The sequence below is a fragment of the Camellia sinensis genome, chromosome 2, assembly GCF_055761805.1.
Source record: "Camellia sinensis isolate YWXY chromosome 2, ASM5576180v1, whole genome shotgun sequence".
Taxonomy (NCBI): domain Eukaryota; kingdom Viridiplantae; phylum Streptophyta; class Magnoliopsida; order Ericales; family Theaceae; genus Camellia; species Camellia sinensis.
Window position 1 is genome coordinate 205204436 of NC_138962.1, and position 288358 is coordinate 205492793.

Sequence of the window (288358 nt, forward strand, 5' to 3'; positions counted from 1 at the left end):
ACTCGGTTAGGAGGATACTGAACTTGCATTATTGTAATGGATGCGATAGAGATGGGTTGGGTTTGTGATTTGAGGGGTGCTTCTTCTTCATCAATTGCTCTTCCTCCTCCATCTCCATGTCTGGACCAGTTGCAGCAGAGACACCTGTGGGCATACTTCTTTGTTTTTTTTTTTTTTTGGATTCAAACCTGTGGGCATACTTCATGCTATCAACATTTTTCCAATTTGATTTTGGTTGCCTGATGTTTGGAAATCCAATTTATATACCTATTTTGTTTTGTTCATATATTTGGAAGTAGATTTGGAAAGTGAACGTAAAAAAATAGGTTGAAATATTAATGATATATTTTTATATTTTAAGCATTTTTTCTTCATTTTTAAATTCATGAGCTAAATGTAACATTACAGAAATGCTAAACACCCATAATTTAAACTTGCATAAAACAAAGGAGTTAGATTTTATAGAGTTGAATGGGTGATAAATTAAAAATTAACACTTATCTAATACATTATTGTTGTGGGTGAAATTGCAATTTTTTTTCATTTTTTCTTTTGAGTTGTTGAGACTGCTCCTTTAAAAATTTGCGCCTATTTGGTGCATCCTTATTCATTGTTTATTAGGTAAAGATAATTTAAATGAATTGAAAAAAATAAATGTGAAAAAGGTGTGAAAGAAATACTTTTAACTTTTATTTTATGATTATTAACTTTCGTTGATAAAAAATTCATCAAACAATCCTAAAATTGTGTTTGTGCTTTACCTTTATTTATTTTTTTATAACGAGGGTATTATGAATATCTCCCGACTGGTCCTGGGCACATGTAGCCATGCCAAGTAATTACAAACCTTGGAATAGTCTAAGGGGTCAAACGCATTATGAGATTTGAATTCATGACTCTTAAATGGTTTTTTTGTCTTTGAAAAACTCATCTATCATAGATGTTGTCAATCACTGCATTATTTCTTCCATGGTCATTATTTCTTGACATTGCTGGTAGGAAGATATCTAGGCCTAGATTATTCGTTTGTTGGGATGATGACCTCGTGATGTGTGGTGTGCATTTTTTGGACAAATTGATGCTGTTGGTAGCACATGAACCCATATGGGCACCACTTGGATTGGCATTTTCCAAATCAAACTCATCATTTAATCTTACCCATTGGTAACCTTGAAATCATCCTCCATCACTAGAAAGAAAATGTCAATATGGATATAGTGGATTCTGATTAAGTAGTGAACACAAAGTACTCGATCGCGAATTTGGATCAAAGGTATTTCGATATTTTATAGTTTTGCCATGTTATCTTAATAAGTATCATGTCTTTCTGGACTTTATTATAACTTTTTCAGATTATAGTGAAACTAATTATGGACGTTGTCTTATTCTGAGATAAACCATGTGAATCTTTGAATTCTTATGTGTTTGATTTAGATTAGTCTTTTATTCCTGTTTGTTTTTCGTGTTTCAAAAATTCTGGTTAAGTGTATCAATTCTTAACACTAACTAAGTTGGTTGGTTGAGTGGGAAATAAAGTTTGGCCCCACCCATTCCTTTTTTTGCAGCTTCATTGATTGGTAGCATCGCACCATGTGTGTGTACTACAGTGGTGTTTCAGGACTACTGGATAATGTTTTCCATTATTGATAAAGGATATCAACTTAAATAGTTAGGATGTCCTAATTGACATCGCCATGTTTACTAATAACCATTACTTCCATTTTAGCAGCTGAAGCAGAGGAGTTTCAGAATTTTCACATTATGGTTGCCTGTAACATATTGCGTATTATAGTGCTATTTACCTACTATGATGGTGATTGTGATTTTAATATTTTGTGTTGTTGCTTAATAATTAAATTGACTATCACTAACCAATACAATTTTCTTTCCTGCAACAACACAATAATTTTGTTTGTTGTGTGACCATTCCTACAAAAAACAACACCATCACCCACTCTATCCTCTCACATATTTTTGTTTTTGTCCTTAGGATTAGTTTGTTTCTTTTCCTTTTATTTCATTTTCATGGCATCCCCGTTTTCAATCTCTTGCTGATAACCACACGAACACAATCCTTAAGATATTCGTCTTCATTTCTCCCTTTCTTTTTACCTCAATCTGATTTGTTCAGAAACACCTTAAAATCTAAAGGTTCTGGCTCATTTGAGGATCAGAGAGAAAATCAAATTCAAAAATGCAAAAAGCTTGGTTCTACGAAGAACACGGTCCCAAGGAAGTCCTCAAGTTAGGGTACTTCCCAATTCCTATTCCCCGACACAACCAACTTCTTGTTCAAGTCAGAGCTGCTGCTTTGAATCCTTTCGATTGTAAGATGCGCCAAAGGGCCATTGTTCCAATAGAATTCCCTGTGAGTATAGAATTCCGGTGCAACATGTCTGTGCCCGTGTCTGTGTTTGTGTCTGTGGGTGCGCACGTGTGTGAGATACCATCTTTAGCTGCTGTCCTTTATTTTCCCAAGCTGCTGTTCTTTATTTTCCCAATTTCTTGTCTTGAACTGTTTGACTTGTTATGATCATCTGTTATTTCACACATACTGATTGAGTCAACTAGATTGAGTATTTTTTGATTTATTTCTAAGGTGATAGTATTTTCCTAAGTTATTTGAAATAGCATTTTCTATCTTCTAAAAATTGGAAATAGTATTTTTTGCAATTAATTTTCTAAGGTAATAGTATTTTCCTTAGTTGTTTTGAAAATTAGAATTCACTGCAAAGTTTGGCTAGTATTTAGGGAAAGTCAATTTTGGTTGTGTAGTTTGATCATAATCGATATCTTTGGTTGTGTTTTCATTTTCTTTAAAAATGTGGGTTGTAAATTTTTCCTGTAAACAGTTGTTGAAATCACATAATTTCATCTATTATTAAATGTATATAAAATCTCGATGCAGGTGGTACCGGGCTGCGACATGGCTGGTGTTGTGGTGGCTAAAGGCAGCGGCGTTTCAAAATTCGAGAAAGGTGACAAGGTTTATGGAAACATCCAAGATAACAACGCGGATGAAAAGCTAAAGCAGTTCGGGACACTAGCAGAGTTCATCGTAGTGGAGGAGAATTTGGTGGCGATGAAGCCAGAAAACGTTTCATTTGAGGAGGCAGCTAGCTTACCTTTAGCGGTTCAAACTGCAATGGAAGGGTTCAAGACTGCAAATTTTAAAGAGGGACAGACGGTTTTTATTGTTGGTGGGGCCGGTGGCGTTGGAACGTTGGCAATTCAACTGGCGAAACAATTTTACCGGGCTTCACATGTTGTGGCAACAACTAGCACACCGAAGGTGGAGTTTGTGAAGAACTTGGGAGCCGATAAGGTTGTCGACTACAGGAAGACTAGATATGAAGAGGTTGAGGAGAAATTTGATCTCCTCTATGACACAATTGGTAAATTTCTCACTTTCAGACCGTGTTTATCATACCTTTGCACTCTGATGACTTTAACTGGAGAGTGAGAGAGGCATATGAATAAGGGAATTGGGAATTGAATGACGCTAATACAAAGCCTCTGTTTCTTTTTTCCAAGGAAAAGGGAGGAAAATCAAAGGAAGGGAGAAAATTCCAAATTCTAAATTTGTCTAATTTTTCACTTTTTAGTTCCTTTGCTTCCCAATCACCAAACGAAGCGTAAAGGTCAAATGGGTAATTTGATTCAGGTTAAAGAATTGATTAGGTCCTCTCCGGGAAGAAGGGTTATATTTAACAAAATAACAGAGCGACACAATGCATGAGACTCCTGTTAAAGCAGGGCTGGACTATGTAAAAGAAAGCTTCTCCAAAATATCCTACTTTGACTTATGATTCTTACTTTAGTTTTCGTACAAAAATTTGTATATATGAAATTATGTGACTTGTTAAATGTTATTCGAAAATCTTCAGGTGACACTGAAAATTCATTTGTGGTGGCTAAGGATGACGCACCAATCATCGACATAACGTGGCCTCCATCAAATCCAAAAGCAACTTATTCAGGCTTGACGGTTTCTGGGGATAACTTGGAGAAGCTTAGGCCGTATTTGGAGAGTGGAAAACTCAAGGCGGTGATTGATCCAACTGGTCCATATAATTTTTCTGACGTTATTGAAGCTTTTCGATATTTGGAAACTGGAAGAGCCAGGGGTAAGGTGGTAATTTCCCCCTTCCCCGCCCAGCATTTTCCCTCTCCTTCCAGCATTACCCAGAATGGTGCTACATTTCAAGTAGTTTCCCAGATTGCATATTAGAATGAAACCCTTTTATTTATTTTGAGTGCAAGAGTAGCATTGTATGAATTGTCTTTTTATCAAACAATTGTAAATTTGTAATCATCTACTGTATGTCATTTGGATATAAGATTCTTAAGGGCTTGTTTGGTAATTTTCTTTTGAAGTAATTTTTTGTTTTGTTTTGTTTTGTTTTTTTTTTTGTTTTTTTAGGATCAAATGCTTTGTTTTTAAGAGCAGAATAGCACTGTATGAATTGTTTTTTGATCAAATGATATTGTAATTATTCACCCAAAAAATGATAATGTAATCATCCACTGCATCTCATTTGGCATAGGGTGACGATATATATGTGTGTCTGTGTAAAGTTTCTACCATCCAAGTTTCATATTTGGCTATAAGATTCTTGAAGGTTGGTTTGGCAATTGTGTTTTTATTAGCTATTTATTTATTTATTTAAGGGTGAAGCACCAATAAATCCAAGTTTATGAACTTGTGCAGTAATTAGTCTTGCCTTTTTTTTTTATTAAACCAAAAGATTTTTTGTTAAACCAAAAGGTCCTAAAACAATCAGATTGACACATTTGTCCTCTTCCATGTACGTTTTTATGCGTTTAATGGGGCTAAATGGGAAATTTTGTTGTGGGTGAAATTACATTTGTGGACATAAAGAGCACTATAGGCATTTTTTCGTTTCCCTCTTTTTGATTGAATGTTTGATCTGCATATGGAAACATTGTCAAGAAACATTCTCACATTAAAACATTTCTATGTTAGGGGATTGGAACACTATGTGATTGAGGGTTTTCCGAAGAGTTGTTCCCACAAATTCCACATTTGTGTTTTTGATTGAAACCCTAATTGGAGGAATCTCTTTGCCGACGGATCACCTTCAACAATAACTGATCAATCTCAGCCGGTGAGGGTTTGATGTTGTCGTCTCTGGAGACATACATACAGACATAGTGGATAGTGTTCGTCGTCGTATACGCCGATTACGCCACTGCCGTAATTTCAAATGTCAACAATGAAAGGCACAAGTGTGTAATGTTTGACACTTTAATTGTTGATGTGTGCTACAATTTGTTACCTTTTATTTGTATTCGATTTTGGTTTTGTGGTTTGAGTCGTTGTTTCATGCCCTAATTGGTTGATGTAATGTGCAATGTGAGATTTGGGGTAAATTTAACATTATGATTTTGATATATGACAATTCACGCACATTGAATGTGTATGATTAGAGGTGATGTTCGTATGGTTTTAATGTTATGGTGTTGTGTATTGAATGTTAATAATCAGAGTTATCTATTAGTTTATGGTGGAAGGGTATGATGATATTGTTGTGTGTATTTATAGTTGAAATAATGCCCTGTTTGGACGTAGAATATGCATTCTATTGTTGTGGTAATTTATACATGTGCGTGTTGCTAACATCATCCATCCAATGCAAACAACGGGGTTTTGCGTCCCGACATTGGTTGTGCATGTTGGTTTTAGAGTGAGATCGGTAGGTACATGGTTATGTTTCCTGTGTGTCGTACCAATATGTTCAATGTGGAAATATGTTGTAACACCCGCCTCTTAATTAGCCGTTAATTTTATGGTTAATTTTAATTCTGTGATTCTTCGTGTTCTATGTTTATTTATGTGTTATGTGCACCATGTTTTGTTTGACAAATACATTAATTGTGAAAAAGACCTGTCTGATTCATTAAATTGTAAGGTTGCCAATTAACTAATGGACTAGGTGGGCAGAGCCTAATTCCCTTTAAAGTAGGGTTCAGCTAACTTAGGTGCCAGTAAGAAATAATTTAATTAATTAGATAATTAATTCAAGTGATGCGGTTCTAATTTTATTAATTCACGTTAAGTAAAATTAGATAATTTTTATATCTATGTGAACTCAAATAAGAGAAAGAGAGAGAGAGAGAGAGAGAGAGAGAGAGAGAGAGAGAGAGAGAGACAATTTGAGAGGGAGAGTTCTAGAGAACAAGGAGAGAAGAAGAGAAAGAAAGGGAGAAGAAGAGAACTTGAAGCAACTTCACTAAATTAATTCATTGAGATAAGAATTCTTCCTGATTTCTTGCACGAGAATAATTTTCATCTTGAACTCATAGAATTTAAGGAGAGAATGAGGGATTGAGTAGTGTAATTTGTGTTACAAACCCTAACAAGAGGAATTCTCCAAATCTTGGCATGAATAAAGCTCACCTACTTGGTCTTGCATGATTTTAAGTTAGATTTCCATGGTTTTGTTGAAACATAGAATTCCCATATGCATAGGTTTTGTTTTCTTCTCAACTTTAAAGTTGTTCATGTGATTGTGGGACTTGGGTTTGAATTTAAAGTTCTATTCTTGGTTTGAACTTGGTATTTGTCTATAAACCATGTTTGATAACTTTTGGGCTTTGATTTAGTCAAATTGGGTTTAAGTTTTGAAGAGGGAGAGCTCACCAAAAACAGAGCAGAATTTTCGATTTTAGACACCTAGAACCGCACGTGCGGCAGGGGTGACCGTACGTGCGGCAGGTAGGGCTGCACGTGCGAAGAATAGGGGAAATGTTGGAGCATTCTACATAAATTGCACTTGCTAGAGCATGTGCGGCGCACGTGCAGTGAAAGTCTCGCACGTGCGGCTGTTTGGCAGTCTCGGTTTCATTTTTCTGCTTTGTTTACCCTACTTCCGAGCCTCCGGTAGCGTGATTCGCATCCTTATTTGACATACATTTTCATTGCATGGGCATTAAAAGAGAATAAAAGACCAATTCTTGAATAATGAAAATAATTAGTTGATTGTATAGCAAATGAAGTGTGCTACACTTATATCTGTCTATGTAGGTCAAACGCCATATCCCAGTCACGTGCATTACGGAGCCAATTGTGAGTAACAATGTTGTAAAGATATGTTTAACTTAACATATTTCTTTCCTACTTTATATTATACTCTATTCTGACGTGTTTTTTTCTTATGTTTATGAATGATAATCCTATTTTTCTTACATTGTATATCGTGGCATCCTTAGCACCTGTTTACATGATTATAGAGATCTCTGTCAGTTTCAACTCCTGGAACTCCTGTTTATTATGTTGATAACCATCATATCTACGTACTGGTCATTATGACTGCCTGTTCGGTCTTCTAGATTGCCTGTATTAGCTTGCTATGGGATGTACCACATGTACTTTTATGCTTTTTGTATAAGATAAGAATCTGTTCAGTTTGTGATTTGCCTTACATCATGATCATCATTTAAAACCCTTTACACATTTGTTATTCATTAGGCTTTAGCTCACGTTTTCATGTATATATATATATATATATGTAGGTGATCCGGTTCAGGAGGGGACATAGTGATAGCGATCTCGCCTCCGTTTTGGTCAAGCTACCTTTTGTGCCTCATAGCGAGGTTCCTATCTGTCGAAGCACATAGGTGGTCCAATGAGCACCCTTTTGAAAGCACTTATATCTTTGCACCCGCTAGCCCCATTTGTTTGATTTATACAGTTAGGCCTTTGGTAATCACAGATTATTGGCCGATTACGATGCCAAACTTTTAGGGGCGGGTTTGGGTCGTGACATATGTTGTGTACTATAAGTGTGTGTCTTGCTGTATGGTCTTTCAGTTCGTAATGTTTGTGATTTATGTTGGACACGTCATAATATCCTTAGTGTGTAATGTAGTACATCGTGATGTTTTCCAGAAAAAACAAAATTAATTCTCATGTTACAAGAAAACAACATTAGCAATTGAAACCCATCCATCGTATATCACTCTACAAAAATCAAACACACAAAAATAGAAATATAAAACGTTACTCTCTCAATCATTACATACAAATGAGCAAAAAAGAATTCACCAAAATCATAACAAGTGTAAATATATAAACTCCACTCATGCCAATTCGAAGGAAAATATTCCTTACCAATTAAATAGGACCAAATGGTTCATAAGAAAAAAATAGAAGACTAAATGGATCATCATTCCCTAATTTGAAATTTACCAGTAATTTCTCCTTTATTTCATAGGATAAAATTATTGTTAAAAAAGTTGATGTGGTTATCAAAAATTAAAAAAGTTACTCTTTGCTATTGGGAAAGCTCAAGTGGAGACTTTTTTTTTTTTTTTCTTTTTTTTCCTTTTTAAAAAAAAAGATCTTTCTTTACTATAACGACTAAAAAAGATTTTAAAATTTTTTTATAAAAAAACTATAAAGAAAAAAAAAGGGTGCCTTTTTTAACACTAGCCAAACAGGCTAGATTTTGATTAAAAAAAGTTTGTTTTTTTTCCCGCTTTTGTCACCTAAATTAATTGAAAACAAATAATTTGATTTATTTATTTTTCTTTCTTTCTTTCTTTATTTTATTTTATTTTATTTAAAAAGAAAAAGAGCATAAGGTAGATATATTTACAAACCATTTTGTTTGTAGACAAATTTTCACAGCATAGAATCAGAGATCACAGACTTTAAATTTGTTTATCCACAACTCTAATCACTGCAAAATCTAGAAAGGATTAGATATATACCCTCTTATCCTATATACAAAGGAACTATTTTCATAATTTGAATTTTACTGATGATAGATTGAGATTAATGGCAATTTGATTTAGAGTAATGTTAGGGATTCTAAATATTTTATCAATATTTTTACCAAATATCTTATATGGGTGTAGGATCCACATGAGACTCACGTGGTGGGAATCCCATACTCATATAAGACATTTGATAAAAATATTAGTAAAATATTTATGATTTCTAACATTTTTCTTTGATTTAACATATTCTTCTTAAACATAAAAACAATCATGGTTTACCATGACATATCTTCAAAAGAATTTAATTAATTAATTAATTAGTTTTTGTTTTTGTTTTGATTTTGTGTGTGTGTGTGTGTGTGTTTTTTTACAATTCATTCAATCAAATCACTGAAGAATGGGTAATCATTGTTGTTTGTGAGATGTTAAATGATAGGTTTGAGAATGAGGCTTCGTTTGGGAACAAACTATTTTAATAATTTTTTAATTTTTCAGTTAAAATATTAGATAAAAAAATTAATATATTTGTGATGATTTTTTAATTTTTTATGAAAAGATGTGAAAAAAACAGAGAGAAAAGAAAATTTTTGAATTTTTTTTATATAATTTATTAGATTTTTAACTTTTTAATGACTTTTTAACTTTTACAATAAAAAGTGATATCTCTAAATAGGACCTAAGGGCCCGTTTGTTTTGGGTTAAGTAGATGGAAGGGGATTAGAATGGTGGAGGTGTTATTTAATGTTATGTTTATTTGTAGAGTTGGGGAGAGAATTAGGATGGTGGAGGTGATATAGATGGAGGTTGGGGAGGGGATTGAGATGGAGGTTGGGGAGATGGTATTAGAAAAATAGTGAGGGGATTAGAAATTTTTTTTATTTTTTTTATTTGTTATATATTGGAAATTTTTTTTATAAATATTAATGTTTAATTTTTTATATTTGTTTTATTATTTTATATAAAAATAATTTAACAATTCTTACACTAACAACTATCTTCAAAACAAACACAATTTTACTTAATCCCCTCACTATCAATCCCCTCACTATCAATCCCCTCCATTCTACCTCTAAAAACAAACAGGGCCTAAGTTTGTACTTGAAGTATTTTTCCCACTGAGATTTGCTTGCAAAAGCATATACCACGATGCTAGGGGAACTAACATGCCCCCAACGAGTTGACTCCTTTTCAGTTTTAGAAATGGTTCTATGAGGTTGAACGGTTACTTTGGCTACTTCCACCAACATTTTAAGAAAATATTTATGTTTGGTTCGCAATATGAAAATGAGGTAAAAATATTTAATTTCAAGATAAAATATTTTATTTTTAGTTTGAATTATGTGTGTGGATGGTAAATTTGTTTCTACAGGAGATTACTGAGACGATATTAGAGATCACTCCTGCAACAATCCCGACCTATGATTAGTTGATAAATCATGATTAATTATGTCTAATGAATAATTAAGAGGAAATTTTGAATTGCATGTGTATTGCATTATTTGTGTTTCTATCTGTCTATCGTAAAAATATTTGTTTGTGTTTCTGTTTTGTTCTGTGAATTAAGGGCCTTATTGGCATTCGATCATGAAATTGACGTGATTTATGTGGTATTTGAAATTTTTAAAATTTTATTGTAAGTTGAATTGAAAGTCGATTCGGAACGAATTAAATTAGAATAAATTAATGGTCATTGCTTAGATTAATTAAAGTTTAATTAGCCGACTCTTAATCAAGTCTATATAAGGCTTATTTGACTCAAGACACTCAACTACAAACTCTCTATCCCCCATCTTGAGCAAGCAAAACGTGTGAGAGAAAAAGAGTAAGAGGAGAGATTTGAGTTCAAGCAAGGATAGCTAGGGAATTCAAGGAAATTGGCTTGGAACCTTAATGAACTCACCAAGTAGAGCTTAATTGAGAAGTTGAAGTAAGAATTCCACCATTGAATTGTATATTTATGACGTCTAAACCATGAATTCAAGAGAATTTAGTTGAGTCATGCAAGATTTGAACTAGTGAAGTAGGATGGAAGAACATACAATGCATGCATGACCATTTTCTTTCATTTTGAGCTTAATTGTTAAGAATTCTCACATGCATGCACCAAGTCTACCATAGTTTTGAGAATTCATCATGTTCTCATCAAGTTGTCTTATTTGATCATAATTTGGAAACTTTGAAGTCAATAAATTGCATACATGCTTTGTTTTCAACATTTTAAGCTTGAGTTTGTACAATTGACATGCTTTTGGGCCTTGATTTTGCTAATGACCTTCAATTCCTGATATTCTACAAGTTTCTACATGCTTTCTTGAGTTTTGGCCCAAGAGGATGAGTTTTGATGTGTTTAATTCGAGTTTTAAGCTTAGTAGAGCAATTTGGAAATTCTAAATTCCGTCTCTCCGCTTGAGCGACAGAACCTACGCTCGACCGACCACACTGTATTTTGCACTTTCGCTCAAGTGACCAAAAGTTGGCTCGAGCATAAAATGCATGCTTCCAGAAGTTCGCAATTTTTGCAGACCGCTTGAGCAACAAAAGTTACGCTCGAGCGAAGACCTTAGTCTCACGCTCGAGTGACTGTCGAGCGGAAATTTCATACAACCAGTACTTTTGCAGAGTTTACTGACCGCTTAGGCGAAAGAAGTTGCGCTCGAGCGACCGCTCACATTTTTGAGCCTCCGCTCGAGCGAAGGAAGTTGCGCTTGAGCGAAGGCCCTGTTTTCAACAAATTTTGTTAAGTGTTTCAAAGTGCATTTTGGCATCCACATTGCATCCTAGGCATTCTAAGACCATGATAAAGACATAATAATGAGGATAAGAAGTAGAAACACACTAAGATAAGAAAGAACTAAGTTAATACTTCCAGGTGTGAAATTCAGTACGTATTCGTTCTGTATCTGTGTAGGTCACGCGTCACAAGTTATCTGATTTGTCTACTCTATCTGTCTGCTTTGGAGCCATCTGTGACTAATAACTTAGTAAAACTATGTTCAATTTTATTTATTTTTTGTATGATGAAATAAGATCTGTTTTCTGATATGTTATGTTTTGTATAATGAATGATTGTCCAATTTCTGACAAGTATTCGTAACATCCTTGGCACAAGACCCCTTGCCCGAAGGTAACAATACTTTGGTCTATGAGCACAAGGCCCTTGTCCGAGGGTAATAATACCGTGGTTTCATGGCCCTTGCCTGGGGATAAGAATACTGTGGTCTTATGGCCCTCGCCCGGGGGTAACAATATCATGGTTTAAGTATGTTACAAGTTCCTGGTTCCGGTGGTTCCTTATTAGAACTAGCAAACATGACCTATTATGCTCTGTATTTGATCTATCAGCACTAATGGATGTACCATATATGATTAAGCATAAACTCTGATTTCTGTGTAAGATTCGAATAAGAATATGATTATGAATTTGTTTCTGTTACGAAGTTTGTTTTCTGAATCTGATATAGGACATCATTCATTTAACCCCTTTACTATGGTATTATTCACTGGGTTTCCGCTCACTATTTATATTATGTATGTAGGTGATCATGGTTGTGACTAGGCCCTGAGTTGATAACCTAGAGTTGAGTTTTGTGAACCAGCCTTTTATGCCTCCCAAAGAGGTTCTCATTGGAAGAAGTCAAGTTTTGTGGCTTATGTTAAGGATGTTTTGGTCTTTATTTGTTTTTGGATATATGTACATAGGACTAAGTCCCATATGATGCTATCTGTATGGTGAAGCTTGACGTATAGAAGTTTGACAACATATATAATATATATAAGTTTTAAATTTTTTGTCCCATGTATGTTTACGCAGCTCTATGGACATTGCATTTTGTATATTTGCTTCTGCAGCCCCTTCTTTTTTATGATATTCAGATCAGAGGCCTTTGGTAATCCAAGAATTATTGGCCAATTACGATACTAAACTTATAGGGGCGGGTTTGGGTTGTGACATGGTGGCATCAGAACATGTGTTCTACCACACGCACAAGTCCATGTAAGCTATATGATGTCCTATAAAAGAACTAGGAGCATTCCATCTGCATGTGTGGGTATGTGAACTATGAGGACATACATGAACTAAACTGAATTGATGTGAACACATATGAATTAATGTAAATCAAATTGATTTGGAATTGAACACTGAGAACAAGACTATTATGCTTATGTTTATTATTGTCCTGTTTACCAATAGTAATAGCAAATACAATAAGTGATGGATCAGCTGAATCTTCTGAGGCTCGAATGAGTCGAATGGAACAAATGCTCGCAGCCCTAATTGAAGCAATGATACAGTAGCAAAGACAACAACCTCTACCTCCTCCGGTCCAAGTTGAGTCGCATAACAATGATATTATAAATTTAACTCAGAAGTTCATGAAGATGAAACCGCCGACTTTCTTCGGTGGTATTGAACCCTTAAAGGCAGAGACATGGTTACTGAAATGGAGAAATTATTTGAAGTGTTTCCCTGTTCCGAGACTCAGAAAGTTCTATTTGCCACCTATATCCTAAAAGATGAAGTTCGAAGATGGTGGTTATTAATTCGAGTTAATAATGGGAACATGACATGGACTTAATTCAACGAGATCTTCTACGACAAGTACTTTCCTCAGTACTTCTGGGACCAAAAGGAATCAGAGTTTCAAGAACTTAAGCAAGGCAAGATATCCGTAGCCGAGTATGAGGCTAAGTTTACTGAGTTGGCCAGATTTTCTCCTCATATGGTCGACACAGATTACAAAAAGGCTCAGAAATTTGAAGGGGGCTTGATTTGGATATATTTGATCAAGTAGGCGTCCTGAAAATGCTTACATATGTGGAGGTGTTGGACAGAGCGTTGATGGCAGAGCCCACCCTGGCAGCAATGAAACAAGCCAAAGCGCAAACAATAAAATTGAGAAGTAAAAGACCTAGAACTAATTTTCGGAAGGGCCAGTCATTCTTTATTCACAAAAAGCAAAATACTAGATCCTCAAGCAGCTCAAGCCGAAGCAGTGTGTCCATGCCAGTTTGTTCAGAATGTGAAAGGAAGAATAAATGCACATGTCACCATGCATTTGGCACTTGTTTTCATTGTGGCAACACTAGCCACATGATTAGAGATTGTCCGATGAGATTTGACAATGCTACCCATCCTACGGCAAGTTCTGCTAGATCCACCCCTACACCAAGAACAAATGTGAGAGCCAATACCGGGAGAGAAACTTCGAGGCAAGGTCGAGTATTTACACTAGTGCCTGGCGATGTGCAAAATACGGAATCAGTGGTGTCAGGTATAATTTTTATTTGTGCTCAGAATGCCTATGTGTTGATAGACTTCGGTTCCACGCATTCCTTTGTATCCCTTGTTTTTTCTTGGAAATTAACTAGACCACTAGAACCTATGACTTATTTGTTGTCTGTATCTACGCTATCTGGGGGTTCTATGGCATGTGCATATGTTTATCCAGCATGTGATATTGTGATTGGTAATATGACGTTGTATGTTGATTTATTGCCTTTGGGAATTGATCATTTTGACTGCATATTGGGTATGGACTGATTAACGAAGTACTGTGCAACTATTGATTGTGTGAATAAGTTTGTTATATTCTGTTCACCTGGATTATCTGAGTATGAGTTTATTGGGAATGGGGTAGTTCCTCCTCCATACTTGATTTCTGCCATGACGGTTATTAAACTTCTTAAGAAAGGATGCAGAGGGTATATGTGTTGTGTTCTGACTGTGACCTCTAATAGCCCTACTATGGAGAATATTTCTATAGTAAATGAATTTCCTGATGTATTTCCAAATGATTTTCCTATGGACTTAATTGATAAAGAAATCGAGTTTACTATTGATGTTGTACTCGAAACACAATCGATTTCCAAAACCCCATATAGAATGTTGACTTCTGAATTGAAAGAATTAAAAACTCAATTTCAGGAACTGTTAGACAAGAAGTTTGCTCGCCAGAGCACTTTACCATGGAGTGCTCCAGTTTTGTTCGTCAAAAAGAAAGATGGATCTTTGAGGTTATGTATAGACTATCGGGAGTTGAACAAAGTGACTGTCAAGAATAAATACCCACTACCTCGAATAGATGACCTATTTGACCAACTGCAGGGAGCACAAGTGTTCTCTAAGATAGACCTTAGATCCGGGTATCACCAGTTAAAAGTTAAGGCAGAAGACATAGGGAAAACTGCATTCAGAACTAGATATGGGCACTACGAATTTTTGGTAATGCCATTTGGGGTAACAAATGCACTTGAAGCGTTTATGGACCTAATGAATCGGGTTTTCAAACAATTTCTTGATGCATTTATTGTTGTATTTATTGATAATATACTGATTTACTCCAAAAGCAGGGAAGAACATGAAAGCCATCTGAGAACTGTCTTACAGATTTTGAGAGCGAAGAAATTGTATGCAAAACTTTCCAAATGTGAGTTTTGGCTTCACAGTGTAGCATTTCTAGGACATGTAATCAATAAAGACGGCATATCAGTGGATCCATAGAAAATTGAGGCCATTATAGACTGGCCAAGACCAACTAATGTGACAAAAATCAGAAACTTTCTGGGACTTGTTGGCTATTACTGTAGATTTGTGAAAGACTTCTCTAAACTTGCCATGCCATTGACACAATTAACACAGAAAAATGTATTATTTGATTGGAATGATCAAAGAGAGTTAACCTTCCAAGAGTTGAAGATCAGGTTAGTAACAGCACCAATTTTGACTTTGCCTAATGGTACCGATGGATTTCAAATTTACAGTGATGTTTTGTACAAAGGTTTGGGGTGTGTGCTAATGTAAAATGGGAAGGTGAAATCTTATGCTTCTCGGCAACTTTGACCACATGAAAAGAACTATCTGACCCACGACCTTGAACTTACAGCTATGATTTTCGCTTTGAAAATTTGGTGCCATTACTTGTATGGAGTGACTTGTGAGGTGTATATTGATCACAAAAGCTTGAAATATTTCTTTACCCAAAAGGAATTGAACATGATATAGAGAAGATGGCTGGAATTGATAAAGGATTATGGTTTGTAGATTTTGTGTCATCCGGGGAAAGCCAATATCGTTGCATATGCATTGAGTAGAAAATCAATCGGGAATTTGTCATGTTTGCTCACAGGTCAGAAAGAGTTGTTACGTGACTTGCAATAGAATGAGATTGAAATTGTATTATGTGAACAAGGCGGGATCTTAGCCACCATTTTCGCTTAACTTGCAATCATTGAAGAAATTAAAGAGAAACAGCTTGATAATGAGTTTTTAAAGAAGATTGTTGATGACTTAGACTCAAAACCGAGGCTAGGATTTGTGTATGATGATAATGTGTTGAGATTTCAAAATAGACTTTGTGTACTGGATCATGCTGACTTGAGGAAACGTGTCATGATTGAGGCTCACAGTTCGAAATTTGCTATGTATCCAGGTAACACAAAAATGTACAAGGATCTAAAATAGAATTTCTGGTGGCCTGGCATGAAGAAAAGCAGTGCTGATTTTGTAGCCAGATGTTTGCATTGCCAACAAGTTAAAACTGAACATCAACGACCTGCTGGACTACTTCAACCACTTCCAATACCGGAATGGAAATGTGAGCATATTACCATGGACTTTATTATGGAATTCCCTCGCTCTTCCTGAGGTACAGATTCTATTTGGGTTATCATTGATCGTTTAACTAAATCTATCCACTTTTTGCCTGCCAAATCTTTATATAATGCGGATAAGTTGGCTAACGTGTATGTTAATGAGATTGTGAGATTACATGGTGTGCTAGTATCTATTGTATCTGACAGAGATCCCAAGTTTACTTCGAGATTTTGGCAGAGTTTACAACAGGCTTTAGGGATCGAACTAAGACTAAGTAGTGCTTATCATCCACAAACAGACGGCCAATCAAAAAGAACAATACAGACTTTAGAGGATATGCTCAGAATGCGTACCCTAGATTTCGAAGGCAATTAGGAGACCTACTTACCATTGACCGAGTTTGTGTATAATAATAGCTACCATTCGAGTATCGGTATGGCTCCTTATGAAGCTTTATACTGTAGCAAATGCTGTTCTCCAATATGTTGGGCCAATGTAGGTGACAGACCTTTGTTGGGACCGGAACTTGTGCAAGAAACGACTGAAAACGTGAAATTTATTCAACAAAGATTGAAAACTGCACAAAGCTGTCAATAGAGTTATGCGAATGTCCGAAGAAGAGATCGAGAATATGAAATCGGGACCATGTATTCATCAAAGTAACTCCTATGAAAGGGCAAACGCGGTTTGGAGTGAAAGGCAAATTGGCACCGAGATATGTTAGGCCCTACGAAATCCTTGAAAAGATCAATCCAGTGACGTATTAGGTAGCCTTACCACCGATCATGGAACATATACATAATGTTTTTCATGTCTCAATGCTGCGGGAATACTTGGGAGATTCGTTCTATGTGATTAAACTAACTCATGTGCTCTTGAAAGATGACTATACGTACGAAGAGAGGCTAATTCAGATTGTGAACCATCGAATTAAAAGATTAAGGAATAAAGAAATACCGTTGGTAAAAGTTGATTAGCAAAACCACCGAGAAACCAATGCAACTTAGGAGATGGAGGAAGGTATGATGAGAAGATACCCTGATTTGTTTCCTTTGGACCCACTATTCTTCCAAAATGAAGGTAATTCGAGTTTGGAGGACCAAACTCTTTAAGGGGGGAAGACTGTAATAACCCCGACCTATGATTAGTCGATAAACCATGATTAATTATGCCTAATGAATAATTAAGAGGAAATTTTGAATTAATTGCATGTGTATTGCATTATTTGTGTTTCTATCTATCTATCGTAGAAATATCTGTTTGTGTTTCCGTTTTGTTCTACGAATTGAAGGCCTTATCGGCATCTGATCATGAAATTGACTTGATTTATATGGCATTTGGAATTTTTAGAATTTTATCATAAGTTGAATTGAAAGTCGATTCGGAACGAATTAAATTAGAATAAATTAATGGTCATTGCTTAGATTAATTAAAGTTTAATTAGCCAACTCTTAATCAAGCCTATATAAGGCTTATTTGACTCAAGACACTCAACTACACACTCTTATTTCCCCATCTTGAGCAAGCAAAATGTGAGAGAAAGAGAGAGAGAGAGAGAGGGATTTGAGTTCAAGTAAGGATAGCTAGGGAATTCAAGGAAATTGGTTTGGAACCTTAGTGAATTCACTAAGTAGAGCTTAATTGAGAAGTTGAGGTAAGAATTCCACCATTGAATTATATATTTATGATGTCTAGACTATGAATTCAAGAGAATTTAGTTGAGTCATGCAAGATTTGAACTAGTGAAGTAGGATGGAAAAACATACCATGCATGCATGCACATTTTCTTTCATTTTGAGCTTAATTGTTAAGAATTCTCACATGCATGCACCAAGTCTACCATAGCTTTGAGAATTCATCATGTTCTCCATCAAGTTGTCTTATTTGATCATGATTTGGAAGCTTTGAAGTCAAGAAATTACATACATGCTTTGTTTTCAACATTTCAAGCTTGAGTTTATACAATTGACATGCTTTTGGGCCTTGATTTTGCGAAATGACCTTCAATTCCTGATATTCTATAACTTTCTACATGTTTTCTTGAGTTTTGGCCCAAGAGGATGAGTTTTGATGTGTTTAATTCGAGTTTTGAGCTTGGTAGAGCAATCTGAAATTTCAGATTTTATCTCTCCATTTAAGCGACAAAACCTGCGTTTGAGCGACAACACTGTATTTTGCACTCTTCCATGAGCGACCAAAAATTGGCTCGAGCGTAAAATGCATGCTTCCAGAAGTTTACAATTTTAGCAGACGGCTTGAGTAACAAGAGTTGCGCTCGAGCGAAGACCTCAGTCTCACGCTCGAGCGACCGTTGAGCAGAAAATTCACATAACCAATACTTTTGTAGAGTTTACAGACCACTCGAGCAAAGGAAGTTGCGCTCGAGCAACCACTCACATTTTTGAGTCTCCGCTTGAGCGAAAGAAGTTGTGCTCGAGCGAAGGCCCTGTTGTTAGCAAATTTTGTTAAGTATTTCAAAGTACATTTTGGCATCCACATTGCATTTTAGGCATTCCTAGACTATGGTTAAGACATAATAATGAGGATAAGAAGTAGAAACACACCAAGATAAGAAAGAACTAAGTTAATACTTCCGGATGTGAAATTCAGTATGTATTCGTTCTGTATCTGTGTAGGTCACGTGCCGCAAGTTATTTGATTTGTCTGCTCTATCTGTCTGCTTTGGAGCCATCTGTGAGTAATAACTTAGTAAAACTATATTCAACTTTATTTATTTTCTGTATGATGAAATAAGATCTGTTTTCTGACATGTTATGTTCTGTACAATGAATGATCGTCCAATTTTTGACAAGTATTCGTAGCATCCTTGGCATAAGGCCCTTGTTTGAGGGTAACAATATCGCGGTCTATGAGCACAAAGCCTTTGCTCGGGGGTAATAATACTGTGATTTCATGGCCCTTGCCTGAGGATAAGAATACCGTGGTCTTATGGCGCTCGTCCGAGAGTAACAATACCATGGCTCAAGTACGTTACAAGTTCCCGGTACCGGTGGTTTCTTATTGGAGTTGGCAAGCATGACTCATTATGCTCTGTATTTGATCTGTTAGCGCTAACAAATGCACCATGTATGATTAAGTATGAACTCTAATTTCTGTATAAGATTCGGATAAGAATATGATTATAAATCTGTTTCTGTTATGAAGTTTGTTTTCTGAATCTGATATGGGACATCATTCATTTAATCCTTTTACTATGTTATTATTCACTGGGTGTAGACACCCAATTTTTGACCGACCTTAAGACTCAGACGTCATCGATTGAGCTCTTGGTGATAGTGCATGTTTGTGCTCGTTTCGAGTTTCCGGAGTTTTCAGCCGAGTGCCTTGCCTCCGGGCCTTTGACCTCTTTGTGTTTTGGTTCGGTTTGTGAACCAAGCCTTGTTGACCTTGCCTGGGGGAGAGAGAGGTCCGTAGACCACTTTTCCCTTTGGTAGGCCAGTTTTCGGTTTCTGGAGCCTTCGGTCGAGCGCCTTGTCCTGCTTCCCTTTTGGTTTGGTTTTGAACCAAACCTTGTTTTGTCTTACCCGAAGGGAGGGAGAGGTCTTGTAGACCACTTTTTCTTCTTGAAGACTAGTTTTCGATTTTCGGAGCCTTCGGCCGTGCGCCTTGTCTCGGGACCGCTTAACGTTCTCCGTTTGGCTTGGTTTTTGAACCATGCCTTGTTGCCTTGGTCTAGAGGGATACTGTGGTCTCGTAGACCACTTTTTGAAGTCGTAGACTACTTTTCCCTCGTAGACCGCTTTTGGTGCCCGTAGACTAGTTTTCGAGGCTTCCGGCTGCGCGCCTTGACCCCCGGACTCTTGTTTTGCATCTTTTTTGGTTTGTTTTTGGCACAAACCTTGTTTTCCTTGCCTGGAGGGTGGAATGAGGGTTGGAGACCACTTTTCCTGCCTACCAGCCAGTTTTCTGGTCAGCCAACTGGTTTTCTTGGTCTTTAAACCACCAATAGTGGTTGGCCACCACACCATCGGCTTGCTTTCAGTGTGCAAACCACCTCCCCCCATGGCTGACCACTTTATTCCTTGGCAGACCACTTTTGGTGGTCGGCCAACCACTACAAGTAACTGGCCGACCACTTCAAGTGGTCGACAGCTTTCCATCACCATTCTGGAGATCTTTTCTTGCCAGCTGTGACAGCTGGAAGGCACAGAAGTCATCCTCCATACACGTGTATGGAGGGATGGCTTAGAGCCTCAAGTGTGTTCAACAAGCTTCTTGCTTGATTTTCTATAAGAGGGAGGCCCTCCCTCCTTTCTCCAGGTTCAGAAAAGTTGGCTTGAGCTATAGATATACATCTATCTCTATATCTCCCTCTTTGTCTCATTTTTGTGCTTGAAAGTGCATTTTCATCATACTATTGCACACAAACACACACTCAAACACCTTACTCTTGTTGCTGAGGCTTCTTGAGGTTGGTTTTGGAGTTTTTGAACTGGTTTTGATCAAAAAAAGCTGCTGGAGTTGTTGCTCTAAAATGGTTCTACAAGGGTGAGCTTCTAACCTCTTAATCCCTTGTTTTTGATTAAGGTTTTGGCCCTACTTTCATGTTGTTTTAGGCCTAACTTTCTACTGCAAAAAGTTTTGATTTTGCATGCTTGTAATGTTTGTTTAAGGTCTCTTTTGTGTTGGGGATGGTCTACCCCCTCTTGTGCCTTGTTTGGCTTTGTTTTACACCATCACTTTAGGCCTTGGAGATCACTTTCTCTTGGCCTTTTAACCACTGAAATCCAGTGGATTTTCAATGGTAAATCTTGTGTTTTGAGGCCTTAAATAGGAGAGGGTCATCCCCTCTCCTTGTGTTTTTGGTTACTTGCTTCATTTGCCTCATGTTTGAGCATGTTTGTTTAGCTTGTTTTGGCTTAGTCTCAACTTGTTTTTGGGGTTATTTTGACATGGCATACCACTGTTTTGACTTGGTTTTGTCACCACTTGCATGCCTTTTACACTTGTAGTGTAATTCTTACAAACTAGCTTTGTTTCTTTCATGAAACAGCATGTCTTTCTAGCATGTTTTGAGTCCATCTCAGTAGGTTTTTGGTGTTGTTTTAGCATGCCATAACCCTGTTTTGGGTTGGTTTGATAGCCCCTTGCATGCTCCATGCACTTGTAGTGCAATTCCATTCACTAGCCTAATGTGTATCATGCTTTAGACCATCATTCTAGCATGCTTTTGGCTCAACTTCAAGAAGCTTTTGGCCATGTTTTACCATGCTTAAGGTCTAATTTGTGTTGTTTTGGTCATGCATGCATTGTTTTTGTATAGCCATGGTTCAATCTTGCTCACTAGCTTTGTGTAGTGAGTCCACTAGCATGCATTGCTTGGACTATTTACATGATTTGGCATCATATGTTATATGATTTCAGAGCATGTTTCATTGCCATGCCCTCACATTTGTCACTCTTTCAATGCTTTGAAGGGTTGGTTCTTTATGCCTTAAACATGAGTCATTGTGTATGCCCTCATGCTTAAGCTTGCGAGCTATCATTTCAGTGTATTTTTGGGGTTATTTTGCCATGATATAACTCTGATTTTTGTTGGCGAAGCCATCTCATGCTTGGTCTTAGTAAGTGTAGTGTGATCCTCCCTTTTGGCCTTGCATATTTCATGTTTCATGCTCACCATGCTAGCTTATTTTGGCTTCCTTCCATACATGTTTTAGCATCATTTTAATATGCTCTAGGACTGTTTTGGGTTGTATTTGCCATATGCTTCATGTATTGCATGGCTGTAGTGCAATTGGCCTTGCTAGCTTTGAGCTTTGGGCACCATAGCATGCTTCATTTGTATCATGTACATGAGTTGGCATCCTTTCACATGACATTTCAGAGCATATAGTATTGCCACATTCTCACTTCTTTCACCCTTTGCGTGCCTCTAAGGCTTATGCATTGTTGCCTTGCTTATGGCCTAGTGTGTATGCATGCATGCTTAGACATTTGAGCCCCCATCTCAGCATGTTTTGGTCTTTGCTTAGACCTATTTGAACTCTGTCCATGCTTGGTTCATGCATTTGTGCCATGTATTGCATATCTCTAGAGTAGTCCTCCTTGGTAGCTTTGTGCCTTAAGGACTCTTGCATGCCTTGCTTGTGTTGATTGAATGATTTGGCATCATTTCATACCTAATTTCAGTGCTTATAATGTTGTTACACTTCCACATTTGTCACTCCTTGAGCACTTTTGAGAGTTGTGTTCTTATGCCTAATTGGTGAGCCAATACATGTGCATGCGTTTCTCTTGCTTTCATGCCTTTATTTCAACATTATGGCCACTGTTTTGACATGACTGAGGTCCGTCCATATTCGGTTTAAGTCCATTGAGCATGTTTGCTTGCATGTTGTTTGCATGCTTATGTTGCATTGCATTGTGTATGCATGCTATTAGCATTGATAGGTTGCTCATGTTGCATTGCATTGTGTATGCATGCATCACATTGTGTTTAGTATGCTTGAGTTACATTGCATGTGTTTGGATTGGGTGTTAGTCCAAACACGGAAAACGAGGGACGTTTCATACTTGAAATGATGAAACATGCCTCATTTCTTGGTCGCCGACCCTCTTTATCGTGCATGATAGAGGTTAAAGCATTTATGTGTTATGTGTGCATTCATTTACATTGATTCGTGCAATCTTGCCTCTTTGGCCATCATGCATCGAGATGTGCGATTGGTGACCCGAGAGTCAAGAACCGCACTCCCTTGAGATCATGAAATGATATGGAGGGTGGTTGTGCACACATATCTTGAAAATACATTGCCATGCCCCTTCTTGTTCTCTATTGCAGCAAACTGTAGAAATGCAGCAACAAGTGGTCGGCAGACCAGTAAAAGTGGCTGGTCGACCACTTTTTTCGGTCTGCAGCAAACATAGGTGTCGGCAAGTGGTTGGCAACACCAACAAGTGGTCGGCAGCCTTCCTATAGGTTCCCATGGTGGAGCAAAAGCTAATTGGAGCTTTGTACAGTGTTCTGAGAACAATTGAAAACAGAGGCAAGTTGGGGCATCGTGATGGATTTCCGAATGAGGCGACCGAGCATGCATGCGCTTCTCGCTCCGAGACCCCTTCTATTTGCTTTACTTAGCTGATTTGCTTAGCTAGCTAATGTATTGGTTTTGTACTTAAGTAGTTAATGCGCTTAACTATTCAATTTGTGTTGCAATAACTAGTTAGTTAACTTGTTGGTTAATTAGCTTGTTTTGTAATAATTAGTTAACTAGAATTAGTTAATTAGTTTGTTTTGTAATAATTAGTTTAATTAGCTTAGATTAGCTAGTTAGCTTATTATTCGAACCCTCCGTCGAGAGGGCATAACTGTTGTAATAAGCGTGCGCGTGTGTGAAGCATGTTTTCTAATCCCCATTTCTTTCTCCCTTTTACTTAAACCGCTTTTGATGGTTAGTTTTAGGGCATATTTCGATTAGCATCCTTATGCTTGCATGTTTGCATTCATTCATCTGTATTGCATGCACCAGGCTCGGCGCATCATACAAACTGTTTCAATTCCAATTTGAATACATGTTATCAATCTGCATTTCACATGCCATCTTAGAATAGCCGAGTCTATTTTAGCTCCATTTTGCATGTGTTGCATTAGGCATTCTTGACATAGCTTGGATCATACATTGATTACTAACTAGTTTTTGTTTTGGCTCGGAGTACACTGTGAGTGTTTACGCTTTAGCATCCTTGCATGTGCGTGTGAGTGTTGCCATGTATAGCATTCTTGCCATGAGGCTAATTGCTTAAGTGTTTAACTGCATGAATGCCTGTGGATGAAGGCTTCATTGCTTTAATTGGAACAATTCATCAAAATGTGCGTTTTAAGCCCACTTTGCGGAGTGGTAAATCATGTTGTTTTCTAAGCCCACTTGAGGGTGGCAAAATCCGCGTCTTTGCCTACTTGCGAGTAGCAACTTCAAACCATTTTCAAACAAACAAACATGAGATGTTTTGTTCTAAATTGGGTGATTTAGTCTATACTTGTATGCGGTGCGCATCACATAGTAAGCTAGCTAATGAATCGGAATAAGAACACATGTGTTTTCAAAAACAACATATCATGCTTAGTAGAGGCAAATTTTTGATCGGGCGAGCGGAGGTGCTCATTTCAGGACCTTTCCCTCTCGTACCCAAGTTCTTGAGCCGAGGCAACTTTGGTAATAACGGACACGTAGCCTTAGACACGAGTCAGGATTTCCTAAATTTTCTCAAAATAAAATATTTAGGTGGCGACTCTGTATCTGGCAAAGCAGTTCATGTTTGGCACTTCTTTATAAAAATCAGTTTTCCAAAATGATTTGTTGGATTTGGACTCTTTGGTGATTTATCAGTCTTGCATTGCACTTTGCGAGATTAGATTCAGAACTGTGACACGAGTTCGAACTGTAGTAGCTATGAACAACAATTCGTGCCCTCCTTCGCGGAGCTGGAGTTCCGGGCGGTCTACAGTTTCTAGCGACTCTGCTGGGGATTTAGAGAACTCGACTCGAACTCATGATATCTTGGTTTGTCTACACTTGTGTGTTTCTTTGCATTGCATTTGCATTGGTGTGCCTAGGACACCGTGTTTGCCGTATGCTATTCCTGAACGGTTTACTAGAGGCTTGCTTTGAAAAGCGTGCCATAAGGCTGACTGGTTAAGGGCTCTGCCACGACAGGAACACAAACCTCGATTTTTACCGGGGCACCCTTTTTGGCCATTCAGCCTAGTGCATATTGGAATCCGTAGTGACCATTCCAAGCTAGGACAGGTTGCTTGCCCGATTGTGGGTTGTTTGAAACCACTGTGTGCATAGTGAAACCCTAGCTCCTGACAAAATAGGATAGGGAAACCCTACCCCACCATAGGGGTGTTTTCGCACTCGCTTGCTATGTGCTTTTAGAGTGTGCCTCTATAGGAATGCATGTATCAGTTTGCAAGTCTGAGTATCAGGTCCGCGGGCATCAGTATTTTGGGGAATCAATTTTACCTGAGGGTATCAGTTTACAGGTAGAATTTTGGGCAAAATTCAGTAGAGAGCACAATCATTCAATTGTGCTTATGTATGTTTTGGTGAAATCAGGCTGAGATGCTCTCTGTTTTCTTCTTTTACAAGGTAGTCTTGGAACCATAGCTTCAGAAGGCTCTGATATCCCCCCCTCGTACATTGGACTTGTGCTGATAGACTTTGTCAGGTCAGAGATTCAGTTCAAGGGCAATCAGTGTTCCTTCGCCAGAGGCAGGGCAAAAAGGCTAGTCAGGCACAGATCACCGGTACAGCAGCAACCAGATCAGCGGTCATTATCCACCTCACCTGTGCGCAGTTGGGTTGAGATATCTGCTTCTACCTCAGAGAGGGAATACAAACCTGTTCAGTCAGATTCACAATTTACGGTTAAAATGGAGGACATGATGCGTCAGCTCCAAGAAACCATGCAAGCTATGCAGTGGGATGCCGCTCGCCAGGCAGAGTTTGCTGCGCATCAGGCAGAGGTTGTCGCTCAACAGACAGAGCTTATTGCCAGACTTCAGCAACAGCAGTAACCACAACAAGCCGAAGCATCTGCTTCGCATCCACCCCCGCCCCCACTTAGAGTTCCAACACTCGGGGAGACTGCAAACGTCCAGGAAAATACAGACGTTCCAACGGGGCCAGCTCTGCCCCTAATCCTACCCTAGCTATCCAAAGCATCGACTAATCTAGTGGACTCACCATCTGACTTTGAGGTGGATCCAACAGCATTGAAAGTGAGTAAGCTAGAAAAGCTGTTCAAAAGAGCTCAAGGCGTTAACTTCATTCCAGGCATAGAGGAGGGATACATTGACTCAGCGGTGACATTGCCAAACCGATTCAAGATGCCACATATTGACCGCTTCGATGGCTTTGGAGACCCAATGGTGCACCTCTACCTGTTTTCCGATATCCCGAGGCCAGTTGGTTTAACTATAGCCCAGAAGCTGTCACTATTTGGCCGAACCATGTCTGGGATAGCCGCAATCTGGTTTGCGAAATTGGAGAACTCTGTGAAACAGAACTGGGAAGAGATGGCTGAGGCCTTCATTGCTCAACACTCATATAACACGCAAATTGAGGTCACAACTCGTGATCTTGAGACAATGAGGCAAGATCCGAAAGAGGGCTTCTCTGACTTCGTAACCCGTTGGAGAGCCAAAGCTTCTATGACGACCATCAGGTCGGTCGAGATAGATTAAATACGAATGGTTGTGCGCAACCTCCAACTTAGGCTGATGCAAAAAATGATTGTCTTACCCCTTCTCACCTTTGCGGACCTACATGAGATTGGGGTATAGATTGAGGACGCTATGAAGCAGGGCCTTATTGACTAGGAGAAGGAGCAGCCCAGGAAGGCGTTTACCCGCAGTTCGAATGCGACCACCAGTGGTTATGCAGCTGCTAGAACTTCAAACGTGGGCATGGTCACCACCACCACACCAAAAACAGCCACCTCATTCACCGGTGCGTCCGGAACCAACTCACAAACAGCCAAATATCCACCCTGAAGCAAGAGGGTTTTCACCCCACTTTATATGCCTTTGTCAAAAGCTCTAGGGGTCCTACTCAGGAAAGGACATCTGAAACCGTTGGAACAACGGCCGTTACCCGATCCTCTCCCTCTAAAGCATGACTCGGCTAAGTACTGTGCCTACCATCAACAAACCGGTCATGACACTGATAGTTGCTTTCGTCTGCGCTATGATGTAAAAGATTTGTTTGACAACAGAGTCATCGCCGCACCAGTCTTGCAAAGTCTATCGGCACTTGATCAGTGAACTTGTGAGGGATAATGTGACCATGTGATCGGGGGATGAACCACCTGCGGATGGCGCTCGATTTACTCCAAATGTGGCATATGGCACGCACTGTTTTGAGCATTTTACGAATGCTAGTTATTTTATATTCTGACTTGGGTATTGGGTCAGTCTTGTTATTTTGTATTGAGTCAGCCTTTTTGTACTGAGTTAGTCGGGTTTGTCTTGTTGTATCGAGTCAGTCCTGTTGCGTTAGAGTCGGGTGATTCCGGGGGTGTTACCTCGGACATCACTATCTTGTTCTGTGTTTGTCTTTTCGCTTTCTTTTAAGTCTGTTTCTGCCATGGAGCCAGTTGCACCAGAAGATCTGAATAAAATAGCAGTGATTTTCACGCTTTTGTGTTTGTTTTTGCCTTGAGCCAGTTGTGCCAGGAATTTGAATGAAACGACAGTGCTTTTCACTTACTTTTCTGTGCCTTGAAATTATTGCATTGACTTAAGTTTTTCAAAAAACTATTTTTGAACACTGTGATGAAAACAAAGAGGGAGGAATTCCTCGGGATTTACAAAAATTTGATCAATTGAGAGAAAGAGAGACGTGCTAAGCCCTTAATGAATGAGATCATGCTTGTTAGTGTGAGTACTAAGAAGGATCCTAGCTTGATCCAGATTGGTTCCGCATTGTCTTCAGCGCAAGCGATTAGTCGCTTTCTTAAAAGATTTCAAAAAAAATATTTTGCGTGATCCTGTGAAGACCTGTGTGGAATCGCTCTTGAGATTGTGCAGCATAGGATCGCTCTCAGCCTCGAGACTCGACCCCTTTTGCTTTCAAACCTTGAACTTGGATTCAGAATGTTCAATGGTCAACCATCAAAGCAGGCTCGTCAGGCCAGATTCGAAGCAGCCCTCGAACTAGGGGCAAGAAAATCAGATAAATAAGATCGGATATGATCAAAGAAAGCTTGCAAAGCTGAATAAGAAGCAGCCCTTGAACTAGGGGCACAAAAAAAAAATGTCAGATGTGCTTGAAGATTCAAAAATTGGGACATTTCTCAAGCTAACGAAGATCGGCAAGAATGCCAAATCCCAGAAGAGAGGAAAGAAGAAAGTATTGCTGAAGGGCAACCGAGTTCCTATCCACAACACTAGGGGCAATTCAGACCCGGCTGGATAGACTCCTACATCATCATCGAACAACAGCCATTCTCCTAGATTTAGATGGCTTTGAGATCTCAAACCGATCAACATGGACAAAGTTACACTTTTACCCTTAAGAGGCTCGCTGGACCGAAAACCCGGAAGGGCGACCCAGGCAAAAGTTAGAGCAAAGAAAAAAACAAAAATGAAGAAAATGAAAAAAGAAATGAAAAGAACAAAAGAAAAGAATGAAAAGAAATGAAAAAAAGAAAAGAAAAGAATGAAAAGAAAAGAAAAACATAGCTCGCAAGGTTGAAAACCCGGAAGGGTGGCCTTGGCAAAAGTTAGAGCGTAAAATGAGAGGTTAATACCCGAGTGTACCTTAACACCAAATTACGTAAGGCTTGATTCCCATCTTTGGGATACGTAGGCAACTTCATTCTGAAGTCCAGCTATAAACACTTCCAATTCAACTGTCCTGTCCATGAGATTGAACGGGTCATCTTTGTCATTTATGTATCCGAGAGTTCGGTTGTGATCGTCACCTTGAGGACTGATTACAGTGTGTCGTGGTGCCATTCAAACAAGGGGCAACTTTCCGTTGCCGTGCGATGTCATTCAGACAAGAGGCAATTTTCCATTGTTTTGGATCTGAGGTTGTGCATCACAAGGGTAAATTCCTTGTTGGTCAAGCAGTGGCCATTTGTAAAAATAGTTTTTGATGATTTTTAATGAAGTTGACTATTCTCTCGAAAATTATTCTATTTTTCCAAAACTAGACCATTTCTTGGACCTGAAAAAAGAAAATTTTCAGTGCTCACAACCTTACTTGCATGATTTCAAATCAGAAAATCGAACAAGCATGTTAATCTAACTTTCATGTTGGTCAAAATTGTTTTAGCAGGAAGTCAAAAACAAAAAATGGTCAAAATGATGAGCTAGGGGCGCAGTTGAGTCAGATGTTCTGTCTTTTCCCCATTGTCAACATACTTGCCAGAAAGGACACTTTATAGAAATGGCACTCTACCTGCCAGAAAAGGGCACAACTGAAGCTAACAACAAAGGGCTAAAAGTTCTCTCACCCTCCAAGCAGCGAGGTATTAACCTAAATGCGAAGCACGAACTGGAATGGATCAAGATATTCCACTCCCTCATCTGGACAAGTCTGATCACATCCGAGCTGGCCAACGGTGTCATCAATCGATGTGAACTGCAGATTTGCTACACACCCAGTTGTAGCGTAACCCCTCTGTGGGAAAGCTTACTATTGTGAGCGGAAGAAGAAGAATCTAGCGGAATGCTAGGGACAAGAGCCCGCAACTTTTTGTTTATCCATCAACCACCCAGGGGAGGGATAAAAAATAAGAGAGATTGAAGAATAGAGAGATGTGCGTTGAGAGAAAAAGTGAGAAAAGGGCTTTTTCAGAAAACTAGAGATTGAGTACCAGAGTGATGTGAGAATCACAAATAAGAAAGGGTGGGAAACAATACCCGGAGAAACAGGCTCCCTGTGCACATTTGAGTCTTGTGTTTTGTTGTGTTTTTTGTTTGTCTCGATTCTTGTTTTGAGTCGTTTCAGGTGTCTATAGATGTGTTTAGGTTGTTTACCTCGTCTCTCTCTTTGTTGAGTCGTTTTGGCTGTGGTTAGTCGTAGGCTCAATACCCAGTTGAGAACCCTTTTCTCATTTCGATTTCAAAATAAAATCGTTTTGTGCTCAGAGTGCTGTGTCGTTCTCCACATATGTGCAAAACAAGATTCTTTCTTTCATAAACCGCAGGGTTCAACCCAAGTCATGTGAGAATAGTAAAACCAGGACCTATCTGAAGCTATATTGGTTCCAGACTGCAAAGCAAAAGAAAAGAAAGAAAATTGGAGCATCTTAATGTGTTTCGACTTTAGCAAATTCCGTGTTTGTACTCCGGATGTACTTCTTCAGGCCTTGTCAATGCTCCAAAGTAGGAGTATGCCTCTACCTCAAGCTCAAGATCAAGTTTGCTTCAAGCCAGAATGGCAATCAGAAGTGCTCTCTCGAATACCATGTCCCTGCCAGGGCATCTTGGTTGTGTTTCCAATGAGTTCTTAGGGGACCAACTGCGATAGTGGAAATTAGAGTTCGAATGGCTGATGCCTAGAACGCAAAGGTTCGGGATTTCCGAAACTAAAGTCTGGTTTAAATACCCAGGGGTGTATCCCCGGCTTGAAATCTGTATGGAAGCCCCATAGGTTGAGATAGCATGTGCGCACCTCAATCCTGGATACTGAACTAATAGTCTGTCACCCCATTGGAGAATAGGGAAAGTTGTGAATATGATCAGAAAGAAAAACGGCATTTGTGGTTTCTACATGCAGAAGCTCTCCCTTGTCAGCGTTTCAGAACCTTTGTACTGTGAGTTGAAAGTAAGTGTTTGAAGAACACAATGGGAGATCCCCGTCAGAGTAGAGCAGTTCATTGCCACTTACCCCATGAGGTGCTTTCTAAAGCGCCGCTATGTTTGTTTATTGCATTCCGTAACATCATGCATTGTATTGTATTGTACCTATCAAGTTTCTTTCTCATTTATGCACGATATTGTATTTACGGTTCATTCAGAGAAGTTCCGTTTAAAATTGATTATGTTTTGTGTATCTACCGCACATGCTCATTTTGTGTATCTATCACACATATTCACCTTTTGTATATCTATCATACTTTGCTCACTTAGTGTATCTATCACACTCTATTCACTTAGTGTATCTATCACACTTTCTTCATATAGTGTATCTATCACACTTCATTCACTTAGTGTATCTATCACACTTTCTTCATATAGTGTATCTATCACTCTCTCTTCACTTAGTGTATCTATCACACTTTGCTCATTTAGTGTATCTATCACACTCTCTTCACTTAGTGTATTTATCACACTTTGCTCATTTAGTGTATATATCACACTCTCTTCACTTAGTGTATCTATCACACTTTGCTCATTTAGTGTATCTATCACACTCTCTTCACTTAGTGTATCTATCACACTTTGCTCATTTAGTGTATCTATCACACTCTCTTCACTTAGTGTATCTATCACACTTTGCTCATTTAGTGTATCTATCACACTCTCTTCACTTAGTGTATCTATCACACTTTGCTCATATAGTGTATCTATCACACTTTGTTTCACTTTGTGTATCTATCACACATGCTCACTTGGTGTATCTATCACACTTTCTTCATATAGTGTATCTATCACACTTTGTTTCACTTTGTGTATCTATCACACATGCTCACTTAGTGTATTTATCACACTTTCTTCATATAGTGTATCTATCACACTTCATTCACTTAGTGTATTTATCACACTTTGCTCATCTTTGTGTATCTATCACACATACTCACTTAGTGTATCTATCACACTTTGTTCATTTAGTGTATCTATCACACTTCATTCGCTTTTGTATATCTATCACATATGTTCGCTTAGTGTATCTATCACACTTTGCTCACTTTGTGTATTTATCACACATGTTCACTTAGTGTATCTATTACACTTTGTTCATATAGTGTATCTATCACACTTTGTTTCACTTAGTGTATCTATCACACTTTGTTTCACTTGGTGTATCTATCACACTTTGTTCATATAGTGTATCTATCACACTATACTCGCTTTGTGTATCTATCACACTTTGCTTCACTTTGTGTATCTATCACACTTTACTTCATTTTGTGTATCTATCACACATACTCACTTAGTGTATCTATCACACTTTGTTCACTTAGTGTATCTATCACACTTCGTTCACCTTTGTGTATCTATCACACATGTTCACTTAGTGTATCTATCACACTTTGCCCACATTTGTGTATCTATCACACATACTCACTTAGTGTATCTATCACACTATACTCGCTTTGTGTATCTATCACACATACTCACTTAGTGTATCTATCACACTTTGTTCACTTAGTGTATCTATCACACTTTATTCATTTAGTATATCTATCACACTTCATTCACCTTTGTGTATCTATCACACATGTTCACTTAGTGTATCTATCACACTTTACTCACTTTGTGTATCTATCACACTATACTCGCTTTGTTTATCCATCACACTATACTCACTTTGTGTATCTATCACACACGCTCGTTCAGATTACATAATTTTTTTACATCCTTTCTGTATGAGATGTAGTTTGGTTCTTGTTTACTTGCTCGCATAGTATTCGCTTAAAGTGTTGTGTTTATTTTGCATATTTGCTTCATCACAGCTCCTTTTGCATGACCATAAGTTATGTTCGGCATTGAGCATGTCATTTGCATCTTGCCCCTGCTTGCGGGCTCATCTCTTTGTTATCCTGTCTGTTTGTCAAAGTCTTCGGCTTTGTTAAAAATGGGTTGTCTTTGGGCTTTGACATTCACTCCTGTCACTTCTTGACTTCCAAGTTCTGTCAAAGAGGGGAAACTGTAGACACCCCATTTTTTACTGACCTTAAGACTCAGATGTCATCGATTGAGCGCTCGGTGATAGTGCATGTTTGTGTTCATTTCAAGTTTCTGGAGTTTTCGGCTAAGTGCCTTGCCTCCGGGCCTCTGAACTCTTTGTGTTTTGGCTCGAGTTCATTTCGAGTTTCTGGAGTTTTCGGCTGAGTGCCTTGCCTTCGGACCTCTGAACTCTTTGTGTTTTGGCTCGGTTTGTGGACCAAGCCTTGTGGACCTTGTCTGGAGGGAGAGAGAGGTCTGTAGACCACTTTTCGTGGTCGTAGACCACTTTTCCCTCTGGTAGGCCAGTTTGCGGTTTCCAGAGCCTTCGGCCGAGCGCCTTGTCTTGCTTCCCTTTTGGTTTGGTTTTGAACCAAACCTTGTTTTCTCTTCCTTAGAGGGAGGGAGAGGTCTTGTAGACCACTTTTTCTTCTTGGAGACTAGTTTTCGGTTTTCGGAGCTTTCGGCCGCGTGCCTTGTCTCGGGAACGCTTAACGTTCTCCGTTTGGCTTGATTTTTGAACCATGCCTTCTTGCCTTGGTCTAGAGGGACACTGTGGCTTTGTAGACCACTTTTTGTAGTCGTAGACTACTTTTCCCTCGTAGACCACTTTTGGTGCCCGTAGACTAGTTTTCGAGGCTTCCAGCTGGGCGCCTTGACCCTCCGGACTCTTGTTTTGCATCTTTTTTGGTTTGTTTTTGGCACAAACCTTGTTTGCCTTGCCTGGAGGATGGAATGAGGGTTGGAGACCAGTTCTTCTCCTTGGAGACCACTTTTCCTGCCTGCCAGCTAGTTTTCTGGTCGGCCAACTGGTTTTCTTGGTCTTTAGACCACCAATAGTGGTCGGCCACCACACCATTGGCTTGCTTTCAGTGTGCAGACCACCTCCCCCCATGGCTGACCACTTTATTCCCTGGCAGACCACCTATGGTGGTCGGCCGACCACTTCAAGTAGTTGGCTGACCACTTCAAGTGGTTGACAGCTTTCTATCACCTTTCTGGAGATCTTTTCTTGCCAACTGTGACAGCTGGAAGGCACAGAAGTCATCCTCCATACACGTGTATGGAGGGATGGCTTAGAGCCTCAAGTGTGTTCAACAAGCTTCTTGCTTGATTTTTTATAAGAGGGAGGCCCTCCCTCCCTTCTCCAGGTTCAGAAAAGTTGGCTTGAGCTATAGATATACATCTATCTCTATATCTCCCTCTTTGTCTCATTTTTGTGCTCGAAAATGTATTTTCATCATACTATTGCACACAAACACACACTCAAACACCTTACTCTTGTTGCTGAGGCTTCTTGAGGTTGGTTTTGGAGTTTTTGGACTGGTTTGATCAAAAAAAGCTGCTGGAGTTGTTACTCTAAAGTGGTTCTACAAGGGTGAGCTTCTAACCTCTTAATCTCTTGTTTTTTATTAAGCTTTTGGCCCTACTTTCATGTTGTTTTAGGCCTAACTTTCTACTGCAAAAAGTTCTGATTTTGCATGCTTGTAATGTTTGTTTAAGGTCGCTTTTGTGTTGGGGGTGGTCTACCCCCTCTTGTGCCTTGTTTGGCTTTGTTTTACACCATCACTTTAGGCCTTTGAGATCACTTTCTCTTGGCCTTTTAACCACTGAAATCCAGTGGATTTTCAATGGTAAAGCTTGTGTTTTGAGGCCTTAAATAGGAGAGGGTCATCCCCTCTTCTTGTATTTTTGGTTACTTGTTTCATTTGCCCCATGTTTGAGTATGTTTATTTTGCTTGTTTTGGCTTAGTCTCAACTTGTTTTTGGGGTTATTTTGACATGGCATACCACTTTTTTGACTTGGTTTTGTCACCCCTTGCATGCCTTTTACACTTGTAGTGTAATCCTTACAAACTAGCTTTGTGTGCTTCATGAAGCAGCATGTCTTTCTAGCATGTTTTGAGTCCATCTCAGTAGGTTTTTGGTGTTGTTTTAGCATGCCATAACCCTGTTTTGGGTTGGTTTGATAGCCCCTTGCATGCTCCATGCACTTGTAGTGCAATTCCATTCACTAGCCTAATGTGTATCATGCTTTAGACCATCATTCTAGCATGCTTTTGGCTCAACTTCAAGAAGCTTTTGGCCATGTTTTACCATGCTTAAGGTCTGATTTGTGTTGTTTTGGTCATGTATGCATTGTTTTGTATAGCCATGGTTCAATCTTGCTCACTAGCTTTGTGTAGTGAGTCCACTAGCATGCATTGCTTGGACTATTTACATGATTTGGCCTCATATGCTATGTGATTTCAGAGCATGTTTCATTGCCATGCCCTCACATTTGTCACTCTTTCAATGCTTTGAAGGGTTGGTTCTTTATGCCTTAAACATGAGTCATTGTGTATGCCCTCATGCCTAAGCTTGCGAGCTATCATTTCAGTGTGTTTTTGGGGTTATTTTGCCATGATATAACTCTGATTTTTGTTGGCGAAGCCATCTCATGCTTGGTCTTAGTAGGTGTAGTGTGATCCTTCCTTTTGGCCTTACATATTTCATGCTCACCATGCTAGCTTATTTTGGCTTTTTTCCATACATGTTTTAGCATCATTTTAACATGCTCTAGGACTGTTTTGGGTTGTATTTGCCATATGCTTCATGTATTGCATGGCTGTAGTATAATTGGCCTTGCTAGCTTTGAGCTTTGGGCACCATAGCATGCTTCATTTGTATCATGTACATGACTTGGCATCATTTCACATGACATTTCAGAGCATATAGTATTGCCATGCTCCCACTTCTTTCACCCTTTGAGTGCCTCTAAGGCTTATGCATTGTTGCCTTGCTTATGGCCTAGTGTGTATGCACGCATGCTTAGACATTTGAGCCCCCGTCTCAGAATGTTTTGGTCTTTGCTTAGACCTATTTGAACTCTGTCCATGCTTGGTTCATGCATTTGTTCCATGTATTGCATGTCTCTAGAGTAGTCCTCATTGGTAGCTTTGTGCCTTAAGGACTCTTGCATGCCTTGCTTGTGTTGATTGAATGATTTGGCATCATTTCATACCTAATTTCAGTGCTTGTAGTGCTATTACACTTCCACATTTGTCACTCCTTGAGCACTTTTGAGAGTTGTGTTCTTATGCCTAATTGGTGAGCCAATACATGTGCATGCATTTCTCTTGCTTTCATGCCTTTATTTCTGCATTATGGCCACTGTTTTGGCATGACTGAGGTCCGTCCATATTCGGTTTAAGTCCATTGAGCATGTTTGCTTGCATGTTGTTTGCGTGCTTATGTTGCATTGCATTGTGTATGCATGCCATTAGCATTGATAGGTTGCTCATGTTGCATTGCATTGTGTATGCATGCATTACATTGTGTTTAGTATGCTTGAGTTGCATTGCATGTGTTTGGATTGGGTGTTAGTCCAAACACGGGAAACGAGGGATGTTTCATACTTGAAGTGATAAAACGTGCCTCATTTCTCAGTCGCCGACCCTCTTTATCGTGCATGATTGAGGTTAAGGCATTTATATGTTATGTGTGCATTCATTTACATTGATTCATACAATCTTGCCTCTTTGGCCATCATGCATCGAGATGCGTAATTAGTGACCCAAAAGTCAAGAACAGCACTCTCTTGTGATCATGAAATGATAGGGAGGGTGGTTGTGCACACATATCTTGCAAATACATTGCCATGCTCCTTCTTGTTCTCTGTTGCAGTAAATTGGAGAAGTGTAGCAACAAGTGGTCAGCAAACCAGTAAAAGTGGCTGGCCGACCACTTTTTCTGGTCTGCAGCAAACATAGGTGTCGGCAAGTGGTTAGCAACACCAACAAGTGGTTGGCAGCCTTCCTACAGGTTCCCATGGTGGAGCAAAAGCTATCTGGAGCTTTGTACGGTGTTTTGAGAACAATTGAAAACAGAGGCAAGTTGGGGCATCGCGATGGATTTCCGAACGAGGTGACCGAGCATGCATCCGTTTCTCGCTTTGAGGCCCCTTCTATTTACTTTACTTAGCTAATTTGCTTAGCTAGCTAATGTATTGGTTTTGTACTTAAGTAGTTAATGCGCTTAACTATTCAATTTGTGTTGCAATAACTAGTTAGTTAACTTGTTAGTTAATTAGCTTGTTTTGTAATAATTAGTTAACTAGGATTAGTTAATTAGTTCTGTTTTGTAATAATTAGTTTAATTAGCTTAGATTAGCTAGTTAGCTTATTATTCGAACCCTCCGTCGAAAGGGCACAACTGTTGTAATAAGCGTGCGTTTGTGTGATGCATGTCTTCTAATCCCCATTTCTTTCTCCCTTTTACTTAAACCGCTTTCGATGGTTAGTTTTAGGGCATATTTCGATTAGCATCCTTATGCTTGCATGTTTGCATTCATTCATCTGTATTGCATGCACCAGGCTCGGCGCATCATACAAACTGCATTGTATTTCAATTCCAATTTGAATACATGTTATCAATCTGCATTTCACATGCCATCTTAGAATAGCCGAGTCTATTTTAGCTGCATTTTGCATGTGTTGCATTAGGCATTCTTGACATAGCTAGGATCATGCCTTGATTACTAACTAGCTTCTGTTTTAGCTCGGAGTACACTGTGAGTGTTTATGCTTTAGCATCCTTGCATGTGCGTGTGAGTGTTGCCATGTATAGCATGCTTACCATAAGGCTAATTGCTTAAGTGTTTAACTGCATGAATGCCTGTGGATGAAGGCTTCATTGCTTGAATTGGAACAATTCATCAAAATGTGCATTTTAAGCCCACTTTGCGGAGTGGTAAATCATGTTGTTTTCTAAGCCCACTTGAGGGTGGAAAAATCCGCGTCTTAGCCTACCTGCGAGTAGCAACTTCAAACCATTTTCAAACAAACAAACACGAGATGTTTTGTTCCAAATTGGGTGATTTAGTCTATACTTGTATGTTGTGCACATCACATAGTAAGCTAGCTAACGAATCGGAATAAGAACACATGTGTTTTCAAAAACAACATATCATGCTTAGTAGTGGCCGATCTTTGATCGGGCTAGCGAGGGTGCTCATTTCAGGACCTTCCCCTCTCATACCCAAGTTCCCAAGCTGAGGCAACTTTGGTGATGACGGACACGTGGCCTTAGGCACGAGTCAGGGTTTCCTAAATTTTCCCAAAATAAAATATTTAGGTGGCGACTCTGTATCTGGCAAAGCAGTCCATGTTCGACATTTCTTTATAAAAATCAATTTTCCAAAACGATTTGCCGAATTTGGACTCTTTGGTGATTTATTAGTCTTGCATTGCACTTTGCGAGATTAGATTCAGAATCGTGACACGAGTCCGAACTGTAGTAGCTATGAACAACGATTCGCGCCCTCGCGCGCGGAGCGGGAGTTCCGGGTGGTCTACACTGGGCTTCTGCTCACTATTTATATTATGTATGTAGGTGATCAGGCTCGTGACTAGGCTCTAAGTTGACGACCTAGAGTTGAGTTTTGTGAACCAGCCTTTTATGCCTTCCAAGGAGGTTCCCGTTGGAAGAAGTCAAGTTTTGTGGCTTATGTTAAGGATGTTTTGGTCTTTATTTGTTTTTGGATATATGTACATAGGGCTAAGTCCTTTATGATGCTATCTGTGTGGTGAAGCTTGACGTATAGAAGTTTGACAACATATATAATATATATAAGTTCTAAATCTTTTGTCCCATGTATGTCTACATAGTTCTATGGACATTATATTTTGTATATTTACTTCCGTAGCCCCTTACATTTTATGATATTTAATCAGAGGCCTTTGGTAATCCAAGGATTACTGGCCGATTACGATGCGAAACCTATAGGAGTGGATTTGGGTCGTGATAACCCCCAACCTAGATAGGTCAGGAAAACCCTCCAATGATTAAGTTAACATTTAGATCGGACATGACTATCTAGAGAAAGTGATACTATGTAAATGTGGTTATGTGATAGCTTTTGTATGATTTGTTGTGTTCCTTTACCTGTTTAGTTGATTCCCTTTTATCATCAATTATATCATTGTTGGTTTTCCCTTGATTGAACAATCAGTCTTTAGTCAGGAATCACTTTGGTAATGGCTAACTTGCAATCGTCGTTGGTCGTCAAATCTCTTTGATCAAACAATCAACCTTTTGTTAGAGATCACTTTGGTAGTGGCCCAACTTGCAATCATTGTTAGTCTTTTGATCTCCCTTGATCAGACGATTAACCTTTTGTTAGTGATCACTTTGGTAGTGGCCAACTTACAATCGTTATTGGCCATCGGATCTCCCTTGATCAGACGATCGACCTTTTGTCAGTGATCACTTTAGTAGTGGCCAACTTGCAATCATCATTGATCGTCGAATATCCCTTGATCGGACGATCAACCTTTTGTTAGGATCAATCTATGGTTTGAGTCCGATTTCATTTGATATACTTGATCAGTTTGGTTGATTTTATTAGTTTTGGATTTTCTTCGTTTTGACTGAGCAGACTTACTTAGGCCTACACTTTTCTTGGGCCTCTATAGTGTAATTCCTTTTTATCTTGTGTATGCCAAGATAACGTAGGATAGCATAGAGGGAATGTAGATAAGACTATGTAAAATACTACGTAATTTGTTAAAATCGCATCGATCCGTATCAATTCGCACCGTTCTATCTGCTAACCACAGAATAACTTTCAAATTTATAATCTGCCTTTCAAACCGCTCCGCTCTGCTGTAGTTAATACATATTTATTTTTTAATCTCTAATGAAATATCAAAGTAAAAATGAGTGTGAGAAAGATTTAAGATGTGAAAATTGTTACAAAATAGTAGTTATATATATGAAACATATTATATAAAATTAGTTTGTGTTCCATATATAAAAAATATTATGTAAATTAGTATTATATATTATGCAAATATTTGATAATTGGTTAAAATATTATTCAATTCGCTTAAAACCGCCCAAACTGCAATTTGTCAATCCGCTAATCCGCCAATCTGCCATTTAGTTTATAATTTTACTTTTAAACCATCCGAACCACACTGCACACACCCCAAAGTGTAGATGGGATAACTCTTTAGTGTAAATGACAAAAAAATCTTGAATATCTGGGAATAAATTATCTTGCCTAATCTTATGCAAATCAAAATGACCTCAAGGATCTCAGCCATAGTTTCATATAAGGGTTAAGGACCATCTTTCCTCGCTTGGGCCTACCTTAGTGATCCAAACTACACTACTAAAATTTCAACTTTTTTCGATGGGAAAATACTGTCGCTAATACTCTTAATGCCGTCGCAAAAAACTTTTTGCGACGACAAGATGGGGGTCGCAACTGGGGGCGTTGCAAAAAAGTTTTTGTAACGGCACAGTCCCGTCGCTAATGTTTTGCAACGGCATTTTTGCCATTTGCGACGGCACTTTGTAGTCGCTAATAATGTTTGAAATTTCTTGACTTTTTGTGACGGTACTATTTTACCGTCGCTAAAAATGTTATTTGAGATGACAAAAAATGCCGTCGCTAATAGTGTTTTTTTTTGCAACATCAAGAACACTGTTTTTGCAACGGTGTGGTGCCGCCGCAAAAAATATTAAAAATATGAAAATTTCTATTTTTGCGACAGTGTACTACCGTCGCAAAAAGTATTAAAAAAATAATAAAATTTCTATTTTTTGCGATAATTTAGTGTCGTCGCAAAAAATAAAACCTATAACAAAATCAATAAAAATATTAAAATTTTCTGTTTTGCGACAGTGTAGTGCCGTCACAAAAAAGAAAAAACATCCTGCGATAAAATTATTAAAAATATTAGAATTTCTCCATAATAATTACATAATAATATAAAAATTCCTGTATAAAAATAACAATTTCTCCATAATAAAATATTCTTTCGTTCATAATTACACATCAACAAAATTATTTCACTACATAATGTTCCATAATACATATATAATGTTTAAATACATGATTTTGTTCATAATTCAAAATAACATAAACCAAAATTAAATATTTTTCTCATCATTCTTCGTAGATAACAAAAACAAAAGTTCATCATGCTAATCCTTCTCTATTTGCTCTAACATCATCTTTAATCTTGCATTTTCTTGTCTCACTTCTGTCATCTCAGCTTTTGCTGATTCAAGTTCATCATGCTAGAGGAACAAAAAAATGTTATATATACGTTAATCAATTATGGTAAATTCAAATGTATATTCCAAGTTTCCAACATACAATCTCACAAACCAGAAAAGAACTAGAGTATATATAAGAAGAACAAATTTAATTTATGAGAAGTTAAAGAATTCAACACCAAAAAAAAAAAAAAATGTAATGAAAGACATCATTTACCTTTTTTTACTTCGGCTAAATAAAGAATTTAGTCCACAACTTATCTAATTTGTGTTTAAATGCTCCAAACACCTCCTTCCTTTCAAATTTTATAACCGAAAAGAGGTACTTTGGTTGAAATTTAAATAAAATTTGGATAGAAACAGAGTTGGAACCATTTAGATCAATTAAATTGACATAATTGAAATATTATAAACCAAAATGAAACATAAGGCATATTTTAAGGACAGACAATATATTTAACTATTTTTACTTTTGTGGTCTGCAATAAAATTTGAGGTATCAATCACTTGGGAAAGATAACCCTCCAATTTAATGCTTCAATTACTTATATCAATTTATCTAAAACTTGCCTAATGATTCAAACATCTATATAGAGTTGATGGGCTCTAAAGACCTAGGGATCCTAAGATCACAAGAATTCAAATCAAACAAATTTTTAATACACAAATTCAATATTCTTTTGGTGAAAAAAATGGGCACAAAAATTTGAAGTCATCACATGGCACGATTAATTAGTATATTCAGATTCCTAGAGCATTCAACAATGAGATACCAAGAAAAGGGGTAATCGATGGCTTTGGTCAATTATAACCTGCTGATAAATAAAATATGAGACAATTCATAAATGTTAAGGTTTTTTTTTATTGCAATTGAATCGGACTTTATCCATTTTGTCTAACTATTTTTTACATATTATATTATCACAATGTTAAAACAAGTTCTTGATTAAGGCCCTTCTTGTCTTTTTTTTCACCGCACATAACTAATTACAAAATGGATTATAGAATACTATAGTCATATACATCAGACACACGCCACGGAAAAGGTTCACTTCACCATAATGTTCCGTGATTCTGTGTCCATAGAATTATTGTTCCTCTTTCTTTTCTATCAATCTGCTTGCTACCTAAATTATGAAAACATGTAAATTTATTGTCTGATTTCAATAATTTGTTTAGGGTCTGTTTGAATAGAGTGAAAAATATGATGAAGAATGAAAGAAAATTTAGTTTCACACGTGCATTTGGTTAAGATGAATTGTTTGTGAGAAAGTAGTAAGAAAATTGAGACGATAAGAACAAGCTAGAGAAGAAAAAATATATATGTTGTAGGAAACTAAAAGCCACGTTACAAAGGCCAAACTTTCAAGTGCATTTTGAGGTTTAGTGAAGATGGTTTCGTGTCATTGTAATAGCAAATTCTGTGTTTAATTACCTCTTTCCTAGTGCCTGAGCTCTTGAGGTTTGGTGAAGATGACTTTGAAGTGCTTTCTTCACAGAATTGTCCTCTTGTTCCACCCTAAAAACACGTAAATGAAAATTTTATGCCATTGATCTTCAAAACATTGATATAAAAAGCACTTTCTTTTTTTCTTTTTTCTTTTTTTCTATTACAATTAGTAGAAAGGGAATAGGAAAAGAGAAAATTGCATCACTTCAAACGCACTTCAAATATACAACCTTTAAATAAGATGACAATTAAAAAAATGAAAAAAAAGACCTAGGAACAAGCAAGGAAGATTTTAACCCCCAACAACACGTTTGATGGGATCAATTTGTAATGTCTCTAATGAACGCAATGATAATTTCAAATTTAAATGGCCTTAAACATCAATCAGTGAGCCCAGATCAAGTTTAAACGAAAATTTAAATTGAAGAAACAAAACCACTTACAAATTTCAGAAGGCTATCTTATATTTTTTTAGATAACAACAGCAAAAAAAAGAGGAAATACCGTGGAAACAGATATCTCTCCACCAAACATCTCATCCAAGTACACCGCAAAGACGATCCGCGGTTTTAAAAACCTTTCCCATAAGAATATATTTTCCATTCAATTGCAATCAACACATCCTGATTCAGCACATTAAGAAATTTCCTTATTGTCGTCAAATAGATTACTAAATGACATGGGGACAATAGTAATACGTACCAGGTATAATGGTGTGTAAGACATGCTTTTTTGACACCTTGTAACCCTTTGGTTTTGATTTTTTCGAACCCATGTTCGATAAGAAAAGTTCTCACTTGCAAGTCATTCTCTAAGACATACTTGTCTCACAGTCAACACAAATCAAAAGAAACAACTCCAAAAAAATAATAATAAAAAATATTTTTTTAAAAAAAAACACAGGAGTATGGATAGCATTTCATGGAAGCTGAAATGATTAAAAACTTCAGTGAAGTACCATATGGATAGCATTTCAAAGTATCTATCTTTACTTTCAATGTGAAATATAAATTTGACTTTTGTAAGACAGAATGAGCAATAAAGGAAGAGAAAAATACAAACTACCTCTTTGAGGTGCCATTCCCAAATGTGATTGAAAGAGATGATATAATAAAGCAAATATATTGTCTTTATCAAACAAATAATAAGAATCATAATAATGAAAAGACACATGCAGATAGTTGGAGTAAATGGAACACCCAAGTGTGAATATCATTGATACCCCTAGTATCATAAAGTTCACGGGTATTAGTACATGGAGAATTTGAACAAAAGAAGGGTGCTTTGCAACTACCTAGAGTCCGGAAAATTTGAAGCTTTTTTATCGCATGTTTTGAGAGATAAGATTTAAAGATATAAAAAGGTTATCCATACATGACTCCACACTTGACGTCAATATTAGGGGATAAAGTGATTGCAATGTGAGTAAGAACTACCAAAACGGTGAAGAGTAACAAGCCAAAATATGAAGATGTAACCAGAAAATAGAGGAAAAGGAGATAATATTAACCAGAAAATAGAGGAAAATGAGATAATATTAGTAATAAATACTTATCTGTCAAGCTGTTCAAGTTTAAATTAACGATTTTGTTTTTTTCAGTAACAGGTATCCTATCTTTGATGGATTTCAATGTGACTCCAACATGACAAAAGAAAGTAACTGACCAAATAATGACCAGTAAGAGACTCCTTATGGGGGCCTGCAAGTTGCAGCAAAAAAACAAAGGTTACATTTTACAAAGATTTTAATGCAAACTAAAAACAATCTCACACTTGAAACAACATGCCGATCTCACTCTTTCCTAGTAAGAACAACAGGACAAACCAATGCAGTTCACACAAACTAAACTAGTCCAGTAATGCCTGCATCATAAAAAATATCCATTAACCAATTACAGAGTTTAGTATTAGCATAATGAAGGATCGTGCCCACTACTATACCCAATTCTAACAATATTAAGCTTCATCGGCTGGAACTCATTCATCCAGTTTGCAATAGACTGAACATTTTCTCAAAATTTTCCACCTGTAAAAGACACTTTCATCTGAATTGAGCAAATCAAGTTAAAAGCATACTTTGTTACAAATCCCTTGGTTGATAATATTATCACATTGTCTCTATGGGGTTGCCATAGTCAAAGATGAGCGAAGATGAAAACAAGCAATAGGCCGAATAATTACCGGGCCTCATCCTCAAACCATTTGAGTTTTAACAGTCACAAATTATTATTCTAAGAAAAAACCAAATTTTCCCTTTTCTTGTTATCAAGTTAGTCTCAAATGTAATGCATATCAAAATGTACTTGTATTTATGCATGTGTCAAGTATAATTTCAGAGAAGAGGGACAAAGGTACTCACTTTAAACCACCAATTTTACACTACAAAATGCTTGACACCACCGAATGACCTCGCAACCTTACTCCAGTACTTGTAATGCCTCTCTTCGTCCCTTGAACCAAAGTTGGGGTCTGCTTGAAAGAATACCTTCCCATCTCAAAACAAACAATACTAATCGAATGGAGATTCGGAGTACAAATCTAAAACCACCCGCATTCGAACATACCGAATTCAAATCTGAAACCACATTGTCTGTCAAGAAAACCTGATTGAGATACACTGATTGAATTGATGCGAATTGCATGGCAGACAAATTACCCCGTAAAATTAGGTTACCATCACAGAGTTTCAAAACCCTAACGCAGCTATTTCTTAGGGCAGAGAAATCGAAGACATATAAGCAAACAATGACCAAATTGTGGGTAGTCTCCATTGATAGAGAAGTCAATATCGAGCTCAGCTGCGCTGTGATTGACGGCGTAGTGAATCCATGAGTTGATGTGAGAAAAATAGAGATATTCGCGGAAGTCAAACTGGAAGCAGAGCATGAGGAGGGGAGAGAGGGGTTGGTGAAAGATTAGGGCTTGGTCAACGAAGTTGGTGAAGAAACGACGGGTGTCAGAGGGAAGGAAGAGAGGGTAGTCGAAGTTGAGAGAGGAGAGAGAGAGAACCAGAGGTTTCGCCATTTGTGAGAGAGACAGGTGGTTCGAATGGCATTTTTGGGTTTGAGATTGGGGATTTTTGGTGGGGGGGATGGAAAAAAATGGAGCGGGAATCGAAAAAAAAAGGACGGGAATAAAAAATTAAAAATATATATATTTATTTAGGATCATAAATAAAATTTAAATAATAAAATAATGTTATTTAATTTTTTTTTTTTTTTTTTTTTTTTTGCGACAGGGGTTGCCGTCGTCAAAAAATTTTATTTTTTATTAAAATATATATATTTTTGTAGTTAATGAATTTTTTACAAAAAATTTCTTTTTTTTTTAGTTACTAAGATTGAAAATTTATTTGTTTCATTTTTATTTTAATGAAAAAAAATATTATTATTTTTTATTTGGTAGAAGTAGGAGTAATATTTTAATGAAAAATATTTTCTACTAAAATAAAAGTTAATTTTCTGTGGTCAATGAAAAATATTTTTCTGCGGTCCATTTTTTTTTTGTTATTAAAAATCATGAACTAATTTTTTGTGGTAGAGGAGAGGGAGCGACAATAGTGGTGAAGGTGGTGGATAAAAGATGATAGCGGTGGTAGTGGTGATGGCGATGACGAAGGAGATTAGTGGTGAAGTTGTGGTAGTGGTAAAGTAGATGGAGTGGCAGGGGTGAATGAGAGGTAATGGTAGTAGTAGTGGCAGTAGTGATGGTGGTGGTAGTGGAGTGGTGGCAATGGTAGTAGTAATAATGGTAGTCGTAGAGGTGAAGTGGCGATAGTGGTAGTAATGGTGGTAGTGGAATGGCGTTTGCAGTAGTGGAGAAGGTGGTAAAGGAGATGGGTGGTGAGAGAGAGAGAGAGATGAGTGAGAGACAGATAGAGAAGAGAGAGAGAGAGACAGAGACAGAGTGATGAGCGAGAGAGAGACAAAGTGGTCGCTAAAAGTACATTTTCTTGTAGTGGATAGATAAATCGAGAGGGAGCTCAGTAAATAGAGAAGACGGAAGGGGGAGAGTGAGCAACACGAACATAATGGGGGAGAGAAAGAGAGAGACAAAAAGATAAAGAGATAGAGAGTGGGAGACAGAAAAAGAGACAAAGAGAGAAGAGAAATGAACGAGAGAAACAGAGAGAGAGATAGAAAGAAGAGAGATGAGCGAGAGAGACATAGAGAGAAGAGAGATGAACGAGAGAGACGGAGAGAGAGATAGAGAGGAGAGAGATGAACGAGAGAGACAGAGATAGATGAGATATGAATGAGAGAGACAGAGAAAGAGAGATAGAAAGAAGAGAGATGAACGAGAGAGACATAGAGAGAAGAGAGATGAACGAGAGAGACAGAGAGAGAGATAGAAAGAAGAGAGATAAGTAAGAGAGACAGAGAGAGAAGAGAGATGAACGAAAGAGACAGAGAGAGAAAAGAGATGAGAGAATAGATAGATGAGTGAAAGACACACACACACAGATAGATAGATAGAGAGAAAAGAGTGATGAGTGAGAGAGAGAAAGAGAAGAGAGAGAGGAAGATGAAAAAATGAGTGAAAAGATATAGACAAAGAGAGAGAGAGAGAAAAAAAAAAGAGCGAAAAAAGATAAACGAGAGAGAGACAGAGAGAGATGAGCGAGAGAGATAAAGAGAAGAGAGAGAGAAGAGAGACAGAGAGAGAAGAGAGATGAGAGAGATAAACAGAAGAGAGATGGACGAGAAACATAGAGAGAAAGAGACAGACAGACAGACATAGAAGAGTGATGAGTGAGAGAGAGAAAAAGAAGAGAGACAGAGACACAGAGAGAAAGAGAGAGACAGACAAACAGAGAAGAGTGAAGAGTGATAAGTGAGAGAGAGAGAGAGAGAGAGAGATAGAGAGAGAGATAGAAGAGAGACAGAGACAGAGACAGAGAGATAGGAAGATGAAAAAATGGGTGAAAAGATAAATGTTCAAAAGAGTAAGACGACGTCGTTTTTTTTTTTTTTTTTTTTTGTGACAGAAAAATACCGTTGCATTTATTTAAACCATTTTGTGACTATATATATATGAAGCTGTCTCAAAGCCACAATATATATATATATATATATTTTTTTTTTTTTACTTTTTTTTTTGTGTGCAACGGTACCTATTACGGTTGCAAAAAACTTTTTTCTTTGTTTTTTGCGACTACAGCTGGTACCGTCGCAAAAACTCTATTTTTTTGCGACAGCAATTTCTGCCGTCGCAAATACTCTATTTTTTCACGACAGCATTTTATGCCGTCGCAAATACTCTATTTTTTTGCGACGGTAAGTTGTGCCGCCTAAAAAAGTCAAATTTTTTTGCGACGGCAAGTTGTGCTGTCTCAAAAGGTCACATTTTTTGCGACGGCAAGCTGTGCCGTCTCAAAAAGTCACATTTTTTGGCGACGACAAGTTGTGCCGTCTCGAAAGGTCACATTTTTTGCGACGACAAGCTGTGCCGTCTCAAAAAGTTACATTTTTTGGCGACGGCAAGCTGTGTCATTTCAAAAACTCACATTTTTTGCGACGGTAAGTTGTGCCGTCTCAAAAGATTACATTTTTTGCGACGGTAAATTGTACTGTCTCAAAAAGTCACTTTTTTTGTGACGGTAAGTTGTGCCGTCGCAAAAAGTCATTTTTTGCGATGGCAAATGTGCCGCGCAAAAGGTTCCGTCTTTTGAGCCCACTTTTCTTGTAGTGCTATCACTTGTAAGCCCTACCAAGATGATTATTCCTGTAAGAAAATTAGATTTGTCTTAAAATAAATAGATGGTCTATAATCAAAACTAATCATTTTTTAAAAATAAACGTGATTCGATCACGTAGTTATTGATATTTAATCATACATCTTAGTGGGACATAAAAGAGGAATGATTTAAATTTTTAAAGTGAGCCCACAACATGATAACTGTACAATTTAATTGATTTATATATATATACATTATATTTTTTTCTCAATCAGTGAAAAAATTTATAAATATGAAAAATATTATATCAAACTAGATAAATAAAGTCCAACAACAGGAAAATTAGTTAGAAAACACAATAGTCACCAAACTCAAATTAGAAAAGAAATAAACAATTATATATACAACCCTCATATTGGGTAGAAAATCCAATAGTCACCAAACTCAAACTAGAGAAAAAAACAAACAACTATATACACAACCCTCATATTGGGGAAAAAAATAAATACCACAAAACATATCAAACTCTTTTTTATAGAAGCTAAATTTGTAATATGAAATAGTGCTACATAATTACTAAGTCAAAGGTTCTAATTAGTTTAGTCAATTTTTGAGAAAAGTAGTATTCTTTATCAAAATAATTTTAAGGATTTGGTTTACTGACAAAGCAATTGAATTATGCATACTCAGGCCCGTTTGGGGACTTACCTTTTTAGTCAAAAAGTCAAAAAGTTACTCTTTTAGCCAAAAAGCTAACAACTCATACCAAAAAGTCAAAGATTCTCTTTTCTCTCTACTTTTTGCACATCTTTTCGTAATTAGCCAAAAAGTCATTCCAAACATATAAGTTTTTCTTACCTACTTTTTTAGCCAAATAATCAAAAAATTACTAAATTAACCTATTCCCAAACGAGGCCTGAATGAGAGTATGAGTAATTTAAATCAAACACAAAACGGAAGGTTATTGGTTTGAATGACAAAGCAATTGAATTATGAATATATTTAAAAAAAAAAGATATATTTGAATAATCACAGGAAAAAGACTTCTATCGTAGCCTATAAGTTATTCCATGAAGTCATACATCGAAATTTAAAACCCATAAGTCACGTTTGGGATCTATTAAAAAAAGTCATTTTTCTGGTTTAAAAAATTATTTACCATCAGTCCAAAAAAAAAAAATATATTAAATGTCATAATAATTTTTTCACTCACCAAAAAGTATCATTGTGATTTTTTAAACACATTCAGTGTGTTTAGTTTGAGTTTTCTGAATTAAGTTTTTAAAAATTGAGTTTTTGGGTTTTCGTATTCTTTTGTTTTTAGTGAATATTTTTTAAATTTTAAACATTTTTTTTACTTTTTTAGATGCACATTAGTTAGATGTATCTAAAAAGTAAAAAATTTGTGAAAAAATATTTTAAAAAATTAATAAATACATAAAAATACAAAAAATATACTGAATTCTTGTATTTTTTTTATATTTTTTGTATTTAGTAAATTTTTAAAAGATTTTTTTTATAATTTTTTTATTTTTTAGGTGTATTTACGTTAGGTGTGTTTAAAAAGTAAAAAAATTGCTTAAAATATTAAAAAAATTCAAATAAAAACAAAAAAATACGAAAAATAAAAAAATATAATTTTCTGAAAAGTATTTTTTAAAAAATAAAAATAAACAAAATTTTTTAAAACTTCTAAAAAAAACTAAAAAGACATAAAAATGCCAAGACCAAAGTAGGCCTTAAAGTCAACATGAGTCTGCCCACTAATTTTCAACGGTTCTGATCTTTGAATGTCTTCCAAAATACCATGGTCTTAACATAGATGACAGTATCTCCTGACAAAATGGCTTTCACATCATTGAAAGTTTATTCCAGTGGGCATATGACTATATATATGTAAATTATATTGAAATGTTTGAATTAATTTACCCTTAAAAAGCTTGACATTGACTATGAGAAATGATGCACCATGAACAATCCCATCACCAATCAAATAATTTTCCGTTAATTTTCTTCGAAATTTGTTAAGAAATTAGTTTATAAAATAAATCACCTAAAAACATCTAATTCATTTGGCATATTCATAAGCCGGTGCCAAATGAAATAGTTTGAAACATATAAATATAGCCTCACCCCAAACAGCCCAAGCAGGGTTTGGTATTTCTTCAAACATATAGAGGCCCTGTTTGGTAGAGTTGTGAGAAAGTACTTATAACTTATACCTTAACAGCTTATAACTTATAAGTATGAATATAAGCTGATTTCTGACTTATAAATTAAGCTTCTCTTACCCCACTCAAAGAATAAGCTGATTTTTGACCTACAAAAAGCTATAAGCTGCATTGTTAAGCTAAACCAAACACATTAAAATAACTTAAATTAAGCTGAAAGTTGAAATAAGTTGAAAAAAAACTATACCAAACAAGGCCAGAATAGTCTGTCGTCAAGCCCAAACGAGATTTGATTGTATACATCTAATTTTTTTCAAATCCCGCGATGACAAAGGCTTTTTTTTTTCTCTTGTGTATGTGTGGATTTTGGTGTGACATTAAGATTACTCCGTTGTGATTTGGATGTGATGCGATCGAAACATTAAAATAATTTATTTTTTAAAAGACCAAACAAGATATAATTGTGTACATTTGATTCTTCCCAAATTTCCATTGAATTCATGTGCCATTTCACTTTCATTGATTTCACCTAGGACTGTCCGTCCCTGTTGACATATAGGAATACAGACAATCACCTGACGGCAAAGGCTATATGTTTCAATTAAGGTATATATTCGTGTACTAACTAATGATATGATATTATTTATATGATTTTAGATATTTGTAACATGTATGATAAATGTCATTAATAATAATATCATAATAGTAGTTGGTACACTAATTAATACATATAGTACCACTGAATATATAAAACAAACGTCATTCCCACTCACACAGCTACCTTCATCTCTATCCCACCTTCCCAATGGAAATAGTTTTAAAATTATTGGCTCCTATATGCATATATTTAAATACAACCAATCACAAAATTAATAGTATATATCAATGATTCTTCAAAAAAATACCCAAGTGCAAATGGAACTAGTTTTTCCACTTCTTCATTCGGATCTGCATATATCTATAAAAAAATTCTACCAACATATAATCAACCACAAAAAATAATAATAATCACATACATGTAGTCCGTTACTAAAGAAATTGCTTCACTTAAATCACTATACTTATATTTCCAGTAATCAATTCTGTAATCGATTCTGTATTTAAAAAAAATACAAAATTAGAACACGAAAACAAACATGCTCTTGTCTTACCTCAGATTATTCATGTTTCTAGCAATGCTCTATATATGTCCATGAAGTCCATGATATGATCAGTCTCCCCTCTTCACAAACCTCACACAAAGATGGACTTCCTCTATGCCATCTTCACCTTCATAGCAACTGCACTAACACTTCTCTTCCTTGCCTTCTCATCTCTAACCCTAAAAATCTTCATTGGCAAATCAATAAAAAGCCCAAAATACCATCCTGTGACTGGAACTGTATTTCATCAGCTCTTCTACTTCAACAAACTCTATGACTACCAAACAGACCTTGCCAAAACTTGCCGGACTTTTCGGCTTCTCGCCCCAGACCAAAGTGAAATATACACAACTGATATAAGAAACATTGAGCACACACTCAAAACCAACTTTGAGAAATATTCCAAAGGCAAGTATAACCAAGATATCATGCAGGACTTGTTTGGCCAAGGGATTTTTGCAGTGGATGGTGAGAAGTGGAAGCAGCAGAGGAAGCTTGCAAGCTTTGAGTTCTCTACTAGGGTGTTGAGGGATTTCAGCTGTGATGTTTTCAGAAAAAATGCTGCCAAATTGGTTAAAACTGTTTTCGAATTGTCGGTGGCCAACCAGGTTTTTGATGTTCAAGTAAGTGATTTGAAACCATTAAGCAGTCCAAAAATGAATTGTTTTTGTTTTTTGTGTTTTTGGAAAACAAAAACAATGAGAAGTTAGAAAACACCATCACTTTGATGACAAAAAATAAAAAATGAAAACAGTAAACTAAGTGATTATTGTGTGAATTTTATCTTTACAAATGATGCTAGTTTCAAAACTATTACGGCAAAGAAAAAACTGAAGCATAACAAACGCACAAGCACACAAAGATTTACGTAATTCGGTAGTAAGTCTCCGTCCATGACTCAAGAACGATATAGGAGTTTCATTACAAAGGTAGAGATGCAACCACAATAAAAGGATTCGAAAATAGCAAACCGGATCAAAATAAACACGAACACAGATACTGCATCAAATTCGAGATGCACCCACAATAAATAGCATGATAATTTTTATCTTTAGGCATAGAGAGTAGAGCTCTGTAGGAAGAGTATATTACATATGAACTATTTTGACAATCAAGGTCCACAATATGATTCAAGAGTATTATTTCATCCAAGTGAAAAGTCAGCAGAGCATTTTGATGATCAAAATTTTGTCTTACACAAAACCCGCTTTACCAGTAGCCTCATGCGTTGGGTTGCCGTTTTTCTGACACCATTATATTGTTTCAAAGATTTTTGAGCCAACAAAAAACAAAAAGCAGAGCTCAAAGATATCAGTGGAGCTAATCTATGCAGTTAGCTGAAACATTCCTGCACCATACTTTCCAGTAATGATTAAGCCTTGAAATGAAATCTAAATGTGTTCTTGCAGGATTTGCTAATGAAATGTACCTTAGACTCCATGTTCAAAGTAGGTTTTGGAGTGGAATTGAATTGCCTTGAAGGATCAAGCAAAGAGGGTAGTGATTTCATCAAGGCCTTTGATGATTCAAACGCGTTGGTCTATTGGCGCTACGTCGATCCATTTTGGAAGCTGAAAAAGTTCCTCAACATTGGATCCGAAGCTTCCCTTCAGAAGAATGTCAAACTCATCAACAATTTCACGCACAATTTAATCAGGACCAAGAGGAAACAGCTAGAAATGCAACAGGACTGTGTGAGTGTTAGTACTGCCATTTTTATTATTACTAGTTCTAGACGGTACAGTGATTGACATCAAGTTTATGGAGCAGTTTGATTGTTTGATGACAAAATGCTAATGGCAATTTTCTAAAGTTGTCGTATGAAACCTGAAACACCCATATTCGATCTGAAACAGTTGTACAACTTACTATGTCGCAGTGACTTGGGTTTTGGGCAAATTCTACCATTTTGGTCTCCAAATTATAAAATTTACTATTTTTGGGGAAAAAAATTGAATGCTTAATTTCGGGATTTAGACAAATCCATTTTGAATTAAGATTTTTCTAAAAAGTTCCTTTTATTAAAAAAGATTTTAAAAAAAAAATTTAGATTCAACAATTATAATAAACATTCTATTTTTTTTGGTGCTTCTTTTGACTTCATAGCATTTGAATCATATCATGAAATGAAGTTATAATCCAAAATCCTATTCATGGAGATAAAAATATTCCATTCCAAAGATAGAAAATTCAAAGCAATTAAGATTATTATTATTATTATTATTATTATTATTATTATGGGAATTAGATGTAGTTATTAATTCATGATCGGGCATGTACAAAACCAAAACTTCATTCTTGATTCTACAAGAACTTTTATGAAAGTCTTTCACTTGCTTCTTTCTGATAGAAGTTTCATTTTTCCAAAATGCATCATCCTTTTTGGCCTAATTATTCTTCTAATGATTGATTCAACCTCTAATCAATGGTTGAGATGGCAACAATATCAGAAAATTTTAAGGACTATACAACACTATCATTTATAGTAGAGGCTTGTTTGCAATGGGTTAGTTCTAGATGATTTGGTTTCTAAATCCAAATATTTTAGGTTTTAATGAAATGACTTTGAATTCATGAAATGTGCTAATCACCCTCACGGTTAGTGAGTACTAATTTTATAGTAGCTTCATGCTTTTGGTTACTGATTTAGTTATTACTGTTTCATGATCACAAGAATGGCAAGGAGGACATACTCTCGAGGTTTCTGGAGGAGAGCAAGAAGGATCCAGAAGGGATGAACGATCAATATCTAAGAGATATAATCCTAAATTTTATGATTGCTGGCAAAGACACCTCTGCAAACACTCTTTCGTGGTTCTTTTACCTTCTATGCAGGAATCCACTGATACAGGAAAAAATTGCACGCGAAGTGAAAGAAGTTACCAGTAGTCAGGGGTATGGTTCTAGCACCGATGATTTCACCACAAGTTTAACCGATGAAGTACTTGAGAAAATGCATTACCTTCACTCAGCATTGACAGAGACATTAAGACTATATCCTGCTGTCCCTTTGGTAAATTATCCCCGAAACCTCAGAGATTTCTTTGTTTGTTCTTCAAAACAATATATATATATATATATATATGTGTTTGTAGATAATTGTATTGCATGATAATTTCTTTGTTTTTCTTGGTGTTTCAAATTTTTGGACTGTGGGTGTCTTGAATTCAACCCAGATGATGCTTATCACTTGTTCGGGTTGATAGGTCTGACCCAGTATTTGTATTTGGGTCCACTTTGACCCGGTTAAAGTAGGAGACTTGGGTGATTTTTGGGATTCAATACTGCAATAAATGTCAAAACCACATATATTTTAGATTAGGGATTGAGTTTTGATGAGCAGTGGGTGGTTTTCTTTCATGAATGGATTGAGTTTATGGATAATTCTATAATTTAGTTTTTGTTTTCTTGGTAATTTTCAAGGTTGCACATCACATACTGGAAGTTTCATGATCAGGCAATAATGCCACCCAACTTAATTCGACAATCAAACATAGCCTAAGGATGCTAACGACAAGTCTTACTGTTAGACCAAACTGTCCTTTCACATGACGATTACAACTGACTAACATAAATTTCTTTTCCATTCTGATGGTTCTGTTCTGCCATTTTTGCCTCATTAGCTCTATCTTTTCAGTTTTACACAATGGTGATATTGACTTGTACTCTGTGCTGTGTATACTTGTACTTTTTAAGGATGGGAGGTGTGCAGAAACAGATGACATTCTTCCCGATGGATTTAAACTGAAAAAGGGAGATGGGGTTTACTACATGTCCTATGCCATGGGCAGGATGCCTTACATTTGGGGAGATGATGCAGAAGATTTCCGACCTGAAAGATGGCTCAACAATGGTGTTTTCCAACCTGAATCACCATTCAAATTCATTGCATTTCATGTGCGTTTACAGTTTACTTTTTTTTTTTTTTTGTTTACAGAAAAGATTATACATGCTTATATTTATTTCTGGTAAAAACAAAAATATGAACATGTTAAGTTTAAACATGTTTTAAAAACAAGTAAGAGGGGTGGTCTGAGGTGGTTGTCGAAGGGAGGTAGTAGCAAAAGGTGGTTGCTGGTTGCTGAGTGACTAGAGGTAGTTTATGACGGGAGGTGGTTTTCAACAAGAGGTGGTGTTCAGAGGTGTTTCTAGTTGGAGATGGTGGCCGAAGGTAATATGTCAACTAGAGGAGATTGTCAATGGAGATGGTTTCTGTTTATGAAACTAAACAAGTGAAACCAACTCCTTTTTTTGTTTTTTGTTTTTTTGTGTGGTTAAAAGAGTGTAGTCAATTTTTTAAATTGTTTATAATTTTTTGAAAATGAAAATAGATTTCCAACGCATTTTTTATTACACAATTTTCAAAATTTTTGTAAATATAAAAGGAAGAAATTGTAAATTGAACATGCCCTTACCAAATATTTGTGGTTGTGTTTGTGATTTGCAGGCAGGTCCTAGGATCTGCTTAGGGAAAGACTTTGCTTATCGCCAAATGAAGATTATGTCAACTGCTCTTCTCCAATTCTTCCGGTTCAAGTTAGCCGATGAAACCAAAAATGTGACTTATAAAACCATGTTCACACTTCACATCAATGGAGGTCTTCATCTCTCTGCAGTTCCAAGAACAGGTTTCAAAAATGCCGAAATGTAAAAACTAAGAAAAAATCTAAGACGACAAAAACCGATAACAATGAGGGAGGTCCCACCTCTATATGAGAGAGTTGTGTCTGGTACTATGCGATTAGATTTTGTGTTCAACTGAAAGAACTAATATCATGTTAGTGAACCATTATGTTTTCAGTGCTTTTATTTATGTAAATCCAAGGTCTACATAGAGCCAAAAGAAACAATGATTTCTGATGTAAACTATTCACGTAAATGCACGAGTTTTTGGGATGTTATGAAATTTTGCCAATCTTTGGTGCCAATTCTCCAAGATGCAATTGTGATGAGACTGTAAATGTAGTTGGAAATAGAAAAATAAGTAGAGAATATTTATTGCCCTGAATTTATATATATATATATATATATGCATATATCACAGAGATGATAATGGTTTAACCACAGTAGGTAGGTGTGTCCTTGTTTGGAGATAACCACTAGGCACACTAACAAGTCTGCATAAAAAAAAAAGTATGGGAAAATTACATATACCCCCTCGAGGTTTGGCTAAATTACAGATACCCCTGAGGTTTGAGAAATTACGAATTCCCCCCTAAATGCTATATTTGCATAAGAAATTAGGGGGTAATTTGTTATGAAATATAAACCTCAGGGGGCAAATTGTTATGAAAATACAAACCTCAGGGGGCGGGATGTAATTTCCGAAACCTCAAGGGGGTATCTGTAATTTAGTTAAACCTCGAGGGAGGTATATGTAATTTGCCCTAAAAGGTATCTAGTGCCTTGTACAATTCTTCGCCTCCAAACAGGCCTCTATGTGTCTGGAAATTATCACATAAGTCCGGAACACCACGTGGCTATATGCCAGTCCAATGGTATCTTGTGATTTCTCCATTATTTTCTTATTTTTTGGGCCATGTAATTATATTTTAGCCTCCTAATATTGATTGGGCACACCCGCTAATCTAAAATTTTCGGAAGACAGGATAATTACTCATCCTCTAAAAGACATTCCTTGATTTGATTTTCATTGAGTTATGTACTTAGTAGTAGAAAACTCTAATGGGAACGTCACTCCTGCTCCCAAACGTAAAGGCTCCTACAGGGGTCTCGTTTCTGCTTCCACTCCCAACCTTAAATTTTTCCCTTCGATTTTTCATTTCCCTTCACAAATTCTCACTCAAAATTCTTGATCCAAACACATCCCTAAACAAGTCCGAGGAACTCAATTTGGCAAGAGAAATATGATTCTTTCGAAAATTTAGAGTAACTTTTTCAGAAAAAAAAAAAAAAAAAAAACTGAAGTTATAAAAACATTGCAGAAACTACTAAGAAACTTATTGAAGTTTTTTGTGAATTTTTGTTGAGAGATTGGTGAAATATATATGTGTACATATATAAATTCTTTTGAACATGTTTAAAAAATGTCCTTGGAGAGTGATTTAAGAAATTTCAACCAGACATGTAGAAAGTTCTTGGAAACTATTATGTATATTTTGAAAACGTTTTTGGAAATATATAATTAGAAATAAGTCAATTTTTTTTAATAAATACTCCAAAATTTAGAATCAAGGAAGTATTCAATCAAATTTTTAGTAGGTTTTTAAAGATTTCCATTTTTGTTTGACAGAAATTTCTACAGCGATTTCTAAATTTCCTGTTCGTTTAAATTTAGAATTGGTGAAATATTCAATCAGATTTCTAGCAGGTTTCTAAAGGTTTCCATTTTTGTTTAACAAAAATTTCTACTAAGATTTCTATATTTACTGGTTTAGAAGTAAGAGAAAAAAAAATCCAATCCATGCACCTATAGAGCCATGGGTCACTCCTCTCTTAATCATCTCAAATGTCATGTTATACCTATTCATGTATGCACTTTTCCCACCAACCCAACAATCCAAAATTCTTCCTCACGGGTTATGGCCTCTCTCGAAACACATTCAATCGAAAGAAAATTATAGAAACTATATCTAGACAACTGATTGAGAGGAAGATTTGTGTTGAATAGTGGGCCGATTTACCCCAACATAGGATATGGTGTTGGGCCGAACTACGCCAACACGGGACATGGTGTTGGGCTGAGCCAAAGGAACATGCGCTGGGCCAAGCGGCGACAACTCGGAGTTTGGTGCTGCGTGGAATTATCTCGGTCGGCCTATCGTGGTACAGAACCTGGATCTGCGTCGGGCCATTTCTTGGCATCATGGTTCCAAAGGATCATTTCAACGTTACCAGGTCGGCCAGGTCAGGTGCGGCGTAGTGCGTCCACGTAGAACACGCAGTGTGCCATGGCTGTGCTACGACTTGATGGCCGTTCTGGATCAGCTCGGTAGTGGAGCGTTTAGAGACAGTGTTCTGGGTTTGATCCAAGTGATAGCTTGGTCCAGTATTCTATGTGGACCAATAACGAGAAGAGAGGAATCTACTCCTGGTATGCGTCAATACCGTTTGGCGGTACGATAAATACTGTTTGGTAGTTTTGGTCTCTACACGTGTAAGAAATGTAGAGGGGAGCACATCTGCCTGTCTAAAGAAGGACAACAAAGGTAGTGCGCCCACAATCTCTGAGACTACATGGCCAGCCTTGAAAAAGAGGAGCATGCAGATGTTGGAGGTAAGCAATTTTGTGCAACTCTCTCTTTCTACAGTGCTCTGTCTTCTCTCTTTTCTAAAAATGCTAACTTGGCCGTCGGAAGGGTTTTTCAAAAAAACCACCCGCCGAGTAGCTCACCTTCATTTTGTTTACAGTGTGACGGAGTTCTAACAGAGTGCGATGAGCTTGGTAGCAAGGAGGTATGGAGCAAGGCAAATATTTCTCTCCCGTACAATTGGTGCCGTCTGTGGGAATTTCTTTGACAGACAAACCTTGCTCTACAAGCTTTTTGGGCTGTTTTCCATGGCGAACATCGGCGAAACACTACTGTCCGTCGTCGACGGTATCACTCCATAGTCAATCTGGAGAAGAGATGGCCCTCCTGCCATTACGAGCATAGCAGGTCTAGAGACCTCCTTTAGAGGGCTACCTAGAGATGCATGAGACAAAAGTCCTAGGAGCACTGACCATTCACAGAGTCCTGAGGGGCGCCAGCGGTGAGGAGAATTGTATACTCAAAGCATGAAGCACAAACTCAAAGACCAGGATGCCCTCATTGGGAAGATGGCGGCTGAAATGGAGACGTTGAAACGACAAATCAAGGGGAAGGGTGTTGCTGGAGTGGGAAACCACAGAGAGCGCACCCAACCCCGTCGCTCAGGCAGCTAGCACCAACGGGAGACACCTTCTCTCTCCATCACCAGGAGCTACGGCGTTGGCAATTCCGACCCATCGATAGAGAAATCTTGCATGTGTGACAACAACTACTGTCCCTCACGTCCGTCGACGACGTTGAGATACTCTTAGTCCGCCAATTCGGAGGACTTAAGGGACGTCTTGAAGGAATGAACACATCGCAGAGAGGCCCAAAGAGGGCAGGCACTGCAAAGGCTAAGTCCCAGAATCTGTTGCAGTGAGGAAGTGGCCATGCCGCCACCCAGAACGGTGGCTCCAGCACTGATGGACAGAGACTTGGCAAGACTCACCGCCACCCCGCTGTCTCTAGAGATTAAGAGCACGCTTCTCCCGACCGGATTCTATCAACCTAAGTTCACGCTCTATGATGGCAACACCGATTCGTACATGCACATTAGTCATTATTGGCAAGTAATGGTAGGCCATCGGCCCAATGATGCCTTGATGTGTCTCATATTCCTAGTAAGTTTGGGAGAGTTGGGCTTGAAGTGGTTCGAAAGGCTCCTGGAGGGGAGTATCTAGGGGTGGCAGCAACTTGTGGAAGCCTTCGTCACTAGATTCAAGACCAATACTAGAACACCGAAGGAGGTCGACTACTTCCTAGGTATTAAGATGGAATCAGGCAGTTCTTTGAAGGCATACAATGCCAAGTATTGGGAGACCTACAATGAGATCCTCGATTGCCTCACTAATTTGGCAATCGCCCAATACAAGCAAGGTTTACTAGTTGGACATAGATTGTGAGACTCCCTCACGATGCACCAGCCCACAACCATGGAATCGTTGATGCAACGAATTAACGAGCACATCCGAGTTGAGGGTGATGCCGCCACCGCAACCGTAATTACAACCGAGAAGGCAAACAGGTTGCGGCGGACAAACGTGTGGCAGGGAAAGTTTACTCGGTGGGGCAGGAGGATAACCGCCTTAACAACCGAGCTAGAGAACAACATTGTGGTGTTAGCCTCAATGATGGAAATAAAGGCCGTAAGAATAACTGGACTAATGCTCCTCGCAACGAAGAGGAAGATGCCAAGAGAAAATTGAAGGCATGGATCAGCATCACCATTGTTTTTAAGATTCCAATCTATCGCATCCTCATTGAAATCCGAGGTGAGCCATATGTCCGTTGGCCAGCAAAATTGGGGAATGCACAGAGGGGCTTCAACTCAAGGTACTGCTGCATTTTCTACGAAGAAAGGGGGCACCGCATGGAGGACTGCGTGCCATTGAAACGACATGTGAAAGAGCTGGTTGCGGCTGGACGCTTGGACTAGTACATAGATGGAGGTATGAGGGCCACTCCATAAGGACAAGCCGAGCTAAATGGGCTAGATGTCCTAGACGCAGTGCCTCAAGGAGTTATCAATGTTATTCACGATATCATAAAACCGCCTGGAGTATACGAGCTTAGGGGAATGATTAAGAAGGCTGAGCACATGAGGAAAGTGCTATTTGTTCAGCCCACCGTGAAGAAAGGGAAGACTGAGGTACACGGCGTCATGACCTTTTCAAGCACAACGACGCCTTGGTAGTGACGCTTCGTGTCAGGGATTTTTACATCAAGCGAATTTTGATCGACTAAGGCAGTTCGGTCGAGATCATGTACTATGATGTATTCATGCAAATGAAGTTGGAGGACAAAGACTTGGCTCCAGCAACTTCTCCTTTGGTCGGCTTTAACTCACAACTGGAATGGCCGATTGGGAAGATCATATTGCCGGTCAAAGCGGAGTCCATCACAAAGCAGGTTGAGTACTGGGTACTAAAGGTCCCATCTACCTACAACTTGATATTCGAAAGGGGTTGGTTGCACGCCATGCAAGCAGTGGCTTCCACTTATCCCCAAGTCATGCGCTTTCCTGGCCCGACCAGGCAAATTGAAGAAGTCTGGGGAGACCAAGTCATGTTAAAACAATGTTTCGTCACGGTTAACGATAGCCGGGCAATGAAAGGTTTTGTACAGATGATAGAAGAACCAGAAGGCAAGGAGGTCCTGGAAAATGTGGGAAGAAAATCCGAAGAAAATTCAGTTGAAGACTTGGTGGAAGTTCGGATTGATGAGAATGATCCGAGCAAATTCTTTCTCTTGGGCTTTCCATTGTCCAGCACTGACCGGTTGAACTACGTCAACTTTCTGGTTTCCAATATTGAGGTCTTTGCGTGGACACCTTACGATATGCCTGTTGTCGACCCAAACTTCATTTTCCATTAGTTGAATGTCTTTCCAAACGCTTAGCCAGTCATCTAAAGAACTCGGCGCTCGGCTTTACACCATGTTGAGGTAATGGCAAAGGAGGTCAAAAACTTGCTAGAGACTGGGGCAATTGAAGAAATGCAATACCCCAGCTAAATCTCTAACACGGTGGTAGTGCCAAAGAAGAATGAGAAATGAAGGGTATGTGTCGATTACAAGACAGTTAACTGTGCTTGCCCGAAGGATAGCTTTCCACTCCCAAGGATTGATTAGCTGGTGGATCTTATAGCTGGTCACCGGAGGTTTAGCTTCGTAGATGCATACCGCGGCTACCACCAAATAGCCATGTACGAGCCAGACAGAGAGATCACATCCTTCACCACGCCAAGAGGCTTGTACTACTACAAGGTTATGCCCTTTGGCCTCAAAATCGCCGGAGCCACCTTTCAAAGAATGGTGACCAAAATGTTTGCCCCTTTCCTTGACCGCACTATGGAGGCCTATATTGATGATATGGTAGTGAAGAGCAAAGATGAGTCCCAATACCTCGTCGTCCTAGCTAAGATGTTTGCTATACTCAAACACCACAGACAGCGCTTAAATGCGTCCAAGTGTGCTTTCGGAGTAGGAACTGGAAAATTTCTTAGCTTTTTGGTCACCAGCCGAGGAATTGAAGCTGATCCTTCACAGATCAAGGCAATCCAGGAGTTGAAACGACCAAATTCCACACAAAAGATGTGCAACATCTTGCCGGAATAGCAGCCGTATTGAACAGATTTATCAGCCGGTCATCAGATCATTGCAGGCCCTTTTTCAAGACTTTGAAAGCCAAGTTCTCATGGGATAAAGAACGCAACTTCGTTTTGACGAGCCTAAATGCATATCTCTCTTCTGCCTCAATCCTAGTCACTCCACAGCAAGGTGAAGAGCTTTATCTATACTTGGCCGTTTCTTAGCACGTGGTAAGCGTGGTGCTCGTTTGAGCCAAGGGGATTTAACACATTTCTATTTTCTATGTCAACAAAACATTGCTCCCAGTTGAGTCAAGATATCCACCGCTTGAAAAATTGGCTCTAGCTCTCATGATGGCCTCTAGAAAGTTGGCGCACTATTTCCACGCCCATACAATAGTAGTGCTAACCGAATTTCCACTCAAGGTGCTCTCTCAGAAGGTGGATTTCATAGGCAGAACTTTGATATGAGCAGTGGAGCTGGGGTACTATGACATCAAGTTTCAGCTGCGAACAACTATCAAGGTACAAGCCTTGGCCAACTTTGTGGTGGAATTTGCCTCTGAGACTCACCCTGTCTGTCCTATTGATTTGGCTAGTGTGGATTTGGCACAAACATCGGTTTTAATGCCGCAAAAAAGAGGTGAGATACAAGCAATAGAAAGGTGCGATAGTCTTGAGTGAGTAGAGGAAAAGTCGGCCAACCTACCGAACGACAAGCTAGATAACCATATAGAGCTGACTTGTGCCTTAAGAAACTCTCAGAACCTATCCAACTGCTGAAAGTTTTTCATTGGCGAGATGTGAAAGCTCTTCATTGATGGAGCCTCCAATAGACATAGTACCGGGCTTGGGGTTGTATAACTTCGTCGGACGGTCTAACCATTGAGCATGCTATCACGCTTGGGTTCCCAGCGTCCAACAATGAGGCAGCGTATGAAGCCCTCCTCGCTGGACTGAAGAGCATTCTGTGAATGAAAACATCAGAGCTTATGGTATTTAGCGACTCCAAACTGGTGGTCAATCAGGTCTTTGGAGAATATGAGGCCAAGGACGAAAGGATGGCCAAGTATTAAGCATTGGTACGCGTTAGGATCAAAAAATTTGCCGCCATAAGAATGGAGCAAATAAGCCATGAGAAAAATAGTCAGGTAGACGAATTAGCCAACCTGGCATCTATGCAAACCTCCTTCCCCAACTCTCTGATGATCGAGTTTTTACCCCGGCCTAGCATTGAAGAACTAGAGGCATCTGAAGTACTTTGTACCAACCTGGGACCATCCTATATGGATCCCATCATCACCTTCCTAAAAGATCGAGTCCTGTTCTCTGAAAAAAAGGAAGCCAACAAGATAAAGGTTAAGTCAGAGTGGTTTGGGCTTTCTCCATCTGGTGCCTTGTACAAAAAGTCTTTCACTGGGTCGTACCTGAAATGCGTCCACCCCACCAAGGTTGAAGCATTCCTTTTCGAAATTCATGAAGGCATGTGTGATAGCCATATTGGGGGCAGATCGCTGGTGTACCGAGCAATTTCTTATGGCTATTGGTAGCCGTGCATGCAAGACGATGCGCATAAATATATGAACAAATGCGAAAAGTGCCAAAAATTTGCTCACTAGATCCACCAGCCGACCAAAGAGTTGCTCCCCTTAATGAGTCCTTGGCCATTTGCACTTTAGGGGCTAGACATTGTGGGCCCGTTTCCAACCACTCCGGGTAACCATAAATTTTTCATTGCCGCTACTGACTACTTCACCAAATAGGTGGAAGTCGAGCTATTGGCTACCATCAAGGAGAAAGATGAAAAGAAGTTCGTCTGGCAGAATGTCATTACTTGGTTTGGCATCCCAAAGGCCCTCATCTCAGATAATGGTATGCAGTTTGATGCGAAACTTTTCTGCGGATTTTGCAAAGAGTTAAAGATTGAGTTCTACAATTCTACACTGGCCTACCCTTAATCAAATGGTTAAGCTGAAGCTTTAAACAAGACTATCTTGGACGGGCTGAAGAAACGACTAGAGAAAGCCAAAGGGAGGTGGGTTGAGGAACTCCCCAACGTGCTCTGGGCATATCGGACTACCCCAAGACACTCAACCGGGGAAACTCCATTCGCCCTAGCTTATGGCATGGAGGAGGTCATACCCTTGGAGATCTGCATGCCAACCACCCGATCTGAAAACTTCGAGCGAGACTTAAATAGTGAAGCTAGTGCCCTGGAGCTAGACCTTACTGAGGAAAGGAGAGAAAAGGCGCTAATTCACATTGCGACCTATCAACAAGAGCTCTCCAAGAAATACAATAAGTCCGTGCATCCACGTTTGTTCAAAGTTAGGGACTGGGTCTTGAGGAAAGTGATAGGTAACACACTGGTCCCTGGAGAGGGAAAATTAGGTGCAAATTGGGAAGAGTCGTACAAGATAATCGGCCTGGCTAGCAAAAGGGCATACCATTCGGAGGACTTGGATAACAAAGCTATCCCAAGACCATGGAATATGGCCAATCTCAAACTGCATTACTTCTAAAATGTAATTTTTTTTCCCTTTATTCAAACTTGTCCTACTAGCATTATATGTAATGTTTGACGAGCAATGGAAAAAAGCCACTTATTTCTCCTATATTATGTGCTTATGTTTATCCTTCCCCCCTTCCTGTATTAAATTGTTGTATTAAGCTACTAAGTACTAGGGGCAATTCAACCTTAGTTGCAATGGTGCACCTTGCAGAAAGTTAAGACTAGCTTAAGGTAAAAGACCGAGCTGACTTTGCTCAATTCGGGCTAACTTTGCCCACTGTGCTAACAGTTGGTGTTATCCCCAATTGTGATCGTTTGTTCTGAGCTGATTTTTCTCATCCTTTGCCGAGCTGATCTTGCGCGCTGAATTCGAGATAATTTTGCTCACCTCCCCCGAGCTGATTTTGCTTGATCAGGAAGAAAGTTTGGTGTTTTATACAACTTCTGAGTTGAAGCCGAGTTGACTTTGCTCGTTACCCCGAGCTGATTTTGCTCAACCGAGGGGGAGGAACTGATTTAATTTCAAAGCGAACTTATTACTTTTTTTGCCGAGATGATATCTGCTCAAGGGGACGTTGTGCTTCCCCATATTTGAACTGGCTAAGCCCATTAAGTGCAAATTTATTTTACGTTTGTATTGTCTAAGCAGAAATTAGCTCAGCATGTCCAAGTACACTTCACATTTGTGAAAATTTAACACGACCAAGCTAAATCGAGTAGTTTTATCTTGGCCATTATACAAGATATCATTACAGTCATTCAAACGAAGAAATGAAATCAAAGAAGGTAAATACATGAGGAGAGCAAAAAGTTGAGCAATTTTTATGCATAATGTACCTCAGTTACAAAAGTAGGGTCTATAGCCCGGTTATAACACAAAAAAAAAAAAAAAAAAAAAAATACAGTAAAATAGGAGTCTAACTATGCCCTAATCTACATCCACAGCATCCTCCAGGTCGGCTGGGACCTCATCTGTTACATTTGGCACGGTTTCTTCTTCCACACCGAGGCCCAGATTGGTATCTTGCTCAGCCTAGCCGCTGCCCAGAGATTCTTTTTCCACAATGACTGGTAAAGTGATCTCTTTGGTCTGTGGAAGGGTTGTTGCCTCGGTCATGGCAGGCGCAATCGCTGCCTTAATCATTTTCTGCTGGACGGTTGCGACATAGGCTTTCATGTGCGGCGGGATGAAGGCAAGTGGGGGATTCTTAAAGAAATCAGAATCAGGCCCATGGCCAAGTTGCTTCGCGGCGGCTTTCCAGACGCATTGAAAAAAGATGTCCTTCATTCCCTCCACTTGCCGTTCATAAAATTTCTCCCATTCTGCATAGCCGCGGTCTTCCACATCGTCGATTTTCTTCTTTAACTCGGCTACATGAGCAACGCGGAGCTTGCACAGCTCGGCTAGATATCTCTCTTTCTTGGCTTGGACAACTTTTTGTTTGTCTTTCTCGGTTTGCGCCAGTTTCTCGGCCAGCTGATCCCGCTTGGCTAGTGCCGCCTCATGAGTGGACTTTAATTTCCCCAGGTCGATAATCTTGACCTTGTTGTCAGCAATGGCTTCCCGCAAACTTTGTCTCGCAGAAATCATGCGCTCGTGGGTCAAGTAATTTTTTTGCATGACCTACAACAAAGATATAGTCAATATGTTGAAACCAAGCAATAACTTGAAAAAAAGTGATTCGTTTACCTACCAGCATAATGGACTTGGCAGCCGATCTAAGGACCTTCGGGTCGAAAAGATCCTCATGTTTTTTCATATTTGCAGGCAGGAGCAGACCTTTGGTCATGTTGAAACCAAGAAAGTAATCCTTGTTGGCATAGACCGAATCAGTCGTGGTCACTGCTCGGCCTTTGTACGTCAACTCGGGCAACCAGACTGGAGGGGCAATGGAGCGACCGGATTTCTCGGCCAGGGTTTGTTCAATCTACTCCTCTTGAACAGCAAAAGGAAGCTCGATGGAATCTTCATCGACCAATGTTTTCTCGGTTAGCGTCCTCCTCTGCCTTTTCTTTGACCAACCAGCACCCTGTTCGCTGGCAAGAACCAGTACCAGGCCAAATTCATGAGCAGCTTGCTGGGAAGACTGCCCCCTGTAGACACCCCATTTTTGACCGTCCTCAAGACTTGGACGTCACCGTTTGAACACACGGTGATCTTCCATGTTTGTGTTCGTTTGGAGTTCCCGGAGGTCTTGGCTCGCGCGCCCTGCCTCAGGATCCCCGAACTCGACCGTTTAGTGTCTGGTTTTGCACCAAACACTTGCATCTTGCCCTTGAGAGGCAGGGTGGGGCTTGTAGACCATCCCCACCCACCACCGGCAATGGCTAGAGGCCACCGGCTGGTGTTTGCTGCCACCGGCAATGTTTATTGCCGGCCGGCAGTATTTGTTGCCGGTCAGCACTATTTAGTGCCGGTCGGCACTCCTTTTGGCCAAGATGGCATTTTTGGCCGGCCGATTGCTGTTCATCTGCTTTTGCAGATATTTTTAGACAGCTGTCTTGCTTTTGCTCTCCTCCATACACGTGTATGGAGGGATCTCCCTCTTGTAAAGCTTGTCTTGTAAGCTTTACAAGAGATATAGGGAGAGGCTCTCTCTTGTGACAAGGAGAGAGGTTTGGTTAGAGACTTAGGATATTTTTGAGAGCAAGAACAGCCATTGTTAGGGTTTGAGTTCTAGGGTTAGAGTTAGATACACACTCTATCTCTCTTTCCCTCTCTTTTGTTCACTAGGTGCTTTGTGTCTTACTATTGCACACAAACACCTAGTGTTTCACCTTCCTCTTGAAACTAGGGTTCTAAGGGCTTGTTCTTGAGTTTCTTGACTGGTTTGGAGCCAAAGGAGGCCATTGGAGCATCATTTGTGAAGAAGGCTTCAAGGGTGAGAATCTAGTCCCATTTTCCCCCATTTTTGCATTGATTTTATACCTATCTTAGAGCTGTTTTTGTGCTTATTGTATAACATAAAAAAGTTCTGTTTTTAGGCCCTCTTTATTGTTTATTAAGAGTGTTTTGTTGTTTGAGGGTTGTTGACCACCCTTAGGCCTTAAAAGGCCTCATTTTGAGCCATTTTGTGCTAGCTCCGGGATTTTGGTGTTGAGGTCTCTTCACCACTGAAATCTTGAGGGATTTCAGTGGTGAAGATGATGCCTTGAAGTCCCAAGAAGGAGAGGGCCACCCCCTCTCCTTGTTGTCCTTGAAAAGGACATATTTTGGCCTCTTAAGGAAGCCTATGCTTGAGTGTGTGTTGAGCATGTTTGGTTTGTTTTTCATGCTTATATACCTATAATATAACATGATTTTAAGTTGGTTTTGGAACTCCATGCATGCTTAGCATAGTTGCCATGTAATGCCTTGTTTATGCCTTAATGTGCCTTAGGTTGTTAGCCTTTGTTGGAGCATGTTTTAGGCTTAGTCTTGTGAAGATTATGTGCTTATCTTGCCATGTTCTAGGTCTATCCTAGGTTGTTTGGGTTGATTTTGGCATGCTTGATATAGCTCCTTTGTATTTGGGCTTGTTGGCCTTGAGTATGTGCATGTGTAGCATGCCATCTTTGCATTGTTTTGGTGATTTGGGATCATTCTACATGCCATTTCAGTCCCATTTCCATGCTTGTTGGATTGCCTTGCATGTCTCTTTAATGCCTCATAAGCTTGTGTAGCAATGCTCCATGTTTTGGTGCTTATTCATGCTTTTGTTTTGAGTCATTTGAATGCCATTTAAGTGATCCTTGAGGTTTGTTTTAGCATGATTTCAGAGCTTATGTTGCATACTTTTAGTCCATGAATGTCTCTTTCAAGTGTGCTTGAATGTTGCTTGCTTTGTGCCTAAGTGTTGGGCCTTAACATGTGTATGTGTGCATGTATGTTTAGCCTTCGTTTTTGGGCATTTTGGCCACTGTTTTAGGCCTTATTAGAGTTGCCTAATTCATGTATAAGACCATCTTGCCATCCATTTGCATTGTTTCATGCATGCTTGCATGATTGCATAAGTTCATTGCCATGCCATGTTGCATTCCTAGCTTGTATGCCTAGGTTGCATTGCATCTTGCATGCATTCCTTGTCCCTTGACGTGGGTGATAGGGATTGGGAGTTTTGTTTGATTGGTTTGCATTGCATTTGAAATCAAAGTTGCATACTTGGTTCTTTGGGCCATCATGCATGGGAATGCGTGATTGGTGGTCCGAGAACCGAGGCACATGTCCCTTTGAGTCATTACAATGATAAGAGACATGGTTGGTGCATACATGCCTTGAATTGTGCTGCCATGCTTTGCCTTGCCCTCTGTTGCTGTGAGTTGCAGGTTCTGCAGGAATACTCTGCCGACCGGCAGTGTAATGTGCCGACCGGAAACAATTTCTCTGCCGACAGATTCAATTTTGTGCCGATGGCCATACCACACTGCCGGTGACAATTTCAATCAGCCGGTGGTGATCCTCTCTGTCCAAGGGAGCATCCTTGAGGCTTTGACAGCCTCCAGAGGAGGAAAGGAAGGAAAACAGAGGCAGCCCATGCATGGTGGCGCGCTTCCCGAGGCATTTTCCTGTTTTAATTAGTCTATTTAATTTGTTAATTAAATTAGGCAATTTGTAATATTAATTAGCTTGCGTAGTTAATTAATTTGTAATATTTATTCGGTCCCTCCGAGCGAGGGCAAATCTGTAATAAGTGTGCGTGGGTGGTGTGTATGTCTTCCAACCTCATTTCTTTCTTCCCTTTTATTTACCTGCTTACGATGGTAGATTAGGGCACGTTTAGTTTAGCATACCTTATGCTATGCATGCGTGCATCCATGCATTTGTATTACATACATTAGGCTCGGTACATCATGCTAACTGCATTTGTACATCAAATTCTAAACTGAATATGTGATAGTTGTGCATTTCTCACATGCCATGTTTAGGATAGCCGAGCCTATTCTAGCAACACTTTGTATGCAATGCATTAGGCACTTAACATGGACTTGGATCATGCATGTTTGCTAACAAGTTCTTTGTTTTGGCACGGAGTACGATGTAAGTATTTCCGCTTTAGCATATCGCATGAGTGTGAATGTTGCCATGTCATCATGCTTAACATGTGGCTAGATGCATATGTGTTAAAATGTTTTGAATGCCTGTGGGTGAAGGTTGGATTATTTGAGTTGGAAAAACTCATTGAAATCCGTGTTTTTAGCCTACTTGCGAGTAGCAAATTTCAAAGCATTTTCAAAACAAACGGATATGCAATGTTTCTTTCCAAATTAGGCAATCTAGTCTATACTTGTTTGCTGCGCGCATAACATAGTAATTCTAGGCTAACAATTGGTTTAAGAACATATAAAGTTTTCAAAAACGGATATCACGGTTAGTAGAGGCCGGTCTTCGGACCGGGCGAAAGGGGGTGCTCATAGCTGACCTTCCCCGATCGTACCCAAGCTCCCGAGCCGAGACAACTCCGGTGATGACGGATATGTGGCCTTCGGCACCGAGTCAGGGTTTCCTAAATTCTCTCATTTTAAAATATTTAGGTGGCGACTCTGTATCTGGCAAAGCAGTCCATGTTTGGCACTACTTTTTCAAAAAATCTGTTTCTCAAAACGATTTGCCAGATTTGGACTCTTTGGTTCAGATTAAGAACCGTGACACAAAATCGAGAGTCCGAACTGTAGCGAGGTCCCCCCCTGTGGGCTTGTTACACCCCCCTACCATTTTTGCCGGCTGAGAATCGCTCGGCTCGCCGGTGATCATGAACTTGATGGCACGAATCTTAGTCATTTCTTGCTCGGCAGTTTAGGGAACGAGTTTGATCGGTGGAAAGGTTGGATCCGACTCTGGAGAGGGGGCACGAAGAAAATTGATGACCCTGATTTTGCGTGACGCAGTATGACGGTAGCTCGGTTCGTATTCGAGCAGCTTTTGGGCCTCTCATTCCTTAGCCGAATACCGCAGAGCAACTCTGAGTGCCTTCTGGTTGGTGCGAGAATAATCAACCGTGCTATTCTGTTTACTAGCGCTCCTATAATTTTTGCGTATGTACCAGCCCGGTATGGGTGCCATGGTGTCTTCATAATTTCCAAACCCACACAAGAAGTCATCATCATTCAACTCTTTGTCCGAGTTACCCTCTATGAGTTTTGCTCGGCTTTTTCTAACCTTCAGGTACCAGTAGAAGCCTCCTTTATTTTTACTAAGTGTCTATTGGTGGAATATCTCGGCGAGGCCAAGATTCAAACCGAGGATTCAGTTTAGCGTGGCCATGCCGTTTATTATCTTATAAGTATTGTTAGAGACTTGCGTTGGACATAGCCTAGTTTGCCTCAAAAATTCAAAGATTAGGGGTTGGACTGGGAAACGTAGGCCGCCTTTCACAATGGACACAACCGTGAAAGAGTAGACGTCCAATTTACCCGAGGGAGTGTCTCTTTTTTTGGCCAGCTCAAAGTGGACGTCATCTGGAATGTTGAATTCTCTACGAAACTCGGCAATTGCCCCAAGTGAACTAACCATAAACCAATACTTCCCCATTTACCCCGATTTTATTTTGTATAGTGAATATAATAATAGCTCGGCCACAATCGAGCGGCTTTGGTGATTATTTGTTCGGCCTTTGAGCCTCACCGATTGGGATGTTGATATGTGCCTGCTCGGTCCTAGTTTGTTCTGCATTATTAAAAATAAGTACAAGTGTTAGCACGGCATAAAGGGCGCGACTCTCAAAATATGACTAGCTCGATAAAAATTCTGCTACACTTTCAGCCTTAACTCGGTTTTCATTTTAGCTCGGTGGTGGAGCCTAAGATGTTAGGCCAGTTTTGGGCCTTCATCCTAACCACTTGGCGTTTATCTTGGCTAGATGTCCTTACAAGCTTCTAGCACGGTCACAGTCACTCGAAAGGACCACAAACCAGTTTCTGCTCGGCTCAATCCTATTTTTGGATCTAAAATTAGGATTTAGCTCGGTTCTACCCAGAATTTGCATTGTTTATCCTAAACTCAAAGCTATATACTAAAATTGAGGGAAATGAGGGGCAAGGAAGCCCCATTTGTATTTTGAGTTTCAATTTTGCCTAATTTCTACAAATACCTACCAGTTTTGCCCCAAGGAATGGCAGGGTATTAACAGTCCCAGAAAAGAAGATCATGAAGAACAACAATGAAAAAGAGATAAAAGCAAGAAGAACTTACGGGTTTGTGTGCCAAATCAAGACCTAATCGACACGAACAGGTTCGTGCAGACGGGAAATGCTGAAAACGGCACGAACGAGAGTAACGACAGCAACGACGATGGTGGCAAAGCTCAAGGGTTTAAGGCTTGGGGTTTTGCACGAAGGAGAAGATGAATAGTGATGGGGGAGATCTGACCTTTGGCATGTATATAGGTGATGATGAAAAGGTACCAACTTTTCAAATTTTAGAGATAATGGAGATAGTTGTAGGGTTGCACGAAACCAATTAGGGAAGGCCATGTGGCATGGAAGTAATGGATTATCAGTACGACCGATGGGTTGTCAATGCAACTGATTGATTGATGACAAGACAATTGACACAAATCTCAATGACCGACCAAAATGGGTAGCTCGGTTGAAAATGGTAATCTCAATCATGCTCATCTTGGATGGGATTAAGGGGCAATTGAGAGGGAGATTAATGTTTAATAGTGGGCCGAGCTACCCCAACACAAGATATGGTATTAGGTCGAGCTACGCCAACACGAGACATGGTGTTGGGCTGAGCCAAAGGAACATAGGCTGGGCCAAGCGGCGACAGCTCGGAGTTTGGTGCTACGTGGAATTATCTCGGTCGGCCTATCATGGCATAGAACCTGTATTTGCGCTGGGCCATCTCTTGGCATCATGGTTCCAAAGGATCACTTCAACGTTTCCAGGTCGGTCAGGTTAGGCGTGGCGTAGTGCGTCCGCGTAGAACACGTAGTGTGCCATGGTCGCGCTACAACTTGATGGCCATTCTGGATCAGCTCAGTAGTGGAGTGTTTAGAGGCAGTGTTCTGGGTGTGATCCAAGTGATAGCTCGGTCCAGTATTCCACGTGGACCAATAGCGAGAAAAGAGAAATCCACTCCTGGTATGCGTCAATACAGTTTGGTGGTACGACAAATACTGTTTGGTAGTTTTGGTCTCCACACGTGTAAGAAATGTAGAAGAGAGCACAACCGCTTGTCCAGAGAAGGACAATAGAGGTAGTGCGCCCACAATCTCTAAGACTGCATAGCCAGCCTTGAAAAAGAGGAGCATGCAGACGTTAGAGGTAAGCAATTTTGTGCAACTCTCTCTCTCTCTATAGTGCTCTACTTTCTCTCTTCTCTAAAAAAGCTAACTTGACCGTCGGAGGGGTTTTCTGGAAAAACTACCCACCAGGTAGCTCACCTTCATTTTGTTTACAGCGTGACGGAGTTTTAACGGAGTGTGACGAGCTTAGTAGCAAGGAGGTACGGAGCGAGGTGAATATTTCTCTTCTGTACACTGATATTTTTATTTATTTATTTTCTAGGATAATGAATGATTTTGCAGCATCTGAGCATATATGTATAAGCCTATGCACATAACAATCCAAAAACCTTCTATGTCTTATCAATAAAATATCAAGGGGGGCAATGACACACAAACCCCTCGAAGGCACCTAGTGCAATATCTTGGGTGATGAAGGTAAGACTTTTATTTCCACACATTTATTAATAGAATTATTCTCGTCCTTCATTCTCACAATTAACAATCTGGACCTAATGGAGATGATATGAAAACATAATAATAAATAAGAAAAAAAAGTGTTCTATGTTATGTGAATAGAAACATTAAAAGAACCCAAGATAATTATTCCAAAATCGTAAGGCTTGCTTTATTTTTTTATCCATAATTTTTTTTATAAACTATTCAGTTTATCCTCATCAAAATTAAATGAAATAATTCTTGGGAAATCCTATGATACACACTCCTCACCCCACCACAAATGGTATAACTTTACCACAAAATTTCGTAATATCAATCACAAAATGCATAATTTCACTACAAATTAGCGTAACAAAATGTTTAAAATTTTGTGGTTGGTTACGACATTTTTTGTTACATCATAAATTGGCGAGGTTACGCATTTTGTAGTGTTACGAAATTTTATAATAAAATTATGCCAATTTATGGTAGGATGCATATATACCATAGGATTTCTCATAATTCTCACCATTTGTCACTTAACTTAAAAGCCAAAAATCACTTTATCATCATTTCTTACCAAATTACTTTATCCAAATAGAGGGTTAGATTCACATAACCAAATTTCATCATAACTAATTATAACTTGAGAATAAATATTAACCTAAAATACATAGCTAGAAACTGTATATGTGAGGGTTCGAGGATGTCGTCAGAAAATTCGAAGGTTTGCCGGAAATTCGAAGATCTTCGAATATTGCCGGAAAACTCGAATTCTCTAGAAATGATGAGAGGTCGCAAATAAAAACACAATAGTAAAGAGATGACAGAGAAAGAGATTAGGTGAAAAAGAAGGCAAAGTAGTTAGAGAGAGAATAATGGCAAGACTCTCCCATGAATCTCTCACTTTCGCTCTCAAGGTAGCTAATAGAAAATGGAGATTAGTTCTCTCCCAAAAATAATCTCTCCAAAATCCTCTCCCTGTATAGCTATGGGTGGATGTTATTTATAAACACCTCATGATGTAGGATGGAGCCCATATGCAAGGCACATGAGGAATATTTCCTCTAACTACCTTGTCTGAGGAGGTGATCTCTTCGAGGATGAGGAAAACCCCGAAAAGGAAATCAACCCTTCAACCCTTGTCCGAGTAGGTGATTTCTCCGAGGATGAGGAAAACCCCAAAGAGGAGATCACCCTCTTGGCAAACCCTTCTTCTTAGCCATGCCTAACCAATGATCTCCAATCATCCCAAAGGGTCAGAGATAGTCCTAAAGGATGCCCTGCCACAAAAGGGTTAGGAGTAGTTAAAGATAACGCCCTGCTGCAAATATCACCGAGTCTTAAGGACCCCCTAGATCGTGCCACCTCGACCCGGGTATAAGCTAGCTTAACCGAAGAGTAAATTTATCTTCACTCACTGTCCTCGAGATCGGGTCCCTTATTCAGACTCCGTTACGCCCATGGTTCTGGTACGTAGATCTCGAAAAGCTCCGAGCCTGCAAGTGTTCTAGGACTCATTAACGGAGCGACTTCTAGATTGCGTTCGAATCCGTTCAGAGCCAAGCGCTTTGGATCTCTAGGTTCATGAATCCAAACCCTTTTGAGTCTAAGCTCAAATAAATATCTAGGTTCGTGGTTCAGAACCCTTTTATGACTAAGCCAATACCTTGGAGAGTAGATCTCCTCTGAGGGTTTCATCTCTTCTAAAAATAATGGTTAACCTGTTTGGACACATGTATCACCTAGGCCTCTTCAAATGGGCTTATTGGACTCTCTGCTCCTCACCTTCTAGCTGGAAGACGTCTTTGAGAAAAAAGTGTTATCTTCATAGCTCCTCCTTTTCTGACCTCTGTATGCTTGATGGGTCTTCCTCGGTCTAATTTGTTGGCTTTTTTGTGGGCTTGCTCAATAGAATTCACTTGGGCCCATTTGACAATAAATTCTCCAAGCTCACCAATTTTTGGGCTTTTCAATTGGACTTCGATTGAGCCCAATTAATTTAGTGGTCTCAAGTTAACCCCTCTTACAAACTGGAAGAGAGATGGTGTAGCAGCAGCGGTGTAGCAGAGCAGCTGAGATTGCAAATAGATTAGGGTTTCGAATAGGGCTACAAATAAACCGAGCTGTTCGCGAACAGGCTTGAGCTTGGCTCGATTAGGCTCGGCTCAAGCTCAGTTCGGTTGCTTAATAAACGAGCTCGAGCTAGAATTTTAGGCTCGTTTTCTTAACGAGCCGAGCTCGAGCTTGGTAAGGCTTGGCTCAGTTAGGCTCGCGAGCCTATATATGTATATACGTGTGTGTGTTATGAAATTAGGGTTTCAGTCATCAAATCTTTTTCTTTGGAAGCTGTTGCGGTTTTCTCTCACTCTAAAAACAACATTCAGTGTGTTTGGTTCGAGTTTTCTGGATTAAGTTTTTTTAAAATTGAGTTTTTTGGTTTTCGTATTCTTTTGTTTTTAGTGAATATTTTTGAAATTTTAAACGTTTTTTTTTTAATTTTTTAGATACACCTTAGTTAGATGTATCTAAAAATTAAAAATTTGTAAAAAAATATTTAAAAAAATTAATAAATACATAAAAATATAAAAAATGTACTTAATTCTTGTTTTTTTTTTTTGTATTTTTGGTATTTAGTGAATTTTTAAAAGATTTTTTTTACAATTTTTTTACTTTTTAGGTATATTTATGTTAGGTGTGTCTAAAAAGTAAAAACAAATTACTTAAAATATTAAAAAAATTCAATAAAAACAAAAAAAAAAACGAAAAATAAGAAAGTAGAATTTTCTGAAAAGTGTTTTATGAAAAATGAAAACGGGCAAGCTGATTGTTTCTATCTAAGTTTTCCTAATTCGAATAACAGAGAAATTGTTCTACAACCTTTGTCTGCTACTCCTTCTTCCTTGTTTTCTTATTTTTCATCTCTATTTCAAGAGATTTGGTCTCATCTCATCTCTCTGTAGACAAATTTTGGGGATAGGGTCACAACATCGAATCGAACGAAGAACTGTGCTGAATATCAATGTTTCTTTGTTCTAGTAAAGATTTGGGACTAGAAGATAAAATCTTCTCTTCAATCCTTTGTGGCAAGTTTTCTATTTCTTACTTTTGTTCTTCAATCTTAGGGTTAGTTTTCTTCTTTTTGAGATTGAACAGACCTCTTTGAATCTTAAAATGTTGGAATGCCTCAACGATCTGTGGTTGATAATTTCTCTTCGTACATTTTCAACTATCTATTAGAAATAATTTTTCATCTATCTGCCTCAATAGACTGTTACACAATTTTGAATCTTTGAATCTTTGCTCTATTTTTTTTTTTTTTGAGAAACTAGAACACATAAATAAATTACAGAATGCCTGCTCTGTTTTTTGAATCTTTGCTCTATTTTTTTTTTAATCCATTTTTTGAATCTTTGGTCTATTTTTTTTATTTATTATTTTACTTTGATGCAATGTTGTTGCTTACTTTGATGCAATGTTGTTGCTGGGTATGGTAGAATTTCATAGATGAATTGATTAATTTTGGAACTCGTGAATTTCATGTTGCTGTTAGGTATGCAATGCAATGTTGCTATAGCTGATCATAATTTTTTGAAAAATTGGTTAATTTTGAAACTATCTTAGAAAATTGAAATTGTTTTATTTTAGCTTTCTTTCTTTTTGCGGTAGCAATGTTGTTGTACCTTTCTTTCTTTTTTATTTTACCTTTATTTCCTTTTGTAGCAATATTGATTACATTTTTTAAGCCTCATATTTTCAAATTGTTTCCACCCTTCTAGATATGTCAAATTGACAACTTCATCTCGCTTCTCCAAAACAAGATTCATGTACACCATTTTCTTCATTTGAAGAGTCATTCATTAGTCCATTCATGGATAATTCCATCAATGATGTTGTGAATGATGTTGATGTTGATGATATGATTAAAATATAGGACAATGAAAGAGACAACAAAGAAGTTGTAAATGACAAAAACCCATTTGAAAAGAAGTCTAGAAAAAGGACATCCCAAGCTTGGAAAAAATTTACTGAACTAGTCCTTCCAAATTGTCATGACCCAAACCCGCCCCTATAGGTTTAGCGTCATAACCGGCCAGTGATCATTGGATTACCAAAGGCCTCTTAATAGAAAGACATATTATAAGGGGCTGCGGAAGCAAATATAGAAATATGCAATGTCCATAGAGCTGTGTTAATGTATATGAGATAGAAGTCTTTAAAACAAACTTATATATATATATATATATATATGTGACGTCACAAATACACTAGTCCTACGTCACCAAAGCCACATGTACAGAACTTTCCAAAATATATTCAAACAAAACATAAACATAAGAGGGTACAAAAGAAATTCCAAGACTCAAAAACTTGATCAGATCTCAAAAGGGAACCTCCACGGAAGACACGATAGCTGGCTGACACCAAAACTCGCCAAGCAGTAACTTAGGCTTGGTCACATGCCTGCTCACCTACATACATAAATAATAAATAGTGAATGAGAGCCCAGTGAATAAAAACGGAGTAAAGGGTTTTGATGAATGATGATGTCCATAACATAGTCATAAAATCAGAATTTATATCAGAAACAGATTTACATTCACATTCTTTTTCAAGTCAATGACATAAATCAGAATACATGCTTAATCTCACATCCGTTAGCACTAACAGATCACATACAAAGCATCAAGGGTCATACTTGTTAGTTCCATATAGGAACCGCCGGCTGGATACGAATAACTTGTCAGTTCCATAAAGGAACCTCCGGCTAGGTGTAGATAACTTGTCAGTTCCACAAAGGAACCTCCGGACTGGGAACGAATAACACCCTTGAGCCATGGAATTGTTGCCACGAATACTTTTCAAACTATGGACAATCATTCATTTATACAAAGCATAGCATTTAAAAAAAATGATCATTTCACATCATTAGAAAATAAATAAAGTCGAACATAGCTTTACAGAGTTATTACTCACAATTAACAGATGGCTCCAAGGCAAACAAACAGAATGGGCAAATCAGACGTTTTGTGGCGCGTGACCAACACAGCTACAAAATGAACACGTACTGAATTATAGACCCGAAAACATTAACTCAATCATTTCTTATCTTGGTGTGTTTCTACTTCTTATCCTCATTATTATGTCTTAATCTTGGCCTAGGAATTTCTAGGATGAAATGAGGATGCAAAAATGCATTTGAAAACACTTGGTCAAAAATGCTGGAAATAGGGGTCCTGCTCGAGCGTAACTTCCTTCGTTCGAGCGGACATACAAAATGTGAGTGGTTGCTTGAGCATAAATTCTGTCGCTCGAGTGGTCTATAAACTCTGCAAAAGTACTGATTGCTTGATTCTTCCGCTCGACGCTCGCTCGAGCGTGAGACTCATATCCTTGGTTGAGCGCAACTTTTGTCACTCGAGCAGTCTGCAAAACACGTAAACTTCGGAGAGCTTTCATTTCACGCTCGAGCGGACTTCAAGTCGCTCAAGTGGAAGTATAGGATCACAGAGTGGTCGCTCGAGCGTGAGACTCATGTCCTCGCTTGAGCGCAACTTTTGTCGCTCCAGCGGTCTGCAAAACATGCAAACTTCTGGGAGCTTGCATTTCACGCTCGAGTGGACTTCAAGTCGCTCGAGCAGAAGTGTAAGATCATAGAGTGGTTGTTCGAGCGCAGGTTATTCCGCTCGAGTGAAGAGCAGAATTTTGGAATTTTCATATTGCTCTTCTCAACACAAAACTCAAATTCAAAGTTGTAAAACATGGTATTTTGGGCCAAAAACTTGGGAAAATTATAGGGAACACTTGTAAATGGTGAATTCAAAATAATTCACAAAATCAATGCCCAAAAGCTTGCCCATTGTCCAAAACAAAACCCAAATCTTAGAAAACATAGCATTACGTATCATGCATGTAAAGGTGCAAGTTCCAAGCTTTCAAAACATGATCCAATGAGGTGTCTAGTTCAAAAACATGTTGAATTCTTAAACCATAGCTAAAATATGAACATGCATGGAACAAATTCTTAGACAACATGCTCTGTTTATCATGTGATGCACATGCATGCATGCATCTTCTTCTTTCTTCATCAATCAACTTAATTCTTGCTCCAATTCACTTAGTTCTTTTGAAGACATGTGGTAAGTACTCCAATTACACAGCTAAAGACTTAATTTCTTACCTTAGAGGTTAAATTTTAGCTTAAAGGTGTTGATGTTTGAGCTCACAAGTCAAACCTTCCAATTCCCTTTCAAGCCTCTCCAATTCACAAGCTTAGAGTCAAATCTTCCTACTCCCTCTCTTACTCTCACGTTTTTGCTACCAAGGATGTAGATATGAGAGTGTCAAGTGTGAATGAGGGTCCACTAATGCCTTATATAGGCTTGGTTAGTGAGTTTAATTAATTAAACTTACCACTAATCAATTGGGTACAATTTATTCTAATTAATTCGTTCCGAATTAAATTTCAATTGAGCCTACCATAAACTCCTAAAAATTCCAAATAACACATATATCAAGTCAATTTCGTGATCAAATGCCGATAAGGCCTTCAATTTACAAAATAGAATAAAATCAGAGACAGATAATCCTACATAGAACAGATAGAAACTCATATAACATATAACACATGTAATGAATGCAAAATTTCATCTTAATTACTTATTAGAAACAACTAATCATGGATTAATGTTAATCAGAGATTGGGGCTGTTACAGTCTTCCCTCCTTAAGGAGTTTAGTCCTCCAAACTCGAGTTACCTTCATTTCGGAAGAACGTTGGGTCCAACGGAAATAAATCTGGATATCTCTTCATCATATCTTCTTTCGTTTCCCATGTAGCATAAGTTCCCCCGTGATTCTACCAATCAACTTTCACTAGTGAAATTTCTTTGTTCCTTAATCTTTTGATTTTTCAGCTAACGATTTGAATTCGCCGTTCTTCATATATATAATCATCCTTCAAAAGTACATGTGTCAGCTCAATAACATGGAATGGATCTCTTAAATAATCCTGAAGTATAGAGACATGGAAAACGTTATGCATATGTTCCATAACTGGTGGTAAGGCTACCCAATACGTCATCGGATTGATCTTCTCAAGAATCTCATATGGCCTTATATATCTTAGTGCCAATTTTCCTTTTACACCAAACCGCGTTTGCCATTTCATTGGAGTTACTTTGATAAACACGTGATTCCTGACTTTATATTCTCTATCTCTTCTTCGAACATCAGCATAACTCTTTTATCGGCTCTGTGTAGTTTTCAGATGTTGGATCAGTTTCACTTTCTCAGTTGTTTTTTGCACAAGCTCCGGTCTCAACAATGGACTATCACCTATTTCGGCCCAGAAAATCGGTGATCGACACTTTCTACCATATAAAGCTTCATAAGGAGCCCTCCTAATACTTGAATGATAGTTATTGTTATACACAAACTCGGCTAAAGGAAGATAAGTCTCCCAACTCCCTTGGAGCTCCAATACACACATCCATAGCATATCTTCTAAAGTCTGATTGGTTCATTCAGATTGATCGTTTTTCTGTGGAAGATAGGCACTACTTAGCTTTAGTTCAGTTCCCAAAGCTTGTTACGAACTTTGCCAAAACCTTGACGTGAACTTTGAATCTCTGTCAGATACAATGGACATTGACACAACGTGTAGCCTCACAATCTCATTTATGTAAACGTTGGCCAATTTGTCTGCATTGTAAATAGTTTTAATAGACAGAAAATGGGCAGACTTAGTTAAACGATCAACAATAACCCAAATAGAATCCATACCTCGGGAGGAGCGAGGTAGTCCGATAATAAAATCTATGGTAATATGCTCCCATTTCCATTCCGGTATTGGAAGCATGTAGACAACCCATTTTTGACTGCCCTTAAGACTTGGGCACTACTGATGGTTTACTTGGTGGTGAAAGGTGTGCAGGGCAAAGGTTCAATTTCTTCAGCAAGGAGAGAGTCAAATCCTAACTTCATACCCCTTTTGGACCAAAAAAATCTTGATCAAAATATTTTAGACCCTAAAACCCTCTCTTTCAAAATAGTTTTCGAAAAAGTTCCTACGATGTTCCGACGCTCGCATTTTGTTAAATGTTGCGCTTTTCGATAAACCGAGCAAGGACAAAGTGGAAATGAATGAAAGAGAGATGAACTCTTTGAAAAATCTTTCAAAGCACCTTGCTTAGGGGTTTGGAGTTGAAGAAAAGAGGAGAGGAGAGAAGAAACCTAGTTGAGGAAGAAGTTAGGTATGAATCGTTAAGAGAGAGAGAGACGAGCAGTCCTCGCTAAATTGGGCTTATCCTTTTGTATACTTGGATTTAAGCTATGAGGCCACCATTTTTGGAAATAAGACTTCTGGGGCTTCATTTTACACTTAAGAATCTCCTAAATCCGAGTCCGGATGGGGGAGATATGATTGGTTGAAGTTGGGCATCATTCCGGTTGTACCGAAACTGAGCAACCTTCACTAAAAGAAGCATAACTTTTTTCACAGTTGGAATTTTGATGCAAGGCTTCCACCATTGGAAATCTTACTTCCGGGGCTTCAATTTGGACACAAGAATGACCTGCAAAGGAGTCCATATGAAGAAGTTATGCCCATTTGAAGTTGGACCCGCAGAGCAGAATTTGCAGTCGGCCACAAATGTGCACAATCGGCCATAGAAGTGGCCGGTCGGCCATCACAAGTAGCAGGTCGGCACCAAAGATGTCTGGTCGGCCAAGAGTGACCCAAATTCATTTTTTTTTTAAGATATTTCTCCTCCAGCTGTTTCCAGCTTGTGCCAGCTGTCCTAACTCAGATATTTTTGACCAAAGCTCTTGCTTTTTGCTATATATGAAGCTATATCTCATACATTCAAGGTTAGAACATTTTAAAAAGCTTGAGAGCTTCTCTCACTAAACTCCCTCTCTCCCTACAAAATTTCCAGAGCAAAATCTCTGTCTCTCTCTTTAGAGCCTTTCTCTCTTGCTTTTTTGTGTAAAGAAGTGCACAGAAGTAGAGAAATACTTCTAGTTTGCCTAGGCATCCTTCATCAAACTTGACCACCATTGGGATGAGATTCCTTGGGACTTTGTTTGAGCTCTAAAAGGTGGTTTTGGCTCAGATTTTGGGCTGGTTTTGTAGCTGTGCATCAAGGGTAAGAATTTTCTCCCTTTTAGTTTATTTTGCATGCTTGCTTGGCCATCTTTTCACACTACTTTGGGGCTGTTTTTGGGATGGTGTTGAACTACAAAAACCTCTATTTTTTCTCTGTTTTTTAGTCCTAAAAGTATTGGTTTGTGCCTTGTTTGGCTAGGGGATTGTCCTCCTTGGCTTGTAAGGTCTTTTGAGTTATCTTTCAAGCTTTTCAAACAACTTATTTTGGCTTTAAAACCACTGAATTCCAGAGGAATTTCAGTGGTAGAATTTGAGGCTCAAAATAGGAGGGGGTGGTCCCCCCTTCCTCTTGTCTTGTTAGCATGTGTTGTTGGCCTATCAAATGAACATGTATTTCTCCCTTCTTGAAGGTTAGTTTGAGCATGTTTTTGTGAATTTTTTAACATGTTATAACTCTATTTTTAGTTGGTTCAATCACTTGTTGCATGCTCCTTACACTTGTAGTGTAAATCCTCTTTGCTAGCCTTGCATGCCTAATGAGTTAGGTTGTTATTCTAGCATGTGTTGGCTTAGTCTCAGCCCATTTTTGGTGATATTTTGGCATGCTATAACTCTAATTTTGGCTGATTTGGTCACTTCTTGCTTGCATTTTCTACTTGTAGTGCAAATCGTGCTTACTAGATTAACATGCTTGATGTTGTAGCCTATTATTTTAGCATGCATTGGCTCCATTCCAGCACATTTTTGATAATTTTTTGACTTTTTTTAGGACTGTTTTGAATGGTCTTAGGCCTTTGAGGCTTGCCTTGTAGGGCTATAGTGCAAATGGCTTTGCTAGCCTTGTGTTTTGATGCCTCTAGCATGCTTTGTTTGAGATGTTTTCATGCCATGACATCATTTCACACATGATTTCAGAGCATATTTCTCTGTCATACTCTCATGTTTATCACTCTTTAATTGTGTTTGAGAGTTGAGCCTTATGCCTTGTTTGTGAGCCAATACATGAACATGATTTTTCTTGCTTTTCATGTTACCATCTCAGCACATTTTGGCCATTGTTTTGGCATGTTTGAGGCCTGTTTGGGGCTGGTTTGGCCATTTGAGCATTGTCTTGCATGCCTCTAGTGTAATACACTTCACTAGCTTTGATGCTTAAGCCTTTCAACATGCATTACATGGTTTGTTTGCATGATTTCAAGTCATTTTGCATGCCATTTCAGTGTTGGAATATATGTCATTGTATCCCATTCATCATTTGTTATATCACTTTGAAAGAGGTTTTAAGCCCTTTGTTGGTTTGAGCATGAAATCGAGGCGTTCATGCCTAATGGTTTTAGTCTTTTCTTGAGGGTTTCAACTAACCAACAACATGATGCTTTTTTCATGCTCAAGATGCTTGTGGCTTAGTCCGTCTTTCCATTTAGAGGACTTCTCACTTTTGGATTTAGCCGGTTAAAGGATGGATTGGTAATCTAAAATGAGTAAACAAAATTGAACCAAGTAAAACATGTCAAGATAACATGTTCGAGTTGCATTGCATGTGTTTTGATCGGACGTTAATCCAAACACTAGAAATGAGAGGCGTTTCATACTCAAAGTGATGAAACGTGCCTCATTTCTCGGTCGCCGTCCCCCTTGATTGTGTATGACAGGGTGGAGGCCTCTTGAGTCTTGTGTGTTATTTGTGCATTCATTGACTTGTACAAACCTGGCTTCTTGGCCATCGTGCATTGCGATGCTCGGTTGGTGGCCCGAGAGTTGAGTATCGCACTTCTTGGAGCTTGAGAAATGATAAGGAGTGTGGTGGTACACACATTTCTTTGCAAATACACTGTCATGCCTCTGTTTGTGCTCTGTTGTAGCAAAAGGAGGAAATTTAGGGAATCAGTGGCCGACCGGCCACCAGAGAAGCTGACCGGCCATCAAATCTGCCAACCGGCCACCAGTACTAGCCAATGGCCATCACTTCTAGCCAATCATCCATCAGTATGTTCCTGAGATCAAACAGAAGCAGTCTGGAAGTTGGCATGATTTTCAAAGGTCTAAAAGAGTGCAAACAGAGGCATCATGAGGCACGGTAGTGGATTTCCGAGCGAAGCTGACCCAGCATGCATATCCCCCTCGCTTCCCGAGGCCATCTATTTAAATTGCTTAGCTAAACTAGTTCATTAGCTTAGTTATTTTGTAATTAATTAGTTAAGTGTTTAATTAATTAATTTGGTTTGTATTTAATTAGCTTAGATTAGCTAGTTATTCAAATTCATTTGCGTTGTAATAATTAATTAGCTAAATTAGTTAATTAGTTGATTTGTAATAAGTAGTTTTGCTTAGCGTAGCTAGTTAGCGCTTATTTACTCGGACCCCCCGTCGAGAGGGCAAATGCTGTAATAAGTGTGCGTGTGTGTGTGAATGTCTTCCAACCCCACGTCTTTCTCCCTTTTACTTATCCGCTTTTGATGGTTAGTTTAGGGCATATTTCAATTAGCATACCTTATGCTTTGCATGTTTGCATCATTTATTTGTCTTGCATGTACCGGGCTCGGCGCGTCATTCAAACTGCATTGTATTTCAATACCTATTTGAATACATGTATTAATTTTTGCATTCATATGCCATCTTAGATAGCCGAGCCTATTTAACTGCATTTTGCATGTGTTGCATTAGGCATCTTAACATAGCTAGGATCATGCATTGATTACTAACTAGCTTCTGTTTTGACTTAGAGTACACTGTGAGTGTTTATGCTTTAGCATCTTTGCATGTATGTAAGTGACTGCCATGATAGCATGCTTGCCATGAGGCTATGTGCTTAAGTGATTAGCTGCATGAATGCCTGTGGATGAAGGCTTCATTGCTTGAATTGGAACAATTCATCAAAATGTGCGTTTTAAGCCCACTTGAGAATGGTAAAATCTTGTTTTTCTAAGCCCACTTGAGGGTGGCAAATCCGCGTCTTAGCCTACTTGAGGGTAGCATCTTTCAAACCATTTTCGAAAAACAAACATGAGATGTTTTGTTCCAAATTGAGTGATTTAGTCTATATACTTGTATGTTGTGCGCATCACATAGTAAATTAGATTAATAACTGGAATAAGAACACATGTGTTTTAAAAAACAACATATCATGTTAGTAGAGACTGATCCTTTGATCGGGCGAGCGGGGGTGCTCATTTCAGGACCTTCCCCTCTCGTACCCAAGTTTCTGAGCCGAGGCAACTTTGGTGATGACGGACACGTGGCCTTAGGCACGAGTCAGGGTTTCCTAAATTTTCCAAAATAAAATATTTAGGTGGGGACTCTGAAATCTGGCAAAGCAGTCCATGTTTGGCGCTTCTTGATTAAAATCGATTTTCCAAAACGATTTTTCAGATTTGGACTCTTTGGTGATTTGTCAGTCTTACATTGCACTTTATGAGATTAGATTCAGAACCGTGACAGGAGTCCGAACTGTAGTAGCTAGAACTACAATTCGCGCCCCTGCGCGCGGAGCGGAGTTCGGGCGGTCTACAGTTTCTACGGCTGAAGCAATCCAGTAGGTCGTTGATGGTCAGCTTTGACTTGTTGGCAGTGCAAACATCGGGCCACAAAATCAGCAATGCTTTTCTACATTCTAGGTCACCATAAGTTTTGTTTCAAGTCATGATACATTTTTGTATTTCCTGGATGCATAGCAAATTTCGAACTGTGGGCCTCAGTCATAGCATGTTTCCTCAACTCACAACAATCTGGTACACAAAGTTTATTATGAAATTTCAGCACTTCATTTTCAATCACGAATCTCGGCCTTGGTTTTGAGTCAATTTCATCAAAACATTTCTTCAACAACTCATCTTCACATTGTTTCTCTTTGATTTCTTCAATGATTGCAAGTTGGGCAGAAATGACAGCCAAGATCTCGCCTTGTTCACGCAACACAATTTCAATTTCATTCTTCTCCAAGTCACACGATAACTCTCTCCGATCGGTGAGCAAACATGACAAATTCCCAATAGATTTTCGGCTCAATGCATCTGCAATGGTATTTTCTTTCCTTGGATGATACAAAATTTGCAAATCATAGTCCTTGATCAATTCCAACCATCTCCTCTGTCTCATGTTCAACTCCTTTTGGGGGAAGAAATATTTTAAGCTTTTATGATCTGGGTATACTTCATAAGTTACTCTATACAGATAATGGCGCCAAAATTTTAAAGCAAACACCACGACTGCCAATTCAAGGTCATGAGTCGGGTAGTTCTTTTCATGAGGACGGAGTTCTCGAGAGGCATAAACAATTACCTTTCCATTCTGCATTAACACACAACCCAAACCGTTATAGGAAGCGTCACTGTAAATCTAGAACCCATCGGTACCATTAGGCAAAGTCAAAATAGATGCAGTTACTAACCTAGTCTTCAACTCTTGGAAGGTAGACTCTCTTTGATTGTTCCAATCAAATGATACATTTTTCTGGGTCAACTGGGTCAATGGCATAGCAAGTTTTGAAAAGTCTTTCACAAATCTTCTGTAGTAACCTGCAAGTCCTAGAAAACTTCTAACTTCTGACACGTTTGTCAGTCTAGGCTAGTCCACAATAGTTTCAATTTTTTGTAGGTCAACAAAAATACCATCCTTGTTGATTACATGCCCCAAAAATGCTACATTGTCAAGCCAAAATTCACATTTGGACAATTTTACATACAATTTCTTTTCTCTCAGAATCTGTAAGGTAGTTCTCAAATGATTCTCATGTTCTTCCCTACTTTTAGAATAAATTAGTATGTCGTCAATGAATACAACAATAAATTCATCAAGAAATTGTTTGAACACCCTATTCATCAAGTCCATGAAAGCGGCAGGTGCATTTGTTACTCCAAATGGCATGACTAAAAATTCATAATGCCCATATCTAGTTCTGAATGCTGTTTTCTCAACATTTTCCGCTTTGACCTTTAACTGGTGATATCCAGATCTAAGATCTATCTTGGAGAACACTTGTGCTCCTTGGAGTAGGTCAAACAAGTCATCTATTCAGGGTAATGGGTATTTGTTCTTCACGGTTACTTTGTTTAATTCACGGTAGTCAATACACAGTCTCAAAGATCCATCTTTCTTTTTAACAAATAGGACTGTAGCACCCCAAGGTGAAGTGCTCGGTCGGATAAATTTCTTATCTAGTAATTCCTGAAGTTGAGTTTTCAATTCTTTTAATTCAGAAGTAGACATTCGGTAAGGAGTTTTAGAAATTGGTAATGTCCCATGTACAACATTAATGGTGAACTTAATTTCCCTATCAATTAACTCCCCAGGTAATTCATTTGGAAACACATTGAGAAATTCACAAACAACAGGAAAGGTTTCCACATTAGCACTATCAGAAGATACAGTCATTGCACAACACAAGTAGCCCGACAACCTTTCCTTAACAATTTCCTAGCTTTCATAATTGAGATCAAATATGGTGGAGGAACTACCCCATTTTCAGTAAAAACAAACTCAGGCATACCAGGTGGTCTAAATACAACAGATTTACTCACATAATCGATGGTGGCATAGTATTTAGTCAATCAATCCATGCCCAATATACAATCAAAATGATCAATCCCCACGGGTAATAAATCAACATACAATGTCATGTCACCGATCATAATATCACATGCTGGGTATACATAAGCACATATCATAAAACCTCCAGATGGTGTAGACACAAATAGTAAACAACTCATAGGTTCTAACGGGCTAGTTAATTTCTGAGAAAAAGCATGTGACACAAATGAATGTGTGGAGCCAAAATCTATTAACACATAAGCATTCTGAGCACAGATAGTGATTATTCCTGACACCACAAATTCGGTGTTTTGCACATCTCCAGGCACTAATGCAAACATTCTCCCTTGCCTTAGCATTTCAATCTCAGTATTATCCTTGACATTAGTTCTTGCATTGGCCCTCGTTCTAGGAGCGGATCTGACTGAACTTGCGGCAGGGCGGTTAGCATTCTCAAACTTCAGTGGACAATCTCGAATCATTTGGCCAGTCTTGCCACACTAGAGGCACGGTGATATGGGCCTTTATGTTTCCTTCTGCAATCGGGACAGTTTGGAGTAGAGCCACTACTTTGGCTAGAGCTGCTAGAGGATCTCGTGTTCTGCCTCTTTGGAAATGGCCGACCCTTCTTGAAATTGAATCTGGACCGTTTACCTTTCCATTTAGTTTTTGGAGTTGGAACTTATTTCTTTGCTGCCAAAATGGCCTTCACCATCAATGCTCTATCAAGGACTTCTACATATATCGGCAATTTCAAAATGCCAACGCGGTCATACACTTCTAAGTCCAAACCGCCTTCAAATTTTTGTGCCTTCTTATAATCGGTGTCTACTATATATGGGACAAAACGGGCTAACTCAGTAAACTTGGCCTCATATTCGGCCACTAACATCCTGCCTTGTTTTGAGTTCTTGGAATTCTAACACTTTCCGATCTCTGAAACATTGGAGAAAGTACTTGTTGTAGAAAATCTCATTAGACTGAGCCCACGTCATGTTCCCATTGTTAGTTCAGATCAGTAACCACCATCTCCGGGCTTCAAATTTTAACGTGTAGGTGGCCAAAAGAACTTTTTGTGTTTTAAAGCAAGGAAATACTTCAAATAGTTTCTCCATTTCAAGCAACTAGGTTTTTGCTTTTAAGGGTTTAATGCCACCCAATAAAGTTGGCGGCTTTATCTTTATAAATTTGTGAGTCAGGTTGATTACATCATTGTTATCAGGCACATTTTGTGCAGGTGGAGGCGGAAGGGACACAGGTTGTTGCCTCTGTTACGGTATTAATGCTTTTGTCAGAGCTGCAAGCATTTGTTCCATTCGGCTCATTCGAGCCTCAGATGACTCAATTGTTCCGTCGCTACTTGTATTTTCCATTTGCTATAAGTAAACAGAGCACTATAAACATAGGCGAATAGTCTTTGTTTTCAATATTCAGATAATTCATTTCGATTTCATGGGGTCATGATCAAATTCAGTCTTCACATTTAAAGAATACACACTCACACATGCAGATGGAATGCCCTTACTTCTTACTAGGACACCCTATAGCTCATATGGACTCATGTGTAGGGTAATACTCATGTGCTCTGATACCACTCTGTCACGACCGAAACCCGTCCCTATAGGTTTAGCGTTGTAACCGGCCAGTAATCCTTGGATTACCAAAGGCCTCTTAACAGAAAGACATATTATAAGGGATTGCGGAAGAAGATATAGAAATATACATTGTCCATGTATTCATAACTGGCCAGTAATCCCTGGAAAATAATTCTTGCTCCAATTCACTTAGTTCTTTTGAATACATGTGGTAAGTACTCCAATTACACAACTAAAGACTTAATTTCTTACCTCAGAGGTCAAATTTTAGCTTAGAGGTGTTGATGTTTGAGCTCACAAGTCAAACCTTCCAATTCCCTTTCAAGCCTCTCCAATTCACAAGCTTAGAGTCAAATCTTCCTACTCCCTCTCTTACTCTCACGTTTTTGCTACCAAGGATGTAGATATGAGAGTGTCAAGTGTGAATGAGGGTCCACTATTGCCTTATATAGGCTTGGTTAGTGAGTTTAATTAATTAAACTTACCACTAATCAGCTGGGTACAATTTATTCTAATTAATTCGTTCCGAATTAAATTTCAATTGAGCCTACCATAAACTCCTAAAAATTCCAAATAACACATATATCAAGTCAATTTCGTGATCGAATGCCGATAAGGCCTTCAATTTACAAAATAGAATAAAATCAGAGACATATATTCTTACATAGAACAGATAGAAACTCATATAACACATAACACATGTAATGAATGCAAAATTTTATCTTAATTACATATTAGGTACAATTGATCATGGATTAATGTTAATCAGAGGTTGGAGTTATTACACAAATGGTACGAAGAAGGCTCAATGTTAATGGTGCAAAACACAATTTGCAATTCATGCAACCGGTGCTATAACTTAACTTCTGAGGCATTTGAAGAAAAATTGTGTGGCACGTAAACTTGCAGAAAAGAAGCAAAAGATTTTATTATTTTCTACAATTGGACCCAATAGTGTGACCAATGCTTTTACGTTCACGTATGATCATGTGAAGGTAAGGGAAGCTGCTTCTCACATGATACTTTATCATGAGTATCCTTTTATGAAAATGGAGCATGTTTTGTTTACCAAGTTTATAAGGACCGCTATCCCATATTGGCAAAAGAATAGTTATACAATAGCAAAAAATGATTGTGTATTAACCTATGACATTCAGAAGAAGAAGTTGAAAGCATTGATGAAGAATGTTAACAGAATCAGTATCATAACAGATTTGTGGAAGTCGGGGCAAAAAATCCAATATACGGTTATTACAAGCCATTTTATAGATGATGATTGACAATTACAAAAGCGTGTCCTCAACTTTTGTCATGTACCACCTCCACACATCGGAAGGCATAGGAAAATCTATTGTTACTAGAAAATCAAAATTTGAATCTTTCGTTTGAAAAGATGACACCATTCAACTTGTGAAATCTAACTTGGACATTTATTTGGAAGAAGGTGTTTATATTTGTAACGGAGATTCAGATTCTTGTTTTGATGCATTAGAGTGGTGGAAAGTGAATAATCTGAAGTTTCGTATATTGTCTAAAATGGTGTGTGATATATTATCGGTTCCTATCAATTCAGTAGCTTCAGAATCTACATTTAGTACTGGTGGTAGAGTCATTGATCCTTATCGTGCATCATTGTCAACAGAAACTGTCCAAATATTGTTGTGTGGAGCTGACTGGGTACGTGCATTACATGGACTGACAAAGGCACCGAATGTAAGTATAATCTTTTATCCTATATAATTAAAGTCCATTCTAATAATCAATTTATGTGAAAAGTAGTAGAAAAAATATCTGAAATCAATTTTTTTGCTTCTTTTAATAAGCTGGCGAGCCATCTTTTAAAGAGATTTTGCTGCCTTAATGGTTTCTTTCTTGTAATTGTGACATCTTAACAAGGTACGTTTAATGTTTTTAATTTTTTTCATTAAATGCAAGATTTGTTCATGGTATTTATTTTAAGATTTTACACTAATATTTATCTTTATCAAATGAAGCAGATTTTTGAGAAGTATAGTGCAATACAGATTATCCAACAAAATCGAAGGAAACTTTAGGAGCTTTATCAAATGAAGTCATTATCAAACAGTTTCAGTTTCTCTTTTTGCTTACTAAGAGAAACCTTAAAGATTGTTCTTTTTTTTAAGTGATGTAATTTTATATTTTAGAAATGGGATATGGGAGTTCCATGTTTTGATTAGTTTAGTTTCAAAGTTTGAATAGTCTGTTTACAGATTGCTAGAATAGTTATTGCAATTGATTTTCCTATGTTTTTGATAATTGGATTTTAGTTAAAGAGTTTGAATAGGTCTATTTGTAGGTTTTCATAATATGTTGATATTAATTGTGTTGTTTATGTTATTGATTTATTGTTGCATTAGGATGTTTTATTTGATTTTCAAGATTGGCAAATTTTTTTGGGCTGTTGTTATTGATTTGTTGCTGCATTAGGAGGTTTTATTTGATTTTCAAGATTGGCAATTTTTTTTTGGCTTTGTTCATAGCTTAATTTGTTTGTGTGTTCGACCTCGAGCTCGAGCTCGATCTTTATAAATATATAGCGAGCCGAGCTCGAGCTCAACTCGAGCTCGGGTCGAGCCCAAACATGATCAAATTTTATTGAGTCGAGCTCAAGCTTCGCAGAACTCGACTAAACTTGACTTGGCTCAGCTCGTTTGTAACCCTAGTTTTGAAATAAGGAGGAGAGACAGAGAGAGAACCTAATGGGATGGGTTGTTTGAGCTTCAACAATGGCGGAGCAACTTCGGCAATGGAAGATGATGTGTGTGATATTGCACTACACAATAGAAAAGGGGCAAGAAATAAATAAATAAAAACATCGAAAAATAAAGGCCAGGAAAGATTTTTTTTATTATTTAGGATAAATTACAGTTTGCCCCTTTTATGTGGGGTTATTTTTCCACTTGGGCTTTAAAGGTTTTTTTTTTTTTTTTTCCTTCTTCTCACTTTAACCCTAATTTACTTCAAAAGCTAATCTATGTCCAAAATTATATAGAAAATGACACATGGACAGGGGTATGGAATTACATTGTGCCTCAATGCGAGGCTGATTACAGGCCTATTTTTATGATTTGAATCGTTTATTTTATAGGACTCATCAAGTATTTTATGCACACCAAATATTATATTGATCGAATATCGGTAACCATGTAATTGAATTGCATTTTTTTGATATTATTTTTCAAAGAAAAACATATTGTTTATTTTTAATATTAAATGTAATTCAATTACATGATTACATATATCCAATTAATATGATTTTTGACATATATTAAGTACTAACTCTACAAAGTGAACGGTTTAAATCATAAAAATAAGCCTATAATGTGTGTCACATTGATGCACAACAGTATCCCTATACCCTTGTTATTGTATCATTTTCTATCTAATTTTAGGCATTGGTTAGCTTTTGGAGTAAATTGAAAAAATAAAAAATTGAAGGGTCAAAGTGGGGGGAAAAAAATTTAAGGGACAAAATGAAAACGCGACCACACCTTTGACAATCACGTGACTTAAAAAGTATTTTCTTATATATAATTCGCACTTTTGACACAAACTTAGACCCTAATATAATATATTTTTTTATGTCATGTGTCACCTAACATGACATTTTCTGTCTAACTTTGAACAGAATTTAACTAGTAAGTTGAAAAAACTTAAAATATGAAGGGTCAAAATGAGAAAAAAAATTTAAGGACCAAAGTGGAAAAAAATGACCAAACATAAAACTGACAAAGTGTAATTTACCCTTATTATTTATTGTAATGGCTTTTGAGAAACGTATATTTAGAATTTTGTTAAAATTTTCCTTTGTTTAGTTTTTAAAAACTGTTATGAGTTTTTGGTTTATCTGTTTTTATTTTAGTGTGATTTACCCTTATTATTTATTGCAACATTTTTTGAGAAGGGTGAAATATTAATAAATTTCAAAATGTGATCTCATAAACTGTTTAGTCCTCCATTTTCGCTTATGAACCCAAAGGGCCTATTAAAATGGAAATTACATAAAATAGTAGTCATTTACATATTTGGATTTAATTTTTTAAGGGATAAAAGTAGGTTTCTCTAAATGTAAAATTATACATTTGGGCAATGCGCACTATAGAAGTTTTGAATTTTCCCTCATTTTGGAACAAATCTCACCTTACAAACAAAAACGTAATACTCTAATGTAATACTCCAATAACATAACACTCTAATGTAGCACATTAAAAAAAAAACTCCTTAATATACTTTTTCCAAATGTAATACTCCAACGTAATACAAAAAAAAACTTATCAGTGTACTTTTTTCAAATGTAAAACCTTAATCAATGTAATCTTAAACGTAACACCCCAATATAACGTACTCTAATGTAACACCCTACAATTATCCTAATCCTCAGCGGTAGGCATCTCTCTCCTCTCACCCCTTCATTATCCAAAAAGTAGTGTTTATAATTGTAGTCCTCCTCACCCATTCTTTGAAAAGCACTTTCAAATTTTCTGCCGCCTCCAACATAAGATATATAGAATTCCACCGTGTTAGCACATCTAGGCACAAGAGACTCTTACTCTCAATTTTTAAACTTTCCACATACTTTTTAAAAGAGTCAAGGAGGTTTGGAGAAGACCTCACATACCTCATTGCATGCCTCACATTCGCTATACATGACTCAAGATCCTTCAATCCATCACTAACAATGAGATTTAGAATATGCGCACAACAACGCATATGTAAAAATTCATGGCCCAAGACAGTTCCCTTCCACAATTTTGTGGTTCGTTTCAAGAATCTAATGGTTAGATTATTGGAACTCGCATTATCAATAGTTAAGGCAAAAAGGCCATCAATGTCTCACTCTTTCAAGAGTGCCTCAATTTTTTTACCAAGTGTTTCTCCTTTGTGGTCTTCAACTTGACAAAAATTTATGATCCTCTTTTGTAACTTCCAATCATCATCAATGAAATGTGCAATTAGACACATATAACACAAATTTTGTATGGAAGTCCATGTGTCTGTGGTAAAGCAAATTCTACGCCCCTTCACAATTTTCTTCAACCTCTCCCTTTCATTGGTGTATATGTCTACAATGTCCCTAGCAACAGTATATCGAGATGGGATCTTGAACTTGGGTTGCATGACATTACAAAACCTTTTAAAACCAACCCCATCCACAAATCTAAAGGCAATTCATCGATTACTATCATCTCGGCAACATGTATCTTAGCAACTTCTATAGAAAATGGCGTAACCGCAACATCAATAACACCCTCCTCACCAACTTCTCTAGGTTGAAATCCCAATGTTTGTTGCCTATAAGTATCCCCATATGGATACTTTGTACAATTTTTCAAATGAATTAACAAATTACTTGTTCCGTGATTCTTAGAGCCTGCCATATATTCTTTCTGACAATACTTGCACATAGCCCTATCTTTACCATTAATACCCTTAATCTTTTCAAAATGATCCCATGCATCTGATGTTGTTCTCCCACTACTACTAGTTTTGGCCAAGGGGGGTCTAGGAGAGGGAGCATTAGTGTGACAACCCTCACCTCTGATTAGTGCTAATCTGTGATTAAGCATGATAAGTAACTGATTAAGTTGAAATCCTTAATTAATTGTGTGAGTGTGTTGTTTAGAATGCAATTCTATCTGTTTGACATTGGATGACCTGTTCATGTTTTGATTTCGAATTGCGAATTGAAAGCCTTATCGGCGACCGATTTAGAAATTGATTAGTGTTTTACGCTAATTAGAATTTATGTAATTTTATGGTAGGTTTAATTAAAATTTGATTTGGTATGATTAAATTAGAATTGTTAAAGCTAAATTACGTCAACTTGAGTTATTTGCATTTATGTCATTGAGTGGATAATCCTAGGCTAACTCCTCCCCACTTCATACACATTTGACATATCATCTCTTCAGCCATTTTCTAGACCAAAACCAAGAGAGAGAGGGAGAGTAGGGGAGAAAAATTGATTCAACAAGAATTAGCTTGGAAAATTAGAGGAATTGAAGGAGAGTTGCAAGATTGGGCTACCACACTTTGAATCCAAGACCTAAGGTAGGGAATCCATCCTCTTGATCATAAATTTAAGTTGTTTCTTGCATGGTTCATGGAAATTTGGAGATTAATGTCAATAATTAATTTAAGGAGTTGAATTGAGAATTAATTTATGCATGCATGTACATATTCTTGAAGTTTAAGGTTGTTTTCTTGAAACCCTCACATGCATGTTCATATTTTAGTTGTGGTTCAAGAATTCACCATGTTTTAAAGTTCAATCTTGCATTTGATTATGCTTTAGAGCATTAGAGTTCATAGGAACTCATGCATGTGATGTTCTTGCATTGTTCTTCAAGTTTCTTTGAATTTGAGGTTCAATTGGCTTACCTTTGGACTTGATTTTATAAAATGATCTTTGAAACATGTTGTATTATGGTTTTTTAAGTGTTTTCCAGAAAATTAGCCCAAAAGAATCGAGTTTGAAGCTTTAAAGGTTGAGTTTTGTGCTTGGGGATCAATCTGAAATTCCAGATTTTTGATCCACACTCGAGCAGAGGACTTCATGCTCGAGCGTACACTCTGAGTACATGCACTTCCGCTCGAGCGTAGAAAGTCACGCTCGAGCGTGAAATGCATATGCCCAGAAGTTCATGTGTTTTGCAGTCCGCTCGAGCGAGAGAATTCATGCTTGAGCGAGGACCTGAGTCTCACGCTCGAGCGAAGGTTGAGCGTCCGTCGAGCGTGAATACCATGCAACCAGTACTTTTCATGAGTTTACAGCCCACTCAAGCGAGGGAAGTCACGCTCGCGCGGAGCTTCGTTGTCTGTATGTCCGCTCGAGCGTAGAAAGCCCCGCTCAAGCGTGGACCCCTGTTTCAGCAAAATTTGAAAAGTGTTTTAAAGCACATTTTTGCATCCTTATTTCATCCTAGGCATTCCTAGGTCAAGTTTAAGGCATCTTAATGAGGATAATGTTATAGAACCACACTGAGTCAAGTTAAGGGGCTAAGTGTTAATCCCTAGTATGTAACTTAGTGTGTGTTCATTCTGCAACTGTGTAGGGTTGGTGTAGACACGCCCGAACGTCCCGAGAAGAATCCCGTTTTGTTCATTGGGCTCACTACAGTTCGGACTTGATGTCACGGTTCTGAATCTAATCTCACAAAGTGCAATGCAAGATCGATAAATTACCAAAGAGTCCAAATACGGCAAATCGTTTTGAAAAACTGATTTTAGAAAGAAGTGCCAAACATGGACTGCTTTCCCAGATACAGAGTCGCCACCTAAATATTTTATTTTGGGGGAATTTAGGAAACCCTGACTCGTGCCTAAGGCCACGTGTCCGTTATCACCAAAGTTGCCTCGGCTCGGGAACTTGGGCACGATTGGGGAAGGTCATTTCCTGAGCACCCCCGCTCGCCTGATCAAAGATCGGCCACTACTAAGCATGATATCTTATTTTTGAAAACACATGTGCTCTTATTCTGGTTATTAACCTAGAATTACTATGTGATGCGCACAACATACAAGTATAGACTAGATTGCCTAAGTTGGAACAAAGCATCGCATATCCGTTTGTTTTGAAAATGGATTGAAGTTTGCTACTCGCAAGCAGGCTAAAACACGGGTTTCGAGGAATTATTCCAATTCAAACAACCCAACCTTCACCCACAGGCATTCAGGCAGTTATATTACATAAGCACATAGCCTCATGGTAAGCATGCTATCATGGCAGTCACTCACACGCATGCAAGGATACTAAAGCATAAACACTTACCGAGTACTCCGAGCCAAAACAAAGAACATGTTAGTAATCAAATGTATGATCCAAGCCCATGTTAAGATAGCTAATGCATCGCAGGCAAAATGCAACTAGAATAGGCTCGGCTAATCTAAAATGGCATATGAGATGCGACAATTTGACACATGTATTCAACTTGGAATTTAAATGCAATACAGTTAGTATGATGCGCCGAGCCCGATGCATGCAATACAGATGAATGATGCAAACATGCATAGCATAAGGATGCTAATTGAAACATGCCCTAGAACTAACCATCGTAAGCGGTTAAGTAAAAGGGAGAAAGAAGTGGAGGTTGGAAGACATGCATCACACACACACACGCTTATTACACGATTGCGCCCCCTCGAGGGAGGGATCGAAAGAATAATACAAATTAATTAACTAACAAGCCAATTAAATATTACACAATACTTAATTAATTAAATGAATTAATTAAGCTAAGAAAGTAGTAAAGAGGCCTCGAGAAGAGGGATGAATGCGTGCACGCTCGGCTCCGCTCGAAAATTCATCGCCATACTCATGCTGCCTCTGTTTACACTGCTCTGCACCTCTGAACACTGCGCAAGTCTCAAAGTTACTTCTGAACTACTCCCTGAGGGTTGTGGGAGGTCACCAACCATGAGGTGAGGCCACCGGCCATGGGGAACTGGTCATCGACCATTTGTGGGAATATCAGCCAACGATACATGGCCGGTCGGCACTGAAGATGGCCGACCGGCCATCTCTTCCTGCAGAATCCTGTTTTGCTGCAGCAGAGGACAAACAGAGCATGGCAATGCATTTCAAAGCAATGTGTGCACCACCACCCTCCTCAGCATGTTTGAGACTTAAAGGAGCATGGTTCTCGACCCTCGGGCCATCAATCACGTATTTCAATGCATGATGGCCAAAAGAGCCGAGTGTGCGAATTAATGCACAATAAATGCACATAAGCACGAAAGGAGGGCCCCTAACCTCCATCATGGTTGATCAAGAGGCAAAGGATGCATGCTTAATGCTATGCAACCTAGGCATATAAGCAAGCAATGTGCAATAGGCATACAACCTAAACAAATAAGCATGCAAAGCATGTAACAACAATGCCAATGATGAACATGCAACAACATGTGAGGCAAACATGTGACAACATGTTAAGTAACTAAAAAAAGAGAATGCATGCCAAATGTATTACAACTTAAGCATGCGACAACATGTCATAGATTAAGTACACAACAAGGCACAATTGAACTAGCATGCTACAACATGCAATTTACCAAATATGCAACAAGTATGCGACAACATACAAAGCAAGCATGCAATAACATGCGGGGATGGTCTTAAACCAAAATGGGCAGCTCTCAAATAAGCCCAAATCAGTGGCCAAAGTCGAGAATTGGAGGCATGAAAATGCAAAACAATCATGCACATGTGAGTGGTCCAACACTTAGGCAACCATGCACAATCTTCGAGCATGAGCAAGATGTGATAAATATGAGAATATGACAATGCATTAAGCTCTGAAAATATGTGAGGAATGATGCCAAATCAACCAAATAAAGCAAGTAAAGCATGCAAGAAGGTCCACGGCCTAAGGCTAACCAAAGGGCTCAAACCATGGCCATACAAGGCAAGTCCCAAAGGGTCAAAGGGACTCAAAACAGTCCCAATGCAGGTCAAGACAAGGCCAAAAACACACTTAGATGGCATCCAAATGGCCTAAGCATGGAAGCATACGCAATGACACATTCATGAGGCGTAAAACACAAACTCTTTAAGACATTAAAGGAGTGATAAGTGCAAGTATTCAAGCATGAAATATGGACTGAAATAACATTCTAAGTGATGCCAAACCACTAAAATGATCCAAATAGAGCATGCTAGCAACTTGGACACTCAAAGCTAACAAGCTAGATTGCATGGTGGCTATACAAAACAATGTAAGCATAACCAACACAATGAAAAACAGAGCTTGAGCATGCTACAACAAGGCTAAAAGCTTCATGGAGTTGAGCTAAAATCATGCTAAAAACGCATGTTACAACATGATGCATGTTAAGGCCAAATCATGGGATTACAAGACAAGTGTATGAAGCATACATGGAATGTCTAAACCAACTCAAAAAAGAGGTGTATCATGGCAAGACAAAGCGTAATACATACTGAAATGGAGCTAAAACAAACTAAGCACACATGCTACTACATAAGCCATTTATGCAAGCATTAAAGACAACAAGGAGAGGGGATGACCCTCTCCTTTTTTAGGACCTCAAAACTACCTCTCCACCATTGAAAATCCTTTGGATTTCAGTGGTAGAGAGGTCATTCAAAGACCAAAATAATGGCCAAAAGGTATGGCCTAAAACAAGGCTTAATAAGGCCTTGGAGGGGGGAGACAACCCCAAACCTCAAAGTGACCTTAAACAAAGTTCTAAAGCACACAAAATCAGAACTTTTATCAATTATAGTTGAAGCTTAAAACAATAAGAAAGAATGGCTAAAAGCCTAAGCAAGAAAGGGGTAACTGAAATAAGGATGCTCACCCTTGTAGACCTTCTTTAGGAACAAAGCTCCAGCACCTTTCTTTGGTCAAAACCAGTCCAAGAACCCTAACAACAACCTTCTAAGGCTTCAACAACCCAAGGATGGTGTAATGCTAGGTGTTCTAGTGCAAAAGTAAGACAAAACTCACTTCAGGTCACAAAACAAGACCAAACTAAGTAAAATAGATACAACACTATATCTATCCTCTCAAGAACCAATTTTCTAGACCTTGGAGGAGGGAGGAGGGGCTCCCTCTTTATAGAGGTTCAAATTCTAAGGCTTCCAAGAGAAGCCAAGCAAGGAGCAAATCCCTTCATACACGTGTATGGAGGGGGGAAATAATGGGTGCCAGCTACAGCTGGCACAAAATATCTGCATAAAGCAGATGAACAGGGTTCGGCCAGCAAAAATGGCCGATCGACCAACACAATGGCCGGTCGACCAAATATAGTGCCGACTGGCCAACACTCTTGGCCGGTGGCAAGAAAAAGGGGCCGATGGCCTCATGCCATGGCCGGTGGGTTGAGGGGATGGCAAACAAGCCACCCTCTTCCCTTAGAAGCAAAACCACAAGTGTTTGGTCCATGACCAAGCACAAAACAGATAAGTTGAGAGATCTTGAGGCAAAGCGCGTAGTCGAAACCTCCAAGAACTCAAAACGAACACGAGCATGGATGATCATCGGGTGTTTAGACGATGACGTCCAAGTCTTGAGGATGGTCAAAAATGGGGTGTCTACAGTTGGCACCCGAGGACGCTGACTAGCCTGTCTTTAGCCCAGTGCTCTGTGAGTAACAATGTTGTAAAGATACGTTCAACTATAATTATTTTTGAACGATTGACTGTACCGCTTTCTGAAATGACATTACTTACTGAATGAATGTTTGTCCTATTTGTAAACTGTACTCGTGGCATCCATAGTAACTTACTGTTACTGTACTGTCACTGCTACTGTTACAGAGATCTCTGTCAGTTCTAATGTTTGGAACTACTACTGTTTACTGTTCTAATAGCCATCAACTGACTGTTCGGTCTATTAAGACCTATTGCACTGTTTTGCTATTGGACGTACCACGTATGACTGTTATGATTTCTAAATGACTGATATGGCATAAAATATGAGGCATTGATTGAATAACTGATTTACTGATGCAAATGACTGTTTTAATTAATGAAAGGACATTCATTCTTAACCCCTTTACGCATATGTTATTCGTTGGGCTTTAGCTCACTGTTTATATTTATATGTAAGTGTCCAGGCACCAGACCGAAGCTAGGAGCGTCAAGTTAAGCTCTTGCTCTGTCAAGCCAACCAGCGCGCCTCACATCGAGGTTTCGAGTCCGTTCATGCTAAGGCTATTTTGGGGTGCTTCAGAATCACCCTTTTGTCTCTGTTCTGTAGTGACTAATTAAGACTTGGCTGTACAGTTATGGTGTAGGGATTTGGATCCCTAACCTGGATGTTATGTGTATATGTTGTATGTATATATGTTTGGTTATGAATGTGGCTCTGTTCATAAAAGTCTTTTTCCATTCAGATTTTTCATAGCTCATTGGACATCTTTTTATTTGCTGTTTGGCTTTCACCAGCCCCTTACTCTGTATTACTGTCATTACTGTTAAGCAAGTCTTTGGTAATCACGGATTACTGGCCGGTTGCGATGCAAAACCCATAGGGGCGGGTTTGGGTCGTGACAGAGTGGTATCAGAGCACGAGTTATACCGCACACACGCGTCCAAATAAGCTATTGGATGTCCTTGAAAAGTAATTAGGGCATTACATGAGCATAAGAAAGTGTGTGTGGGCGTGATATGAATATATGTGCTAATGTGCTTAAGTATGCAATTTCCTATGTTTATTATTACCGTATTGCATATACTGAAATGGAGAATGCAAGAAATGCCGATGAATCCGAAGCATCAGAGGCAAGAATGGCAAGGTTAGAAAGAACGGTTGAACTGTTGATTGAGGCCTTAAGACAACAACAGAACCAACAGCCCCCACCTCCTCCAGTACAACCGGAACCGAATGTTCATGATGATGTAATTGCCTTGACACAAAAGTTCAACAAAATGAAGCCACCATCATTCCAAGGAGGCCTTGAACCATTAAAGGCCGAAGCATGGGTTCTAGAAACCGAAAAGTTGTTTGAAGTGTTTTCGTGTTCTGAAGCACACAAAGTGTTACTGGCTACTGTCACTTTACAAGAAGAAGCCAGATAGTGGTGGATGCTCGTTTGTGACACCAATAATGCCATGACTTGGGCACAGTTTAAGGAAGCTTTCTTTGAGAAATATTTTCCCTAGTGTGTCTGAGACCGCCAGGTAACTGAATTTGAACAGTTGAAACAAGGTACCATGTCCGTAGCAGAATATGAATCTAAGTTCGCTGAACTCGCCCGATATGCGCCACACATGGTTGATACTGATTACAAAAAGGCTAGAAAGTTTGAAGGCGGGCTTAATGTAGAAATACTTGATCGAATCAACGTCCTGAAGTTACTTAAATATGTGGACGTCCTTGACCGAGCAATTATGGCCGAGGCAAATATCACTGCATTGCAACAGACTAAGTCACCAGTGACCGAATGGCGGGGTAAGAGGCGAGGTTTCAATTTCAAAGCAGGCCGAAATAACTCACTGGATAAAAAGCAAAACACAGGGTCAACAAATAACTCCAGTCAAGGAAACAATTTCATACCACCCTGCTCCGAATGTGGCAAAAGACATAAGGGAGTTTGTTACAGAATCTCTGGTGTGTTATAGGTGTGGCAAGGTGGGCCACATGGTCAAAGATTGCCCTTCCACGTCCCAAGGCAATAGTAAAGCTACAGCTAGTGCCGCAGCATCAACTGTTACACTGAAACCCAATCCCAAAGCTACTGGGAAAGAGCCTTTAAGGCAAGGCCGGGTGTTTGCACTTGTACCGGGAGATATACAGAATACCAAGACGGTTGTGTCAGGTATACTCTCAATTTGTGCCCAAAATGCTTATATTCTGATTGATTCGGGGTCTACACATTCATTTGTCTCGCATGCTTTTTCACGAAAATTAAATAGACCACTGGAACCTATGAACTATTTATTAGTTGTATCTTCACCCGCTGGGGGATCCATGACTTGTGCTTATGTGTATCCTGCATGTGAGATTGTCAGTGGGGATGTGCTTTTGTATATTGATTTACTGCCCTTGAATATTGATCATTTCGATGTAATTTTGGGAATCGACTAGTTAACAAAATATCATGCTACCATAGACTGTGTAACGAAACAAGTTGTTTTCCATCCACCTGGATTGCCTGAATTTGTATTTAACGGAGTTAGTGTAGTCCCTCCCCATATCTGATTTCGTCCATGAAAGCTTTCAAACTAATTAAGAAGGGGTGTAAAGGGTATTTATGTTGTAAATTGACTGTACCTACTGATACTAAAGCTAATGTGGACAGTATTCCTATAGTCAGAGAATTCCCAGATGTCTTTCCAAATGACTTGCCAGGGAATTTGATTGATAGGGAGATAGAGTTCACTGTCAAAGTGTTACCGAGTACACAACCAGTTTCTAAAGCTCCATACAGAATGACACCTACCGAATTGAAAGAACTGAAAATTCAGCTGCAAGAATTGTTAGATAAGAAGTTCATCAAGCCCAGTACTTCACCGTGGGGCGCACCAATTTTATTTGTGAAAAAGAAAGACGGCTCACTAAGACTCTGCATTGACTACCGTGAACTGAACAAGGTAACAGTGAAAAATAAATATCCATTGCCTCGTATTGATGACTTATTTGGCCAGTTGCAAGGTGCCGAGGTTTTCTCCAAAATTGACCTTAGATCCAGCTATCACCAGTTGAAAGTCAAAACAGAGGACATTGGAAAGACTGCATTCCGAACGAGGTACGGACATTATGAATTTCTTGTTATGCCTTTCGGAGTTACTAATGCGCCTGCTGCATTTATGGACCTTATGAACAGAATTTTCAAACCATTCCTCGATGAATTTGTGGTTGTTTTTATAGATGACATTTTGATTTATTCCAAAAGTAAGGAAGAACATGAATGTCATTTGAGAATTGCTCTACAGACCTTAAGAGAATAGAAACTGTATGCAAAACTAACAAAGTGTGAGTTTTGGCTTGATAATGTAATGTTTTTGGGACATGTGATTAGTAAGGATGACATCTCAGTTGACCCACAGAAGATTAAAGCAGTAGTGAATTGGCCCAGACCAACTAACGTTACTGAAATTCAGAGTTTCTTAGGTTTAGCCGAGTACTACAGAAGATTTGTGAAAGATTTTTCCAAAATTGCTCTACCATTGACTCAGTTGACTCGAAAAGGAACACCATTTGACTGGACCGATTAGAGAGAATAAGCTTTCCAAGAATTAAAGACTCAACTTGTGACTGCACCGATTCTTACCCTACCCTCAGGTACGGATGGATTTACTATTTTTAGTGATGCTTCTTATAAGGGTTTGGGATGTGTATTAATGCAGAATGGTAAAGTTATTGTGTATGCTTCCCGACAACTGACACCGCATGAAAAGAATTACCCGACTCATGACTTAGAACTTGCCGTAGTGGTATTTGCATTGAAAATTTGGCGCCACTATCTATATGGGGCAACATGTGAAATGTACACCGATCACAAGAGTTTAAAGTATTTCTTTACACAAAAAGAGTTGAACATGAGGCAGCGGAGATGGTTAGAACTGATAAAAGACTATGACTTGCAAATTTTGTACCATCCGGGGAAAGCTAACACCGTTGTCGATGCACTGAGTCGGAAATCAATTGGGAATTTGGCCTGTTTACTCACTGGACAGAAAGAATTGCTATGTGACCTTGAAAAATTCGAAGTTGAGATTGTTCTACGTGAACAAGGTGGGACATTGGCTGCTATTTCTGCTCAACCAGCACTTATTAAGGAGATTAGAGAGAAACAACACCAAGATGTCCTTTTGAAAAAGATCATTGATGAACGGGAATCTAAACCAAGGCCGGACTTTAAATTTGAAAACAATGTATTGAAATTCCAGGGAAGGTTGTGTGTACTAAATGAATCTGAACTGAAAAGGCGAATTTTGCAGAAAGGCCACAATTCAAAACTTTCCATCCATCCAAGAAACACAAAAATGTACCAAGACTTGAAACTCAACTTCTGGTGGCCAGGAATGAAGAAAGAGATTGCCGACTTTGTGTCGAAATGTCTACATTGCCAACAAGTTAAAGCTGAACACCAACGACCCGCGGGCTTACTTCAGCCTTAACCAATATCGGAGTGGAAATGGGAACATATTACTATGGATTTCATTGTTGGACTACCTCGCTCCAGTAAAGGTATGGACTCAATTTGGGTTATTGTTGATCGATTGACTAAATCTGCTCACTTCTTACCTGTCAAAACAATTTATAATGCGGACAAATTAGCTACAATTTATATTGATGAGATTGCCAGATTACATGGAGTGCCTGTATCTATTGTTTCTGACAGGGATTCTAAGTTTACATCGAGATTTTGGCAAAGTCTGCAAACAGCACTGGATACCGAATTGAGACTGAGTAGTGCATACCATCCTCAGACAGATGGCCAATCGGAAGAACCATCCAGACTCTGGAAGATTTACTATGTATGTGTGTTCTTGATTTCCAAGGAAACTGGGAAAGTCATCTACCTTTAGCTGAATTCGCCTATAATAACAGCTTCCACTCGAGCATTAGTATGGTGCTTTTCGAGGTTTTATATGGCAGAAAATGCTGATCTCCTATTTGCTGGACAGAAGTTGGAGAATGGCGTTTGCTTGGGCCCGAGATTGTACACGAGACCACAGAAAAGGTGAAACTGATTCAGCAGAGATTGAAAACCGCACAAAGCCGACAGAAAAGTTATACGGATGTCCGAAGACGAGACAGGGAATATGAGGTAGGTTATCACATTTTTGTTAAAGTGACACCAATGAAGGGACAGACTCGTTTTGGGGCTAAGGGTAAGCTAGCACCGAGATATGTTGGGCCGTATGAAATCATTGAAAAGATTAATCCAGTGGCGTACCAAGTAGCGCTTCCTCCTGAAATGGAGCATATGCATAATGTCTTCCATATTTCAATGTTGAGGGATTATCTCCAGGATCCCTTCCATGTCATTGAAACTACCCGTGTAGTGCTAAACGATGACTACACTTATGAAGAACGGCCTATTCAGATTGTAAACCAACGAATCAAGAAGTTGAGAAATAAAGAAATCCCGTTAGTGAAAGTGGATTGGCAAAACCATGGTGGCGTTTATGCCACTTGGGAAAGGAAAGACGATATGACCAAGAGATATCTTGAACTGTTCCCCTGGATCCAGTATTCTTCCAAAACGAAGGTAATTCGAGTTTGGGAGACCAAACACTTTTAAGGAGGGAAGACTGTGACAACCCTCACCTCTGATTAGTGGTAATCTGTGATTAAGCATGATAAGTAACTGATTAAGTTGAAATCCTTAATTAATTGTGTGAATGTGTTGTTTAGAATGCAATTCTATCTGTTTGACATTGAATGATCTGTTCATGTTTTGATTTCGAATTGCGAATTGAAAGCCTTATCGGCGACAGATTCAGAAATTGATTAGTGTTTTACGCTAATTAGAATTTATGTGATTTTATGGTAGGTTTAATTAAAATTTGATTTGGTATGATTAAATTAGAATTGTTAAAGCTAAATTACGTCAACTTGAGTTATTTGCATTTATGCCATTGAGTGGATAATCCTAGGCTAACTCCTCCCCACTTCATACACATTTGACATATCATCTCTTCAGCCATTTTCTAGACCAAAACCAAGAGAGAGAGGGAGAGTAGGGGAGAAAAATTGATTCAACAAGAATTAGCTTGGAAAATTAGAGGAATTGAAGGAGAGTTCCAAGATTGGGCTACCACACTTTGAATTCAAGACCTAAGGTAGGGAATCCATCCTCTTGATCATAAATTTAAGTTGTTTCTTGCATGGTTCATGGAAATTTGGAGATTAATGTCAAGAATTAATTTAAGGAGTTGAATTGAGAATTAATTCATGCATGTACATATTCTTGAAGTTTAAGGTTGTTTTCATGAAACCCTCACATGCATGTTCATATTTTAGTTGTGGTTCAAGAATTCACCATGTTTTAAAGTTCAATCTTGCATTTGATTATGCTTTAGAGCATTAGAGTTCATAGGAACTCATGCATGTGATGTTCTTGCATTGTTCTTCAAGTTTCTTTGAATTTGAGGTTCAATTGGCTTACCTTTGGACTTGATTTTATAAAATGATCTTTGAAACATGTTGTATTATGGTTTTTTAAGTGTTTTCCAGAAAATTAGCCCAAAAGAATCGAGTTTGAAACTTTAAACGTTGAGTTTTGTGCTTGGGGATCAATCTGGAAATTCCAGATTTTTGATCCACGCTCAAGCGGAGGACTTCACGCTCGAGCGTATACTCTGAGTACATGCACTTCCGCTCGAGCGTAGAAAGTCACGCTCGAGCGTGAAATGCATATGCCCAGAAGTTCATGTGTTTTGCAGTCCGCTCGAGCGAGAGAATTCACGCTCGAGTGAGGACCTGAGTCTCACGCTCGAGCAGAGGTTGAACGTCCGTCGAGCGTAAATACCATGCAACCAGTACTTTTCATGAGTTTGCAGCCCGCTCAAGCAAGGGAAGTCACGCTCGAGCGAAGCTTCATTGTCTGCATGTCCACTCGAGCGTAGAAAGCCACGCTCGAGCGTGGACCCCTGTTTCAGCAAAATTTGAAAAGTGTTTTAAAGCACATTTTTGCATCATCATTTCATCCTAGGCATTCTTAGGTCAAGTTTAAGGCATCTTAATGAGGATAATGTTATAGAACCACACCGAGTCAAGTTAAGGGGCTAAGTGTTAATCCCTAGTATGTAACTTAGTGTGTGTTCGTTCTGCAACTGTGTAGGGTTGGCACCCGAGGACGCTGACTAGCCTGTCTTTAGCCCAGTGTTCTGTGAGTAACAATGTTGTAAAGATACGTTCAACTATAATTATTTCTGAACGATTGACTGTACCGCTTTCTGAAATGACATTACTTACTGAATGAATGTTTGTCCTATTTGTAAACTGTACTCGTGGCATCCATGGCAACTTACAGTTACTGTACTATCACTGCTACTGTTACAGAGATCTCTGTCAGTTCTAATGTTTGGAACTACTACTGTTTACTGTTCTGATGGCCATCAACTGACTGTTTGGTCTATTAAGACCTACTGTACTGTTTTGCTATTGGACGTACCACGTATGACTGTTATGATTTCTAAATGACTGATATGGCATGAAATATGAGGCATTGATTGAATAACTGATTTACTAATGCAAATGACTGTTTTAATTAATGAAAGGACATTCATTCTTAACCCCTTTACGCATATGTTATACGTTGGGCTTTAGCTCACTGTTTATATTTATATGTAGGTGTCCAGGCACCAGACCGAAGCTAGGAGCGTCAAGTTAAGCTCTTGCTCTGTCAAGCCAACCAGAGCGCCTCACATCGAGGTTTCGAGTCCGTTCATGCTTAAGGCTATTTTAGGGTGCTTTAGAATCACCCTTTTGTCTCTGTTTTGTAGTGACTAATTAAGACTTGACTGTACAGTTATGGTGTAGGGATTTGGATCCCTAATCTGGACGTTATGTGTATATGTTGTATGTATATATGTTTGGTTATGAATGTGGCTCTGTTCATAAAAGTCTTTTTCCATTCAGATTTTTCACAGCTCATTGGACATCTTTTTATTTACTATTTGGCTTCCGCCAGCCCCTTACTCTGTATTACTATCATTACTATTAAGCAGGCCTTTGGTAATCATGGATTACTAGCCGGTTGCGATGCTAAACCCATAGGGGCGGGTTTAGGTCGTGACAATTAGATTGGGTAGTGGTGTCAATAAAGATGATTCAGGCTCAACATTAGGACTCATAAAAAATGTTTCTTCACTTGGAGTATCCTTGAGCAAAAGATTATCAAATAAACTGCCAACAACCAATAAAAAATCATTCAAAATATGCTTTTCAAATCCATGCTCTTTTCAAACAAACAACCATCAGACTCTTTGTCTACGTTTGAACAACATGTTAAATGGCATATGAAGATAAAAGAAGGATTATGAACATATTAATTTGCACTTCAGAAGTTTCATATCAGTAAGATAAAAGAAGGATTATGAACATATTAATTTGAACTTCAGAAGTGGCATATCAGTAAGATAAAATAAGGATTATAAGCAGATTAATTTGAACTTCAGAAGTGGCATATCAGTAAGATAAAAGAAGGATTATGAACATATTATGAACAAATAAAAAATCATTTAATTTGAACATTTAAATGGCATATTAGTAAGTCACATAACATATTAATTTCAGAACAAATTATGAACTTCAGAACAGATTAAAGAAGGATTAAAGAAGGATCAGTAAGTCACTTCAGAACAGATTGTGAACTTCAGAACAAATTATGAATTGTAAATTACAGAATAGATTAATTTCCTCAAAGTTTGAACATTAATCTTTAATCTTCACTGACTAAATTATGAATCAAAGTTTAATGTTCACTGACTAAATTACAGAACAGATTAGTTAAACTTTGATTAGTTAAACTAAATTATGAATCAAAGTTTAACTTTGATTATGAATATATTATGACTAAATTATGAATCAAAATTTAATGTTCACAGACTAAGCTTTGATGTTCACTAAACTTTGATTATAAATATATAATGTCGCGTTAATGTTCAAACTTTGATGTTCACTAATATATTATGAAGCAAAGTTTAATCTTTAAACAAATTATGAATCAAAGGATTGAAGAAGGATTGAAAAAAGATCAGTAATTTAATGTTCACTGACTAAATTATAGAACAGATTATGCTCTATATACTTCCCTGGACTCACACCTCAAACTACTATCAATCAGAGATCTCACATGGTCCAAAACAAACTAATATTTTTTACTGAACAGATTAAATTACAGAACAGATTGTGAAGAAGGATCAATAAGTCACAGAACAGATTAACTTCAAAATAGATTGTGAACATCAGAAGAACAGATTAATTCCAAAATAGAACAGGTTAATTCCAAATTTCATTTTTAAACAAACAAACTACTATCAGAGATCTCAAAATTAATCTAATATTTTTTCAATGAAGCCCCTCACAAAATCCACTACAGAAGCAGATAACAAGAAAAATAAACAAAACCTCTGTGGTTTTCTCTCTGTAAGCTTCCTTCCTCTGTGTGTAGAACCCTAGCATTGTCAATTAATCTAACCACCTCTCTAGTTTTAGAACTGGAAAAAAAAAAAAATAGATTAGACTCTAAATGATTAGAACTGGAACACCTCCCAAAAAAAAAGAAAAAAAAAAGATTAGACTTAGAAGAAGAGAAGAAAAGAGAAGAAGATGAAAGCAGAAGAAGAAGAAGAAGAAGAAGAAGAAGGAGAGAGAGAGAGCTCAATCAGTGTAGATCGATCAATCTAACCACCTCTCTAGTTTTAGAACTGGATCAAAAAAAAAAACAAACAGATTAGACTCAGAAGAAGAGAAGAAAAGAGAAAAAGAGGAAAGCAGAAGAAGATGAGAAGAAGAGGAAAGTAGAGAGAGAGAGAGAGAGAGATAGAGATAGAGATAGAGATACCTCAGTCAGTGTAGATTGATTGCCGTTTACTGTAGATTGTCGGATGATGGGTAGGGTAGAGAGAGAGAGAGATAATGTTTGTGTTTGTGAGTGAGTGAGTCTTGTGTTCTGTCTGTCTATCGAAGAAAATTAAGGCAAAATGAGGCATATCAGAAAGGAAAAAGGGGCTGAAGCGTAAAAGGGCAAAAAAAAAAAAATAACCAAGATACAGTCGGGTCGGGTTTGATGAGTAAAACGGCGGATCACCTACCACCCGACCCGAACCCGAAAGATCACACAAATTGGGCTTGCACCCTCCCGCTACGTGTCATGCATCCATCTGTTGCTGGTCGGGTCGGGTCGGGTAGGGCCGAGCGGGTGTGGCGAGTTGGTGGATCCGCTACACAGCCCTAATTTGAATAGATAGAAAAGCATGGATCTATAGCCTGCAACTATCCTTATGAACCCAAACAAAAATCGTGTGGATCTATTGGCTTTTAAGTCCATAAAATGAATTTATGGACGAAGATCCTTTAAAAATATAAATTTTAAATTGTTCAAATTATAATTATGAGAATTATGAAAATCAAAGTGAAATTTTATTATAATTATGATGGACTTTGTTATGATTACGGTTATTTTTAGGCAAATTTTACTTTACTCCCTTATGATTTTGGTCATGTGCGATTTACCCCATAATGTTTAGAAATAATCTTATAATCCTTTTGTAATTTGTGAACCGATGTGCACTGTTAGGTATATTAATGATTTAATAAAAAATACTAAAATATCCTTATATTTTCGCCATTTGTTTGTAAGGCAAAATACACTTTAACCTCTTGTACTTTATTTTATATGTAATTTAACCCCATGTTTTTTATTCTATTTGCGATTTATCAAAATTTAAAAATTAACATATAACTTATGTCTGTCATATATTTCATACTTACTGTTAGACAAAATATTTAACCATACACTTTAATCTATAAATTACGAGAAAATTATATGATCATTTACAAACATTAAGATAACTCACACATAATCTAAATAAAATGAAATTTGCCTTTATTTATTATTGTAAATAAAATGAAGTTTGCCTTTATTTATTATTGTAGTTTCCACCTCGCAGAAAAAAGCACCACGCCGATTTTCCAATCCTTCTCTCTTGTGCCAATTTCGCCGATTTTATTGGAGCATAGCGTCAACGAGTCAACTCATAACCACCGAATTAGCAATGATTGCCCCTCTATCGATACCGAGTTGACTCGGTTAGGAGGATACTGAACTTGCATTATTGTAATGGATGCGATAGAGATGGGTTGGGTTTGTGATTTGAGGGGTGCTTCTTCTTCATCAATTGCTCTTCCTCCTCCATCTCCATGTCTGGACCAGTTGCAGCAGAGACACCTGTGGGCATACTTCTTTGTTTTTTTTTTTTTTTTGGATTCAAACCTGTGGGCATACTTCATGCTATCAACATTTTTCCAATTTGATTTTGGTTGCCTGATGTTTGGAAATCCAATTTATATACCTATTTTGTTTTGTTCATATATTTGGAAGTAGATTTGGAAAGTGAACGTAAAAAAATAGGTTGAAATATTAATGATATATTTTTATATTTTAAGCATTTTTTTTTTAATTTTTAAATTCATGAGCTAAATATAACGTTACAGAAATGCTACCTATAATTTAAACTTGCATAAAACAAGGGAGTTAAATTTTATATAGTTGAATAGGTGATAAATTAGAAATTAACACTTATCTACTACATTATTATTTACGGGAATGCTACCTATTTTGTTTTGTTCACATATTTTTGTTTTTGTCCTTAGGATTAGTTTGTTTCTTTTCCTTTTATTTCATTTTCATGGCATCCCCGTTTTCAATCTCTTGCTGATAACCACACGAACACAATTGTTAAGATATTCCTCTTCATTTCTCCCTTTCTTTTTACCTCAATCTTATTTGTTCAGAAACACCTTAAAATCTAAAGGTTCTGGCTCATTTGAGGATCAGAGAGAAAATCAAAATCAAAAATGCAAAAAGCTTGGTTCTACGAAGAACACGGTCCCAAGGAAGTCCTCAAGTTAGGGGACTTCCCAATTCCTATTCCCCGACACAACCAACTTCTTGTTCAAGTCAGAGCTGCTGCTTTGAATCCTTTCGATTGTAAGATGCGCCAAAGGGCCATTGTTCCAATCGAATTCCCTGTGAGTATAGAATTCCGGTGCAACATGTCTGTGCCCGTGTCTGTGTTTGTGTCTGTGGGTGCGCACGTGTGTGAGATACCATCTTTAGCTGCTGTTCTTTATTTTCCCAAGCTGCTGTTCTTTATTTTCCCAATTTCTTGTCTTGAACTGTTTGACTTGTTATGATCATCTGTTATTTCACACATACCGATTGAATCAACTAGATTGAGTATTTTTTGATTTATTTCTAAGGTGATAGTATTTTCCATAGTTATTTGAAATAGCATTTTCTATCTTCTAAAAATTGGAAATAGTATTTTTTGCAATTAATTTTCTAAGGTAATAGTATTTTCCTTAGCTGTTTTGAAAATTAGAATTCACTGCAAAGTTTGCTAGTATTTAGGGAAAGTCAATTTTGGTTGTGTAGTTTGATCATAATCGATATCTTTGGTTGTGTTTTCATTTTCTTTAAAAATGTGGGTTGTAAAATTTTCCTGTAAACAGTTGTTGAAATCACACAATTTCATCTATTATTAAATGTATATAAAATCTCGATGCAGGTGGTACCGGGCTGCGACATGGCTGGTGTTGTGGTGGCTAAAGGCAGCGGCGTTTCAAAATTCGAGATAGGTGACAAGGTTTATGGAAACATCCAAGATAACAACGCGGATGAAAAGCTAAAGCAGTTCGGGACACTAGCAGAGTTCATCGTAGTGAAGGAGAATTTGGTGGCGATGAAGCCAGAAAACGTTTCATTTGAGGAGGCAGCTAGCTTACCTTTAGCGGTTCAAACTGCAATGGAAGGGTTCAAGACTGCAAATTTTAAAGAGGGACAGACGGTTTTTATTGTTGGTGGGGCCGGTGGCGTTGGAACGTTGGCAGTTCAACTGGCGAAACAATTTTACCGGGCTTCACATGTCGTGGCAACAACTAGCACACCGAAGGTGGAGTTTGTGAAGAACTTGGGAGCCGATAAGGTTGTCGACTACAGGAAGACTAGATATGAAGAGGTTGAGGAGAAATTTGATCTCCTCTATGACACAATTGGTAAATTTCTCACTTTCATACCGTGTTTATCATACCTTTGCACTCTGATGACTTTAATTGGAGAGTGAGAGAGGCATATGAATAAGGGAATTGGGAATTGAATGACACTAATACAAAGCCTCTGTTTCTTTTTTCCAAGGAAAAGGGAGGAAAATCAAAGGAAGGGAGAAAATTCCAAATTCTAAATTTGTCTAATTTTTCACTTTTCAGTTCCTTTGCTTCCCAATCACCAAACGAAGCGTAAAGGTCAAATGGGTAATTTGATTCAGGTTAAAGAATTGATTAGGTCCTCTCCGGGAAGAAGGGTTATATTTAACAAAATAACAAAGTGACACAATGCATGAGACTCCTGTTAAAGCAGGGTTAGACTATGTAAAAGAAAGCTTCTCCAAAATATCCTACCTTGACTCAAGATTCTTACTTTAGTTTTCGTACAAAAATTTGTATATATGAAATTATGTGACTTGTTAAATGTTATTCGAAAATCTTCAGGTGACACTGAAAATTCATTTGTGGTGGCTAAGGATGATGCACCAATCATCGACATAACGTGGCCTCTATCAAATCCAAAAGCAACTTATTCAGGCTTGACGGTTTCTGGGGATAACTTGGAGAAGCTTAGGCAATATTTGGAGAGTGGAAAACTCAAGGCAGTGATTGATCCAACTGGTCCATATCATTTTTCTGATGTTATTGAAGCTTTTCGATATTTGGAAGCTGGACGAGCCAGGGGTAAGGTGGTAATTTCCCCCTTCCCCGTCCAGTATTTTCCCTCTCCTTCCTGCATTACCTAGAATGATGCTACATTTCAAGTAGTTTCCCAGATTGCATATTAGAATGAAACCCTTTTATTTTTTTTGAGTGCAAGAGTAGCATTGTATGAATTGTATTTTTATCCAGTAATTGTAAATTTCTAATCATCTATTGTATGCCATTTGGATATAAGATTCTTAAGGGCTTGTTTGGTAATTTTCTTTTGAAATGCGAGGACATAATTTTTGAATGACAACACGTGGCCAAGGTGTCACCAAAGTGCCAGCCGAGGTGCCACGTGTCGTGGTCATGACGCCGAGGTAATCTCGGCTAGGCCGAGGTTATTTGTGAAGATACCAGAATCCAGGATAAGCGGATAAGTGACAAGAGTCCTCGAATGGGAGAAGACTTCAGTTTGGATAAAGATAAGACTCTTAGAGAGATTATCCCAATCCTACTGGGAGTTCAAGATTAGCAGTAATCCCAAGTCCATTGGAGCTAAGCTTCTAGTTGGACTAGGTTTATGTTGGCTATAAAAGAGAGGCACCTTCGTAGGTCTAAGGTACGCAATTTATATTCTGAACAGTGAGTTAAGCACTTTTGCTATCTTTGAGAGATAACTGACTTCATCGTCGGAGTGCCCCCGGGTGGACGAACCACCGCCAAAATCTCTTCTTTCAGTTGCAGGTTGTTCGGGCTTAATCTATTCTACCAGTGTTCTCTAGCTAAGTACTTGGTTGGCAGTGTGGTCGGAAATCAACACACACAATTTGGCGCCGTCTGTGGGAACGAAAGGAGAATAGATGGCCAACGACGGACAGAAAGAGAAGGTTGGGGACGACACTCCTACTGGGGGTGGGAAACCTGTAGACCTTAACGTCAAAGAGGACAACTGCAACAAAGAGACTCACGAGAAGAATCACGAAGGAAAGGACGTCGGCCAGGAGGGCGACGCACCAAAGAAAACGGACCGAAGCGGGTATTACAACAAGGACGACTTCCAGGTATGGAAAGAAAGATGCCTACGGAGGGATGATGAGGTAAAAGCCATGGCGAACAAATTAGCGGACCTACAAACAGTGGTCAATTTCATGATGCAGAATAACGTCATGCAGCCACCGTTCCCACTACAAGATACGCCGGTTCCAACGGCAAAGAAGGATGCCCGAAAAGAGGGGCAGAAAATAGTCCCTACAGTCCCCCAGCACACCAGGACCGAAAAACACTCTCACCGGCCTTCAAGGGAGGTTGGGTGAGGAGAGTCAAGAAGGGAAGAATCGAGGAGGACGCATCACACCAAGGAAGCCGACCCTAAAGTACACCGGCATGTTCAAGGGCAGGAGTTGTGCTTCGACGCAACTAATGGAGAAAAGCCCAAAAGGACTTACAATGACACTGGAAGCAGTGCACCAAAAAGGCTGAAATCTGGAGATAGCCGAGCTCCTGGACGGACAAAGGAAGATCTGAGGGATTACCTCCAAAGGAAGCGGAAAGATGCCGAGGTTAATTCTCTAGTTAAGCCGAGAACACCGTTCTCGGTAGAGTTGGACAAATTTGAGGCCCCGAAAAGATTCAATATGCTGAGGTTCCAGATATACGATGGTAAGTCGGACCCCAACTTTCACGTCGGTTTATACCTGAACTCGATGGCATTATACACTGGGAATGAACCGTTGCTCAGCAAGGTGTTCCCCTCGTCCTTTGGGGAGATTGCATCAGACTGGTTTCACAAATTGTCGAAAGGAACCGTGAAGACCTGGGAGGTCTTGGCCGAGATGTTCGTGGCCAGATTTGTAACGAACAAATTACAGCCATTGAGGGTAGACTCCCTGATGGCTCTGAGAATCAGTGAGGATGAAGGCCTTAGGGCCTACGCTAAAAAGTATTATGAGGTGTTCAACCGAATACCCGAGTACAACCAAGAGGTGGCGGTTGTGTCTTTCAAGAACGTCCTAAAAGATGATTGCCCACTACGAAAGTCATTGGCAAAGACATTGCCAAAAAGCATGGAGGAGCTCATGGCCAGAATTGAGAAATATGCCAGAGCCGAGGAAGACACTCCAGGGACTAAGGCGGCAAAGCAAGAGAAAGGAAACGCCTCACCGAAGCGAGGCCGAGGTAACAACGGATCCAACAAGCAAGAGATAGGACTGAGGGCTGCACAGGCAGTCACAACTGTATTCCGAATCCAGTTCACAAAGTCCTGGATAAAATCATAACCCAGCCCTATTTCAGAGCACCAGCAAGGGTACCAGGAGAGTTTATGGGAAGAAGCCTTGGTAAGCATTGCGCTTACCACAATGAAGATGGGCATCTGACTCAGGGTTGTAGAGCCCTGAAGGCACATCTGAAAGACCTGGTAAGGCAAGGCCATTTAAGGGACCTTGTAGATGAGGTCAAGACAAGGGAAGAGCAGACAACACTGCCTCAGGCACTAGCAGCTCCACCTCCCTGTAGACGTCCCCGAACGCCCCCGAGAGAACGAGCCCCCCGTTCCGTTCGATATTGGGCTCACTACAGTTCGGACTCTCAATTTGTCACGGTTCTAAATCTGAACCAAAGAGTCCAAATCCGACAAATCGTTTTGAGAAAACAGATTTTGAAAGAAGTGCCAAACATGGACTGCTTTGCCAGATACAGAGTCGCCACCTAAATATTTTATTTTGGGGAAATTTAGGAAACCCTGACTCATTAGCCTAAGGCCACGTGTCCGTCATCACCAAAGTTGTCTCGGCTCGGGAACTTGGGTACGATTGGGGAAGGTCACTTCGTGAGCACCCCCGCTCGCCCGATCAAAGATCGGCCTCTACTAACCATGATATCTATTTTTGAAAAACATTGTGTGTTCTTATTCCGGTTATTAGCCTAGATTTACTATGTGATGCGCACAGCATACAACTATAGACTGGATCGCCTGAATTGGAACAAAACATTTCATGTTTGTTTGTTTGAAAATGGTTTGATGGTGCTACCCGCAAGAAGGCTAAGACGTGGATTTGCCACCCTCAGGTGGGCTTAGAAAACATGATTTTGCCACTATCTAGTGGGCTTAAAACACACATTTGATGAATTGTTCCAATTCAAATAACCCAACCTTCACCCACAGGCATTCAGGCAGATATATCACATAAGCAGTTAGCCTCATGGTAAGCATGCTATCATAGCAGTCACTCACACGCATGCAAGGATGCTAAAAAAACTTACCGAGTACTCCAAGCCAAAACAGAAGCTAATTAGAAATCCATGCATGATCCTAACTATACAGAAATGCCTAATGCAACACGTGCAAAAATGCAACTATAGCAGGCTCGGCTATTCTAAACATGGCATATGAAATGCTACAGCTAACATGTATTCAACTTGGAATTGAAAATACAATGCAGTTAGTATGATGCGCCGAGCCCGGTGCATGCAAAACAGATGAATGAATGCAAACATGCTATCATACTATATGCTAATTGAAACATGCCCTAATCTAACCATTATAAGCGGGTAAATAAAAGGGAGAAAGACGTGGGGTTGGAAGACATACATCACACACACGCACACTTATTACAACATTGCCCTCGCGCAGAGGGTCCGAATAAATAATATACAGTCCCGAATAAATATTACAGTCCAAATAATTACAAAATCCTAATTAATTAACAAATTAAACTAGGTAAGCTGTAAACTAGCATGCAAGCTAGGGACTGCCTCGACGCTGCTTCGGATGATGAATGATGTATGTCCGGGTTGCTTTGTGCGGAAATCCATTGCGATGCCCCGGTTTGCCTCTGTTTGGAATTGTTCTTGGAATGCGTGCCAAGCTCCAGAAGGCTGTTGATTTCTGATTTGCTGCAATAGAGAGCAACAAAGGGGCATGACAAAGTATTTTCACATATGTATGGATGACTACTCTTCGGGGAGTGTAGTCCTCGATCCTCGTGCCACCAATCACGCATCTCGATGCATGATGGCCGAGGAGTCGATTTGCACGACTCAATATGAAATGAATGCACATATGGACACAACAAGGCCTAGACTCCATCATCGATAATCTGGAGTGTCGGCGACCAGGAATTGAGACACGTTCCGTCACTCGGAGTATGAAACGTACCTCGTTTCCCGTGCTTAGGCTAATTCCTATCCCAAGCACAATGCAATATGCATGACATGCATGAATGCAACTAATATACAACCTAGCATGCACAATGCTATGAAATGGCATACACGATGCACGAGATAACGTGGCATACACAATGCGCTAACATACAACCTAACATACGCAATGCTATGGAATGAAATGGCATACACAATGCGAAATGGACTTACACCAACATGAGTGGACCTCAGCCACACTCACATCAGTAGCCATGAGATGAAAATGAGACACTCGAAATGCGTGCACACATGCACGCAAACCGAGGACCGATCCTAAGGCACAACATGCAACGCTAACTAGACATGGCAAGGCATGAAATATGGTATGCAAACATGAAAATTTCAGCGCTGGAATATGATGCTAAACAGCCCCGAAACATGGCAATATGGCACCCGATGCATGGAATGAGACCCGAAACATGAAATTAGGTACATGGAATGACCTATGGCTATGAAAAGCATGCATTATTTGAACATGAAGTATGAAGACAGAATCAAGACAGTCCCAAAAAAAGCATATTTACAGTTTTAAGCAAGGCCAAACAATGGACACAAATAGGACTAAGCTAACATGCAAAAATGGCCCCGTAAGAGAGGTAATGAAGCAAGTAGCAGATTCTGGCCCTAAATTGCCAAGAGCCCTTCAAAAAAGTTTAAGAGGGGCTCAAAATGAAGCACTTTACAGTTTACAACAAGCCATGGATCTAAACACAAACAGGCCTAAAACATTGTGCAAGAAATGCGCCAAAAGGGATACAAAGAAGCAAGTGATGGTTTTTGGCCTCAAAAATAGGAGGACCCTTCAATAAAGTTGAAGAGGGGCCCAAAACATGATATTTTACAGTTAGTGACCAAACCCAAAACAGTGCACATGCAATCTTAAAACACTATGCAAAATAAGGCCTAAAAAGAGGTTTAAACACAAAGAGTAAAAAGGGAGCCTCAAACAGCAAAAGACCCTTCATAAAACATGAATAGGGGGTCAAAATAAGGCTATTTACAGTTCGGACCAGAGCCCAAAAATACAAGCACAAGGGGCTAACAAAACATGCAAAATAAGGCCAAAAGAGGGATAAAGAGGCAAGTAACAAAAGGAAGTCTCAAACAGTGAAGAGCCCTCAACAATGTTGAATAAGGGCTCAAAATAAGCCACTTTTCAGTTTATAACCAAGCTTAAAAAAGTTTACAAATAGGCCTAAAATACTGTGCAAGAAAGAGGCATACAAGAGAGGTAAAGAAGCAAGTGTAAAAAGGAAGCCTCAAACAGGGAGAGGCTCTTAAACAAACATGAAAAATACCTCAAAAAAATTCTATTTTCAGTTAGGGTTGGAGCCCAAATATGCAAGAAAGTATGGTTAATATATTGAGCAAAATAGGGCAAGAAAGAGGGAGGAGAGGACTTACCCTTGAAGACCAAGTCTTTGACAACTCTTGGCTTGAGTTTGGTGGCTCCTTAGCTCTGGAAGACAGCTCCAAGTGGCTGGAATGGATGGTGGTGGTGTGATGCTAGGTGGTGGTGTAGAAATGGTGTAGGGTTTGGGAGGTTTTTGAGGGTTGGAGTGTAGAGAGAGGGAGATACAATGTGGGAGCCTCAAAGCAAATTTTGTAACCCTCAAAACACAGCTGGGGGGTCTGCTATATAGGCAAAAGTGTGGGAAAAAAGGGAGGGAAAAAAGGGGGGGAAATGAATTCAAGTTTCTCCCAAAAAGTTGGCCCCCCAGATACACAATCTGGGGGGAAATAAAATGCATATTTGTAATGTACCTGGAGAGAGGATCAAGGCCCGCTAGTTATTGAAGTTGCAGGTGGCCAGCCGGCCCTTCCCATGGCCGGCCGGCCAAGGGTTAAAAGGGTCAAGAGGTATTAGTGGCCGGCCACCCCAGATTGGTGGCCTCCCATGTGTGCACAACACTACCATGTGGTCAAAAACTGGAGAAAGTAAACTAGGAGAGAGAAAAACCCACTTTTTGGAGGGGTTCAAAAGGGTCAAACACAATTACTGGCCGGCCATGTGATATTGGTGGCCTCCCAGGTGTGTACAACACAAATATGTGGTTTAGGGCTGGAAAAAGTGGCCCTACGGTGGTCAACATTGGCTTTTAAGTGAGAAAAACGGGCGACGGAGGGCGATGGAGGAATAAAACTGGTTGTCAGAACAATTGCTGGCCTCCCACCCTTCTACGACCTTCCTAACAATGAAACAGAGGTCCCTACCAAAAATGAACTCAAACCGATGCAAAGTGAAGGTTCGGGGGCCGAAACGCGCAGCTCGAGGCCCCGAAAACTGACTGTTAGGCACCGGAAGTGGTGTTCGACCACGAAGTCAGTCTCTCGAGCCACAGTATCCCTCAAAAGGGAGAAAATAAGATGCATGCCAAAAACCGGAGCAAACGGAGGTGGTTAAGCGGTCCCGAACCGAGGCACACGGCCAACGGCTCCAAAAAACCGGAAACCGGACTCCAAATGGGCGAAATGGCCTACGACCACGAAACGTAGCCTACGGCCAGTGAGAGATGATCTACGAGACCTCTCCCTCCCTTCGGGAAGAGAAAACAAAGAAAACAGAGCCTGGTTCGCAAACCGAGACAAAACACGAAAGAGTCTGGAAGTCCGGAGGCAAGGCTCGCAGCCGAGACTCTGAAACCTCTGAACGAGCACGATATGCAACATCACCAAGCTCTCAATCGGTGACGTCTGAGTCTTAAGGTCAGTCAAAAAATGGGGTGTCTACAGTTGCCCCTCTTTGACAGAACTCGAAAGTCACACGTGACGAGAGTGAATGTCAAAGCCCAGAGATGACCCATTTTTGACAAGGCCGGAGACTTAGACAGACATATGAGATAAACAGAGATGTGCCCGCAGGCGTGCCCACAGGCAGGGGCAAAATGCAACTGACAATGCAAGAAACCGAAGGTAACTCAATGATCATGCAAATGCAGCAAGCTGTAATGAAGCACATATTCACAATAGATGCAACAGTTTTAAGCAAGAATGTAAAGCAACAACTACATTTCATGCAGTTAGGAATGCAGAGAATTATTCAATTCTCGTCTCGTCTCACACGAAGAAGATACGATACGTGCACGATTCGTCTGGTCGCACCAGCTTCAAATGAACCGTACATACAATATCGTGCCTACAAAAGAAAGAAACTCAACAAGCACAACATATCTAACAACATATGTTCAATGTGATATCGAATGCAGGCAATTGCGGTGTCGATGGAAAAGTGCATCGTAATGTGGGAAGAAACGCGCGTGACAACGCGAGTTTAAGCACGGAGGCTCGGTGATATCAAAGAGACGTGCATAACAATGCAAGTATATGCATGAAAATGCAAGTTATGTGCATGATAATGCAGAACAAGCGTAAACCAGGATGTATGTTTGTCACAAAACAACGAGCAAGGAAATGCACGTTTCGGCGAGGGCGACTCGATCACGGCCTCCGGTTCACCTCCCGGAGAGGTTACAACATGTTCAGAAGGATATATCTCACTTTCGATGAGTAATGATGAGACACGCATCGGAAGTTGAAGCTGAGGTTCCGGCAGAGCGATTTCGCGACAGAAAGTGCACTTCTCTTGTACTTTTTTAGGTCCCGGGGACTCCAATCCTCCCCAAAATTTGCAGGGACCTTGGGGGGCATGTGGGGAACACCACCGGCCATTTTTATGGCAAGGGGGAGGCCACCGCTAGTTTTTGAAAAAGGAATGGCCGACCTGCCAAAAAAAGTGGCTGGCCGGCCACTTAGCCCAGATTCGGGGCAATTTTATCTTTTCATCCTTTTTTCTTTAAATACACTCATCCAAACACTTCGTGCTCACAAGTGCAACTCCGAAAACATCTCCTCTAGCTTCCCAAACCATTTTCTCCCTCAGATCTGTGCTCTATACGCGTTTTCCAACGTCCCACGCAAGTTGTTTTCGCGAAATCTTTCAGTTTTAAGCACTTTGAACCGATTAAATTTTGATTTCGGGGCTTCTTTTCTCATTTTCGCCACTTGAGGTGAGTTTGTCTCAATATTCGGAAGATTTTCTCGGGAGTTGACTTTTGTTGACTTTTTCATTTCCCGAGAGTTGACTTTTGTTGACTTTTTCCATTTTTGGCTCATTTTTGCCCCTTTTTGCAGATTTCTTGAAATGGCGAGTCACTTTCCCCACGGCGGAGGTTCTCCAGGCGCCGGAGGCGAGCCTGACATCATGTCTTTGCATCTGAGGGTTCGCCCCTTTATCCCCGAGAGGAACGCCCCTTAGGCTCATATCCTCCCGCGGGCTATTTTCTATCACATCACCGATTTCGACGAGCGAGCACCCGGGGATCTCCTTCTGCGGGAGCCAGAGTATCACCTCTCTCATGAGGCACGAGAGGTATTTACCTCGTTCTTACTTTTTCTGTAACCTATTATGAATTTTTCATGCATTCTGTTTGCACTCTGAACACACGGTTCAATCACTTAAATTCCTGAACACTCAGCCCATAAATTGATTGTGAACACACGGCACACACCGGTTGAGGGTTGAACATGCAGCCCACACACTGATTTTCTGAACACACAGCCCAAATTGAAGGTGAACACGCAGCACACACTGGTTGAGAGTTGAACACGCAGCCCAAACACTGATTTTCTGAACACACAGCCCAAATTGAAGGTGAACACGCAGCACACACTGATTGAGAGTTGAGCACACAGCCCAAACACTGATTTTCTGAACACATAGTCCAAATTGAAGGTGAACACACAGCACACACTGATTGAGAGTTGAACACGCAGCCCAAACACTGATTTTCTGAACACACAGCCCAAATTGAAGGTGAATACGCAGCACACACTGATTGAGAGTTGAACACGCAGCCCAAACACTGATTTTCTGAACACACAGCCCAAATTGAAGGTGAACACGCAGCACACACTGATTGAGAGTTGAACACGCAGCCCAAACACTGATTTTCTGAATACACAGCCCAAATTGAAGGTGGACACGCAGCACACACTGATTGAGAGTTGAACACGCAGCCCAAACACTGATTTTCTGAACACACAGCCCAAATTGAAGGTGAACACGCAGTACACACTGATTGAGAATTGAACACGCAGCCCAAAACACTGATTCTAAACACGCGGCTCACTTACTTTACTTTGCACGCAGCCTATTCATTTTATTTGCACGCAGCTTATTCATTTTATGCTGAAACATGTATTCATTCTGAATGCAGGTGACTTCTTGCACTGTGCAGGGATATGGCTCTACCGCGGCGAGAGATTGGTATGCCGAGCTCCCGGAGGCTGTTCAGGATTTGGTTGACTTGGCAGGGTTTGGGCCCTTCTGTACTGGGCTATCTCGTTGTCCTGCCAGGAGGACGTTGATGGCTGCCTTGGTGGAGAGATGGTGGGACACCACCAACTCCTTCCATTTTTCTGCCACAGGGGACTTGACTATGACCCCGTTTGACTTTGCCGTACTGACTGGCCTCGACGTGGGAGGTTAGCCCATCCCTTACGACGAGGACATGGGCCAGTGGGAAGCTGCTTGGATATATTTGCTGGGGGTTCGCCCGCCTATTGATAGAGCTTCGAGGAGAGTCCGATACACCTGGTTCTCTTCCCATTTCCGGCGGGTGAAGATGGAGCTCGGGACTCTTGAGGAGGCAGCACAGTATGGCCGCGACTTTTTGATGTTCCTCTTCGGGACCACCTTGTTTGCCGACAGGGGGAACACTGTTGGGCTTTATCTGTTGAGCGCTTTGGTGGACCTGTCACAGGTCAGACGGTACGACTGGGGTGGCGCTGGCTTGGCTATCCTTTTTTGCTACATAAGCGCGACTTCCCGCGGACGGGGGGACTTACTTGGCGGCTATTGGAGAGCCTGTGAGGTACTTTCTGCCCTCTTGATTTACATTTCTGCTCCTCATTACTTGCACATTGCACACACGGCGCACTTTATACTCTGTATCGTGCACTTTGCCCTCAGCACTTCGTATTTTGCTTTGTTTTCCACAGTTGTGGGTCTATGTGTATTTCCCAACATTGGCCCCGGAGTTGGTGGTAGAGGGACCTCTCGTGACCCCGTACTCACTTGTATTTGAAGGCCAGCACCGGCCAAGACCTCGGGAGTCTCTCCTTTATCTACGGCAGTACTTCGACACGGTGCGGTCGACGGAGGTATTTCAGAACTCTCAGTTCTTTCTATTTTCATCTTTGATTTTTCCTGTACATTTTCAATTTCTGCTTGGTTTATGCGTCTGTTACCCGTAGATTACATGGCAGCCCTGGGCGCCTTTAGGTGAAGGTCTCCGATTCCAGTTTGCCGGAGAGTGGGGTGTCTCCCGATACAGGATCCTGTTCGAAGGGCCAGTTGGTAGGGCCTGGTTTTTGGGGGACCGCTTCTTGCGTCATGTCTGGGGGTACACTTCTCAGGACCCTCCCTCAGCAACCCCAGTCGATATGCGGATTGCTGATAGGCTCCCTTCCCGGGATATTGTTAGTGCTATGCTGGGTACTGATGTTTTGCTACATCTTGAGGAGGGAGATTACGCTACTTACCGTTACGTATACCTGATGCCTCCATTGATAGGAGTTCGTACTCCGACGATGAGGCCTGCTGGCATCCCATCTTCGAGCCAGGCCCGGGCTCGGGCTGCAGACGCCCCTTCCACTAGCAGGGCTGGTACATCTAGAGGTAGGGGTGGATTGGTTCCCCCGACTTATCCTCATCCTGGAGGGCCGGACATGCCGACCGAGTTAATGGGGTGGCAATATGGGACTACCTCTCCGATTCTGATCCCAATAGAGCCTCCGATGCCCGACCATCGATATATCAGAGACCCCGACTCACCACCGGTATGTTTTACGGCTTTGATTCATTACTCAGATACTTGGACGTTCATTCCTTTACTGATACCCTTGCCTTTGCATCTGCAACCCCCTGTTGAGTACATGGATCAGGTGCTCGAGATGGTAACCTCACTTGAGGGGATGGTCCTACGGAGGGAGGTGCAGTTGTCCATCATGGGCTTCCAGGTACCCTTCAGTTTTCTGGCATTTATCATACTTCTGATGATATGCTGATTTCTGCTGCATTGATAGGCTACTTGTGTAGAGCACATCTGACACACACCTCACTTATACACTGTGTTTACATGTACCCACTTCATGTAGTTTTCTTGTATCTGCATCTGATGTACATATTTGGACTGATGTATTTAAATTGAACTCTTTATTCTCAGATGCCCCTGGTATATGCTCAGCCGCAGGCCGGGCCACCTGGGCCTTCTCGGGGAGGTGGACCACCCGGGCCTTTTCGAGGAGTTGGGCCATCTAGGCCTTTTCGAGGAGCTGGGCCATCCAGGCCTTTTCGAGGAGCTGGAGGGGGGGTCGTCTCGTAGACGCAGAGCACACATTGTAGAGGAGGAGCCTGGTAAGGATGAGGAGGAGGATGAGGAGGAGGCGGCAGATCGTCAGTCGGAGACATCTGCTGACAGAGAGGATGGCTCCGGTCCTGGTTCCGGGAGTGGAGGCGAGGTTGAGGGGGATCCCGAGGATGACGGCTCCGATTCAGATGATGATGATGGAGATGGTGGCGGAGAGTCTATTCCGCAGAAGAGGATGAAGAGGGCCTCTTATTCCTGCTCTTGAGAGCACAGATGCGGCTGTTTCCTATTTTATTTATCTTTTTGCTAGTAGTTGTAGCACATTGTACATTATCGGGCAGTTTTATTCTTTGTAAAACTTGTGCCTTAGTCTGTAAAATGTTGTAACAAGCGAGGCATAATGGAATGAAACAGCTTTTGAAAAAAGTGTTGTATTTTAAACTCTTAGCATCATATCGTATCATTTTGCACCATAATGAGATTGAATGGAAACGTGCATTGTGCATTTTGCCCAGTCAGGTAGTGAACCGACGCAACAACTTAACTTTCTAAGGTACAACAAAACCTTAGCAAGTTTACAACTCGATAAGCAAAACACAATAGTGTTGACAACTCAATAAACAAGACTCAAACAAAAAAAAAAGCTTAAACAAAGAGTAACAACTCAAAAACACGAAACACGACAGCTCGACAAACAACTCGATAAGCAAAACGACAACTCGATAAACAAAACAACAACTCGATAATCAGAACTTAACAAAACAAAGTGTACTTCGGATGATCTGGGCAACGGAACGCATCCGAAACAGAGGGAAATAGAGGCCTTCGACACACCCGTTGCATGGAAATGCTTGAAACTTTCTCTTGGAGGGTAAAACAGGGCTAAAGACACACATTGGAGTATGGCCGGCTACTTTTGGGAGCCGGCCAGCCAGATTTATTGCAAAGGGGAGGCCACCAGCCAGGTTTTGAAAAAGAAATGGCCGGCCTGCCAGAAAAGGTGGCCGGCCGGCCACTCAGCTCAGCAACCATCAAATTTTTGACACTTGTCCCCCGAATAGTGTCTTTTCCTCTTTAAAAGCCTTAGCTCCGTGGTTCTTTCAATTCATCTTAGTTTTGCACAAAAATGGAGGCGTTTCTCGTTGAAAATCTCACAGCTTGGATCGCTTCTCTAGATGGTTCAAAAAAGTTGAACTTCCGGGGTTTCGGCTTGAATGCACTGTTCACGCTGAGTCGCACTCCGCTGCACCTTCATTTCCTCCATGCCGTGGCGAGGTTTTGGAACCCGGTGACGCATGTCTTTAGCTTTGGCGGGCAAGAGGTATGTCCAACTTTTGAAGATTTTCAAGTTTTGATGGAATCTGAATGTCATGAAGAGATCTTGCCCCAGTTCCGCTTTGGCCACGCCCAAGCTTTAGGGCGGATGTGTGGACTCACCGCGCATGACGCTCGATCTCTGATCTGTAATGGGGAACTGGATATCCTCGGTCTGATTTATCGCTTTTCTGACGCTGGTGACCGCAGCAACCATTATTGGCAAGGTTTCCAGCAACACGCCCTTTGCTTGTGCCTACTGTCTCACTTTTTGCTTTCCCCAGGCTTTGGCGGATCTAGCATTCGTCTGATTGAAGTCGCTCAAGGCTTGAAAGAAGGAAAGAGTTGCATTGCCATGACCTTGGCCGAGACGCTAATGGGCTTGGATGCTTTCTATCGCCAGGAGACGACCAGGTTTGCGGGGAGTCCACTATTGCTGCAGGTAATGTTTCCCACCCATTCTCACATATGTAATGCTCACATCACTCGGCCCTCGGGCTCGGTTTTTCTCACAAAACCCTTGTCTCACTTTTCCCTCACCGTACATCTCTCTATTCTTTATTCTCTCATTTTTCATCCCTCCCCAAGTATGGTTGATGGACAAATTGCAGGTTGTGGACTCTTGCCCAGCCTACTCAGCTCAAGGCTATTTCTTTCGACAACGCCTAGTCGATGCCTCTGATGAAAGGTGGTGGTTTGACTGGATGTGTAATTTGTCTGCAGGCCGCATTGCTTGGCGTTGTCCTTGGCTCAATCTCCCGGCAATGAGCTATAGCATGTCTCGGCTGATCGGGATCCAGTTGATTGGTCTGACCTACTGTGTGTTCTACTTTTCGTTCTGGTTCCTGTGCCAGTTCGGTTATGATCAGATTTTCCCGCCAGAGGGGATTGAGTACCCGGCTGCTTTCCCAGTCTGAGGTGCACAGCTTGCCCGATATGCCACAACATGGAGGACTAGAGAGCTCCTGGCCCCTGCTCCCACTTTCAGTTGCACTTTGTCTGATGAGTGCTTGGATTGGCTCAATGAGGAGGCACAGATTGGGCCCAGTTTGGCATCAGAGGCTTCGACCAGCTCTGGGAGGGGGCGCAGGGATACTTGACTTGACTATGCCCCGGATTTATTGCTTTATTAATACTTTCAAGTTTTCTTTATGAATGTAATAAAAAGCAACTTCGATTGTATGCAAGAGCAGGAGAACTCTGTTTTGAAATCAATAAAATTGAAGGTTGTGGTACTGAAAATTTTCCGTTTTGGTCCAAAAATGGTCTTAGTTGTAAAGAGATTAATTTGAACAAAGTTAACTTTTATTAAAACTTTTCAAAACCATTTTCGATATGGATCAGAACTGGACACGCCTAAGATCTGTCACTGAGATGCACAACCCCGGATCCTAGCAACTGGAAAGTTGCCCCTAGTCTGAATAGTACCGCGACACCGTGTGGCAACGGAAAGTTGCCCCTAGTCTGAATAGCACTGCAGCGGAGATTGCGATAAATGCTGATGGACAAAGATGACTGAGATGGTCAAAATGGACAAAGTTGATCGGGGAAAAGTTTATGGCTGAACTTCAGGATGAAGTTGCCTATGTATCCCAAAGATGGGAATCAAGGCTTACGTAGTTCAGGCTTAGGTTCACTCGAGTATTTTCACTCTCTTTTTACGCTCTAACTTTTGCCAAGGTCGCCCTTTGCGGGTTTTCAACCTTGCAAGCTCAGTTTTTATATTTTCTAATTTTTTGTGCTCTAACTTTTGCCTAGGTCGCCCTTTCGGGTTTTCGGCCTAACGAGCCTCTCAGTGGTAATATTTCTTCAACTTGTCCATGTTGATCAGTTGGGAAAACTCCAGGCCATCTAGGTCCATCAGAACCACAGCTCCACCTGACCAGATAGCTTTGATGATATAGGGACCAGTCCAATTAGGTCTGAACTTGCCCCTTGGGTCGTGGATGGGAGCTCGGTTGTCCTTGAGCACCAAATCTCCTTCCTTTAGATTCCTGGACTTAACTTTCTTGTTGAAAGCCCGGGCAATTCTGCGCTGATAACCTTGAACATGGTACAGTGCTTTCAGTCTTCTTTCATCAAAAAGCATAAGTTCCTCAAACCTGCTCTGCTGCCAATCTGCTTCGGCTATTTGACACTCAGCCAATACTCGCAATGACGGAACCTCAATCTCGATAGGTAGAACGGCCTCCATCCCATAAACCAATGAATACGGAGTCGCCCCGGTAGAAGTTCTAATTGAAGTCCTGTAGCCCCACAGAGCAAATGGCAGCTTATTTGGCCAATCCCGGTAGGTTTCCACCATCTTCTGCAGTATGTGTTTGATATTCTTGTTGGCGGCCTCGACCGCTCCGTTGGTTTGCGGTCGGTATGTGGATGACTTATGGAAAGCCACGTTGTATTTCTCCAACAAGTCAATTACTTCCTTCTTGAAGTGGGAACCATTATCTGAAATGGCCTCGTTTGGGACCCCATAGCAACAGATGATGTTATTTCTGATAAATTTTGCAACGTGCGACGCTTTCAACACGGCATATGATTGGGCCTCGACCCACTTCGTGAAATAATCTATCGCGACCAGGATGAACTCATGCCCATTCGACCCCTTTGGAGTGACAGCCCCGATCATATCGATTCCCCAAACTGAAAATGGCCATGGCGAAGTCATGTTGTAGAGCTTTGACGGCGGGATGTTCATGCGGTTTCCGTGGATCTGACACTTGTGGCATCGCCAAACAAAACCGAAACAATCCTCCTCCATGGTGGACCAGTAGTAACCCTGTCTGAGGATCTTCCGTGCTAACATTACTCCGTTCATGTGTGCACCGCATTCCCCTCCATGGATGGCTTCCATCAGGCGCTTCGATTCCTCGGCTTCGACACACAACTTATGCATTCTCAGATGACCTCTCTTATACAGCTTACCCCCACAGATGATGAACTGAACGGCCATTCTTCTGATTGCCCTTTTATCCTTGGCATTTACCCCTGGCGGGTATGTTTCCTTCTCCAAGAAATTCCAAATGTCGTAATACCAGGGGTTTTCATCCTGAACCTCATCTATAGCAGCAATCGACTCATAGGCTGGCGCAAATTTATGGTCAATGATGACTGGACACATCCGGACTCCGAACGGGATGTCTATCATGGAAGATAGAGTTGCTAAAGAATCTGCGAACCTATTGTTCTCTCTTGGAAGATGAGCAAAGTTTAGCTTCTCGAACCGAGGAATTAGCAAGTCCAAGGTTTGGTGATACATCATCATCTTCTCTTCTTTGACTTTCCAATCTCCTTTTGCTTGAGACACAACAAGGTTCGAGTCACTGATAACGTCCAACCGTCTTGCCCCTAGTTCCAGGGCTGCTTCTAGACCAGCAATGCATGCTTCATATTCTGCTTCGTTGTTCGAGACCTTGAACCGGAGTTTGAAGGCTTGACGGATACGGGAATTGTCTGGTGCTATCAGCAACACTCTTATCCCATACCCGTATTGATTTGACGCTCCGTCAAAGTACATCGTCCAATATTCGTCGTCGATGTGCAAAATGGCTTCATCTGGAAATAAGTACTTAACTGCTTCACCTCCTTCGACTAGATGATCGGCTAAGAACGCTGCCATTGCTCTTCCCTTGACTGACTTGCGTGTTACATATTTCAGATCGAATTCGAAGAGCAACAGCAGCCAACGAGCTAGCCTACCCGTAAGTGCTGGTTTCTCGAAAAGATATTTGATGGGATCCAGCAGTGAAACCAACATTATAGAGTGAGCTAACAAGTAGTGCCGCAGTTTCCTGGTAGCCCATACCAAAGCTAAACAAGCCTTCTCCAGCGGAGTGTAGCGGGTCTCGTAATCCAACATCTTCTTGCTCAGATAGTAGATGGCCCTCTCCACCTTATCCTCTGATTCTTGTGCGAGCATGCAGCCCATTGTAGTCTCAGTCATTGAAAGGTACAATATCAACGGTTTTCCCGGCTCTAGTGGCGACAACACGGGCGGGTTTTGTAAATATTTCTTGATCTGTTCAAAAGCAGCTTGGCATCGGCCGTCCCATTGGAATTTCTTGCCTTTCTTCAGGAGACCAAAAAGTGGTTCACAAGTCAAGGTTAATTTTGAGATAAACCGTCTTATGAATTGCACCTTACCCAGAATGCCTCGCACCTCCTTTTCAGTCCTTGGTGGTGGCATTTCTAAGATGGCCTTGATTTTTGAAGGGTCGACCTCGATGCCCCTTTGTGTAATCAGAATTCCCAGCATTTTTCCCGCTGTAACACCGAACGTACACTTCTGAGGATTCAGCCACAACCGGAATTCCCTGATCCTTTGGAAAAACTTCTGTAAGGCGGTGTAGTGGCCCTCTCTTTCTTTGGACTTGACAATCATGTCATCCACGTACACCTCAACCTCTTTGTGGATCATGTCGTGCAATATTGTGGTCGTGGCCCGTTGATAAGTAGCTCCGGTATTCTTCAACCCAAACGGCATTACTCTGTAGCAGTATGTCCCCCACGGGGTGGTGAATGCAGTCTTTTCCCGATCTTCAGGTGCCATTACTATCTGATTGTACCCTGAGAAGCCATCCATAAATGAGAGCAAAGCATGCCCTGCTGTGAAATCCACCAACTCATCAATATGCGGTAAGGGAAAGTCGTCATTCGGACTAGCTCTGTTTAAATCCCTGAAATCCAAGCACACCCGAATCCTGCCATCCTTCTTCAGCACTGGAACGATGTTGGCCAACCAAGTCGGGTATTCGGACACCAGCAGGAAGCCTGCATCGATTTGCTTGGTGACCTCTTCTTTAATCTTGAGAGCCCAGTCCGGGTGGATCCTTCTGAGTTTCTGTTTGACAGGTCGGGCCTCGGGGTCAAGGGGGATCCGGTGCTGTACAATCTCAGGATCGATCCCAGGCATGTCTTCGTAGGACCACGCGAAAACATCTTTGAAATCTTTTAATAAAGCGACTAAGCACTCGCGTTCCTCCGAAGACAACGTGGACCCGATCAGGACCAGCCGCGAGTCCTCCTCAGTGCCAATATTCCCGGTAATGATTTCATCCGTTAAGGGTTTGACAAATCTCTCCTACTCCTGCTCAATTAAACGTTGTAAAATTGGAGGAATTTCTTCCTCGTCGTTTTCATCAAAATTTTGAAAGTCTGAGTTTATGCAATAAATTAAGGGCACAGAAAAGTACTCAGAAACCACAGTTACTTGATTCTCATTAAGCACATCCAAATCGTCCGAATTCTCGGTTACAACAGACTCAAACGAGAAAGAAAAAGACGACCTGGACATAACTGTGGCATCCGGGTTATCATCCCCAGGATTACCAGACTTAGACTCAGTCGAGTTGGAACCTGATTCCGACTCACAAGACTCGGTGGAATCAGATTCCGGCTCACTACCTGACCCAGTGCTGCTGGACAAAAATCCTTCCTCGTACTGCCAAGTGAGAGAGGGTGCGATAGATGCATCCAAAATAGTTGCTGGCAGGCCCGCAGCCGTTCCATTTCCGATCACACATACCGAGAAGTTATCCCCCAAGCACTCCTGGTCGATCGGAGGATCTGAAAGTAGACACACCAGTGCTACCCCCATTTCAAATTCGGTGTCCTCAGACTGCGCTTTCTTATACTGCTCAACCTCAGCTGATGGGTCTGTCTGCTCTTCGGCAACGTCATCCCCAGATAGTTGCAGGTCGAAGAAGATCTCAAAACCTGGCACGCGCTTCTTCTCCGCATTTAGCCACGGCTCTGGGAAGCCGCAAAACAGAAAGTCCTCCCCCTCCCGGACGAAGCGTCCGTTCGAGGTACCCTGAATGGGCCTATGCATCAATTCGAAAGGCTTCCCAGCCTGCTTTGCTCTGGCTCTTCCGGCCATTTCGTTACCCTTCCTTACCCAGTCCTCTTTGGTGGGCATATAACCCAAGCCAAAGGTATGAGGGTTGTGTGGCACTTCGGCCAATGCTGCGACGCCCTTCCGGCCGCTCCTTCCTAATCCCATCCCGGGGATGTGTTGTAACTTGTTCATGAGGTAGACGAATTGAGCACTGACGTACACTCCCTCATTCACAGCCATGATATTCTGCACCACTCGAGCCTCAGCCAAAGTGAACCCTGATAAGAACACATCCTCAGTGCCATGCTCGATTTCCAAGACTGGTGTGGACACTTCCGGTGGCGGATGGATTGACGAATTCCGAAAAACAATAGCTACCCCTTTCCCGTGAGGGTACTTCAGCATCTGATGCAAGGTGGAAGAGACTGCCTTGACCTGGTGCAACCACGGCCGCCCCAAAAGTAGGTTAAAGGTTGCGGGAACGTCCAAGACATGGAATTCAATGTTGTGTTGTCCGGGACCAACCTGCGTCTGAATTTTGACAGTCCCCATCACCTCCCTGCTGGTGTTATCATAGGCTCTGATCACTTGAGTAGTCGGCGCGAAGTCCGCGGGCTTCAACCCGATTGCATATGCTGTTCTGGCTGGGCAGACATTGATGGCGGACCCGGTATCAACAAGTACCACCGGTATCCACTTGTCTCTACATTCCATGGAAACGTAGAGGGGTTTGTTGTGATTTGTGCCCTCAGGTGGTAGTTCTTTGTCTGAAAAGGTTAATGCCGGGGAACCTCCTTCCTGAAAAACTAGCCCAACCAGCTGTTCTGGTGTAGTATCTATAGAGAGTTTGGCCTTGTCCATGGCAGATAAGACAGCCTGTCTGTGTACTCGCGACGCCATAAGCAGTCTCCAGATGGAGATGTCTGCTTGTATCTTCTTCAGTTGTTTCAGTACAGCTTCCTCTTCGATCTGCTTCTCTTTCTGCCTCTCGGCTTCTTTGTCCTTCCCAGATGCCTCGGGTTGGCCTAGGTGCGGGGGCTTGAAGTACCGCCCGCTTCTTGTCATGTGATCAACCTCATCGAGGTACCAGGTGTCGTCCAGTTGATTGCTTCCCCAGTCTTCATCTGTGTGGGCAAGACATAAGTCATCGTCTTCCCACCACATTCCGTTGGCATTCAAAAGGCACCTATCTGGCTTGGGCATGTTTGTACTCACAGCACTTTCAGCCTGCACGCTCACAGCATCCTCTGTTCTTGTCCCCACAGCACTTCCGATCCCCTCATGGATTTTGGCTTTCCCGGTTCTCTCAGAACCCTGTTGTTCTACCTGCGTCAGTGCAGTTTGTTGTTCAACTTTCCCTGTATTCACAATGCTTCTGTCCTGAGCGAAATTCTTTGTACCGGAGCTCTCCGGCAATGCACTCTGATTTTCGGCCCTTCCGGCCACAATTGATACTCTCGCCCCTGCCGGGCCCTGTTTTGGTTGGAACTCTTCCACCACATCTGGCTGATCATCCAGCCACCCAATGGCCTCTGCAGATTCATCATAATCAAACCAGTTGACCGCCGCGCCCCCTAATTCTTGGTCATCGAAAAACTGTAGGTTGGCAAAGTCCTCCTCCACAGCCGTCAAATCATTTGCCCCTTGTTCAAATCCATCCCCCTGGATCACACACAGTTCTTCCTTCTCTGGCAATTCTAAACCCAGCCCAATCTGGCCTGTTGACAAGATGTACTCACTCGGATCGTAGACTTCCCCAGCAAAACTCTGTTCAATCCCAGACTCAACAATTCCATTCTTTTCTGAAGTCTGCCTTGCCCCATCTTCGATGGTCACCACCGTCGGCTCTGGTTGGGTTGTGGAGATGTCCAACATGCACAAAGAGTCAGTGCAGTCGGGAAGGAGCACCTCCGGCTTAGGTAGATAGGTAGGAGTAATATAGATGCTAGGATCGTAAGACACAACCCTAGTCTGGATAAGATTGACTCTTTTGGGAGGTGGAGCTTGGTTGTGTGTAGGGAGTGGATTGGTTGTGACGTTAGGTCTCTCTGGAGGTAGAATCACATTTTTGTCAACGAGGTCTTGAATCTCGTAGCGCAGCCTGAAACATTGGTCAGTATCATGACCGTGCTGCTGGTGATATGCACAGTACTTGGCTGGGTTGTGAGAGAGTGGAAGTGGATTTGGTAATGGCCTCGGCTCCAGGGGTTTTAGATGCCCCTTTCTGATTAAGACCCCCAGAGCCTTAGACAAAGGCATGTACAGTGGGGTGAAGGTTCTTTGGCCTCTGGGCTGGTATTTAGTGGTTTGGGTATTACTTCCGGAAGCACCGGAGAAGGGTATGGCTGCCATGGGCCTTGGAAGGGGAGGGGGAATGGTGGCGACCATGCTGACCTCCGAAGCTCTTGCGGTTGCAGCGCCACTCGGGCCTGCGTTATTGTTGCGGTTAAATGTTCTCCGGGGTTGCTCCCGGTCTTGGTCAATCAGACCTTGCTTCATCGCATCCTCGATATGTGCCCCCATCTCATGTAGATCCGAAAAGGTGGGGAAGGGGAGTACAATCATCTTTTGCATCAATTTTGGTTGGAGGTTGCGCACAATCATCCTGATTTGGTCTTTATCAGTGGGCCTCAAAGTCATCATCGATGCCTTCGCCCTCCACCGAGTTACGAAATCTGAGAAAGTCTCTTTGGGCTCCTACCTCGTTGTTTCGAGATCACGAGTTGTAATCTCGATCTGGGTATTGTACGAGTACTGTGCGACAAAGGCCTCGGCCATTTCATCCCAACTTCTTTTGACCTCATCTTCCAACTTCGCGTACCAGATAGTGGCCACACCCGACAGGGTTCGGCCGAACAGCAAAAGCTTTTGTGGTCGGGTTAGGCCCATTGGCCGCAGTATATCTGAGAATAACCAGAGGTGGACCATGGGATCCCCGGATCCGTCGAAACGATCAATCTGCAGCATCTTGAATCTATCTGGCAATGTTACGGCCACATCGGTATATCCGTCCTCGATATCCAGAATAGCCTTTACTCCTTGTGATTTCTTGAAAAGCTTCTCGAGCTTGCTCAGTTTCAGAGCTGTATGGTCTATTTCGAACTCGAAGGGAGAGTCCGGTTAGTTGATAGGCGTAGGTGCCTTAGATAGTTGAGGCAGAAGTGGGGGCGGAGCCGGCCCCGTTGGAAGGTCTGTGTCCTCCTGGACGTTCTGGACATTTGGCAAGGTGTTTCGGGTGTTTGGCAGGGCATTCTGGATAGTAGGTGGCTGCTCGGGTAACGGGATCCCTGGTGGGGGAGGAACTGGATATGAGGCTGACGCTGCGGCTTGCTGCTGGAGCCAGGTAATTATCTCCGCCTGTTGGGCCATGATTGCGACCTGTTGCTTAGAGAATTCCGCTTGGCGGACAGCGTCCTCCTGCATTTGTCTCATGCTCTCTTGGAGCTGGCGCATCATTTCTTCCATCCTGGCAGTATTCTGCTGATCTTGCTGACTGACTGGTATGTGTATCTCTATGGCAGAAACTGACACCTCAACCCGACTGCTCACTGCTAGGGTAGACCACTGTTCTGGTAACCTCTGCTCAGACACACTGCGTCTTCTTGGCCTTCTTCTGACAACTGGGGGTAGAGAATGAAACACTGGCTGTCCGTCAACCAGATCCTCGGATCGATTGAGCCGACGACCTCTTGTCCAAAGTGCTTGGGGAATATCTACTGGGTCGGAAGCAATTGTACTAAAACTGCCCTAGTAAAAAGATAAATAAAGCAATAAGGAAATAAATAAACAGATAAACGGACAGTATAACAGCTTAAAGTAAATACACAACACACAGCTGGGCATAACAACACACGGTCGATAAGCTGAATACACACTGTCCTCAAACACTGATCATTATCCCTGAATTGCTGTCCTCGAAAACTGAATCTCTGATACCCGCAGATAACTGATTCTCAAACACTGACTGATGCCCTCAGGCCTGGTGCCCAAACTCATAACCTGATACATGCATTTCCCCTGTAGAGACGCACTCTTACAGCACATAACAGATAAGTGAGAGCCAAAACACCCCTATGTTGGGGTAGGGTTTCCCTGCCCTATTTTGTCAGGAGCTAGGGTTTCACTACGCACGCAGCGGTTTCAAACAACCTAAATCGGGTAAGCAACCTGTCCTAGCTTGGAATGGTCACTATGGATTCCGAATATGCACTAGGTCGAATGGTCAAGAAGGGTGCCCCGGTAAAACCGGGGTTTGTGTTCCCATACTGGCAGAGCCCACAACCGGTTAGCCTTATGGTCATGCCTTGACAAGACAAGCCTCCGACAAACCGTTTAGGAATAGCAGATGGCAAACACGGTGTCCTAGGCGCACCAATGCAAATGCAATGCAAAGAAACACATAAGTGTAGTCAAAACCAGATATCATGAGTTCGAGTCAAGTTCTCTAAATCCCCAGCAGAGTCGCCAGAAACTGTAGATGTCCCCAAATGCCCCCGGGAGGAACGAGTCCCCCGTTCCGTTCGATATTGGGCTCACTACAGTTCGGACTCTCAATTTGTCACGGTTCTAAATCTGAACCAAAGAGTCTAAATCCTACAAATCGTTTTGAGAAAACAGATTTTGAAAGAAGGGCCAAACATGGACTGCTTTACCAGATACAGAGTCGCTACCTAAATATTTTATTTTGGAGAAATTTACGAAACCCTGACTCGTTTGCCTAAGGCCACGTGTCCGTCATCACCAAAGTTGCCTCGGCTCGGGAACTTGGGTACGATTGGGGAAGGTCACTTCGTGAGCACCCCCGCTCGCCCGATCAAAGATCAGCCTCTACTAACCATGATATCTATTTTTGAAAAACATTGTGTGTTCTTATTCCGGTTATTAGCCTAGATTTACTATGTGATGCGCACAGCATATAAGTATAGACTAGATCGCCTGAATTGGAACAAAACATTTCATGTTTGTTTGTTTGAAAATGGTTTGATGGTGCTACCCGCAAGTAGGCTAAGACGTGGATTTGCCACCCTCAGGTGGGCTTAGAAAACATGATTTTGCCACGATCTAGTGGGCATAAAACACACATTTGATGAATTGTTCCAATTCAAATAACCCAACCTTCACCCAGAGGCATTCAGGCAGATATATCACATAAGCAGTTAGCCTCATGGTAAGCATGCTATCATGGCAGTCACTCACACGCATGCAAGGATGCTAAAACATAAAAACTTACTGAGTACTCCAAGCCAAAACAGAAGCTAATTAGAAATCCATGCATGATCCTAACTATACAGAAATGCCTAATGCAACACGTGCAAAAATGCAACTATAGCAGGCTCGGCTATTCTAAACATGGCATATGAAATGCTACAGCTAACATGTATTCAACTTGGAATTGAAAATACAATGCAGTTAGTATGATGCGCCAAGCCCGGTGCATGCAAAACAGATGAATGAATGCAAACATGCTATCATACTGTATGCTAATTGAAACATGCCCTAATCTAACCATCATAAGCGGGTAAATAAAAGGGAGAAAGACGTGGGGTTGGAAGACATACATCACACACACGCACACTTATTACAACATTGCCCTCGCGCAGAGGGTCCGAATAAATAATATACAGTCCCGAATAAATATTACAGTCCAAATAATTACAAAATCCTAATTAATTAACAAATTAAACTAGGTAAGCTGTAAACTAGCATGCAAGCTAGGGACTGCCTCGACGCTGCTTCGGATGATGAATGATGCATGTCCGGGTTGCTTTGTGCGAAAATCCATTGCGATGCCCCGGTTTGCCTCGGCTTACAATTGTTCTTGGAATGCGTGCCAAGCTCCGGAAGGCTGTTGATTTCTGATTTGCTGCAACAGAGAGCAACAAAGGGGCATGGCAAAGTATTTTCACACATGTATGCATGACTACTCTTCGGGGAGTGTAGTCCTCGATCCTCGTGCCACCAATCACGCATCTCGATGCATGATGGCCGAGGAGTCGATTTGCACGACTCAATATGAAATGAATGCACATATGGATACAACAAGGCCTAGACTCCATCATCGATAATCCGGAGCGTCGGTGACCAGGAATTGAGACACGTTCCGTCACTCGGAGTATGAAACGTACCTCGTTTCCCATGCTTGGGCTAATTCCTATCCCAAGCACAATGCAATATGCATGACATGCATGAATGCAACTAATATACAACCTAGCATGCACAATGCTATGAAATGGCATACACGATGCACGAGATAACATGGTATACACAATACGCTAACATACAACCTAACATACGCAATGCTATGGAATGAAATGGCATACACAATGCACAATGGACTTACATCAACATGAGTGGACCTCAGCCACACTCACATCAGTAGCCATGAGATGAAAATGAGACACTCGAAATGCGTGCACACATGCACGCAAACCGAGGACCGATCCTAAGGCACAACATGCAACGCTAACTAGGCATGGCAAGGCATGAAATATGGTATGCAAACATGCAAATTTCAATGCTGGAATATGATGCTAAACAGCCCCGAAACATGGCAATATGGCACCCGATGCATGGAATGAGACCCGAAACATGAAATTAGGTACATGGAATGACCTATGGCTATGCAAAGCATGCATTATTTGAACATGAAGTGTGAAGACAGAATCAAGACAGTCCCAAAAAAAGCATATTTACAGTTTTAAGCAAGGCCAAACAATGGACACAAATAGGACAAAGCTAGCATGCAAAAATGGCCCCGTAAGAGAGGTAATGAAGCAAGTAGCAGATTCTGACCCTAAATGGCCAAGAGCCCTTCAAAAAAGTTGAAGAAGGGCTCAAAATGAAGCACTTTACAGTTTACAACAAGCCACGGATCTAAACACAAACAGGCATGTGCAAGAAATGGGCCAAAAGGGAGACAAAGAAGCAAGTGATGGTTGCTGGCCTCAAACATAGGAGGGCCCTTCAACAAAGTTGAAGAGGGGCCCAAAACATGGTATTTTACAGTTAGTGACCAAACCCAAAACAGTGCACATGCAATCTTAAAACACTATGCAAAATAAGGCCTAAAAAGGGGTTTAAGAGTAAAAAGGCAGCCTCAAAAAGCAAAAGACCCTTGTTAAAACATGAATAGGGGGTCAAAATAAGGCTATTTATAGTTTGGACCAGAGCCCAAAAATACAAGCACAAGGGGCTAACAAAACATGCAAAAATAGGCCTAAAATAGGCTTAAAATACTATGCAAGAAAGAGGCATACAAGAGAGGTAAAGAAGCAAGTGTAAAAAGGAAGCCTCAAACAGGGAGAGACCCTTAAACAAACATGAAAAATACCTCAAAAAAATGCTATTTTCAGTTAGGGTCGGAGCCCAAATATGCAAGAAAGTATGGTTAATATATTGAGCAAAATAGGGCAAGAAAGAGGGAGGAGAGGACTTACCCTTGAAGACCAAGTCTTTGACAACTCTTGGCTTGAGTTTGGTGGCTCCTTAGCTCTGGAAGACAGCTCTAAGTGGCTGGAATGGATGGTGGTGGTGTGATGCTAGGTGGTGGTGTAGAAATGGTGTAGGGTTTGGGAGGTTTTTGAGGGTTGGAGTGTAGAGAGAAAGAGATACAATGTGGGAGCCTCAAAGCAAATTTTGTAACCCTCAGACCACAGCTGGGGGGCCTTCTATATAGGCAAAAGTGTGGGAAAAAAGGGGGGGAAATGAATTCAAGTTTCCCCCAAAAAGTTGGCCCCCCGAATACACAATCTGGGGGGAAATAAAATGCATATTTGTAATGTACCTGGAGAGAGGATCAAGGCCCGCTAGTTATTGAAGTTGCAGGTGGCCGGCCGGCCCTTCCCATGGCCGGCCGGCCAAGGGTCAAAAGGGTCAAGAGGTATTAGTGGCCGGCCACCCCAGATTGGTGGCCTCTCATGTGTGCACAACACTACCATGTGGTCAAAAACTGGAGAAAGTAAACCAGGAGAGAGAAAAACCCACTTTTTGGAGGGGTTCAAAAGGGTCAAACACAATTACTGGCCGGCCATGTGATATTGGTGGCCTCCCAGGTGTGTACAACACGAATATGTGGTTTAGGGCTGGAAAAAGTGGCCCTACAGTGGTCAACATTGGCTTTTAAGTGAGAAAAACGGGCGACGGAGGGCGATGGAGGAATAAAACTGGTTGTCAGAACAATTGCTGGCCTCCCACCCTTCTACAACCTTCCTAACAATGAAACAGAGGTCCCTACCAAAAATGAACTCAAACCGATGCAAAATGAAGGTTCGGGAGCCGAAACGCGCAGCCCGAGGCCCCGAAAACTGACTGTTAGGCACCAGAAGTGGTGTTCCACCACGAAGTCGGTCTCTCAAGCCACAGTATCCCTCAAAAGGGAGCAAATAAGAAGCATGCCAAAAACCGGAGCAAACGGAGGTGGTTAAGCGGTCCCGAACCGAGGCACACGGCCAACGGCTCCGGAAAACCAGAAACCGGACTCTAAACGGGCGAAATGGCCTACGACCACGAAACGTAGCCTACGGCCAGTGAGAGATGATCTACGAGACCTCTCCCTCCCTTCGGGAAGAGAAAACAAAGAAAACAGAGCCTGGTTCGCAAACCGAGGCAAAGCACGAAAGAGTTTGGAAGTCCGGAGGCAAGGCTTGCAGCCGAGACTCTGAAACCTCTGAATGAGCACGATATGCAACATCACCAAGCGCTCAATCGGTGACGTCTGAGTCTTAAGGTCGGTCAAAAAATGGGGCGTCTACACTCCCCCAGCACAATAACCGCAAGCAGGCAGACCTCGGGTAATTAATGCAATTCACTCAAAGGTCAATGAAAACGAAATACGGGGGGAGACCCATAAGGTAAAACACATGCAGTATGTGTACCAGGTCTGGCAGAAAAGACCTTGGGCCAAGGAGTGCCAGGGACCAGTGGTATCCTTTACTGAAGCCGACCTTGAGATGGTGCAACATTCATACAACGTTGCCTTGGTAGTATCCCTCCAGATTGAGGAGTGTCAAGTGAAGCACATCTTAATTGACCAAGGCAGCTCTTGTGACATCATGTATGTCAGGTGTTACAAGGAGCTTAGCCTTCATCAGGAGAACTTAGAGCAGTCCAATGGCCCAATGGTTGGATTCAATGGAATACCAACATGGGCCTTGGGGGCAGCAAGTTTGGAGGTGCAGGTTGGCACCAAAAAGGTGAAAATAGAGTTCACCATAATCGACACCCCCTCCCCTTACAACGCTATTCTAGAGAGGCCATGGCTGCATGCAGTGGGGGCTGTTCCCTCAACGTTGCACCAGCTGTTGCGATTCCCAACAGAGCATGGAATTATAGAAGTCAGAGGGGATCAGGTACAAGCAAAAAATTGCTCCATGGCAGCAATGAAAACCACCTGCAACATACGAGAACCAGAAACAACAGAGGTTGAGGAAGAGGACATGGAAGTCCTGGAGGACGTCGGCAAAGAACCAGCCGAGAAGAGTGAGGAGGCCCTAAAGAAAATACTTGTCCAGCAGGGAGATGAGGAGCACTTCTTTCTTCTCGGCTCGGGGTTGGCCGATAAGGAAGAAAAAGAGCTGGAGGCGTTCTTGAGGGCAAACCTTGAGGTGTTTGCTTGGACGCCGTACGAGATGCCTGGCATTGACCCCGAGGTCATTTGCCACAGACTGAACGTGGATAGGTCGGCTAACCCTGTCATCCAACGAGCAAGGAGGCCGACATTAATGCATGTCGAGGCAGTAGAGGAAGAAGTCATCAAACTTCTGAAGGCAAGAGCCATTCGGGAAGTAAGCTACCCAACCTGGTTATCAAACAGGGTAGTTGTGAAGAAGAAGAATGGGAAGTGGAGGGTCTGTGTGGACTTCACCAATCTGAACAAGGCTTGTCCCAAAGACAGCTTCCCATTACCCAAGATAGACCAACTGGTAGATGCCACTTCAAGGCATGGAAGGATGAGCTTTCTTGATACATACAGGGGGTACCATCAGATAGCCATGTACCCCCCAGATGAGGAGAAGACCGCATTCATCACCCCGAAAGGGCTGTATTGCTATAGAGTAATGTCTTTTGGGTTGAAAAATGCAAGAGCAACTTACCAGAGATTGGTAACCAAAATGTTCAGACATCTAATTGGCAAAACAGTAGAGGTGTACATAGATGACATGGTCGTGAAGGCCAAGGAGCTTGACAATCATCTAGAAGACTTGAGGACAGTTTTTGACATCCTTAGAACATATCGGCTCCGACTCAATGCATCGAAGTGTGCATTTGGAGTAGGGTCTGGTAAGTTCTTAGGATATTTGGTCACTAGAAGGGGCATTGAGGCTAGCCCAGATCAGATTAAGGCCATCTTAGAGTTGAAAAGCCCAACATCGGCGATGCAAGTGCAGATGTTGACTGGAAGGGCTGCAGTCCTGAATAGGTTCATAAGCAGAAGTTCTGACAAATGTAAACCCTTCTTCAGCTTAGTGAAGAAGGACACAGACTTCTTATGGACAGAAGAGTGCGAAGTCACCTTGGCCGACTTGAAGAAGTGTTTGACCACGGCTCCAGTTCTCTCAAATCCAGAACCTGGAGAGGAGCTGTTCCTGTACTTGGCAGTTTCAGAACATGCGGTACGTGTAGTGGTAATCCGAGAAGAAAAAGGGGAACAAAGGGCTGTTTACTATGTAAGCAAAACCTTGGCTGATGCAGAAACCAGGTATTTACCCTTGAAGAAGTTAACACTGGCTTTAGTAATGGCTTCAAAGAAACTGAACCATTACTTTCAAGCCCACAAAATTGTGGTGCTAACTGAACATCCTTTGAAGTCCCTGTTGTAGCAAGGAGATCTGACAGACAGAATAGCCAGTTGGGCAGTGGCCTTGGGCCAGTGTGACCTGGAATTCAAACCCAAAACAGCAATCAAAGGCCAAGTTTTGGCCGACTTCATGGCTGAGTTCACACTAAGAGCCATCATACATCGGGCTCCGTTGAGCCGAGGTGAACAATGTCCAAGCGAGCAAAGAGGAGCCCAGCCGAGGGCAACAGAACAAAGGAAGGAAGAAAAACTCAAGCCCTGCAGCATTTGCATCGGTGACTCCTTTCGACTGTTTGTTGATGGGAGTTCAAACCGACAGGAGCAGGGGTAGGAGTAGTACTAGTATCTCTAGATGGACAGATACTAGAACAATCCATTCGTTTGGGGTTCAAGGCCACAAATAGTGAAGCAGAGTATAAAGCACTGATTGCAGGACTGAAACTGGCAGTAGCAGTAGAAGCAGATGAGATGATAGTCTTCTGTGACTCTCAACTTATAGTCAACCAGGCAACAGGCGAGTTCGCAGCCCGAGACGAAAGGATGTCGGCCTATGTAAAGGAGGTCGGTAGATTGGCGGCCTTGTTTCAGAATTGCCGACTACAGCAGGTTAACCGAGATGATAACAGTCATGCTGATGCCCTGGCCAACTTGGCTAGTACAATACAACCTGGAAAGGCAAAGACGATAATGGTTGACTACTTGTCGGGCCCGAGTATCGAACCACTGACCCCAGAACGTGAAGCAATGATGGATGCAATAATAGCATTCCTGAAAGAAGGAAAACTGCCAGATGATCACAAAGAGGCACAAGATCAAACTGAAGTTGGCAAGATTCAGTCTGACAGCAGAGGGACATCTCTGCAGAAGATCCTTCACGGACCCCTTTTGAGGTATGTACATCCTTCACAAGTTGAAGATTTTTGTACGAAATACATGAAGGAGTATGTGGAAGTCACATTGGGGGCAGATCACTTGCTCACAGGGCCATTACTTAGGGGTACTGGTGGCCCTATATGCAGAAAGATGCCGAAGCCTATGTCAAGAAGTGTGAAAAGTGTCAGAGGTTTGCACCTTTGATACACCAACTAGCAACTGACTTGAACCCAGTATCCAGTCCCTGGCCATTTGCCTAGTGGGGCATGGATCTTGTCGGGCAACTACCTCAAGTAACTAGACAAAGGAAGTACCTGCTGGTAGCAACTGACTACTTCACCAAGTGGGTAGAAGCTAAACCCCTTGCAAAAATTTGAGACGTTGATGTAAAGAGCTTCATCTGGAAGAACATCGTCACTAGGTTTGGGATCCCAAGAGCAATAATAGCTGATAATGGTACACAGTTTGACAGTAACCTAATCAAGAGCTTCTGTGCAAAGTACAAAATCAAGAACTATTACTCTACCCCAAGCTTCCCCCAGAGTAATGGTCAGGTCGAAGCCTCCAATATGGTTATATTGAATGGAATCAAGAAAAGACTGGAAGCAGCAAGGGGAAAATGGGTGGAAGAATTGCCCAATGTTCTTTGGGCATATCGGATTACGCCGAGAAGATCAACTGGAGAGTCCCCATTCACCATGACTTATGGCACCGAACCAGTCATTTCACTGGAGGTCGGCATCCCAAGGGTTAGAACCCAAGGAGTGGAAAATGGGACCAATGAGACATTCTTAGCCCGAAATCTAGATCTTTTGGAGGAAAGAATGGAGAAAGCAACAATTCAGCTGGGGGCATACCAGCAACAACTTGCTAGAGCCTACAATAAAAAGGTCAACCCAAGAGAGTTCCAGGTTGGGGACCTCGTCCTGAGAAAGGTTGTTAGCAACAAGAAGGATCCCAGAGAGGGCAAGCTTGGCCCAAATTGGGAGGGACCATATAGAATTATCTTGGTATTGGGCAATGGGGCATATCGGCTTAAAGACAGTGAAAGCAAAGAGTTGCCAAGACCTTGGAATACTTGCAACCTGAAGTTATTTTATCATTAGATTTTCTTGTTTTTTAAGTTTTTAGTCGAAGTAATTAATAAAATTTTAGCTCGATTGTTCGATTTTAAATCTGTATAATACCAAGACGATGTTTCTAATTAAAATATGGCGAATAACTTAGACTTATTTTATGGCAGAGTTGAATTATACTTGCATATAATAGAGTTGAGCTAAGTTAGATTAATACAGACTTAACATATCGGCAGATTCAAACACAGACTGGAATTCAGTACATGCCAGTCAGACTAACAAAGAGACCAAAGATGATCACCTCGACCAGACTTTGTTCGAATCTGACCTCTGCAATAATTTCAAAAGCCACAGGCTTAATGAGAACCCAAGTGGAACTTAAGTTCACATTAGGGGGCAAAGGGCTGGAGAATGATGCTTGAGAATTGAAATTGGAAACATGTTTAACACTTGTTGAAATTTGTAAAAAATTTACAAGTTAAAGTTAAACTGAGGTCATGTTTAACACTTGTTGAAATTTGCGAAAAATTTACAAGTTGAAGTTAAACTGAGGTCATGTTTAACACTTGTTGAAATTTGTGAAAAATTTACAAGTTGAAGTTAAACCGAGGTCATGTTTAACACTTGTTGAAATTTGTGAAAAATTTACAAGTTGAAGTTAAACCGAGGTCATGACTAAAAGAAGATTGGTCTAAACACTTGTTGAAATTTTTTTTAAAAAATTTACAAGTTAAGACCAAAGTTGTATTAAAAGAAGTACTTATGTACTTGCCGAGATAAAAACGTTGCTTTGTATAACCGAGGTACATCAACCCAAGAAGATTACACAGTCAAGGTGTACTTTGAAGACAAACATTTAAAGAAGAGATTAGAGAATGCATTCAGGGAAGAAAGAAGGCACTTCGGCCTAACATTGAAAAGTAATTGTTCAGACTGCAAAAGCGGCACGTCGGCCAACTTAAAGCTTATATTGTTCCAAAAACAAGGGTAAAGTACAAGGTATAAAAGTAAAAAAGGAAACATCAGAACAAACTACTCGACATCGGCGGCAGGTTGTGTCTCACCCCCAAAAGACAGTTGGGAAGAATTCTCAGTAGCCTTCTCAGCCGCGAGCTCAGCATCAATCTCCTAAAAAGTTTGATCGAGGTTCTTCTCGGCAATTGGCACCTCGGGGTCTGTCTTCTAAGAGGAGGCATCTTTAGAGACCTCACCCTTCTCATCCTGAGACAAATCTACAACTTGCTCATTCAGAGTAGGGGACTTGGCCCCAGCAGCTTCATTTGTTTCGTCGCCAAAGCCTCCTCCTCAGGCTCAGAATCGTCATCGGATTGGCTTGGAGTTGGGGGGAATGGCAGGGAAAGGACATCAGCGTTCTTGAGGGGGAAATCCTTGGCGACGTCAAGCTTTTTGAGAGCAGCCATCCAACCAAGGGTGAAACCCTTGTTGCATGCCTGCTTCACCTGACTCTTGTAGTCCGCCGTGACATCGGCCACCCCCTCAGCGTATGCTTTTTTGTCTACGGCCTTGTTCTCAGCATCTTTTGTGACCAGGGCAATTTGTAGTTCTTTTTGGGCCTCGACCATCTTTGCCTCGGCCTCTTTCTTTTCGGCTGTGAGGACCTTGGCGATAGCCTCGGCAGCGTCAACTTTTTCTTCGGCCTCATCTTTAGCTTTAATGGCGTAGACACCCCATTTTTGACCGTCCTCAAGACTTGGGCGTCACCGTTTGAACACTCGGTGATCATCTATGTTTGTGTTCGTCCTGAGTTCTCGGAGGTCTCGGCCACGCGCCTTGCCTCTAGACCTCTCGACTTGCCTGTTTTGTGGTTGGTTTTGCACCAAACACTTGTGTTTTTGCTTCTGAGGGTGGAAAATGGCTTGTTGGCCATCCCCACACCTCACCGGCCATGGCTTGAGGCCACCGACCCTGTTTTGTTGCTACCGGCCATTGGAAATGGCCGGCCGGCACTATTTATGGTCAGCCGACCATTGTTTTGGTCAATTTGTCATTTTTGGCTGGCCGATCATTATTCATCTGCTTTTGGTAGATATTTTAGGCCAGCTGTGATAGCTGGCATCCACAATGCACCCCCTCTATACACGTGTATGGAGGAATTTCCCTCTTGCTTAGCTTATTTTGTAAGCTTTGCAAGAGTGAATCTCTATAAAGGGAGGGCTTCTCCTCCATCCTCAAGGGTTCCAAAAAGTTCCAGAGAGGGTCTGAGATTAGGGTTTAGGATTTGTATCTCTCTATCTCTATATCTCCCTCTATTTCACTCTTGTGTTTGTATAAGGTGTATTTGTTCTTAGTTTTGCACTAGGACACCTAGTATCACACCTTACCTTGGTTGCTGAGGTGCCAAAGGGTTGTTCTTGAAGTTCTTGAGTTGATTTAATCTTGGAGAGGCAGTTGGAGCATTGTTCTTGAAAGAGGTCTTCAAGGGTAAGAACTTTACCCCTTTATTCCCCATTTTTGTATAGGCTTTTAGCCATCCTTGCACCTGTTTTTAAGCTTAGTGTATAACTAGTAAAAGTTCTATTTTTACTTACGCTTTTGATAGTTGTTTAAGGCCTCTTTGAGGTTTGGGGTTGTTTGACCCCTCTTAGGCCTTGTTTGGCCTAATTTTTGTGCACTTTTGGTGAGCTCCGGGACCACCTTGTGTTAGCCTCCTCACCACTGAAATCCGTGTTTTGAGGTCCTAAGAAGGAGAGGGCCATCCCCTCTCCTTGTTGTCTTCAATACTTGCCATTTTAGCCTCATGTGTGAGCACCTTTCTTGAGTTCATGTTGGCCATGTCTTAAGTAGTATTTGTGCTTATTTTACCATGATATAGCACTGTTTTTAGTTGGTTTAGACACACCATGCATGCTTTGCATACTTGTCTTGTAATGCCATGAAATTGCCTTAACATGCTTTGTGCTTTGAGCCTTGTTTTTAGCATGATTTTGGCTTAGCCTTGTGAAGCTTTTATGCATGTTTTGATATGCTTGAGGTCTGATTTTAGTCATTTGGGTCATCCATGACTTGCTTTGTATAGCTACCATGCAACCTAGCTTGTAGGCTTTGAGTATTGGATCCTCTAGCATGCTTTACTTGCACTATTTCAGTGGTTTGAAACCACTTACCATGTCATTTCAGTCCATATAGCATGCTTGTATACTTGTATTTATGGCTCCTTTGATGCTTCAAAAGGTTTTTGTTTTATGCTCCATGTTTGGACCTTTATGCATGCCTTTAGACTTAGGCCATTTAGATGCCATCTAGGTGTGTCTTTCACCTTGTTTTGGTCTGTTTTAGGACTATTTTGAGTCATTTTGTCCCTTTGAGGCTGGGCTTGTACGGCCATGGTTTAAGCCCCTTTGATAGCTTTGAGCTTTGGACCTTGGTTGCATGCTTTCATTGCTTTGTTTAGTTGGTTTGGCACCATCCTTAACATGATTTTCAGAGTTTTCCATGTTTGTCATTGGTCCATGATCATCTCCTTTTAAGTGTGCTTAAAAGTCCCCTCTTTGTGCTTAAGTGTTGGACCATGTTCGCATGCATGTTTGTATGTAAATTTGCCTTCATTTCCATAGCATTTTGGCTACTTATTTAAACATGGCTGATTCTTGTCCATATTAGTTTAAGTCCACCATTTGCATGTTGTTCAAATGTTGTTACATTGCTTCATGCTTGCATGTTTTGGTTGCATAGTGTTTTGCATGCTCATTGCTTGCATCATTGATACATGCTTAGCTATATTGCATTTTGTTGTATTGCTTAAACTATATGGCATGTTGTTGCATGCTTAGGTTGTAATGCATTTGGCATGCATTCTCTCTTTTAGTTGCCTAACATGTTGTTGCATGTTTTGCCATTGATATGTTGTTACATGCTTTCATGTGTGCATGTTTTCCCTCATGTTCATATTGCATGCTTAGCTTGCATGTTTAGGTTGTATTTGGCATGCATGCCTTGCCTCTTGAATCACCATGATAGAGGTTAGGCCCCTTAGGTGTTTGTGTGCATTTCATTTGACATCAAAATGCATAACTTGACATCTCGGACCATCATGCATTGAAATGCGTGATTGGTGGTCCGAGGGTCGAGGGCCACACTCCCTTGAGTTCACAGCATGATGGGGAGATTGGTTGTGCAAACATTTGCTTTAAAATGCACTGTCATGCCTAGTTTGCCCTCTGTTGCTGTCAAAACAAGATTCTGCAGGAAGATATGGTCGACCGACCATATTGAGTGCCGGCCGACTAAACATATTTGGCCGAGAGCCATACCAATGGTCGATGACCAGTTTCCCCTGGCCGGTGGTGTTTCCTCTTGGTCGGTGACCTTCCACAGTGATCAGGAAGTGATTCTGGAGCATCATTGAGACTTGCACAATTTTTAGAGGAACAAAGCAGGGTAAATAGAGGCAGCTTGTGCATGGTGGTAGATTTTCGAGCGGAGCCGAGCACGCATGCATTGAACCCTCTTCCCGAGGCTGTTTTACTACTTTATTAGCTTAGTTAATTGGCTTAACTAGTTAAGTTGTCTATAATTAACTAATTAGCTTGTTAGTTGATTAATTTGTATTATTTATTCGGTCTCTCCGAGAGAGAGCATAACTGTGTAATAAGTGTGGGTGCGTGTGTGCATGTCTTCCAACCCCCACTTTTTTCTCCCTTTTACTTACCTGATTTTGATGGTTAGTATTAGGGCATATTTTAATTAGTATCCTTATGCTATGCATGTTTGCATCATTCATATGTCTTGCATACACCGAGCTCGGCGCATCATACTAACTGCATTGTATTTCAATTCCAAGTTAAATACATGTTATTTGTTGCATTTCACGTGCCATCCATAGATTAGCCGAGCCTATTCTAGCTGCATTTTGCCTGTGATGCATTAGCCATCTTAACATGGACTTGGATCATACATTTGATTACTAGCATGTTCTTTGTTTTGGCTTAGAGTACACTGTGAGTGTTTTATGCTTTAGCATCTCGCATGTATGTGAACGTTAACATGAAAGCATGCTTGCCATGAGGCTAACTGCTTAGTTGATTTACTGCCTGAATGCATGTGGGTGAAGGTTGGATTGTTTGAATTGGAATAATTCATCGAAATCCGTATTTTAGCCTACTTGCGAGTAGCAAACCTCAAATCATTTCCAAACAATGGATATGCGATGCTGTGTTCCAAATTAGGCGATCTAGTCTATACTTTTGTGTTGTGCGCATCACATAGTAAGATTAGTTAATTAATCGGATTAAGAACACATAACGTTTTCAAAACTTGGTATCATGGTTAGTAGAGGCCGATCTTTGATCAGGCGAGCGGGGGTGCTCATAGCTGACCTTCCCCAATCGTATCCAAGTTCCCGAGCCAAGGCAACTTTGGTGATGACGGACACGTGGCCTTAGGCAAACGAGTCAGGGTTTCCTAAATTCCCCCATAAAAAAATATTTAGGTGGCGATGCTGTATCTGGCAAAGCAGTCCATGTTTGGCACTTCTTTCTAAAAAATTTGTTTTCTAAAAATGATTTGCCAGATTTGGACTCTTTGGTGATTTATCAGTCTTGCATTGCACTTTGCAAGATCAGATTAAGAACCGTGACAATTTGAGTCCTGAACTGTAGTAAGCCCACAAATGAACAAAACGGGATTTCCCTCCCGGGACGTTCGGGGACGTCTACAAATGGTTGCCTTGGCTTGATCTGCCAAGGTCTTCATCTTGTCCTTGGCCTTGTTGAGGGACTTTTGCAAAGCGTTGACCTCCCTGATCTTGTCGGCCAAGTCCTTCCTCACTTCAAAAGCTTGCATTGAGAAGGAGTGGGCGTGTTGGATCGCCTGAAAGAAAATGAACGGAACAAAAGTTAGTAAAATTCTCTGAGTATGAAAGAATAGAGAAAGGAAAATACCAAGTGTGAAAGACTTACTTGAACGGAATGCTGGAGCATCAGAGCGAAGTTTTCATACTCATTCATCTCGGCGTTTCGGTTGAGATCGTTTGGAAGGAGCAAAGCCGTAGATAGTGCGACACCGACTTCAAGGTCAGTCACACTGTCGCCAGCTCTGACCGGCTTGTCCTCGATAGTGATCAGAGGGGCCCAGGAGGCATCTAGTTTCATTGGCCCCGAGGTTGTGGCCGACTCAGACCTTGGCCTTTTTGACCGAGTGGACTTGGATGGTTTAGTCTCGGCGGGCCTCTTCTCAGTGGCGGAAGGGGTCTTTTCACTCTTAGCCAGTTTTGAAATTGGCAAGGTGTCCTCAGTATCAATCTGAGTCACCGTTGCCTTTGGCTGAGCTTTCTTTAGCCTTTTTTGTTTGGCCTTTGGTTGAGGCTGAGATGGTGCTGGTTGAGCGTCAATAGTGGTAGGGATGTCGGCCAAAAGATCCTCTGTGATTGCCTTTTTGCGGCCCATCTCAGCAGCGATTGTAGTTTGGTGTCATTGTCGGCATTGGGATGGTGGGATTAGCTGTGGGGCCGAGAAAGATAGCTGCTCTGCTGGGTCAAAGGTTGACCCTTGATCTGGCCGAGATGATGAAGTTGTTGGATGTGTAGTGGCAGATGGAGGAAACTTGCTCTTCTTCTTCTTCGGAATGTCGGGAAGAATCGACTTGTAGGTCGGGATGAAGTTGAGTAGTAGGGGGGCTCTCCGCTTGTGAACTGGCAGGTCTAACAGCTTTTTCAAGCCTTTGCTTGGAAAAAAGGACTTGCGGAAATCCTTTGGTGGCTGTGGAAGAGCTGTACGAAAGAACACAGACGTTAGAACATACAGAAAAAATAAGTTTTAAACGGCTTGAAAAGTAAGTCTGTGTAAACCTTGGCTCTTACCATTACCCTCTACAAAAACTGTTCGGCTAAGAGGGTAGAGGTAGAGGTCATCATCTGGAGCGAACTCCCAGTTCCCTAAGACAATGAAGTAATCGTCCCCAGCTCCCTTGTTGGAGTTTGGGAGCTCGGCAACGATTTTATACTCTGTGGACCTCGATTTGAGGTAGTAAATGTAGCCTTTCTCTAACTTGAGGCCACACATGGTGTAGCAGTATTGGATATCGGCTAAGGTTACCCTAGCATTCTCTTGTTTGGCTAAGGCTATTATACCATTGATAACTCGGTAAGAGTTAATGGCAAGCTGCATCGGGTTCAATTTGTAGTAATGGAGAACTTCTCGGAAAAAGGATGTCTAAAGGAAACCTAAGTCCACATTCTATAAAGGCAACAACAGGGAAAGACATGAGGTTTTCATCGGGCATGATGGAGTCATTTTCCCCGGCCAACCTCAGATGAACGTCAGCCGGGATGTCAAACTCCTGCCTAAAGTGTTCTAACTTGGATAGGGTGTCTACCCTATGCCTCCACATACCCATGACCTCGGTTTGGAAGGAAGGTGTTGGATTTCCGAAAAAGGTGTTTTGTAAGGGTTTGAGAGACCTAGGCAAAAACCTAAGTTCACGATGGGGTAAGAATTTGTGTAGATCAGATGGGAATTCATTTCAGTTTTCCCTAAGATTCGTGTGTTCTATGGCAAATCTCAAACCTAAGTCTAGGCAAATGAAGATTAAAGGCAATAATCTGGAGAAAATACAAAAAACACAAACAAGAGTAACGATTCAGAATCAAGAATAGTGGTGAATCATCAAGAACACTGTGACAAAGTGTGTGCAAGGGTGCAAGGCCAAGAACAGTGGCAGAGTGAACAAGTATGTGTGTATTGTGTGTATATTAGAGAACGGTTTGGGCAAGAAGCAAAATCATGAGATGAATACGCTCAGAATGCATGATTGGACTCAATGCACAAATGTAAATAAAGTTGTAATTGCAGTACACAGATGTAACAGTTTAAGGAAAAATAAAAATTGAAATGAAGGAACAGTGACTTACCACAGACAACGAGGCCGGTGTTAAGGTCACCGAGATCAGACGGTGGCAACAACCGAAGAAGATTAGCAGAAATTTAGCTGGAGGAGGTGAACGGAAGTAATTGCAGAAAGCTTCGCGAAAGCGACAATGGCAGATTTGGGAGAAAAAGTTATAGAGAGAAAAAACAGGATGCTTCAGAAACAGTAGTGTAAAGTGAAAAGACGGAGAGAGGGAGAAGTTTTGTCAAAAACACGAAATGGCGGCAAAACTGTAATGAATGTGCCTTGGACGACGTGCTTGTCAGGCGGCGCACGCAGAAATGACGTGACCTGATAGCACGTGTCAGGTATGGATCGGTAGGGAAAAGACACGTGGCAAAAATGGTCGATTTATTTTGCGTGACAGCTCATACGCATGAAGAAACTCTTGGAGTTCTTGACTTAATGAAGAAGGACCTCAGCTATTAGGACGATATCAGCTGAATGGTCGAGTTCGATTCTGAAGTATTATTGAAAGCATAATATAGTCCTGAACATGTTGGGCCGACGAGTATTGACTTCGGCGATAGATGATAAAGTGAGCTTAGCCGACGTGCTAAATTAGAGAAATGATGTAGGTTCCATCACCTCAGAATGCCGAAGTAATAGAACCTAGGGGGCAGTTGTGGGGACATAATTTTTGAATGACAACACGTGGCCAAGGTGTCACCAAAGTACCAGCCGAGGTGCCACGTGTCCTGGTCATGACGCTGAGGTAATCTCGGCTAGGCCGAGGTTATTTGCGAAGATACCGGAATCTGGGATAAGCGGATAAGGGACAAGAGTCCTAGAATGGGAGAAGACTTTAGTTTGGATAAAGATAAGACTCTTAGAGAGTTTATCCCTATCCTACTGGGAGTCCAAGATTAGCAGTAATCCTAAGTCCATTGGAGCTAGGCTTCTAGTTGGACTAGGTTTATGTTGGCTATAAAAGAGAGGCACCTTCGTGGGTCTAAAGTACGCAATTTATATTCTGAATAGTGAGTTAAGCACTTTTGCTATCTTTGAGAGATAACTGACTTCATCGTCGGAGTGCCCCCGGGTGGACGAACCATCTCTGGAATCTCTTCTTTCTGTTGCAAGTCGTTTGGGCTTAATCTATTCTGCCAGTGTTCTCCAACTGAGTACTTGGTTGGCAGTGTGGTCGGAAATCAACACACACATGAGGTAATTTTTTGTTTTTGTTTTTTTTGTTTTTTTAGGATCAAATGCTTTGTTTTTAAGAGCAGAGTAGCACTGTATGAATTGTTTTTTGATCAAATGATATTGTAATTATTCACCCAAAAAAATGATATTGTAATCATCCACTGTATCTCATTTGGCATTGGGTGACTATGTATATATATATATATATATGTGTGTGTGTGTGTGTGTGTAAAGTTTCTACCATCTAAATTTCATATTTGGCTATAAGATTCTTAAAGGTTGGTTTGGCAATTGTGTTTTTTTAGCTATTTATTTATTTATTTATTTATTTAAGGGTGAAGCACCAATAAATCCAAGTTTGTGAACTTGTGTAGTAATTAGTCCTGCCTTTTTTTTATTAAACCAAAAGGTCCTAAAACAATCAGATTGACACATTTGTCCTCTTCCATGCACGTTTTTATGTGTTTAATGGGGGCGAATGAGAAATTTTGTTATGGGTGAAATTACATTTGTGGACATAAAGCGCACCATAGGCATTTTTTAGTTTCTCTCTTTTTGATTGAATGTTTGATTTGCATATGGAAACATTGTCACGAAACATTCTCACATTAAAACATTTCTATGTTAGGGGATTGGAACACTATGTGATTTAGGGTTTTCCGAAGAATTGTTCCCACAAATTCCACATTTCTGTTTTTGACTGAAACCCTAATTGGAGGAACCTCTTTGCCGACAGATCACCTTCAACAATAACTGATCAATCTCTGCCGGTGAGGGTTTGACGTTGTCGTCTTCGAAGACATACATACAAACACAGTGGACAGTGTTCGTCGTCGTATACGCCGATTACGCCATTGCCATAATTTCAACCATCGACAATGAAAGGTGAAAGTGTGTAATGTTTGACACTTTAATTGTTGATGTGTGCGGCAATTTGTTACCCTTTATTTGTATTCGATTTTGGTTTTGTGGTTTGAGTTGTCGTTGCATGCCCTAATTGGTTGATATAATGTGCAATGTGAGATTTGGAGTAAATTTAACATTGTGATTTTGATATATGACAATTCACGCACATTGAATGTGTATGATTAGAGGTGATGTTCGTATGGTTTTAATGTTATGATATTGTGTATTGAATGTTAATAATCAGAGTTATCTATTAGTTTATGGTAGGAGCGGTATGTTAATATTGCTGTGTGTATTTATAGTTAGAATAATGCCATGTCTGGATGTAGGATATGCATTCTATTGTTATGGTAATTTATACATGTGGGTGTTGTTAACATCATCCATCCAATGCAAGTAACGGGGTTTTGCGTCTTGACATTGGTTGTGCATGTTGGTTTTAGAGTGAGATCGGCGAGTATGGGATTATGATTCCTATGTGTCGTACCAATATGTTCAATGTGGAAATATGTTGTGTACTATAAGTGTGTGTCTTGTTGTATGGTATTTCATTTCATAATGTTTGTGATTTATGTTGGACACGTCGTAATATGTTTAGTGTGTGACGTGGTACGTCGTGATGTTTTCCAGAAAAAGCAAAATTAAGTATCACGTTACAAGAAAACAACATTAGCAATTGAAACCCATCCACCGTATATCACTCTACAAAAATCAAACACACAAAATTAAAATGTAAAACGTTACCCTCTCAATCATTACACACAAATGAGCAAAAAAGAATCCACCAAAATCATAACAAGGGTAAATATGTAAACTCCACTCATGCCAAATCAAAGGAAAATATTTCTTATCAATTAAATAGGACCAAATGGTCCATAAGAAAAAATAAAGGACTAAATGGATCATAATTTCTTAATTTAGAATTTATCGGTAATTTCTCCTTTATTTAATAGGATAAAATTATTGTTAAAAAAGTTGATGTGGTTGAGAAAAATTAAAAAAGTTACTCTTTGTTATTGGGAAAGTTCAAGTGGAGACTTTTTTTTTTTCATTTAATTTTTTTAAAAAAATAGATCTTTCTTTACTATAAGGACTAAAAAAGTTTTAAAAAAAATTATAAAGAAAAAAAAGGGTGCATTTTTTTCCGCTTTTGTCACCTAAATTAATTGAAAACAAATAATTTGATTTATTTATTTTTCTTTCTTTCTTTATTTATTTGTAAAAAGCAAAAGTGCATAAGATAGATATATTTACAAACCATTTTGTTTGTCAACAAATTTTCACGGCATAGAATCAGAGATTATAGACTTTAAATTTGTTTATCCACGACTCTAATCACTGCAAAATCTAGAAAGGATTAGATATATACCGTCTTATCCTATATATAAAGAAACTATTTTCATAATTTGAATTTTGCTGATGATAGATTGAGATTAATGGCAATTTGATTTAGAATAATATTAGGGATTCCAAATATTTTATCAATATTGTTACCAAATATCTTACATGGGTACTCACATGAAACTCATATAGTGTAGATTCCACACTCATATGAGACATTTGATAGAAATGTTCGTAAAATATTCAAGATCTCTAACATTTTTCTTTCATTTAACATATTCTTCTTAAACCTAAAAACAATCATGGTTTACCATGACATATTAATTAATTAGTTTTTGTTTTTGTTTTTGTTTTTGTGTTTTTTTGGTTTTTTTTTTTTTCCAATTCATTCAATCAAATCACTGAAGAATGGGTAATCCTTGCTGTTTGTGAGACGTTAAATGATAGGTTTGAGAATCAGGGCTCGTTTGGGAGCAAATTATTTTAATATTTTTTTAATTTTTTAACTAAAATATCAAATAAAAAAAATTAATATATTTATGATGACTTATGAAAAGTGTGGGGATGTGGTTTGGAAGTACTCTTCTGATCCTGGGGGACGCTCGTGATCCTCAGCTTGTCACCTGAAAAGGAATAAACACTCTGGTTGGAGGTGCCGGAATTAGCTCTCCGACAGGCAAGTCTGTCTCTACTCTCTGGATTACTTGTATTTTAAGTTAAGCGAAATGGTTCTCACATACCTTTCTTTGACTGATGATCCCGTATTTATAGTATTCTCTTTGGGCCTTAGGGCCAGGCCCATCCATGATCCTTTACGTGTACTTCTACTTGGCCTTTGTTCTACTGGCTGGAGTGTCGGTTATTTTATTCGGCTCTTCGATTGACTAGGATCAATGCTGAATATAGGTTACGTTCCGGACCGGACGGGTCCATTCGCCCCTATTGATCTAGTTAAATTTGGCTCTCACAATTGCCCCCCAAACACCCCATTAGCATCAGTTAGTCGGCGTGTTTGGCTTTTAGCCTGGGAAGTCAAAAATTCGACGGTTAATCCTCTTCCCAATGCGTGTCAGAACGCGTACACGCTTTTTGGTCATTGTAACGTTTTCCTGCCCCTTCGTACACTGCCTCCATTTAATGTGATTTGAAATTGTCTCTTCGAATGTATGTTCTGAATACTCAAAGATATCTAGTTCGCCTTCTAGTGCAACTCTTTCACTTCGCGGCTTCTGCAACTCCTTGTTTCTCGTTTTTCCTCTTCGCCTCCTGTAAGATTTCTTCTCATTCACTTTCGATCCCGCTTCCTTGTTTGCTTTTAGTTTTCCATAATCCTTGGGCTGGTCAAGATGGAAAACACATATAAAGGAGCTCCTTTCAGAGGACCGAATCTCCGGCTTTTGTCGCCATTTTTCCATTCCCGATGGCGTCCATCTGTCACTTTTGGCAGACAACACCACTAATATGAAGAGGGATAATGAGAGCACAATCGTCTTTTCCCTCCTATCTATTGTTGAGGGCGGAGTCCGTTTTCCCCTTCATCTATTTTTTAGGGCCGTTCTACGATACTGGGGTCTAATCCCTTCCCAGCCCAACGTGAATTTCTTTCGTATCATAATGGGAATTGTAGAGCTAAATCGGCGTCTTAGGATTAATTTAGGTATACCCGCCGTTCGACACTGCTATGTCCTAGCCAAATCTACTGGCCGGCTAGGATGCTACTTTCTTAGAGCCAAGGATACTGATCATCACTTAGTGACTATGCTTGCCAGCTCTGGCAAGCGTGTTGATGACGTGATGGTCGTTGTCTACGACAATAGGGAATTTGGCGAAGGTGAAGATCGCCTGGACTCGGTGCCAAGGCGAAAAGGTGAACCAGGTGGCCGATTAGATCACTTGTTTTTGTTATTTCCATATCTGTATTCGGCACTACATACATCTAACCATTTTGTTTGTGCAGGAAGCGACTTGAAGAGAGTGCTGGTTTCAGATGACGACGTTGTGCTTGCAGAAATCAAAACCGTGCTACAGTTCGTCGGCCATCCAAACCTTCAAAAACAAGGGAGGGCGGCCTACATTCTACTGCGGTACGAGCCGACTTACACAACATTCTCGGCGGCAGACAACATTCTGATCCCGCAAGGCGACAACCATCTTACAGCCCTCATCTTTCCCAGCTTCAAAAACTTGAGACAGACAGGCTTAGAAACATCCGATTCTGAACACGTGGAAGAGAAAGCTGCCGAACCAATCGCCGAGGACCCGGACCAGTTGGTAGCGGAAGTTGATGAAGTTATTAACTCGGCCTTTGAGCAAGTCAGACTAAACTCGTCTAACCCTCCGTCCACATCAGGCCGAGGGGCCGCCTTCGAAGATATTTTTACAAATTTGGAAGACCTTCCCAGTGCTTATTCTGAGGATATGGCTGGGGAAAGTCTCACGCAGTTGGCGCGAAAGAAAAATGCCGAACGCATGGCCGCCTGACGGAAAGCTGAGGCCACCCGTTCTGGACTTGCCCCGACTGAATCTTCCGAACCCATTATTGTAGAGGAAACGGCTCAAGTTCATGCGGCCGAGACGGAAAAGGGTGTCGAGCGGCCGATTATAGAAGAACAGCTGATTCCAGAAGATCGGGGAGAAAAACGTACCACCGAGAGTGAAACCGGCTCCAAGGAGGGCTCCGTTGATAAACGGCCACGCTTAGAGGAGTCGGGTGTGGTTGCTCCTTTTGTTGTTGAACCAAAAATAAAAAAAAACATGCCGATCTCCTCCGAAGCGTCTGCTTTGAAAGATCCAGCTGTGGCGCTGAGCTTGGCTGCCTCGGTCTCCTTACCGACTGACAAGGCAACCTTTGTGCCAAGCCGGATCTGGTAGCAATAGCATTAGCTGCCCAGTCGGCCCTTCTGGTATGTGACTTAATCTTAACTCCTTGTTTGGTTTGGTTTGCATACGATATTTCTTGGTATGTGACGATCCAAACTCCTTGTTTTACAGACGGTTGGAAGGATAGTCGAACTAGGCCGCCGCCAGCACGATGCCATTGAAAGAATTGGCCGCTTGAAGTCGGAAGCTAAAGGTGAGCGGAGCAGGGCCGAGTTCGAGGCGGTGAGAGCCACAATGGAAAGTGCTCGAGCCGAAGCTGAGAATGAGAGGGCTTGGACTGCTGACCAGCTCAGATCCGATGCCAAGGAGAAGGCAAACGCGAGCGCGGAATCGCTCAAGTTAGCCAAGGAGGCGCTTGCCAAGGTGGAGGCCGAGTTAGAAGAGTTGAAGAAGGCCAAGGAAAAAACTGACTCTGACGATTCCGCAATGTTCGAAGCTGGAAAGAGCGCTGCCCTTGAAAACTACGTAGAAGAAATCCCCAAATTTGAGAATCGGGGATTCAAACATAGGTGACTCAAAGCCCTTGTTGTCGCTGGAGTTACATTGGCCATGTCAATTCCATACGAGCAAGTGGACGTTGAGCCGCTTGACTCTGATCCCGAGGCTTGATTTGGGAGACATTTTAGTTTTATTAGATATTTTCAATTTCAATGTATGTTTTTGTTTAGTAAATTTCTATTAGTTCAAGGTAATTTTCATGTATAAATTAGTTACTATCTGCGCTCAATTTATTAATGAAAATTTTCTTTTCATTTCACTATTAGTTGTACGCAATTTTTGATATTAATGAAGAGTTTTGTTTTTCACTACTTTGGATAAAATGATTACTTTCTGTTGTGCATGCTAATTATCGATTCGATAGGAAGTAGGGTCATGAGATAAGTAAATTAAATATTCCACTACATAGCTGCCGATTAGATAACAGTGTAACTTGGCAAATAATTTAACCTTAATTTAGCCGAACAAGTAAATCGACTCAGGGCCCCATCGTATGGCTGATTAGATTAACAAATCTGCACCTGCCCCAGCCAATGTATGAACTCCGAAAGCCGAATAGCACTAGTTCATGGAGTGGCTGTGGCATAAATCGATCGGCATTAGGCTTAGGTATTTGGCCGATCAGATTAATAAATCTGCCCTTGCCCAGCTGGTTCATGAACTAGAACGCCGAATAAAACGAACTCAGGAATGTTGTACTGATGATTCATGGAGCGGTTGGGGCACTCAAGCCAACTATCTTGGTGAATTTGCCCTTGCCCCAGCTGATTCATGAACTAGAAAGTTGAATAACAGAGGTTCGTGGGGCGGTTGGGGTACTCAAGCTGACTATCTTGGTGAATTTGCCCTTGCCCTAGCTTTCATGAACTAGAAAGCCGAATAACAGAGGTTCTTGGGGCGATTAGGGCACATGACATAATCGGCGTCGGGCTGTTGAGGTTTTAATATTAATGAAATTGCCTCAGAGATGCTGCCCTCGTAGGGAATAAATGGGCGTGTTCTTCGTGCAAGAAGGTCCTATTTATATGCTCAGAGTCAGTAGCTTAGTCCAACTCTTTGAGAAAGGTTAAACAAGTGCGAATGTCAAATAGACTTTTCTTCAACAACAGAGGAGAAGCGAGGATGCTAGCTGAACTGGGAGGAGATATGAGTCGAAGTGGTGAACCTTCGTGCATTGGAGGTAGGACTTCGAGGGATCGGGAGAGACACCAATCTCCTCGTCGTCGAAGTAGGTCGCCCAGGAGGGACAAGCAACCACAGGGCAGATCTCCTCAACCCCGTTCTGGAAGGGAATCTGATGCGACTCCGCGCCCATTGAGTTTTGCGGTCATTGTGGGGAATAGACCAATGACAGAGACGGATTCGATCGTTCGGGATCCAAATGTGGCGGTCGAGTTCGCTCGATAGATTTTTCCACCCGAAGTCCAGCAGTTGATGGTAGGTCGGCAGGATTTCGAAGTGTTTCGTGAAGGCATTCATGGGGCGGTGAAGGGGCTGTACACCGTTTATGAAATTGGCATGCGTCTTCGCGTAGCTCGGCGCGATATAGAGCAAAGAGATGAACGCATTCGGAAGTTAGAAGCTCGCGTGGAGAAGGCCGAGCGTGAGCTAAAGAAAATCAAGTCTGCTGAGTCTCAATCGGCCAGCCATCCCAACCCGATTGTGAAAGAGAGGGTGACTCAAAGGCGGATAAGTAATGCTATTGCCAATCGGAACACGACTAGCATGTTTGCGATTGAGACAGCGAGGACCGCGGCCTATGAAAAAGGCTTCCATGACGGTCGAAAGGTCGAAATATAGAAGACCATAGAGAAACTCGCCGAAGAAGTGTGCTGATGTGAAAATCGTGGGTTTAAGCACGGCTGGATCAAGGCACTTCAGCAAGCTGAGGCTCTCCAGGCAGTAGGTGTGAATTCTGCGTTGCCGTTGTATCAACAAAAAGATTTCCCCTTTTTCACTTTCGAAGTTGAGAAGAGTGATGATGAGGGAGCCGCCGAGTAGAAGCAGACCTTGTAATACTCATATAGATTGAGAGCAAAATTATGTATTTATTGGCTAATTTTAATAAAACGTTTTGTTTTCAATTTGAATAGAAGAAGACCTTCGTTTTCAATTTGTATTTACTGGCTATTTTATATTAGTTTACTTGATGCCAATCGATTTATCTAAGGACACATTTTATTGTGAATGTTCGTACGTTTTAGCCTACGTTTATACAGCTTCAGCTATTTTGTTTTGTATATTTGCGTATTTCAACCTTTGTTTATCGGCCTAAAGGCGTCATGTACGGATGGGGCTCCGAATTCGAAAACTTTATTTGGCCAATCGTGATATCCACGAAGGGCGTTCCGAATTCGGAGGCTTTATTCGGCCCAAAGGTATTGCGCCGATGGGGCTCTGAATTCGGAGACTTAATTTGGCCAATCGTGACATCCACGAAGGGCGCTCCGAATCTGGAGACTTTATTAGCCCAAAGGCGTCATGCGCCGAAGGGGCTCTGAATTTGGAGACTTTATTTAGCCAATCATGACAACCACGAAAGGCACTCCGAATTCGGAGGCTTTATTCGGCCCAAAGGTCTTGCGACGATGGAGCTCCGAATCCAGAGATTTAATTTGGCCAATCGTGACATCCACGAAGGGCGCTCCGAATCCAGAGGCTTTATTGGCCCAAAGGCGTCATGCGCCGAAGGGGCTCCAAATTCGGAGACTTTATTTGGCCAATCGTGACATCCACGAAGAGCGCTCTGAATCCAGAGGCTTTATTCAGCCCAAAGGTCTTGTGCCGATGGGGCTCTGAATTTAGAGACTTAATTTGGCCAATCGTGATATCCACTAAGAGCGCTCCGAATCCGGAGGCTTTGTCGGCCCAAAGGTGTCATGCACCGATGGGGCTCCGAATCCGGAGACTTGTGAACTGAATTGGGCGATGAAGAAATGAGAAACTTTGCATTACAAAAGTGAAATATGTACAGGTATCAAGCCCCACAAGTCGGGTCAATGATAAAATTTACGTAAATGCGTTGAATTCCAAGGCCGTGGCAGACTCCTTCCAGACATGTCTTTGAGCTGATATGCCCCTACTCTCCCGATCAAATCAACCTGATAGGGGCCGTCCCAGTTAGGACCCAATTTTCTATCAGCCGGTTTCCTGGCAGTCGGGAGTACTTTCTTCAGGACCAACTTTCCTGGTGTGTAGCGGCGCAACTGAACACATTGATTATACGACTTGGCAAGCTGCTGTTTATACCGCGCCATAGATGCAAGGGCACGGTCTCTTCGTTCTTCAATTAGAATCAAATCCAAGGCCAGCATCGTGTCGTTTTGGCCCATATAAAAAACTTTCGATTTCAAGGTTAGGAGGCCGATCTCCAAGGGTATGATTGCCTGTGTTCCAAAGCATAGAGCAAATGACGTTTCCCCAGTTGATCGCCTTGGCGTAGTTCGATGAGCCCACAACGCACTCGGCAATTCTTCGACCCATTTGCCTTTGGCTTTCTCCAGCCTCTTCTTGATGCCATCCAAGATGGATTTTTTAGAGGCTTCAGCTTGACCATTGCTTTGTGGATAAGTCGGCGTGGAAAAATAAGGCCGGATACCATACTTGCTACATAACTCTCGGTAGACGCCACAATCACACTGGGTGCCGTTGTTTGAGATAAGTGCTCTTGGAATGCCGAATCGTGTTATGATATTTCTCCAAACAAAATGCTTCACGTCGGTATCTCGGATGTGTGTTAGTGCCTCCGCTTCTACCCATTTTGTGAAATAATCTGTTGCGACAATCAAAAATCGCTTGTTACCCGGGACACGAGGCAGTGGTCCGACGATGTGAAGTCCCCATTGGGCATACGGCCAGGGACTGGTTATGGAGCTTAGCTCTTCAGCAGGCAGGTGGGTCAAATGAGGAATTTCTGGCATTGTTCGCACTTTTTCATGTAACATTCGGCATCAGCTCTCATTGTTCGCCAGTAATACCCCTGTGTCACGGCTCGATGAGCCAAAGAGTGCCCACCAGAGTGGGCGCCACAACTGCCTTCTTGTATTTCAGTCAAAAGCTCTTCGACTTTGTCCGGATGCACGTATTCCAAATATGGACCAGAAAGGAATTTTTTATAAAGCTTTCCTTACAGATCCAAGTAATATCGCAGGGCTTTGTTTCGCAGCTTGTGCGCTTCTTTCTTGTCCTCTGGGAGCTGTTCGGAAGACAGGAATGTCGTAATGGGATCCATCCAACTTGGTCCAGATTCTATGACATTGACCTGGACTTCCTCCGAGGGGCCAATGCTCGGCTCCGGGATGAAACCTACTTCGATGGTCCGTTTAATCTCTGAGTTAATGGCGGAAGCTAGGCAAGCCAGGGCATCTGCATGTGTGTTCTGATCACGTGTTATCTGATTCAATTCATAATGGTCAAATTTTGCCAGCAAGGAGTTAGTCGTTTTCATGTAAGCCCCTATACGGTCGTTTCTTGCCGCGTACTCCCCCTTCAGCTAATTGATCACTAGTTTTGAATCACAAAATACAAGCAAACGCCAAGCACCCAGAAGATGTGCATTCCGCAAACCGGTTAGAAGGGCTTCGTATTCGGCTTCATTATTTGATGCTTCGAAGCTGAGCTTGACAGCCTGCTCAATTATTGCGCCGTCGGGAGCCATGATTACTACCCCGGCTCCACTGCCCCGCTGATTGGATGATCCATCACAGTACAATTGCCAAATGTCGCCAATATAAATTCTCCAGTTCGGCTTCGATCGAATCTCATCAGACTTGAAGTCGGCAAGACCCCCAGTGAATTCGGCAACAAAGTCGGCCAGCACCTGTCCCTTGATTGAGGTTCTAGGTAGAAATTGAATATCGTATTGGCCGAGTTCAAGAGCCCACTTTGAAACACGTCCTGATGCTTCTGCACTACGTAGTACTGATCGGAGGGGATAATCTGTTAGCACCCCGATGCTATGTCCCTGGAAGTAATGCATCAGTTTTCTTGTCGCCATTACTAGGGCTAGGATGAGTTTTTCCAGCGGAAGGTAGTGTGTTTCGGCGTCAACCATTGCCTTGCTCACATAATACACTGGTCGCTGCTCCCCCAGCTCTTCTTTTATCAGTATGGCGTTGACGGCCCGATCGAAAACTGCCAGATACAAAATGAGTGGGTCACCTAGCGAAGGTGTTGTCAAAAACGGTACTTATCGGAGGTAAGTCTTAAGGCCATTGAAAATAGCTTCGCACTCGACGGACCATTCGAAAGCCTTGCCCTGCCGTTGTGTATGAAAGAATTGTCGGCAACGATCTGTGGACCGACTGATGAACCTGTAGAGTGCGGCGGCCATCCCCATCAACTTTTCAACCTCTTTCACTGAACGAGGGGAGCCGAGCTCTAAGATTGTTGTGATTTTCCTCGGGTTGGCTTCGATTCCTCGGTGGTTGACAATGTAACCCAAGAATTTTCCAGAGACGATCCCAAACGCGCATTTGGAAGCGTTCAGCTTCATTTTGTATTTGCGTAAAATGCCGAATGTCTCCTCCAAATCGGCTAGATGAGTTTGCTCTTCTTTGGACTTGACCACCATGTCATCAATATACACTTCTATAGTCTGACCGAGTTGCTCCTTGAACATAGCAGTGACTAGTCTTTGGTAAGTTACCCCTGCATTCTTCAGCCCAAAAAGCATAACCTTATAGCAGTAGGTTCCTCTTGGGGTGAGGAATGTAGTTTTATCTTGGTCCTCAGGATGCATGGTGATTTGATGGTAGCCTCTGTAAGCATCGAGGAAGCTCATACGCTGATGGTGTACTGTCGCATCTACAAGTTGGTTAATTCTGGGTAGGGAAAAACAATCCTTGGGGCAGTCTTTGTTTAGGCCCGTGAAATCAACGCACACTCGTCAAGTCCCATTTTTCTTCTTCACCACCACAGTATTAGAGAGCCATATAGGATAGGTCACTTCCTTGATTGCCCCGGGCATCAAGCAACCTGTCAACCTCTTCAACAACGGCGGCAGTGTGCTCTGCGGCTGACCGTCGGCTTTTCTGAATGACCGGCTTGCATTTAGGGTCGACATTTAAATGGTGTTGTGAAATGGACGGATCTATACCCGGTATCTCGTATGGAGTCCACGCAAAGACATCAAGGTTGTTGAGCAGGAAAGAAATTAGATGCTGCTTGTCGGCTTGATTCAGGGAGGCGCCGACCATGAAGAATCTATTCGGGCTTCCGTCAATTTCAACTCGATCCAGGGCTTCCATGGCCTTTTCACTTAGGAGCCGGCCAACATCGTCGAGGCTCTCCCGATCTGGCACCTCAATGGAATTCACTTGTAACTCTTTTGGCGTTTTTCCAGTAAGAAGATAACATGCTTGTGCTGATTTCTGGGAGCCACGGATCTGCTCAATGTCGCGTTTTGTCGGGAAGCGTAGCAACTGATGATAGGTACTCGGCACGGCCTGCATGGTGTGCAACCAAGTTCGCCCCATGATGAGATTATACGGTGACGGCAGCTTGACTACCAAGAATTCTACTTCCACTGTTTGGGAGCCCGTTCGAACGGGTAGTGTGATTTTTCCCATCAGGTATTCTGGATTGGCGTTGAAGCCAAATAGTGGATAAGGTGCTGGAGAGAGATCAGATTCGGAGAAGTCGAGTCTGGTGAATGTCTTGTAATACATAACTTTCGATGTGCTCCCCGAATCAATGAGTACGCACTCAACAGTGAATCAGTTTACGCGTAATTCGATTACCATGGGATCGATGTGGGGGAGTGCCACTCCGGCCAAAAAAAGTAATGCTCGCAGCTTTATGGGGCCGTTTAGCTAGAGTGAGTTTATTTTGAGGATAGGGATTCGACTGAATCATATGCACCGTGGATGACATTGGCAGGCTGTATATCGTGTGGATCACGCCGAGTGGAGGTGAATCTCTTCGTAAGGCTATTGCTTTGGTTGAGTTGCCTTTGCGGACATACTGTTGTAGCCGAACATCTTGTACCAGTTCCTCCAGGTGATCCTTCAATGCATAACAACTCTCAGTATCATGGCCGTGATCTTTGTGATACTTGCACCGCCTATCCCGTATTCTTGTTTCGGGAGATCCCACCATTTTGGACGGCCACTTGAAGAACGGAAGGTGTTAGATTTTGGACATAACCACACTAATCGGTTCTGACAGCTCTGTGTATTTCTTGTCGGCGTGCCTTGTACGCCTGCCATCGACTTACAGTTGTTCATTTGCTCGGTGGGGGCATTGGTCGCTCGATCGGCGAGAATCCCGTCTCCTGTCCCGTTTAGCCCGATGACGCGGTTCAGGGCTCCGAGGTGGTACGGGATTTATCGACTGAGCAATTTTAGAAGGGGCCGTCTTGTTGGCCACGTTTCCGGTTTTAACCCACAATGTGTCATCCTCCACTTTGCAGTATTCCTCAACTTTCTTCATCAACGACCAAACTGTTTTGGGGGGTCTTCTAGTCAAGGAGCTGCGGAGAGCACTGTCAGGATGCAAACCCATTTTGAAGGCGGTGATGGCCATGGAGTCGTTGCAAGCGTCATCAACAAGATTAAAGCACTCCCAGTAGCGTGCCGAATACGCTCTTAGTGTTTCTTCTGGCTGGATCTGCATTTCCCACAGAGAGTCGACTTGTTTCGACTGGATCTCGTTGGTGATGAATCTGGCCCTGAAGGATTTTTGTAATTGATGGAAGCTCTTGATCGAAGCCGGCTCCAGTTTATAATACCACCTGACAGCCAATGGTCCCAAACTGCTAGGAAATATTCAGCACATGAGGGCCTCGTCGTCTGCATGCAATGTCATGGCTTGCTTATAGTGACGGATGTGATCGGTGAGGTCTGATTTTCCATCATAAAGAGTGAACGACGGAGCTTTGAACTTTTTGGGCAGGACTGCCCTTGTGATCCGTCGTACAAAGGGATCATGCTGGTCTTCTTCGTCTGAGCTGTTTCTTTTTCGCTTATGCCTTATACGTACACTCTCTTCAGAAGAACTGGTAGCTTCGAGTCGACCCTTCTTTTTGGGCTCCAGGGATAATGAGTCAGAGTCACTGTCAGTGTCTTGTTGTCAGGCTCGAGGTCGTCGACCACCTGCCCTCAGAGGTCGTTCCGAATCTTGGCGTACAAATTGTTTGGACTTCGCTACTTTCAAGGCCAAATCCTGACGGAGACGTTCATTCTCAGCGATTATGTTCTCCAACCTCTGTTCGTTTTTCTTTTCTTGCTCCATGATCGCTTGCATTGCCTCTTGTGTTGATGTCGAGGGTGAACCGAAGTTCAAGGCCCTTCTTGCAATAATATTCTCTAGCCCAAGCATATTGCTCGGAGTGGTTTCATCTTGCGGTGTAGGGTCGACAGTGACTGCCGGAGGATCTTCTGTCACGCCCGCCATGGATGTGCTTGAGTATTCCCACGGACGGCACCAATTGTGGGGATGTGATTTGGAAATACTCTTTTGATCTTGGGGGACGCTCGTGATCCTCAGCTAGTCACCTGAAAAGGAATAAACACTCCGGTCGGGGGTGCCGGACTTAGCACTCCGACGGGCAAGTCAGTCTCTACTATCTGGATTACTTGTATTTTAAGTTAAGCGAAATGGTTCTCACATACCTTTCTCTGACTGATGATCTCGTATTTATAGTATTCTCTTTGGGCCTTAGGGCCAGGCCCATCCATGATCCTTTACGTGTACTTCTACTCGGCCTTTGTTCTACTGGCTGGAGTGCCGGTTATTTTATTCGGCTCTTCAATTGACTAGGATCAATGCCGAATATAGGTTACGTTCCGAACCAGACGGGTCCATTCGCCTCTATTGATCCAGTTAAATTCGACTCCCACAAAAAGATATGTAAAAAATAGAAAAAAAAAAAGAATTTTTAACTTTTTTTATTGTATAATTTATTAGATTTTTGAATTTTTTAATGATTTTTTAACTTTTACATTAAAAAGTGATACCCCTAAATGGGACCGAAGTTTGTAATTGAAGTATTTTTCCCACTGAGATTTGCTTCCAAAAGCATATACCACAATGCTAGGGGCACTAATATACGCCAAACGAGTTGGCTCCTTTTCGGCTTTAGAAATGGTTTTATGAGGTTTAAGGGTCACTTCGGCTACTTCCACCAACATTTTAAGAAAATATTTATGTTTGGTTCGCAATAAGAAAATGAGAGAAAATTATTTTATTTCAAGATAAAATATTCTATTTTTAGTTTGAATTATGTGTGTGGATGGTAAATTTGTCTCTACAGGGGATTACTGAGACGATATTAGAGATCATCCCTGTAACAACCCTAATCTATGATTAGCTAATAAACCATAATTAATTATGCCTAATGAATAATTAAGAAGAAATTTTGAATTAATTGCATGTATATTGCATTATTTATGTTTCTATCTGTCTATCGTAGAAATATCTATTTGTGTTTCCATTTTGTTTTGCGAATTGAAGGCCTTATCGACATCCGATCATGAAATTGACTTGATTTATGTGGTATTTGAAATTTTTAGAATTTTATCGTAAGTTGAATTGAAAGCCGATTTGGAACGAATTAAATTAGAATAAATTAATGGTCATTGCTTAGACTAATTAAAGTTTAATTAGCCAACTCTTAATCAAGCCTATATAAGGCTTATTTGACTCAAGACACTCAACTACACACTCTCATTTCCCCATCTTGAGCAAGCAAAATGTGTGTGTGTGTGTGTGTGTGTGTGTGAGAGAGAGAGAGAGAGAGATAGAGTAAGAGGAGAGATTTGAGTTCAAGCAAGGATAGCTAGAGAATTCAAGGAAATTGGCTTGGAACCTTAGTGAATTCACCAAGTAAAGCTTAATTAAGAAATTGAGGTAAGAATTCAACCATTAAATTGTATATTTATGATGTCTAGACCATGAATTCAAGAGAATTTAGTTGAGCCATGCAAGATTTGAACTATTGAAGTAAGATGGAAGAACATACAATGCATGCATGCACGCACATTTTCTTTTATTTTGAGCTTAATTGTTAAGAATTCTCACATGCATGCACCAAGTCTACCATAGTTTTGAGAATTCATCATGTTCTCCATCAAGTTGTCTTATTTGATCATTATTTGGAAGCTTTGAAGTCAAGAAATTACATGCATGCTTTGTTTTCAACATTTCAAGCTTGAGTTTGTACAATTGACATGCTTTTGGGCCTTGATTTTGCGAAATGACCTTCAATTCCTGATATTCTACAAGTTTCTACATCTTTTCTTGAGTTTTGGCCTAAGAGGATGAGTTTTGATATGTTTAATTCGAGTTTTGAGCTTTGTAGAGCAATCTGGAAATTCCAGAGTCTGTCTCTCTGCTCGAGTGACAGGACTTGTGCTCGAGCAACCACACTGTATTTTGCACTCTTGCTCGAGCGACCAAAAGTTGGCTCAAGCATAAAATGCATGCTCCCATAAGTTTACAATTTTTGCAGACTGCTCGAGCGACAAGAGTTGCGCTCGAGCGAAGACTTCAGTCTCGCGCTTGAGCGAGGACCTCAGTCTCACGCTCGAGCGACCGTCGAGCGAAAAATTCACACGACCAGTACTTTTGCAAAGTTTACAAACCGCTCGAGCGAAGAAAGTTGCGCTCGAGCGAAGTTTCTATTTTCAGCAAATTTTGTTAAGTGTTTCAAAGTGCAATTTGGCATCCACATTACATCCTAGGCATTCTTAGCCCATGGTTAAGACATAATAATGATGATAAGAAGTAGAAATACACCAAGATAAGAAAGAACTAAGTTAATACTTCTAGGTGTGAAATTCAGTACGTATTCGTTCTGTATCTGTGTAGGTCACGCACCGCAAGTTATCTGATTTGTCTGCTTTGGAGCCATCTGTGAGTAATAACTTAGTAAAATTATGTTCAACTTTATTTATTTTCTGTATGATGAAATAAGATTTGTTTTTTGACATGTTATGTTTAGTATAATAAATGATTGTCCAATTTCGACAAGTATTCGTGGCATCCTTGGCACAAGGCCCTTGCCCAGGGGTAACAATACCATGGTCTATGAGCACAAGGCTCTTACTCGGGGGTAATAATACCGTGGTTTCATGGCCCTTGCCTGGGGTAAGAATACCGTGGTCTTATGGGTCTCTCCCGGGGGTAACAATACCGTGGCTCAAGTACGTTACAAGTTCCCGGTACCGGAGGTTCCTTATTGAAATTGGCAAGCATGACCCATTATGCTCTGTATTTGATCTGTCAACGCTAATCGATATACTATGTATGATTAAGCATGAATTGTGATTTCTGTATAGGATTTGGATAAGAATATGATTATGAATTTGTTTTTGTTATGAAGTTTGTAATCTGAATCTGATATGGGATATCATTTATTTAATCATTTTACTCTGTTATTATTTATTAGGCTTCCGCTCGCTATTTATATTATGTATGTAGGTGATCAGGCTCGTGACTAGGCCCTGAGTTGATGGCCTAGAGTTGAGTTTTGTGAATCAGCCTTTTATGCCTCCCGAGGAGATTCTCGTTGGAAGAAGTCAAGTTTTGTGGCTTATGTTAAGGATGTTTTGGTCTTTATTTGTTTTTGGATATATGTACATAGGGCTAAGTCCCTTATGATGCTATTTGTATGGTGAAGCGTGACGTATGGAAGTTTGACAACATATATAACGTGTATAAGTTTTAAATTGTATGTCTTATGTATGTCTACATAGCTCTATGGACATTGTATTTTATATATTTGCTTTTGTAGTCCCTTATATTTTATGATATTCAAATCAGAGGCTTTTGGTAATCCAAAGATTATTGGCTGGTTACGATGCTAAACCTATAGGGGCGAGTTTGGGTCGTGACAACCCCCAACCTAGATAGGTCAGGAAAACCCTCTAACGATTAAGTTAACACTTAGATCGAACATGACTATCTAGAGAAAGTGATACTATGTAAATGTGGTTATGTGATAGTTTTTGTATTATTTGTTGTGTTCGTTTACCTATTTAGTTGATTCCCTTTTATCGTTGTTGGCTTTCCCTTGATCGAACAATCAGCCTTTTGTCAAGAATCAATTTGGTAATGGCTAACTTGCAATTGCCGTTGGCCATCAGATCTCTTTGATCAGACAATCAACCTTTTATCAGAGATCACTTAGGTAGTAGCCCAACTTGCAATTGTTGTTAGTCGTCAGATCTCCCTTGATCAGACAATTAACGTTTCGTTAGTGATCACTTTGGTAGTGGCCAACTTTCAATCGTTATTGGCCATCAAATCTCCCTTGATCAGACGATCGACCTTTTGTCAGTGATCACTTTAGTAGTGGCCAACTTGCAATCGTCGTTGACCGTTGAATATCCCTTGATCGGACGATCAACCTTTTGTCAGGGATCCGTCTATGGTTCAAGTCCGATTTCATTTGATATACTTGATTAGTTTGGTCGGTTTTATTAGTTTTGGATTTTTTTTGTTTGGACTGAGCAGACTTGCTTAGGTCTACACTTTTCTTGGGCCTCTATAGTGTAATTCCTTTTTATCTTGTGCATGCCAAGATAACGTAGGATAGCATAGAGGGAGTGTAGATAAGACTATGTAAAATACTGCCTAATTCGCTAAAATCGTACCGATCTGTATCAATTCGCACCGTTCTAACTGCTAACCGTAGAATAACTTTCAATTTATAATCCGCATTTCAAACCGCTCCGCTCCACTGTAGTTAATACATATATATTTTTTAATTTCTAATGAAAATATCAAAGTAAAAATGAGTGTATAAAAAATTTAAGATGTGAAAATTGTTACAAAATAGTATTATATATATGATACATATTATATAAAATTAGTTTGTGTTACATATATAAAAAATATTATACAAATTAGTATTATATATTATGCAAATATTTGATAATTGGTTAAAATATTATTCAATTCGCCTAAAACCGCTCAAATCGTAATTTGTCAATCCGCTAATCCGCCAATCCACCATTTAGTTTGTAATTTTACTCTTAAACCATCTAAACCACACCGTATACACCCCTAACTGTAGATGGGACAACTCTTTAGTGTAAATGACAAAAAAATCTTGAATATCTGGGAATAAATTATCTTGCCTAATCTTATGCAAATCAAAATGACCACAAGGATCTCAACCATAGTTTCATATAAGGGTTAAGGACCATCTTGCCTCGCTTGGGCCTACCTTAGTGATCCAAACTATCACTTGTAAGTCCTACCAAGATGATTATTCCTGTAAGAAAATTAGATTTGTCTTCAAATAAATAGATGATCTATTATCAAAACTAATCATTTTTTAAAAATAAACGTGATTCGATCACGTAGTTATTGATATTTAATCATACATCTTAGTGGGACATAAAAGAGGAATGATTTAAATTTTTAAAGTGAGCCCACAACATGACAACTGTATAATTTATTGACTTATATATATGTATATATATATTATATTTTTTTCTCAATCAGTGAAAAATTTATAAATATGAGAAATATTATGGCCCTGCTTAGTAGGACTTATTTCCAACTTATTTCAGCTTTTAGCTTAATTTAAGCTATTTTGATATGTTTGGTTTAGCTTAACAATACAGCTTATAGCGTTTTGTAAGTCAAAAATCAACTTATTCTTTGAGTGGGGGAGGAAAATCTTAATTTATAAGTCAAAAATTAACTTATGTTCATAGTTATAAGTTATAAACTGTTAAGTCAAAAGTTATAATTACTTTACCACAACTCTACTATACGGGACGTATCTCAAACTAGATAACTAAAGTCCAACAATAGGAAAATTAGTTAGAAAACGCAATAGCCACCAAACTCAAACTAGAAAAGAAATAAACAATTATATATACAACCCTCATATTGGGTAGAAAAGCCAATAGTCACCAAACTCAAACTAGAGAAAAAACAAACAACTATACATACAACCCTCATATTGGGGAAAAAAAATAAATACCACAAAACATATCAAACTCTTTTTTATAGAAGCTAAATTTGCAATATAAAATAGTGCTACATAATTACTAAGTCAAAGGTTCTAATTAGTTTAGTCAATTTTTGAGAAAAGTAGTATTCTTTATCAAAATAATTTTAACGATTTGGTTTACTGACAAAGCAATTGAATTATGCATACATTGAATGGGAGTATGCGTAATTTAAGGTCAAGTTTGGCTATCCTAAATAAGTATATACTTTTTATCTTTTTATCTTTTTTTCATCACATCATCTCTCTACTTTTTTATACATCTTTTTATAAAAAAATAAAAAATTCACTTATTTAAGTCATCCCAAACAACCCCGTAAATCAAACACAAAACGGAAGGTTATTGGTTTGAATGACAAAGCAATTGAATTATGAATATATTGAAAAGAAAAAGATATATTCGAATAATCACATGAAAGACTTCTTCTACCGTAGCCTATAAGTTATCCCATGAAGTTATACATCAAAATTTAAAACTCATTAACGGGTTGTTTGGAATGATCTAAATAAATATATTTTTTAACTTTTTATGAAATATGGGTTGAGTTTGAAGTGATGTGATAGAAAGGTGGTGTGATTTAAATAAGATGATGTGACTTAAATAGGATAGTGATTTTTTAACTTTTTTGTGTTACGCCAAACTTAGCCGTAAGTCACGTTTGGGATCTATTAAAAAAAGTCATTTTTCTGGTTTAAAAAATTATTTACCATCAGTCAAAAAAATAAAAAATAAAAAAATTAAATGTCATAATATTTTTTTCACTCACCAAAAAGTATCGTTGTGATTTTTTAAACACATTAATTTTTTAAAACTTCTAAAAAAACTAAAAAGACATAAAAATGCCAAGACCAAAGTACGCCTTAAAGTCAACATGAGTCTGCCCACTAATTTTCAACGGTTCTGATCTTTGAATGTCTTCCAAAATACCATGGTATTAACATAGATGACAGTATCTCCTGACAAAATGGCTTTCACATCATTGAAAGTTTATTCCAGTGGGCATATGACTACATATATGTAAATTATATTGAAATGTTTGAATTAATTTACCCTTAAAAAGCTTGACATTGACTATGAGAAATGATGCACCATGAAAATTCCCATCACCAATCAAATTATTTCCCGTTAAGTTTTCCTCAGAATTTGTTAAGAAATTAGTTTATAAAATAAATCACTTAAAAACATCTAATTCATTTGGCATATTCATAAGCAGGTGCCAAATGAAGCAGTTTGAAACATAGAAATAGCCTCACCCCAAACAGCCCAAGCAGGGTATGGTGTTTCTTCAAGAATATAGAATAGTCTGCCATCAGGCCCAAATGAGATTTGATTGTATATATCTAATTTTTTTCAAATTTCGTAATAACAAAATGCTTGTTTGTTTGTTTGTTTGTTTATTTATTTATTTTTTGGGTGGATTTTGGTGTAGCATTAAGATTACTCCATTGTGATTTGGATGTGATAGGCTCGAAACATTAAAATAATTTATTTTCCAAGAAGCCAAACAAGATACACTTGTGTACATTTGATTATTTCCAAACAGTTCCGATTGAGAGCCCGAATCGAGCTCCCCCGAATGCCCCAAAATGACGAAACGACGTCGTTTCGTCGTTTTAATTTTTTTTTATTTTTTTTTTCAATCAGAAAATCAGAAGAAGCAGAAAGAAAGAAGAAGAGAAGAAGAAAGAGGGGAGACAAAGGCGGGGGAGGAGGGGAGGGGGCCAACAAACTAGGGCTGGAGGCGGAGGCGGAGGCGGAGGCAGGGGGTGGAGGCGGAGCTGCTGCGAGGCGACGGCGGGCGACGAGCTGCTGACGGCGGGCGACGATCGGCGATGATCCTCCTTCCCCTCTCTCTCTCCCTCTCCTCTCTCTTCTCTCTTTCTCCCTCTCTCTCTCTCTTTCTCTCTGATTCGGGGCATTCGGGGGCTCATTCGGGGAGAAAAACATTTCTCACTTCCAAATTTGCATTCAATTCATGTGCCATTTCACTTTCATTGATTTCACCTAAGACCATCCCTTCCTGTTGACATATAGGGATACAGACAATCACCTGTTGACACATGCACTAAAATAAATAAAACAACCATCATTCCCACTCACACACCTACCTCCATCTCTATCCCACCTCTCCAATGGAAATAGTCTTAAAATTACAATTTTGATAGGAAAAAATAACTCTAGTGAGCTGGCACTACACCAAAAAAAAAAAAAAAAAGAAAGGGTAAAAGATAAAATATAAAGAGAAAAAATACAATTTAATACACTTTTAGAATTCCTCTTTTAGAAGTCTCAATCATTTTTCTTAAAATTATTGGCTCCTATATGCATATATTTGCAGTTAATATATATATGCATATATTTAAACACAACCAATCACAAAATTAGTAGCATATATCAATGATCCTTCAAAAAATAAATTGTCCCAAGTGCAAATGGATCTAGTTTTTCCACATCTTGATTCCTATCAGTCACGAAAAATAATAATAATCACATACATCAGATTGTGTAGCCCGTTGCTAAAAATTTTTTTTCACTTAAATTGCTATACTTATATTTTCAGTAATCAATTCTGTAATTGAAAAACACTAAAAACACAAAATTAGAACACAAAAAGATCACATATGTGAAACAGGGGGTGAGATCTAATACGTGCTCTAGTCTTACATCTGTGATTATTTTGTGTTTCTAACACTGCTCTATATATATCCATTAAGTCAATGATATGATCCGTCTCCCCTCTTCACAAACCGCACACAAAGATGGACTTCCTCTATGCCATCTTCACCTTCATAGCAACTGCACTAACACTTCTCTTCCTTGCCTTCTCATCTCTAACCCTAAAAATCTTCATTGGCAAATCGATAAAAAACCCAAAATACCATCCTGTGACTGGAACTGTATTTCATCAGCTCTTCTACTTCAACAAACTCTATGACTACCAAACAGACCTTGCCAAAACTTGCCGGACTTTTCGGCTTCTCGCCCCAGACCAAAGTGAAATATACACAACTGATATAAGAAACATTGAGCACACACTCAAAACCAACTTTGAGAAATATTCCAAAGGCAAGTATAACCAAGATATCGTGCAGGACTTGTTTGGTCAAGGGATTTTTGCAGTGGATGGTGAGAAGTGGAAGCAGCAGAGGAAGCTTGCAAGCTTTGAGTTCTCTACTAGGGTGTTGAGGGATTTCAGCTGTGATGTTTTCAGAAAAAATGCTGCCAAATTGGTTAAAACTGTTTTCGAATTGTCGGTGGCCAACCGGGTTTTTGATGTTCAAGTAAGTGATCTGAAACCATTAAGCAGTCCAAAAACAGTTTCTCTGTTTGGAATTGTTTTTGTTTTTTGTGTTTTTAGAAAACAAAAACAATGAGAAGTTAGAAAACACCATCACTTTGATGACAAAAAAATGAAAAAATGAAAAAAGTAAACTAAGTGATTATTGTGTGAATTTTATCTTTACAAATGATGCTAGTTTCAAAACTATTACGGCAAAGAAAAAACTGAAGCATAACAAACGCACAACCACACAAAGATTTACGTAATTCGGTAGTAAGTCTCCGTCCATGACTCAAGAACGATATAGGAGTTTCATTACAAAGGTAGAGATGCAACCACAATAAAAGGATTCAAAAATAGCAAACCGGATCAAAATAAACACGAACACAGATACTGCATCAAATTCGAGATGCACCCACAATAAATAGCATGATAATTTTTATCTTTAGGCATAGAGAGTAGAGCTCTGTAAGAAGAGTATATTACAAATGAACTATTTTGACAATCAAGGTCCACAATATGATTCAAGAGTATTATTTCATCCAAGTGAAAAGTCAGCAGAGCATTTTGATGATCAAAATTTTGTCTTACCCAAAACCCGCTTTACCAGTAGCCTCATGCGTTGGGTTGCCCTTTTTCTGACACCATTATATTGTTTCATAAGATTTTTGAGCAAACAAAAAACAAAAAGCAGAGCTCAAAGATATCAGGGGAGCTAATCTATGCAGTTAGCTGAAACATTCCTGCACCATACTTTCCAGTAATGATTAAGCCTTGAAATGAAATCTAAATGTGTTCTTGCAGGATTTGCTAATGAAATGTACCTTAGACTCCATGTTCAAAGTAGGTTTTGGAGTGGAATTGAATTGCCTTGAAGAATCAAGCAAAGAGGGTAGTGATTTCATCAAGGCCTTTGATGATTCAAACGCGTTGGTCTATTGGCGCTATGTCGATCCATTTTGGAAGCTGAAAAAGTTCCTCAACATTGGATCCGAAGCTTCCCTTCAGAAGAATGTCAAACTCATCAACAATTTCACGCACAATTTAATTAGGACCAAGAGGAAACAGCTAGAAATGCAACAGGACTGTGTGAGTGTTAGTACTGCCATTTTTATTATTACTAGTTCTAGACGGTACAGTGATTGACATCAAGTTTATGGAGCAGTTTGATTGTTTGATGACAAAATGCTAACGGCAATTTTCTAAAGTTGTCGTATGAAGCCTGAAACACCCATATTCGATCTGAAACAGTTGTACAACTCACTATGTCGCAGTGACTTGGGTTTTGGGCCAATTCTATCGCTTTGGTCTCCAAATTATAAAATTTACTATTTTTGGGGAAAAAAATTGAATGCTTAATTTTGGGATTTAGACAAATCCATTTTGAATTAAGATTTTTCTAAAAAGTTCCTTTTATTAAAAAAGATTTTAAAAAAAAAATTTAGATTCAACACTTATAAGCAATCTATTTTTTTGGTGCCTCTTTTGACTTCATAGCATTTGAATCATATCATGAAATGAAGTTATAATCCAAAATCCTATTCATAGAGATAAAAATATTCCATTCCAAAAATAGAAAATTCGAAGCAATTAAGATTATTATTATTATTATTTTGGGAATTAGATGTAGTTATTAATTCATGATCAGGCATGTACAAAACCAATACTTCATTCTTGATTCTACAAGAACTTTTATGAAAGTCTTTCACTTGCTTCTTTCTGATAGAAGTTTCATTTTTCCAAAATGCATCATCCTTTTTGGCCTAATTATTCTTCTAATGATTGATTCAACCTCTAATCAATGATTGAGATGGCAGCAATATCAGGAAATTTTAAGGACTATACAACAGTATCATTTATAGTAGAGGCTTGTTTGCAATGGGTTAGTTCTAGATGATTTGGTTTCTAAATCCAAATATTTTAGGTTTTAATGAAATGACTTTGAATTCATGAAATGTGCTAATCACCCTCACGGTTAGTGAGTACTAATTTTATAGTAGTTTCATGCTTTTGGTTACTGATTTAGTTATTACTGTTTCATGATCACAAGAATGGCAAGGAGGACATACTCTCGAGGTTTCTGGAGGAGAGCAAGAAGGATCCAGAAGGGATGAACGATCAATATCTAAGAGATATAATCCTAAATTTTATGATTGCTGGCAAAGACACCTCTGCAAACACTCTTTCGTGGTTCTTTTACCTTCTATGCAAGAATCCACTGATACAGGAAAAAATTGCACGCGAAGTGAAAGAAGTTACCAGTAGTCACGGGTATGGTTCTAGCACGGATGATTTCACCACAAGTTTAACCGATGAAGTACTGGAGAAAATGCATTACCTTCACTCAGCATTGACAGAGACATTAAGACTATATCCTGCTGTCCCTATGGTAAATTATCCCTGAAACCTCAGAGATTTCTTTGTTTGTTCTTCAAAACAATATATATATATATATGTGTGTGTGTGTTTGTAGATAATTGTATGGCATGATAATTTCTTTGTTTTTCTTGGCGTTTCAAATTTTTGGACTGTGGGTGTCTTGAATTCAACCCAGATGATGCTTATCACTTGTTCGGGTCGATAGGTCTGACCCAGTATTTGTATTTGGGTCCACTTTGACCCGGTTAAAGTAGGAGACTTGGGTGATTTTTGGAATTCAATACTGCAATAAATGTCAAAACCACATAAATTTTAGATTAGGGATTGAGTTTTGATGGGCAGCAGGTGGTTTTCTTTCATGAACGGATTGAGTTTATGGATAATTCTATAATTTAGTTTTTGTTTTCTTGGTCATTTTCAAGGTTGCACATCACATGCTGGAAGTTTCATGATCAGGCAATAATGCCACCCAACTTAATCCGACAATCAAACATTGTCTAAGGACACTAACAACAAGTCTTACTGTTAGACCAAACCGTCATTTCACATGACAATTACAACTGACTGACATAAATTTCTTTTCCATTCTGATGGTTCTGTTCTGCCATTTTTGCCTCATTAGCTCTATCTTTTTTCAGTTTTACACATGGTGATATTCACTTGTACTTTGTTCTGTGTATACTTGTACTTTTTAAGGACGGGAGGTGTGCAGAAACAGATGACATTCTTCCAGATGGGTTTAAACTGAAAAAGGGAGATGGGGTTTACTACATGTCCTATGCCATGGGCAGGATGCCTTACATTTGGGGAGATGATGCAGAAGATTTCCGACCTGAAAGATGGCTCAACAATGGTGTTTTCCAACCTGAATCACCGTTCAAATTCATCGCATTTCATGTACGTTTACAGTTTACTTTTTTTTTTTTTTTTTTTTTACCGAAAAGATTATACATGCTTATATTTATTTCTGGCAAAAACAAAAATAAGAACATGTCAAGTTTAAACATGTTTTAAAAACAAGTAAGAGGGGTGGTCTGAGGTGGTTGTCGAAGGGAGGTAGTAGCAAAAGGTGGTTGCTGGCGGCTGAGTGACTAGAGATCGTTTTCGACGGGAGGTGGTTTTCAACAAGAGGTGGTGTTCAGAGGTGTTGCTAGTTGGAGATGGTGACCGAAGGTAATATGTCAACTATAGGAGATGGTCAATCGAGATGGTTTCTGTTTATGAAACCAAACAAGTAATACCAACTCTTTTTCTTTTCTTTTTTTTTCTTTTGTTTTGTTTTTTTTTTTTTTTTTTGTGTGTGGTTAAAAGAGTGTAGTCAATTTTATAAATTGTTTATAATTTTTTGAAAATGAAAATAGATTTCCAACGAATTTTTTATCACACAATTTTAAAAAATTTTGTAAATAAAAAAAGAAAAAATTGTAAATTGAACATGCCCTTACCAAATATTTGTGGTTGTGTTTGTGATTTGCAGGCAGGTCCTAGGATCTGCTTAGGGAAAGACTTTGCTTATCGCCAAATGAAGATTGTGTCAACTGCTCTTCTCCGATTCTTCCGATTCAAGTTAGCCGACGAAACCAAACATGTGACTTATAAAACCATGTTCACACTTCACATCAATGGAGGTCTTCATCTCTCTGCAGTTCCAAGAACAGGTTTCAAAAATGCCGAAATGTAAAAACTAAGAAAAAATCTAAGATGACAAAAACCGATAACAATGAGGTGAGTCCCACATCTATATGAGAGAATTGTGTCTAGTACTATGTGATTAGATTTTGTGTTCAACTAAAAGAACTAATATCATGTTAGTGAACCATTATGTTTTCAGTGCTTTTGTTTATGTAAATCCAAGGTCTACATAGAGCCAAACGAAACAATGATTTCTGATGTAAACTACTCATGTAAATGCACGAGTTTTGGGGGATGTTATGAAATTTTGCCAATCTTTGGTGCCAATTCTCCACGATGCAGATGTGATGAGAGTGTAAATGTAATTGGAAATAGCACAATAAGTAGAGAATATTTATTACCATGAAAAAAAATTATACATATGCATATATCACAGGGATTATAATGGTTTAACCACAGTAGGCGTGTCCTTGTTTGGAGATAACCACTAGGCACACTAACAAGTCTGCACAAAAGCATCTAGTGCCTGGTACAATTCTTCGCCTCCAAACAGGCCTCTATGTGTCTGGAAATTATCACATAGGTCCGGAACACCACGTGGCTACATGCTAGTCCAATGGTATCTTGTGATTTCTCCATTATTTTCTTATTTTTTGGGCCATGTAATTATATTTTAGCCTCCCAATATTGATTCGGCACGCCCACTAATCTAGAATTCTCGGAAGACAGGATAATTACTCGTCCTCTAAAAGACATTCCTTGATTTGATTTTCATTGGGTTATGTACTTAGTAATAGAAAACTCTAACGGGAACGTCAATCCTGTTGGGTATATCTCTTTATTGGAGTATGGGATTCAATTGATTTATTAAAAGAGTTTTAATTTGGTTTAGTTTAGGTATAATATATTTGTATATATTATATCTAATTTGTGAAAACCTAATATAATTTGATAACAACTAAGGTTTTAATAAAAAAAAACCCTAGATTCACAATATAATTTTGATATTGTTTTTGCCAAAGAAGTGCTGTGGCTGCTATAGATCATTGGTCAATCTCTTCGGTGACCGTGTGGGATGCTATAGTTGATTACATGCTTTGTGCTTTGATTCTGATTCAAGCTTGGAAGTTTATTTTGGATTTAGAGCAGCAGCAGCAAATTGATTTCGTGCATCTTTGTTTGGGTGCTTTGGTGAAGTTGATTTGGGTCGTTATTTTGGGTCTTCTACAATTCTGTTTTGAAGACGTTTGTTTGTCTATTTGGTGAGGTCTTTCCTCTTGTTTATTTGTGATTATTTAGAATTCACCTAAGGGTGGTTTTGTGAGACTATTCGTGTCTCGTTTGTAATCGTTTGAAAACTTATTTGGTTGATAGTGGAATCAGATTTCGATCCCGTGGATGTACCTTACTTTGAGGGAACCGCGTAAAATTCTTGTGTTGCATTTGATTTAATTTTTCCGCATTAATTTTTATTCCCATTGGTTGATTTACTCATGGGAATCATCGATTTTTCCTAACAACTGGTATCAGAGCTTACGGTTTATTTGGATTTATTTATTTGTGTAAATCAATGGAGGGGAATGTGGCTCGTATGTCTAGCTTCAATGGAAGCAATTGGGTAACTTAGAAAACTAAAATGGATGACCTATTATTTTGTAAAGATTTGTATGGACCCATTGAGGGTGATAGTGGCAAACTCGAGGGTATGAAAGATGATAAATGGAACAGGCTTAATCGAAAAATCGTTGGTGTTATCTGTCAATGGATTGATGACAGTGTGTTTTATCATGTTACTACTGAAACTTCGACACATGATTTATAGAAAAAATTAGAGAGTCTTTATGATAGAAAATTAGCTACAAATAAAGCCTTTCTGTTTCGTAAGTTAGTTAATTTAAAATATAAAGATGGCACCCCAATTCCAGAACATTTGAATGAAATAAAAAGTATTGTTAACCAACTTGCTTCTATGAAAATTGTTTTTGATGATAAGTTACAGGCTTTGATGCTACTTAGTTCTTTGCCCGAAAGTTGGGAGACTTTGGTTGTAACAGTTAGTAATTCGACGCCCAATGGAGTTGTCACAATGGGCCAAGTCACTAGTAGCCTGTTGAATGAAGAAACTAGGAGAAAATCAGCGGGTTCCTCTCGTTCAGAAGCATTTGTTGTAAGAGGCCAAAGCAAAACAAGGGAGAGGAGTAAGACTCCTCATGGTCGTGATCAAAGTCGTGACAAATCAAGAGATGGCTCTTTCTCAAAGAAAGACATTGAGTGTTATTATTGTCATGAGAAAGGGCACATGAAGTGGGAATGACGAAAGCTCAAGAACAAGGAGAAAATGCGTGACAAAAGTGTGGATAAGAAACAAGAAGACACAACGGCAGGTACTACCGATGATCTCATGGCCATTTGTGAAGATGATTGTATCAATTTTGTGGCCCAAGAGAGTAATTGGGTGATTGATTCCGGTGCTTCTTTTCATGTGACTTCTCGAGTGGATTTCTTCACTACCTACACCAAAGGAGATTATGGTTCTGTTCGAATGGGTAATAAAGGTTTGTCCAAGATTATCGGCATGGGTGATGTTTGCTTGGAAACAAATTTGGGCTACAAGTTGTTGCTTAAAGATGTGAGGCATGTTCCCAACATTCGCCTAAATTTGATCTCTATTGGAAAGTTAGATGATGAAGGCTTCAACAACAAATTTGGTGATGGAATATGGAAGCTCACAAAGGGTTCATTGGTGGTGGCTAAGTGCAAGAAGACTCATATACTTTATTCGATGCAAGGAAAAATTTGTAAAGGTGTTGTCAATGCACTTGAAGATGATACTTCTACCGAATTGTGGCACAAGTGGCTTGGCCATATGAGTGAAAAGGGGCTACAAGTTTTGTTCAAGAAAGAGCTTCTACCTGGTTTGAAAGGTACACATCTCAAAACTTGTGTTCATTGTTTGGCGGGTAAACAACATAGAGTTTCTTTTCATAAAAATGTTGTTTCTAGAAAAGAAAATGTTTTGGAGTTAATTCATTCGGATGTTTGTGGTCCTTTAAAAGTTAGAACACATAGTGGTGCACTTTATTTTGTTACTTTCATTGATGATTATTCAAAGAAAGTTTGGGCTTTTCTACTAAAAACTAAAGATCAAGTTCTAGAAGTATTTAAGCATTTTCAGGCCATGGTTGAAAGAGAAACATGGCAGAAATTGAAGTGCATACGATTAGACAATGGTGGTGAATACATTGGGCCATTTGATGAGTATTGTCATAGCCAAGGTATTCAGCACCAAAAGACAGTTAAGAAGACTCCCCAACAAAATGGGGTTGCCGAGAGGACGAACCGCACCATTATGGAAAGAACAAGGTGTTTGCTTTCACAAGCTAAATTGCCAAGATTTTTTTAGGATGGGGCAATGAAGACAGCGGTTGACATGATCAATTTGTCTCCTTCATATCCATTGAATGGTGATGTTCCAGAAAGAGTTTGGATCGGTAAAGATGTATCTTATGAGCACTTGAGAGTGTTTGGTTGTCGAGCTTTTGTTCACATTCCAAAGGATGAGAGGTCCAAGCTTAATAGTAAGTCAAGACAATGTATTTTGCTTGGCTTTGGGCGTGATGAATTTGGGTATAGATTGTGGGATCCGGTCGACAAGAGAGTCATTCGAAGTCGTGATGTTGTGTTTCTTGAAGACCAATAATTGAAGACTTTGGCAAAGGTGATCAACCAGAGCCAAAAACTAGTGATCTCATTGACATAGATCTATCTCCTTCATCTTCGGTAGATGATGAAAATGGGGGAGATATGCAGCCACCCATTGAAGATGTAGATGATGATGCTAATCCTAATGAAGTTGAGCCAGAAATTGAGAAAGAGCATCCAACTCAAGAACCGCCACCACAACCTGAGTTAAGGAAATCTACAAAGGACCAACAACCTTCGAAAAAATATCCTCCCAATGAGTTTGTGTTGATTTCTGATCAAGGGGAGCTCGAGAGCTACCAAGAAGCAATTGAGCATGCAAAGAAAGGTGATTGGAAAAAGGCCATGGAAGCGGAAATGAATTCCTTACTTGAAAATCACACTTATGATTTAGTGAAGTTGCCTAAGGGGAGGAAAATTCTGAAAAATAAATGGGTTTTCAAATTGAAGAATGATAGCAAGAATCTCTTGTTATGAAAGGCTTTGGGCAAAAGAAAGGTATTGACTTTGATAAGATTTCCTCGCCAGTTGTGAAGATGTCTTCTATTCGGGTTGTACTTGGCATGGCTGCAAGTATGAACCTTGAAGTTGAGCAACTTGATGTGAAGACCGCATTTCTTCATGGTGATCTTGAAGAAGAATTTACATAGAGCAACCAGAAGGTTTTGTGAAGAAAGGGAAAGAGAAATTTGTTTACAAATTGAAGAAAAGTTTATATGGCCTCAAGCAAGCCCCGCGGCAATGGTACAAAAAATTTGATTTTTTCATGATGAATAATGGTTTTTCTAAACTACTTCATACCATTGTGTGTTTGTGAAAAATTTTCCGGATAGTAAATTTATTATTCTTTTGCTTTATGTTGATGACATGTTAATTGTGGGTCAAGATTCTACCATGATTAACAAGTTGAAGTTAGAGTTGAGTAAATCTTTTGCTATGAAAGATTTGGGACCGGCAAAGCAAATATTTGGTATGAAAATTGTTCGTGATCGCAAAGAGGGGCTGATTAGGTTGTCTCAAGAAAGCTACATTGAGAAAGTTCTTAAGAGGTTCAATATGGATAAAGCGAAACCGGTTGGTTGTCCACTTGCGGGTCACTTCAAGCTTAGTTCGAATCAATGTCCTACAAGTGAGAAAGACAAGGAAGAGATACAGAAAATTCCTTATGCTTCAACAGTTGGTTCTTTGATGTATGTCATGGTTTGTACAAGGCCGGATATTGCTCATGCCGTTGGTGTGGTGAGTCGGTTTCTTTCTAATCTGGGTAAAGAACATTGGGCAGCGGTAAAATGGATTCTAAGGTATTTTCGAGGGACTTCGAAGGTGTGCTTGTGTTTTGGGAATGGTAAGCCGATGCTTGATGGGTTCACTGATTCTGACATGGCCGGTGATGTTGATTCTAGGAAATCTACTTCGGGGTATTTGATGACTTTTGCAGGGGGAGCTGTGGCATGGCAATCTAAATTACAAAAATATGTTGCTCTCTCAACTACCAAAGCTAAATTTATTGTCATTACGGAAGCTTGCAAATAAGAGTTATGGTTGAAGAAATTTTTGTAAGAGTTGGGTTTGAAGCAAGAAAGGTATGTGCTTTATTGTAATAGTCAAAGTGCTATTCACTTGAGTAAAAATTCTACTTTTCATTCGAGATCGAAACACATTGATGTGAGATACCATTGGATTCGTGATGTGTTAGATTTGAAATTGTTGCAACTCGAAAAGGTTCACACAAATGATAATATTTCGGATATGTTGACAAAGACTTTGTCGAGGGATAAACATTTAAAGTGTCGAACTTTGGCAGGTATGGTTGATATCTCCACCTAAGTCGGTAGGGGGAGAATTGTTGGGTATACGTCCTTATTGGAGTGTGGAACCCAATTGGTTTATTAAGAGTTTTAATTTGGTTTGGTTTAGGTATAATATATTTTTATATATTATATCTAATTTGTGGAGACCTAATTTAATTTGATAACAACTAAGGTTTTAATAAAAAAAATCCTAGATTCACAATATAATTTTGATATTGTTTTCACCAAAGAAGTGTTGCGGTTGCTATAGATCATTGGTCAATCTCTTCGGTGACCGTGCGGGGATGCTATAGTTGATTACATGCTTTGTGCTTTGATTCTGATTAAAGCTTGGAAGTTTATTTTGGATTTAGAGCAGCAGCAAATTGATTTCGTGCATCTTTGTTTGGGTGCTTTGGTGAAGTTGATTTGGGTCATTATTTTTGGTCTTCTACAATTCTGTTTTGAAGACGTTTGTTCGTCTATTTGGTAAGGTCTTTCCTCTTGTTTATTTTTGATTATTTGGAATTCACCTAAGGGTGGTTTTGTGAGACCATTCGTGTCTCGTTTGTAATCGTTTGGAAACTTATTTAGTTGATAGTAGAATCGGATTTCGATCCCGTAGATGTACCTTACATTGAAGAAACCACGTAAAATTCTTGTATTGCATTTGATTTAATTTTTCCACATTAATTTTTATTCCCATTGATTGATTTACTTGTGAAAATCATCGATTTTCCTTAATAACTCCTGCTCCCAAACGTAAAGGCTCCTATAGGGGTCTCGTTTCTGCTTCCACTCCCAACCTTAAATTCTTCTATAGGGTTTGGTGCGCTTTAAAAAAGTTTTTGTACCAAACAAAATGAAAAACCGAAGCACTGGGCAAGATGCTGGAAATGATTGTGTTTTTCAAGATATGCACTCGTGAATCATGATCAGATGTACCAGCATATCTCATTTTTCATTTGCTAACTTTCAAGTCGTCTTTGGATGAAAGGTTTGAGGGGTGATGTGGAACGAAAGGAGGAAAAAAAAAATGAAGAAAAAAGTGGACAAAATATAAGTTTTTTTTTTCCTTTTCCTTCACAAATTCTCACTCAAAATTCTTGATCCAAACACATCCTTGAACAAGTCCGAGGAACTCAATTTGGGTTCGTGGATCTGAACCCTTTCAAGTCCGAACTTGAGTAAGTCTCTAAGTTCGTGGATCCGAACCCTTTCGAGGCTTAGAGTGATTCAGCCCGTTTGATGGCGATAAATCCGGACCCGCCAATCTTGGACTTGTGATAAATTTGGGCCCATCAACCTTGGATTATCGGGCCTAATTAATTTAGTGGGCTTAAACTTAACTCCTCTTACAATATGTATATATATGTATTCCACAAATCTCTCAACAAAAATTCACAAAAAACTTCAATAAGTTTCTTAGTAGTTTCTGCAATGTTTTTATAAGTTTTCCTTCAGTTTTTTTTTTTTTCCCCTGAAAAAGTTACTCTAATTATCAGAAGAATCATATTTGCACTTTTGACACAAACTTAGACCCTAATATAATATATTTTTTATGTCATGTGTCACCTAACATGACATTTTCTGTCTAACTTTGAACAGAAGTAAGTTGAAAAAACTTAAAATATGAAGGGTCAAAATGAGAAAAAAAAAAATTACAGACCAAAGTGGAAAAAAATGACCAAACATAAAAGTGACAAAGTGTAATTTACCCTTATTATTTATTGTAATGGCTTTTGAGAAACTTATATTTAGAACAGCTCCGATACGGACCCCCTTCAAAACCAACCCCCATGACCCCCTCTGAGGTGGCAGCTATTAAAGTCATATGAAGAACATTTGCACAATGAGGAACGTGTGATATACGCACCTGTAAGACCCAAAAAAAAAACAGAGGCTGAAAACAAAGAAAAAAAAAAAGCGGGAAGCTACACAACGTGGTTGACGACCCTGTCCGTCTTCCCTCTTCCCTCTTCCATCGTGCATCCACCATAGCTCTCTTCCGTCGACGGCCATAGCTCTCCGGCCATAACTCTCTGTATCTCGCTCTACGGATCTTCGATCACATTCTTTTGAAGGGGGTTCTTCACATTTTGTTAGGTAATGTTATTCAAAAACCCCTCATTCTCCCCTCTCTCTATCTACATACATTGATCAATCTGAAATGTCTGTACAAATGATTTATTGAATGTTCGGTACAAATGATCTACATACAGGGGGTTCTTCAATGTTCTGTACTAGGTGTGAGCTTTTGAAAACTGTACAAATGATTTATTGAATCAGGGCTTTGTACAAAAGAGGTCTTGAAAAATGATTTCTTGAATCAATGATTTCTTGAAAAATGATTTTGATTTCTTGAAAAATTATTTCCGAACAATTTTCTATTTCTTTTCACATTTTAAATTCTCAACATAGGAAACAGAGCATGGGAAGCTGGTATAGAGCATGGGAACAATAAACTCTAATGTCGTCAGTGCAATCATTAAACCACTATTTGGTCCAAAGAAGATAGACTGTAGTATGCATAAGCTTGATAAAGCCAAAAATTGTACAAGAGGAATTGGCAAATAATTTTAACCAATATCTATGTTAGAACAGAGTTTTAAAAAAAAAAAAAAATTCACTAATGAAATTATAAATTTGAGTGACAGATTATGAACCTCCCCATATTTAGCCATCTAGATGTTAGATATACAGTTTGGTGTCTTCAGGAGTGGGAAATTAATTTTGTTCTTGTAAATAAAAAGAGAAAAAAGAAAAAGAGAATCAGTAAATAGTAGTATAATAATGTCCATATGTTAGCACCTGAGAAGAGACAGCCCAAGGCAATAAAGAAATAAGCATAGATAGTATACCACTTCACACAGGTAGAAGGGAAAACAAATAAATTTTAGTAATGTAAATAGAAAAAATCTTGGAAGACAATTATAAAAATGGACAATTTCACTGCAGCAGTGTAGTTGGTCAACCTTAAGATCCTTATGTCATTGGTTTCAATTAAAAGAAATACAAGACATGACATTATCTTGTTGAAAGTATGTATCTTGTCATGACATTATTATCTTGCTGAATGATGAAAATATGTGTCTTGCTGAAAGTAGTTTGATGAGTGCTATTCCTGAATCTGAAAATAAGTATGGCTATGCGTATGGCTGTTTAGCTATTCCTCAATCTGAAAATATGTTTCTTTTTCTTTTTTTATTTATTTATTGTCTTATTTTGTAATTTTTTTTAACAGTGTTTAATATGTGTTCTGTGATATACCATGACTATGTGAGGTTGAAGTTGAACATAACAGTTTCAAAGTTTGAAATTGAAGTTAACAGTTTCAAAATTACATATACCATGACTATGTGAGGTTGAGGTTGAGGTTGAAATTGAAGTTTCTATAATTTAGTTATACCATAAATTGAAATTATCACAATGTGAAGTTCAACATAACAGTTTCATAATTATTCTAAAATCATTCTATTTGAATTTTATTTTTGATTCTCATAGAATGGAGGTTGATTCAAATGGTGGTGACAATCCTTCAGTAAATGAGGGTGAACAAGTTGAAGAACCTAACAAGGGTATGTGTTTTAGCTCAAGGGAAGATGTGTACACATTTTATGCCACATATGCTAAGCATGTTGGCTTTTCTATAGCTCATAGAGCACAACATTTTGGAGATGATGGCGAATTAAAAAACTTTGCAATTGAATGTTCTCGAGCGGGGGAGAGAAAAAAGAAATCAGAAGTGAACCCTTTGAAGCCATCTTTGTCCACAAAAATTGGTTGCAAAGCAAGGGTGCGAGGTACTCTACAAAAGAATGGGACATATATGTTAACCACAATTAACCTTGAGCATAATCATGATTTGATTCCCACCGACTCTCGTCATTTTGCAATGAATAAGAAAATTCGTTCTCCTGTGAAGAGAAGATTAGAAATCAATGATGAAGTAGGGATTGGGGTGTCTAGGAACTATCATTCAATGGTTGTTGAAGCGGGGGGATACGAGTCATTGACATTTGATGAGCGAGATGCAAGGAATTACATTAATAGAGCTAGAAGATTAAGGCTTAGTGAAGGTGATGCCGAATCACTTCAAAGTTATTTTATGAGGATGGAAGCACATAGTGAGAAATTCTTTTATGTGATTGATGTTGATGAGGAGTTTCGCATTAGAAACTTGTTTTGGGCTGATGCAAGGAGTCGAGCTATGTATGAATCATTTGGAGATGTTGTTTCATTTGACACAACTTATCTGACGAACAAATATGACATGCCATTTGCTCCATTTGTAGGAGTCAATCACCATGGACAGTCTATTTTGCTTGGTTGTGGATTGTTATCTAGTAAAGACACTGACACATTTGTTTGGCTATTCAAGTCGTGGTTAAGTTGCATGTCAAATAAACCTCCAAAAGCTATCATAACTTATCAGTGCAGAGCTATGCAAAATGCTATAGAAATTGTCTTTCCACAGGCCCGGCATCGATGGTGCTTATGGCATGTAATGAAGAAAATACCGGAGAAGTTGAAAGGATATGCTCAGTATGAACCCATGAAGTTGGCTATGCAAAATGCAATTTATGATTGTTTGACAAGAGATGAATTTGAGGAAAAATGGGAAGAGATGCTTACTAAATTCAATCTTTATGATAATGAGTGGTTGGGGGTACTATATCATGAGCAGCATCGATGGGTTCCTGTATATGTTAAAGACATTTTTTGGGCTGGCATGTCAACAACACAACGAAGTGAAAGCATGAATGCTTTTTTTGATGGATATGTCAACCCGAAGACTACATTAAAACAATTTGTTGAACAATATGACAATGCGTTGAGAAGTAAGGTAGAGAAAGAGAAGAAATCAGACTTCAAGTCTCGACACAAATTGTTTGATTGTCTAACTATATATGGCTTTGAGAAGCAATTTCAACAAGCCTACACCAATGCAAAATTCAAAGAAGTTCAAGGAGAGTTGAAGAGATTAGTATACTGTCAAGCCTTGATTGTCAAAGAGGAGGGAGCAATTTGTACATATAATGTCCAAGAAGCGATGGTAGTTTGTGAAAAGATGAAGCATGTGAACTTTGTTGTGTATTTTAATTCAATTGAATGTGAAGTTCAGTGTATGTGTCGGTTGTTTCAGTTTAGAGGGATTATGTGTGCTCATTCACTCGCGGTGCTTGTCAGTAGGTGCATAAATGAGGTGCCAAGTAAGTACATTTTGCCACGTTGGAGGAAAGATTTGGTTCAACAGTACACATGCATCAAAACCACGTACACTGGCTTTGGGGATGATTTCAATACAAGTTGTTATGAGAGGATGAACAAGAAATTGATCGCCATTATACAACTTGCTGGTAATTCGGAAGGGAAAATTAAAATTATAGATCGTGGGTTGGATGAAATGAAGGATAGAGTCATGCACGATGAATCGGGTGATGGGAGTAATTTACCACCTTCTACTAATAGGATACCATCTTCTACAAAAAGTCCAATTGCCACCGGATGTACATCGAGTGCTAGTACGAGGAAGGTGGTTAGTCCTTTGGTTGTTCGGCGAAGAGGGCGTCCAGTAACGAAACGAAAGGTTGCCAAAGTGGATCAAATAGTGAATCGGTTCAAGGCAACGGCAAAAAAACAAACAAAAGCAAAGGTATATTGTATATTGAATTGAACTTGTTTTTTATTTTTTTAACAAACTATTTTGCAATACATTTTTACAAACTCTTGAACCAATATAGGCTTGTAAGGTGCTTCAATTTGAAGCTGAAGCTCAAGCTCAGGTGCAAGCTCAAGCTCAAGTGCAAGCTCAAGCTCAAGCTTATACATCCTATTATCCTTGTATGGTTGGCATGCAAAATAGTGTGTATGCACCGGTATATGTTCATAAGACGGCTTTACATCAATTTTTTGTTTTCATTTACAAATATTTTGTAACATGTACTTTTTTACTTCAATTATTTCAGGTCGTAAATGCTATTGGAGGCACATCTGTTATCCCATTGGACTTTGTAAGCGGCACACCGAGAAGTTTGATGAGTGCTCCAACTCAAATGTTTGGGTCTGGATCTCTAACCCCATCGGGTTCTAATGCATGCACACCAGGAATGAATGATGGACATTGCACAGCGCGAATGAATTGGAGAAATGTTTGACTAGTTTATTGAGCATTGACATTTTGTTAAGTCCCATGTTATTGAACATTGTTTTTGAGATTGAAACTTATTATGTTAAGTCCCATGTTAGATGTGTAACACATGTTGTGTATGAATTTTCAAGATTGGTTTTCCTATTTTGACAGTGTTTTAGCATATTGACAGTGTTTTAGCATGATTTTTTGAGAGTTCATGCAAAAAAATCTGTTGACAGTTCATGGTTTAAGAAATCTGTAAAAAAAAATATGTTTTTTAGTTTGCTATTTTGACAGTATTTGAGCCAAAATATGATTTTTTCAGTTCATGGTTCAAATTGCCAAACTTCAATTTCAGAATCTGTCTTTGACAAATCTGAAAATCTATTTTTTAGTTTTCTATTTTGACAATATTTTGAGCAAAAATACTGTCTTTTTTCAGTTTGCCAATCTATCTTTAAAAATCTGTCTTTGAAAAACAACTCAAATCTGTTTTTTAGTTTTCTATTTTGACAATATTTCAGCCAAAATCTGTGTCTGTCAGTTCATAGTTCAAATTGCCAAAATCTGTCATGGTTCATGCTCAAACTGTCATGGTTCATGCTTAAATCTGTGCTTCAATTTGTTAAAAAACCTGTCTTAGCAAAAATCTATCATGGTTCTGTTCACAAACTGTGATGGTTCATGGTTCATTCAACAATTCAACAATAACTCATCAACAGTTCATGTTGGCTCATGGTTCAATTCATGGTTCATGCTCAAATCTGTGCTTCAATCTGTTAAAGAACCTGTCTCAGCAAAAATGTGTCGTGGTTCAATTCACAAATTGTGTTGGTTCATGGTTCATTCAACAATTCAACAATAACTCATCAACAATTCACATCTTCATTCAACATCTGTGCTCAAATCTGTGCTTCAATTAAACAATAACAATTCAACATCTTCATTCAACAATTCAACACATCTTCATTCCACATCTTCATTCAACAATTCAACAATAACAATTAAACAATTCATTTCCATTCCACTCAAAAATTCAACAATTCAACTGTTTCTTACTAATACATATTCCATTCCACAACAAAACATAGTTCAATCTACTTCTACTTCTATTTCTAACTAGCATTACATAGTTCAAAACATTGTTCCGTCATAGTTCAAAACATTGTTCAATTCATGGTTCATTACATAGTTCAATCTACAAAACATAGTTCAAAACATTGTTCCGTCATAGATCTTTGTTGTTCCGTCATAGCTCGAACTTGTTCCGTCATAGATCTTAGCAGTTCTCTTTCTACTTGTCTTGGAATTTCTTGATCTCCACATTGTGAATTCATAGGCACACACCATCCAAAATATAAGGGCTTTTCCCATGTCAAAGAGCCCAATGCACTTGCAAGAGCTGCATGTTTGTTTCCACGACCTGATATATCGGTGTATTTTCTAATTATTTCCTGCATGTAGGAAGCAACAATTAAGTATAATGTACATGGAAAAAAAAAAGATCACTTGAAAGGAGAAAAGGATTGCATCATACCAATTAGGTAACAAAAATGAAAGCCAGGAAAGACCATAGAGGTTAGAATGAGCTGAAAATTAAATATGATGGCTAGTAGAGACTTTTGTACCCCTCTCAATCTTAATGTTATCTGCTTAAGTTAGCTTACCTCACTAGAGATAGTTGACCATTGGAAGATATTCTAACTAGAACAGATCTCACTCTATAACAAAATCCTATTTAAAATATAAAATAAAATAAAAATAAAAAAAATCATATCTATCTTATATTTTGAATGGACAATAAAACAATAAAGGTTCATATTACATCATGGGAAAAGCCCTTATATTCTGAATTCCAACTTTTTTTAGCAAAATGTAATCCCATACTCAAACACTGTCAATTCACCGAACTTATAACTCCAACTTCTCAATAGTCTGAAATTGGACAGTGAATATGCACTAATTAATAGTCTGAAATTGGACACTGTCAATTGGCTTTTCAGAAATTTGATTCAACAAATTTCAATTTCAGAAATTTGATTCAACAACATATAGATTACCTCAAGTTCATGCTCAATTTCAGATTTTAGATTGGACACTGTCAATTGGCTATTTCAGATTTTACCTATGTACTCCAGATTTCAGATTGAGGAGCTATTTCAGATTTCTCAATTACCTATCTAACTAAACAACCATAGTTAGATGCATATATAACTAAAAAAGATTCATTGCCAATGTCAACCAAAATTTGAAGAGTAGGGGATATAATGATTAATAAACTATTTACCTCCATAAAATAGTGTCATGTTAAATTAACAAGATATTGTGTTTGCACCTTTCACTCCAAACATCAAGTAATTCACTTTTGCATAATCCATAAACCTACCTCTGTTGCCAACACCCCTATTATTCACAAACTAAAAACAAAAAATTGCACTGCCACCATCAAACATCAACACAAATGCTGCCATCAAACATCAATTTTCAAACAGATTCACATTTAGACCTTTAGATTCCATTTGGACATACAGGTTTTAAATGAAGGGATTTGAGGTTAAACATTACAATAATATAAGAGGGTTGTCTATTAAAAATAGATTGAGAAATTAAAGGAAAAGAGAGAGTGAAGTTTAAATATTTTATTAGATCTTTGTACAACTCTAATCTTTAGTGTGAAGGATTTCAAATCACAACTTTTAAATTGAGGAATATTTTCAGCTCTGAGCAATTTTCATCATTCAAGATACATATTTTCAAGATACAACGTTTCAACTCTTGAACCAATATTTTCATCATTCAAGATACATATTTTCAGATTGAGGAATTTTGCCCTAATTTCAGCAAGATTACCAGATTGATAGATATAATTTCAGCAGGAATTTTGCCCTAATTTCAGATTGATATATATATATATATATATACACACACACCAGATTACCTCGTTGGCGTGAAGGGGAGGAGGGGAGGAGTCGTCCGTCGAATGAGATGGAAAGAGAGAGAGAGAGAGAGTCGACAGTCGGGCGTCAGAGAGAGTCGACAGTCGGGCGTCGGAGCTGAGGGAGTCGGCCTTGGGAGTTCGTCCGAGTGAAGGAGAGGAGCGGAGCTGTATTTCGCTCGGTCGATTTTGAATTCTGAAAGAGGATTTTGAATTCTGAAAGAGGAAGGTGCGTAAGATATGTATATCACGTGACCGATCACGTGATGGTCCAGCTCAGAGGGGGTCGAGGGGGTCGATTTTTGAGGGGGTTGGAACCATTTTTCTATTTAGAATTTTGTTAAAATTTTGTTTTGTTTAGTTTTAAAAAACTGTTATGAGTTTTTGGTTTATCATTTTTTATTTTAGTGCGATTTACCCTTATTATTTATTACAACATTTTTTGAGAAGGGTGAAATATCAATAAATTTCAAAATGTGATCTTACAAACTGTTTAATCCTCCCTTTTCGCTTATGAACCCAAAGGGCCTATTAAAATGGAAATTACATAAAATGGTAGTCATTTACATATTTGGGTTTAATTTTTTAAGGGATAAGAGTAGGTTTTTCTAAATGCAAAATTACACATTTGAGCAATGCGCACTATAGAAGTTTTGAATTTTTCTTCCTTTTGGAACAAATCTCACCTTACGAACAAAAACGTAATACTTTAATGTAATACTCCAATAACATAACACTCTAATGTAACACATTAAAAAAAACTCCTTAATATATTTTTTTCATACGTAATATTCTAACGTAATACAAAAAAAAAAATATCAGTGTATTTTTTTCAAATGTAACACTCTAATCAATGTAATATTAAACGTAACACTCCAATATAACGTACTCTAATGTAACATACACAAAAATACTAAAAAACTTATTAGTGCATTTTTTTCCCCCTAAACGTAATACTCATAGTTTGAAATTATACATTTGCTCAAAATTTACTAAAGAATTTTTGTACACCTTTTGAAATGGTTTGAAAAATCTCACATCTTTTTTTTGAAATGTTACATTATAGTATTATACTTAGAAAAAAATACAATAAAAAGTTTTTTTTTTTTATATAATCCATACCTGTCACATCAACATTTCCAACACCAGCATATACTAGAAAATACAAAACAACAAATGACATTTAACATTTAACATGACAATTATAAAATTAACTGTGCGTGTGTGATGTTAATGGTGCACAACCCATCCACACACCACACGACACTGATAGCTAGCACTCAGAAAAAGCATCACAATATCAACCAAAATCAACAACGATACACAGCCAACACCACGCACAAGATAAATATACAAACGTAAAATACACCAAACACTCGAAATACCCACCTGTTACCATACGATGAGCACAAGTAACATTGAAGCAAACCCAGCAAAACACCACCAAAAGGGGTCACACAACCGGATTATGGTCACCATCGAAAAAATGGAATACAACACACTCAATAACCCTCAGTTTCTCTCTCCAAAACAATAAAACCAATGTTAAACAATTAAAATCCCCTCCTACACATTAACATTGCCTTATCCCATCTAGAACCAAATCACTCATTTAGGCAAAAAAATCACACAAAAGGTATTCATATAAGATCATATGGAACCAAAACACCCTAAATAAAACTTATCAAAAAAATAGAATTAATTGGTCCATAAGAAAACTCTCAGAACTAAATGGGTTTAACTTTCCTCCATATAGGATTTATGCATAATTTTTCCTTTTGACAAACATATAATTAGAAATGAGGTAAAATTTTGTTTTGTTATTTTTAGTTGTTAAAAATTGTTTTAGATTTTTAAATCTTAAGCCTCGTTTGAGAATAAGCTTTTTTAGTAATCTTTTGAATTTTTATTTAAAATATGATGTAAAAAAAACTAGTATGTTTAGAATGATTTTTTGATTTTTTACAAAAAGATGTGAAAAAGTAGAAAGAAAAATAAATCTTTGACTTTTTGATATAGGTTGTTGGCTTTTTAGTTTTTTTAGTGATTTTTTGACTTTTAGGCTAAAAAGTGATGTTGCCAAATGAGGCCTTATCTCTTTTTATTTTCTAGATTATATAATTTAGATAGACCTAAAAAATAAAATATTTTATGAAAAAATATGGAGAAAAATCAATATAAATAAATTAATGTGTTGTTTATTTTTTTATTTCTTCATAAATATTTTAATTTTTTGGTCTATCTAGAAATTTAAAAAATTGATTTAAAAAAATACTAAAAAGTAATAAAAACAATTTTTAAATTAAAAAAACAAGTTTTCGACTCAATTCTCGGTTATTTTTGCTATACTTGTCGAATGCATTTCATCGTGTTGTTACTTTATCTCGCTTCACTTCCTATTTTTAGCAATTATTGACTTATTTCTTTGACTTATTTTCTCTTATGGTTGAAATGATTTTATTTTACTTTTTTGGGGAAAAAAAAAACTATAGATAATAATATGATTAAATTTTACATAAGAGTGTTCTTGGGCGCATTGAGAGCAACAATGGCTGGAGCTATATGCTAGAACGGGGCTTTTGAACAATAATTTTCTTAAAAAACGAACACATAATGGCCCGTTTGGTAGAGTTGTGAAAAAGTGATCATACATTATAACTTAACATATTATAGTTTATAATTGTTAACATGTTTAGTGCAGCTGTGAGATTATGAATTTAAACAGCAGAATAGTGTTTGGTTGATAAGCTGTAAAATAACTTTTTGCTGTGTAATTATCTTTTTTGCCCTTATATGATATAAAAATGATTATTTTTTCATTTTTTTCAGTTTTAATTTTAAAAAAAAATTATTTCATTAATAAAAGTTAATATAATTAGTATTACAAATTAATTAGTATAGATTATGGCATTTTCATTATTATTATTATTTCCATTTTTTCATTATAAATTAATTAGTATAAAATTATTTTATTTTTTCATTATAAATTAATCAATGTCAATTAATGGCTTATTTTCATTTTTTCATTATAAATTATTATTTTTATTTTTCAGTTAGTATAAAATTATTTCATTATAAATTAATTAGTGTCAATTAATGGCTTATTTTCATTTTTTCATTATAGATTATTATTTCCATTTTTTCTTCTCCTTATTTTCTTTTCTCTTCTTTCTTTTTTTCTTTTTTTCCTTCTCTTCTTTCTTTTTGTTAATTTTGTTTAACTTATTAATTCATTACAATTAATATCCATGTATTTATATTAATGTTGTGATGGCATTACATATTATTTTTCTTTATATTAATTTAATAGAAGTTATAACATTCATTTTTTATTTCATTTAATATAAATTATTTCATTTTTTTTCTTCAATTTTATTTTTTTTTTTAAATTATGACTACGTTTTTGTTTAAAAAAATTTCATTACAATTAATAATTTATTAATTTCAATTTCAATTTCATTTTTTATCAATTTCAATTTTTTATTTCATTTTTTAAACTTTTTTTATTTTTTTTCCATTACAAACCCTAGCTATCGCCGCCGGTGGCTAGGGTTTCACATTGCAGATCGCGACGGCGACGGCAACGGCGGTGACGACGGTCAGATCGCGAAGAGAAAGAGAGGAGGCGATGACGATGGTGCCCTAGCCACTTCCTTTAGTTTGTGAAAGTGAGAGAGAGAGAGAGGGAAAGAGAGAGAGCTTTGCTTTGAGATCGTGACACGACGGTGAGCTCTGGTTTCAGATTGCGACGGTATGGATCGATCGTGACGATGAACTCTGGTTTGAGATCGCGATGCGACAGTGAGCTCTGGTTTGAGATCGCGATGATAAGCTCTGGTTTGAGATCGTCACCTCGTCAATGGCAGTGGTTAGGGTTAGGGTTGTTGACGTTGGAAATCACCTGTGCACACCGGAAATCACCTGTGCACGTCGGAAATCGCCTGTGCACGCCTAAAATCGCCTTCGTCTCTCTTTGGTTCGTGAACAGTAGTGTTGAGATGTGGTTTATATATTGGCATGTTCGTAAATAATGGAGATTAGGAGGGGCATTTAAGTCATTTTACCACCCATTGTGCAGCTGCGCGCTTAAGCTAAAAATATAAGCATCCCCTGACTCACTTTTCAAATAAGTTGAAAATTAGCTTCTTTTAAGCTATAAGTTAGTGAAATAAGCTGAGCCAAACACAAATTTTTAACTTAAATTAAGTTAAAAACTGAAATAAGCTGCTTATAAGTTCTACCAAACACCCTCAATGTGCTTAGATGTGGTTTGGGCTATCGCTTTTTTAGTAGTTTTTATTTTTATTTTTATTTCTTTATAAGGTGGAAAATTTTGATATGTTTGAGACTGGATTTTTTAATTGTATGAAAAAACATCATGATTGAGATGCATGACTTATTTTTTTAATAGTCTTTTAGATTTTTTATTTTCATTTTTTTAATAACTTCTTGATCTTCTATTTTTTTCATTTTTTTTTTAAATTTTTAAAACTTTATTAGCTAAAAAATCAACTTCTCACACAACCCCTAAGTTTCAATACAAGTTCAACTCCCACTAGATGATCATTGTTGGGTACGAGTGCGTGGGAGTTTGAGTTTTTTCTTTTTGTTTTGTTTTTTTTTCTTTTTTGGCCTTTTTAATAGTTTTTAGGTTTGAAAATGAGTGTAGCTATTAGCACCTGTTTAAATTTTTTGGGAAATTCTATTTTTACATACCAAATTATCTTTGTGTACATCTTTTCTCAATCCATATATGTAGTAATTTGATTTTTATTTCTTTATCTCAGTCCACGCACTTCACATTCCAAATATACCCTTACTTTCTCTATGCACATCCTCTCCTTCCATCCTTTCTCCCTCCAAAAACCTTAACCCTAACTACACTAGCTACTGGCGACGATGGCAGAGACGACATCAACCACCGCCCTTTTCCAGCCTCTCAGCCACTCTCACATAGCCCCTTACGTTGCCATCACCTCCATTGCGATCTTCTCTCCCAAAAATCTCAACTCTCTCTCTCTCTCTCTCTCTCTCTCTCTCTCTCTCTCTTTTACACACACACACACACAAGGTTTAGGTGTGATTAAGCTCATCAATTATTTGATTTTGTCTCATAGATACACATATATATATATATATATATACAGATTTGGATTTGGATATAATGTCTTAGGGGTTGAGAGTTAGAGTGAAGAAGACAAACAACAACCATGTCGCTTAGGCCTAGTGCGAGAACCAAGGTTCGCCGGAGATGTGTATGGAGAAATTGATCTTGAGGTGCAAAAGACTAGTATTACAACGGACTCTTTTATTTTTACTGTTACTGAGATTGATTTCTTTGGCCTTGACATAGAAGTTGTCTTCTTTCTTATGATTACTACAAGTTTTTCTTTGTAGGCTATTATGGATAGTTGCATTATGCACTGTTTATAACTTGATGATCCCTTTCATCTTGCAAAGAACATGATGCAACCACGGATTATAGATTTTGGAGAATTAATATTTAGGGAGGAAATAGATTTGAAAATTGGATTTTGATCATCTCTTTTTCTTACCCTTTCTTGTTTTGCTAAAAATGGGATTCAATCAAGAAAAATAAAAAAAAGAATTGACAGTTACATGTTGAAAATGTATCACCTTTTAGTAAATCTGACTAATAAATTATGTATGCATACAAGCAGATTCAATTTCATTTTTCAGGTGACCAAATATCTTTTTTTTTTTTTTTTTTTGTGATTGAATCCATTTTAACTTGTATTTTTGAAATTTTACTAAATTTTTTAATACTTTTGTCAATTTTGTTAATATTTTTAGATCTATTTAATCTAAATACATTTAGAAAGTACAAATTTTGGAAAAAAAATATTTCAAACTTTGTATTTGAGATGATGGTGGGTGAGATGTGTATGGAGAAATTGTGAAATGTGTGGGTGAGATAGTAGTGGGTGAGATGATAATTTTGTTAAAGGATAAAATTGTGATTTTTGAAAAAATTCATTAAGTATGTGGAATAAGAAAACTTGGAGTGTGGAAATAGAATTTCCCAAATATTTTGGATCTCCTAATATTTAATTTTTTTTATTACAATTATACTCTGAAGTAAAATTACATTAAAAGATATCATTTAATAGAATACCTACATACTAAATAAGAACTAACAATCTACAATATTGTACACTCACCCCATCCCCACCTCCACCTCTAACTATATGTATTTCATCTTTCTAAACCCTAAACAAATTACTCTTCAAAACCACCAACATAAATCCTAAACATGGTTATTCTTCATAACCATCTTAAACTTTTAATGTATCCTCTTCATCACCATTATAAACCCTCATGAAATAGAAATCTTGAATCGGAAAACTCTTTTCAAGTCCAACATATTACTCTTCATCAGTTATTTCACCTTATAAAGCAATGGAGAACGATGACAACAATTCTAATGAGGCTGACATTCCATTGGTAAGTTTATCTCTCTTGCATTAACATTTTCGGTTGTTTTCAATCCATGTTGTTTTACTCGAACTGTTTAGTACTAGTTTGCTAACTGTTAAGATTATATTCGATAATACAGTACTGAACACAAACATTTAGTTCAATATATGAGTTCTGAGCAGTAATGCAAATAGTCGGTATTGGTGTGCCATACAGTTCGATTTTTGTATCTTCAATCCCATATTGTGTGTTTCGTGAGGGTTTTACCTGAGAGGAATTTTTTACAAGTTTTCTGCAATAGTAGATTGGAATTTTCGACGAGTTTTCCAACGGCATTCTCTGGACATCGTCAAATCGATTCCTCCTTTCATTGAGAATTGATAGGAATTCAATGATAGACTGTCAATGAAATGCTCTTCACTGAGATAATGGTGTTTATTGATGCGATGACCGTCAGCATTCTTTTCAACAGGAGATAGACAGTCATCAAAAGGAGAAGGAGAGTGGGTGTGCAAAATTAGGTAGGTGTACTCCTGGGTGTGATAATATTATGAATACGGATAAATTTTGTATTAAGTGAAGTGCTCAAAGAAATCTTATTGAAATTTAGGGTTTAAGGCAGGGGCTCAAAGAAATGGGAGTCCAAAGAACTTAGACAGGTACTAATAACAGCCCTCTTTGAAAAGTTATTTAAAAAGTTAATTTTTATAAGTGAAAAAAATAGTATGATATTTGATTTTTTTAATAGATGATAAATAGGTTAATAATTTTTTTGATTTTTTAAACTAAAATTAGGTCAGGTTTAGTTTGAATTTCTAAAACTATTCTCTGATTTTTATTTTTTTTTTGAAAAAATAAAAATTAATTTGACAAAAATAAAATCAAAAATATATTTTTAAATTTTTAAAAATTATTTATATTATTCTAAAAAGATAAAATTATATAAAAATAATAAATATTTTTAATTTTTTCTCTTCACAAAATTAATATTTAATCTATTAAAACAATTTATAAAAACCAAACCAAACGTCACCTTAAATTTTTGGGATGATCCTCAATAGCCTCTTAATGCCAAAGACAACCAAATTGTTCACTCAGCAAGTTGCCTGGGATTCAGACAAAAATCAAGGACTTTGACAGGCAATAATAGAGAAGGTTGGTTTCAAAGCTCAATCAACACTAGTTGGCATGTGAAAGTACTAGGCTCAACCAATAGGAGTAGAGGTTGTTGGATCGAAGAATAATGTTAACCACACGACAAGATTTCTTATCAGATTTTAATTATTTTAGTTGATTTTTTAATTATTTTAATTTATTTAAGAAACTTATGTTTAGAAATATAATTAATTTTTTTAATTGATTTAATAATAAGAGAAAAAATAAAACAATTATGAATTAGATATAATATTTTAGATTATTAATTATTTTAATTTATTTTATTTTTATTGACTATTTTAGTTCAAATGATCCTTCATAACGAAAAAAAAAAAAAAAAAAAAAAAACTTACATGGATTTGTATATGATAAGCCATTTATTGGCCTTGACTTGATTAGGATTGGAAAATAGTCTATCATGGAGTGTTTTGAAAAATTAGTGGAAAATTAAATTTTTGATTTTTTTAACTTTCTTGGTGACTCTTTTAGTAAAAGGTTGACTTCTTTTGAATAAAAAAAACTGATTTTTTTGACTTAAAAAATCAAAAAACTGACTTTTTTAACGTATTGCCAAAATGAGCCCATCCGTAATGAAACTTAAAAAGCGAGATTCGAATAAAAATTCTTTTTCATTGTGGATTGCAGTCCATTTCATAACAATTGAAACTTCACGACATTAATTACATGGCATGTGTTATGTTCTTTTCTTTATTTTAATCAACAAAAATTAAGTTGTGACATTATTTAAACTCGAGTCCGAATATTTTATATTTATTTTTTAAAAGTAATTTTAAAGTAATTTTTTTGTACTACTATTGTACTCTCATTTTTTAACTATTGTATTTTTAATTATTTTGATTAAATTTTAATTATTCAAAAAAGCACTCTATAGTTAATCTTTAAAAAATCACAACGGAAAATCTAGACCAGACATGGACTGATCCCATACCACCATATCAACCCCAACATACAGTTCAAATGTCTAACGTGGACTATACTATAGTACTGCAATAATTTTAAGTAATTAAACACAAGTACACAACTTAAACAAACACAAGTAACACAACAAAAAATTTTAAGGTAAATTACTAATAGGTACTAATATTTGAATTTAATTTTCATCAAATCTTACATAAAATAAGTTTTAGTAAAATCATCATTAAAAAATAATTTTTTTGTGACGAATTTTTGCATGTCACTAAAAATTAATAATTAGTAACTTTTTCTTGTCATGGTTTTCATTAATGGTCCCTAAAATTTATAATTAGTGACGTTTTTCTGTGACGAATTTTTTAAACTGTCATTAAGAGTTGTAAATTGTGACATTTTTTTGACGATTTTTTTAGCTGTCACTAAAAATTTTTGTGACAAAATTTTCAAACTATCGTTGAAAATTAACTATTAATGATGTTTTTTAATAGTGTTTAATGAAAAATATCATTAATTATCATAAGACCTATTGGACAATAAGTTTATTTATTATGATTTATACGTAAGCTCTCCAAAATTTTAAGAGAAATTTCAATTTAGTGTAGAGTTTAAAAAAGTTATAGATAAGTGGTAGATTTTATACACATTAATAATTATAATTATAATTTTTTTAATGAATTTATAATAATTTTCTGATTGTGCTATTGATTGTTAATTTTCTCAAAATTTTATATTTGATATGTTTCGTACAGGATTAGTTAAATTTATTACAATAAATAATGAACAAAGATGGTAAAAGCACCCACCGACTTAATTTTATGTGTTCCTATTAATGATAAATTTATCTAATTTGGGAATTTTAAAAGAACAGTAATGATATGAAAAATAACAAAAAAAAAAAAAAATCAAAATCAAAACATCACATCACATGCGATCCACACACCAATTAGAACTATTAGAGTTGTTAATTTAGAGTTTCCAATCACTTTTCTTTATTAGTTTAGTGAGTATGTAGGTGTTATGACGGAGATATTAAAATGTGTGTTAAAATATTGTGTTAAATATTTTAGCCAATTAGTCAAAAAGTTACTAAATTAGCCAAAAAGCCAACAACCCATACCAAAAAGTCAAAGATTCTCTTTTCTCTCTACTTTTTGCATATCTTTTTGTAATTAGCTAAAAAGTCATCCCAAACATACAAGTTTTTTTTACCTACATTTTTAGCCAAATAGCCAAAAAGTTACTAAATTAGCCTGTTCCCAAACGAGGCCTAAATGTGTATGTGTAAAGAGAAAAATAATTAAAGGAAAATTGCAATAAAAAATACTAGAGTTTCTCATAATAAAATAAAATTTTAATTTTTAATTTTATCAATTTAAATTCTAAATTTTTTATTTATTTTCAATATGAATTATATATCTATTTTCGTTAGGTAAAATTATCAGAAAAATATATTTTAATCATTAAACTGAATGAAAACAGATATTTTAAACATTTTATTTACATCTGCATTAAGTTTAATAACTAAAATATATATTTTTCATATAATTTATTTAATGAAAATAGACAAATAATTTAGATGGGAAATAAATCAAAAATTTATAATTTAAAGTAATAAAACTAAAAATCTAAAATTTATTTGGTTACAAGCTCAAATCTTAAGTTTTTTTTTTTTTTTTTTAAATTCTTTAATAATTAAATAATTATCTAAAGTACTGTGGATCCCACCTCACATTTCAACTTTCTCTCGCAGGCTGGCTAGAAGGCTGCTGTAGTTAACAAATATTGTGAAAAAAACAATTTTTGTGTGTGTGCGCGCGCGCGTCTTTTTTTCATTTTATCTTTCAAAAATGCTTTAGAGTTTTAATATAGGATCTTTAATAGCTTTAGGGTATGTTTGATTAGACGGAATAAATAAAGAGAATTAGAATTCGTTGACTAAAATTTTGAAACTTTGAATTCTCCGGGCTATTTGGTTGAATTAGATGTATATCCCGTGTTTGTTTTTTCATGAGATTAAATGTCTGGAAATGATTATTTTTAGTGAATCCAATGTTTGGTTGGACGAACTGGATAGGATAAATTATCAAAAGACTATTTTATCATTTTTCAATTGTTTACTAAGTTGTGACGCCCCAAAAAAAAAATTTTTTTTTTTTTTTTTTTTTAAAACGTCATAAGATTTTAAATAACAATAACTTGATAGATAAAATTTTAACTACTAGTTAGAAACTTTTAAGTTCTTACAAAGCCAAAGTCCAACGACAAAATAAAACTACAAGTTCACACACAACGTCACAACATAGTTTAATCCTAATACAAGGGATAACAGGATTTTATTCTGACAAAATATTGACGCTAAGTCAGCCAAGGTTCGATATTGGCAGCAGCTCCAATTTCAGCCTCAGTCCCTTCTTCAACATAATCTGACATGAAACGCCAGGGCAACAAAATATATGCCATGAGTTTGCAACACAATAAGAAAACGTAACCAACCTACCATTCTTTTTAAGAGACAAATAATAATATTCTAAACATGAGATAACAATATAATTATACACAGAAATTACAACCATTAGAATAGTTTCAGTAATTTTAATAATTTAGGTCACACTCGAAATCTCACCAAAGAGATTTAACTCACCAACCACTAAGCATGGCAACGGTTAATTTGAAACCCTCCCTTGGTCAAATATTTAAGTGTTACCAACCGTAACTACCAGGGATGCCCACGTCCGGAGTTATATACCCAAGTAGTGGCATCTGTGGTCTGCCCCAAGGAAACGGTCTGCCAGGGGTAAGCAACCTCCCTGTGTGCCACCTGCACATCCACCCTTATTCCAAAACCGAATACCGAAAAGGGTTCAAATAAGTCCCGTGCCATCTTAGAGTTTCGCAACACAATTTATGTGAGAATTCTCAAAACCAGGGCTCACCCTGAACAACCGGTGTTAACCGTCAACTCTTAATTCCGTACAGTCTTTAAACCAAGACTCACCCCGAACAACTGGTATTAACCGTCAATTGTTAACTTTGTATATGTCGTTAATCATTTCAGTTAATTTTGATATTAATCACAAATAACTCCAAATTTTTAATCACAAGTAATGTTATACCAACTCATAAAAATTCCCAATCATAAAATATTGCATGTGTCACACAATACTAAATAAAAGTACAGAATTTAAATAAACAATTTATTTAAACCATGGTATGATATAATAACTTAGATACAAGAATTAAACCCTAAACACACACATGCACAAATTTTTGATTTACAAAATTAGACTAGCATAATATTAAAGTGGTGATTTTATTCTGTCCAGAAAAATTTTCAGAGTATAAACCTTGCAAATAAAATTATAAATACATTATTTATACAACTCTAAAATTCATATCAATCTACAAGATACTCAATAAACATGTTATGGTTATTTTTCAGAAAGATTTTTCCAAAAATAACTTATAAATAATTCTAAACAAATTCCAAGGGTGTTTATGACACAGATTTGTCACATTTCCTTACATTAATTCCATGCTTAAATTTATAGATCAAACCCATAATCTAAAAATTTATCATGAAACTAGACTTCTCAATTTCATCTTTTAGTTAGAAATTTCTAGATTTGGCTTAGTATAGAATTTTAAATAATTTTTCAAATACATGGTAAAATCTGTCTCACAGTTTCAGATTTAGTTAGAAATTTGTATAAATTCGTAGAAAGCTCGAAAATTGTTTTCAAAAATTTCTGGATAAACTAGACATCATTATCAACAACTTTATAGAAGAAATCATCTCAAAATTCTGAGTATAAAATTGTCTAAAAATTCGGGTAACATGCTGGCAGATTCAAGACAGATTATTCTCAACACTGTTTCAGATTTAGTTAAAAATTTGTATAAATTCGTAGAAAGCTCAAAAATTGTTTCCAAAAATTTCTGGATAAACTAAACATCATTATCAACAACTTTCTAGAAGAAATCATCTCAAAATTCTGAGTATAAAATTATCTAAAAATTCGGGTAACATGCTGGCAGATTCAAGACAGATTATTCTCAACACTGTTTCAGATTTAGTTAAAAATTTGTATAAATTCGTAGAAAGCTCAAAAATTGTTCCCAAAAATTTCTGGATAAACTAGACATCATTATCAACAACTTTGTAGAAGAAATCATCTCAAAATTCTGAGTATAAAATTGTCTAAAAATTTGGGTAACATGCTGGCCGATTCAAGACAGATTATTCTCAACACTGTTTCAAATTTAGTTAAAAATTTGTATAAATTCGTAGAAAGCTCAAAAATTGTTTCCAAAAATTTCTGGATAAACTAGACATCATTATCAACAACTTTGTAGAAGAAAACATCTCAAAATTCTGAGTATAAAATTGTCTAAAAATTCGAGTAACATGCTGGCAGATTCAAGACAGATTATTCTCAACACAGTTTTAGACAATGTATCAAATGTACATATTCGGAAAAATTTCAATTATATAAAAAAAATGAGAGGGTTGAGAGGGTTTTCTTACTTAGTGATAGAGTGACAAAATGGTTGAGAATTTTGGCTTCTTTAATCTCCTATTCTTCTTCCTCTCCTAACACCAAGCTTGGTGGCTTTGGGGATTTCTCTCTTTTTTTTTTTTTTTTTTTTTTTTTTTTTTTTTTTTTTTTTTTTTTTTTTCTGTCTCACCGGATGCTTGCATGCACAAGGAAGGCTTGCATGCATATAAATATTGAAGACATCTCTCTCTCCCTCTCATTCTTTCCATTATTTTATTTTCTCAAAAACATTCCATTCCCTTTCTCCAAGTTCTAAGAATGAGCTTTCCCTAAATTTTATGGTTTCCTAATTTCTAAGAGATGGTGGGTTTGGTAGGAACTATGGGTTGTTTGCCCATGGTTTGTTTGTTTGTATTATTATTATTATTATTATTATTATTTTTTTTTTTTTTTTTTTTTTGTGTGGGTTTCTGAAAATTGACACACTAAGATTTTTAACTAAGGTATTTAGTAAGAATAGTTATTATATTGAATCATAATTAAAATAATTTATAAACAACAAATATTGAACACCCACAAAATTATTATTCTTAATAATGTCTTGTTAGTGATTGAATTGAGTCAATTTAAAACTAACTTTTACACTAATGTATAATTCAGATAGACCGTAGACAAAATTAATTAATAAATTTTCTTTAAAGAATAATTAAAAGATGGGTTTTCACATAAGTGATAGTAATATTAAGCATATATTTAATATTTTAATTATTTTTAGTTAGATTAAATAAAATTTTATTTTATTTTGTTTTTTACACAATTAAATAAATTTATTTTTAAAAAATTAAATAAATAAAATATCAATAAAAATATATGTTATTTTTAATTAAAATTTTAAATAAATTTATTTTTAAAAATAATAATAATTAAACAATGAAATTAAATAAAACATTTATTAACATTTAAATAATGAAATTAAATAAAATATAAATAATATTTTAAAATAAAATATCTATAGAAAATTATTTTAAAAAATTAAATAAATAAAACATCAATAAAAAGTTAAACAAAATTATTTTATTTTTACATTGAGACATTTAAATTTTATTAAATTTTACTAAATATAATATATAATTAAATAATAGAGGATCAAAATAGTCATTTCACATTCTAATTTTAACAGTAAATAGTCTAATAAAAATTGTCCCATACCCCTCCCTCCCAGGATAGTATAATCCCCCATATAAGGGATAAGGAGTCCGGCCGGACTAAAATAAATAAATAAGTGCCGTATAAAAAGCTTTTCCCGGATTACAATCTCAACAGTGGATAATCCCCCCTTATCCCCTAATCAAACACACCCTTAATGGAAAGTGAGTCTTACTTTGATGTGATGTTTCGGTCTTGTTTTTTTTTTTTTTTCACCTCACTAACTTAATTAGAGTTATAATTTTAGAAGGATGAATTATAACCCTTTATCGTTTACCTTGGCTAGCAGAAAAGAGAAAAAAAGAAAGAATAAATAAAAGCATAAGGTTATTTTTTAATATTTGACATATTGCTTACATTTTAAATGTACGTTTTTCATTTATGTGTCACAAACTATTAATAGAAGATTCAATTAAAATGCAAAAGTGTCAGAATATTTGACATATTATCTACAATTTACATAGATATTTTATTTCTAAACCACGAACAAAAATATATAAAAAATTACACTCTATGTACAAATGAAGTTGTGATATTGATTTTTCTTGTTATAGAACTGTGTGAAATGCAAAGACACATACAAATATAAATACAAAATTAATAAATATGGGAAGATAATTTTTTGGGGTTAAATTACGCTTTGTCCATTTTATATTTAACTACTTTCTCACTTCGATTCTTAAAATTTATTTATTTTACTCTGATCCTTCATATTTTAAGTTTTTTTTAATTTACTCTTAAATCTAACTTATGTTCAAAATATGCCACGATAACTGTCATATAACATAAAAAATATATTATTATATTATGATTTGAGTTTGTATTAGAGGTGTGAGTTATATATTATAAAATATTTTTATGACACGTGTCTGTCAATATATTATTTTTTGTCTAGTTTTTAATAGATATTTTCAAATGTAAATTGGATAAAACTTAAAATATGAAGGATTAAAATGATAAAAAATAAAGGAAAAATTACCTATAAATTTCATTTGGAGAAAAGTTATTCCATTTAGTCCTAGAAAAAAAAATTTCAAACCAATTAGTCCTTTTTTATTTCAAGTATGTTGTATTTCCTTGATTTGGGGTTTGAAAGTTTACTTTTTTACCCTTAAGTGTGATTTTGTTTGAATTTTTTCCTAATGTTAAGTGTGCGTAGGTAATATAGGTTTTTATGTTTTTATTTCTTTTCTTTTTTTTTTTTGTGGGGATTTAGTGAAGTGATTTGTAGGCAGATGATGTTATCCCGATTGTGGTGTTATTGGTGTGGTGCTCGTTCTTTTTTGTGGTATTTGTCCCTATTGTAACATTAACATTATAACATTGAAATTAATTAACATCCAAACGTAACACTAATGTAACACATAAAAAAACTCATTATTATAGTTTTTCCAAACGTAACATTCTAATATAACATTCCAAAAAAACTCCTTAGTGTAACATTCTAAAATAACACACACAAAAATTTCTTATTGTAGTACTCTAATATAACACACAAAAAAATTCTTTTTTTTGTATTTTTTCCAAACATAATACTTTAATACAACACACAAAAAAATTTTTGTAATGTAACACACACAAAAACTCCTTAGTGCAACACTCTAATGTAACATACAAAAAAAACTTCTTGATGTACTTTTTTCAAATGTAACACTCTAATATAATACTCTAAAAAAATTTCTTAGTGTAACACTTTAATGTAACAAACAAAAAAAAAAATTCGTATATTTTTCTCAAACGTAACGTTCCAATATAACACAAAAAAAAAACTTCATAGTGTACTTTTTCTAAACATAATGTAACCAAAAAAAAAAATGAGATTCTTCCAACCATTCCAAAAAGAATACAAATATTTCTTAGTAAGTTTTGAACAAATGTATAATTTCAAACTGTGAGTGTACATTTGAAAAGAATACACTAAGGAGTTTTTTTAGTATTTTTGTGTGTTACATTGGAGTATGTTATATTAGAGTATTACATTTGAGATTACACTGATTGAAGTGTTACGTTTGGGAAAAATACATCAAGAATTTTTTTTTTTTTTACATTGGAGTATTATGTTTGGGAAAAGTACATCAAAGAATTTTTTTTTGAGTATTACGTTGTTACGTTTAGAAAAAGTACACCAACGAATTTTTTAGTATGTTACATTGAAATGTTACGTTATTAGAATGTTACATTAAAGTGTTAGGTTTTTATTTTGAATTTGGAATTTGTTCTAGAATGAGAAAAAATCTAAAACTTCTATAGTTCAAATTGTCCAAATATGTAATTTTATATTTTGAGAAAATCACTTTTATTCCTAAAAAATCAAATCCAAACATATAAGTGACTACTTTTTTATATAATTTCTATTTTGATGGACCTTTAGATTTATAAGAAAAAAGAGAAGACTAAATTATTTACAAGATCACATTTTGAAATTTATTAGTGCTTCACCTAAAAATAAATTTAAAGTCTAAAATAAAAAAGTGATCAAATATACCAATGGTTATCAAAAATGATTGAGGCCTCAAATTTTTTGGCTCAAATTTGCCTCGAATTTGCTTTTTTTTTTTTTTTTTTTTTTTTTTGCTGGGTTGATGCTTTGCTTATTATTATTATTATTATTTTTATTTATTTTTTTCTGCAATGATTTAGCCCAGAAAAAACAAACAAAAAAAAAAAAAAAAAAATTGCATTCGAGGCAATTTCGAGGCAGAATTTCGAGGCCTCAATCACGGTTCCCAATGTTATTTATCCTGTTTTTTTTTATTTGTGTCATTTATTGTAATATAAAATTGAACAAAAAGATAGAGAAAATATCAGCGCGCCTACCAAGTTAGAAAAAAGTTCACCCAAGGAAACTTTGGATCTTTTGGGAACAATATAAAAAGTCAGTTTTTTAGTTTTTTAATTTTTTAATTTTTTTAGTTAAAAAAGTAAATTTTTTTATCTAAAATAACCTAACTTTTTGAAAAAAAAGTCACTAAAAAAGTTAAAAAGTCAATTTTTTACTAACTTTTCAAAACACCATTTTAACAAAGTTTATTTTTTATTAAAAAACGACAATGATTAAAAAGTTAATAAATTATTTATTATCAGTTAAAATTATCATATTATTTTTTTTATTCACAAAAAATAATTTGTACAATTATTTTTTAAATATATTTATTTTTAAAATAAAAAATTTATTGAAAAACACTATTTTAGAGGGTGTATGACATTAGGTTTTAGGATTATTTTATTTTGATTGTAAAAATATGATTAACAAAATTATTGGATGATAAAAGAGAAATTATTATTGTGAAATATAATTTTTTTTTTTTCATTTTTAGTCATTATCAACAAACCGGAGGTTACCAATCACTAAAAGAAAAATGCTTGGGAGCACTAATTAGTGCTCCCACTAATTAGGTAGCAGTGGGTCCCGCCATTAATGATGTGATGTTTTGGTCTTGGAGTTGTATTTTTTGTTTTTTTTTTTATTTTTTTAATGCATTAGTGCTATTAGTGGTGATATTTTTAGTGGGATGAATCATTGTTGTCACTAAAAACAGTTACCGCATTATAAAATTTGTCAAAAACTAATTGAAAGTGACGGGTAGTGGCTAGTGATAGTGGTAGTATAAATAAATAGATATATTAAATAAAAAATAAGTGACATTAAATAAATAAATAACTAGCAATAACTAAATAAAGATATGACGTGAATAAATAAATAAAAAAATAGCAAACCGATAAACATATAAATGAAAACAAAAAATTAAAATTAAAATTACTATAAAAAAATCAACTCAAAGACTTTTATAAGCTTCCTTGGCCAATTAAAAAAATTAGTATTAGATACATATCTTTTCATAACCAATAAATATCTTTCCACGACTATCTCTCTCCCCCCCTCTAACCTTATCTTCTTATCGGCCTTTGCATCTCTCCCTTATCCTCTGTCTTCCCTCTATGCCTCCAAAATCATTATCATAATCAGAAAAGTCCATGGAAAGAAAAAAAGTTTGTGGGACCATATCTCAAACATAATTTCAAACTTTTCTCTGGTCTCCTTTGGAACCCGTCCGTTTAGTTAAAAAGTTAAAAGATTATTAAAAAAGTTAAAAAATTAATAATTCATATTAAAAAATTAAAAAAAAAAAAAATTTAACTTTTTACACATATTTTCGTAAAAAATTAAAAAATCATCTCAAATATATTAATTTTTTATAACTTATATTTTAATTAAATAATCATAAATTACTAAATTAGCAACCAGGCCTCTATCTCCAAAAAAATCATTATCAGAAAAGTCCATGGAAAGAAAAAGTTCGTGGGACCATATTTCAGACATAATTTCAAAAAGATTAACATTAACTTAAGGTATATAGGTTGATTTTTTAGTTTTTTAATTATTTTAGTTTTAGATTAAAAATTCTTATTTAGGATAGATTTTTTAGGTTTGGTTTGATTTGTTTTTGAGATATGAATTTTAGAAAAAAAATTTTAAAATTTTGTTTGGTTTAGTGATTTTGAAAAAAAAATTTCAAAATCACTTTCTCTCCTATACATCAATCAATCACTTTTTTTCTTTCTTCTCTCGCTCATTCTCAACAATCACTTTTTCTCTCATACATATCTACTTAACTATAACAAAATATCAAATCATCTCAAACCCTCATATTCCAACGGAAGATGTTACAATGTGCATCCTCAAAAAGATACATATGGTATGTCTTTCATAACTTTTCACAAAATTTCATAACTTAAACTTAAAATGTCATAATTTTTTCATTAAAAAAGTCATAACTTTTGTTCACTGAAAAAAGTCGTAACAAAATCTGGAAGTGTCATAACAAAAATCACAAAGTGTTATAACAAAAATCACAAAATGTCATAACATTATCATTCATAACTTTAGAGTGCACATCATAAATTAGCTATTTATAACTTTACTACAAAATGTCATAACATACATTATAAACAATCATAACGTTCATCATAAAAAATCATAACTTTTTTACAATGTGCATCATTTGAAAAGGGTACACATTGTAAATTTCTCATACTCCAAAAATATTTCCAAAATATACAACCAAACAAATCAAAAAAAATTCTAAACTCTTTCCCCAAGATTTTTTTTGAAAATTTATTTCCCAAAATCAAACCAAACATACCCTTACTTTTTTTTTTGACTTTTGTCGGAGAAAAAACGAAATGATTATAGTTTAGATATAATATTTTATCTTATTAACTTTTAACTTATTTTATAATTTTTTTTTACTAAAATAGTAAAAAAAAGCCCTCTCAAATCCACATGCCAAACGAATGCTAAGATTCTATTTAGTTTTTTTTTTTAAAAAAAATCTTTCTATTTTTTTGGTGTTTGACTGGTGTTTGTAAATTATTTTCATAATACGCAAGTTGTATTTTCTCTCTTTGCATGCAATATCTCTGGATGTTGAATTGATCTTCGAGGAGAAACAATCACTTTGTTTGGTTTTAGTTTTTAGAATTTTATTTTTAAAAAATTTTATTTTTTCATTTTCTGTATTTTTTGCTTTCACTATTTTTTTGATATTTTACCCAATTTTTTAAAATTTTTAGACATGCTTAACATAAATATACTTAAAAAGTATAATTTTTATAAAAAAAATCTTTAAAAAATTCGCTAAATACCAAAAATATAAAAAAAATACGAAATATATTTTTCGTATTTTTGTATATTTATTAATTTTTTAAAATATTTTTTCACAAATGTTTTACTATTTAAATACATCTAAGTAAGGTGCATCTAAAAAGGTAAGAAAAAAAATTAAAATTTTAAAAATATTCCCTAAAAACAAAAAAAAAACGAAAAATAAAAAATTCAATTTCTAAAAAACTAAATTCAGAAAACTGAAACCAAGCCTACTAAATTATGAGATTATTACTAGCTAGTCCTACTTTTGGGACTTAAATTCCATTAAGTCCTGTTGACTAATTAAATACACCAATAAATTCTCCATTATCTATATTGTTCTCATTAAATATTAATATATCAAATATTTTCTTATTCCTATTTCATATCTCTCTCTTATCTCTCTTTTTTCTCTCTCTATCATGTTTCTAGAAACTTCACATAACCACTGGCCGACCATTGTTACCATTGTCGTCTACTACCATTACCACCGTCATGATCTACCACCACCACTATTATCGCCATTCACCACCACCAATACCGTCATCATTCATCTGCCGCCACCATTCATCAACTGTCATCGTCGTCGACGTATGCACCACCTCCACCATCTCAGATCCACTAACACCATCATAGATGTCTACTCTACCGTTACAGATCTACACTCTATCGTTGTCTTCCTCCCTCGCCATCGTTGTTGCTCGCCTCACACCATTATCATCCTCTTTTGTTGCCATCACCGTCGGCTATCATTCTCCTCCGTCGCCATCAACATTAATCTCGTCAACTACCGTCCTCCTCTATTATTGTCAACAACACTAGTGTTTCTTGTTGTTTGATTAGTTTATCATTGTTATTTTTTGAAAGTTGTGTCAGTTTTGTGAGTTTGTAAGTTATGTTATTTATTTTGAGATGAAACTTATTTATGATGATTTTTAAACAGTGATAAATTTATCATTTTTGTTACTAGTGAAAGGTGAATATGCAGTATGGTCAATCTATCAGTAATAAATTTAGCAGTGGTTTGTTGAATATGTTGTATACTGTTGGTAAATTTTCATATTTATACAATGATGAATTCATCACTGATTTGTAATTGTAGAGATAAATATGCTGGATTGATCAATCTATCAGTAGTAAATTTATCATTAGCAAGATGATAGAGCACTGATTTGTCATTGTAGAAATGAATATGCTAGATGAGTCAATCTATTAGTGATAAATTTATCATTAGAAAGATGATAGAGTACTAATTTGTCAATGAAGAGATGAATATGTTGTATAGGTCAATCTATCAGTGATAAATTTATTACTGGAAAAAGAACAGAGAACAAATGGTAAAGGCATGATTATGTTGATCTAAGACACTAAGGGCAACTATTTTTTGGTAAGGCCTTTCTTTTTCCTTCTCATCTTCATTATTTTCCTATCTCTCTTTCTTTTTCTTCTTCGTCTTCACATTCTTCTATTTTTTTGTCGCCATCAGATCTAAGGAGGTAGTGACAGTATTAATATGGTGGAGATGGATGTTATTTTTGCTAAAAAAGGTGGTGTTGGGAACTGTCACTAGAGGAGGTTGCTGGAGGTGATTATTGGAGGTTGTCGGAATTACCGGCGATCGGAAGTGATCGCCGATGGCTAGAAGTGTACGGTGGTAGGTCATGTTAGTGATATGATGATTGAGTTGTTGAAGGAAGTGAAGAAAGGGTATTTTGGAGATATTAATAGGTGAAAAAATGAACAGAACTTATAGATAAATAAGTAGGATCAATAGGACCGGCATGTAAATCTCTTAATAATTATCCATAGCTGTAAAACCCGTTGGATTTGCTCACTAAACAATTGGCATGATTGGAACAAAGTATACAAAAAAGACCTACGGAAATTTAAAGGGAAGGTTATTTTTGGACTTTTTTTTGTTAAAAATATTTTATTTATTTTATGGTAATCAAACAATAGAAAATAAATAAAATATTTTTCTTAAAAATATTATATATCGAAACAAACGAAACTACATCACTGATCTTGTCATAAGGCACAAGTTGTTATTTGTGAAATTAGATTTTATTTGAGACTCTAAGCCCACATTTGATTTTATTTGAGATTATTAATAACATTTTGAGTGATAAGTTATATTATAAAAGATTAGATATATAATATGATTATGAATATAATTATAAAAATAAGTTGTATTATGAGATAATAAATAAAATATGTGATTAAATGTTGTTATATTTAATTATGATGAAATTGTTGACACAAGTGTAATGTGGGCCTATCTTGACAATTAAGTGACACTACATTTAAAATATGAATTTAGATAGGAATTTGAAAGAAAAATAAAAAAGTAAGCAAAAAGTCAAATAAATAAAATATATTTTACTTATATTTTTCACATTTTTCTTTTATCTTTTTAAATTTCTGTCTAAATCTAGATTTCAAACACAACATGAAAGAAACAAAATAATCTAGAGGCTCTTTTACTTCCATAATACTCAATTAGAAATCTAACGTTTACTACAAATACTCGATTGGACTATAGTGTAAATCGTAGATGTTCTCCACCTTCAATCTCTTCCTTTTTTATCTGACAATCAAACGTTAAATTAAAAATTGCGACTTCAGGCCATAATTCAATTTTTGAATCTTTTGGGCTATTAGACCTAAAAATTCTAATATCTTTGGACCAAAAGGACAAATATATGTTGAAATCAACCTATCTGTTGAAATTAATCTATTTGTCTTTTTGTTAAAATTCATCACACTAACTATCTGTTGAAATGTGATAGATGTCACTATTCAACAACTTATTTGTTGAATATTACACATTTTTCACCATCACCACATGTTGTCGTCGACTGTCGGTCACCGCTACTGCTGCTGTCGTCGATGACTTTTTTCGACGACATTTTTCGACATATTCTTATCCAGTGGCGTAGTCAGGAATTTCCTTTAGTGGGGTCATTTAACAAGGCATCATCAATGTCATATATCATATTTTTAGTTCTACACAATCTGTCAACATTAATATTCACATAATTCTCTGTAAATTTCATATATTTCCAAATTACATTGACAAAAGTAACCCAAAGCATAGTTCTGTTCCTGACCAAAAGTCGATGTCCAATCTCCAAGAGGAATAAACAAACGTTTGGTTTGTTTCTATAAGCCTAAATTTCTGAATAAAGTCTGATTTTGTTTTTACCTATTGGGGTCAATTTGTAAAAGTTTAAAAATCAATTTATTTTATTTAGGCCCACTAAGTTCAATTTGTAAATACTCATAATTTTTTACATACACTTTCTCAAAAATTTGAGGTTCAATGGTGTCAATCGACACCACTGTTCAAAGCATAGCTCCGCTCCTGTCCTTATCACCAAATAAAATTTTATCTTAAATTTAATATCTTACATCCTTTTGAATGAGCTTTTCACTAATTTTCTCTTAAAAATTCTGTGGATCACACATATTCTTACACTTCAATCCTCCTTTTAATAATTCAAACAAATGTGCCCTAAGGCCTAGTTTGGGAAGACTAAATAAGTGCACTTTTTGACTTTTTTTGTATTATATGTAGAAAAAGTAGAGAGGAGATGTTGATTGATGTGACCCAAAAAAGATAAAAAGATGAAATAAGTGCACTTTTTCCTTTGTAGCCAAACTTATGATGAATTATTAGTATGGTGGGCTCATCAAGCAAATTCTTCTGGCAAAAAATTAATTTTATGATCAGATCATATTTATTTAAAAAATAATTAATGATAAATATAATTTTAAAAATAAATTATCTATCTTTTTAAAATAAATATAATTCAATTAAGTGACTACTAGTGTCTGATCAATATAAATTTTAATATGAATAATTTACTTCAGGAATCCATAATTTGAAGGGTAAATTATCAATAGGTCTTAATAATTGAACTTAATTCTCATCAAGTTGTATTGAAAATAAATTTTAATAAAATTGTCGCTAAAAATAATTTTTCGTGACGATTTTTTTGCAGATGTCGCTAAAAATTAACAATTAAGGATTTTTTGCCACGCTTTTTATAAACTGTCGCTAAAACTTATAATTAATAATATTATTTTGTGACAAATTTTTTAAACTGTCATTGAAAGTTAAACATTAGTGACCTTTTTGTGACAATTTTTTTAAATTGTTGTTAAAACTTATAATTGTGACATTTTTTAATAAAATTTTCAAACTGTGGTTGAAAATTAATAATTAGTGACTTTTTTTAGTAGTAGTTAATGAGAAGCGCCATTAATTCTCACATGATCTATTAGATAATAAATCCACATATTAAGACCTATACGTAAGGGGTTGTTTGAGATGTTCTAAATAAGTGCACTTTTTGACTTTTTGTAAAATACGGGTTGAGTTTGAAGTGATATAGTAGAGATGTGATATGACTTAAATAAAATAATGTGACTTAAGTAGGATAGTGACTTTTTAACTTTTTTAGTATATGCCAAACAAGGCCTAAGTCTCTTACTTTAAATTTGGGTAAATTACAAATGTATCTCCTGAGATTTGATTAAAATATGAATCACCCCCTGTAGTTCTGGAAATTACATTTCACCTCTTGAGATTTTTAATTTCATAACAAATCGTCCATTTTATGAATAAATCATTAAGTCAATTAACAGTTTTTAATGATGTTAGAAATATGTTTCAATTAATAATTTACGTAATAGTGGAGAAATTATAAATTTTATTTTTTTAATTAATTTTGTTAAATAAAAAATTTTAATAAAAGAATATTTATAATTTTTTAAGCTACCTGAGACAATCTGTATTTTAAACAAACTTTAATGTTTAATTGTAATTTATCCAAAATTATCGTGATAAATTCTGAAGTGGGCCATATCGCACTGGACTAAATCCGACTAATAAAGAGAAAATGCTCTCTTAAATATAAGTGATATGGAGATGGGCTAACTCACACAAAGCCAGTGGCCAACACTGTACATCTCTCTCACTACACCAAGCTATGATTTCCATGGATTCTCTCTCTAACTTCATCTCTATACCAGCCTTGGTTCTCTCCATAATCCTCGCTCTCCTCTCTCTCCAAATCCTTAAAAGAAAACTCAATGGAAAGAAGAAGTACCATCCAGTGGCAGGGACCATGTTCAACCAGCTACTCAATTTCAATAGGGTTCATGATTACATGACTGATCTTGCTGCAAAGCACAAGACTTACAGGTTGTTAAGCCCTTTCAGGAATGAGATTTACACATCAGATCCTGCAAATGTTGAGTACATTCTCAAAACAAACTTTGAAAATTATGGCAAGGTATGACTTGAATTTTAGAATTACTTTTGTTGTTGATGTTTGGGTTTGATGCAGTTTTTATTTATAATTTATTAAGCAAAAATAAATTAAATAAGTGTTTTTATTTTTATTTTTTTATTATCAACTTTTTAACTTATAATAAGTTACATCAAAATTTATATATATATATATATATTTTGTAGCCTAACAATTGAGGTTTGAGCTTTTGGATGAATTGTAAATTCAAACATCTTAGCTTTGGGGTGTCTTTTGGGCTTATCCCATATGCATGATTTGTGAGTGATTACAGTTTTTGTAGTTTGACCCTCTTTGATACAGCTTATTGTTATTAGAGTTGCTTATATTTTTTTCCTTTTTAATAATTTATGAAGGAGTGTTTGGTGCAACTTGAACTTTATTTCTAAAGCAGAAAACTTTTTCATTTGGCTAAAACTATAAATAAAAAAAAATTGTTGTGTTTTTTGAATTTATTTTCTTTACTTTATGAGTCTGTCTCGATTAGATCCCGATTAGATAAATCTATAAATTAAAAAAAATTGAGATAATTAAAAAAAATTCATGAAAATTATTAAATTTTATCAAAAAAGCTTACAAAATTTGGTTTATTTTATTTTATTTTTTGGGTTTTCAATTTTTTTTTTTAATTTATAAGATCATCTAATTGAGATTGATCTAAAAAGTAAGGAAATTTGATATAATTTTATAAAAAAAAAAAAAAATTGAGATGAAAATAAGCTGAAGTAAAAAAAGTAAAAAATGCCAACTCTGAAAAAAAAAAAAAAAAAAAAAAAAAAAAAAAACTGCTTAGGTAAAATCTGGAAGGAATGTTTTTGGATGTGTCCATTATGATCACCATCTAGGCAGAACAAGTGAGGCAAATGAGCTTTCACTTTGGTGATAAACCCATCATAGTCACTAGTTAGTACACATTCAATTTATCTCTATGCAAAATCTAACAAAGCTTTGACCCATAATCTAACTAGTACAAGCAAGGCATATTAGCATTCATTTTGTTTCTAAATGTAAGTCCTATTTGGTAACACTTATCGGTCAACTTATTTAATTTATTTGATTAACAAAAATAATAATTAATAGTGTTTGATTGTAATTTTAGATTATAACTTATTGGATTTTTGCAGCTTGATTAGCCCTCCCAAAAAATGTTACAATTTGTGACATTTTTAGCTTATTTGAAACTATTAAAGTATATATGGACAAAATAATTCAATTTCTGTTGCCTTAATTATAACTTTTGAGAGCATCTTTAATATTTACACAAAAAAAAGTTATGTGACAACTTGTTTGAGTAAACATGTTTATTTTTCTTTTTACAGATTATGAAAAGTTGCACCAAACAAATTTATAATTCATTTAAAAGCTTTTACGATAATAATCTAAAAAGTTAAAATCATAAAAGCTAACATATGTTATTTAGTTTTGGGTATTTTTTTGACCCAGTTTGTTATTATCCGGATATTTGTATAATATGGGTTATTTTGTGTACTAGGGTTTTATAATTTTTGAGAGCTTTTATAAATAGACCATTATAGTGAGAGAATTGACTCATTGTATTCTTTACTTTCTAGTGAAATTTCTGTGTCAATCTTTACCATAGATACAGGCTTAAATCAAACCACATAAACCTTTGCATACTCGTGTCTTTGTTCTGCTTTATATTTCGTAATTACTAGTTCCGTCATAGCATTCTATATATTCTAAAGGGAGTTTTATAAAAAATCCAATTATATCAACTTGACTTCACCCCGGTCTTGGGAGGCCTTTTTGGTAATTTTAATGGTAAATTATGCCATGGGTTTCTCTAATTTGAGCGATTATGCCTCTGGCTAAGCACATTCGCATTCTTAGAGATTTTATCTTCAATCCTATAGCTTGAATAAAAACCTTGTCACTTGGAGCTTGCAACTTTTAAGCATTTGAAACAATGTGCAGGGGAAGTACAATTACTGCATCTTTAGGGATCTATTAGGTGATGGAATTTTCACAGTCGATGGAGACAAATGGCGTCAACAACGAAAAGTATCAAGCCACGAATTCTCCACAAAGGTATTGCGGGATTTTAGCAGCGTCATCTTCCAGAGAAGTGTCGCGAAACTTGCCAATATCATCTCTAAAGCTGCAACTTCCAACCAAGTCATGGATCTTCAAGTGAGTTTTTCACAACTATACGTCAAAATCTTATAATTCACAATTCGATTTGTACTACTGAATCTTAAATTGAGTGAATCTTACGATTTATTGCAATTTGCTACGAGTCAATGTGATTTAATTTTGTTTGCATAATGCATGAAGTAGTATCGTTTTGACAACAATGCACATACCCCTATCTAAATTTTGCTAATCGATGTAGGATCTGTATATGAGATCAACCTTGGATTCAATATTCAAAGTTGGGTTTGGAGTTGAACTAGACAGTATGTGCGGAACTAGCGAAGAAGGCACCATATTTACCAATGCCTTTGATGATTCAAGCGCAATAACGCTTTTTCGATTTGTTGATGTCTTTTGGAAGATAAAGAAAGCTTTGAGTTTAGGAGCGGAAGGCCAGTTAAAGAAAAATGTCAAAATCATCAACGAGTTCGTATACAAGTTAATCCAAAGCAAGGCAGAGCAAATGAAAAAGTCTCCAAATGAATTTTCTGTAAGTGAAACAATCCAAAGTTTTTATTTTATTTGATCGAATGGTGAAATATTCATATTTTTACTTTTGCATTACAATAACATATGCCAGGCAAAGAAAGAAGACATTTTATCAAGGTTTCTTGGAGTGACTGAAACCGATCCGACGTACTTACGAGACATAATCTTAAATTTCATAATTGCTGGCAAGGACACGACAGCGACAACTCTTTCATGGTTCACTTACGCGCTCTGCAAACATCCGGAAATACAGGAAAAGATTGCACGAGAAATAAGAGAAGCCACCGGGATCAAAGAGGTTACAGACTATGCCGAGTTTGCAGCAGGTATGCGCGAAGATGTTCTCGAAAAGATGCAGTATCTTCACGCGGCTTTAACTGAGACTCTCAGGCTCTACCCTGCAGTTCCAGTGGTAATGAAACTTTTTTTCCTATACCTAATTGATATGTGTTTTCGTCATGGTCTCACGAAATGACAATTACTTAAATACGTTCACGCCTTTCTGTGAAGAAGAGGCGAAATATAATCAACTTGAATTGGGGACCGCTATTTGAAAATTTCTCAATTTGATATTTCCCTTTTGGTTTTGTATTTTTGAGGTCCAAATCTTTTGGAGATGTAACCAAAAAAACAAATCTTTTGGAGATCTCTATTTAATGATCTATGACGCGGTGGTTATGGAAAATTTTAAAATTTATAATAATGTGGGGCTGTTAATTTTGAATTTTAATGACATGTTGCGGCCTGATGAAATGAAATGGCTATCTCCATTCCCTCTAGGAGATGGAGATGATAGAAATCTGTACTTTCGTTGCATTTTGAAGTTATGAGAGGATTTTAAATACCGGCAGTTACGTATTGGGATTTTGGACTTCCATGCCCTTATTTATCAATATATCGGTTAATACTGTTCGATATTGAATGATATATCACTGTATTGTTGATACCGATACATATTACGAAATGTTAATAATCTTAATGTTAAATGATTAATATTCGACAAAACCTTTTCTCAACTATTTCATGACAAAGGACTAATCTCAAGGCTTTGCCGCGGTTATAGGATGCGAAGATATGCTTCTCGGATGATACACTACCGGATGGATTCAGTGTGAAGAAAGGGGATATGGTGGCTTACCAACCATATGCAATGGGGAGGATGAAATTTTTATGGGGTGCCGATGCAGCGGAATTCAGACCAGAGAGATGGCTCGATGAGAATGGTATCTTCCGGCCAGAAAGCCCTTTCAAATTCACAGCATTCCAGGTTAGCACAATGAATTTTACATATCAAATTTGCTGAAATTACAGAATACATTTTCCATTAGAATTTTGTTTTTAATCAAAAATCAGAAGACATTTTCTGCGGAAACAAATAGAGAATTCAATGCACACTTCTATTTTGCATTTAATTCTATCTCACGCTGATTAAATAGAATTCTTGATGACACTTCCATCAAAGAAACTAAGTTCAAATCTTCTGCTGCTGATGAACAGGCTGGGCCGAGAATTTGTCTGGGAAAGGAATTCGCTTATAGGCAGATGAAAATCTTCTCGGCTGTCCTGTTGGGCTGTTTTGTGTTCAAATTGAGCGATCCCAATAAACCGGTCAATTACAGGACGATGATTAATCTTCACGTTGATGGGGGCCTCCAAATCCGCGCCTTCCACAGATCCAGTGTGTAAATGCTCTGTTTGTTTCGACAGAAAATATTTTCCCATGTTTGGTTATAATTTTAAAACTTACATATACTAATTGTGGTGTTAGTAGCAGTAAAGGGGATGAGGCAACAGTGGTAGTGTGGTTACCCAAATAAACTCTTGTTTTTAGTCCCTATCAAACGTCAGAAAATAGAAACGTATCTTTTTAAAAATAATTTTCTGTCGAAACAAACAAATAGAGACGTAGTATAAAGATGTTGATGTTTGTAATTCATTGTATTTGTTAAGTGTGAGAGTTGGAAAGTTGGCAAGAAAATCCAAAACTAAGTTGGACAATAATTGATTAATATTCATACTGTTTGTGGCGGGCTCCATGTCAGTTACCTTGTGCAGATTTCTTCGCACGTGATATAGAAAAATCTTTGCTCATTGTTCATTGTGTATATTGATATGTGGCAGGTTTTTTTTTTTTGAATAAGGAAAAAGGATGTTCTGTTATGTCATCACGACATCTGTAGGTCCAGATCTCGGGATAATTGGTTATCAGTTTGATTTAACTCAATCCATAGGAAGGCACTCATATTTGGCAGTTGAAACCTGAAAGTTTTTAACATTATCCAAAAGTGTCATCGAATGATGTAAAAATTATATTTCAGCTCAAAAATTATATTTATTTTTTAAATTATATTTCAGCACAAAAATTTTACTTGCCATAACCACAAATCAGTGAAACTGACTTTAATCATCACAATCACCAGGTGACATGACTTTTGCATCCAACTATCCTTACCACGCGATGAGATTATTTTGTGAGGTAATATTGAGAAATTATTCAGTTGGTCTGATGCATCACGTCTGAAATTTTAAAAGAAGGGATAGTTATGTGTTTTTGAATTGGTGACACATTGGCAAAGTTCTTAATTATTATTATTAATATTATTATTATTATGACTTTTTTTTTTCTCTTGCATGTATTGTTTTTATTTATCGGACTCACGGCTCATGGAATAACTTCTCAGTACGTAATATGATCTTATGTATCATTGAAATTGATTCTATTATGATCTTATGTGGTGTTTTGGAAAATTGATAAATAAATTGATTTTTTTATTTTTTTTGTGTAAAAAAATATAAAGAAGTGATGTGATTTAAAAAAATTAAAAAGTAAAAAAATAGACTTTTTACTATGTTGCCAAAGCGCATTGTCCCGTACCATCTTCATTTTTTCAATTTCTCAAGTTGTACCGTACCATCTTCATTTTTTCAATTTCTCAAGTTGTAATAGAAGATCTCCATTATTTATTCAAAGACTTTAAAATAGGCATGTAAATTTATCATTATTTAACATTCATTGAAGTAATATTTATCACAACTCACCCATTTACATTCTACCAGTATAGCACTCCCATTATGATCTCTAAGAACATCTTCAATGATTGTTGCTATATTGTCATTACCATTGCTATTGCTATAATTTAGTAATGAATAGTGTTATTTTATCAAATTATAGCAATGGTGTTCCAATGGTCATTTGCTATTTTGGCAAATCACAACAAACTTTGCCTCCAAATTTGTAGGTGTTGTTTGGTAGGGGTGAGCATGGTCCGGATTGGGGTAAAATCAGGACCAATCCATTATCTACGGTTCCTGAAAAATTAAAACCAATCCAATCCGTTTAAATCGTGGAACCAATCCGAACCAATCCGTATAAACACAGATTGGATCGGTTTAGGACCACGGATTCACATAATTAAATAACAATAAAAATATAGAACATTTTAATTTTTAAAAAACACAACCACCATAGCAAAGTTCTCCTAAAACTGGATATACATTACACAGAGGAAAAAAAAAGCATGAATGCAGCACATCATGGATATACATTACTGATATTCTGGATACACATTAACAAACTCCATAAACAGGGGGAAAAAAAGGATGATTTGAGATGAAATCAAACAGATCATATATGAGCAGAGTTATCAATTATGACTTAAAAAACAGAGCAATCCAACATATCATACACAAATATAATATTAATCTGAGAGTACAATGCAAAAATAGTGTTATAAAGAAAACAAACATAAATCTGAGACTACAATGCAAAAAGAAACAGAACACAAATTAAACCCCCACACACACACATATATATATATATATATATATATATATAAGAGTTATCAAATGTAACAAATCAGGGGCTGAAAAAATCAGCAAACAGGTTACAGAAGAAACCCACAAAAAGAAAATATAATACATACATATATATATATATATATATAGAGAGAGAGAGAGAGAGAGAGAGAGAGAGAGCTACAGCTACCAATCTGAGATGGATGATCTGATCTGATCTGAGATGGAGGATCTGAGAGAGAGAGAGAGGGAGAGATGATAGTGTGAGAGGCAGTGAGTGAGTGAGTGGCGTGTGAGGTTGAAGATTTGAGATGGATGATCGGAGATGAAGGATTTGAGAGTGTCTGAGAAAGAGAAAAGAGAGAGAGAGTACCAAAAGAGAGAGATGAAAGTATGAGAGGCAATGACTGAGTGAGCGGCATCTGAGATGCATGATCGGAGATGGATGAGAAAGACAAGAGAGAGAGAGATGAGAGTGTGAGAGGCACTAAGGCAGTGAGTGAGCTGCTAAGCAGCGTGTGAGGTGAATTAGGGTTAGTGTTGAGCTTTTATATAAAACAAGAAATTATATTAAGTGTGAGGGTACATGGTATAAATATAGACTTAAATGTATATGGTCCGGAACGATTCCAATCCGGAACTGTGAGGTTCAATCCAGAACCGATCCGTGACCTACAGATTTTCAAATTCCTAATTAAATTATACTAAACTATTTTGCTACATTATACATTGCAAAAATAATATTACATTCTTTTATAGAAAATACTCAAAAATAAAAACAAATATGAAATTTCATTACAAAATAAAAATATGAGGACCACTTGGCGAAAATTTCATTACATTATTCCGCAATTATTCATCAGGCGGCAAGGGGAAATAGTAATTTGGGCTGCTAACATTTGATCACTTGGTGAAAATCTCATTTTTTCGCATTGTGTAATACGCTTTCATCTGAGGGTCCAAATGAGAATTGTCCGTAGTCATTATCATATGTTCTTCCTTTTTCATCTTATGTTCTTGTCTTCTGATCTCAAAGTCATGTTTTTTCATCTCCTGCAGTGCTTGAATCCTTTTTTCTTCTCTTTCATCTTTTTTCTTTTCCTTCTCAGCAAGGTATTGGTTAAATGTGTCCAATTGTGTGCTTATTTTTTGAACTTTAGCTTGAACGACTTGATTTTTCCGGAATAATTCTTTTGCAGCTTTCCTACCCATAGGCCTTTTACCTTTTACAGAAACACTGCCTTCACCAACAGTTGGATTGTTGCCAACACTTGGACTGGTGTCATCTTCAAGAGAAATGCAGTTGTCCATAGGGGAATCAAGGGTTGAATTAGGGGAAAACGATGTATGTATTCTTGACTTCACCATGTTCGTAGGAGTTACATCTTACCACCTGATATTGTTTTGCAAAATTGGCTAACAATGTTCAAAAACAAAATGTTTGCTTTCATCTTGATGGTATAACAATTTTGCTTGAAGCATCTATATCAATAAAATATTAAATTAATTAATTAGTTAATTTTTATGTAAGACAAAATAAAAAAACTAACATAATAAATGAAAATGAAATCTTACTATATCAACTTGTGACGCCGCACTTGGATGTAGATTTTCGACTTGTGCTAGACACCTACGAAATTTGTTGCAACATTTCATGATTATTGTAACAACCCCGGTCCGTAATTAACTACTAATCCGTAATTAAGGAAGTTAATTAAGTGGTTAAAAAGAGTTATGTGTTTATTATGTATTTTGTATGTTATTAGGGCCTTCAATCTGCTACTCGTAGTAATATCTATTATGATGTATGCTTTGATATGAAATGATTTATGCTTTGATATGAATTTGATAGCCTAAATGGTCTCAGAAACTGAAATTGAGCACATGGATTGGCTAATTAGAATTTTTGGAACCATCTGAGAAGTTTTGTTAAAAACTGATTCAGTTTAGTAAAATCACATGTGATTAAATTAAGCTTTAATTGGAACTATTTTTGAATAATTGAATTTTGTGCTAACCTTGACTAATTAAGGTTACTTGTGTTTGATTTAAATGATGCATGATTGGTACCTAATCTAATCCTATTAATGATCCAAGATGTGATTAAGTGTATGATGTGCTAAGACATTTTGTGGTGTTGAGTGTAGGGGATTAAAACCCTTGTGTGTGTGTGTTGGAATTTTGCATGTGTGTGCACGTGTATTGTGCTCAAAGTGAGGTGTGTGTTGTGTATACTCTGATGAGTTGGGAATGTTTTATCATTCATTTGGCTTCGTTGAGTTCATCCATGTCTTGAGCTAGAGAGAGAGATATCTCATTCTAGAGAGAGAATCTTGTTTTTGTGCTAGAGATTGAAGAAACTAGGAGGGTTCATCTCACATTTCTGAAATTAAAGCTTTGGGTAAGGATTCTATGTCTAATTTCTGTAGCTATTCCTCCATGCAGCATGTATTAAGAAAATTATTGAATCATCTAATGGAATTTGAAATGAAGATGGATTTTGAGCAAGAAAGTGGCTTGTATGCATGTTTATGGAAGATTATACCTTGTTCGTTCATGTTTTGGGTTTTGGTCTTGAAATCTTTGCATGGATGTGAATTTTACTTGTCATCTTCAAGAGATTATCATGTTTAATGTTTCAGAAATTGATGAGTTTCTTGATCACCATTTGCATGTTATGAAAAACCATGAAAGGAGTTGAAATATTGCATGAAGGAATTTTGATTCAAATCTTTCAAGAATTGATGAGTTTTTGAATAAAAGATGTTTCAAGGGTCTTGTATTGAAGTTTCCTAAAGCTATTTTATGTGTTTGATCAATCCATGCAAGACCCCAAGGTTTGAAGGTGGTTGGAAGCCATTTTTGTTAAGCTTGGTGCCTAGAAATTTACAGTTGGCTCGAGCGAAGAAATGGTGGCTCGAGCCAACATTGCGAGCTCTCAGAATTTTGAACTCTGCAGAAGCTGGCTCGAGCGAAGGAGTTCTGGCTTGAGCGAGCTCTGTTTTTGCCTTCTGCTGGCTCTAGCCAAGAAAAGCTGGCTCTAGCCGCCAATTTATTTTTAGCATGTTTTCAAAAGATGTTTTAAGTACATATCTTCACTCCCATCTCTTTATGGGCATTCTTAGGCATGATTTATGAGCCGTTAAAAATTAATAAGCTAAGAAACAACATAAGTAAGCGAATTAGAAAATATGTGTTGAATCCGAGTATATGGGCAATATGAACAAGTTATGTAGCATGGAATGAATGGGAAATTAAAGTGAGAAAGCTAAGCCATGTATGGCCACATGAATAAGTAATAATGAGACATGTTTTGTGCTATGTACATTTATGTTTGTAGGTCAAGACTCAAAGACTGACCAACCGTTTCTGGAAGCCCACTGTGAGTAACATTTCTGTAAAGATATGTTGATATGAATTATGTTCCAAACGAGTTATGATATGTTATGATTTCTGAAATGATATTGTTTACGTGAACGAATGTCCTATGTTTGAAATCTACTATGGCATCCATAGATAGTTCCAAGTCATGGCATGTAAATGCGGGTCCATGACATAAATGTGAATATGAGATCTCGTTAGCCACTTCATTGTGGTAATATGTGCTTAATCGGTATCCGGAACCGATTACTCTAGTCGGAAGACAGTATGTAATATGTTCTATGAGATGTACCATTATGTTATGTTCTAATATGAGACTGATATGAATGATTGTGTCATGATTTGTTTTACGGATATGATATATTTGGAATTTGTTCACTAACCCCTTTACTTTAATGTTATTCACTGAGCTCTAACTCACTGTTTATATATATATATATATATATTTATAGGTGAGCGTTCTGGAGGGAAAATGTAGGAGGGTTTTTACCGAGCCACTCTTTTGAAGCCTACCAAGTGTTTTGGGTGCCTCCGAGTTGAGGCTAGGCCTGGAAGGCCGTTAGCAAGCTTTCGGTTATGTTATACATTTTTGTCCCGTACATCTGTTTTTTTGTATAAGATATTGTGTTATATGTTATGTAATGTAAGTGGGTAAATTAACGCTTTTGCATATGATTATTTGTTCATGTAGATGCACAGCTCGTTGGACTATTGGTGTTTTTGTTTATTGCTTCCGCAAGCCCCGATTATTTTGATTATACAGGAGGGCCTTCGGTGATCCGAGAATTATTGGCCGGTTACGATGCTAAACCTATAGGGGCGGGTTTGGGTCGTGACAATTACACCCCATCGAGATGAAATGGACACTTGTGTTCTTGAGTGATCATTCTGCAGTGAGCAATAATTTTCAAAAATTCTTCCCCAAAAATGAGCATGCGATTACGAATTTCCAACAATTGGGTTTTAGTAATGTGACACCAAGCTCTACAAATTGCCACATCTTCTTCAGTAGTGAATGATTTTCCTCTCTTTGTTTTTGATGAACCTTCCATAGTGATTGTGTGAAAAAAACTAAAAATAATATAATTTCGAAAGTTTATTATGAAATCAAATTGAGATAAAGAGAGAAGAAAAGAAAAATGAAATGTGCAATGGTTGCTGTGAAAAAAAATTCAGATAAAGAGTTTCTATCTATAAAAATTCAAAATATTACCGTTTCAATATAATAGCCGTTTGAGTTTGAAGACATGACCATTTGACACAAGGTGGTGTTTATTTTAACTATTTTTTTTTTAAAAAGCCAAACAGAGCCCAACGGCTTTATCAATTGCTATCATCGCTGTCCACATGTTGGTCTTGAATGGTTGAGATGATTTGTGTAGAATCATCAACATTTTCTTCCTCTCCCTCTCACTGTCTCTCTCATTCCTCCTCCATGTCCCTCTCACTCTCAGATTCGTCTCTCACTCTCACTCTTTTCTCTCTCTCTCTCTCACTCTTTTCTCTCTCTCTCTCTCTCTCTCTCTCTCTCTTCGATCGATGATGAAGAACATTGAATCTTCTCACTCTCTTTTCTCACTCTCAGATTTGTCTCTCGCTCTCACTCTCTTCGCTCTTTCTTCGATCGGTGATGAAGAATATTGAATCTTCTCACTCTCTTCGATCGGTGATGAACATTGAATCTTCTCACTCTTTTCGCTCACTCTCTCTCTCTTACTCTCAGATTCATCTCTCACTCTCACTCTGTCTCCCTCTCCCTCTCATTCTCACTCTGTCTCTATATGTCTTCTCTCTCTTCGATCGGCTATCCAGATCTACCTTTCTCTCACTGTCACTCTATCTCTCATCTCTCTGTCTTTGATCAGCGACGGTATATGCTCAAAAAGACGATCGACCACCGTCTACCCCCCACCCCCTTCTCTCTCACTCCTCTCTGAAAAAGACAATCGGCGACCAAATCTACATTGAACTACCAAAACTAGGTATTTCTTATTTTCAGTTTTGTTCATTATTTTCAATTTTGTTTATATTTTCAGTTATGAAATTGCTTGTTGAGCTCATTATGAATTTGATGAATTTTTTTTTTTTTTTGAATCTGTTTGAATTTGATGAATTTGTTTGAATGTATTGAATTTGTTTGAATTCGGCCAAATTAACAAAATATTTGTTGCATTTGTTTGAATTTGCTAATTTCGGGTAAATTAAAAAAAAAATTATTCAAATTTTTTTTTGGTGAATTCTGAAACATAAAAATGGTGAAACAGTTGCTGGGGGGGGGGGGGAGGGAGGGAGGGAAACAGTTGGTTTTGGCTAAGTTGGCACAAATGGCAGCTGCCAAAGCTGCTGCCAAATTTGACACAAGCTTTGGCATTTCTTAAATTTGGCAGCTGCTATATTTTGCCATTGGAGCATCAAAATTCAACACAGCTGCTATATTATAGCAATGGCAGCTCCAATGGCAAACCATTGAAGATGCTCTAATGTGAGATAGAGAGAGAGAGAGAGAGAGAGAAAGAGAGGGGAGGAGTGTGGCCCCACTCATTCATATAATCCATTCCATGCCATTAAGGGTGGATTGAGAGTGCCAATTAATGCTCCCAAGCATTTTTCTTTCACAACTGTTAGATGATGTAATAAAAATTATCCATTACAACTATGTAAAGATAATAACAACCTGTCAATTGTCGTAGTCAACTTCTTAAATTTCGAGTCAAGTAATAATTAAGCCTAATCTTATAACACCTTTTCAAAAATTGATAGAGAAACTGAAGTGTGGGGATTAAAGTAGATTAGGCCTCGTTTGGGAATAAGCTTTTTTAGTAACTTTTTTAATTTTTTTGGCTAAAATATGATGTAAAAAATTTATTATGTTTGGAATAACTTTTTACTTTTTACGAAAAGATATGTAAAAAGTAGAGAGAAAATGAAATCTTTGACTTTTTAGTATAAGTTGTTGGCTTTTTGATTTTTTTAATGACTTTTTGAGTTTTTAGCTATAATCACCACTTGCCAAACAAGGCTAGTAGAAGTATAAAGATATTGAGGACTAAAGTGGAGGGGCTAAAGTAAAATTTTAATAAAAATATAATGATGCTAAGTATAATTAATACTTATATGTTGTTGTTCTCTGTTAACTTTCAAAACGACGTTTTATAAATGGACTAAATTATAACTTTACTCGAAGTCTGATGGTTAGCTGAAATAATTATAAGTAAAATAAAATTGGGGTTAATTACATTTATAACCTTTACATTTTTACCAAATCTTACTTTGGTTCTTTCATTATAGTCAACCCTCTATACTTTTAAGTTCAGTTGCAATATTGTTACCGTTTTATCCATTTGCTGTTAAAAAATGTTGACAAAACTTATCATTTGACACATGTGATAGTTTTCTCATCTCAATAACGCCCTTAGGCCTCGTTTGTTTAGCATATGAAGTTAGATGGAACTATGAGTACGACAAAATTGAGTGAGAAGATTATTAATGTGGTAGTATTAATTTGGAAATGTATGATAATGAGTGTTTGTTTGTATACTAGTGTGGTGGTATTAGTTTGTTAAGATTAAATCTGTAAAATTACGTAAACACCCTCATTGTATAATAAATTTTTTTTTGGAACTATCATTGTATAATTATTAGATTTGTTGTTTTTATAATATAAGGGCAAAATTGTCTTTTAACATCTAATCCCATGGGATTGGATTACCAATCCTCGCAGCTAATCCCATTATGTGAAGGTATTCATAGTCCCATAGGACTACTAGTTACTTTCTATTTTTGTCAATCAAACATGGGCAGTGTAGGCCCTAGGATTAGTAGTCCAATCCCCTGTCTATGGAGTCAAACAAACATGACCTAATATTTTTACTAAAATCTCACTTTACTCTCTCCACTTTTAATTTTTGTTAGCCTTATTAACAGTAGATGGATGGAGTGGTGAAATTGTAATTTGATTTAAAGTGTATAGAGTTAACTATTATAATTGAAAGTAAAAGGATTAAAGTAAAATTTTGATAAAAATATTGGAGTATGAAGTGTAATTTTTTCATAAAATTGAAGGTAAAGTGTGTTTGGAGAATGGCTAATACAACAAAAAAAATTAAAAAATCACTATAAATTATCACATCATTTTTTACTTTTGTATAAATCTTTTTATAAAAAATTAAAAAATCCACTAAAATTGTGAATTCTTAAACCAGCCATAATTCTTTTTAACTTCTCACCTCCACTATAATTAGCAAAACCAATTCCCACTTTTAGGGTTTGTTTGGCATAAATGTTTGGGTTGGGTTGGGTCTATTTTAGCCACAAAAAAATAAAATAGACTTTTGCGATGTTTGGGAACGTGGTTGGTAGGCTATTTTAGCCTCAAACAGAAAAAAAATTCAAAAAGCCGCACTGTAGCTGAGTATTAGAGCTGCAGTCCAGCTGTATGGCATTATCTGGGTAAAAAGACATTTTTACCCTCTGTTGCTCCTATCCAAAAACCAAATAGATACTACTGAATTCATATATCTCATATCTCTCATCTTATCACCTGTACTTTGGGTCTAAATGGAGGGCTTCACAGAAGAGTGCAATACCACTCTCTGGTGGCTCACTTCGGCGGAACTATTGCGGAAAGACCAAGTAGTTAACTGTCTTCTTCATCGATCGTCAAAAATCTGCGACAGGTACAGTAGCCAAACCCAATTTCTGTGCTTCTTCTTCGTTGGCGAACTTGGTCTTGTTGGTTTTCAACCCATTATTTCAGATCTTACTGTGATTTGGCAAATATTGATGGTATTTTCTTTTTCCGTTCACCGATTTGCACCTATGATGATGTAATCTCCTTCAAATATATATATATTTTTTTGTCGTTCCAACTTCCATGGTTCAGTCACCGATCTTGCTAGTTTTATTTTGTGTTCTTGTCCAACAAAAAATAAAAAGTATAAGTGTAGACACCCTATTTTTGACCGACCTTAAGACTCAGACGTCATCGATTGAGTGCTCGGTGATAGTGCATGTTTGTGCTTGTTTCGAGTTTTCGGAGTTTTCGGCTGAGTGTCTTGCCTCCGGGCCTCTGAACTCTTTGCGTTTTGGCTCAGTTTGTGGACCGAACATTATTTTCTCTTCCCTGGAGGGAGGGAGAGGTCTTATAGACCACATTTTTGTGGTCGTAGACCATTTTTCTCGCTGGGAGACCAGTTTCTAGTTTTCGGAGCCTTCGGCCGCACGCCTTGTCTCGGGACCGCTTAACATTCTCCGTTTGGCGTGATTTTTGAACCACACCTTGTTGCCTTGGCTTAGAGGGTCACTGTGGTCTGGGAGACCACTTTTGTGGTCGTAAACCACTTTTGATGTCCGTAGACTAGTTTTCGAGGCTCCCGGCTGCGCGCCTTGCCTCTCGAACTTTCGTCTTGCATCCTTTTTGGTTTGTTTTTGGTACAAACCTTGTTTTCCTTGTTTGGAAGGTGGTACAAGGGTGGGAGACCAGTTCTTCCCCTGGGAGACCACTTTCCTTCCTGCCAGCCAGTTTTCTGGTCGGCCAACTGGTGTTCTTGGTCTTTGGACCACCTTTTCTGATCGGCCACCACACCATTGACTTGCTTTCACTATGCAAACCTCTCCTACCCCTGGCTGACCAGTTTGCTTTTTGGAAGACCACTTGTGGTGGTCGGCCAACCACTACAAGTAGCTAGCCAACCACTTCAAGTGGTCAGCAGCTTTTCACCAGCTTCCTGGAGATATTTTCTCTCCAGCTGTCATAGCTAGAGGGCACAAAAACTATCCTCCAAACACGTGTATGGAAGGATGGGCTTTAGGCCAAAAGCTTGTCCAACAAGCTTGTTGCTTGGTTCTCTATATAAGAGAACCTCCTCCCTCCTCCTCCAGGTTCAGAAAAAGTGCTTGAGCTATACATATACACCTTTGTCTCTATATTGCTCTCTTTCTTCATTTTTGTGCCTTAAAGTGTTATTTTACCATACTATTGCACACAAACACACACTCAAACACCATACTTTTATTGCTGAGGCTTCTTGAGATTGGTTTTGGTGCTTTTGGACAGGTTTTGATCCAAGAAAGCTGCTGGAGTGGTAGCCTTGAAAAGGTTCTACAAGGGTGAGTCAACTAACCTTTTAACCCTTTGTTTTGATTAAACTTTTGAACCTATTTGCATGCTGTTTTTGGCTTGAATTTTTACTGCAAAAAGTTCTAATTTTTAGTCCTTAACATGTTTGTTTAAGGTCTTTTTTGTGTTGGGGGTAGTCTACCCCCTCTTAGGCCTTGTTTTGAGCCGTCCCTTTAGGCTCTTGTTTTAGTCTTTGCATGACCTTTCTACCACTGAATTCCAGAGGAATTTCAGTGGTGGAAATGGTGTTTTAAGGTCCCAAATAGGAGAGGGTCATCCCCTCTCCTTGTGTTCTTGAATGCTTGCTACATTTGCCTCATGTTTGAGCATGTTTGTTAAGCTTGTGTTGGCCACATCTCAACCTATTTTAGGCCTTATTTCAGCATGGCATACCACTGTTTTGACTTGGTTTTGTCATCCCTTGCATGCCTTATACACTTGTAGTGTAAATCTTGCAAACTAGCTTTGTGTGCTTCATGAAGTAGCATGTCATTCTAACTTGTTTTGAGTCCATCTCAGCATGTTCTTTGTGTTGTTTTGCCATCATATATCTCTGTTAAGGTTTGGTTTGATAGCCCCATGCATGCTCCATGCACTTGTAGTGCAATTCCATGAATTAGCCTAATGTGTATCATGCTTTAGACTGTTATTCTAACTTGATTTTGGCTTAACTCTAAGAAGCTTTTGTCCATGTTTTAACATGCTCTAGCTCTGATTTGTGTTGTTTTGGTCATGCATGCCATGCTTTGTATAGCTATAATGCATTCTAGCTTGTTAGCTTTGTGTATTGAGTCCACTAGCATGCATTGCTTGGCCTATTTGAATGATTTGACATCATTTGTTATGAGATTTCAGTGCATGTTTCATGGTCATACACTCTCATCTTTCATTTATTCCATGCTTTGAAGGGTTGGTCCTTTAGGCCTTAAATATGAGCCATTGCGTATGCCTTCATGCCTAAACTTGCGAGCTATCATTTCAGTGTGTTTTTGGGATTGTTTTTCCATGATATAACTCTAATTTTTGTTGGTTAAGTCATCTCATGCTTGGTCTTGATAGGTGTAGTGTAATCCTCCATTTTGGCCTTGTATGCATCATGCCTTATGCCCTTCATGCTAGCTTGTTTTGGCTTCCTTACATGCATGTTTTAGACTCATTTTGACATATTCTAGGACTGTTTTGGGTTGCCTTAGCCATATGCTTCATGTATTGCATAGCTGTAGTGCAATTGGCCTTGCTAGCCTTGTGTTTTGATGCCTCTTGCATGCTATCTTTGAGCTATTTGGATGATTTGACATCATTTAATACTTGATTTTAGAGCATGTAATATTGTCATATTCTCATGCATATCACTCTTTAATTGTTGTGCATTTGTTGCCTTGTTTGTGGCCTAGCATGTATGCTATCTTGCCTAAGTCCTTGAGCTCCCATCTCAGCATGTTTTAGTCTTTGTTTAGACCTATTTGAGCTCTGTCCATGATTGGTTCATGCATTTGTGCCATGTATTGCATGCCCCCCCTTTGTAATCCTCTTTGCTAGCCTTATGCCTTAAGGACCATAGCATGTCTTGCTTGTGTTGTTTGAATGATTTGGCATCATTTCTTACCTTATTTCAGTGCACTTAGTGTTGTTACACCTCCATGCTTGTCACTCTTTGAGCACTCTTGAGAGTTGTGCTCTTATCCCTAGTTAATGGGCCATTGCATTGAGCATGTTTGTCTTGATCTTCACGCCTTAGTTTCATCATTATGGCCACTGATTTGGGCATGACTGAGGTCTGTCCATTTTGGTTTAAGTCCATCGAGCATGTTATGTGAATGTTGTTACATTGCATCATGTTGTTGCATGCTTATGTTGCCTTGCATTGTGTATGTATGCATTAGCATTGTTTGCATGTCATTAGCTTTGTTAAGTTGATCATGTCACATAGCATTGAGTATGCCATGTTATTGTTTGCATTGTGTATGCCATGTTATTCTTTGCATCATGTTGTTGCATGCTTGAGTTGCATTGCATTTGTTTGGATTAAGTGTTAATCCAAACACGAGAAACGAGAGACGTTTCATATTTGAAGTGATGAAACGTGCCTCAATTCCCGGTCGCTGACCCTCTTGATCATACATGATAGAGGTCAAGGCTTTATGTGTTTATGTGTGCATTCATTTCATATTGAATTGTGCAATTTGGCTTCTTGGCCATCATGCATCGAGATGCGCAATTGGTGGCCCGAGGGTCGAGAACCACACTCCCTTGAGCTTATGAAATGATAGGGAGGGTGGTTGTGCGCACATATCTTGTAAATACATTGCCATGCCCTTTCTTTCTCTCTGTTGCAGCAAATTGGAGAAGTGCAGTAACAAGTGGTCGGCAGACAAGAAAAACTAGCTGGCCGACCACTTTTTCTAGTCTGCAGCAATGGAAAGTGGTCGGCCATGCTCCTACAGGTCCCCAAGGTAAGTTGGAAGCTATTTGGAGCTTGGTGCAAGGTTCTGAGAACAATTGTAAACAAAGGCAAATCGGGGCATCACGTTGGATTTTCAAACGAGGCGACCGAGCATACATGCACTGCTTATCCCGAGGACCTCTCTTTACTGCTTTCCTTCGCTAGTTTATGCTTTGGTTCTGTATTTAAGTAGTTAATGCGTTTAGCTGCTTATTTGTGTTGTAATAACTAGTTAGTTAACTTGTTAGTTAATTAGCTTTGTTTTGTACTTAATTAGTTAGCTTGTTAGTTAGCTCGTTTTGTGATGTAATAATTAGTTTAATTAACTTAGATTAGCTAGTTAACTCATTATTCAGACCCTCCATCGACAGGGCCAACTGTTGTAATAAGCATGCGTGTGTGCGATGCATGTCTTCCAACCCCCATTTCTTTCTCCCTTTTATTTAACCGCTTACGATGGTTAGTTTTAGGACATATTTCAATTGGCATACTTATGATTTGCATGCGTGCACCCATTCATCTGTATTGCATGCACCGGGCTCGGCGCATCATACCAACTGCATTGTATTTCAATACATTTACTTGAATACGTGTTTAACAACATGTTATCAAGTTGTATTTCACATGACATCTTAGAATAACCGAGCCTATCTGAGTTGGATTTTTGCATGTGTTGCATTAGCCATCTTAACATGAACTAGGATCATGCATGATTTTTAACTAGTTTTTTGTTTTGGGTCGGAGTACACTGTGAGTGTTTATGCTTTAGCATCCTTGCATGTATGTAAGTGATTGCCATGATTAGCATGCTTACCATGAGGCTAATTGCTTAATTGATTAACTGCATGAATGCCTGTAGGTGAAGGTTAGATTGCTTGAATTGGAACAATTCATTGAAATCCGTGACTTAGCCTACTTGCGAGTAGCAAACTTCAAACCGTTTTCAAACAAACAAACATGAAATGTTTTGTTCCAACTTAGGCGATCTAGCCTATACTTGTATGTTGTACGCATCACATAGTAATTCTAGGTTAATAACCAGAATAAGAATACATGTGTTTTCAAAAATAAAATATCATGTTAGTAAACACCGATCTTTTTATCGGGCGAGCGGGGGTGTTCATTGCATGACCTTCCCCTCTCGTACCCAAGTTCCCGAGCCGAGGCAACTTTGGTGATGACGGACACGTGGCCTTAGGCACGAGTTAGGGTTTTCTAAATTTTCCCAAAAAAAAATATTTAGGTGGCGACTCTGTATCTGGCAAAGCAGTCCATGTTTGACACTTCTTTATTAAAATCAATTTTCCAAAATGATTTGTCGAATTTGGACTCTTTGGTGATTTATCAGTCTCGCATTGCACTTTGCGAGATTAGATTCAGAACCGTAACACGAGTCCGAACTGTAGTAGCTAAAGAACAAAACGATTCGCGCCCTCGCGGCGCGGAGAGCGGGAGTTCTTCGGGGCGGTCTACAGTTTCTGGCGACTCTGCTGGGGACTTAGAGAACTTGACTCGAACTCATGATATCTTGTTTTGATTACACTTATGTGTTTCTTTGCATTGCATTTTCATTGGTGCGCCGAGGACACCGTGTTCGCCGTCTGTTATTCCTGAACAGTTTGCCGAAGGCTATGTGCAATAAGGTTGGCTGGTTACGGGCTCTGCCATGATGGGAACACAAACCTCGGTTTTCACCGAGGCACCCTTTTGACCATTCGACCTAGTGCATGTCGGAATCTATAGTGACTATTCCAAACTAGGACAGGTTGCTTATCCGGTTGTAGGTTGTTTGTAACCGCTGCGTACGTAGTGAAACCCTAGCTCTTGACAGAAATCGGACATGGAAACCCTACCTCAACATAGGGGTGTTTTTGGCTCTCATTTGTTTGCTATGTGCTTTTAGAGTGTGTCTTTACAGGAATACATGTATCAGTTTGTAAGTTTGGGTATTAGGCTTGAGGGCATCAGTATTTGGAAATCAGTTTTACCTGAGGGTATTAGATTCAGTTTTGGGGCAGTGAGTCGGGAACAATGATCAGAGTTCGAGAATAGTTATTTCAGCTTGAGTTTGCCAACTGTGTGTTGTCTTTAATTTATTCAGCTCATAACATAGCACACTGCACTTTCTGGTTGTTTGTTTCCTTATTATGCTATATTTATCTTTTTGCAAGGTAGTTTAGCACTATTGCTTCTGACCAGGCAGATATTCCCCAAGCACTCTGGGTTAGAGGTCGCAGACTTCATCGATCCGCGGATCTGATAGATGGACAACCAGTGTTCTGTTCATTACCCTCGGTTACTAGACGGAGGGCAGTTAGGCAGAGGATATCAGTTTAGCAGTCAGTTCAGAGGGCTTTGTTTACCCCACCTGAGTACAGTAGGGATCAGAGTTCTGTTTCTCCCACAGAGAGGGAACATACACCGGTTTAGTCAGATCCACGCTCTACAATCGAAATGGAAGAGATGATGCGTCAACTCCAGGAGACTATGCAAGCCATGCAGTAGGATGCTGCCCGTCAGGCAAAAGTTTCTGCACATCAAGCAGAAGTAGTGGCCCAACAGGCAGAGTTAATTTCCAGGCTACAACAGCAAACCGAAGCATCTGCTTCGCACCCACCTCCTCCCCCACCTAGAGTTCCAATACTCAGAAAGACAGCAAACGTCCAGGAAAATACGAACGTTCCAACCGGGCTAGCTCCGCCCCCAATCCTACCACAGCTATCCAAAGCGCCCACCAATCTAGTGGATTCATCGTTTGAATTTGAGGTGGATCCAGCAACACTAAAAGTGAGCAAGCTAGAAAAGCATTTCAAAAAGTCTCAAGGCGTGAAATCCATTCAGGATATAGAGGATGGACACACCGACTCGGCCGTGACTCTACCAGACCAGTTTAAAATGCCGCGCGTAGACCGTTTCGACGGGTCTGGGGATCCCATAGTACATTTGTGGTTGTTTTCAGATATCCTAAGGCCGATGGGCCTCTCCAAATTGCAGAAGTTTTCCCTGTTTGGCCGGACCCTGTCGAGTGTAGCGACTATTTGGTACGCGAAGCTAGAGGAATCTGTTAAGAGAAGCTGGAAGGAGATGGCTAAGGCCTTTATAGCTCAATACTCCTATAACACGCAGATCGAGGTCACAACTCGTGATCTCGAGACAACTAGGCAAGAGCCGAAGGAGAGTTTCTCCAATTTTGTGACCCGCTGGAGGGCTAAAGCCTCGATGATGACCATCAGGCCAGTTGATAAGGACCAAATATGGATGGTTGTGTGCAACCTCCAAACTGCAGAAGATGATCGTCCTCCCCCTTCCCACCTTTGCAGATCTACATGAGATTAGGGTACTGATCGAGGACGCCATGAAACAAGGTCTGATTGACTATGAGAGAGAGAGCAGCCTAAGAGGGTGTGGGGAAGGGGTTTTGAAAATACTCTTCGAATCTTGGGAGACGCTAGTGATCCTCAACTAGTCACCTGAAAAGACACAAACACTCCGGTCGGGGGTGCCGGAATTAGTACTCGGACGGACAAGTCAGTTCTTGTACTCAAAATAGCTTGTCTTCTAAGTTAAGCAAAAAGTGATTGTTACATGCCTTTCTCAATCCATTGTTCCTATATTTATACTTGTTCCTTTTGATCCTTGGGGCCAGGGCCTACTTTTTGATCATTATCCTTTCTCTTATTCGGCTCTAAGGATCTACACTTATTCGGCACATATATTATATTCGGCTTCCCATTCTCGTAGAATACAACCAATTAATATCAGTCTTCTAAGGTACGCACCTTCTGATTTTGCCATTATTCGGCTCCTACAATTGCCCCCCGAACTCCCCATTGATGGTAGTTAATCGGCGTGTTTGGTCTTGAATTGGAAAAGTCAGAATAGGTCAGGCGGCTTCGCGTACCCCGATACAGATGTCAGAATGCGCACACCTTTTCGGTCATCATTACACTTTCCCGCCTCATTCTTGCGTCTCACATTTATTGCGATTTGAAATTTCAGTCCTTTGGAGTGCACATTTTGTCGAGTATTCGAGACTCTTGGACCGCCAACGGGTATCCCTTCTCTGACTCGCATTTTCTGTAACTCTTCTCCGTCTATCCTTGCCCCGTTTACTCCTCGTAAGTCTTCTTCTCTCTTCTTTGCAATCCTATTTTCTGTTTGTCATTTTGATTTCGGCAGAACCTTAAATCCCCGCGAAAATGGCTAAACACTTGAAAGACCTCCTTTCTGAGGGTCGTATTTCCGGATTCCGGCGACACTTTTCTATTCCTGACGATGTCCACTTATCTCTTGTAACGGACAGTACTCTTGATATGGAAAGGGAGGATCAAAATACGATCGTCTTCCCTCTCTTATCCATAGCGGAAGGCGGAGTCCGTTTTCCCCTACATCCATTGCTTAGGGCCGTCCTTCGCCATTGGAGTCTGATTCTTTCTCAACCCAACGTAAATTTCTTTCGAATTATCACGGGGGTGATAGAGTTGAACCGACGCCTTAGGATCAACCTTGCCATTTTGGCGATTCGGCACTGCTACGCTTTGGCCAAATCTTCCAGTCGGCTGGGGCGATACTTTCTCAGGGCCAAGGACACTGACCATCACTTGATAACCATCCTTGCCAGTTCTGGTAAGAGAGTTGACGACGTAATGGTCAATGTCCGAGGTAATTGGGAGTTCGGTGAAGGCGAAGACTGCCTAGACCCTATTCCCAGACGGAAGGGTGATCCAGGTTGCCATGTAACGCCTCGTGTTTGTTGATCTGCCTTTTATTCGGCTTTTTTCCTTTAATCACCCCTTGTTCTTTACAGGTAACAGATTGAAGAAGATTCTTCCCTCAACTGACGACGCAGTCCTTGAGGAAATTAAGTCTGCACTCAGATACTTCGGCCGTCCAAACGTACAAAAGCAAGGGAGAGCTGCTCACATACTCTTTCGATACGAACCTACTTACACTACATTCTCGGCCACCGACGGCATTCCAATTCCATCCGGCAATCAACACCTTTCGGCTCTTCTCTTTCCCAGCTTCAAGAGCCTTAGGCAAATTGGCCTCGAAGATTTGGATTCAAGGGAAGACGCGGAGCCGGCAGTGGAGGTAGTTGCCGAACCAACCAGAGAGGTCGCTGAGGAGGCCGAAGACGTCGACGAGGTGATACGCTCGGCATTCGAGGCTGCCGGACTTAACCAACCTTCACAGTCCACTTCGGGTCGGGCAGAGTTTTCTTCTGGAGATATTTTTGCGAATTTGGGAGACCTACCCGGCGATTTTTTCGAAGGTTTGGCTGGGGAAAGCCTTACGCAGATGGCGCGAAAGAAAAATACCGAGTGAATGGCTGCTCGAAAGAAGGCCGAGGCCGCCCATTCTGAGCCCACCTTGATTAAAACTTTCGTACCCGTTATTGAAGAGACGGCTCAGGTTGCTGCAGCCGAAGCGGGGAAAGAAGTTGAACAACAGGTCATTGATGAACAGCTGATTCCGAAAGAGTGGGGCAAAAAGCGTAGTGCTGAGGGAGAGGCTGGGTCGGAGATTAGCCCTGTTTCCAAGCGGCCTCGTTTAGAAGAATCGGACGTGGTTGCTCCTTTTATTGTTCGGCCAAAGGTCAGAGATACGCCGATCTCTTCTGACGCTTCAGCCATTAAGGATCCAGCCGTAGCGTTGAGCCTGGCGGCTTCAATTTCCTTGCCGGCTAACAACGTAGCCTTTTGCGCCGTGCCGGATGTTATGGCCGTAGCCCTATCTGCGCAGTCGATGCTCCTGGTAAGTGACCATCTCAAATTCTCTTGAATTTGTTTTCATTAAGATATCTGACGATCCTAACTTGTTTTGTAGACGGTTGGCAGGATCGCGGACCTAGGCCGCCGCCTGCATGATGCCCTTGGCAGGATTGATCGTTTGCAAATGGAGGCGGACGGTCAAAAGAGTAGGGCCGAGTTTGAACTGATGAGAGCCGTAATAGAGAGTGCGCGAGCTGAAGCAGAGAAGGAGAGGGCTCGCTCAGCTGAACAGCTCCGCTCTGACGCCGGGAGTAGGGCAAATGCGAGCGAAGAATCGCTCAAGTTAGCCAAGGAGGCGCTTGCCGAGGTGGAGGTTCAGTTAGGGGAGCTTAAGGCGGCCAAGGAAAAAGCCAATTCTGAGGTTTCTGCGGCATTTGAGGCAGGAAAAAGCGCCGCCTACACGGAATATGTAGATGAAGTCCCCAAATTCGAGAATCGGGGGTTCAAACATGGGTGGCTCAAAGCCCTTGCTGCCGCTGGAGTTACATTGGCCTTGCTAATTCCCTACGAGCAAGTGGACGTTGAGCCACTTGAATCTGATCCCGAGGATTGATCTGGGAGACATTTCAATTTTATTAAGTATTTTTAATTCCGATATAAGTTTTTGTTCGGTAGACTTTTGTTGGTTCAGGGTAGTTTTCATGTATAAATTGGTTACTATTTGTGCTCAATTTATTAATGAAAATTTCCTTGTTATTTCACCAGCACTTGTACACAGTTTGTGAAGTTATGTTAATGAAAAATGTTTTGCCTTTCACTACTTTGGATAAAATTATTGCTGTGTTTGAGCTTTCAGAGATTGAATATCTTATGATAATATTGATTTATCATTCATATGCCAAGTATTGTGGGCATTCAAGCCGAATATGTTGGTGAAATTGCCCTGGCCCCAGGTGGTTCATGATCGTTCGGATGCCGGATGAGACGATCTTAAGAATTTTAAAGAATCGATTTGTGAGCCGTTTGGGGCACTTGAGCCGAATATATTGATGAATTTTAAGAATTTTGAATAATCGATTCATGAGCCGACTGGGGCAGTTGAGCCGAATAGATTGATGAATTTGCCCTTGCCCCAGGCAGTGAATGATCATTCGGGTGCCGGATGAGACGACCTTGAGAATTTTGAAGAATCGATTCATGAGCCGGCTGGGGCAGTTGAGCCGAATAGATTGATGAATCTACCCTTGCCCTAGTTGGTTCATGATTATTCGGGCACCGGATGAGACGACCTTTAGAAGTTTGAAGAATCGATTCGTGAGCCGTCTGGGGCACTTGAGCCGAATAGATTGATGAATCTGCCCTTGCCCCAGTTGGTTCATGATCATTCGGGCGCCGGATGAGACGACCTTAAGAACTTTGAAGAATCGATTTGTGAGCCGTCTGGGGCACTTGAGCTGAATAGATTGATGAATCTGCCCTTGCCGCAGGCGATGCATGATCATTCGGGTGCCGGATGAGACGACCTTAAGAAGTTTGAAGAATCGATTCGTGAGCCGTCTGGGGCACTTGAGCCGAATAGATTGATGAATCTGCCCTTGCCCCAGTTGGTTCATGATCATTCGGGCGCCGGATGAGACGACCTTGAGAATTTTGAAGAATCGATTCATGAGCCGGCTGGGGCAGCTGAGCCAAATAGATTGATGAATCTGCCCTTGCCCCAGTTGGTTCATGATCATTCAGGCGCCGGATGAGACGACCTTTAGAAGTTTGAAGAATCGATTCGTGAGCCGTCTGGGACACTTAAGCCGAATAGATTGATGAATCTGCCCTTGTCCCAGTTGGTTCATGATCATTCGGGCACCGGATGAGACGACCTTAAGAACTTTGAAGAATCGATTCGTGAGCCAACTGGGGCACTTAAGCCGAATAGATTGATGAATTTGCCCCTGTCCCAGGCAGTGCATGATCATTCGGGCGCCGAATGAGACGACCTTAAGAAGTTTGAAGAATCGATTCGTGAGCCGTCTAGGGCACTTGACCCGAATAGATTGATGAATCTGCCCTTGCCCCAGTTGGTTCATGATCATTCGGGCGTCGGATGAGACGACCTTGAATTTTGAAGAATCGATTCATGAGCCGGCTGGGGCAGTTGAGCCGAATAGATTGATGAATCTGCCCTTGCCCCAGTTGGTTCATGATCATTCGGGCGCTGGATGAGACGACCTTTAGAAGTTTGAAGAATCGATTCGTGAGCCGTCTGGGGCACTTGAGCCGAATAGATTGATGAATCTGTCCTTGCCCTAGTTGGTTCATGATCATTTGGGCGCCGGATGAGACGACCTTAAGAACTTTGAAGAATCGATTCATGAGCCGGCTGGGGCACTTAAGCCGAATAGATTGATGAATCTGCCCTTGCCCCAGGCGGTGCGTGATCATTCGGGTGCCGGATGAGACAACCTTAAGAAGTTTGAAGAATCGATTCGTGAGCCGTCTGGGGCACTTGAGCCGAATAGATTGATGAATCTGCCCTTGCCCCAGTTGGTTCATGATCATTCGGGCGCTGGATGAGACGACCTTGAGAATTTTGAAGAATCGATTCATGAGCCGGCTGGGGTAGTTGAGCCGAATAGATTGATGAATCTGCCCTTGCCCCAGTTGGTTCATGATCATTCGGGCGCCGGATGAGACAACCTTTAGAAGTTTGAAGAATCAATTCGTGAGCCGTCTGGGGCATTTGAGCCGAATAGATTGATGAATCTGCCCTTGCCCTAGTTGGTTCATGATCATTCGAGCGCCGGACAATTGAGGTTTTCTCAATTAATGAGATTGCCTCGAGGGCGCTGCCTCTGTAAAGGATAAATGAACAAAGGTACAACCTTTATGAGCTTGGTAAATAGCTTACTCCAGCTCTTGGAGGAAAATTTATCGTGTGAATGTCGAACAGACTCTTTTTTAACAGCAGAGGGAAAGCGAGGAAGCTAGCTGAGCTGGGCGGAGACATGAATCGAGGTGGTGAACCTTCGCACACAGGAAGTAGGAGTTCTAGGGATCGAGAGAGGCGTCAGTCTCTTCGACGTCAAAGCAGGTCACCCAGGCGAGACACGCAGTCGTAGGGCAGATCTCCGCAACCTCAAGTCGAGAGGAGATTTGACGCGAAACTGTGCTCATTAAGCTTTGCGGTATTTGTGGGGAATAGACCCATGACAGAGGCGGACTCGATCGTTCAAGACCCAAATGTAGCGGTCGAGTTTGCTCGACAAATTTTTCCTCCTGAGGTTCAGCAGTCAATGGTAAGTCGACAGGACTATGACATATTTCGCGAAGGCATTCACGGGGCGATGAAGGGGCATTATACTGCCTATGAAATTGGCATGCGGTTGCGCGCTGCCCATCGAGAATTGTAGAAGAAGGAGGAACGTATTTGAAGTTTGGAGGCTCGCACGGAGGCGGCTGAGCGTGAGTTAAGGAAGACCAGGGTGGCTCAGACACAACCCGCAAGACAGGGAAACCCAATTGTGGAAGAAAGGGTTACCAGTCGGCTCATCAGTACCGCGCTCGCCGATCGTGAGACGGCGAGTATGTTTGCAATGGAGTCTGCGAAGGGGAGGGCCTATGAAAAAGGTTTTCATGAAGGCCGAAAAGTTGGAATCGAAAAGACCAAGGAGAAGCTTGACGAAGAGGCTTGTCGATGTGAGAATTGTGGATTTAGGCACGGTTGGATCAAGGCATCTCAAGCCGCGGAAGCTCTTCAAGCGTCGGGCATTGATTCGGCATCATCACTCTACCACAGTAAACATTTTCCATTTTTCGCTTTTGAAGTCGAGAAAAGTGAGGATGAGGGTGACACCGTATAAGAATACGCATTGTAAGGTTGAAACGCAATAAAAACTATGTAATTTATTGTTGGGTTGAATAAAAATGTTCTATTATAAATATTTCATCGTAGCTCGTATTCGGCATATACGTGTTTCGTTTTATCACATGGATGTTTGAATGAATGTACAAACATTGATCGTATAGTGATGCGCCGGCTTATAGGCGGGGTCGGCCCAATCGTGATGGTCGTTTATTCTTGAATGTGGCCACTGTAATTTCAAGAGGCCAAAAGCCAGTACGTAGAGTGGCTGTGGCAAATTCCAATCGGCGCGAGGTCTAAATGCTTGGCCGGTTGGATTGATAACGCTGCCCCTGTCCCAGTCAGTGCATGTTCCAAAAAGCCGTTTGGGTACCTAGGCCATGGTGAATGTCAATCGACGTTCGTCTCTTGGGGTTTTGGCGTTAATGAAATTGCCTCGGGGTCACTGCCAGCATTTAAAAATAAATGGAATGGACTCTTCGTGCCAGTGACCTCATTAATATAACGCTATTTGTTGCGTGGGGTTATATAATATTGTGGATGTAAAACAGAGTTTCTTTAATCAGCCAAATTCGAACTTTGGCCGAGCTTAATGCCGCAATGGATCGCAGCGGAGAATTCTCTGGTATGGGAGGTAGGTCATTAAAAAAGAAACGGGAGGCGCGTCAGCCTCCAAGTCGTCGAAGCAGATCGCCCCGAAAGGAGACACAACGACCGTTGCCCTTAACCTTCCTTGTCTTGGATCTTGGCCTTGACATTGTCGATGGCGTCGAAGGGAGGTCCAGCGATACGCTAATTCGGGCACAGTTGGATCAAGGCGTTTTGAGCCGCAGAGGCTTTCCAAACGACGTGCATTGATTCGGGGTCTCCGCTGTATCAACATGATTAATTTCCCTTTTCGCCTTAGAAGTTAAAGATAGATATTGTAAGATTCGAACGCGGATTGTGTCTATGTAACAACTGTTTGATCAAATAAAAAGTTTTATTTCAAACATTTGCGTCTTACTCTGGATTTTTTATATGCTTAGCTAAGCACCTTATTTCGAATGTTGGCATGTTTTGCTTCGTTTTGTTCGTACCGAAAGGTGCTCCCAATTCGGAGGTTTGATCTGCCCTAGGGTGTTACGCGTCAGAGGCGCTGCGAATTCAGAGTCTTAATCAGCCGAAAGACATCTTGCGCCGATGGGGCTCCATAACCGGCGTTTCGATGCGAAGACTTTAATCGGCCCTAAGGTGTCATGCACCAAAGGGGGCTCCAAATCCGGAGACTTAGTTTGGCCAACCGTGATATCCACGAAGGGCGCTCCGAATCTGGAGTCTTAGTCGGCCCTAAGGTGTCATGCACCAAAAGGGGCTCCAAATCCAGAGACTTAGTTTGGCCAATCGTAATATCCACGAAGGGTGCTCCGAATCCAGAGTCTTAGTCGGCCCTAAGGTGTCATGCACCAAAGGGGGCTCCGAATCCGGAGACTTTAATCGGCCCTAAGGTGTCATGCACCAAAAGGGGCTCCGAATCCGGAGACTTAGTTTGGCCAATCGTGATATCCACGAAGGGCGCTTCGAATCCGGAGTCTTAGTCGGCCCTAAGGTGTCATGCACCAAAGGGGGCTCCGAATACGGAGACTTAGTTTGGCCAATCATGATATCCACGAAGGGCGCTCCGAATCCGGAGTCATAGTCGGCCCTAAGGTGTCATGCACCAAAGGGGGCTTCGAATCCGGAGACTTTAATCGGCCCTAAGGTGTCATGCACCAAAAGGGGCTCCGAATCCGGAGACTTAGTTTGGCCAATCGTGATATCCGCGAAGGGCGCTCCGAATCCGGAGTCTTAGTTGGCCCTAAGGTGTCATGCACCAAAAGGGGCTCCGAATTCGGAGACTTAGTTTGGCCAATCGTGATATCCACGAAGGGCGCTCCAAATCCGGAGTCTTTGTCGGCCCTAAGGTGTCATGCACCAAAGGGGGCTCCGAATCTGGAGACTTAGTTTGGCCAATCGTGATATCCACGAAGAGCGCTTCGAATCCGGAGTCTTAGTCGGCCCTAAAGTGTCATGCACCAAAGGGGCTCCGAATCCGGAGACTTTAATCGGCCCTAAGGTGTCATGCACCAAAAGGGGCTCCGAATCCGGAGACTTAGTTTGGCCAATCGTGATATCCACGAAGGGCGCTCCGAATCCGGAGTCTTAGTCGGCCCTAAGGTGTCATGCACCAAAGGGGGCTCCGAATCCGGAGACTTACTTTGGCCAATCGTGATATCCACGAAGGGCGCTCCGAATCCAAAGGGGCTCCGAATCCGGAGACTTACTTTGGCCAATCGTGATATCCACGAAGGGCGCTCCGAATCCGGAGTCTTAGTCGGCCCTAAGGTATCATGCACCAAAGGGGGCTTTAAATCGGCGATATGATGAGCGCTACAATGGGAGTTGAGGAATGAATTTGAGCAAGGAAAAAAAGGTTTGCATTGCAGAAGTAAAATGTATACAAGTATCAAAGCCCACAGGTCGGATCAGTGATAAGGCTTTCATAAAATCTTTGCTTGTGCCAATTGCGGGGAGCCACGGATTTCTTCAATGCCGTGGGCTGTCGAAAAGCGTACAAGCTGATGATAAGTGCTTGGAACGGCCTTCATAATATGTAACTAGGTTCGACCCATGATGGCGTTATATGGCGAAGGGAGCTTTACGACCAGGAATTCTACTTCGACTGTTCTGGAGCCCGCTCGAACAGGTAGTGTGATCTTTCCTAACGGGTACTCAGGGTTCGTGTTAAAGCCGAACAATAGGTGAGGAGCCGGAGATAGATCTGACTTGTTGAAGCCGAGTTTGATGAAAGTCTTGTGATACATAACCTCTGAAGTACTCCCTGGGTCTACAAGAATGCGTTCAACGGTGAACCGAATTACGCATAATCTGATGACCAACGGATCGACGTGGGAGGCTGTTGCACCGCTAAGATCGGAGTCATTGAAAGTGATTGTCGGAGCTTCTCTGGGCCATTCAGTCGGAATATGTTGCTTTTGGGAGATTGGATGCGATTGGATTGCGTGCACGGTTGAGGGCGCTGACAGACTGTAGATTATATGGATTGCGCCAAGTGGGGATGAGTCTTGCCTCAAGGCTAGAGCCTTGATTGGCTTGCCAATTCTCACGTACTGTTGCAATCAGCCGTCTTCCACCAGTTTTTCCAGGTGATCCTTTAATGCGTAACAATTCTCAGTTTCGTGGCCGTGATCTTTGTGACACTCACACCGCCTATCCCTTTTTCGCGTGTCGGGAGGTCCTACCATCTTCGACGGCCATTTGAAGAATGGAAGGTGTTGGACCTTGGTCATTATCGCGGTGATTGGTTCGAACAATTCTGTGTACTTCTTGTCGACATGCCTCGAGCGCCTGCTGTCGACTTGCAGCTGTTCATTCGTCCGGTGGGAGCATTGATCGCTTGATCGGCGAGAGTCCCGCCTTTTGTCTCTTTTAGCACGTTGTCGTGGTTTAGGGCTCGGAGGTGGCACGGAACTTATTGGTTGAGCAATTTTAGGGAGTGCTGTTTTGTTGGACGTTTGTCCGGCTTTAATTCTCAAGGCATCGTCTTCGACTTTGCAATACTCCTCAACTTTCTTCATCAACACCCAGACTGTTTTGGGGGGTCTTCTAGTCAAGGAACTGCGAAGAGCGCTGTCAGGGTGTAGTCCTATTTTGAAGGCGGAGATGGCCATGGAGTCGTTGCAAACGTCATCAACGAGATTGAAGCACTCCCAATAGCGCGCCGAGTACGCTATGAGCGTTTCTCCTGACTGGATCTGCATAGCCCAGAGAGAGTCGGCCTGTTTTGGTTGTACCTCGTTGGTGATGAACCTGGCCCTAAAGGATTTTTGTAATTGATGGAAACTTTTGATCGAAGCCGGCTCCAGCTTGTAATACCACTTGACAGCTAATGGCCCCAGGCTGCTGGGGAATATTCGGCACATGAGGGCTTCGTTGTCCGCATGCAATGTCATGGCCTGCTTGTAGTGACGGATATGATCAGTGGGGTCTGATTTTCCGTCGTAAAGAGTGAATGACGGAGCTTTTAACTTCTTGGGCAGTGCCGCCCTTGTAATCCGTCGGACAAAAGGATCGTGCCGGTCCTCTTCGTCTGAACTGCTTCTTTTGCGCTTGTTCCTTATATGTAGACTCTTTTCGAAGGAGCTGGAAGTGTCGGATCGTCCCTTCTTGTTAAGCTCCGTGGGTAATGAGTTGGAGTCGCTGTCGGTATCCTTTGGTCGGGCTCGAGGTCGTTGTCCACCTGCCCTCGGAGGTCGTTCAGGATCTTGGCGCACAGCTTCTCTGGATTTTGCTACTTCCAGGGCCAAATCTTGACGGAGGCGTTTATTTTCAGCGATCATGTTCTCCAGCCTTTGTTCATTCTGCTTTGCTTGTTCCATGATCGCTTGCATTGTCTCTTGCGTTGAAGTCGTTGGTGAGTCGAAGTTCAAGGCGCGTCTTGCAGCGATGGTTTCCTTTCCGAGCATATTTGCTGGAGTGAAGTCATCTCTCTATGTGGTCTCGTCGGTGGCTATCGGAGGATCTTCGGTCACGCCTGCCATGGATGTATTTGAGTATTCCCATAGACGGCGCCAGTTGTGGGGAAGGGGTTTTGGAAATACTCTTCGGATCCTGGGAGACGCTAGTGATCCTCAGCTAGTCACCTAAAAAGACACAAACACTCCGGTCGGGGGTGCCGGAATTAGCACTTTGACGGACAAGTTAGTTCTTGTACTCAAAATAGCTTGTCTTCTAAGTTAAGCAAAAAGTAATTGTTACATGCCTTTCTCAATCCATTGTTCCTGTATTTATACTTGTTCCTTTTGATCCTCGAGGCCAGGGCCTACTTTTTGATCATTATCCTTTCTCTTATTCGGCTCTAAGGATCTACAATTATTCGGCACATATATTATATTTGGCTTCCCATTCTCGTAGGATACCTTCTGATTTTGCCATTATTCGGCTCCCACAGAGGGCATTCAACCGTAGTACGAATGTTGACATAAGCAGTGCTGCAGCTGCCAGAGCTTCAGATGTGGGCATGGTCACCACCACCACTCCAAAAACCCTTGCAGCTACACACTTTACCGGTGCATCCGGAAGTAGCTCGCAAACAACTAGGTATGCACCCCAGGGCCAAAGAACCTTCACCCCATTATACATGTCTTTGTCCAAGATTTGGGGGGCTTTGATTAAGAAAGGGCACCTGAAGCCCCTAGAGCCGCGGCCCTTACCAGAAAAGCTTCCTCCCTCTTATAACCCGGCGATGTACTGTACCTATCACCGACAGCATGGTCACGAAACCGACCAGTGCTTTTGATTGCGTCATGAGATTCAGGATCTCATCGACAACAGGATGATTGTGCCTCCGGAGAAGCCGAATGTCACAACCAATCCTCTCCCACCACATGACCAAGCTCCACCTTCCAAACGCATCAACCTGATCCAAACTGGGGTTGTGTCATACGACCGTAGTATATTTATTACACCTTCCCACCTACCCAAGCTGGAGGTGTTCATTCCTGACAGCACTGACTTGTGCATGTTGGACATCTCCCAAACCCAACCTGAACTGGTGGTGGTTACTATCGAAGATATAATTGAGATGACTGCTGAGGTAGATGGTAATGAGGATTCAAAGCCTGAGGGGTCTACAAGCTTTGTGTACAACCCGAGCGGTTACATTACTTCAACAAGCCAGGTTAGGCCGAGAGTAGAGTTACCGGTTGGGGTAGAGATCTGTGTAGTTCGAGAGGATGGACCTAATCAGGGGCTAGATGACCTAGCGGAGCTAGAAGAAGACATTGCCAACCTTCAGTTCTTCAACGAACAGGACTCAGGGGACGTGACTGTCAACTGGTTTGATCTGGAAGGGTCAGCGGAAGCTACTGGGTGGCTCAGTGACGAGCCAAATGTTGTTGAGCAGCCTCAGTTAGAACATGGTCTGTTAGAGACGGGGACATCAGCAGTGGCCGGAATGGCCAGGAATCAGAATGGACCGTCGGAGAGCACCAGTGTTAAGAATTTTGCTCGGAATCAGAGCATTTTGAGTACAGAAGATACTGAGCAGCAGGCTGCACTGAAGTAGTTTGAGCGGGAAAAGATCAAAGATTTGGAAAGGGCTAGAAAGGCCAAAGCCCGAGGGAACGGAATGTGTTGTGCGCACAAAGGCAGTTGCAACAAAACCGGACAGGTGTCTGTCGGTTGTCGGTGGCATGTGGTGGGAAGATGACGACCTATGTCTTGTCCACACAGACAAAGATTGGGGGGAGACCCAACCGGATGATACCTGGTATGTTTGAGAGGTGGACCACATGACCAGGAATGGGCGATACTTCAAACCCCCACACTTGGATCAATCAGAGGCATCCGGGAAGGACAATGAGGCGGAGAGGCAGAAAGAAAAGTTACTCGAGGAGGAGGCTGTGCTGAAACAGCTTAAGAAGATACAAGCAAACATCACTATCTGGGGACTGCTTATGGCCTCAAGAGTTCATAGACAGGCTGTCCTTTTTGCGATGGACAGGGCCAAGCTATCAATTGACACCACGTTTGAGCAGCTGGTAGGGTTGGTTTTTCTAGGAGGAGCTTCCCCGACGTTGACCTTCACTGATAAGAAACTGCTGCCTAAGGGCGCAAATCATAACAAACCTCTCTACATCTCTGTGGAGTGCAGAGAGAAATGGATACCAGTGGTCCTTGTTGACACAGGATCTGCTATCAATGTGTGTCCGTCGAGAACGGCATATGTAATCGGGGTGAAACCCGCGGACTTTTTGTCTACTGCCCAGGTGATAAGGGCATATGACAATACCAGCAGAGAAGTGATGGGGACTGCGTAGATTCAGACTCCGGTTGGTCCAGGACAACACGATATTGACTTTCATGTCTTGGACGTTCCCGCAACCTTCAATCTACTCCTACGGCGGCCGTGGCTGCACCAAGTGAAGGCAGTCTCTTCCACCCTGCATCAAATATTGAAGTACCCCCACGGGAAAGGAATGACTATAGTTTTTGGGAACTCTTCAATCCATCCGCCGCCAGAGCTGTCTACACCAGTTCTGGAGATCGAATATGGCGCAGAGGATGTGTTCCTGTCAGGATTTACCCTAGCCGAGGCTTGGGTTGTACAGAAATACTGGCTATTGATGAGGGGTTATATGTTAGTGCACAGTCTGTGTACCTCATGAACAAGCTCCAGCACTTCCCCAGAATGGGATTAGGGAAAAGTGGCCAGAAAGGCGTCGCAGCATCGGCCGAAGTGCCGCACAACCCACATACCTTTGGCTTAGGTTATCTGTCTACCAAAGAGGACTGGGCCAGGAAAGACAAAGAGATGGTTGGAAGAGCCAGAGCCAAGCAGGCCAGGAAGCATTATGAGCTAATGCACCGACCTATCTAGGGGACCCTAAACGGACGCTTTGTCCAGGAGGGAGAAGACTTCCCGTTCTGCAGCTTCCCAGAGCCATGGCTAAATGCAGAGAGGTGGCGGTTGCCGGGATTTGGGATATTCTTTGACTTGCAGTTGTCTGGGGATGATGTTGCCGAAGAGCAGACAGACCCACCAGCTGAGGCTGAGCAGTACAGGGAGGAGGATTCCGAGAGTGCAGAGATTGAAATGGGGGTAGCACTGGCTTGTCTACTTTCAAATCCTCCGATCGTACATGAGTGCTTGGGGGATAACTTCTCGGTGTTCATGATCGGGAATGAAACAGCTGCGAGCCCATCTTCAAACATTCTGGATGCATCCATTGCACCCTCCCTCGTCTGGCAATACGAGGAGGGATTCTTATCGAGCAGCACCAGGTCAGGTAGTGAGCCGGAATTTGATTCCACTGAGTCTATGGAGTCGGAATCAGGTTCCAGCTCGTCTGAGTCTGAGTTCGGTATTCTTGGGGGTGACAACCCGAATGCCACAGTCCTGTCTAGGTCGTTTTTTTCTTTTTCCTTTGAGTCTGTTGCAATAGAGGAATCAGGCGATTTGGAAGTAATTAATGTGAATTGCGCGACTGTGGCCTTCGAGTACTTTTCTATGCCCTTAATTTATTGTAGTAATCAAGACTTTCAAAATTTTGATGAAAACGACAAGGAAGAAATTCCTCCGATTTTGAAATATTTGCTTGATCAAGAGCATGAGAGGTTTGTAAAACCCTTGGTTGATGAAATCACCACAATTAATGTGGGTACTGAAAAGGACCCGCGGCTGGTCCAGATCGGGTCCACGTTGTCTTCGGAGGAGTGCGAGCGCTTAGTCGTTTTATTAAAAAATTCAAAAATATTTTCGCGTGGTCCTACGAAGACATGCCTAGAATCGATCTTGAGATTGTACAGCACCGGATCCCTCTTGACCCAGTGGGCCGACCTGTTAAGCAGAAGCTTAGAAGGATCCGCCCGGACTAGGCTCTCAAGATCAAAGAAGAGATCACCAAGCCAATTAATACAGGGTTCCTGCTGGTATCTGAATACCCAACTTGGTTGACCAATATAGTTCTAGTGCCAAAGAAAGATGGCAGAATTCGGGTATGTGTGGACTTCAGGGATTTGAACAAAGCCAGTCCGAAGAACGACTTTCCTCTACTGCATATCGACGAATTAGTGGATTTCACTGCTGGGCATGCGCTGCTCTCGTTCATGGATGGATTTTCAGGCTACAATCAGATTTTGATGGCATCCAAAGACCGGGAGAAGATTGCTTTCACCACCCCGTGGGGAACCTATTGTTATAGAGTGATGCCATTTGGGCTAAAGAACGCTAGGGCTACGTATCAACGGGCTGCGACCACAATATTGCATGACATGATCCACAAAGAGGTTAGGGTGTACGTAGACGACATAATTGTCAAGTCCAAGGAAAGAGAGGGCCACTACACCGCCTTGCAGAAATTCTTCCAACAGATCAAAGAGTATCAGTTGCGGCTGAATCCTCAGAAATGTACATTTGGTGTTACAGCAGGGAAAATGCTGGGATTCTTGATCACACAGAGAGGTATTGAGGTCGATCCTTCTAAAATCAAGGCCATCTTAGAAATGCCACCACCAAGGACTGAAAAGAAGGTGCGAGGCTTTCTAGGTAAAGTGCAATGCATAAGACGGTTTATTGTAAAATTAACCTTGACTTGTGAACCACTCTTTAGTCTCCTGAAGAAAGGAAAGAAATTCTAATGGGACGGCCGATGCCAAGCTGCTTTTGAACAGATCAAGCAATATTTACAGAACCCACCTATGTTGTCACCGCCTGAGCCGGGAAAACTGTTGATTCTGTACCTTTTAGTGACTAAAACTACGATGGGCTGCATGCTCGCACAAGAGTCTAAGGACAAAGTGGAGAAGGCTATCTAATACCTGAGTAAGAAAATGCTGGATTACGAGACCCGCTACACTTCGCTGGAGAAGGCTTGTCTGGCCTTGGTATGGGTTACCAGGAAGTTGAGGCACTACCTGTTAGCTCACTCTGTAATATTGGTTTCGAGATTAGATCTCATCAAATATCTCTTCGAGAAATCAGCACTTACGGGTAGGCTAGCCTGTTGGTTGCTTCTGCTTTCCGAATTTGATCTGAAATACATGACGCGTAAGTCAGTGAAAGGGAGAGCAGTAGCGGAGTTCGTAGCCAATCACCCATTTGAAGGGGACGAAGTAGTTAAGTATTTGTTCCCAGACGAGGCCATTCTGCATGTCAAAGAAGAGACTTGGACAATGTACTTTGACGAAGCGTCAAACCAATATGGGTATGGGATAGGGTGTTGCTGATAGAACCCGACAATTCCCGCATACCTCTAGCATTCAAACTCTGGTTCAGAGTATCGAACAATGAGGCAGTGTATGAGGCATGTATTCCAGTTTAGAAGCCGCCCTAGAACTAGGGCAAAATGGTTGGATGTCATCCAGGACTCGAACCTTGTTGTATCTCAAGCTAAAGAAGATTGGAAAGTTAAAGAAGAAAAGATGAGAATCTACCACCAGACCTTGGACATTCTGATTCCTCGGTTTGAGAAATTGAATTTTGCCCATCTGTTAAGAGAGAACAACAGGTTCACTGATTCATTAGCAACTCTATCTTCTATGATAGACATCCCTTTCGAAGTCCGGATGCGTACGATCATCATCAAATAGAAATTCGTGCCAGCCTACGAGCTGATTGCTGCCATAGATGAGGTACAAGATGAGAATCCCTGGTATTACGATGTCTGGAACTTCTTGGGAAAAGAGGCGTATCTGCCAAGGGCAAATGCCAAAGATAAGAGGGCAATTCGAAGAATGGCTGCTCAGTTCATCGTCTGCGGGGGTAAACTGTACAAGAGAGGTCATCTCGGGATACATAAATTGTGTGTTGATGCTGAAGAATCCAAGCGCCTGATGGAGGCCATCCATGGAGGAGAATACGGAGCGCACATGATCGGGATGATGCTAGCCCGAAAGATCCTTAGACAAGGTTATTACTGGTCCACCATGGAGGAGGATTGTATCGGCTTTGTCCGGCGATGCCACAAATGTCAGATCCATGCAAACCACATGAACATTCTGCCGTCAAAGCTGTACAACATGACTTCGCCATGGCCGTTTTCAATCTGGGGGATTGATGTAATTGGGGCTGCCACTCCGAAGGGGTCCAATGGGCATGAATATATTCTGGTAGCAATAGACTACTTCACGAAGTGGGTTGAGGCCCAATCTTACGCGGTGTTAAAGGCATCGCACGTTGCTAAGTTCATCAGAAACAACATCATCTGTCGCTACGCGGTCCCAAACGGGATTATTTCGGATAATGGCTTCCACTTCAAGAAGGAGGTGATCGATATGTTGGAGAAGTACAACGTGGCTTTTCATAAGTCGTCTACATATCGGCCACAAACCAACGGAGCAGTTGAGGCCGCCAACAAGAACATCAAGCGCATTCTGCAGAAGATGGTGGAAACCTACCGGGACTGGCCAGATAAGCTGCCATTCGCTCTGTGGGGCTACCGGACTTCTATTCGATCTTCTACTGGAGCAACTCCGTATTCCTTGGTTTATGGAATGGAGGCTGTTCTGCCTATCGAAGTTGAGGTTCCGTCATTACGGGTATTGGCTGAGTGTCAGATAGCTGAGGCAGATTGGCAGCAAAGCAGGTTCGAAGAACTCATGCTCTTTGATGAAAGAAGGCTGAAAGCACTATATCACGTCCAAGGTTATTAACGAAGAATTGCCAAGGCTTTCAAGAAGAAGGTTAAGTCCAGGAATTCGAAGGAAGGAGATCTAGTGCTCAAAGACAACCGAGCTCCTATCCACGACCCTAGGGGCAAGTTCAGACCCAATTGGACTGGTTCTTACATTATCAAGTCTATCTGGTCGGGTGGAGCTGTCGTTCTGATGGACCTAGATGGCCTAGAGTTCTCCCAACCGATCAACATGGACAAGTTGAAGAAATACTATCCCTGAGTGGCTTGCTAGGCCAAAAACCCGAAAGGGCGACCTAGGCAAAAGTTGGAGCATGAAAATTTTAAAATAATAAAAACTGAGCTCACAAGGTTGAAAACCCAGAAAGGACGGCCTTGGCAAAAGTTAGAGCGCAAAAGGAGAGTGTTAATACACGAGTGAACCTGAGCCGAACTACGTAAGGCTTGATTCCCATCTTTGGGATACGTAGGCAACTTCATCCTGAAATCTAGCCATAAACACTTCCTCGATCAACTTTGTCCATGTGATCATGTTGGTCATCTTTGTCAATTCTGTATTCAAGAGCTCGGTTATGATCTCCAGTGCAGTGCTATTCAGACTAGGGGCAACTTTCTAGTTGATGGGATCCGGGGTTATACATCTCAGTGATAAATCTCGGGCGTGTCCAGTTTTGATCCATATCGAAAATGGTTTTGAAAAGTTTTGATAAAAGTTGATTTTGCTCAAATTAATCTTTTTATAACTTAGACCATTTTTGGACCAAACAGAAAATTTTCAATACCCACAACCTTCAATTACATTGATTTCAGTACAGAGTTCTCCTACTCTTGAATACAAATTGAAGTTACTTTTTATTACATTCATAAAGAAAACTTAAAAGTACTGATTAAAGCTAATAAACTCGTGCATAGTCAGGTGTTCCTACGCCCTCTCCCAGAGCTTGTGGAAGCCTCAGATGCCAAAGTAGGCCCAACTTGCGCCTCTTCATCAAGCCAAGCTATGCATTCATCAGAAAGGGTGCAACTGAAAGTGAGAGCGGGGGCCAGAAGCTCTCTTGTCCTCCATGTTGTGGCATACCGAGCTAGTTGTGTGCCTTGAACTGGAAATGCAGCAAGGTACTCTATCCCCTCTGCTAGGCCAGTCTGATCATGTCCAAACAGACGCCGGAATCGGAATGGGAAGTAAAAAACACAGTGTGTCAGGCCGATCAACTGAATCCCGGGCTGGCGAGACATGCTGTAACTCATCGCCGACAGATTGAGCCAAGGGCAGCGCCAAACAATACTGGTAGTGGATAGACTGCACATCCATTCGCACCACCATCCCTCATCAAGGGCATCGACTAGATGTCGCCGGAAGAAATAGTCGCGAGCTGAATATGCTGGGCATGAGTCCACAACCTTCAACTTATCCATCAACCATATCTGGGGAGGGATGAAAATTGAGAGATTAAAGAATAGAGAGGTATACGTTGAGAGAAAAGTGAGAAAAGGGTTTTGAGAGAAAAATCAAGCCTGAGGGCCAAGTGATGTGAGAAATATATGTGAGATAGGGTGGGAAACATTACCTGCAGCAGTAGTGGACTCCCCGCGAATCTAGTCGTCTCTCGGCGATGAAAGGCATCCAAACCCATCAATGTCTCAGCCAATGTCATGGCGATACAGCTCTTGCCCTTTCTTAAGCCTTGGGTAACTTCGATTAAACGGACGCTAGATCCTCCGGAGCTTGAGGCAAGCAAGAAATGAGACAGCATGCACAAGCAAAGCGCATGTCGCCGAAAACTCTGCTAGTGATGGTCGCCGCGGTCACCGGCATCAGAAAACTGATGAACTAAGCTCGGGATGTCCAATTCCCCATCGCGGATCAAAGACCGAGCGTCATGCATGGTGAGCCCGCACATCCGTCCTAAGGCTTGGATGTGGCCAAAGCGGAATTGTGGCAAAATCTCTTCCTCGCGTTCAGACTCCATCAAAGTTTGAAAGTCTTCAAAAGTGGGACATATCTCTTGTCCGCCGAAACTAAAGACGAGTGTTATCGGATTCCAAAACCTTGCCGTGGCATGAAGGAACGGAAAACGCAGCGGGGTGCAGCCCAACGTGAATAGTGCATTTATGCCGAAGCCCCGGAAGTTCAACTTTTCTGAGCCATCCAAGTTAGCAATCCAATTTATGAGATTTTCGACAATAAACGCCTCCATTTTGGTGCAAAACTGAGTTAGAATTAGGGAACCACGAGGCTGGAACCTTTATGAAGGACAAGGCACTGTTTGGAGGACAAGTGTTAGAAAACTGGAGGTTCCCAGGCCAAGTGGTCGGCCGACCACTATTTCTAGTCTGCCAGCCAGTTTTTTCTGGTCGGCCAGCTACATTTCCTGGTCTGCAGAACAAAAAACTAGTTGGCAAGCTCTAAAAGTGGTCGGCCATGTGCAAAAATGTGGTCTCTAGCTGTTTCTTGTCTCCAGAAGGGAGTCTCTAACTTTCCTGTGTGCTGAGAGTATTGAAGGTCCGAGTTTACCTTTGTTTTGGATGCGTTCCGTCACTTTGTTTGTCCAAAATGCATTTGCTTATCGAGTTGTTACTCTTTGTTATCGAGTTGTTGCTATTTGTTTATCGAGTTGTTACTCGTTGCTTATCAAGTTGTAAACTTGCTAAGGTTTTGTTGTTTCTTAGTGAGTTAAGTTGTTCAGTTTGTTGTGTTGGTTCACTACCTAACTTGGCAATACACGATGTTCAATTTCCATTCAATCTCATTTTTGTGCAAAATAGTGCGATGCGATGCGATGCTAAGAATACAAATGTAGCACTTTTTGAACAAAAAGCTGTTTTCATTCCATCATAGCTTCTTTTTACAACATTTTACAAAAGGGTACAAGTTTTTAAGAACATAAAACTATCTAAGCTGTACAATGTGCTACAACTACAAGTAAAAAGAAAAATAAAGAAGGAACATCTACATCAGTGCTATCAAGCTCAAGACCGAGAGGCCCTCTTCGCCCTCTTCGGTTGAGCAGCCTCTGCGCCACCATCGTCGGCATCTCCGTCTGAATCAGAGTCGCCGTCCTCGGAATCCTCCTTGGCGTCACCTCCGTCCTCTGAACCGGAACCGCATTCATCATCCCTGCCTGCAGATGTCTCTGACTGTAGATGTGCTAACTCCTCCTCCTCGCTGGACTCCTCGTCATGTTTGATAGGTGCTTTGCGTCTCTCCCGACTGCATGCTGAGGCCCCTCTCCCAGCTGCTCGAGAAGGCCTGGATGGCCCGGCCTACAGTGGTGTGACCTAAAAAAGGCAGTTTTGAGTGCATCAGCCAGTATGTATATCAGATGCAGATGCAAGAATGATACATAGAGTGGGTGCATGCAAATATAGTATGTGAATATGATGTGTCAGATGTGCTCTACACATGCAGTGAATCAATATAGTGAAGTTCTCAGTTTCAGTATGTCATTAGAAGTATGATAATTGCAAGGAAATTGAAAAGTACCGCAATGCCGGAGGCGTACAACAGCGTCTCCCTCCTCAAGACCATGCTCTCGAGTGAGGCCACCACTCTGAACAACCCCTCAATATACTCTCTAGGAGGCTGCAGATGCAAGTTCAAGTCATCAGTGAATGAATGAATGTCTAAATATCTGAGTGATAAATGAAAACTGTAGAGCATACCGGTGGTGAGTCAGGGTCATTGATGTATCGATGATCGGGCAATGGAGGCTCCAGTGGAATCGGGTAAGATGACCCATACTGCCAGCCCGTCAGCTCGGTCGGAAGATCTGGCCACCCAGCATACTAGCAAGTCGAGGGCATCCCTCTAGCCCTACCCCTCGATGTGCTAGCCCTGCTAGTGGAAGGGATGTCTGCAACTCGAGCGCGACTCGACGACGGCATATCAGCAACCCTCATCGTAGGAGCACAGACACCTGTCAGTGAAGGCATCAAATATGTATGGCGGTATGTCGCGTACTCCCCCTCCTTCAGGAAAAGAACTGCGTCGACACCTAGTATAAGGTCGTTAACCTCCCGTGGAGTGAGGCTCTCTGTGGACCGCATGTCTAGTGGAGGTGCTGAGGGGATCTCCTGAGCGGGATAGCCCATCGTCTGGCGCATGAAGCGATCCCCGAGAAACCAGGCTCTATCGACTGGTCCCTCAAACAAAACCCTGTATCGGGAGGCGCCCCATGCCCCGGCGAACTGGAACCGGGAATATCCGGGCATCGCCAGCCAAGGCTACCAAGTGATCTGCGGATAACAAGTGCATAAACTGATTAGATGTCATAAGTATGCAAGATGAATCAAAGCTGAGAGCATAAAGAACTGGAAGTTCTGGATTACCTCGTTCGCCCGTACCATGTCGAAATACTGCCGGAGATATGGCAATCTCTCCCGAGGCCTAGACCGACACCGACCCTCGAATCTGCGCGAGTACGGTATCTCCTGCGGTGCCTCAACCTCTAGCTCGGGAGCGAGCGTGGGGAAGTAGGTGTAAACCCACAGTTGTGAAAGGCAAGACAGTGGTAATAATAATACAAAATGTATAGAAAATGCAAAGTGCTGAGTACAGAATGCGAATACAGAATGTATAGAAAATGCAGAATGCTGAGTACAGAATGCAGAGCACAGAATGTAAAGTGTGCAATGTGTGCAGTGTGTAGTATACAGATAATGAAAAGCAGAAATGTAAATCAAGAGGGCCGAATGTACCTCCCAGGCTCGCCAGTAGCCACCTACTATGGTCCCCCGCTCTCGGGAGGTCACGCTCATGCAGCAATAAAGGGTAGCGAGGCCAACGCTGCACCAATCAAAGTGCCGGACCTGTGATAGGTCTACCAGAGCACTGAGAAGATAAAGCTCGACTGTGTTCCCCTTGTCGGAGAACAGAGTGGTCCCGAGGAAGAACATCAAAAATCCCCGGGCATACTGCTGTATGGCCTCAATAGTCTCGGGCGTAGTTCCTCTGTACTGCTTCGCAAACCAGGTGTACCTAACCATGCCCGGTGATCTGCAGGGTGGCAGATGGGCTTCGAGAAGATAAGTCCAAGCTGCCTCCCACTCCCCTATATCGGTATCGTATGGGATCGGTCGGCTTGCCACGTCGAGGCCCGTCAGTATGGAGAAGTCATACGGGGTCATCGTCATGTCCCTAGTGGCAGAAAAATGAAAGGAGTTGGTGGTGTTCCACCATCTCTCCACCAGTGCACCCAGAAGGGTCCTGCTCGCCGGATGACGCAACAATCCCATACAAAACGGACCAAACCCGGCCTCATCTACAATATGCCGAATGGCCTCTAGGAGCTCCATGTACCACTCCCTCGCAATAATCGATCCGTAACCCCGTGTGAAACGGGAAGATACCTGCATTTAGAATGAACAGATGTAATCAGTTTCAAATAAACAGAATGCTGTGTTATGAATTGTGTGTTCAGATTGAGCAGTGTTATGAGCCGTGTGCAAATAAACAAAATGCTGTGTTATGAACTGTGCGTTCAGATTGAGCAATGTTATAAGCCGTGTGCAAATAAACAGAATGTTGTGTTATGAACTGTGTGTTCAAATTGAGCAGTGTTATGAGCCGTGTGTAATTAAAAGAATGATGTGTTATGAGTCGTGTGTTTAGATTGAGCAGTGTTATGTTATGAGCTGTGTGTTTAAAATTAAAAGAATACTGTGTTATGAGCTGTGTGTTCAGATTGAGCAGTGTTATGTTATGAGCTGTGTGTTCAAAATTAAAAGAATACTATGCTATGAACTGTGTGTTCAGATTGAGCAAATACTGCGTTATGAACTGTGTTTTCAGATTGAGCAAAATACTGCGTTATGAACTGTGTGTTCAGATTGAGCAAATACTGTGTTATGAACTGTGTGTTCAGATTGAGCAAAATACTACGTTATGAACAGTGTGTTCAGATTGAGCAAAATAGTGCGTTATGAACAGTGTGTTCAGATTGAGCAGTGTTATGTGCCCGAAATGAGCTATGTGCCCCAAATATGTTGTGTACCGAAATGAGCTGTGTGCCCAAAATGAGCCGCGTGCCGAAATGAGCCGCGTGCCCAAAATGAGCTGTGTGCCGAAATGTGCTGTGTGCCGAAATGTGCTGTGTGCCGAAATGTGCTGTGTGTCGAAATGTGCTGTGTGCCAAATTAACAGAGTGTTGTGTTTTGAGCTGTGTGCCCAATGAATAGTGTCCTATGTTATGAGTTGGGTGCCAAGTGAACAAAATGTTATGTGTGAGCTGCGTGCCAGAATGAGCAGAAATACTGTGTATGTGAATGTGTTCAGAATGAGTAGAAAGTACTATGTATGGGAATGTGTTCAGAACGAGCAGATGAAATACATAGCGAAAGCATGAAATGTGCAAGAAATGCAAAATGCATCGCAAAAAATGTAAAAATGAAGTACACACCTCTCGGGCATGATGAGATAGGTGGGACTCAGGCTCCCATAGCAGCAAGTCTGCGGGTGCTCGGCACGCAAAGTCCGTAAAATGGTGAAAGGTGCTAGGAGGTAAGATGTGCTCCTGCTGGTGGTACCTCTCCGGGTCGAGCGGCCACATCCTCAGAGGCAATGGTATAATGTCGGGCTCATCCTCTACTCTCGGGGAGCCTCCGCCATATGGAATATCATCGGCCATCTGAAGAAATCTGCAAAAAGATGCAAAAATGAGCAAAATGAGCCAAAATTACAAAAAGTCAACAAAAGTCAACTCTCAGGAAGAGAAAAGGTCAACAAAAGTCAACACCCGGGAAAAGGTGCTAAACTTCGAGGCAAACATACCTCAAGTGGTGAAAATGGAGAAAGAAGTTCTGAAAACAAATTCTAATCGGTTCAAAACGAAGAGAATCAAAAGTTTTCGCGAAACAACTTCGCGTGGGGCATTAGAAAACGTGTACAAAGTACAGATCTGAGAGAGAAAAGGGTCTAGGAGCAAAGGAGAATGTGTTTCGGCCTTGTGTTTGTGAGCAAAAGTGATTTGGATGTGTATACTTAAAGATCTGGCCTTGAAAAGACCAATCTGTCCCTGTTTTGCTAAACTGGTCGGCCAGCAAGTTTTTCTGGTCGGCCGACCACTTAAGTGGTCAACAACTAGTCAGACACTGATGTAGGTGGTCGGCCACCCTCCTGGATGATCTTCAAAGCTCCATTCTTCTCCCTGTGTGTTTTGGTGATGATTGGAGTCCTCGGCTCTCGAGAAAGTACAAGAAAAGTACACTTTTCGGCGCGAAATCGTCCCCACGAGAACTTTGATTCAAGTCTTTGATGCGTAGCTCATCGTCACTTGTCAAAAGCAAGGTGTATCCTTTTTGAATACGTTGTGACCCCTCCGAGAGGTAAATCGGAGATTTCGGTTAAGCTATTCTCGTTAAGGCTTGTATCTCTTTTTTTCAGTATTTTGCTTCAAGCATGCTATTGAAGGCACGTTTCTCTCGCATTGTCATGCACATTTTACTTGCGTTGTCACGCACGTTTTCTCTTGCATTGTTATGTATTTCACCGGCATTGTTATGCGCACACTTAGGTTGCATTGTCATGCACCCCTTCATCCGCATTGTTATGCGCACACTTAGGTTGCATTGTCATGCACCCCTCCATCCACATTGTTATGCGCACACTTAGGCTGCATTGTCATGCACCCCTTCATCTACATTGTTATACGCACACTTAGGTTTCATTGTCATGCACCCTCTATCCGCATTGTTATGCGCACACTTAGATTGCATTGTCATGCACCCCTTCATCGGCATTGTTATGCGCACACTTAGGTTGCATTGTCATGCACCCCTTCATCGGCATTGTTATGCACACACTTAGGTTGCATTGTCATGCACCCCTCTATCCGCATTATTATGCGCACACTTAGGTTGCATTGTCATGCACCCCTTCATCCGCATTGTTATGCGCACACTTAGGTTGCACTGTCATGCACCCCTTCACCCGTGTTGTCGCGCATACTTAGGTTGCATTGTCATGCACTCTTCACTTGCATTGTCACGTATCTTTTACTTGCATTGTTATGCACACTCTACCTGCATTGTTATGCTCATTCCAGTTGCATTATTACGCACTTTTCACTTGCATTGCTATGCATGTTTCCATCGGCATTGTATATGCATGCGTTTATCTTGTATTGAAATTATACCATGATGTAACGTGGAACATCTATTTCTAACTATATTGTGCTGGCTGAGTTTCTTTCTTTTACAGGCACGATATCGTATGTACGGTTCATTTGAAGTTGGCGCGACCAGATGATATCGTATGTACGGTTCATTCAAGAGAAGTTCCGATGCAGCGAGAATTGCATAATTTTCTTACATCCTTTCTGCATGTGTTGTAGTTTGGTTCGTATGCGCTTGCTTAAACTGTTGCATTTATTTTGTATATTTGCTTCATTACAGCTTTCTTTGCATGATCATAAGTTATGTTCGGCTTTGTGCATGTCTTTTGCATTTTGCCCCTACCTGCGGGCACATCTCTTTGTTATCTTGCCTGTTTGTCTAAGTCTTCGGCCTTGTCAAAAATGGGTCGTCTCTGGACTTTAACATTCACTCACGTCACTTTTTGACTTCCGAGTTCTGTCAAAGAGGGGCAACTGTAGACACCCCATTTTTGACCAACCTTAAGAATCAAATTTCATCGATTGAGCACTCGGTGATAGTGCATGTTTGTGCTTGTTTCGAGTTTTCAGAGTTTTCGGCTGAGTGCCTTGCCTCTGGGCCTTTGAACTCTTGGTGTTTTGGCTCGGTTTGTGGACCGAACCTTGTTTTCTCTTCCCTGGAGGGAGGGAGAGGTCTTGTAGACCACCTTTTTGTGGTCATAGACCACTTTTCTCGCTGGGAGACCAGTTTCTGATTTTCGGAGCCTTCGGCCGCGCGCCTTGTCTCGGGACCATTTAACAATCTCCTTTTGGCATGGTTTTTGAACCACACCTTGTTGCCTTGGCCTAGAGGGCCACTATGGTCTGGGAGACCACTTTTGTGGTCGTAAACCACTTTTGATGTCCGTAGACTAGTTTTCAAGGCCCCCAACTGCGCGCCTTGCCTCCCGAACTTTCGTCTTGCATCCTTTTTGGTTTGTTTTTGGTAAAAACCTTATTTTCATTGTTTAGAAGGTGGTACAAGGGTGGGAGACTAGTTCTTTCCCTGGGAGACCACTTTCCTTCCTGCCAACCAGTTTTCTGGTCAGCCAACTGGTGTTCTTGGTCTTTGGATCACCTTTTCTGGTCGGCCATCACACCATTGACTTGCTTTCAGTGTGCAAACTTCTCCTACCCCTGGCCGACTAGTTTGCTTTTTGGGAGACCACTTGTGGTGGTCGGCCGGCCATTACAAGTAGCTGGCCGACCACTTCAAGTGGTCGGCAGTGGTCGGCAGCTTTTCACCAGCTTCCTAGAAATATTTTCTCTCCAGCTGTCATAGCTGGAGGGCACAAAAACCATCCTCCATACACGTGTATGGAGGGATGGGCTTTAGGCCAAAAGCTTTTCCAACAAGCTTGTTGTTTGGTTCTCTATATAAGAGAACCTCCCCCCTTCTCCTCCAGGTTCAGAAAAAGTGCTTAAGCTATACATATACACCTTTGTCTCTATATTGCTCTCCTTCTTCATTTTTGTGCCTTAAAGTGTTATTTTATCATACTATAGCACACAAACACACACTCAAACACCATACTTTTGTTGTTGAGGATTCTTAAGGTTGGTTTTGGTGCTTTTGGACTGGTTTTGATTCAAGAAAGCTGCTGGAGTGGTAGCCTTGAAAAGGTTCTACAAGGGTGAGTCAACTAACCTTTTAACCCTTTGTTTTGATTAACCTTTTGAACCTATTTGCATGTTGTTTTTGGCTTGACTTTCTACTGCAAAAAGTTCTGATTTTTAGTCCTTAACATGTTTGTTTATGGTCTTTTTTGTGTTGGGGGTAGTCTACCCCCTCTTAGGCCTTATTTTGAGCCATCCCTTTAGGCTCCTGTTTTAGTCTTTGCATGACCTTTCTAATTCAGTGGTGGAAATGGTGTTTTGAGGTCCCAAATAGGAGAGGGTCATCCCCTCTCCTTGTGTTCTTGAATGCTTGCTACATTTGCCTCATGTTTGAGCATGTTTGTTAAGCTTGTGTTGGCCACATCTCAACCTATTTTAGGCCTTATTTCAGCATGGCATACCACTGTTTTGACTTGGTTTTGTCATCCCTTGCATGCCTTATACACTTGTAGTTTAAATCTTGCAAACTAGCTTTGTGTGCTTCATGAAGTAGCATGTCATTCTACCTTGTTTTGAGTCCATCTCAGCATGTTCTTTGTGTTGTTTTTCCATCATATACCTCTGTTAAGGTTTGGTTTGATAGCCCCATGCATGCTCCATGCACTTGTAGTGCAATTCCATGAATTAGCCTAATGTGTATCATGCTTTAGACTGTTATTCTAACATGATTTTGGCTTAACTCTAAGAAGCTTTTGTCTATGTTTTAGCATGCTCTAGCTCTAATTTGTGTTTTTTTGGTCATGCATGCCATGCTTTGTATAGCTATAATGCATTCTAGCTTGTTAGCTTTGTGTATTGAGTCCACTAGCATGCATTGCTTGGCCTATTTGAATGATTTGGCATCATTTGTTATGAGATTTCAGTGCATGTTTCATGGTCATACACTCTCATCTTTCACTTATTCCATGCTTTGAAGGGTTGGTCCTTTAGGCCTTAAACATGAGCCATTGCGTATGCCTTCATATCTAAGCTTGCGAGCTATCATTTCAGTGTGTTTTTGGGGTTGTTTTTCCATGATATAACTCTGATTTTTGTTGGCTAAGTCATCTCATGCTTGGTCTTAATAGGTGTAGTGTAATCCTCCATTTTGGCCTTGTATGCATCATGCCTTATGCCCTTCATGCTAGCTTGTTTTGGTTTCCTTACATGCATGTTTTAGAGTCATTTTGACATGTTCTAGGACTATTTTGGGTTGCCTTAGCCATATGCTTCATGTATTGCATAGCTGTAGTGCAATTGGCCTTGATAGCCTTGCGTTTTGATGCCTCTTGCATGCTATCTTTGAGCTATTTGGATGATTTGACATCATTTAATACTTGATTTTAGAGCATGTAATATTTTCATATTCTCATGCATATCACTCTTTAATTGTTGTGCATTTGTTGTCTTGTTTGTGGCCTAGCATGTATGTCATCTTGCCTAAGTCCTTGAACTTCTATCTCAGCATGTTTTGGTCTTTGTTTAGACCTATTTGAGCTCTGTCCATGATTGGTTCGTGCATTTGTGCCATGTTTTGCATGCCCCCCCTTTGTAATCCTCTTTGCTAGCCTTATGCCTTAAGGACCATAGCATGCCTTGCTTGTGTTGTTTGAATGATTTGGCATCATTTCTTACCTTATTTCAGTGCACTTAGTGTTGTTACACCTCCATGCTTGTCACTCTTTGAGCACTCTTGAGAGTTGTGCTCTTATGCCTAGTCAATGGGCCATTGCATTGAGCATGTTTGTCTTAATCTTCATGCCTTAGTTTCATCATTATGGTGACTGAGGTCTGTCCATTTTGGTTTAAGTCCATCGAGCATGTTATGTGAATGTTGTTACATTGCATCATGTGGTTGCATGCTTATGTTGCCTTGCATTGTGTATGTATGCATTAGCATTGTTTGCATGTCATTAGCTTTGTTAAGTTGATCATGTCATATAGCATTGAGTATGCCATGTTTTTGTTTGCATTATGTATGCCATGTTATTCTTTGCATGATGTTGTTGCATGCTTGAGTTGCATTGCATTTGTTTAGATTAAGTGTTAATCCAAACACGAGAAATGAGAGACGTTTCATACTTGAAGTGATGAAACGTGCCTCAATTCTGAGTCGCCGACCCTCTTGATCATACATGATAGAGGTCAAGGCTTTATGTGTTTATGTGTGCATACATTTCATATTGAATTGTGCAATTTGGCTTCTCGGCCATCATGCATCGAGATGCGCGATTGGTGGCCCGAGGGTCGAGAACCACACTCCATTGAGCTTCTGAAATGATAGGGAGGGTGGTTGTGCACACATATCTTGCAAATACATTGCCATGCCCTTTCTTGCTCTCTGTTGCAGCAAACTGGAGAAGTGCAGCAACAAGTGGTCGGCAGACAAGAAAAACTAGCTAGCCGACCACTTTTTCTGGTCTACAGCAATGGAAAGTGGTCGGCCAGTGGCTGGCAACACCCCTAGGTGGTCGGCCATGCTGCTGCAGGTCCCCAAGGTGAGTTGGAAGCTATCTGGAGCTTGGTGCAAGGTTCTGAGAACAGTTGCAAATAGAGACAAATCAGGGCATCGCGTTGGATTTCCGAATGAGGCGACCGAGCATGCATGCACTCCTCATCCCGAGGACCTCTCTTTACTGCTTTCCTTAGCTAGTTTATGCTTTGGTCCTGTATTTGAGTAGTTAATGTGTTTAGCTGCTTATTTGTGTTGTAATAACTAGTTAGTTAACTTGTTAGTTAATTAGCTTTGTTTTGTACTTAATTAGTTAGCTCATTTTGTGATGTAATAATTAGTTTAATTAACTTAGATTAGCTAGTTAACTCATTATTCGGACCCTCCGTCGAAAGGGCCAACTGTTGTAATAAGCGTGCGTGTGTGTGATGCATGTCTTCCAACCCCCATTTCTTTCTCCCTTTTACTTAACCGCTTACGATGGTTAGTTTTAGGACATATTTCAATTAGCATACTTATGCTTTGCATGCGTGCACCCATTCATCTGTATTGCATGCACCAGGCTCGGCGCATCATACCAACTGCATTGTATTTCAATACATTTACTTGAATACGTGTTCAACAACATGTTATCAAGTTACATTTCACATGGCATCTTAGAATAGCCGAGCTCATCTGAGTTGTATTTTTGCATGTGTTGCATTAGCCATCTTAACATGAACTAGGATCATGCATGACTTTTAACTAGTTCTTTGTTTTGGCTCGGAGTACACTGTGAGTGTTTATGCTTTAGCATCCTTGCATGTATGTAAGTAACTGCCATGATTAGCATGCTTACCATGAGGCTAACTGCTTAATTGATTAACTGCATGAATGCCTGTGGGTGAAGGTTGGATTGCTTGAATTAGAACAATTCATTGAAATCCGCGACTTAGCCTACTTGCGAGTAGCAAACTTCAAACCGTTTTCAAACAAACAAACATGAAATATTTTGTTCCAACTTAGGCGATCTAGTCTATACTTGTATGCTGTACGCATCACATAGTAATTCTAGGTTAATAACCGGAATAAGAATACATGTGTTTGCAAAAACAAAATATCATGTTAGTAAAGACCGATCTTTTGATCGGGGGAGCGGGGGTGCTCATTGCATGACCTTCCCCTCTCGTACCCAAGTTCCCGAGCCGAGGCAACTTTGGTGATGACGGACACGTGGCCTTAGGCACGAGTCAGGGTTTCCTAAATTTTCCCAAAATAAAATATTTAGGTGGCGACTCTGTATCTAGCAAAGCATTTACTAAAATCAATTTTTTAAAACGATTTGCCGGATTTGGACTCTTTGGTGATTTATCAATCTCGTATTGCACTTTGCGAGATTAGATTCAGAACCGTAACATGAGTCCGAACTGTAGTAGCTAAAGAACAAAACGATTTGCGCCCTCGCAGCACGCAGAGCAGGAGTTCTTTAGGGCGGTCTACAATAAGTTGGTTTCTTCTTTGCTTAGTAGACATAATTTTTTTCTTTTGTGTTCTGTTTGTTTCTTCTTTGCTCAGCAAACAAAATTTTTTGTAAAAAAATTTCTCTAATAGAAAATCTATTATCCAGTACTAGTTTTTTTTTTTTTTTACTTTGTGCTGCTGAAATTAGTTTATTTATTTATTTATTTATTTATCTCAGCCGCGTTCAACAGATCACTCCTTACAAAATAGAACACTTCACTTAGTGCAAACTGAAAATTAAAACAAGATACCACCATTTACCACTGTTTTTGTTTTTTTTGTTTCACACGCAACCCCTGGTGTTGTTCAAAGTGAGAAGTAGGTCACCCGGAGATTCTTTGAGCTCAATATTTGAAACAGTGGGTGGCAAGTTCCATGTGAACCCTTAGAGGAGCCTAGCCATTAGCATGGAGGTCATTGTAGACCCTAGTGTAACCCCTGCACATCCACGCCTTTCGATGCTAAACAATAACATGCGCAAGTCATTACCCTTGTACATAAGTAATGTTTTGAAGAAGTAATGTTTTGAACAAGTAACTGCATTGTGATCGTTTTAATGTAAACGCTATATTCTGTTAGTAATTATCGTACTAGTTTTATTAAACTTTGTTGTTGTTCTCTTTTGCATATGGTTCATAGTTATTTGTCTAAAATGTATTCATCAATTGGGTACTAATGTGTACAATACATCTCACATTAGTTGAATGGCTGCAACACGGTTGTCCCCTCACACCCCGTCTAAACATAAAGGGGTTGGCCCATCAGTTACTAAAGGATTTGTTGATGATTTTGATCATGCACATAAGGCGAACTGGGACAGTGCAACCACAAAAATCTTCCTAGAGTGTGTTAGGGACGAAATATTAGTGGGCCAGCGGGTAGGTACAACCATAACCGTAACAAGGTATAAGGAAATTTCATTGAAATCCGCTAAGCGCACTGGTAGACATCATGAAATGAAATAGTTGAAGAACAAGTACAACAGTTTCAAAAATGAACGGCAAGCTTGGAACAAGTTGATGGATAATAGTAAGGGTGTCACCGGCATTGGGTTTGACAGGGAAACCGGGTTGTTCACAGCGTTGGAAGAGTGGTGCGAAAAGCTGAAATCGGTATGTACCAATTTAAATTTTATTTTACGTAATAAATCATGAAAGTTTCACCGCAACTTGTACTTGTTACTAAAATTATTGTCCCATGTTATTGTGAGGAAAAAATTAAATTTTTATTTTCATTTTCATTTGCAGACAAACAAGATCGCTTACAAATTTAAGACCAAACCATTGGAGCATGAAGCGTTGATGCGCGAAGTATTCACCGGTGCAATTGCGACTAGTAAACACCATTAGACACCGGGGGAGAAGGCTGCGGATGTTGGCGAAGGTGAATCCGACTCAGTGGACTCTCCTAGGTTGCTACCATTTACCGAGCTATATAAACCGGTCATTGACTCACCTCTAAACTCCCCCACCGTCCATCTTGACGAAGTAGACCTCGGGGTAAAGAGGAAAAAGGAAGGTAGCACTAGTAGAAAGTCGAAGAAGATCTCTAGTGGAGTATCGGTGCTTGCGGACAGTTTCAACCATCTATCTCAGGCGGTTCAGTCAAAGAAGCACTTGACGATTAGGCACGGAAAATGGTGCATCGCAGAAGTATGGCATTGAGGCATGTATGCAGCGGATTATGGCTATCCTGGACTTCATCAGTACCCCTATTCCATTTTGCTTGTATTGCGTTAGAGAACGCGGATTACTGGGAAATATTGATATGCATGCCAAATGATGAAAATGTAGTCGGGTGGCTTCCGGCATTTCAGGATTCAAAAGGGCTGTGACTACTTGGGTTTGGTCCATTAGGCAAAAATGGGACTGGAAATGATTTGTTGTAGTGTGGTTTTTGTGGACAAGTTCTGTTGGTATTTTTTATTTATTTATTTAATTTTTTTGTGGTTGTACTTCGTTTTAGTTACTGTTAGTTTACTTTTGTAAACACTACCTACTTTTGTGTTATGCAATATGGAATTATGGTTTAACCTTTACTTTTTTGCATTGTGAACTTTAATAGTTGAATGTAATGTAATGGATTAGTCTCGATATTCGGTATACTCATGTGGACGTACGGATGGTTGTTTATTTAAATTTTGAAAATTGTTTTCAAATGTGCTTAGTTTACAATGGACAATTGATGTGTGTGTTGTGTGCATTGTAGGAGTCATCAATTGCAAAATGTGGAACGGTCAAAGTAGCAACCATCGAAATTACGATGATGTAATCGTCAAACTCGCTGATGAACAAGAAGACTTACAAAACAGCATAATCAGTGATGTTGCGCAGCATGCAATGGAATATTACCTGAAGTACATGGAGAAGATCCCATGTCGAACTTCTATTCTGACTGGTCATGCCTGGATTCAAGAATTATTTGATGGACACGTAGGCAAGTGTGAACAAAATTTGCATATGCCGCTGGATGTGTTTCAAACGTTGTGAGACACATTACGAATCAACGTCGGTTTATGAGTACCTACAAGACCCCACGGATTACACATTGAAGAAAGTGTTGCGATGTTCATCCATACGTTGGTGTAGACGTCCCCGAACGCCCTGGGAGGATGAGTCCCGATTTGTTCATTTGGGCTTACTACAGTTCGGACTCAAATTGTCACGGTTCTAGATCTGAACCAAAGAGTCCAAATCCGACAAATCGTTTTGGAAAACTGATTTTTGTAAAGAAGTACCAAACATGGATTGCTTTTCCAGATACAGAGTCACCACCTAAAATGTTTTATTTTGGGGGAATTTAGGAAACCCTGACTCGTTTGCCGAAGGCCACGTGTCCGTTATCACCAAAGTTGCCTCGGCTCGGGAACTTGGGTACGATTGGGGAAGGTCAGCTATGAACACCCCCTCTCGCCCTATCCGAAGATCGGCCTCTACTAACCATGATATCTAGTTTTGAAAACGTTATACGTTCTTATACCGGTTATTAGGCTAAATTTACTATGTGATGCACACAGCATGACAAATATAGGCTGAGTCGCCTGAATTGGGATAAAGCATCGCATATCTGTTTGTTCGTTTGTTCGGAAATCGGTTTGAAATTTGCTACTCGCAAGTAGGCTAAACCATGGATTTCGACGAGTTGTTCCACCTCAAACAATCCAACCTTCACCCACAGGCATTCAGGCAGTTTATAACACGTAAGCACATAGCCTTATGGTAAGCATGCTATCATGGCAACACTCACACTCATGCGAGATGATAAAGCATAAAACACGTACAGTGTACTCCAAGCCAAAACAATGAACATGTTAGTAATCAAATGTATGATCCAAGTCCATGTTAAATGGCTAATGCATCGCATACAAAATGCAATCTAGAATAGGCTCGGCTAATCTAAGAGTGGCATGTGGAATGCAACAAGTAACACGTATTCAAGTTAGATTTGAAATATTATGCAGTTAGTATGATGCGCCGAGCCCGGTGCATGCAATACAAATGAATGGATGCACGCATGCATAGCATAAGGATGGTAAATTAAACATGCCCTAATACTAACCATCATAAGCTGGTAAATAAAAGGGAGAAAGACGTGGGGTTGGAAGACATACACACACTCACGCACACTTATTACACAATTGCCCTCGCTCGGAGGGTCCGAAAGAATAGTACAAATTAACTAATTATCAAGCTAATTAAGTATTACAAACCCTTAATTAATAAATAAATTAACTAAGCTATGGAAAGCAGTAAAAGGCCTCGGGAAGAGGGATGCATGCATGCCCGGATTGGCTTCGCCCGGAAATCCATTGCCATGACACATGTTGCCTCTGTTTACACTGCTTTGCACCTCTGAGGACTGCATAAGTCTCAAGGTTGCTTCTAAAATACTCCCTGAGGAGTTGTGGGAGACCACCGGCCCAGAGGAAACACCACCGGCCATCCATCGACCAAAAATTGTGCCATCGGCTACGGATGTTTGGTCGATCGGCAATATAGATGGCCGACCGGCCATAACTTCCTACAGAAACCTGTTTTGACAGCAGCAGAGGACAGACAAGGCATAACAATGCATTTCAAGGCAAATGTTTGCACAACCAACCTCCCTATCATGTTATGAACTCAAGGGAGTATGGTTCTCGACCCTCGGACCACCAATCACGCATTCAATGCATAATGGCCCAAGAAGCCAAAGTGTGCAATTTCAAATATGTAATGAAATGCACAAAACAAATAATGGGCCCCAAACCTCTATCATAATCAATTCAAGAAGTAAGAGATGCATGCTATGATATGCAACCTAAACATGCAACCTAAACATGCAACATGAGCATGTGAACATGCAATATGCAATAGGCATACAACCTAAACATGTGGACGTGTATAGTATGCAACAACATGCAACATGAAACAAGCATGCAACAACATGGTAAAATGGACTTACACTATACATGGGTAGCTCTCAAGCATGCCAAAATTAGTGGCCAACCATGATGAAAACTAGGCACCAAAATGCACACAAGCATGCACAATGCAAGGGCTCAAGCCTAAGGCACAAAACTCAACTCTCCAAGAGCATGGCAAAGATGAAACAATGAACACAATGGCATATATTCCAGCTCTGAAATAGCATACAAAATGACGCCGAAATGATGCAACAACTCACACGAAGCATGTTGGATGGCTTAAGCATTGAAACTAGTGAAGTGTGTTACACTATAGGTATGCAAAGCAAGCATCATTCAACCATGGGGCCTCAAAAATAGAGCTAAGGCAGCCCAAATCATTAACAAAATCAGTTTAAAACATGGCCAAAATATGCTAGCATCAAGGGTCAAAACAACTTGCAATGTGAGCTAATAAGCATGGTTTACACTACATGCATGTGAAGCAAATGAGGGACCACCAAACCAGCCAAAAAAAAGTTTCAAGGCATGCCAAAATAAGCCCAAAAAGCCACTGAAACATAGTCAACACATGCTAGAATGGGGTGCTCCTTTGATAAGCCAAAAAGGGAGTTACTCTACACATGCAAGAGGCAAACAAAAATGGACCAAACCAGCCATGGAAAGAGTCTATGCAAGTCCCAAAAGTCACCAAAAAGGGCTTGAACCAAGCCTCCAAATGATCTAAACATAAGCCCCTTTGTAAGGCCAAAAATGCCAACAAACAAGACAACAAGGGAGAGGGTCACCCCTCTCTGATTTAGGCTCTCAAAATAGCAAGCCTACCACTGAAAATCCACTAGATTTTAGTGGCTAAGAGGCCAAGCAAAGACTAATACAAAGGCTTCAAGGTATGGCACAAAACAAGGCCGAAACAAGCATGCAAGAGGGTAGATGACCCCCAACAGTAAAATGATCTCAAACAAACACCAAAAGGGCCTCAAACAAAGACTTTTTTCAGTTTATGGCAAAGCTCAAATATGCTTGCAAGTATGGCTAAGATATGGATCAAAATAAAACCTTAAAAGGGAGATGAAGCATACAAGGGGGTAGATGACCTCTAACAGAAAAATGTCCTTAAACAAACTTCAAGAGGAGCTCAAAATAAGACCTTTTACAGTTTATGACAAAGCTTGAAAATGCTTGCAAGTATGGCTAAGCTATGAAGCAAGATAAGCCTTAAAAAGGGAGATGAGTGTGTTACCCTTATAGCCAAGAACTCTAGCAGCCTTTGGTCCCAAAAATCAGTCCCTTAGCCTCTGAAAACAAGCTCCAAGATGCTTGTATGGATGATGGAGAGGTTAGGTTATGAGGTGTAGGGTAATGGAGCCAAGAACCTTACACTTTGAAGCTAAACTGGAGGAGATATAGAGAGACAAAGAGGGATATATGTGTATATGCCCTAACCAAGTTCTGAACCTGGTATAAGGAGAGGGGAGCCTTCCTTTATAGAGTCAAGGGACTAAAGCTTCTCTTAGAAGCTTCAAACCAAGAGCAAAGATCCTCCATACACGTGTATGGAGGATCTAGTCTGTGCCCTCCAGCTGGCACAGCTGGCATCCATTCAATCTGTAGAATACACCGGAAGGTCGTCGACCAGAAAAAAAGGTCAGTCAACTACTATAAATGGTCAGCCTGCTACTTATTTGGTCAGTCGACTATTTGTTCTGGTCGGTCGGCACATTGTTTGGTCGGCCGGCAGAAAAAATCTGCTCTGCATGTCCAACTTCAAACGGGCATAACTCCTTCATATGAACTCCTTTTCAGGTCATTCTTGTGTCCAAATTGAAGCCCCAGAAGTAAGCTTTCCAATGAAACCAGCCTTGAATAAAAATTCTAACTTAGCAAAAATTTATTCTTGTTTTGGTGAAGGTTGCTCAGTTTTGGTCCAACCGGGATGATGCCCAACTTCAACCAATCATATCTCCCCCATCCGGACTCGGCTTTAAGAGATTCTTGAATGAAAAATGAAGCCCCAGAAGTCTTATTTTCAACGGTGGTAGCCTCATAGCTTAACTTCAAGTGCATAGACAGAAAAGCCTGATTTAGCGAGGACCGCTCAACTCTCTCTTAGCGGTTCATACCCAACTTCTTCCTCAGCTAGGTTTCTTCTCTCTTCTCCTCTTTTCTTCAACTCCAAACCCCCAAACATGGTGTTTTGAAATGTTTTTCAAAGATTTCATCTCTCTTTCATTCATTTCCACTTTGTCCTTGCTCGGTTTATCGAAAAGCGCATCATTTGACAAAATGTGAGCCTCGGAACATTGTAGAAACTTTATTTCAAAAATATTTTGAAAGAGAGGGTTTTAAGGTCTAAAAACCATTCAAAATAGCTTTGGTCCAAAATGGGGTGTGAAGTTGAGATTTGTCTCTCTCCTTGTCGAAGAAACTGAACCTTTCCCCTGGACATCTTTCTCCACCAAGTAAACCATCAGTGGTGCCCAAGTCTTAAGGGCGGTCAAAAATGGGATGTCTACAATTGGACAGCTGCACTAACTGAAAAATTCAGGAACGGTTCCAACACTCAGGAGAAACTGTGTCGCGACATTTCTAGGCAGTGTTAGAAGCAATGAAGTTGTTCACAGAACTGCATTGTAAGCCCACTAGAGATCAAAATAATAAACATCCATATTTGCGATCCAGAGGAAAATACGTGCCTTTCAAGGTTAGCATATTAGTTGCCGTTATCAATTACTTTTCATTTATGTGTTGTATGTGAACCGCATGTGTTGTATGTTATTGATGCAACATTGATGCAGCATTGTAGAAGCCGTGTTGCCTGCTTGTGATGCCAATATATATTACAGTCGCAAAGGGTATCTAACCCAAAACATACTAGCAATATGTGACTTTGACATGTGCTTCATTTTCATATCTTGTGGTTAGGAAAGAAACATGCATTACAGTCGCATCTTCAAGGAAATAATTGAGAATGAACATGCACCATTCCCACACCCCCAAGAAGGTAACACATTTGAAATTAAGTACTCGTTATTAATTTTGTTGTATGTACGTTAAAATGATTGAGCAAATGTAGGTAAATATTACCTTGTGGATGCAGGATATCCAAACAGGAAGGGGTATTTGGCACCATACAAAAGGTCTCAGTCCAAGCACAATTCCGGGATCATGGATGACCTAATAACCTAAGAGAATTGTTTAACAAGGCGCACGCATCATTGAGGAGCGTGGTGAAAAGGACTTTTGGAGTGTAGAAATCATGCTGGAAGTTCCTTAACAACATGCCCGACTATGATTTTGCGGCGGTGCAAGTGCCATTGGTTGGTGCGTCAATGGCCTTACACAATTTCATCCGTAGACACGAGATAGCTGCTAATGCACACAACGAAGATGTCAGCTGTTCCTCAATTTCGGATGACATGCCCGCCGCAGAAGGAGGACAAAATATGGATGATGGCCTCATGGTTGGGGATATGGATGTAGATATGGCCAGAGTTCGCATTCGCATCCTCATCCGCGACCATTTGTTTCACATACGGAATCAAGGACTATTGTGAAATGCTTGTTATCTAATTTGTATGTCAATGTAATTTGTAATTTCTATTTCTGCAACGCATATGTCGCACGATATTATGATTTTCATGAAATTTACTATAACTCAAAAATTTAAGAACAACATTTCTTTTTTGTTATAAGTTGTCTTATACGGTTAATTCATTATTTTTATAATTTTGATATGCATTCGAAATTTATGTAAATTGACAATCAAATTTCGAACAAAGTTCCCAATTTAATTAACTAATTATTTTTTAACGTAACCAACAAACGTGCATATGAATTTCTTATTCATTTGAATTCCTAATTTCAATAATTGTAAGGCAAAGTTGTAGGCAATGTGACTAAGAAATTTATTTTAATTTGTAATTCGTGTAAGCACAATGCAAATGTGTTGCAATTTTAATTTTTTTAAAGTACTATATGCTATCATTTACTATTGAGTTAATTACTTAAAAGTTCTATTTACAAATGTTATGGTAGCTTAGGTCTTATTTAAATTTTTTTGAACCAATAAGTCATATTTAATAAATTGAGATTATTATCAGTTTTTTCCAATTTTTAAAATTAAGAATATTATCAATTTTGTATAATAATGTTCTAGATAATTATTTCACAAACTGATGAAAAAATAAAGTATAAGATTAAACGTTTTTATCATTCTACTTATTGGTTTGATTCAACTATCCAATAAAATTGATAATATTAACAGTTTTTTCCAGTTTTAAAATTGAGAACATTATCAGTTTTTCATTTTTAAAGTTTTTTTTTTTTGCACATCAATGTTCCATCATCATGCTCCTTTATAGATACAAAATTTTTAGTTTTGCACAAAAAAAAAATAGTTTTCTCAATTTTTTTCACAAAAAAAAAAATTAGTTTTTTTTTTTTTTGCACATAATTTTTTTTTAATTTTTTAAATTTGAAAGTTGATGTTTTAAAATTTTGAAAATTAAAATAAATGTCAAATCATCATGATCCTTTATAAATAATTATAAATGATGAACAATTATTATTTGAATAGTAATTCTGAGTATTACTCGGGCAGAGGATCGAACCCTTTTTTCCCAAACTGGGTCGGCCCAAGAATGGGTTCGGAGAGATCGGCGAGAGAGATCTGAAGAGATTGGAGAAGAAAATAATGAAGAGGGTGACCTGAAGAAGAAGATCAAGATTGCCTAAGAACATGAAGGACCAGAAAGTGACCTGGGTAAGAGAAGAGTGGAATCTGAGTCTGTGAATGTATGGTGATTTCTGCATCTTGAACTTTCTTGGGGTTGATGGGGGTGTTATCAATGTGGGACATTTGTTTCAATCGAACTTGAAGGTTCAAAATTTTTTAATTAGGACTTAATAGAGTATAAATTTATAAATTAGAACTTGTGTGTAAATATCCCTTTACTATTTAAATGTAGATTGCCTTTGTAATTTTATTTTTTTTTAAATTAACTGTTTGTATAAGTGAAGGCCAAATTTGGTAGCCACATTTGTCTATTTCTATAAAGTTTTATTTTCTAACTTAACTAAATTATCTTAAATTCACCATTTCCCCTTTGTTTTTTTTTTTTTCTATTTAGTAATGAATTTCTAAGAAGGATAAAATAGAAAATTCATAGTTTTTTTTTCATTAATTTTTAAAAAGATACAAATATTTTGGAACAAAAAAAAAATTGAATAAAAACTTAGGCCTTATTTGTTTTGGTTTTGGGAGATAAATTTTGAAAATAAATTCTGGGGAAAGAGTTTAGAATTTTTTTTAGTTTGTTTGGTTGTATATAGGGCTGCAAATGAACAGAGTTGTTCATGAACAAGCTCAGCTCGGCTCGTTAAGGGCTCGGCTTGGCTCGGCTCGTTTAATAAACGAGTTGAGCTCGAACTCGAATATTAAGCTCGTTTAGTAAACGAGTCGAGCTCGAGCTCGCATAAGCTCAGCTCGTTTATCTTTATTTAAATTATATAATAAATATATTATTTATATATTAAATAATATATAAATATATATAAATACATTATTTATATATTAAAAATATATAAATAATAATATAAATACATTTTTATATATTAAATAATATAAATAATATTTTTTATTTAAATAATATTAAAAAAAATTATCGAGCCGAACCGAGCTCGTGTTTCATTAAAATTAACGAGCCGAGCCGAGCCGAGCTCCTTATCGAGCCGAGCTCGAGCTCAATAAACGAGCTCGATAAGTAAATGAGTCGAGCTCGAGCTCAGCAAAGCTCGGCTCGGCTCGGTTCACTTGCAGCCCTAGTTGTATATTTTGCAAATAGTTTTGGAGTATGGTAATTTTGGAAATAATTTTGTTATAGTTGAGTAAATGTGTGTGAGAGAGAAAAAGTGATTGAGAATGAGAGATAATAGAGAAAAAGTGATTGATTGATGTGTAGGAGATAAAAAGTGATTTAAAATTTTTTTTTTTCCAAATTCACTAAACTAAAACAAAACAAAATTTTAATTAATTTTTATATATAAAAATTAAAATAAATGTTTGCAAACAAATGTTTTTAATTTTTGCAGAAATAGATAAAAATTTCAATTAAATAAAAATTTTATTTAATTTTTATATGTTCAACTAACAGCAACTTTAATTAATTTTTTTGCAAACAAATGTTTGCATCCAAGGGAACTTAGGACAACGGTGGCAGTGTTAATCCTACCACATGGACATGTACCTTCTGTAATTTATAACAGTAGTAATTTAGACTCCCTCAAACTTCAACTTTCACCCCCTTATACACACGTGGCGGGTGGTAATTGAAAGAGAAGAAAAAGAAAAAAAAAAGTGACCAATCAAAAAAGAAAGGGGGTCAAAAGGGGTGGGAGAAAATGGGGTCTCAATCTTTATTCAATTTATAAATATAATTTGGCCAATTTACATTCTATCATCATTTTAAACATATTTTTTAATACAATAATTCTTAAAAAATTTATCTTATCTTTCCAAACACAAAAATTAAGGGATAGTTTGGGATGATTTAAGTAAGTGTATTTTTTTAATTTTTTATAAAATATGAGTTAGGTATGAATTGGATTTAAAATGATGTGGTAGAGAAGTGATGTGATTTAAATAAGATGATATGACTTAAATATGATAGTGACTTTTTGATTTTTTTTAAATTATAACAAACAAGGCCTAAAATAACCAAAAAGTCAAAAAACCTAAAAAAAATCACTTCCCAACATTTATTTTGTAATCTAATAAAACAAAATATCACATTTAAATTATAATTAATTTATTTTTTCTCTTAAAAAAAACAAAAAAAATCATCTTCAAACTAAAATAACGTTTAAAAATTAAAAAACTAAAAAATCCACCCATATTCCAACGAAGGCATGAGTGGTTGACAAATGCTTTGTTCTAACAAAAGTGCTCCCACTAATTAGGTGGCAGTGGGTCTCGCCATTAATGATGTGATGTTTTGGTATTGGAGTTGTATTTTTTTTTTTTTTTTTACTTTTTTAATGCATTAGTGCTATTAGTGGTGATGTTTTTAGTGAGATGAATCATTGTTGTTGTTCTAATAAGGTGACAGTTACGTCGATCCATCTTGACATGATATTTTGACTCAGGTCAAATTTGGAAAGGTTAAATAAGTGTAATTTTTGATTTTTTTATGAAATATGGGCTGGATTTGGGTTGGGTTTGAAGTTATGTGTTAGAGAGGTAATGTGACTTAAATGAGATGATGTGACTTAAATAGGATAGTGACTTTTTTATTTTTTAGATTTTTTGAAAGATGTCAAACTTGACCTAAATTTATTTATTTATTTATTTATAGTATTTATTTATTTTTTCTGGGAAGAACCGACCTTTATAGCTCTATTTTAGAGTTCTAGATCATCGCTGTTAGTAATTTTTGGAACCGCTTTCCATTTTTCAGTACAGAGCCATTCATTGACCGGCACTACAATCTTCCATTACCAAGCTATTGACTTCCATGGATTCTCTCTCTAGCTTCATCTCTATACCAGCCTTGCTTATCTACCTTATCCTCTCTCTTCTCTCTCTCCAAATCCTTGCTAGAAAACTCCATGGAAACAAGAAAAAGTACCCTCCAATCAGTGGGACTGTATTCAATCAGCTAATCAATTTCAAGAGGCTCCATCATTACATGACTGATCTTGCTGCAAAGAACAAGACCTACAGGTTGATTAGCCCTTTCAGGAATGAGATTTACACTTCTGACCCTGCCAATGTTGAGTATATTCTCAAAACTAACTTTGAAAATTATGGCAAGGTATGCCCTCATTTTTTAAATTACTTTTGATGTTGTAATAGTTGTTGTTGAAAATATAAATGATATACTTTACCCCTTTCTCTACAGCTCAAGCTTTTAGATATTTGGTGGTTAATAATTCAGAATAGTATCAGAGATTTTAACCCATTTCAGTGATGGTTTGATAGTATATGGATGGTATCATAGCAGACAATAGAGATAATAACTTGTGTTCAAATCTCACTGTCTAACTATAAATTTTGGGGCAAAATTGACTTTATATATTTGTGTTCGAACCTCACCCGTCTACCCAAAAAGTTATAGCGAAAAATCTACTTTATAAAGTGTCATGAAAAAGTGATTATAATTTATAATTATAATTTAACAGCTTATAACTTATATCTGTGAATGTGATTTTTAACTTATAAATTAAGCTTCTCTTTTCCATTCAAAGAATTAGTTAATTTTTAACTTACAAAAAGTTATAAGTTATGTTGTTAAATTGAATCAAACACATCAAAATAACTTAAATTAAATTAAAAACTAAAATAAACTGAAAATAAACCATACCAAACAGGCCATATGGATTTGAGTTCGAACCTCACTTGTCTACCCAAAAAGTTACATGGCAAAATCCACTTTTTATATGGATTTGTCTATAAGTAGTGAACAAAAAGACAAATATGTCATTTCATTTTCATCTTTTGTTTTTTTTTTAAAATTCAAAATCCTAACTAAAACTAATTATACACGTTATTATAATAAACATAATTATATACATATAACTGAACATGTCTTCCTCTTTTTCTAAATAAATATCTAAATATCATTGATGGTATGAGTGGCTTGGCCTAATGGTAAAAACTTGCTATTGTTAGCATCTTGGTGGCCTATGTAGGTTCAAGTCACGGAAACCACCACCCTAGAAATAGGAGTATAACTTAGCAGGAGTCTTGTGCAATATGTCGCATTTTTTTCTTGTATATATATATTTGGATACATCATATTCTTTGCTAATGTAGCTTGGGTTGCCACTATAGTGATTATGCCTCATTGCTAAGCACATTCACATTTTTAGGGTGATTTCATTTCATTTAAGGCAAATGGAACCGGTGATGGTTTTATCATCAATCATATAACTTGAATGAAAACTTTGTCATCTGGAGCTTGCAATTTAGGTGTTTGAAACAATGTGCAGGGGGGGTATAATTACTGCATCTTAAGGGATCTATTAGGTGATGGAATTTTCACAGTCGATGGAGACAAGTGGCGCCAACAGCGAAAAGTATCAAGCCATGAATTCTCCACCAAGGTATTGAGGGACTTCAGCAGCGTGGTCTTTCAGAAAAATGTTGCAAAACTTGCCAATCTCATCTCTGAAGCTGCAACTTCCAACCAAATAATGGATATTCAAGTGAGTCTGCAGACCAAGGCACTCTTTGGTTGGGGGATTTAAAAAGGAATTTGGAAAAGAAAAGAGAAAATATGTGTCAAATTAGGTGAAATGTAGGTATATTTTGTTCACGTTTCACCTACTTTTTCTCTTTTTCTTTTCAAATCCACTCTCAAATTCTCCAACCAAACACACTGTAAAAGTTTTCAATTTCATGACGTACCCCTAAACACTAATGTAATAATCGATGTAGGATCTGTTTATGAAATCAACCTTAGATTCAATATTCAAAGTGGCCTTTGGAGTTGAACTGGACAGTATGTGCGGATCGAGTGAAGAAGGCGCCAAGTTTAGCAATGCCTTTGATGATTCAAGTGCAATGACTCTGTTGCGATATGTTGATGTCTTTTGGAAGATAAAGAAAGCTTTGAATGTTGGAGCGCAAGCTGAGTTAAAGAAAAATGTCAAAGTCATCGATGCTTTTGTGTACAAGCTAATC

At 39.1% G+C, this 288358-nt stretch overlaps 8 protein-coding genes and 2 long non-coding RNA genes across 17 annotated transcripts in view; 9 read left to right on the forward strand and 1 right to left on the reverse strand.

Annotated features, from left to right (window-relative positions):
* The first annotated feature begins 1130 nt into the window (after positions 1 to 1130).
* On the forward strand, positions 1131 to 4364 carry LOC114275063 (2-methylene-furan-3-one reductase). Of its 4 annotated transcripts, XM_082916635.1 has the most exons (4): positions 1862 to 2288; positions 2349 to 2368; positions 2909 to 3395; positions 3888 to 4364. In XM_082916635.1, exons 1-4 carry the CDS (start codon positions 2195 to 2197, stop codon positions 4229 to 4231), a joined length of 945 nt encoding a protein of 314 aa, XP_082772761.1. In that variant the 5' UTR covers positions 1862 to 2194; the 3' UTR covers positions 4232 to 4364. The 4 variants fall into 4 exon arrangements, with proteins under 4 accessions (XP_082772764.1, XP_082772762.1, XP_082772761.1 ...); XM_082916638.1 differs by lacking the exons at positions 1862 to 2288; positions 2349 to 2368 and adding an exon at positions 1131 to 1273; XM_082916636.1 differs by lacking the exons at positions 1862 to 2288; positions 2349 to 2368 and adding an exon at positions 1793 to 1813.
* Positions 4365 to 40481: 36117 nt separating this feature from the next.
* Positions 40482 to 45277, reverse strand: LOC114275064 (uncharacterized). 2 transcript variants are annotated; one of them, XR_014362369.1, is made up of 4 exons: positions 44567 to 45277; positions 42712 to 42830; positions 42193 to 42276; positions 40482 to 40778 (listed from the first exon to the last, which is right to left on the reverse strand). It is a non-coding gene; the product is annotated as an uncharacterized LOC114275064 (long non-coding RNA). The 2 variants fall into 2 exon arrangements; XR_014362368.1 differs by lacking the exon at positions 44567 to 45277 and adding an exon at positions 42910 to 44068.
* A 5773-nt stretch (positions 45278 to 51050) lies between these two features.
* On the forward strand, positions 51051 to 56133 carry LOC114275036 (cytochrome P450 704C1). 2 transcript variants are annotated; one of them, XM_082916645.1, is made up of 5 exons: positions 51051 to 51820; positions 52607 to 52891; positions 53872 to 54210; positions 54894 to 55094; positions 55645 to 56133. In XM_082916645.1, exons 1-5 carry the CDS (start codon positions 51299 to 51301, stop codon positions 55846 to 55848), a joined length of 1551 nt encoding a protein of 516 aa, XP_082772771.1. In that variant the 5' UTR covers positions 51051 to 51298; the 3' UTR covers positions 55849 to 56133. The 2 variants fall into 2 exon arrangements, with proteins under 2 accessions (XP_082772771.1, XP_082772770.1); XM_082916644.1 differs by having other exon boundaries at positions 51205 to 51820; positions 52607 to 52897.
* Positions 56134 to 56598: 465 nt separating this feature from the next.
* On the forward strand, positions 56599 to 182358 carry LOC145820565 (uncharacterized). The gene is made up of 2 exons (XR_014362370.1): positions 56599 to 56659; positions 182301 to 182358. It is a non-coding gene; the product is annotated as an uncharacterized LOC145820565 (long non-coding RNA).
* Positions 112221 to 114613, forward strand: LOC114276601 (2-methylene-furan-3-one reductase). Of its 2 annotated transcripts, none has more exons than XM_082916640.1 (3): positions 112221 to 112618; positions 113158 to 113644; positions 113855 to 114071. In XM_082916640.1, exons 1-3 carry the CDS (start codon positions 112445 to 112447, stop codon positions 113974 to 113976), a joined length of 783 nt encoding a protein of 260 aa, XP_082772766.1. In that variant the 5' UTR covers positions 112221 to 112444; the 3' UTR covers positions 113977 to 114071. The 2 variants fall into 2 exon arrangements, with proteins under 2 accessions (XP_082772766.1, XP_082772765.1); XM_082916639.1 differs by lacking the exon at positions 113855 to 114071 and adding an exon at positions 114137 to 114613 and having other exon boundaries at positions 112222 to 112618.
* LOC145820563 (uncharacterized) lies at positions 122661 to 127099 on the forward strand. Its single transcript, XM_082916641.1, has 5 exons — positions 122661 to 122909; positions 123757 to 124413; positions 124541 to 124702; positions 124796 to 125560; positions 125767 to 127099. The coding sequence occupies exons 2-5, from the start codon at positions 124051 to 124053 to the stop codon at positions 125923 to 125925; spliced, it is 1449 nt and encodes a 482-aa protein (XP_082772767.1). The 5' UTR covers positions 122661 to 122909; positions 123757 to 124050; the 3' UTR covers positions 125926 to 127099.
* Positions 177095 to 182044, forward strand: LOC114278118 (cytochrome P450 704C1-like). Of its 2 annotated transcripts, none has more exons than XM_082916643.1 (5): positions 177095 to 177707; positions 178511 to 178795; positions 179757 to 180095; positions 180782 to 180982; positions 181563 to 182044. In XM_082916643.1, the coding sequence occupies exons 1-5, from the start codon at positions 177186 to 177188 to the stop codon at positions 181764 to 181766; spliced, it is 1551 nt and encodes a 516-aa protein (XP_082772769.1). In that variant the 5' UTR covers positions 177095 to 177185; the 3' UTR covers positions 181767 to 182044. The 2 variants fall into 2 exon arrangements, with proteins under 2 accessions (XP_082772769.1, XP_082772768.1); XM_082916642.1 differs by having other exon boundaries at positions 177147 to 177707; positions 178511 to 178801.
* An 8356-nt stretch (positions 182359 to 190714) lies between the features above and the next one.
* Positions 190715 to 193367, forward strand: LOC145819382 (protein FAR1-RELATED SEQUENCE 6-like). Its single transcript, XM_082913370.1, has 3 exons — positions 190715 to 192865; positions 192954 to 192995; positions 193179 to 193367. The coding sequence occupies exons 1-3, from the start codon at positions 190715 to 190717 to the stop codon at positions 193365 to 193367; spliced, it is 2382 nt and encodes a 793-aa protein (XP_082769496.1).
* Positions 193368 to 221014: 27647 nt separating this feature from the next.
* Positions 221015 to 226210, forward strand: LOC114293921 (cytochrome P450 704C1). Its single transcript, XM_028238015.2, has 6 exons — positions 221015 to 221452; positions 223403 to 223618; positions 223821 to 224111; positions 224202 to 224522; positions 225174 to 225377; positions 225608 to 226210. Exons 1-6 carry the CDS (start codon positions 221147 to 221149, stop codon positions 225794 to 225796), a joined length of 1527 nt encoding a protein of 508 aa, XP_028093816.2. The 5' UTR covers positions 221015 to 221146; the 3' UTR covers positions 225797 to 226210.
* Positions 226211 to 286046: 59836 nt separating this feature from the next.
* Positions 286047 to 288358, forward strand: part of LOC114293922 (cytochrome P450 704C1) — a 4887-nt gene continuing 2575 nt past the window's right edge. The window contains exons 1-3 of the mRNA XM_028238016.2: positions 286047 to 286487; positions 287665 to 287880; positions 288113 to 288358. The exon at positions 288113 to 288358 is cut by the window's right edge and continues 45 nt beyond it. Coding sequence (XP_028093817.2) covers positions 286188 to 286487; positions 287665 to 287880; positions 288113 to 288358 — 762 coding nt within the window. The 5' untranslated portion in view covers positions 286047 to 286187. The remainder of the gene's footprint in view (positions 286488 to 287664; positions 287881 to 288112) is intronic.

Bases quoted from the DNA above. Each gene is read 5' to 3' on its own strand.
- LOC145820563 (XM_082916641.1), top strand. From the start codon at position 124,051: ATGGGCCAGTGGGAAGCTGCTTGGATATATTTGCTGGGGGTTCGCCCG. The intron at 124,414-124,540 runs GTACTTTCTGCC...TGTTTTCCACAG, and splicing joins GCTATTGGAGAGCCTGTGAG to TTGTGGGTCTATGTGTATTT. The intron at 125,561-125,766 runs GTACCCTTCAGT...CTTTATTCTCAG, and splicing joins TGTCCATCATGGGCTTCCAG to ATGCCCCTGGTATATGCTCA.
- LOC114293921 (XM_028238015.2), top strand. From the start codon at position 221,147: ATGATTTCCATGGATTCTCTCTCTAACTTCATCTCTATACCAGCCTTG. The intron at 223,619-223,820 runs GTGAGTTTTTCA...TAATCGATGTAG, and splicing joins ACCAAGTCATGGATCTTCAA to GATCTGTATATGAGATCAAC. The intron at 224,523-225,173 runs GTAATGAAACTT...CCGCGGTTATAG, and splicing joins TCTACCCTGCAGTTCCAGTG to GATGCGAAGATATGCTTCTC.
- LOC145819382 (XM_082913370.1), top strand. From the start codon at position 190,715: ATGGAGGTTGATTCAAATGGTGGTGACAATCCTTCAGTAAATGAGGGT. The intron at 192,866-192,953 runs GTATATTGTATA...GAACCAATATAG, and splicing joins AAAAACAAACAAAAGCAAAG to GCTTGTAAGGTGCTTCAATT. The intron at 192,996-193,178 runs GTGCAAGCTCAA...CAATTATTTCAG, and splicing joins AAGCTGAAGCTCAAGCTCAG to GTCGTAAATGCTATTGGAGG.
- LOC114275063 (XM_082916634.1), top strand. From the start codon at position 2,195: ATGCAAAAAGCTTGGTTCTACGAAGAACACGGTCCCAAGGAAGTCCTC. The intron at 2,369-2,908 runs GTGAGTATAGAA...ATCTCGATGCAG, and splicing joins TTGTTCCAATAGAATTCCCT to GTGGTACCGGGCTGCGACAT. The intron at 3,396-3,887 runs GTAAATTTCTCA...GAAAATCTTCAG, and splicing joins TCTCCTCTATGACACAATTG to GTGACACTGAAAATTCATTT.
- LOC114278118 (XM_082916642.1), top strand. From the start codon at position 177,186: ATGGACTTCCTCTATGCCATCTTCACCTTCATAGCAACTGCACTAACA. The intron at 177,708-178,510 runs GTAAGTGATCTG...GTGTTCTTGCAG, and splicing joins ACCGGGTTTTTGATGTTCAA to GATTTGCTAATGAAATGTAC. The intron at 180,983-181,562 runs GTACGTTTACAG...TGTGATTTGCAG, and splicing joins TCAAATTCATCGCATTTCAT to GCAGGTCCTAGGATCTGCTT.
- LOC114276601 (XM_082916639.1), top strand. From the start codon at position 112,445: ATGCAAAAAGCTTGGTTCTACGAAGAACACGGTCCCAAGGAAGTCCTC. The intron at 112,619-113,157 runs GTGAGTATAGAA...ATCTCGATGCAG, and splicing joins TTGTTCCAATCGAATTCCCT to GTGGTACCGGGCTGCGACAT. The intron at 113,645-114,136 runs GTAAATTTCTCA...GAAAATCTTCAG, and splicing joins TCTCCTCTATGACACAATTG to GTGACACTGAAAATTCATTT.
- LOC114275036 (XM_082916644.1), top strand. From the start codon at position 51,299: ATGGACTTCCTCTATGCCATCTTCACCTTCATAGCAACTGCACTAACA. The intron at 51,821-52,606 runs GTAAGTGATTTG...GTGTTCTTGCAG, and splicing joins ACCAGGTTTTTGATGTTCAA to GATTTGCTAATGAAATGTAC. The intron at 55,095-55,644 runs GTGCGTTTACAG...TGTGATTTGCAG, and splicing joins TCAAATTCATTGCATTTCAT to GCAGGTCCTAGGATCTGCTT.